Source organism: Furipterus horrens, unplaced genomic scaffold, assembly GCF_987537825.1.
Source record: "Furipterus horrens unplaced genomic scaffold, mFurHor1.1.pri manual_scaffold_2, whole genome shotgun sequence".
Classification (NCBI taxonomy): Eukaryota; Metazoa; Chordata; class Mammalia; order Chiroptera; family Furipteridae; genus Furipterus; species Furipterus horrens.
In genome coordinates, this window is record NW_028327172.1 from 107058986 (window position 1) to 107314344 (window position 255359).

Genomic DNA, 255359 nt, shown 5'->3' on the forward strand with positions numbered 1-255359 from the left:
AGGGATTGCTGTTTGATACTTGGTTTTTTGTAGTTGCTTGACCAGAGAATATTTTTGAAAAGGCTGTATTCACCCTGATCATTGACCTGGGTTGGTTTAAATGCTAGTTTGACATGGCTCAGTATTGTAGCAGCTTTTGAAGTCCTTGCCCTATGGGCATAACAGTCTGCTTTCAGAAGGCTTAACAAAGAGAGTGAATGAAACCACCTCATCCTGTTGTTGTGTGACTTTCAGTACATCTACTGCAAGTTCATTATAACTGCATTTGTGCTCCAGATCTTGCCATCTGATCTATTTGGACTCATGTGGGAATGTGGCTTCCACTGTAATAGGGTGATAAAATTTTCAAATGAATCTAAACAGTTTTAATGAACATTAGTCCTGAGATCAAAAGAGTTAAATTAGATGATCTAAATATCATCTAGTTTTAGTTTATACTTTGGATTTATATTTACTTGGCCAATGCCAGGCTTTCTCTCCCTTGTCCATAGAAGTTCCAGCTTCTCTATGTATTGCTGAAGTGCAAGAACTTAGTATGCCTTTAATTAGTTTGCAAGTAAGAAAAGCAATTGATGTCTTTCAGGTCCTTGCCTATCCCAAAGCAACCATAAAATCATTCAGAATGAACAGGAATAGTAACACAATGGGGGAAAAGATGCAAAAGTAAATTTAAAAAAAACATGTAAAGGAATATCCAGAAAGTAATTGTTATATTATATTAATGAGACATTAATTATCATCAGAATTATTTTAGAACTGAACCTTCTCTGCATTTTACATACAAAAAAAGTTCCAAAAGCTTATATGATCCAGGTATTGTTTATAGCTTTGCATGTTCGGTCAGTAATCATTTTCGTTTCGTTTTCGTTTCGGCAGCCGTCCGTCTCGAGAGACGATGGTGTAGCTTCTTAAGAGTCTATCTGCACCGCCGAGAATGGCTGTGCAGTCCGACTCGGGAGTGACACGGTATCTGTCTCCTCCCGTGTTGAATCGACATCTTGTGATGACGCTGGAGTGTCCTCTCCAGTGAAGCTGAAGCTACAGAGCCTGGGAAGGGTGATATGGAGGGTCTGCTGTTGCCCATGCAGCAGACCCCCCCCTCTCTTCGCAGCTGAAGGGTCCAAGGGAAAGACGGAGTCAATACAGCTTGGCTTCAGGTGCGCCGCAGGAGTTGCCGGTGTTGACTACAACGTCAAACCTCCTTAGGGACTCCGGCTCCGGATTTTCTGTCAGGGTTTACTCCCTTAGCCTTTCCCCTGAAGAGGTATGCCGCAAGGCAGCGGAGGTTTTTTGGAATCAGAGTTTTCCTTCTCTGATGTGCCCTGACTGGAAGATCGAACCAGCGACACTTAGCTCGCAGGCCGACGCTCAATCCACTGAGCCAAACCAGCCAGGGTATCGGTCAGTAATAATTTCAACAAAAATAGCTAAATGTTTAACTATTTTATGTAAAGTTATTATTTATAAAACTCATTAATTTTTCTCTAAACAAATCCAAATACACTGCAAAAACCAGATATTGTAGAACATTTTCCCTTTAACATAATCATTACTTATTTTTAGAATAGAAGAAACAATTGATTTATTTTTGCTTTTTCCCTAGTTACAATCTATCAATATAAAATAAAAAATTTAGGTTGTGGAACTGTTGTTTTTTTCTTTTTTATGTTATTCTGTAGTAGTAAATTTTTAAAAATATCAACTACTATTTTTAGAAAAAAAGTCAAATCAGTTTTGAGAAATTGATAACTTACCATCATTAAAAAGATCCAAAAATGAATATTAGGGAAAAATTCTGTAATTTGCAATAAAATGTTGATTATTTTCAAGATCTATTATTTTATGTTTAAGAAATCATTAAATAGACTATGTTTCTTTACATGGCAGTTTTGACACAAGAATACCTGCATATTTAAAAGCAAAATGATATCTAATAGAGAACTTAAATATTCTTTCAGAACTATACTCATTGATATTTGGATTTTCCAGTTATTTTGTTTAAAAAATTATAAAAACAGTTGAGTGGTTTTCTGTTAATATTGCAGTTATGTTAGATAATAAAGCTAATAAGTATCACACTGCTGCACTGTGACTCATTAATGCTACCTTTCAACCAAACGGGCTAACATAGAAGCTCAGGTCAGTCGGCAGCCGTCCGTCTCGAGAGACGATGGTGTAGCTTCTTAAGAATCTATCTGCACCGCCGAGAATGGGTGTGCAGTCCGACTCGGGAGTGACAGGGTATCTGTCTCCTCCCGTGTTGAATCGACATCTTAACGATGACGCTGGAGTGTTCTCTCCAGTGAAGCTGAAGCTACAGAGCCTGGGCAGGGTGATATGGAGGGTCCGCTGTTGCCCATGCAGCAGACCCCCCCTCTCTTCGCAGCTGAAGGGTCCAAGGGAAAGACGGAGTCAATACAGCTTGGCTTCAGGTGCGCCGCAGGAGTTGCCGGTGTTGACTACAACGTCAAACCGCCTTAGGGACTCCGGCTCCGGATTTTCTGTCAGGAGAAGCTCAGGTAAAGCACACAGATTTGGAAACACTCTGGCAAATGGTGCTCCTGAGGCATAATGGTACAGTGAATAAGCCACAGGATCTGCAAAAAGCTATAAATGTGTAGATTTTCAGCTCTCCCAAACACTAAGTTTATTACCTTGGGTGATTCATTTTTCTTAACTTATGTTTAAAATACACATGACAATTCAGAATTTGAGAATGATGTATCATGTACCAAAACATGACAGTACATAGTAGATGGCTTACAAAAATTAGCTCCCATATTATTACATTTCTAAAACCTTGAGGAGGGGGGACTACAGAGTTAATATGACAGTCATTAAAGTTTGTAGCACTATATATTACTTATAATGATAATAATAACAATAAAAAGAAGTAGGAAAAAGAAGTAGGAAAGGAGGGGAAGAGGTGGAGGAAGAGAAGAACAAGTAAGAGTAGCTAGATTGCTAGTCACTTTTTTGACTAATTTTGTGTTTCTTCAAATGGTTTTTATTTAACACTTTACATTTTATATTATTTATGCATAATTATATTAACATGAGATTTTGGGGTTGTATTAATCTTAGCAGGCTTCCATAAAAAATACCACAGACAAGATGGCTTAAACATTTATTTTCTCACAACTTTGAAAACTGGAAGCCCAAGAACAAGGTGTCTGCAGGTTTGGTTTCCAGTGAGACCTCTCATTTTGGCTTGTAGAAGTAGCATTTTTACTCTTTTCTCACATGTCCTTTCCTCTGTACATGTGTAAGGACCTACCTCATGATCTTTTTTAACCTTAATTACCTTCTTAATGACCAGGTATTCAAATATAGTCACATTGGGGGTTAATGGTTCAATATATAAATTTGTGGGCATGCAATTCAGTTCATAACAGGGGTAGTGAGCAGAAAGTCAGTGTTGAGGGGTGGCTCATAGTGAGAATTTAGTTGCTGCAATATCAAGGGAACTAGTTAGAAACAAAAAGAACATAGATTTTCTAACTCGCAATCTCATTTGCCAACATCCTGATCCCCCCCAATATTATTTTCTCCATATTATTTTGCTTAGTTTGTATTGTTTTGCAAAAAATGGACTCTTAAGCACTTTATTTTTAATTTCACTTGATGAAGATAAATTAGTGTCATCAAATAAGGCTTTCTCATTGGCTTTCCAGAACTCACACAAACATACATATTACTTGAGAAAAACCCTTTTTCTCTCCCCTTTTGCCATTATAATTTACATAAGTGCTTGTGAATATTGCATTTATCTCTAGAAGCTGTAGTGCTGCTGCACGCTGTCAGCCAAAGCTCTCATCACCATGTAGAAAATGATTTATTTTACTGAAAAACACAGACAATCATTATTCTGATTGCTTAACTTGAGCAGTGACAGCACCAGCTTCATACCACTTGAGTTAATGCTTTTCTGGACTGACTTTTAATTTTGAGTTGTCTATGGGGGCTCTTTAGTCTGGGTAGCAAATAACTGATTGTGAATTGAGTGGCTCAGCCAAATGAGTCCCATGAGATACTCGGAGGTGCTGACTGCCCAGCGTCAATCTCTGCAACTCACAGCATTTTCTCCCCTGGGTGGGAAAATCGAGTCTAATTGTTCTGCCCCTCATTTTTTATCCTTTCCAGCAATTAATAAAATTTTTCTTTAGCATTTGATAGAAATGTAATTACATTAGTTTTTAAATATTTCTCTTGTATATTAATATTTACATATTTTAGTCAACTGTAACAATATAGCAAACTGACCTTATCATCTTAATAAGTCAAAAATTATGAATAATTTTCTTCAAATATCAGTCTATGTCTTGAATGATTAAGTAATCAGAATTACCAAAGTTCAACTACAAAAGCAGCTATTTAAAATATTTTATTTATCACATAAATTCGTTACTTTCAACCCTGAAGATCATGAACTAGAAAAAAGTTCTTAAATTTTTTCTTTTAAATTCATACATAAATTTGCTTTCTTAAATAATTTTCAAAATTAAAATTTGCTTTACTAGAAAGCTGAGGTTTAAAACATTTACCTTAAAAGTGACTTTGGGTCTTCAGGCTTTTCTAATCTGAGGTTTATTTGACTGATCGCTCTGAGAACCAACGCTACTTTATCTGCATTATGTAGTATTGGGAAGATGCATTTCCTCCAGATGTGTCCCTAATTCTGATACAAGGGATTGTTACAAAGCTGCGTACTCCTTATATGCATAAGGCTAACCCCAGCTACTACTATCAAATACATAACACAAAAGATGTCAACAACTAATTCCCCCACCCTCTACTTTTAGGTCAAGAGAAACCATATAATCTTCTGTTATAGAGTTTTCGGGAGAAACATGAGAACATAATTGAACAGACTGGTTTTCTTTTTTTTTCTTTTCTTTTATTATTTTGGAGTAAATGCAAAAAGGTGATAGCTGCGACAACTTACCCGGTAAGTTAAAATAGCCATCTGTTTTAAAAAGATAAAAATTTTTTTTCAGAATGTCAGAGAAATATTACAGTCATGAACAGGATTGGTATTTTTAGTCATTGTCATTCTTATTGGAACAATTTCCTTCTGTTATTCTTCAAAGCACAGTATATTTCAGTCTTGGGTTTAACTTCAAATCTGTATAATTTGAAGATTGAGAAGAGTCACAGTGTGGAAAGCTAGGGGTAAGACTAAGGAGTAAAGATGATGCCTTGATAATTCAAAACACTTCACATGAATGGGTAAAAGAAAGAGGACATTCCAATTGCCAATAATTATGTGTCAGGAAATGTGATAGAGTTTGTTCTTTTGGAAACAGGCAGTAGATGAAGGGACTTTCTATGAATTCAGGTTCTGGGGGCTAAAGGTTGGAAAAGTTTGTAGCTGAAAAATTAATTTTAGTGTTCAGCATGAAGTGCTATTGACATTGAAAACAAGCTAAGAGTGGGCACCACTGTCACTGAATCTCTAGGATGCCACTGGCCTCCCCGTCTCCCCATGATGTCCATCATGGGCTTAAGGTCGTGTCAAATTTCCAGCATTACGAAGTAGTAAGGCTGATTCTTTGGACTTTAGAAGAGCAGGACCCTCTTAATAAGGCAGCAGAAAAAGGATGTTTCTGAGCACAGCATGTGGATGCCACCATCCATGTGCATGAAGAAAATGAAGTGTGTGTAGAAGAGAAGAACTAAAAATGTTGTATCTGTGAAATGCTCTAACACAAGGGGACCAGTGCTTAAGTGGCATGCAGTGGCCATAGCTCAATGTAAGTCTGGGGAGGAGAGGCATTTCCACCCTCATCCTAAACACTGAGAAACTACTGCCAGACTGGCAGTGGTAGTATTCACCTTCCTTTACTACTGTGGCTAATTGGTCAACCACTCTTTTCCCACAGCTGCACCACACCTGCCATATCTGAGTCTCATTCTTCTGCTTTTTCTGCCTCTTTTACCTGTTTTTACCTTTTAGTATCCCTTGTAATTTTTACTGATAAATAGCCATGGTATATGGGTCAAAGGAACTTCTTATTTTTTATTTTTCTAAATTTAATTTTCTTGTTTTTCTATTACAGTTGTCCCATTTTCCCTCCATTTCTCCCCCCTACCCAGCCCACCCCTTCTCCCACAGTCATTGCCCACCCCGTTGGCCATGTCCATGGGTCATTCATACTAGTTCCTTTACTAGACCCTTCCCCTATTTACTCCTCCCCCCATAACTGTTTTTCTGTTCCTTGTTCAACTTAGTTCATTTGTTTGTGTTGTTCATTAGTCTCCCATATTAGGTGATATCATATGGTATTTTTCTTTCTTTGCCTGGCTTATTTCACTAAGCATAATTCTCTCTAGTTCCATCCATGTTGTTGCAAACGGTAGGAGTTCCTTCTTTCTTTCTGCTGCATAGTATTCCATTGTGTAATTGTACCACAGTTTTCTGATCCACTCATCTACAGATGGGCACTTAGGTTGTTTCCAGCACTTGGCTATTATAAACAGGGCTGCTATGAACATAGGGGTGCACAGGTTCTTTTGAATTAGGGCTTTAGGATATTTTGGGTATAGTCCAGCACTGGAATCACTGGTTCAAAGGGCAGTTCCATTTTTAGTTTTTTGAGGAAATTCCATACTGTTTCCATAGTGGCTGCACTCATCTGCATTCCCACCAACAGTGCAGTAGGGTTCCCGTTTCTCCACATCCTCCCCAGCACTTGTTGTTTGTTGATATGTTGCTGATGGCCATTCTGACTGGTGTAAAATGGTATCTCATTGTGGTTTTTATTTGCATCTCTCTGATGGCTAGTGATGTTGAGCATTCTTTCATATGCCTGTGGACCCTCTGTGTATCCTCCTTGGAGAAGTGTTTGTTCAGGTCCTTTGCCCATTTTTTAATTGGGCTGTTTGTCTTCTTGGTGTTGAGATACGTAAGTTCTTTATATATATAGGAACTTCTTTAGAAAGGCATTTGCCAGTGTGGTTGTACGGTGTGGGGAAACAGGGAGCATTTTAAGTCAGCAGGCCGCAACCCAAGAGTGTCCCCACAGAGGCCAACCATTGGCACCCTGAGCTCTGACTTCCACCCTCTGGACTAATGCAGATTGGTTTGATGTTTATCAGTTGACAGTTAAGGTTCTAATGGTTTTAGTTTCTGATTCAGTTTCTTATTTTGAACTATATGGGTTTAAAAGGCAAATCCAATGTAGCATACTACAAAATTAGAAAGGCGTATGTGGGAGATGATATTATGGTTTTATAAGGAAAGTTTTTCCATTTTACAGAATTATATAAAAGTGTTGTTAACTGTCTAAGGTTGATAACCCATGATAAGACCTAAGCTGGGGTGACTGTCATTTCACAAACAGCTATGAGGTTACAGTGAGTCAAATGAGTGAATCTATAATTGTGCTTAGAAAATAGATATTTGTTTCATAACACTTGGCTTTGCAATTACTTTTCTCGAATTTTGGATTATTCTTTTTCAATCAGGTTTCTAAAAAAGTGAGTTAGAGAATGGTAAGTCACAAAGCCAAGGATATCTATTTCTGAAAATTAAGTATTCTTTTGCTTTAAGACAGAGTGAATGAGCTATTCTCCAAGTTTATATTGGTTTATTTAACCCTGATTTCAATTTTAAAAGTTGAAACAATAAAGACAAAGATTCAGTGTCTTCTTTGTTAACTTATTTATTTATTTTTGGTAAGTATTGACCAGCAACATAATGGGTAGTAAAAACTGAGAAAACTTGTAGAAAACTTATAGGATAGATAATTTTTACACTAAAAATAGAAAATGTTAGGCAGATAGAGATGTGGGCAGACCTGAAACAACATATAAATTAATGGCTGTATTTGTGGTGGCTAGGTATGTACAGCTTATTTAAAGATTATTTTAAAGTTATATTGTTTTAAATATAATTTACTGTACTGTCTCTATGAATGAAATAACTTCCCTCCTCCTCTGGGAATTTTTTCAAGAAACTAATTTCTCATTTCAATTCAACTTCTGTCAGTTAGATAGTTTTTGATCACAGATAGGCTACAGTTTCCAGAGTTAGAGCAGGGGCATTATACACACATATTTGTATGTATGTATATATGTATGTATGCATGCATGCATTTTATTTTTCTGCGGTTTAATTCATCAGTTTTGATATTGAATACTACAACATGCATTTTCACCTTAGTAGAGAATAGTCAATTGTCTTTTAAACCAAGAGTGGTCAGATGAAGAGTCCTGACCAGTGATACATAAGTGGAAGTCAGTGGGTGGAGCTCTTTCGAAATTTTTAAAAGCATCTTATTTTGCTGGCTTGTTCAAATGGAATTATAATCAGAAATAATTTCAACATCAGAAATTAATTAAAGGATGTCAGAAGGCTTCCCTTAAGAAAAAAAAATCAGCATTTAAAATGAAAATCTAATGATTAATAGGCAAGAAACGGAAAAGAGTCTGGGGAGACATGTCAAGTGGTGGATTTGTGGGCATTTACTAAGGCAGGGGATAATCCATTAGATTTGAGGACATACGTGGCAAAAAGTTTTTCCACACAGAATTCTTTCACATGAAGATTAATTCTGTTTTTCAAATCTTATTTTATTATTTATTTTTGTGTGCTTTATGTACTGGCTCTTCTTGTTGAAGTTTGAATTCTCACAGTCCATGTGTTTTCCAAATGTATCAGGTGGGTATCTCTTACCCTCCCAAAGTTGTAGTCACAGAATAATTATATTCCAGTTATATGCTTACTCAGTATTGCCAAAATAATTGAGTCATAGCTTTACATAGTGTTTGATTTATTCTTTCTCCAGCTTGTCTGGTAAACTGAGTCTAAGAATTTTAGCCTCCTTTTTCACAAAAGAGGTGAGTCAATTAAGAGAAAGTTAGAAATCAAAGCAATACATTAGTGTGATGATGTTTAAATGTAGAGTTTTTCTACTAGTGACTTGATCAGCTTTGGCAGACAGTCTGGCTCTGTTGGAAATTCTGCTCTAAGGGGATGGACTTCCAGTACTTCTACTCCACACCCTGTGGCCAGCCACCTGCATCAAGTATTGTAGTCTAGTGAGGAGATTCTGGGGAAACAAACAAATTAATTCTTTTACTTAATCTATTGAACCAAAAAAAGAACTGCTGCTTTTGCAGTTAAAACCCAAGCTTTAATTAAAGATGAAGTCTGTAGCTTTTTGTTTTTCATTTCCCAGCAAGAAGGTAACTACCTAACAATTGTCTTGTAACAATTCATCCCAGAATATAGTAGTTTAAAACAAGTATTCATTTAGCACACACATCTATGAATTGGCAATGAGGCCTGGGCTCAGCTGAGTGGTTTTCTGGGTTAACCATGTGTGAATGATCTGCTGCTGGCTTGGTTGGTGCTGGTTGGCTCAGGATTGCCTCAGCTGGGGAAGCTCTTCTCTTCATGTGACCTTCACTCATCTCTGTGGATAGCCTGGCCTTGTTCACATGATGATGACAGAGTTTTGAAAGCCCGTGTTACATGCTAGGTCACTTGAGGTCTAGGACTGCAAATGGCACAGTGTCTGTTCTTCCACATTTTCTTCTCCAGGCCTGTCCAGCTACAGGCTTACCTCAGCAATATCTTAGGTTTGGTTCCAGACCACCACAATAAAGTGAGTATTGCAATTAAGATCGTCAGAACCTTTGTTGCTGGCAGAGAGACTTGCCTTCAATTTGTTTAAAAAAATGCAACATCTTTAAGGCACAATAAAGTGAAACTCAATAAAATGAGGTATGCCTATCCAGAGATAAGGAAATAGCCTCCATCTTTGGTGGGAGGAGCTAAAAATCTCATTGAAAAGGGCATGGATACGGAAAATAGTGAGGACTGCGGTCCTTTTGCTAACTACCCCTCCTGTTGGCCAGGAAGACTGCAAATCAATACCGGAAAAGCTGATCTTGGTTGAGGGCAGCAACTTAGCTAATATCACATTCAGGTAAGAGATTATGTGGTGTGGAGTGGATATGAGGCAGAGACGTGCTTACTTGTTGATTTCTGCATTGTCATCAGATGTTACTTTTAAATCACGTGTTGTTTTGTTGTTACTGTTTTATTGAGGGGAAATTTGAAATATTTCTGAAATGTAGAGCATGCAACTCTATATTTCATTCAGCATTTAATAAAATATTTCTTTAAAAGAGAGAAAAAGAGAGAGGCAGATAATCAAGACTGTTCTACTAGGTTAGCTTCATGTTGAAGATCTATCAAAGTTATGATTCATTCAGATGGCACTTGTTTTTGGTATAATAACTAAATTGTTTTATTCTACTGCATTCCCCTCTATTATTATTTTGTTCAGGCAGGATACTGTGCTCAACTGAACTATGAAATAAATTATATCAAACAACATCAACAACAAAAATGTTCTGAAGTGTCATCTTTATTTTCATTTCAATTCTTTTTACAGTTATTACTTTGATGATGTAATGTTTTTTATGAGATGATTCACATTAGCATATTTAATATAATGAAGGGATCAACAGCTTCAGTAAAAGCAGTGGGTACTACATAAATCTCCCAGTTCCATTCTTTTTACAATGCAGTATTTAACTGTTCTCAACATATTGCTATGGTGCCTAAGGGCCATTCTTGAGCCTGAAAACGTGAATTTGTGCATTACCTGAAGTAGCTGTAGGAGTAAGCTAAGCCAATAGCAAGGGAAGAGAATTCCAGCAACTGGAAAGATCAAATTAGGCAGATTATTGGTGTCTTTTGGAACAGCAAGCTGATCATCGTGGCTGGAGAAAATTGAGTTAGGGGATGAAAGGGAGAGATTAGATCATTTTGATGTTTTTAGGCCTGCTATAATAAGTTTGACTTTTACTCTGAGATATGGGAAGATGATTATTGGATTTTAAGCAAAAGACTGAAATGATTTGTTTTATTTATAGAAGGATCACTTTACCTGCTCTGTTGGAATAGAACATATGTGTGTTGGGGAGTGGTAGTGAATAGAAAGCTATATAATGGAAGCTGGGAGACAAATTGTTGCTGTACTCTGTGAACAGAGACGCTGAGATAATCTTGGCAAGCAGAATGGTTTGGCCAAAAACGGACGGAGGACTGTGGCCCGCTCAGGCCGTCAGTGATTGTTCACAGCCCGACCATTCCTTTTATTGGGTTGCAGAAAATTTTTTTTAAATAAAAGTAAATAGAAACTAAAAAGGCTTACATGGTAATAAACATTCTTCCCACTAAAAGGAATAAACATTAACCTATTGAGCTACAGAACTAAAAGTCTTAGTGATCCCACTAAGAGGGATAAACATTAACCTGTAGGGCTACAGAGCAAAGCGTAAATCACAAAGGTCCAAGGGTCTGTTCCACATCTGATGTAGTCGCTAGGGGAGAGGAGACACTAACTTTCAAGCTTCTTTGTTCTCAGAGACTTGTAAACCGGCCCCCAAGAATCGTGTGTGGGTAAGGGTCCAAGGGTCTGCACCACATCCGATGTTATCACTATGGGAAAGGAGGCTTAGGTCTTCAGCCCTCTTTGTTCCCTGAATTCCATGACTCAGCCACCAGGAGCCGAGTGCGGCAGCTGGCGCCGTCAAGACTCGTTTGCAAGTTCTTGCAAGCTGAGGTCACAGGACACCTGGGCGGGTGGGGGTGGGGGCGCTTGCAGGCCCACCAGCAGAGGGCTTGTGACTTTCGCCTACACAAATTAGGAAATGTTCTCTTTTCTCCCAAATTCATTCCTTCTTCTAATCAGATCTATGTATTAGAGGTCTAACCCCTGCAAAGTGTATTTCCCAAGATCCTTTGCTAACATGTTTCAAGTTGAATTTGATAAGGAGAAACACTACTTTGAAGGTAAAGGTGGGAAAAGGGAGAATGAGGGTATTACTTCCTCTCTCGTTTGCTTTGGGTTGTGCCTCTGGTAGCTGCTAAATACATTCCATGGTCAGTTCATGCTGGGCAGATCACTCTGGTTGCCACTTTGGTTGGATGATATTAGCTTTTAGGTTCCAGTAATACTACCTTTAGGGTAGCAGCTCCTTGTAGTAACTAATATCTGGCTTATTGTATCTCTTCTGTTTGTTCTTTCAGATTAACATTTTTTGTAACTAAGTGGCTCCTATTAATTCTCCAGAGTAGGTTCTGTTATTCCACTGGAACTTTAGTAATAGAGTTGGCTAATACAATAGTCTAGACTAAAGATGATAGTGGCTTGGAACAGGTTGGTAACAATGAAAGTGATGAGAAGTCATTAGATTCAAGACATATTTTGTAGGTAGAGTCAACAGATTTCTACAGGTTCTATGAGTGTTGTGAGAGAAATAGAATCAGAAATAACTCTAGTATTTTCCATGTGAAATGAAAAATAGTATAATTTCCATTAACTAAGATGAGGTATAAGTGAAGGACATTTGGTATCGAGTTTTGGATATAATATGTTTGAGGTGTCATTGGAAATATCAAATCTTGTTGCATATACATACATACATGCATCTGGTGTTCAGAAGAGGGATCCATAATGAAGATATACATTCGGAAATTAACAATTTTTAAAGTTACCTATTAAAAGTTATTAGACTAGAGAAGAGCATCCAGAAAATGAGCATATATAAAAGAGAAGACCTCAAAAACTGAATGAGAGTTCTATTTACCACATCTTCAACTATTTAAAATCTTATAAATCAGTGCTGTCCAATACAACTTCCTGAAATGATGTAAATGTATATCTGTACTATCTGATATAGTAGCTATATCGCTTTTATGTTTTTACCATAACAAATTATCTCCAATGTGGTGACTTAAATAATACAAATTTAATATCTTGCAGTTCTGTAGGTCAGAAGTGCAACATAATATCACTATACTGAAATCAAGATGTCAGCAGAGTTATATTTCTTTCTGGAGGTTCTAAAGGAGAAACAACCTGTTCTAGCTTCCAAAAAACATCTGCATTCCTTGGCTTGGCTACCTTTCTGCAACTTCAAAGCCAGTAAGGCTTGTTAAGTTCTTCTCACATCTCATTACTCTGATATCTCATTACCATTTCCACTTACAAATGCCATTGTGATTACATTCAGCCTGCTGAGTAGTCCTGGATACTCTCTATATCTCAATGTCCTTAACCTTGATCACATTTGCAAAGTCTTTTTTGTTTTGAAGGTAACACACTGACAGGTTCTAGGGATTAATTAGGATGTACACATAACTTTGTGGGGTCATTATTCATTTCAGCAGCATGGCCACTATCACCATATGGCAATTGAATACTTGAAATATGGCTAGTGCAGCTAAGAAAGTTTTTTTACATTATTTAGTTTCAGTTAATTTAAATTGAAATTTAAATACCTACACATGGATAGTGGATACCTTCTTGTATTAAATAAACCTAGAGGAATACAAGAGTGAATAGAATAGGGATTTAGCATAATCACAGATCCAGCATTAGGAGCCTGTGCATGTTTCAAAGTCATCAATTTTAAGTAAGGATGACATGGTTGTATTTCTATAGCCTTTGTTTAGCTAGTGATGGCAGTCAACATATACTTGGCTTGAGGATATATGATTAGAAAAAGATAAGTACAAACAAAAGAAGATGAAAATTTTGGATTCAAGAAATAATGATTAACAAATGAGCCAGAAAAATGTTTTCTTAATTCTAAATAATTATTGAGGCTTCCATTCCAAAATTTAATATAATACCTAAAGGAGGATTCATTAAACAGAAGATTCACAATGTAATAACCAATTATAATAGCTTGTCAATATTTAAGTTAAAAATGACATTCAAAAGCATAAACAAAGAAATTGCAACACAAGATAGCAGCAAAGCGTTTAAACATATTGATTTGGTAAATTTCCCTATTTAACATAAGAACATAAGACAAAGAACATAATTAGCTGTTTTTAAGAACCATACCTAAATGACAACAAAAGTAAAAATTGAGCAAAGAAATTAGAAGCCAGATAATACACAGAAAGAGAATTCAATAAAAGTGGCAGCCATTCTTCTCAGTGGAGTTTTGGATTCTCAATAGTTGTGAGGCCCAAATCAAAATCTAATTCAAACTGGTCCCCAAACAGAGCCAAGACAAATACAAATCTATTAAAATTGTTTTCTTTGTGGTGAGGGGTAATGTCTCTGACTGCTACTCTTCATGAGTCTTCTAAATAAAGCCTGCAAATTCACATGTCATTCTCATGCACCCAGAGATTGCATTTTATCCCCTTTGGAGAATAAAACTTAGGCTCTGACTGACCAGTGTGGCTCAGCTGGTTGGGTGTTGTCCCACAAAGCAAAAGGTCACCTGTTTGATTCCTGTTCAGGGCACATGCCTGGGTTATAGGTGGTCCCTGGTCAGGATGAGTACCAGAGGCAGCTGATCAATGTTTCTCTCTCACAAAGATGTTTCTCACTCTGTCTTTCTCCCTTCCTTCTTCTCTCTCTAAAAATAAATAAGTAAAATAAAACATACACACACACACACACACACACACACACACACATACACACTAGAATCCTGTATAAGCAACATTAATCAAATTAACTGTCTGTTTATAATAAAAAAATTGACCACTAAACATTTGCAAAAAAGTCAACAGCACAAAAGAGAAACACAACTAGAGTATAAATTTTAGTCAAAGGTTTTTATCTCCAAGAGCATAGATAATTTTGATGATATGTTGCAGAAAAATATACAATTTTGCTAGTAAAAACAACAAAAAAGATACGTGTCAAGAAAAAACTAAAGTATGCACAAAGAATGGTCCCAATATGGAGCAGAGTAAAATGTGACCTGAGCCCTGGCTGCTGTGGCTCAGTGGATTGAGCATCGGCCTGTGAGCCAAGTGTCGCTGGTTCGATTCCCAGTCAGGGCACATTACTAGGTTGCACGTCAGGTCCCCAGTTGGGGGCGCGAGTGAGAGGCAACCACACAGTGAAAAAAAAAAAAAATGTGACCTGATTTTGAGTTGTCAGGAAAAAATTAAGAATAGAGAATCCATTTCAATGTGATGTTTTCAGAATCACTGGGACTATGGTATTAGACTTAATGAGAAATAAAGGTAAATTAAAGGTAAATTCCAGTACACTCTGGCTCAGGAGTGAACAAAAACATAGTAAAATTACAGTTTATTGTTTTGAACATTTTGATCAAACTTTTAACTAAGTATAGATGAATTAAATGTAATGTTACTGTCCTTTTGACATTATGATAATGAAGGCATCTGCATAGAAGTTTGAGATGAGAAGAAAATGAAATGGTAGGGTCAATCATATCTCTCCCTTGCACAGTGGGTAGATTAGATCTTTGTCTAAAGTAATTGTTATAAAAAAGAGTGGCTTGGAAATTTTGTTTAAAATTACTAAGGGAGCCACAGGGGAGATAAAACTAAAGTATCACATGTAAAAAATGACAAAGGCAAGAAGAGAGAATAATGTGAACAAATCCTCATCTTTAAAAGGGAGGAGACAATAGATAATGTCAAAAACTATTAGTTCAAAAAATGAGGGGCAGCAAGGGAGCGTGCCGTGCCAGCAACCTCGGGTGCACAGCATTGCTGCAAGAAACAAGAACCTCTGAACCGCCACACTAGACCAGCTACGGATGCAGAAAAAGAAGACGACAAACCAAGGCTGAACTGAGTAAAAACATTCCTTTTTTTTTTTTTCCCCTCTTTTTTTTCTCTCTTTCTTCTTTCTTTTCTTTCTTTCTTTCTTCTTTTTTCTTGTTTTTTTCTTTTTTCTTTCTTTCTTTTTGCTTTCTTCTTTCTTCTTTCTTTTCTCTTTCTTCTTTTCTTTCTTCTTCCTTTTCTCCCTTTCTTTCTTTCTTCTTTTTTTTGTTGTTGTTGGTTTTTCATTTTATTTTATTTTATTATTATTATTTTTTCCCCTTTGAAAAAAAAAAGGAGAGAGGAGGAGAGGAGGGGAAGAAAAAAGGAAAAGAAAAACAAACTATATCTCTAATGTGTTGCATATAACATCTCCTTCTCATCCTTTCTCTTTAATCATTGTTTATTTGTTTGTGTGTCTAGTTTAGCCCCACTATCACTCTAAATAATAGAATATAATTACTATGTAAACCCAATACAATACAATCCCACTTTCTTACTATATTATGCATTTTTCCATCCTTTTTTTCTGTTTTTATTAACATACAATGTAAATATTACCTACTGGCTTGCATAGTCTCAACTATTCTTAATCTATCACACCCTCTATCAAAAATTATATTTTTCCTCCCTAAAAACAACTCTTATCTATTCTTCTTATAGTATAAAAGCTCTAATCTCTTTACATTTATATTAATATGGACTTGTTGGCTGACGATAGCGGGATAGAGGGTGGGGGATATTTTTCGAGGGTGTGGGGCTCCTGCCTGGGCTGTGTGTTTATGTTTTCAACAGCATCTCCACAAAAGAACTCAGGACAAAGTAGATAGAGTGACTCTCAATCAACTAGACAGAAGGAAGATCCTACCAAAGAACATCTGAAATATAACGAAACAGCATAAACAAACGACATAAAGGATAACCCCAAGAACATCAGGCTCAGGAGATCAAAGAGACTGCACCACCGAAACTTCCAGATCTCCCATAAAGAATCTCACACCACAAAGGAGGGAAGTCAAAGCAGACCATCCCCCCCCAAAAAAAAACAAATAAATAAATAAAACAAACAAGAAGAATCCAACATGGTAAGATGCAAAAATAACCCCTCAATGAAAAGAAAAGAGGAATCCTCAGAAAGAGAGATAGATGAAATAGACATAGCCCAAATGTCAGACATGGAATTCAAATCAATGGTGGTAAAGAAGCTCAATATACTCGACATCCTTAAAAACAACTATGACAACCTCCAAGGAAGTTACCAACAGCTCCAAGAAAATTACAGGTAACTTGCAGACAACTACACCAGCATAAAAAAAAGACATAGAAACTGTTAACAAGAACCAGGAAGAATTGAAGAATTCAATCTCTGAACTGAGAAACACAGTAGAATCAGTCAAAAAGCAGACTAAACGAAGCAGAGGATCGGATTAGTGAGTTAGAAGATAATGTAGAGAAACACTCCCAGACAATACAGCAAAATGAAAAAAGATTGAAAAAATATGAACAAGATGTAAGGGAATTACAGCATAGCATGAGAAAAAATAATATCAGGATCATCGGAATTAGAGAGGGAGAAGAAAAGGAGCATGGAATTGAAAAACTGATACGAGAAATAGTGACAGAAAACTTTCCGAACCTGATGAGAGAAAAAGTTATGCAAGTTCAGGAAGCACAGAGAGTTCCAATTAAGAGGAACGCCCCCAAACCCACTCCAAGGCACATCATAATTAAAATGGCAACATTTCAAGACAAAGAGAGAATCCTAAAAGCAGCAAGAGAAAAACAACAAATAACATACAAGGGAGCTCCGATAAGGCTATCAACTGATTTCTCAACAGAAACATTACAAACCAGAAGGGAATGGTCAAAAATATTTCAAGCAATGAAAAACAAAGACCTACAACCAAGAATACTCTACCCAGCAAGGCTCTCATTCAAAATAGAAGGTGAAATAAGGAGTTTCTCAGACAAAGGAAAACTGAAAGAATACATCTCCACCAAACCAGCATTGCAAGAGATGCTAAAGGGACTGTTCTAAGAAAAAAGAAGAAAAAAAAAAAAAAAAGAGGGGAGAGGAACAGAGGTACAAAGGGCAATGAACAAATATACGTCATAATAACCTTAAATGTAAATGGATTAAATGCTCCAATTAAAAGACATAGGGTAACGGAATGGAAAAGAAAGCAGGACCCACATATTTGCTGTCTACAAGAAACACACCTCAAAACAAAAGATTTACACAGATTGAAAGTAAAGGGATATAAAAAAATATTCCAAGCAAACAGACCAGAAAAAAAAGCTGGGGTAGCAGTCCTCATATCAGACAAAATGGATTTCAAAGCAAGGGCAATAAAAAGAGACAAAGAAGGACATTTTATAATACTTAAAGGAACAATCCATCAAGAAGATATGACATTGATAAACATATATGCACCCAACATAAGAGCATCCAAATATATAAAGCAAATACTAGAAGACCACAAGAAGGATATCAACAACAACACACCCATAGTAGGGGACTTCAACACTCCATTATCAACAATAGACAGATCATCAAAGCAAAGAAACACCAAAGATATACAGGCATTGAACAACACACTAAACCACATGGACCTAACTGATACGTATAGAACTTTCCACCCCAAAGAAGCAAAATATACATTCTTTTCAAATGCACATGGGACATTTTCAAAGATAGACCACATGATAGGACACAAAACAAGCCTCAACAAATGCAAGAAAATGGAAATCATATCAAGCATCTTTTCAGATAACAATGCCTTGAAACTAGAAATCAACCTCAGAGAAAAAAATCAAAGACACCCAAACCCATGGAGATTGAATAACGTGCTATTAAATAATAAATTGATTAACAATGACATCAAAAAAGAAATCAAGAAATTTCTAGAAACTAATGATAATGAACACACAACAGCCCAAAACCTGTCGGACACAGCAAAAGCAGTCCTGAGAGGGAAGTTCATAGCAATACAGGCCTATCTGAAAAGGATAGAGGAATGTCAAATAAAAAACCTAACCATAAAGCTACAAGAACTAGAACAACAACAAACAAAGCCTAGGGCAAGAAGAAGGAACGAAATCATCAAGATCAGAGGAGAACTAAATGACATTGAGACTAAACAAACAATCCAAAAGATCAACAAAATTAGGAGCTGGTTCTTTGAAAAAATAAACAGAATTGACAAGCCTCTAGCCAGTCTAATCAAGAAAAAAAGAGAGAAGACACAAATAAACAAAATCAGAAATGAAAGAGGATAAATCACGACTGATACCATAGAAATACAAATGATAGTTAGAAATTACTACAGACAACTGTACGGCAAGAAATTTGACAATCTAGAAGAAATGGACAAATTTCTAGAAACATACAACCTTCCAAAACTGAATCAAGAAGTGGAAAGTCTCAACAGACCAATAACAAAGAAGGAAATTGAAACAGTAATCAAAGCTTTCCCTGCACACAAAAGCCCTGGACTGGATGGCTTCACAGGCGAATTCTACAAAACATTCAGGGAAGAACTAACTCCTATCCTCCTCAAACTGTTCCAAAAAATCCAAGAAGAGGGGAAAATCCCAAACTCTTTCTATGAAGCCAGTATTATCCTAATCCCAAAACCAGGTCAAGACACAACAAAGAAAGAAAACTACAGGCCAATATCACTGATGAACATAGATGCTAAACCAATATCACTGATGAACATAGATGCTAAAATCCTCAATAAAATATTGGCAAACAGGATCCAGCAATACATCAAAAAGATCATACATCATGATCAAGTGGGTTTCATTCCAGAGATGCAAAGATGGTTTAATATTCGCAAATCAATAAATATAATACATCACCTAAACAAAATGAAAGACAAAAATCACATGATCATATCAATAGATGCTGAAAAAGTATTTGATAAAGTACAACACCCATTTATGATGAAAGCACTCAGCAAAATGGGAATAAAGGGAGCATACCTTAACATAATTAAGGGTATATATGTGAAGCCTGAGGCCAACATCATACTCAATGGACAAAAACTAAAATCATTCCCCCTGAATTCAGGAACTAGACAAGGTTGTCCACTCTCTCCACTCCTATTCAACATAGTGTTGGAAGTCCTAGCCACAGCAATCAGACAAGAAAAAGAAATAAAAGGCATCCAAATTGGGAAAGAAGAGGTAAAACTATCATTATATGCAGATGACATGATAGTATACCTAGAAAACCCTATAAACTCCACTAAAAGACTACTCGATATAATAAGTGAATTTGGCAAAATAGCAGGGTACAAAATAAATATACGAAAATCTAAGGCATTTCTGTACACCAACAATAAAATATCAGAGACAGAGACAAAAAAGAAAATACCATTTACTATAGCAACAAGAAAAATAAAGTACTTAGGAGTAAACTTAACCAAAGAGATAAAAGGCTTGTACTCTGAAAATTACATAACATTGAAGAAAGAAATTAAGGAAGATACAAATAAATGGAGGCAAATACCATGTTCTTGGATGGGAAGAATCAACATCATCAAAATGGCCATAGTACCCAAAGCAATTTACAGATTCAATGCAATCCCTATTAAAATACCAATGACATATTTCACAGACCTAGAACAAATACTCCATGAAGTCATATGGAACCAAAAAAACCACGAATAGCAAAAGCAATCTTGAGACAGAAGAACACAGCAGGAGGAATCACAACACCAGATATCAAACGATACTACAAAGCCACTGTGATCAAAACAGTCTGGTGCTGGCATAAGAACAGACATAAAGATCAGTGGAACAGAATAGAGAGTCCAGAAATAAACTAATATTTGATAAAAGAGAAAGGAACATAAAATGGAGTGAGAAGAGCCTCTTTAACAAATGGTGCTGGGAGAACTGGATAGGGACCTGCAAAGAAATGAAACTAGACCACCAACTTACACCACACACGAGAATAAACTCAAGATGGATCAATGACTTAAATGTAAGCCGTGACACCATAGATGTCCTAGAGGAAAACATAGGCAAGAAAATATCAGGTATCTCACATAACAATTTCTTCACGGATATATCTCCTAAAGCAAGAGAAATAAGGGAAAAATAAATAAATGGGATTACATCAAACTAAAGAGTTTCTGCTCAGCAAAAGAAAACATCGGCAAGATGAAAAGGAAACCAACCATATGGGAAAACATATTTGCCAATGACATCACAGACAGGGGACTGATTTCCAAAATATATAAAGAGCTGATACGACTCAACATCAAGAAAACAAACAACCCAATTAAAAAATGGGCAAAGGACCTGAACAAACACTTCTCCGAAAAGAACATACAGAAGATCCATAGACACGTGAAAAAATGCTCAACATCATTAGCCATCAGGGAGATGCAAATAAAAACCACAATGAGATACCATTTTACCCCAGTCAGAATGGCCATCATCAACAAATCAACAAAGAACAAGTGCTGGCGAGGATGTGGAAGAAAGGGAACCCTACTGCACTACTGGTGGGAATGCAGACTAGTGCAGCCACTATGGAGAACAGTATGGAATTACCTCAAAAGATTAAAAATGGAACTGCCTTTTGAGCCAGCGACTCCACTACTAGGATCATACCTGAAGAATCTTGAAACACCAATTCAAAAGAACTTATGCACCCCTATGTTCATAGCAGCACTGTTTATAATAGCTAAGTGCTGGAAACAACCTAAGTGCCCATCTGTAGATGAGTGGATCAGAAAACTGTGGTACATTTACACAATGGAATACTATGTAGCAGAAAGAAAGAAGGAACTCCTACCGTTTGCAACAACATGGATGGAACTAGAGAGAATTATGCTCAGTGAAATAAGCCAGGCAAAGAAATAAAAATACCATATGATATCACCTAATACAGGAAACTAAGGAACAACACAAACAAAGAACTAAATAGAACAAAGAGCAGAATAGCAGTCAATAGGGGGAAGGGGAGGGTGGGTTAAGTAGGGGAAGGGTTTAGTCAAGGAACCTGTATGGATGACTCATGGACATGGACAACGGGGAGGGATATGATTTCGGGAGAGGGGGTGGGTTGGGTGGAGGAGAGAAATGGGGGAAAATGGGACAACTGTAATTTAAAAACCAAAAGAAAAAAAAAAAAAGAGAGAGATACTTATTTTATTCAGAGTTAAGGAGATATCTTCCAGAATAGCACAAAATAGAATTGGAAAAGGTAGTTGCCACTGGGAAATGTAATTATTGATGTTATAATATTTTATATTGTCAAAACCTACTTATAAGAAAGAAAAAATTTAAAGAGAGCAATATTTTATTTGTAATTTGTATTCTCAGAGGATTTCAAGAAAGTAATGTATCCAAAAAGGATAATAACTATCATTTGAAAAGATAGCTTTCTTAAAAGTCAAAAATATAGATAGCCTAAATTTTTTTTAGTTCTGATTTCCTCTTTTAACCTAAGAGTTATTTAGAGGGGTGCTTACTGAAAATTATATAGGTTTATTTATTTTATTACTTTTTTCTCTCATTTTCTTATTGTGCTCAGAAAATATTATGAATTGAAATTCTACTTTTGTGAGTTTTTAGAAATTTTCTGTGTAGCTGTAGAGATTTTTGTAACACCCATGAGATTTTAAAAGGAATTAGTTATCCTTTTTTATCAGGTATAAAGATTTATGAACTGTAGTTTTATTATAATGCTACATAATAATGTATTACTGTTATTTTAGGATATGTATAATTTTTATTCTAGACTATGTATAATTATGTACATAGACTGGTATGTTAAAGCCTTGACCATTTGGCTTTGTTTATTTCTTCCTCTACATCATTATATTTCAAAGACATGTTGCTTACAACACAAAAACCATAACTACTTTATATTTAATTAATATAAAATATTCTAGCCATTACTATTTTTTCATATTTAAAGATTATTTTTGAAAAGTTTTAGGTTCACAGCACAATTGAGAAGTATAGAGTTTCCATATACCCCAGACCTTATACATGCATAAATAGCTTCCCTATTATCAACATCCCTCACCAATGTGGTACACATGTACCAACTGAAGTACCTGTGTTGAAACTTTATAATCATCCCAAGTCCATAGTTTATATTCATTTACTCTTGGGGTTGTACTTTCTATAGATTTTGGAAAATGTATAAAAGCATGTATCTATCCATTGTTATATTATCATGTAGAGTATTTTCACTTCCCTAAAAATCCTCTGTTTTCTACCTATTTATCCCTCTCTTTCCCTAACTTATGGCAACCAATGAACTTTTTATTGTCTCCATAGTTATTTCTTTTCTAGAATGTCATATGGTTTAAATCATACAGTATATAGCCCTACCAGTTTGGCTTCTTTTACTTAGTAATATGTCTTTAAGTTTCTTCCATGTCTTTTTGTGGCTTTAGAGCTCATTTCTTTTTAGCACTTAATATTCCATTGTTTGATGTACCACATTTTATTTATCTATTCACCTATTGAAAGGCACCTTAGTTGTTTCTAGGTTTTGGAAATTATGAATAAATCTGCTACAAACATCTGTGTACAGGTTTTTGTGTGGACACAGTTTTCAACTTCTTTGAATAAATACCAAGGAGCTTGAATGCTGGATCTTACAGTGACAATATATTTAGTTTTGTAATAAACTACCAAATTTTTCTCCATAATGGCTGTATCACTTTGCATTCCCACCAACAACAAATGAGTATTTTTGATGCTCTACAACCATGTCAGTATTTTGTGTTCTCAGTATTCAAGCTTTTGGCCATTTTAATAGGTGCGTAGTAATATCTTATTGTTTTAAATTTGCATTTTCCTAATGACATGTTATGAAGTAGTTTTTTCAGATAGTTATTTGCCACCTACATATCTTCTTTGGTTAGGTGTTGGTGAAGGTCTTTGTTCATTTTTTAATCAGATTATCCTCTTATTGTTGTGTTTTAAGAATTTTTATATTTTGGATAGCAGTCATTTACCAGATGTGTGTTTTGCAAATATTTTCTCTCAGTCTGTGGCTTGTCTTATCATTCTTTTGATATCATCTTTCATAGAGCAGAAACTTAATTTAAATTAAGTCTAACTTATTAATAATTTCTTTCATAGATCATGTCTTTGGTGTTTTATCTAAATTCTGTCACCCTGCCAAAGATCATCTAGGTTTTCTCCTATGTCATCTTCTTGGACTTTATAGTTCTGTGTTTTACATTTAGGTTCATGACATACTTTAAGTTAATTTTTATGAAGGTTGTAAGGTCTGTGTCTAGATTCTTTTAGTTTTGCCTGTGGATGTCCATTGTTGACATTTATGTTTTCACCTTGAATTTTATTTTGTTGAATTTAAATACTGTCAATTATCCATTCTTTCATTATTATATTTCCTAATCTTCTATCATTACTTTAAAATGAAAGGTAGAGGAAGAAACAGTTGTAGAATAGTGAGGTGAAACCCCCAAACCATTTCTCCATAAAAGAAGCAGTGAACACTGGCAAATTGTCAAAATCAAGGTTTTTGGAACTCAAAACTAACCAAAGGCTTTAAAATTCAAAATAAATTTTATTTTAGAAAAATCTTTGAATTTGTGCTTAAAAAGTGAGCTTTATGATGTTGTGATTTGCCTTATTTCCATTCCACTCTCACCAGCTCTGTGGTAGCCTTGCAAACCAACAGACTCATAGGTGCCCCCATGGCAGCTATGAAACCATCAGGTTGGAAGTCAATGGAGGGGAAAGAGGAAGCCTGAAACTCCTCCTAAATCCCATCCCACATTATTGTTACCACTTGATCTTTAGGGAAGCTCTTCACTGGGGTTATCAGCTGGAACACTTACATGTGGCCACTCCTCATGGCTTGGGCTTCCGCACAACATGGTGACTGGGTTGTAAGGATGAGAAAGAAGGAGAGGGAGTTAATGTGTGAGTAAATCTATTTGTAGATATGTTCCCTATTCACTTAATTTCTAGAGATCTAAATATAATTGGATATTTGACACTTAGTTAAAAAGTAAATGGAAGTTAATATATGAAAGAATACCTATATGTGATTAATGTTCCTTTTTTTTTTTTTACTGAATACAAAATCTAGAGTTCTTAATTTAGGTTTTGCATCTATGGTACTAAAATGGACTTAAAGCTTTTTACAACTTTGCTAAAAGCATTTAAGGTGGAAGCTGAAATGTGCTCTCTTTTATAGGTTTGAACTATGAGAGTTCATTGTCTTCCTCTTTCTGCCCCTCTGAACAAAAATCATCTTCAAAATGAATTGGCTCCATTCAAGTTAAGCAAAGTCATCTTTCTTATTTGGTTACCTCTATCTTGCGACTTGACTTATTCCTGGGTGAACAAACATAGTATTATGTCTACAATATATTCAGCTGTCCTAACATAGAGATTCTTAAGGGAAGATGGGACTAAGCAAAGTGACAGGAGAGACCAAACAACATAGTAATTGAGGGCACAGTCTCTGAAGTAAGCAACCTCAGTTTTAAATCTAATTCCATTTGTAAGGCTTGTTTATTTAACCTCTTTGTACCTTGATTTCCTTTCTGTGACATAGGTTAATAACAGGACCAAACAAATCAAGTTAAGTATAAAATGAGATAAAGCCTACAAAATACCAGCTCAGTGCTTGGCATAAGCCCTCAGGAAATGTTAGCTCTTATGCCATAATTATTTTTATTAATAAGAAATGGCACCCAGTTTGTCTTTTCAGTGAGGTTAAGCACACAGGGAAACGGAGTGTGTGAGTGCTGCCATGCGGTGTACTCTCAGGTGTCTAGGCTTCCAGTACAATAGGCTTCAGGGAGACCTGGGAGAAGAGCTTAGTATCGTGGGAAGTACAGCATGAGCTCAAATGACCTTGGCCTCTGTGTGTACCTGGACCTCTCATACTTCCCCAAGAATCTGATTTCCCCAAGAATCTGCAATGGCATCTGCACTTTTACCTAGACAGTTGTTTAGCTCTGTGTCTAACCAGTTGAGGTTTATTTGCTTTTGTCACACTGACTCAAGATAGAATCATTTGTGCTTAAAGGGGAACCATGTACCTGGCAGGCTTCTAGAGTTTCATAAGTTCTTTCTGAAAATAGACATATTTGGACAAAAATAACACACAGCTGAGTTCCTATCCATCACAAGGAGATAAAGAATTCCCCTTGTCACTTATTGTCAGGCATTGGCCATTAAAAAATTACCCCACTCTTTCATCGTAGCCGAGCAGCTGTACAATCTTCATCTCCATTAGGCCTAAGGGAAAACTCAGAATTTGGTTTGTAAATGCTGTTTCATTCTTTACTGTAGATGGCACAGTCTTGCTCCACAACCCTTGGGATTTATGCTGTGAAATTCTTACTGGGAATTGACAGAAATCCCACACAACATTTTTTTTCCATCCTAAATGCTGAGTCACATTTTTAAGTGTAAAATTGTGAAGTATCTGAGATGTTACTGTACTTGCATGTAACCAAATTGGCCTTTCATTCTATCATTTTCTTTCTTTCTTCCTTTCTTTTCTCTTTCTTTCTTTCTTTCTCTTTTTTCTTTCTTCGTTTCTCTTCTTTCTTTCTTTCTTTCTTCGTTTCTTTTCTTTTTCTTTCTTTCTTTCTTTCTTTCTTTCTTTCTTTCTTTCTTTCTTTCTTTCTTTCTTTCTTTCTTTCTTGCTTGCTTGCTTTCTTTCTCAATCTAACTATTACCTATGTATCCTCTAACAGAACTGCAGACCTCTGGAAGAGAGAGAACAGTTTAGTCACAATGCATTAGCAGTGTCCTAATGCCCCTTGAGGCAACACAATGAGGGTCAAATATCACTTGTGCATGCAGTGGATACACTATAAAAAGGAACCCTGAAATTATAACAGCTGGAGCTTGTAGGGCGCTGACACATCTGCTCTCTCCTCTCCAGAGAGAGACTTTTTCTCTGGAATATAAATAAACTTTCTCCAGTGAGAAGAAAAAGTCTTTAGCTATTTTTTAACCACTTTGGAACATAAACAAATGGCTCCAGGGGATATCTATCTGGAGTGGGCTATTCAATCATTCTTTACTGAAAAAGCCTGGATCATGCAGATATGTGACAATATTGGTAGTTTCATAAGATTATGGCTCAAAGGTAGAACTGCTTCCATAGCCTAGACCTGCTACAGGGCACTTTCCAGTCCCAGATCCCATTCAAATTTGTCAGTCTTTCATGCCATGCATTAAAAGGCCCACCAGAAGAATTTTCTGCCACAGACCTAAAGATACTTTCTTCTTGGCTTTCTTTATACCCAAGTACTCTTAGGTGTGAAATGCAATAATTTTGTAGGGGACATCTCAGCATAACCCAGACCACTGGGCCCTTCAAAACTTACCAATGTAGTGGGCCCTGGTTTATCTCCCTCTTGAGTTCATGCATTTAACCAAAACCCCTAGTATATTTGTGACTTTTTGCTCATTTGGTTTCATTAACATTATGCTATCCATAGAGTGTATTAATGTAGCCTGTAAATGTTCAGACAGTCCAGATCACTCCAATTATATTACGAAGAATGGCAGGAGAGTTAACATTGTCCTTGGGCAATCATAAAAGTATTCTGCTGTCTGTTCCAAATGACTGTGACTTTGTTTAAATTCTCCTTAATAGGAAAAATAAATGAAAAGATTTGTTAGATCAATGGGAACACACCATGTGTCTCCGCCATGTTACTTATCCTCAAGCAGCACACAGAATTCATCTGGTTGCCTAGTGAATTAATTTGGGATATAATGAGGACCATCACCCTGCATCTTTTAAAGGTAGTACTAATCTCTGCCATTCCCTTCAAGATGCAATATGGTTTTTGATTTACTAACTTGGCCAATGGGGGTGGGTGGGATGGTGACAGTTTTAGAGGCTTTCATGTGGCCTTCCTCCATTGTAATACAATCTACTACTCAAGAGAAGGAACTCAATTAGGAGTTCTCAGAATAACCAAATATATCCACACCAATTGTATATTCAGGGTTAGGTGCCAGAGACATGACAATTGGGTGGTTCTGGGGACCCAGGAAACATACCATATGCCAACCTAAGGCAGTATTACGTTTATATGTACTTATCAGCTCTGAGAATTAAGTTAACTCAGAGCTGGTGTCCAACTGTAGGGTACTGCTTTGTGTGGTTTTGGGAACTGTAGCCCACCCATGAGCCAGGCCCTTAAGAGGCCTGTAAGACTTGACCGGAAAACCAGGAAGCCCAGAGGCAGGCATGACTCAAAGGTCACTCAGAGGGATCACATGGAAATTAGATTTAAAGAATGCATATTATGCTTTGAAGCCTGCTCTGTTTTTCTTATCTCTTAGATGACTATAAACAGTGTGTAGTGAAAAATGTATGAAGCCTTCCACCTGGTGTCAGTATGGTGCCAGGATGTTTAACCAACCCTGACCTAGAACGGTCACTGTGTTCTTTACATTGATATCTGTAATCAGTAATTGTCAACTGTAACCCAAGCATCTGGAGCTAATTGATGATTTATGAATCTTGACCTTGTATCTCCCAAATCCCCTCCTCAATAAAAGAGACTAGGAGGGAACATTCAGTGCTCTTTTCCTCTTGAGAGATTTGCCACTTCTTCTTTACCTAGACAAGAGACAGTGTCTGGGTAATTTTGTTCTCTCTCATCTGTGATCCTGAAACCTCTGTGGGACAGGGAGTTTCCACCAAGCTGGGGCATTGGGGGCAGCTCGCCTCATTTAATATTCTTTGACATATTTTTCTATTTTCCCCTTCTTAGTATATGATAACTTGACTAAACGGCTATAAGTCCCTTTGAGAAGGGACTGTGGGAATTCATTTTTCTAAATACTTGCCCATTTTTGTGGTCTTGCAGGGTCTTTCCTTCTGAAGACTTCAGCCAATGTTTCGTATCTGCAATATGGCTCAGGTCTGGAAATTGGGAAAGCATTTGAAATATGTTATTGGGCCCGGTACCCTCAGCCTCCTTTCTTGATTTCTTTTGATTATATGAAATTAGCAATACTCTTGCTGATTGCCTATCTAGGTTACTGAGATGGGTGCCTTGGTGACCTGTGGTTTAAGTCTTCCATCTGCCATTCTGATTTTAAAACTCATAGGGTTTATTGTAATAGTTTGACATTGAGTTAATGTAACTTCTAACAGTTAAGTGCCACCAGTTGGCCTCTATTATTTGGGGATTCTATCATTCCCAATTCTATTATCGAGCCCAGTTGTAACACAATCTCCTACTGTTTTTCCTCACTTATAGAAGAAAAGTCACCACTGAGGTGCTTTTGTTTGTCTGGTTTTTGTTTTTGTTTTTAAATGATGCTGATGTTCCCCTCATTCTCTGAAGCATAGTTAATCACTTTGGTAGAAGTGTCCTCCAACTCCATCTATGGAACATGGTTAGCTGGTGGGTTTTCAAATTTTACAGAGATACCAATTCTAGCATGCCTACTTCCACTGCTACCAAAGTTATTCCATTTTTATTTTACTTACTGTGGACCAATGTTTTATTCAAATTTATAAATGCCATCCAAATTAGAGTTAGATCCATCTAATTAGTATAGTAAGAATTAGCATATTAGCACCATCTTCTGATGTCCTTGCCAGATTATTAGGTCTTGTATTAGATCATGTCAACCAACTCTTCGTTATCTAACCTACTGTTGCATTTTCCCACCCACCCAACTCCATAGTCTAGCACCCTCAGAATTCAGTCCCATATACTTACAGGGTCCTGCTGGTACATGATGACTAAATCATGGAGCTCTTTTGAGAGACAGTCCATTTCTTCTTTTTCAGGCTGAACACCTCACTGACTATGTGACTTGATGATACTTGGTCTAGTGGCCAGGAATAGATGTGGAGCTAGATCCTATGCTATTATGGGAGTACAATCTAGAGGCTGTTGTATTGTGTTCCAGTAAGAGAAAATTGGGACCTTTTGATTTCTGCTTTAACAGAGAGTGTGAAATCTTCCTGTAGATGCAGAGAGTTCAAGGGAATCTGAGTCTGCAATATTTTCTAACCATATGGCCCCACCCCATGTCTCAGAGGCACTATCCATCCAGAGCTTTGACTTGATGTAGTTGAAATTTTAACTTCTTTAGAGATCTACTACTGGCCCAGATCCTCTGCATTTTTTTTTTTTTTTTGTCCTAAATGTAAAAAATAGGAGTTGCTCTAGGAGGATCTCTGACTTACATTTTGCTTTCGATTTATAAAATTACTCTAAGCCTTTCAGTGTATTTCTCCAATGCATCAATTATGCTAAGCAGGAGCCATCTGATTCCATTGTCTTTATAATTAGTACTTCTAATTACCCTTCCAAAAGCCTAATAATATGTTGTATCAGCCAGTGCAATTCCCTTTTCTGGTGTTTCATTATTTTCAACTGGAGAAAGTTGAATAATACTCACTTGCATCAAAGTGCATTCTATCTTCTAGTTTGTTGCTTTTCTTTTCCTCTATGCAAAATTCAAACTGGGTTGCAAGCCCCTATTTCAGTATCTGGCATGGCATAGTTAGTTTATTAAATACGTGAATATTAGATTTCAGATTTCTGGCCAAGATGGAGGCGTAGACAGACAGGCTGCATCTCCCTCCACAACTAAGAAGAATTACAACTACCTCAAAACTAGAAACAACCAGAAGTTCCAGAAAATCGAGCTGCGTGGAAGTCCAACAAACAAAGATACAAAGAAGAAGTACTCATCCAGACAGGTAGGAGGGATGAAGCCAGGGTGGAGAGGATGCAGTGTGGTGGCAGCAGCAGTGGCAGCAGTGGCAGGCCAGCAAAATATGCACTCACATGCTTGAAAAAGTAGGGAGGGACACCTGGGCAGTGCTTTCAGCACCAGACCAGACTGCACAGCTCACGGTTCCAGTGCCGGGAAAATAAAGCCTCATTGCTTCTGACTGTGCAAACCAGTGGGGCTTGGGGCAGAGGAAGAAACTTGGGTAGAGGAGAGCAAAATGAAAAAATATTGGGATTACTGTAACAACATAATTAATAAAATATACTTAAAAATATTAGATTTCTTTTAGGGCCTATGTGATCATTTTCACTAAATTGAATAATTTATTCTTTTTTAATATAGTACAAATAGAACAAGGCTAATTTTAATTGGTATATATTGGAGTTGGGTTCTGTGTACTGGAATGTGCCTGATTCACAATAAGAAAGATTGTAGCTAAGCCAATCGTTGATCTGAAATTGGCCTCTTCAGGCCAAATAATATGTTGTGGTCTGACCTAGATGGCTCTGGATCATAGCTTCAGCTCAAACTTGCTGGAAGTAGACCCTAGGATTCTTGACAGAGGCCTCTCTGCATGTAATGAAGTAAGCTATAGTCATACATAGTTCTAGGTTAATTTAGAATCCACTGTGTCAATTTTAGTTGCATCAGTCATGTTACTTACATGGAGAAATTATCACCACATACACACATGCTTCGTACTAAAATTGAACTCATATGACTCAATAGATACCAGCAAAATTCTGATAATGTTGCCTTAACACATGGAATATAATGGAATCAGTTTTTATAGCTTCCCTTATCTATACCCGCAGAAACCTCTGTCTTTCATTCTCAGTGCAGTTTCTTTCAAGGCAACATAGTATGCTATCACAGAGAGAATGCCATTCTAGTTAGTTTGAGTCCTTGAGGGTAAAGGTCAAGGGCTCCAAGTTTAATTAAGTTTCTTCTTCCAAAGAAAGAAAGGACAGAAAAGATGGAGCCTTGTAGAAAATCCCTGGTGTACCCATGTACGGCATTTGCAAGTGTATAAAACAACACGGCTTTCACAGTCTCCCAGATATCCATGCTCGGTTCCTGTCTTCCGTGCACTGCTGGTATCTGGCCCCGAATCTAACACAATGTTGAATGTACAAAGAAATACATTGTATTTTTTGCTATTTCTGTTCTTCCTTGAGCCCACTGCTCAGCAGTCAGCTGCCAGACAATGAGAGCCTGTCTCTTCATCTTGCAATTTCCTGCTTTTCATTCTTCACTCCTATGATCCAACAAAATGAATTCATTAAAGGAGTTAAATGCTTGGTTATGATCACAGGGAAAAAAAAAAACAAATTCAGCTATTTTTGATGACAGGGATCTTTCACAATGGCCAGTGAAGTCAGTTCCTCCCTCACAATAATCATAAAGAGCCACATACAATTTTTATGCCACCCCATAGAATAGTCAGAAGAGTACATGATTTGTGTTGTTTAAAAGTCAAGGATAGATTATGTAATTATTGGAAGAATTCAGTGTTTTCTTTTGTTCTTTTCTTATTTATATGCTACTTGTATAGTCAGTGAATTTCTCGGTAAGTTCTGAATGTTAAAGCAAGTAAGGCTGAAACATGATTATTAACTTTCCTGGAAAACACGTTAAAAAAAAAAAAAACCAACCTTTACTAACTTCATGAAGCACAGTTGGTAACAGAGTAAAATTCTTTAATCTACGAGTAGTCAGAAACTCTAATGTCGTAATAATGCACAAAAGGAAACCCTAGCTTATTTTAAAAAAGACATTAGACCCATATATTCCTGATGTATGCATTAGTATATAGAAAAGTTACCTTATTCTTTTATCATACAATTAATATTTCAACTTTCTATAACATTTAACAGTTGAATGATTACATTTCATATCCAAGACTCTGCAAAAGCACCAAGGGGGGAAAAAGCAACTTTCAAGCCTATTAGGATGAGGTTTGTCCCCCCATCTCCAGTGTCTACTTATATAAATAAAATTGAATGTATTTAAGTAATACTTCTCTCTCTGCACACCAGAAAGGAAGACTGAGCACATATTTTAGTTGTGTTGCTGAACTGAGAAATAACCTTCCTGTAACTGGTAAACAAATACTCCTAAAGTTAGAATCATCAACTTTGATAATCATTGAAATTTTATTTGGGAATCTATCACACTTCTTGTTGGCTGTAGGCAATGAAATAGCTATTGGGTTAGGGACAGCCATTTTTCCTCTCCGCAAAGTGCGCCCGATTCAGAGGAGGGGTGGTGGGGGTCTGCATCAGTCATGACTGCGCTGTATGCCTCACTTGGTCTACTGTGCGTGGTGGGTTGCATCAGAGGTGAACACTTCATGTCAGCAGTGGTCATCACATAACCTTAGGAATTTAGGAAGTTGAACTGAGAGATGTAGAGTCTAGGAGCTTCTGGTAGCTGAGCTTTATTCATGGCAGTGCCCATGAAGCCTGTGAACTCCCACAGCTGCAGCCTGCTGTGATATTTGTTTTACCTGAGAGCTGGCTGCTCAGCTCTAGCTATGCTTCTGTGATTGTGCCAGTGTTTTCCTAAAAGTGTGCTTGTTTAATCTAGCACCAGTTGGGGTCCGTTCTTGCAACCCAGTGAAACTCAACTAATGTGTAAAAGTCCATTTCTATCATAAACATTTTTCCATTGTAAACATTTATGTCATTTTACATATCTGCTGCCTACTAACAAATGTATGACAAATATTTTTCTCTGAAAAGTTGTACTCAAATTAGAATGTTTGTATTAACTATAATTAAACAAAATGTCAGAGGTATCCATACTAAAAAATCCACATTAAGTATCGTAGTTTACTGAAATAATATTGTTGACAGAGGATGCCCTTAATCTAACTATAAAGAAGGTTTTCATTCAAACTTTAATTAACTTAATTCAATTCTGTTATTATATTTTTGGAACAACCATATTCTTGGCTCATTTATACTGTCCAATATGCTACATTTATGATAATTTAATGTCCTTATCACAGCTGTATAAAAGATAGTGATTAAAGGAGATAGTATAAAGATCAGCTCAGATTTTAAATACTGTTACATGTCTAACATAGAGTTTTCTAACAACATAGAATTCTTAAGAATACTTACAATTATTTTTTAAATGTACAACCTCTTGCCATTTTACTAATGAGGAGTAATAGATTTCTAAGCAACCTTTAGAAAATATCAAAATAGCATTTTAAAACTGAGGAATCAAGTGACTCCATATCTCATTTACTACACTTGAAAAAGCCACTTATCAAAAAATTCATCTTATTCTTGGTGGATAAAGTAGCAACTATTTTTGTTTTTTGCTCTCTTGAAAGATTGTCAGCTTCTTCCAATCTTGAAACAGATCTTCCCAAATGCATATATTCGGTCTCATGCTATCATGGGTACTCCATCAATATTGTTGAATGAAAACTCTCTCTGGGAGGCTAATGAAGAACAAATGCAGGTAAAAACAAGATGGTGCACCTAGTGGAGAACAAGGAAGCTATAAAACGTTAGTGTGAGAAGAGGGAATAAAAGAGAAATATCAGTTGTCAGCTCAAATGGAGTCCTTGGATAAAACTGAACAGTCGATAAGGAAGGTAGGAAGGAAAAGATGACCTGTAAACTTAGTTTCTCTCTGTAGGTTACAGCTGTGATTTTTGTAGAAATCAAATGTGTTTCTGATTAATTTATAAAGAACATCAATCCTATAGGTCTTTATAACATTAGAAGCAGTTACATAAAATGTTTGAGTCTTAGGAAGTATGACAATGGAGATCCACTATCATTCGTGTTTAATTCATGAAGTGTTTGATTCTTTCTTTTTGGTTTTGTTTGTTTGTTTTGGCATAGATTTAGAATAGATGAAACTTCAAACCCTGGTAGTCCTACTTGCCAATACTTCTCACATTTTACACAATTTCACCAGTGACTGGTTACTGGAGCTTGCAGGTAAAACATTTTCTCTTTTTTTTTTCCCTTCCCTGTCTTATACTGTTCTGATCTCTACTTTTTCTGTATACCTGCTGACTAGCTAGGGAGAAAATACTAAGGGCCTGAGACAACAGAGCCAAACAAAATATATTACGTGTTTTTTTTTTTTTTTCAAAAGTAATTTGCCCAGATGACTAAAGATATGTGGGAAATTACTCATCCAATTGGGACCTTCCAGTCAACTTACCTAGTTGTGAAAAACCATGGTTATTGCTTCTTGGAAAATAACATGATGTCAAAGGCACAGTCACCATTTTACTCACTAAAAATTAATTGATTTCAATTGAATTATAAAATTCTCTTTGGTTATCTATCACTGAATGTCTGGCCAGGAAGTTGAATTTGAAATTATTAATCCTTTAAGTGTTTTCTTTAAAATATTGGAGCTGGACCTGGATAACATTCCTAGATAAAGAAGTTTCCCTGGATAGGTGAGTTTTTGAAATGCTGCCATTTGCTTCACATTCTTGGAGGTGAACAATATTTATTAAAATGTTAATGGCTCTGGAAAATATTGTAGTATATAACTTTAATTTATCCATTAAATACTTTTATATCTATTTAACTCCCTAGGAACTATAATTTTATAGAATAAATTTTTGTGAAATAAGGATTTAATTAATAATTCTGAGATACCCCTTGAAATCATACATTATTCTTTAATTTCCTAACCTCTTATGAATCACATTTGTTTTATTTTATTTTTTATTTTTATTTCTTGTCCTCACCCAAGGATACGTTTATTGAGTTTTTAGAGAAAGAGGAAGGGAGGAAGAGGGAGAGAGAGAAATTATCAATGAGAGAGAGAAACATTGATTAGTTGCCTCCCACCCATATGCATCCTGACCAAAGATTGAACCCACGACTTTTTGGTGTACAGGACGATGCTCCAACCAACTGAGCCACCTGCCCAGGGTGAGTCAAATCCATTTTAAAAGTGGATGAAGACTACAAATGCTTTTTAGCCAGGAAAAATTATATAAATATATAAACATTGAATTTTACATAAATTTCAAAATACTGCATATTATTTAAGAGTGATACTTAAAATCCACCACTGGCACCATGTTAAGGAAACCTGAACCTTTTGGTTCACTAACAAATTAAACTTTCTTTTAGGTGCTCCTACCATGGAAAATATTCATCTCTTGGTAACTTAAATTTTGCAGAATTTTACTACTGTCTCTTACGTGATCTAATATGTGCTTTTGCCTTTGTTGTGATTCTTTTCCTGCAAGTGGAGAGATAATAAATGTTATTAAAGAACCAAAAACAAAAAGGTCAAGATTGATTTCCCCCTTTTTATGTATTTTAAAATACAGAATTTACAATACAAATTTTAAATACATTTCTTTAGTGGATAAAGTTCAAAGACATAGAATTTTCTCACTCTGTTTATATTACTGATATTCAGAAGCATAATATTGAGTCAGTTCAGCAGTGTGTAAACACATTTCTGTGCTGTGCTCTTACCAAAAGCACATGCACACACAAAAATACACACTGTATTTGGTTGAAGTGCAGTCTACTTCACATATATGTCTAAAGATGGTGTATACATAATTTTATTATTATTTTCCTCTCCATGTAAGTTAGGATGGTATAAGTAAATAAATAGCTTTTGTTTTGCAATTTAAATTAAATTACTGTCTTTGTACTTATTACTGAATCAAAAGCATTTGTGGAAATTATCAGATTCTCTCCAACATAATGTACAAGAAGTTATTTCTGAATTTGTAATAAAATTGGAACCTTCATTTGAAACATTTTCCTTTGGTTCCTTTTTTGTCCTTTTTCTCCTTTTATTTTTCTAATATTCACCTTAGTAATATAAGAAGTTACTATATTTTCAGCCCAAACAGATATACTTACTTGAATAATATCTCTAACATTTTAATTTTATGATACCTTAGTCTTAAATATTGGACTTTTTTGGAAATTGTGAAGAATTAATCAAAATTAAGAATAATTTAATTATAGTAGAGCTTATTTAATCTTTACAATAAAGTATATAAATACCATTATTTCCAATTTACATCTAATTTTTAGATAGACTAAGCTATTTCCTAGGGTCACATGACTAGGAGGTTGTAGAGGTAAGACTTGAACCCAGGGATTCTGATTTTACAAGCACACACAAGGTGTTTCTTTTTCTTTTTCTTTCATTTATTTAACAATTTCCAAATAACTGGCATCACAAGTATTTGAAATGAGGTTGTCAAAATAAATAAGAATTTGCCTTCAGAGAAGCATATTCCTGAGGTTAATGGCATAGGAACCTTTAGGTTAGTTTGCACGGTGATGGGATCTGTTTCATCTTCTTACTGTGGTGTCTAACTTACCTCTGTTTTCTCATGCTTATTGTTCCTGTCCTAGGATTTGAATTCATGGTGTGTCATATATAAAAACACTCATGATTTTTAATGCAAAGCACACACACACACACACACACACACTTTTTATATCTTTTCTAAAGTATTTCCATTCTCTAACCTCAGTGTGAAAGGCCACTTATGTGGCTGGCCTAGTTTGGAATCTTGTCTCTTGTATATTGGCTGAGTTCACACTTGCTGCTTCTCCATCTGCTACAATTTTAGATCAGTCAAGCCTGCTTGAAATATGTGGAAAATGTCAACCATATTCCCAAAAAAGTGCTGTCTGCTTTCAAACTGGTGGTGTCCTGAGATGACTGAGGTTTTTGCTTTTACCTAAAGATTAACATTCATCTTTTTTTTTTTCTTTTTCTTAATGACCTAGAGTTTATTTAAAAGATCAAGACAATTTGATCATGGTTTAAAGATCAGAGAAATAACATTTCAAAAGTAAATGTCATTCTACTTGATCATAGGCACTTGAAAAGCTATCTATGCTATATTTATAAGATAGTAATTGTACACCAGAATGATATAACTAGTTTTAGTCATATTTCCATATTTAGCCAGTGTACACATAGGTTTCTTTTCATCTTAATCTTAATATATCCTGTAGAAGATATTTTATGTTTAGAACATATTTAATAACTTGATTTAATCATCCAGTTACTTATTCTGAGTAAGATTTTACTTGGAACTGTGCTATGAGGGCCCAAAATGCATTCATTAAGAAACTTGCTAAAATTATATTTGTGTGGGTATAAAGGTCATTCTTAACTTAAATATTCTTATTTTTATGCTTAGAATTTAGACAGAATTTGTCTATTTTCTGGTACTTATATGTAAATTTATTGTACTTTTCTTAGCTTACTTAAAATTATACATTTTTCTCACAAGCAGTAAGGAAGATGTGGGAGTAAGAGTGAAGACAGTGGCTCAAAGGAGCAGGCATTAGTGAATCCTGAATCTGTTTTGTCAAATTGTCAATGTTTCTAGCAATATGACGACGTCTGTCCAGAAACTATCCAGCCACGCACTACGGAAAATAGAGACATTTATTGAAGAAGATACAAGAAACAGTGTACATATGAAAATGACTTTTCAGTCCCCTTCAAAGTAGGCTCCTTGGACCTCACACAGTTATCCAAATCACCATCAGCTAACCTGTTGTATTTTCCTGAATCTCATCGATGATGTGAAATCTCTTCCTTTTCAAAGGTGATTTCAGTTTTGGGAAAAGCCAGAAGTCTCAGGGTGCCAAATCTGGGCTGTAGGGGGAAGTCATGTGGGTGATTCGATGTTTCACCAAAAAACTCTGCATGAGATGTGAGGCATGAGTGGGTGCGTCGTCATGATGAAGCTGCCAATCACCGGTTGCTCATAGCTGAGGACTTCTGAATTATCTGAATAGTTTCTGCAGAGGAATATTCAAGCTTAACTCAAAATTAGGTGCAGATTTGTTGTTCTACTCACTCAGTCATTTTGAATGCGACGGCCACACAGTACACATGCTCACTCAACCGCATCTACTGCACCCACTGACTAGTACAGTGAAGTTGTCATTGCTCACACATGTGCATTCCAGTCCACTCTCCTTGGCTACCAGGTCACATCGATGTCACACAAACCATCCTCGTTATATTAACAATGCTTGGACTTTTTCTAGACAGTCCTTGTATATGCTTTCAGTGTACGTTGAATTTTAGTGTTAATATTTTTTATCCCTTCTAGAGACATTTATTGGAATATTGCCATGAGGTAGGGTGGAATTCACCTGTAATATTTTTTTGCAGTAATAAAGTATTATTGGTTGAAAGTTTGTTTTGATTTTACCCAAAATGTCAAGACCATGCAATCTTGGGTGTTTGCTTGTTTCTAAACTGAAGTCATTGGACAGTTACAAAGAGGTGATTTTTCTGGTCCTCAGCCATTCCACTGCTTCGTGATCATACTGGGGCAGGTTGCTTTACTGCAGGACATGCTGGTGGGGGAGGAAAGGAGGGTGTCAGTCTTCAGGGAGAGCTATCAGTAGTAATTGTTTGATAGACTATCAGGTATAGAACTGCTGAGATTGGTTTTTCTTTCTACAAATGTTAGATCCTAAATCTTGACCTGGTCTCACTACTAAACTTTTTGTACTGTTTAACAATTTAGACCCTTTTGAACTGTTCTCTCTTTGCTGTCACTTGTAGAATATCACCGTGGCAATCCCATTCACAACTCCTCTCTGAATTTCGGTTGAAGGCATCCACCAAACAGAAAACTAGATAATCGCAGGCAATGTGAATTTAGTAGGATTCTACCTAGGACTTTGAACTTTTACAAATGTGCACTTGAGGATTTCAAAAAGCACAATGTCAATCAGTCTGCTTCCTGGAATTCATATGTAAAAAGTAAAAAGGGCCTTGACGTTTTCCCTGAAAGAAAACAAAGAGTGAACTAAAGCATGCATTGTATCTCAGAGATTTTGAGACCCAAATAACATTTTTTATATTTCTGCTTGGCCTAACACATTCATGATACCATATGGTTCTGGACAAAATTCTTAACACAAGCCTTCTTAAAAACTTTGAATTTCTTGAAGTATCAAGAATATGGTAAGAACTTTGCTTATTATTTTGCCAAATGCCTCTGAGTCAAGGCTGACATGTGGCTACCTAGTTGATATGGTGGTAAGGCATTTTAAATAGAGCTTATTGTTTATCTCTTCAGAACTCTCATCTTTTGGTTGACTTGACTTTGATCTTGCCAATTCACCAAAGGCTCCAGAATCCCACTGGGGTCACCTGGCTTGGGGTGGGGGTATGCTACTGCCAGAGGCGGATTAAGGTCGGTTGAGGCCGTGGGTGCAGAAGAAAATATTGGGCCCCTTAAAAAAAGAGAGAGACGGGGAAAATAAAAATACATATTAACCATATTTTTAAATAAATAAAAAATATTATGTACTATTAATGTTTTATTTCCAATAAAATTTGAATATAATATATGTATATTATAATTAATAATAGCATAATAATCACAGTTTTGATGTTGTTTCATTTTTCTAGATACCAATGAAAAGAAAAATATAAAATTTAATAGTCTGAATGATTAGAATACTAGAGAAGAGATTTTTTGTTATAGTGCAATAAATTAATGATTAATTAAAATTCAAAAATTATTCATAAACTACAAAAATTCAGGCACTGATGTAACAACAGGAATTAATTTTATCTTAATATAATTTCAACAATAGGAATTAATTTTATTTTAATATAATTTCAACTTACCTGAATATTTATTTATACGCACAGAAAACTATTTTTAAAACCATAAATGAAACAAGGACATATCCACAAACTAATTTTCATCCCTGCATATTTGCGTATATCGTTAAGTCTGCACTGCAGGAGAACCTTTGTAAGTACAAAGTAGCAAATATGATTCTATCGCTCCGATGAGCAGTAGCACAGCCATGCAAGGCCTATGCAGCGTAGTATGTGTATAGTGTGCAGTGTAGTAATGAAATAATGAAAATAGGCAAATATAAACCTACTATCAGGTTTTACCGCTGATTGTAAACTTGTATGTAACTAAAATTGCACATATTAAACCAAACTTGGTGTCGTTAGAAAAAAGTGTAGAGTTGGGGTTTTGTGAAGCCCTTCAGAAGTCGGGGCCCAGGGTGCACGCCCGGTGCGCTCGTCATTAAATCCGCCTCTGCCTCCTGCCTGCTGCCAGACTTCCCTGGTGCTGCCTGGATGAATAGTACTTGTTCCTATATTCTTAGCACTGCATTTTTACCCACATGTTTCTGACTACTTCTTGATGGACCTTTCGTGCACTGTCATTTATCAGATGGTTTTCTCTCTATTGTTGATATGCTTAGACTTCTTTACAATGTTTCCTTCTTTTCATAGATAAGTAAATTTCAAAATGTTTTTCCTTTCAGTATATTCTGTACTACAAGTACCTGAGTCTTCTATACCTGAGTGTTATGAGATATCCTCCCAATTTGTACAGAATCTTCCACTGGGCCTTTTCTTTAAAGAAAAGTAATGCTTTTAATCCTCTCACTGGGTAGGGAGCACTTGGGACTTTGGCTACTGCTTCTAGAAAACTAGAAAAGATGACAAACTAAAACATCCATCCTTGTCATTTGGGCTATACTGTAGGCCTGCATTAATGGGGAAGACAGTGTAGTTTGTCTAGTCTTCCATACTTAGGATGGCCTGGAACTTTTACTATTTCTTCCTAAACAAAGATCCTAGCTATGAATATATCTTTGATTATAGGAAATTTTAATTTGTGATGGCATCATACAAATTATAAAGAGCTGTTTGATTAGTTTCTACCTGACACAAAAATAGGAAGAATTAGAATGGCTCCTCTGCTCCTCTGCAAAATAATAATAAAAATAATCACAAACAAGAAACAATAACAAAATATCTTTTTCCTGCAGACACTGAAAACTACGTAATCTTTATATTACCCATTCAACTTTGACTACCAAGAAATGTAGATATAAATGTAAGGTTTAAATGTATTATTCTGCACATATTCTCATTAGACTTATTTTTCTCTTTCTATAAATGACTTCTCACTTTAAAAATTTTAGCTTTATTTTATAGTCCAGTGTGATTTTTTTGGTTTATTTGTTTGGTGATTTGCTTGTTCGTTGTAAACCAGGTCTGACATTTTGGGATGTAAGTTGGGTATACATAAAAAAATGCATTCAGAAGTCATAAACATTATACTGATATCAAGTATTAAAGATTAAAACATCATCTTCATATTTAATGCATTTCATAGTAAAACATTCAACATTACAAGATTGGTCTGTCTTAAGCTTTTGATGAGTGTGTGGGGGAGTAGGAATAGAGAGATTTGTCAGTAAAAAAAACTGCTTGAGGAATTCAAGTCAGTTACAAACTGTCAATATGACTTATCACCTATAAAAAGGCGCCTGTTATGTGGAAATCATTGTTATTCTAGAAAGAATTGCTTTTAGCAAACTCTAGTACATTCAGAAATTGTTGGCATAAAAACTATGATTAAAAGCTATGTCTAATGGCTTGAAACTAGGTCTGATAGTAAAAATTCAACAAAGTGTAGTATTTGAATGTTTATTCTCACCATGAGCAGTGACAGAACAACCAGATCAAAACTCCTTAATATTAATTTGAATAGCTGCTCCTAGACATGATTCCAAGTTGTGCTGGACTCCTTTTCAGAAGGGCACCATGTATTCACCAATATTTCACTTCCAAATATTGCTGTGATCATCAAAATTCAGTATCAGTTATTAGTAACATATAATTTACCATAGCTTTAAAACATGTGTTGTCTTTCAGTTTAGACAAGATTAAGAAAATTGTGAAAAAGCTCTTCTTCATCTTAGCCTCACCCTTTTGTCCATCATTCTTAAGCCAATGACCTAGCTAAAAGCTTGGGACAAGCTGCTTAGTGTACCCATCCATGGCTGATTGCCAGGGACGTTTTCCAAGAAGTTTGGCCAGATTTCTCATCATTCAATGGGGTACTTCATCTTCAACAGCAGTGGTCAGTCTTGCTGAATTACAAATGCTTGGCAGCCTTTCAAGGCTTGTCCTGACCATTTCTATGAAGACTTGAGCAAGGCTTTAAGTGACAAATAATAAAATGTTCATTTGTCTAGATTTTGTTTTCTGTTGTTTTTACCACAAAGTGATCTTTTTTAGGGAAGAATATTGAATAATAATTTTACATTACTCTAGGCTGTTTCTAACAGTCCAGAAGGTAAAAGGACAAGTAGGCAGTGTCCTACTGATTGATTTTCAATGCATACTGTGCAGGATGATCAGACAGATCAGAATCATGGTGAGTGTCTTATCAGCTCACACACTTTCTTTTGGCAATAATTTCAAGGGATTCACCAAAGACATAAAGGGAGAGAAATAGTTCTTTCCCTAGAATAATTATAATTGTGGTACTTCTGTTGTTTTTAGTATACTGCAAAAATTGGCATGGAAAATATTTTATTCTTTTACATTAAAGTGAGATTTGCCAAATGGTAGGAGTATGGGACGGTGGGACATGAATGAGATTTGGGAAATTAATGGAGATTTAAGTGACTGGTTTTTTTTTTCCCTTGTGGTTTATAATAATGTGTTTTAGACCAGTGAGTTTTACTTCTATATATGTATGTCCTTTTTTCCTAGTGACCAGAACAAATTCAGTGAATATGTTGTATTGATGCATATAGCTGAGTCTAGAGATAGATTTGTTCCATAAAAATAGTGTTTATGGACTTGGTACATATTCACCTGTTAGCAAATTATGCTTTGACATGTTTTTGATATTATACTAATATCCATATTGGTTATTAAACCATTAAAAATGCTCACATAGATATTAGTAAATAGCCTTTGCTGAAGTTTCCAGAGTGTCTCCAATACCATCCTGATTTCAGGTGCATAACATAATGATTACATTATAATGGTTTAATATTTGTATATGTTGAAAAATAATCACCACAATAAATCTGATTAACATCCATTAGCACACATAGTTAAAATTTTTTTCTTGTGATGAGAACTTTTACAATTTACTCTTTTAGCAACTTTCAAATATACAGTATTATTAATTATAGTCACCATACTGTACTTTATATCCCCACGACTTATTTTATAACTGGAAGTTTGTACCTTTTAATCCTTTTCAACTATTCTGACCAACCTCCACTTCCCACCTTTGGCAACCATTTATCTAATCTATGTATCTATGTGTTTGAGTTCTATTATTTCTTAGATTTCACATAAGTGTCAATACAGTTCTCTGTCTGATTTATTTCACTTAGCATAATGCCCTCAACGTCTATTCATGTCACAAATGGCAATTTTTCTTCTTTTTATGGCTGAATAATATTCCAGTGTGCCTGTGTGTGTGTGTGCATGCATGTATGTGTGATATTTTCTTATCAAGTTATCCATCCATGGATACTTAGGTTGTTCCCAATGTATTGACTATTATAAATAATTCTGCAATAAACATGGGGGTGCATATATTGAATATCTTTTCAAGTTAGTGTTTTCATTTCCTGTTGATAAATACCAGAACTGGAATTTCTGTATCACATGGTAGTTATTTTTCATTTTTTGAAGGACTGCATATTGTTTTCCATAGTGCTACAACAATTTATATTCCCAGTTTACTTTTCTCCACATCCTTGACAATCTTTGTTATTTCTTGTCTTTTGTAATAATAGTCATTCTAACATTGTAAGGTGATGTCTCATTGTGGTTTTTATTTGTATTTTCCTGATGATTACTATGTTGAGCAGTTTTTCATATGTCCATTGTCCATCTGTATGTCTTCTTGGGAGTTATATGAGCTTTTTATATATTTTGGATATTAACCCCTTATCAGATGAAGACTCTGCAAATATTTTCTCCCATTCAGTAAGTTGCTTTTTTATTTTGTTGATGGTTTTCTCTGCTCTAAAGAATATTTGACTTTACTTTTTACTTTACAAGCCTTGTTTATTTTTTCTTTTGTTGTTGTGTTTGCATTTGGTGACAGAACTAAAAAATTATTACCAAGATTATTTTCAAGGAGTTTAATGCCTATATGTTTTTTGAGGAGTTTTGTAGTTTCACAGTCTTATATTCAAGTCCTTAATCTATTTTGAGTCAAATTTTTGTGTATGGCATAAGATAAGTGGTCCAGTTTCATTCTTTCTTTATGTGGCTGTACAGTTTTCCCATCACCATTTATTGAAGAGACTTTTTTATTTTTTGCATTGTATATTATTGGCTCTGTTATCATAAATTAATTGAGCCTATATATGTGGGTTTATTTCTAGGCTGTCTACTGTTCCATGGATCTGTGTCTATTTTTATGCCAATACTATACTGTTTTGATTATGATAGCTCTGTAATATAGTTTGAAATCAGGGAGTATGATGCCTCTAGTTTTGTTCTGCTTTCCCAAGGTTACTTTGGATATTAGTATTATTTTATACTAATATATAAATGAATATTTCTAAATATTTTAATATTTGATATTTCTTATTTATTTTTACCAATACAGTGTAATCTATGACTACTACCATTATTAGTATTACTACTGCTAATAGCATTTTTGATTCCTTATTATAAGCCATGTATAATCCTAAATATTCTACGTATATTAACTCATTTAATCCATACAAAAGTACAATGAGGTACTATTACTATTATTTCCATTTTTACAGACAATAAAACAGAGGCATTGTAAGATTAATTAACTTGCTCAAAGTAAAAATAGTAAGTGACATAACTGGGAGTCAAACCTCCATAGTGTAGTTTTAGAATTCAGGATCCTCACTACTACTGCTGCCAGCCTAATTAAGCAAGCATCCCTGACTATTTCAGAAAAAGAGTATTGTATTTTCTTCTAAGATAAACATATAGACTTACTACTACATTTGTTTAGATATGAGTTTACTGGAGCCCAGCTTAACTTTGACCTTTGCAAATCTGGGTTAGCTTTCATCTTACTGCAAGTGATAAAGCAACCCGGTATTTAGTTTACCTGCAAAAGGCAGTTAGGAAGCCCTAGAGGAACCTAATTAAAATGCAGCACATTTCCAAGGCACGGTATCTTGCTGTGTTGCCGTAGAAACAGTGTGGATTTCTGGTCATTGACCTTTAAGGGATACTGAGGATACATTTTTATAATGTTCATAAGAGAAGCTATCCCAGTATAATATCTAGAGTTGCAGGATGAACTTTGGAAATCTCCTATGCAATCCAATCTGACTTTAGAAGTATTATAAATCAGCAAAACTTATTAAAGGTTCAAACTCAGGCTTTTGGAAGGAATTTTTAAAAACTGCATTCAATATACCATTTGTGCTATTGGATTTTGAAACATCAAAGATACTATTGTAACAGCTAAAGACATTAAAGGAAAATCTTAGATAATTAAACAGTAGATATTAGAACTAAAATCATATTTTGAAGTAGTTTGTGTTATATCTATTCTATTGTATTTTCATTTGAATATCTTCTTACACAAAGAAGAAAATATAACATTACTATATCCAATAAATATACCTAAAAATCAAAGCTATTATAAAATGTTAAGGTGTTACTATTATTTAAAATATAAATGCTTAATTCATTATGCCTTTTCTGGTTTATTAATTTATAAATTCAGTCATTACATTACTAAGAGAAAACCTCAGCTAAACTTTTACATACACATACATACACACACATATATATCATTTGGCAGAAGCCAAGGACCCATCATTCAACAGAAAAAAATGACAAAATCTGCCTTACTATAGACTGCTGTTATTATATTAACAATTTTATCTTCTGGAAATAAATTAGTTCTATGGTCAGGATATGCACAGTTTAGTTATAAGGAAATATCAATCAGTGAAATCAGGGGCTGGCTAATTTCTGCTAGAATTAAAAATATATCTCCATATGTATGTGAGGATGTCTTATTCTAGACGTAGACATTTGAATAAAAATAGGAATACACTAGTAGTTACATGTAGAAAAGTGAGGCTACTACCCTTTTCCTAGACTTCTTTAATATTCTCTTACATAGTTGTGTGTCCTCAATCTGAGAGACAATGATGTCTGGGCACGAACTCTGTCCCTGTATTTACTGGGACTCCTGGCTCTGCCACTTGCTCGCTGTGTGGCTGTGCGAAAGTCCCATAGCCTGTGGGCACCTTGGTTTGCTCATGTATGAAATGAGGACTGCACAGCATAGGCAATAGAGTCAATTGTATTATCATAACTATGTACAGTGCCAGGTGAGTACTGGAAATATAGGGGAACCACTTTGTTAAGTATCATATATGATTGTCTAAGCACTGTGCTGTAAACCTGAAACTAATACAAAATAATATTGTGAACTATAATTTAAAAATAAAATTTTAAAAAGTCAGTGTTTAAAATACACTGAAATTTATACCTTTATAACTACTTAATCTTAGAAAACTTTTAGTTACCCATCTAATAGCATGTGTGAGGCAGAGAAAGGTAGAGGGCATACATATTTCTAAAGCTGTTTTGGAGGTACACGTGCAAACATTTTTGGCAACAACCACTATTGGATCTGGAAGCTTAAGTGGCAGAGCCAAACCTACTTCTCCCCAAACTACACTGTGTGGCCCAGTAGCACCGGTCACATGTGGCTCCTGAGCACCTGAAATATGGTTCATTAGTCCAAATAAGATGTAAGTCCTATTAAGTGTAAAATAAATACTGGGTTTCAAGCCTTAGTACTAAAAAATGTAAAATGTCTCATCAGCAATTTTTGTATTGATTAGATATAGAAAAAGTATTTTGGATATGAATTAAATAAAATATGTTGTTAAATTTAAAAGTGTAAAATGGGGATAATAGCTCTTCTTAAGGTTATTTTGAGAATACATTAGCTATTATTGATAAATCATATCGATATTTGACAAATTATCACTTTTAAAGAGTATCTCCAATTCCAGGGACAGAGCAAACAGGGAAATGCCATATCCATTACATTCCTGCCCAAGACAGAAAGGACACAGTGCGATGGACTCATCCCAGGAAGAAACAGACTGCCATCAACATGGTGGATGGAGAGGTCTGTCAAGTTGGAAGTTAGAAAAGTGCTTTTTTATTTCTCAGCATAGATGCAGACAATGCTATCTCAGAATTAATGGCTGTCCTTAAGGTGTGTGTGTGTGTGTGTGTGTGTGTGTTTAATCCAATAGTTACCGGCTGGATGAGCCAGCAGGAAATAACTTGTATCTCACACTGGTGTGGCGATTTTGAAAAAGATCCAAGTTGGAATGCCAAGCCATATAACCGGTCTTGTACTGCCAATTGAGTGCCAAAGCCCAACCTGACCTGTTTTGCTAAAGCCCTTCTGGAGTCATATGAGGCTGAATAACTCAGATTTGGAAAAAGGATGCCTGCAAAGTAAACCTAGGACTAGACTGACCCTCAGGCGACTTGTCACATTGATATCTCAGTGGAAGATGCAAGACAATCTTCCTGAAAAGGCTTATATGCCTTACACAATTTCTGGCTTAAATAACTGATACTGGTGTATATCATCCCAGGTATTTTTGCACATATTAGTACTAAAATGCTTTTTGTACAAAGATATTTTAATTTTCCATGTTGTGTTCCTAATTAGAAACACTCATTAATGTATGTAAGTGAAACAAGAGACCAGTTTTCTCCAGTCTGAGATGACACAGGCCACTGGACACTGCCAATAGCCTCTCCCGACTAAGAAGAAAAGGAAGTTTCTATGGTGGTCATCCTTACTTGCGTGTGCAGTCATTATATGCATTCCTCCTTCTTTCCTTCCTTCCTTGCCAAGGTCTCATCTACATCAAATTGCTCACAATTACATATAATCTGTTTAGCTCTTTTAGAATATTCTTTCTTAAAACTATACTTTCTACCAGTGATTTTTAATTCACATCCCCCACCCCATCCCCTTTGGCAAGTATCAGCTTGTTCTTTATATCTATGGCCCTGTCTCTGTATTGTTTTATTAACTTTTTAAAGATTTTATTGTACATATAAGTGAGCTATGTTATTTATATTTTCTATCAGACTTATTTCACTTAGATGGACCTAGGAGGTATTATGCTATGCTGTCACAAATGACAAGATTTCATTTTTTATGGCTGAGTAACATTCCATTCTATATATGTACCATATTTTCTTTATCCATTCTTCTATTGATGGACACTGAGATTGTTTCCATATCTTGGCTGTTACTAGTAATGCTGCAATGAACATAGGGGTGCATATATATTTTTGGTTTAGTGGTCTTATTTTTTTCAGATAAATATCCAAAGTGGGATTACTGGATAGTATGGCAGCTCTATTTTTAACTTTTTTGAGGAATCTCCATACTATTTTCTATAATGGATGCTCTAATTTACATTCCACCAACAGTGCTCTAGGGTTCCCGTTTCTCCACATTCTCATCAGCCTTGTTGTTTGTTGATTTGTTGATGGTAGCAATTCTGACAGGCATGGGGTGATATTTCATTGTGATTTTAGTTTGCATTTCTCTGATGATTAGTGATGTTGGGCATCTTTTCATAAGTCTGTTGGCTATCAGTGCATTATCATGAGAGAGAAGTCTATCTAGGTCCTCTGCCCATTTTGTATTTGGAGTGTTTGATGTTTCTTTTTCTTTTTTCTTTTTCTGGTGTTAAGTTGTATAAGTTTTTTTATATATTTGCATATTAACTTTTATCAAATATATTACTTGAAAATATTTTCTACCACTTAGTAGGTTGTCTTTATTTTGTTGATGGTTTCCTTTGCTATGCAAACTCTTTGAGTTTGATATAGTCCCATTTGTTTATTTTTTTCTTTTGTTTCCCTTGCTCAGAGATATGTAATCAAGAAGATATTGCTATGAGCAATGTTGAAGTTTACTTGTCTATGTTTCCTTCTAGAAGTTTTAAGGTTTTCCCATCTAACATTTCAGTTTTCAATCCATTTTGAGTTTGTTTTTTTATGTAGTATAAGGAAGTGGTCTGGTTTTATATTTTTGCATATAACTGTTTAGTTTTGCCAATACCACTTATTAAAAAGACTGCCTTTACCACATTGTATATCCTTGCTTCCTTTGTCACAAATTAATTGACTATATAAGGAGAATTTTATCTCTGGGCTCTCTAATTCTAGTCCATTGATATAACTATGCTATTTTTCTCCTGAATAATTAAAATAAAAAACCAAATAAGTTTTTAGTTAATTTATATATAATTTTCACTCTCAAGTTTACTATCAGATCCAAGAGGAGTTAATGAATCTTCCAAACATAGAAAAACATTTTCTAAAGCTGGAATTCACAAATTTAGCAGAATTTATAGGGGTCTATGAGATTTTTATACATCTGGAAAATTAACATTTCTTAAGGTAGTTCCCAGAGATTTTTATTAAAGAAGAAAAGAAAAGAAAATTTTGGGTTAAACAGTTATGTTCCTTCCCTCAGTGCCTTTAATGTGTCTTATGAATATCTAAAGGGGATGTAGTAAAAATCCTATTTTACATTCATCCTTCCATGGAACCTACTTTTTCAGTCTAGCTGCTTAAGGCATCAGTGCACATCAGAACATAATTTAGGCAGCATTTCTTCTGGTTATTTCCAGAGTAAATGGATAGTGTTCTGTCTCATTTGTTTAACTCTAAAATTTCTCCTCTTTCAAATAGTTGTCAGCACTTTATATTAAGTTAATTGTGTCAGTTTTTATTTCATGTTAGTTATAAGCATGATTTTATTAAAGTGAGAGATAAAAATCAGATTTTTGTAATGAGATAACATTTTATTTTAATTTTTACCATTTATATACAAACACAAATTAATAAAACACATCACAAAACAGTAAAATGTCATAGTTATAATATATAGGTGCATAGTTTCATGCTCACATGTTTTTAAGTATTGTATATATTAACAAATTTCACAATACATCATTATTCTTAGACAGAATTATTAAAAGACACCTAAAAATCTTATAATAGATGGTAGTAAGTCACAACTTCTCAACAAGAGCAACAAAAAAATAGTGAGGATTTAGGAATAAGTGGTAGTCACTTAGGTGTTTTTAATTTGTTTTTACATTTTATATTTGAAGCCACAATATCCACACAGCACACAAGGACCTGCTACCATATATTTACTTCAGTGAGAGGGAAGCACCGAAATGCTCAATGGGGTCAGGTGCAGATACTTCAATCACTGCTGATGGAAGACTTCAACACACACTGTAAAAACTTTGGGAAAATGACTGGGCATGTTGGGACTGAGCACTTGTACAGGATGGAATATCTGTCAGCAGATCTCGAGAAACTGGGAGCAAAGATCTTTCTTAGGCTTCAGGTTCATAGTCTTGATACCCTTCCTAATATTAGGAAAATCAGAAAGACAGCATACAAAGTTAGTATGAGTAATCCATAATCAAGGAATCAGGGTGATTGAGATAAGGTATGGCTCGCCACTTTGAATAAAGGTCATACTCATAACAGTTCTGGAACTATTCTGCCACATATAATATAATTTTTGATAGTTTTGTCTGTCTAGTATAAAAGTGAATCATGATGGTGGTCAGGGTATCTGGATTCTACTTTAATACAGGCCATTTAATGGTCATATGACCTAGTTTTGCAGGACAAATTAGTTGGCTTATTTGACTATTAGTTTTCTAAACTGTAGAATGTGAGAATCAAATCAAGTGGCCTATAATGTCTCTTTCAAGGCCAAGATGCTCTAAGTCCTAGAAGGAAACATACATTTAAAGGCAAGTTACATTTTCTCTCCTTTTACTCTAGTATTCATGGCTTCAATTATTTCTTCCAAAGAATACTCCCCGACCCAGCCCAGCCATACAGTATATGAATAACACCCACAATAAAAATCTGAATAGCCTTAACTAAAGTGGTCAGATTTACAAATTTAAATGAAAAGGCTGTTCTAGTAAGTACGCTAGAATTTGTCTTTGCCCCATCACTGCAGTGATAATCTGTCACTATTCCCTCTGTTCCTTAGGCTTGACTTATATTTAATTACTCAGTGTTCCTCAGACATATCTCATGCATTCTCGGGCATGCATGCCTTACTTTTGATGCACCCTTGTACTAGAATGTCCTCTTTTCATTTTGACCCATCATATCTCCCACTCCCTCCCACCCAGATCAACACCACCTCCTTTGTAAAACTTCTCTCAATTGATCTAAACAGACCCTTCAGCTGTTATACATTTTTGTCTAACTTGTATATTTTTGCTTCTGTGATACCTGGTGCATAGAAGATAGTCAATAATGTTTGTTAAAAGAATTGAGAAATAAATGGAGAAATGAATTGTATTTGTTTTTAGCAAACATACTAGAGTGTATACTCCTGTGTCCTGGTACTATCAATTACTCTTATTTGTATTTCCTGTAGTGTTTAGCATTGAGCCATGCATAAATAGACCCCCAAATAGTGGTAAAATCTAATTAGCTAAAGAAACAATTGACTCTTGATTTCTATCAGTGGGATTACTATCAATATGCCTTTTAATGATGCCATGAAGAATAATGTATAACTTAATCACAACACACTTTAACTCAATTTTTAGTGAAACAGTAGCACATTTTTTTTTTATGACATATGGTTTTGGTATCAGGGTAATATTATCCTCATAGAATTAGTTGGGGTGTTATTCCTCAATTATTTTTTGGAAGAGAATTTAATTAGTATTAATTGTAATTAATTGGTGTTACTGTAATTATTCTTTGAATGTTTAGGAGAATTCACCAGTGAAACCATCTGGTCCTGAAATTTTCTTTTTGGGTAGCTTCTTAATAATAATTTAGTCTCTCTCTATTCTGTTCCACTGATCACCTAATACAGGAAACTAAAGAACAACATAAACAAACGAACTAAATAGGACAAGGAGCAGAATAGCATTCAATAGGGGGGAGGGGGGAGTGAGAGAAGGGAGATAAGTAAGGGAAGGGTTTAGTCAAGGAACATGTATAAATGACTCATGGACATGGACAACGGGGAGGGATATGATTGCGGGAGAAGGGGTGGGCTGGGTGGGGGTGGGAGCAATGGAGGAAAAATGGGACAATAGTAACTGAAAAACCAAAAAATAAAATTAAAATAATAATAATAATTTGGTCTCTTTACTTTGTTATATATCTTTTCAGACTTTGTTCTCTTTTGAGTCAGTCTCATTCATCTAAAAGTATTTTCTAATTTCCCCTTCTGATATACTTTCTACTAAAGAAGTTTTATTTTCAAATTAAAATAAAATTAATTAAATTATGTTGTTTAAAATGCTGTACTGGATTATATCAGTTATTGCAAATCATTCATCATCTTTGTACTGTATGATATTTTGGTTAACTTTTTTACTATGCAAACATCTCACTGGAAATGTATAACAAATAATAATTACTTTTTTTCTGGCATTTAGTTAACTTCTCTAGCTTTCTATTTTGAAGTTTATTTTAATAAAATAATTATTTAATGTTAGTTGCAAACTTTTTCTGTAAAGGGCCAGTTAGTAGGTATTTTAGGCTGTAGGCCACATATGGCTTCTGTTGCTGCTGCTGCTTTTCTTTTTTTAACAACCCTTCACAAATATAAAAGCCATTTTTAGTTTGCAAGTTGTCCACATAAAACGTATCTTTGAGTTGGCCAACTTGTTCATCTAGAGTGTAAGTCATTCTCACTAAGGAGAAGTGTACAGGAAATCTGAGAGGGACAGGTTTTGGTACTGCTTATGATAGAGACCCAACTTAAACTCCCAAACTTTAATTTAGGAGTTTTATGCATATGAATTTTACCTCAGAAGGCATTTCATAAGTCTCATTGTCAGGATCCCCGGGCATGTCTTCCAGAATTCCTTCCTGTGGAGCTCCTTCTTCACTCTAATATTTAAGTGGAAGCACAAAAACAGTATGAAGAGGTACCATTTATCAGTTTTTAAAGTCACAAACATTTGGAAAACACCTTTACACAATGCTTGCAGGATGTTGTAAAAATTGCACTCTTGAATATTACCTCTGGCATGCTAAACTATACAATGCCTTTGGAAAAACATTGTGGCAATGTGTATATTTACCCTAAACATGAAAAAACTTTTAGCCCAAGCAATCTACTGTCTGGGAAGCAGTTTAAAGCTATAGTCCAAAGATGTTTTGCATAGAATCAGTGACAACAGTAAAAAGTTTTAACCTAAATGCTCAATGGATGAAGAAGAGCTAGGAAAATCATAATTAAATTACTCGATAGATAACTATAAAGACATGTATTAATATGACATGAGAATTCCATAACAAAATGAGAATGTATTTATGATAAAATGTTTGGCAGGATATAAAGTACTGTATATTTCTGGACACAACCTGTGTAGAATTCAGATGAAAAGGTAAAACTATTGAAAGAAAACAAAGCAAAATATTAAAAGTACATTTTATTGGGTAGTTTTTTTACTTTTTAAATCATTTTTTATGTTATAACCACTTATAATGTAAAAGCATACATATTTTGTAATAAACTTTTAAATTATGGCAAAGAATTTTTTTCTGAAATTTCAAGATTTAAACTATATATATTTGGAGAAAGAAAATCAAATACATGGTCAGACAATTTTTCAGGTCTTTCTTCTTAGAAATAGGATATCACAAAAGGCAATCTGACATGCTCATGGTTTTATTAATATTATTCATTACGCACCCTTTGTTGTTTTGCATTTAGTCCAGCAAAGTAGTTATCAAAAGATAAAGTTAATTGCAAATTGAAAGAGCAGAGAAGCGGTTGGAGCCTAAATGGACTTACTTGAAGAGATCAAGTAGCCCCTCAATCAATGTAGGTTATGTTAAAAAATATGCCAGGCATAAATAACATCTCCTCATGTCTTCAGCATTGAAGTGGCAAGAAGGATAAGGAAATAGCTATGTCTGACCTTAAGAAAAGGTCAAACTAAAGCTGATGCCTATATTAGCTGGGCAAAGAAGTTTAGAGATCATCCTCCCCTGCCCAATTTGTTTTTACCAGAAAAGCTCAAGTTATATATAAATAAAATTGAATATAAACCATCCCCCAAATACCTTATATCTAAGTGTGGAGTAAAGATGTTGTTTTCATAGTGTTTTACCTCCTAGTATAAGTCAAGAATAGAGTCTGATGTATTGTAGTGAGACAAAAGGGATGTAGCATCCCAAAACTGAAGTTCAAATCCTAACTTCTGCATATTCCACAATTTAAGTGATGTTAGGCAAGCACCTTCAGTTTTCTCTAAGCACAAACAGCCTTACAATAAATTGGGATAGCAATTTACCTCTTTTATTGGGAGGAGCCAATATTATCATTAACTCTCTTAGGACTTAAATAACTTTTAGAGATAATCAAGCATGAGAAAAATAGGTAAATTTCCTATTTCCATGTATTTTTAAACTAACAAGTAGAGATTTATTTTTCTAACATGCTAGAGAATTTTATATATGCTGGACAAGTAAATATGGCAGAACTGACTTGTTTGTTCAACTATCATAGATGAGGTACTACTATAAAACTAAAACTGGTGAGTGTTACTGAGTGTATTTGGTGTGTCTACATATGTCCTTCAAAGTTTAGCCAAATAACTTTGGATGTTGCTTGTGAATTCATTGGCTAGATTGATCATGTATTGGGAGCAAGTGAAATCCATCCATATTAATTTTAAATATTGATTCAGTTAGGTTATAAGAACATAACAAAAGTATGTGCATTTTTTAGCATGCATTTATCTAATTATTTAAAAATTTCACTTTATCACTTATTTTAAACTATATAAAGGTCATAAAATTGTACTCATATATGTAGTCAGTTTATGTTCTTAAGAAATTATAAATCAAAAGTTTAAAAGAACTGTAAAACTGGCTTAATTGTGGGGCCAGTGTTTGAGAAACCATAGAAGAAATTCTAGTACTATATTAAAAGAGAGATCAAATAAGTGATGAAACAGAAAGTAAGCTACAAAAATAAAGATACATTGGTAAATGGAAGAAAAAGGGAGAAAAAAGAAATAAGATGGATGAACAATCCAAGATAAATTCCAAGATATTTAACAACTATGTTTAACAAGAAGAGGCACATACTTTCAGAAATGTTTACTCATTAAAGGTATAAAATATATGTTGCTTTCACAAGTCTGACTCTGAAAAATGAAATTATTGATTTCATTAAAATAAAAATACATTACTTTTTAAATTAATAAATTATCATGAACAATTGTGAATATCTTAAATAACTACTATGTTACATGAAGTGGAGACAGCTTATAGATCTATGAGGCAAACTACCTTGGGCAAATCTTCTTGGGGGGAAGTTCAGTCTAAGAAGGGTTTAGTGATTTACTCAGAGTGAAATTGGCAGAGGTGACTTCAGATATTGTGCTCTTAACCACTATACTGAGAGTTTTGGCATTCAAGATTTTTTTTTAATTGAATTATCTATGGATTTCAGTAATTGAGAAAAAAGGCTTTCTATTGTGTCCCTGATTATGCTTGGTCTATACCTTTAAGACCCAGTTAAGGGTCTATTCATGGTCAACAAAAATTTCACAATTTGATTGCTGAAACACACCAAAGAAATCTACTCACAAACATTATGATTCTTGAAACATAAGTAACCTCCACTCTAACCTGAGGGGTTCATTTCCCTGCCTCTGATTAACAGCTCTGAACCAGGGAACTTGGCTTCCAGCCTCTGTACAAAGAAAGTGAAACAAGCAGGGACAGTCAGAATAAGACCACCTGTAGAGTCAACAGACACGTACATTTTTCTGGCCTTCATGGCTGTCAGAGACTCACAAGGGAATTACCAGGAGGCATTCGTGATTCAAAATTTGTTTCTTTGACAAATCCCTGCTTCCCTGGCTAGCAGTAAGTACAGTGAAGCTATGATCAGGACTCTCTCCTTAATTCTTGAAAATACTGCAGAATCTGCTTCTAAAGCAGTAGCTGTCCAACAAAAATCCCTAGACTCTCTTGTAAAAGTTGTTCTTGGTAATAAGATGGCCCTTGATCATCTTTTAGCTGAAAGAATGAGCTGTCTTGACTGTGGGGGAATTAAGACTCAGCTCCATTAGGTCACTGAACAAAACCACTGGCTTGGGAAAGTGACTCCTTCACTGGATTCTTTCTCTGACGTCTTTGATTCTGGTTAGTTTGGGTCTTGGGGACCATGGTTCCAAAGTGCACTCCAGACACTGGGAATGATCCTGTTCATAATAACGATAGTAGTCTCCCTGTATTTTCTCAAAGGCTTCAAATGCATGTTTGCAGTTGCTAATTACCAAGCAAATGATCTCACTAAGGATAGCACCGAAGGTGCTAAGAGAATGACCAGCATAAGGGATGTAAACCTGAGGTTGTGACATGTAAATACCACACAGATTTCGTAAAAACTACAAGAACTGGGAGCAGTGTTAATGCCTTAAATCTTTGATCAGGCCTTTCATTTAGGATGAGTCTGATCAAAAGAGGTACCATGTCCAAAATGAATATTCTTATACTAAGTCCCAAGTCGCCAAAACAGACTTAATTAGTTTCAGCCCTCCCCGTAATTAAACCAGTCAATCAGGAATCACCATCAGCACTAGTGAGGTAACCTGTCTGATAGACCCCTGGCATGCCTTAGGGAAAGTAACCTTTTAATATCCAACATGGTTTTTAACCTAAGTATAATTTCCTTGTTTCCACTCCCTTCTGCTTAGAAAGTCTCTCATTTTATACAGCTGCTTGGAAATCCTTTCTGTCTGCAAGATGGGATACTAACCAAATTGATTTTTGCTCAAATAAACTTAAAAATTTTAATATGCCCCAGTTTGTCTTTTAACACATATAGATTAATAATTTGTGTAACAAAATTATTTTGTTCAATCACATGATATATTTTATGTATTTTAATGTAACTTACAATGGAGATAAAAATTGCTTTCCCAAACCACCTTCATATCCAAAACCTACAATCATCTGTTGTCCTTGTTAAAAAACGCATCCTAGGGTCCTGTGAATGTGTGATATGCTGCTTGGAAATCACTAGCCTGTATCACCATATGTTTGTAAACTCTGTGGCATAATTTGGTACAGATTGTAGCAATGTACCTGTTGTCATTATGAAGTCTCTCATTTTGAAGTCTGCAAAGATTGTTGGCAAATGGTAAGATTTTCTACACTCTGAGACACACTAAATGGTGATATTTATAACAATGGGGCTTCAGTCTCTAACAGGCATCCATGCCTCAAACATTCAAAACAGCAGAAGCACTCTTTCCTGCAGTTCTTTCCATTGCAAGATATTTTGTATGGAACCATTATTTTCTGCATTGTGAAACAATGATAATCAACTCCAAACACTCAACAGCACAAACAATAGGGATGGGGAAGAGAGACAGTAATCCTAAAAATAAATGAAGAAACTAAACAAAGAACTCTAACTTAAGAGGGAATAGAAAGCTTAATTTAGCACTCATCTTAAAGAATCCAGCATTTCTGATATGTAATTGAGCACATAACTTCTGTTCAAGTGAAAATAGCATTGACTTTTCAAAAATGTGCAAACCCTTTTTAAGATGGAGAGTATATGATGAGTACAGATAGTGTATTTCCCTAGCAACAGTATCATTTATTTGATTGAAAAACTAAAAAAGTGAGAGAGGCAGGTATAAAAATCTTGTTGAAATGTAAGGTTAAAATATATTCAGTTTGAGGGGAGCAAAGGGCAACTGATTCAAAATCAGATTAATTTCAATTCTTTTTAAAACAGCAAGGTAATTTTACAATGAAATTAAAATTTAAACAGTAGTTAATCTTTAAAATCAAAACAACATAGGTAGTTCAGAAATATCACTATATTTAAGGCTTAATATTATATATAGATATAAATATATGTATATATAATAATGTAATGATTCAATTTACTCTTAACAGAATATAAAGATTGTTTAAATGCATTCTAGTAATTAAATGCTATGCCATGAAAATTGGCGTGTTCTGGTATAACCAACACCCAAAGAATAACAATCATGCCAAAGAGGCATTGAATGAACACCCATTTCTTTCCAACCACGTATGGTTTAATTAAAATTTAATTTCTATTGTTGGGTAAAATACAATAATGGTTTAGATCTAGAGCAGAATTAAAGTAATGAATGGAATTGTTTATTAGATACCCTATACCTTTAGGAATGTATCAGATATGGCAGATCGGGCATTAATGGCTAGGGGCCTTGTCATTGAAGTCCGTTGAACTAATCTGTTCGTTTCCAGGCTATTATGTACATAGGCGGCAAAGAGCTGCAACATTTAGTTATGTAATGAGATAGATATAAAAGAGAATGGGTAAGTAGAAGGCATGGCATCAGCGGGAATTAAAGAGTGATAAGCCTGGTAAAGTCAGAGACAAGTCTATAATTATGTTATTATGAATGCTTTTGCACTGCTATTTCAATGTAGAAACATTTAAGATTCTGTTCAACACGATAAAACATTTCAAGTGTTGATAATGTAGCATCCTGTTGCATTTCAGATGTTCTAGTTCATAATTTTCTACCAACATTTACTACTCACCTGCACAAGACATGCTCTAGGATGAGGGGAAATACACACACTAGACCAATGATTATCTCTGAAGTCACCTCCTGAGACTGTCTTGAATCTTCTATGTAAAATGTTAATTACAGCATACAATTTTCATAACAGATTGCTTATGCTGCAACAGGAAAAACATAGCAAGAAGGCTGAGTGAAGCTATAGCTTCTGGTCAACTGCTAGGATTTCTGATTGGTAAGGTGACCTACCCTCCTCAGCAACTGTGTGATATATGTACTCAGATTGTGTCTCAGCAAGTTTATAAATTACTACATCATCAACCATCTGGATAACTTGAGATTAGTCAAATAGATGGACATTGTTAAGTCATGTAGTAAACACATCATACTATACATTGTTCACACATACAATGAAACTTTCTCAGATTACAATGCAAATATATTTTAATTAAATGGTACTTCTAGAGAAAACAGTCTCACAAAGCTATTCATGCTCTACTTAGGATAATCTATTAGAATATTAGTTACTTTCTTGTTTTTTGCCTTTTTAACTAGTTTTTGGTCTTGAGAGAGAGGAGGGGTTGAGAGGGAGGGAGATTAGAGGGAGAGGAGAAGAGAGAAGGGGAAGGAAAGATGAATTAAAAACCCATTTGTTTGTTTTTAAAAGATCTGAGAGTGGAGGTGAGAGTAAAGCTAATACTACATTAAAGCTATTTTGGGGTTATTTTTGTATGCTATTTATTGGTATTATCAATGAACCCAGTTTTAAATACATTCAGCTATAAATTATAAAATAATTGGTCTATAAATCATTTTTTAGAAGAAACTTTCATTATACAGCAAAGAGGTAGTATTCTATCTTAACGCTTCCTTCTCTTTGGTAAGTCTAACTGAAGAGAACTGACTGAAGTATTTGCGACAACGCCATGCAATTAGGTGAGTCACCTAATAAGAGTTCATGGCACAGAAACACTGACAACTTTTTCACCCTTACTTGGATACAGACCTAGTTGCAAATACTAATAGACAATGGGAAGACTGGAAATAAGCTATTTTCAGTTTCACATCTAAATATTAGTACCTCTCCTCCATTAATAAAAATACTATTATATATGTTAATTATTATATATGCTTATTTTATTATTTTATTCTTTTTTAAAAATATGTTTTATCGATTATACTGTTATAGTTGTCCCAATTTCCCTTCCCTCTGCTCCCCTCCACCCGGTGGCCACCCTCCCTCCAGTTGTCCTCCCCTTTTAGTCCATGTCCATTGGTTGTGCATATAGTTCTTTTCAACCTCTTCCTGTCTACTCCATTCCCTCCTGCTATGCTTCTTAATTCCTGTACTATCTCCCCTCTCCCCCTCCTTCCCTGCTGACCTCCCCCCAGTATGTTCCCCATACCTATAGTACTTTTTCCACTCTCATTGCCTATTTAGTTTGCTTTTGTTTCGATCCCTAGCTTCTGTTGTTGGTTCTTGTGATGCAGTTTTCATTTTAATGCTCATAGTTTTGATCCTCCTTTTTCTAAACCAATTTCTTTAACATCTCATATAACAGTGGTTTGGATCTAATGAACTCCTTCAGTTTTATTTTGTCCTGGAAGTACTTTCTCTGCCCTTCTATTCTGAATGACAGCTTCGCTGGATAGAGTATTCATGGCTGTAGTTTTTTTATTTTCATTATTTTGAATATTTCTTGCCAGTCCCTTCTTGCCTGCAGGGTCTCCCTTGAGAAGTCAGCTGATAGTCTAATTGGGACCCCTTTGTACATGATTCTGTTGTAGTACTTTGTGGTCGAGGACGCGGAAGTAATTTCAGCAGACAGAATGAGAGACGGTCCGAGGGCTGCCACTGGCTCAAGCAGGATCAGAACTGAGCAGTGCAAGCACCTTCCTTTTATTGGATTTTGCAGATTTGCTAATTAACAGGGAGGGTCCAGGAATGAGCTCACAGGCACATCTGGGAATGATCACAATGTACTTGAAACTTACAACAGAGGAAGTTCAAAAGGTCAACTGTAGAGAACGCTTCCTGACAAACTAAGTCTATATAGCATTCATAGACAGAAAAACAGGAAAACAGAAATCCAATCACTTACTCTTTTAAGGCTAAGGAACTGATGCACTGTTCAGAAAGCAATTAAGGTTAAACACCATTTGTACTTAGTTTTGTTTGATTTCCTTATCAACATCAGGGAAGATGGAGTACTCAGCAAGATTCTTTTTAAGTCACAGGATGTCTTTAAGATCCTGAGGCCTGAGGAGTCAGAGACTGTTGGCACCAGTGAGTCCAGCTTGCTGCTTGGATCATTAAACACCTGGACAAAGAGGCATGTAAACATACCTCAAATCAGAAGTCTTGATTTCCAGCATCAGATTCTTTTCTTCTCTCTTGCTGCTTTTAAGATTCTCTCTTTATCTTTAATTTTTGACATTTTGATTATAATGTGTCTTGGAGTGGTTCTCCCTGGGACCAGTTTATTTGGAACTCTGTGCTTCCTGGACCTGTAAGTCTATTTCTTTCCCCAAGTTCAGGAAGTTCTGCTTTATTATATTTTCACTTAATTTTTCAATTTCTAGTTCTCCTTTGCCCTCTGGCAATCTTATAATCCGAATGTTCAATCTATGATAGCTGTCCCAGAGGTTTCTGATCCTCTCCTTACTTTCCTTACTTTTTGTTTCCTCTTTCTGCACTGGATGACTGTTCCTTCTCCATGTTCTGGTTTGTTGATTTGATCTCTGGATTTTATTTCCTCACCACTTATCTCGTATGTGTTTTTGTTTGTTTCAGTATGAGTGGCTTTCAATCCTTCCCGGTCTTGTTCCAAATCTTTTGTTAATTCTGTAAGCCACCTAATAACTATAGCTTTGAATTGAGCCTCTGAAAGGTTTATTATTTGTTCGTCTGTCAAATTCTTCATCTGCTGCCTGGTGAGCTGTGTCACTGGGATTTCTATAGTTGTCTCCTTCATTTTGACAGATTTGTGTTTTGCTTTGCTTTCTGGGTAGGGTGTAGGGGGCAGTGCCCCATGTACTCATCACTACCTGGCAACTGGCAGCGATCCGCAAACTTTTTTGCCACGCTGTGGCGCTTTGAGTGGGGGCGGGGGACCAAGATGGATTCCTGCCGTTATTCTCCACTGGGAGACTGGGATCCATCCTCCTGCTCTCCAGGCCTCACTGTCCGAGGCAATGAGGGGGCTGCCTTTCCCAGCATTGGGGGCGCAAGCTGCCTGGGCGTGACTGCAGCTGGGATTGCTCCCCCTGCCGCTGTCCTCGCTGCTACCACAGACAGCACTGCCTGATTTTGCCCCTCCTACCCATCCCACGAGCACCGCTGGTTTATAACTTCGTATGTTGGGCTTCCATGTAGTTTTATTTTCTAGAATTTCTAGTTGTCTTTTGTTTTGAGGTAGTTGCATTCCTTTCTAGTTGTAGAGGGAGACCGAGCATGTCCGTCTAAGCCTCCATCTTGGCTAGAAGTCCTATATATGCTTATTTTAAATTTGCATAGGTAGGATATGTGAAGATCAGCCCATTGGGTAGTGATTGAATAAAACATCAGAGTGAAAATGGGTCAACCTGAGAAACTCTTGTTTTGAGTTCAGAATCAACCAGTCATTTCATCTTTGCAAATGCATTGATATATGGAGGCAAGTCTTAAAACTAGAATCAATGGGGAATGCAGATTTTGACAGAGAGTGAAGGAACCTACTTCTATATTTGAGAGAATCTAGGGGATGCTAAAAGGCTCATGTGAGGAGAATATTTGCTGTCAAGATCTTAGTGAGTCAGGGTCCAGGTGTTTGCTTTCAAAAATAGTGGGTAATTGGTCTTAATATCTGGCTGGGAGAAAATACTTCAGGCAAAACAAATTACTTTTATACCAAAGGGTGAATAGGACTTATATGACTATAAAGCAGAGAGTGAACACAATACCTTGAAGATCAGTGGCTATGAAACCCAAGAGAGAAAGCTTAAAGGGCAAGATAAAGACATGCCTTCATGTCAGAGAATAAAGACTTGGAAAGGCCATGAGCAAGCTAGAGCTGGAGCACAGTACAGTCAGGTGCATGAGATAATTTGGGGTTCCAGGAATCTTCTTACTATTGGGAAGAGATGCCAGTCACATGTGCAGGGCTTTCAGGAGCTGGGAAGAATAGTCATCAAGTGGATCTCAGCCTTCAGTTGGAATATCTTTGCTTAACATCCATGACAGGAGGTGAGAAATTGACAGGAGTCAATTTCAATAGCTGTTACAATTATTCTACCCTGTAATTTTTTTCATCTTCAAGCTTTGTCACACAAGTTGTGATTGTTACTTTTTTTGGATTACTTAGAAAAAGTTTCTTCTGAAAACCTCTATCCATGTCTCAACAGATCTGAGATAAAAGGGAATCTATAAGATTATCAAGAAAGATAATGAGCTGGGTATATTCATAGAGGGCCATTTAAATGAAGTATTAAAAAGCTTATTTTTTCATCTTACTCTAACATGAAATAACAATAATAGGTTAGGTTTATTTAGTGATTACTCTGTACTGGGTACTGTCCCAAGAGTTTCACATGCATTATTGGTCTTAAAAAGAAAAAGAAACTCTATGAAGAAGTTACTTTTATTATCTTTATTTTATCAATGAATGAACAGAGGCAACCAGTCTGGCTCCAGAGCCAGCACTCTTTGCTATTATGCAATATTATTGGTCAAGCTTCTGGGGAAAAAAACAACAAAACTTCTTACTAAAAACATTAAGTTGAGCTACTTACACAAAGTAAAATTAAGTTTCAAAAAATTGATGATCTCAAAACACAATTTAAAATATTTTATGATTAAATATCTGGCTATCTCTACTAGGTAGCAATTTGTTATTTTTATCAGAAAAAATAAGTGGCTAAAAGATACACACACACACACAGATACAAACACATACATGAGAGACATATTTACAAGGGCAAAAACCAGACAGAGCATATATTTTTTACCACATAGCTATTCAATCTTTAAATACTGAATGCTTAACTTTTTGTTACAGGGAAAAAATCACTTATTATGAATTTACTGCTTGCATTTTTCAAGTTTAGAACTTTTCATTAGAGTGTGTTCAAAAAGATTAGAAATCATGAAATTGTCAGAAATAAATTGTTCAGTTTTTCCCCTAAATATGTGGCACAGAATCTACAGTTTTTAGAATGGCTTGACATATCATCACTTGAGTTTCTTCATTCCTTCTGATGAACCCATAAAATTTACCTGGGTCACAGACCTTATCTTCACATTGGAAATGGGAATCCCAAACCTTTGCATCAAGTTCCTCGGGTAGATGTTATACTTAGTCATGATGTTTTTTTTTATTTAACATTGTCTTATTCCACAGAGAATTTGAAGAGGAATAAAAGATTATATCCTCATCAAAGAAATGAATACCCTTTGCTTTGTCTAATTTTGTCTGTTTATTTAATTAAGCACTAAATGTTTTTGTTCATTTACTTTTAAATCATTCATTATTTCTGGATAACATTATTAAACTCTCAGTAAGTAAATGTAGAGTTCTGTATTTAATGTCTTCAACCATTCTTCCTTCTTTACGTTGATTTATTTGTATATCCCTCTGGTTTTTTTTTTTTTTTTTTGAGTGGGAACTCCTGATTTCTATATCAGAGGGAGAAAAACAAAGAACACACAGAATATCCTGTACTTGAGATGCTGCAACTGTCTCTATGGTTGCAAAAAGAAGGCAGGGTGAGTGGGTGCATGCGTGCCCATGTGTGTGTGTAATGGAAAACCACATATTGAGGATGATTCCTAAATTCTGTCACTGGTTAGGAACTCAGACTGGTTACAGAGTCACTCTAGATACTTTGAATCATAGTTTCCATCCTCCCACATTTGTATACACTACTTGCTGTTTGAAAGGCAAGGAGAAAGTACGTTTTTAAAAGCATGGGATTTGGTAGACAACTGACCTAGCGGCAGAGGGTTTCCATGAGATTTCGAGAAATTTCGATGTTGAAATTGGAAGTCGGTAATAATAAAACCTTTCCTAGTTTGTTGTATTAAATGAGATTCTATACATAAAATAGCATATAATTACAAGTTCACAATTATAATGATACCAAATGTGTACTGAGCATGCAGTAGGTACTAACCTGTATTAGGTTTTTACTTTTGTAATCTAAGTATCCCAATACATGTATATTAAGCATATTATCCATTGTTATATTTTTATTTATTGCTAATTTTATTTTTATAAAGCTTTTCCTGGTAAAGATTGGAATCAAAATTATTTTAGGAATGGAAGCATTTACCTTATTTCATTGATTAGCTACATTTGCCTCTCCAGTGAACCTTCATATTTTGTGTTTCTCAAACTGGCACATAGGTTCTCTTCTTTGTTCCCTTCCTCTTGGCTGTCTGCAACTACAGCTGCAAACTTTTAGTACTAAATGGTAAATGGGCCTTGCTAAATTCTGAGTACAGCCTGGTGCCAGATAAGAAGCAAATGCTACAGAGCTATCAGTGCAAATGTGACAAATACAGTGTCTAATTATTTTAAACCAAAGACTTATAAGCAGAAATGATGTTATATTCAGACCATACCAAGGGTGAGAAATAATTACAGCACCAGAACTGGAGGATGAGCGCACTTTTCTTGATATTTATAATGCTGGTAAAGAAGCATCTCTTATCCTTGAAGTAATTCACTTCTCATAATTGAAGCAAAATAAGATATATATTAAAAGTCTTATTTTTTTTTCCATGGTAGTCTCGGGGTCAACCACAGAAAAGGATCAGTACTGTACTTGTGAAACCCTAGACTATATCAGCCAATTATAATCTTTACATAAGAAACACAACATTGGGGAAAATATAGAGTCCTAAGTTCTTAGAAATAACAAATACCAACAGTGTGACTTTAGTATATATAACAATATGTCACAATAACTGGTAGCACTGTGACTTGCTTTAAAAAATATGCAACATATTTGTGTTTAAGGGGCTGTGAGATTAGGGAGGTGACCATAGAATCAACATTGTTTTGTATAGTACTAAGAATTGATGTAGTAATGATATTTTTCTGATATTTATCAATAAGTACCTCCAAATTATAATTTAAAAAACTGTGAAATAGAAAATGTTATTTCTCTACAATCTCATTCAGATAGGGGTTCCGTATATTCTATATAATGTTGTTATCTAACATGCAATCTTATTGCTGATATCAACCTACCTACTCAACTAATCAAAAGAAACAAATTAGCAGTGTAAATATAATTAACATACTTATTACATATAATGCATTATACCAGAATTGTAGAGTGTACAATGTTGTACAAGGGATGGTCCCTTCACCTCAAGCAACCTGAAATCCAAATAAATAAATGGGATATATAAAAGCTAGAATAACACAAGGTAGTAAATGTGATAGAGGGCATAAGGAAGGTAAAAGTAGTGTTCAGAATGGGGTGGGATGACTTCTGGCTTGAGGAAACATCCTTAGAACTGGGTATGAATGTTTTCATAATGACTGGGAACTTCAGGGAGTGGACACATTATGGACAAAAACATAGTGGCGGGGGAGTGATTTTTATTTGGCTAGAGAAAAGGGTGTGGAAATAGATGAGTGCTCTGGCAGCTATTCAATGTGGAGTTTGAACATTTAAGAATTGTTCTGTGTTGTCATGTGAAAAAGTTATATGAAACACATTTTGTTTGATGAAGAATGTTCTGGCAATGATGTTTGGAACAGTTTGAAAGAAAGTAAGCAGACATGAATGGCTCGTGTAGTCAATCCATCCCAGCCATAATGCAGACAGAGGCAACGAGATGACAAGAGGAATGGGAATGGAAGTGGAGCAGAGGAATTGGTGTTGTAAGATATTGTAGAAGATGAACAGACAGAATATCACAACCATTGTTTAAGAATTGTGATAAGTCTGAGATTTTATACTATTTGCAAACTAAAACTTTATCCTGCCCAGTTTTACAGATGCAGGCCAAAGACATAGGAGTCTTGGATCAGAGAAGAATGACTTCATTACTGTAAGAAGAGCAGTAGGCCGAGTGTCATCATTTTCTTGAGCTGATTCCCAAGCCCCAGTTCCCATGGGAAGCGCAGGTGATGCCTACACAGCCCATGAATCACCTTATAGAAGAGGAATCCAGGGCTCATATAACCTGCATCCTTTGTAATGCTCAGTACACATGCCTTTCCTTTGCTCCAGAGACACTATCTCTAAAGCCCTGTACTTTATAAGAGAAAACTATTTCTGTCCCCCAAGACTGTTCACTATATAAAAATCTTGGAAATACAGTCTCAAACAAAAGTCTGTTAGTGCCTTGCTTGCAAAATGTGCAGAAATACGAGACCCTTGGTCTTCCAACACTGCTGGGTAGATAATACAGGACAAGGGGTAAAAACAATTAGCTTTGAGTTTGACTGATTAGGAAACTGGATGCTTATTATTAGAAATAGAGAAAAATAAGGAAAGTTGATTTTTGGGGCAAAGTCATTTTTTATGTTGAGTCTGAGGTGTCTTCATAAATATGTTGAAAATAGCAGATGAGAGTTGAGACTTCAGAATTACAGATAGATAAGGTGTATATATACTACAGAATACTACTCAGCCATAAGAAAAGATGAAATACATTTGTGAGAACATGGATGGACCTTAAGAATATTATACTAAGTGAAATAAGTAGGACAAGAAAAGCTAAGAATCATACAATTTCAGTCATGCTGAGTATATAACTGAAAGTCATAGATACAGAGAACAGCATGGTCATTACCGGAGTGAAGGGGATGGGGATAGTAAAGGGTAAAGGGTGCCAAATACATGGTGATGGAACATTAATTTTCTTTGCGTGGTGGGCACATGGTGGAATATACAGATGTTGTATCAGAAATGCACACTTGCAATCTTATATGACCCTACTGACCAGTGTTACCCTGATAAATTTAATAAAAAACTAAAATTAAAAAATAAAAGTTAAAAAAAGAATTATAGATATGTTTTGAATATTTACTCTATAGAGGTAATTGGGTAAGTCACAGAGTTCACAATACTAAGAGAAAAAGAGGCAAATGAAGGGAAACAATATGGCATTTCATGAGCAATCTTTTCAGTTAGGGGAAAAGATAGGTAAAAGAGGGCAAAGGCATGGAAGATGAAAAACAGGAAGCAATAATCTTTCAGAAGCTAAGTGAAAAGGCCTTTTATTAACCATTGGTATACTACTGGCCACTTCAAGCACTGAAAAAAGAAAATGAGGAAGAGAGCCACATGTGCACTTTCAGTACCAAGCATTTTATGCACAGGGGATACATATATGTTTAATAAATGTTTAAATTTGTTGAATAGTACAGAAAAAGATGGAGGAAGAATTCAGATATAAGGGCATAAAGGAATAAAAGCAAGATCATTGAAGACTGTGATGGTGACAAAATTTTGAGAAGTTGGGCACAGAGAAAGTTGTTGCAACAATTAAGTTTGAGGGTGACAGTTTTCATTCTTGGGCTTTTTGTTTGTTTTGCTTTTTTTTTTTTTTTTTTTTTTGAAGAAACGAAGAGATTTGTTAGTGATATCAGTACAAGTAGAGTTTTATGGTACAAGGCAGAGAAGGGCTGGCTGATAGAGCAAGATCTCAAATGAGGGGGAAAGGGATGGAATCAAGAACACAGGTGATGTTTAAGGAGAGGCAGGACATGGCAACATGCACATACATCTCTAGATGGAGACAAGGAAACAGAAAGGAGTCTGCAACAGTCTATTTTCTAAGTACAATAGGTAACGGGATTATAAAGATAGAGTTTTCGGGAGTGGGAAAGGCAGGGAAGGAAATATTTATTTATTAATAACCTTGTAGGTAGTGAATCATCACATTATATTGGTGAGAAACATGAATGTCAGAGATTGCATTTTTGCCTAAAGTCACAAAGATGACTAATAGTTAAAATGGGTTCAAAGTAATATCAGTCTTATGCTAAAGATGAGTGTTAATTACTGTGGTGGGGTTGTTCTCATAAGGGAAGTGGAAAAACTTTTATAATGTACTCTGAAAAATAAGATAAATATCAGTTAGAAAGAAATAAAACAAGGGGAATCTGGGTACCATCAATGTTTAATTAAACTAACCAGCCCAATATCCTGATTTTTCTTTAGCAGACAAAGGATTTAGCCTAAATTTTGAATCTTTCACATGGACTGAGTTAATTGTGGACTGTTTTACAGCAACAATGTAATAGTGTTCAACAGAGAAGAAAAAAACACCTCTGCCTCAGAGAGATCTACTGGTAGAATTTTCCCTCTAGGCAACTCTTCAGGCCTCATAGCTCATTTGTAAACAAGTAATTTAGGTGGCTCAGCTGTGTGTTATATTAAAAGCCAACTCTAAAGCGTGTGTGTGTGTGTAATCATATTTGTATAGAAAACCACATTCTCTTAAATCAAATTCCTAAGTTGGAGGAATTAAATGAGGGTAAGAATAACAGTAAAAGTGTGTGTAGAAGGAGGATGAAAAATCAACATGTTCATTCAGGATAATTAAACAGATTTATATCAAAACTTTTATACCAAAGATCAAATTTTAATTTTAATCACATTTTAAAATGCATATGCACAGTCTCCTTTATATATATAAATTTTATATCATGGCTTTTTCCTTGTTGCCAAATACTTGGAATTTTAAGTTTAGGGAACAATTCAATCTTCTCTAGCCCCAACTTTTCCACTGCTGTCATTCTTTTCTTTTTTTCCCTGAGCTGTGGCTTTCCTATCCCATTTTTTCATATTTCAAACCATAATTGTGTGCAGTGTACCCATGCAGCCCATTTCTATGGAAACCAAGATATAGGTAGCACAAAGATGATTTTATTAGAAAGTCCACTAGAGCAGAAGAACTAGTACACATATTTGCTTTCCTAGCAGACTCAGCAAATTTAACTTGGGGAAGATTCTGTTGGGTCTCACTGTTGAATTTTCCTAGGCAAATGGAATATTTGAAAGCCAGTGAAAGGAAGGACCCAAGAAAGCAGAGGAGTAAGTGGAAGCCACACTAACCTCCTCCAAGGACCAAACTGGAATTACAACTATATTATAGAAAAATCATCAGGAATAACCAACTGAACACTAGCTAGAGAGAAGCCTTATAACAAAGGATAGACAGGAGAAACCACCTCACCACAACGAGACTGGTAGAGAGTGTGGAGGAGGCGCTGGTTGGACTCCCATGAGCGGCAGCTGAAGTGCCCTGAGAAGTGTATGGTATAAACCCCAAGCTGGGGTCCCCAGCCTATAGCACCAGAATGGGAAAGGAACCCAAATAACATGACTGTTGAAATGCAGCAGGGTTTCTGTCTGCCAGGGAGAGAGAGTTGGAGAAACAGAGAGCCTCTTAAAGGCCAACACACAAAATTCCATTTGTAGCCACATACCCTGGGCTCCAGCAGAGGAAGGGCACAGGGGACTAGAGATGCTTGAAGAGAGTCTGGGGCTGGTGGCTCTGGGGCGAGAACTGAAGGAACAGCTACCAGGATCCCTGTGCTGAGTTACTCCCCATACTCCAGAGGCCATGTTTCTCAAGCAAAGCACTCTCCTCCAATGGCATCAGCTTGAGAGGAAGCAATAGCTCTGCCTGAGGAATTACTCTACCCCACCCTATAGTGCTGAAGCCCTGCAGCTGAGCAGTACAGCTAGGAGACATTCACTGATTAACCCTATAGAAAGCCTGCAGGCAGAGGCAAATCACTCAGGGCTCTGATGCTGATAAAAGCCACCCTTGGTGTGCAGCCTGATTCTTCCTGTACACACCCAGGTCCAGCAGAGGGAGCCACATGCTGTGTATTGCTGATAGCTCCAAACAGGCTGCCTAAGACCACTCAGAGGGAGGGTTTGACTTAGGACTGCACTAGAGTCTTGCAGATCTGCCTATAACATAGAAACAAACACAAAGAGGCAGCCAAAATGGAAAAACAAAGAAACAATTCCAAATGAGGTAATAAGAGAATTCTACAGAAAAAGAACTAGATGAAATAGAGGCAGGCAATTTATCAGATAGATAGTTTGGAGTAATAAATATAAAGATATTCAACAGCATGAAAAAAGACATAAAACCATATAAAAGCACCAGTCAGAAATAATAATGCAATATCTGAAATAAAAAACACACTGGAAGGAATAAACAGTAGGTTAGATGGAGCAGAGGATTGAATCAGTAATTTGGAAGGCAAGGGAGAAAAAATACCAAGGCAGAGCAGCAAAAAGAAAAAATAATTTAAAATAACGAGAGCTTAAACTGTTGGGACAACATGAAGTGAAACAACATCTGCATCATGGAAATACCAGAAGGTGAAGAGAGTGAGCAAGGGATGAAGAACCTATCTGAAGAAACACTTCCCTAATCTGGTGAAGGAAAAAGATATACAAGTCTAGGAAGCTCAGAGAGTCCCAAACAACTTGAACACAAATGACCTACACTGAAGCACATCATAATTAAAATATTAAGGCTTAAAGATACAGAGAGAATCCTAAAAGCCACAAGAGAAAAACAAATAGTTACATACAAGGGAGGACCAATAGACTGTCATCTGATTTCTCAACAAAAACATTTCATGCTAGAAGGGAATGGTGTGAAATATTCAAGGTGATGAAAAGCAAGGACCTAAAACCAAGGCTACTTTACCCAGCAAGGCTATCATTTAAAATCAAAGGAGAAATAAAGAGCCACTCAGAGAAGAAAAAGCTAAAGGAGTTTGTTAAACCCAAACCAGTACTGCAACAAATGTTAAAGGGCTTGCTTTAAGAAGATAAAGAAGGAAAAGAGAAAGAAAAAGAAAGAAAGACAACAGGAAAAAAGTCTAACAATAAAATGACACTAAATACCTATCTATAATCACCTTAAACACTCCAACCAAAAGACACAGGGTAGCTGAATGGGTAAGAAAACAAGACCCATACATATGCTACCTCTAAGAGACCCATCTCAGATCAAAAGATACACACAGACTAAATGTAAAAGGATGGATATTTCATGCAAATTGAAAGGGAGTAAAAGCTGGGGTAGCAGTACTTATAGCCAACAAAATTGACTTTAAAACCAAAGCTATAGTAAGAGACAAAGAAGGACATTACATAATGATGAACAATCCAAAAGAGGACATAACCTTAGTAAACATTTATACACCTCAATATAGGAGCATCTAAATATGAAAGCCAGTGAGTGTTCCAAACAAAGCAAAACAAAATAAAAGTCAAAGTGGTAGAATTGTGTTGGCGTGCTCATGGGCTTATGCCCAGAAAATAAGAGGTTGGATTTTCTCTATGATTGTTATAACAACATAACAATTACTGCCCAGATTTGACAACCCAATCATTTTAAATCTATGTATCATCATCATAGCATAAGTACTATAAAGTATAAAATAACTTGCTTTATAATAAATTAAAATAAATTTTTATATAAACAGATAAAAGTGGTTCATGCCCATCACCCCCTTTCTCCCTGGGATAGGAGACTCAGGCACATCAAAGGAATTCACAGAGTCCTTGGAGCCAGTGTGAAAACCACAACGATCAACTAAATAAATGTTTTTATCAAAAGGAAAATATAAACATGTTATTTTAAAAAGGCAGCATGCTACAACAGAGTATCACTAGTTATGAAACTCAAAGCCACTTTCAATCTACTAATGTTATTATAATTTGTTAGATTGCCTATATTTCATCTGTGTACCTATAAAATGAGACTTTCAAAATTCAAGTGCCCACTAGTTACACACAAGTGTTGTATTCAGTGAGTACCTAAATGCAGAACCTTAGACCTTCAGTTTTATTTCCTTCATGCCCTTGTACAATATATATTGAATGAGTTAATAAATAAGTGAACAAGATTGACATGAATTAGTTTTAGTCATATCCAGAACAGAAATCATTTCCATAAACTATTTAAAGATGAACCTGCACATCCATTAACCCTAAATCTCTAACTGATGTCCCGATTTCACTGGTACCTATTCAGCTTTGGGTGTTAAGCTCTGCTCTCTTCTTTGGTCCTCTCTTAAATGTCACAGCTATTTCTGGCAGGTAGGACAACTGCCGCGGTTAGTGTGAAGGCACACCACCACGGAGTGCAAGGCAGCTGAGAGCAAAGGCTGCCAAAATAGGGAAATAGCTCAGAAAAAAGGATAGAAAGTTGAAAATATAACATCTATGCATTTGTCTATTTATATCTAATGTATATGTCAGCCATTAAAAAAAAAGATATTTAGAAAATATTGTGTTGCCTCTGGCTGTAATTAACACTGCAGCCACTTCATACAAAGCAGTGTCCTTACTTGCTTTCACAAAGGACAATTTAGAGCCCAATCTCAAAGGATTCAGGATGGCTTATACACTTATCTTGAGGCACAAAAAGGAGATAGAGTTTGTCATTTTCAGAAAACACTGCCAGTATTCAAGGAAGAGAGAAAGCTGATGGAACATATTTTAAAGATTTAGAAAGATTATGAGGGTAAGCTGGCTTTTAACAAAAACAAAAAATTTTAATGCAGTTCCTGACTGACCGAATTTATAAAGTCCAGAAACACACCCAAAGATTTAAGTTTTTTAAAATTGCAGTGGAAGAAAACTGAATTTTATTTGGACTACCAAGTAGAAAATTAAGCAAAAGGATTTTGTTAAGGAGTGGTTTGATTATTCATGAGTATGATGGTTCAACATTTTCTCCAGTGTTTCCCACAACAAAACCACTAATTAATGACCTTTTTTTACAAATGGAACATATTCTTGTCTAATACTATATTTTTCTTGGCCAAGAGTTAATACTTCTTATTTTGAACAAAATGTTTTATTATTCCACTTTACATTTCTATATTTACATCCCCAAATTTCTTTTTTAAAAAATAATATGTTTATTGATTATGCTGTTACAGTTGTCCCAATTTCCCTTCCCTCTGCTCCCCTCCACCCGGTGGCCACCCTCCCTCCAGTTGTCCCCCCCTTTTAGTCCATGTCCATTGGTTGTGCATATAGTTCTTTTCAACCTCTTCCTGTCTATTCCATTCCCTCCTACTATGCTTCTTAATTCCTGTTCTATCTCCCTCCCTCTCTCTTTTCCCCCTCCCTGCTGACCTCCCCCCAGTATGTTCCCCATACCTATAGTTCTTTTTCCACTCTCGTTGCCTATTTAGTTTGCCTTTGTTTTGATGCCCTAGCTTTTGTTGTTGGTTCTTGTGATGCAGTTTTCATTTTAATGTTCGTAGTTTTGATCCTCCTTTGTCTAAACCAGTCCCTTTAACATCTCATATAACAGTGGTTTGGATCTAATGAACTCCTTCAGTTTTATTTTGTCCTGGAAGTACTTTCTCTGCCCTTCTATTCTGAATGACAGTTTTGCTGGATAGAGTATTCATGGCTGTAGTTTTTTTATTTTCATTACTTTGAATATTTCTTGCCAGTCCCTTCTTGCCTGCAGGGTCTCCCTTGAGAAGTCAGCTGACAGTCTAATTGGGACCCCTTTGTACATGATTCTTTTCTTCTCTGTTGCTGCTTTTAAGATTCTCTCTTTATCTTTAATTTTTGACATTTTGATTATAATGTGTCTTGGCATGGTTCTCCCTGGGTCCAGTTTTTCTGGAACTTTCTGTGCTTCCTGGATCTGTAAGTTTATTTCCTTCCCCAAGTTCAGGAAGTTCTGCTTTATTATTTTTTCACATAATTTTTTAATTTCTAGTTCTTCTTCGCCCTCTGGCAATCCTATAATCCGAATGTTTGATCTCTTATAGCTAGCTGTCCCAGAGATTTCTGATCCTCTCCTCATTTTTCTTACTTTTTGTTTCCTCTTTCTGCACTGGATGACTATTTGTTTCTTCTCTATGTTCCGGTTTCTTGATTTGATCTCTGGATTTTATTTCCTCACCACTTGTCTCGTATGTGTTTTTGTTCATTTCAGCATGAGTGGCTTTCAACCCTTCCCTGTCCTGTTCCAAATCTTTTGTTAATTCTGTAAGCCACCTTATGACTATAGCTCTGAACTGAGCCTCTGAAAGGTTTCTTATTTGTTCATCTGTCAGGTTCTTCATCTGCTGCCTGGTGAGCTGCGTCACCAGGATTTTAATTGTTGTCTCCTTCATTTTGACAGATTTGTGTTTTGCTTTGCTTCCTGAGCAGGCTGTGGTGGGCGGAGCCCCATGTACTCGTCACTACCCGGTGACCGGCGGCAATCCGCGACCTTTTTCGCTGCGCTGTGGCGCTTTGTGTGGGGGCAGGGGTCCAAGATGGATTCCTGCCATTATTCTCTGCTGGGAGACCGGGATCCATCCTCCTGCCCTCTGGGCCTCACCATCTGATGCTGTGTGTGTGTGTGGGGGGGGACGGGGGAACTGCCTTTCCCCGCGCTGGGGTTGCGAGCTGCAGGGGCTCGACTGCAGCCAGAATTGCTCCCCCTGATGTTTCTTGCAGTCCTACCGCTATGCCCACTGCTACTGCGGACAGCACCGTGTTTTGTCGCCTCTCCTACCCGTCTAGGTGAGCACTGCTGGTTTATAACTTCATATATTGGGCTTCCATGTAGTTTTATTTTCTGGAATTTCTGGTTATCTTTTGTTTTGAGGTAGTTGTATTCCTTTCTAGTTGTAGAGGGAGACCGAGCGTGTCTGTCTAAGCCTCCATCTTGGCCGGAAGTCTCTACATCCAAAAATTTCTTAATTTTTGAATTCAGTCCTCTTATTCTCACTATGGGATTTTAAAAAGCCTGGTTTAGTATACTGAAATTCTCCAACTGTGACTCAGCAGTTTTCATTTCTAGGGATCCCTCTGACATCAGGCTTACTTTGTGAAGCATAAACTTCAACATGAGAAAAGAAAGTTTTTAAAATAATGTGTCCAAATCAAAATAAGAGGTCAAATTTTGCAGGGCATTTTGTGTCTTTAAAATCTTCTGCTGTAATTATCTGAAGCCCTTAGCTAGATAATTATTAAGGCACTCTAGCAATTGTCTGTTTTCTCCACATAGATCACCACATTAATTAAGAGAGGATCACTGGAGACAGGTTGCTGTTCTGCATCCTTAAGCAGTTTTAGTTCTTCACTGCCAAAGGGAAAAACATGCAGAAGAATAAGGTTGCTTCTCTATCAAATTTTCTTCTATACAGATATTCTCAAATAGGTCTCTGGAGTGTGTCTTAACCTTACTTCTGCACATTTTTAAAAAGAAGGTCATTAATAATTTTGCATATATTTTATAACCTATCATGTACTTATCTGATTTCAATTGCACTAGTAAAGAAATATGAATCAGGTGCTTGCAATAAAGATGCTGAAGTTTTATTTACATTATATCACCACACTCAAAAGTGTGAAAGCTTAGTGAGACAAAACACATAGCCATAACTAATTAGCCAGTGAGCGGTACAAATCTACCTGGAGGTGCCCTCATGGGTTAGTGTGGTGATGGGAGAGCCAGGTTCCTGGCTACAGAAACACCAGCCAAAGTATACTCACTCCTGAATTTTGGGAGATGTCTTGTCACATTGTGCTGTGTTAAAATAAAAAATAAACAAAAGCAAGCAAACTGAGTGTAACTCAGTTTCCTCACCAATTTCCGTAATTACCATTTTCTAAGGCCAGCTCACATGCTCACTAGAAGAGAAGGGATTTTTAGTATGCTAAAAAGTCAAAGTCACAGGATGACCTAGAGTCTTCACCATCAGCCTATTTTGAAATCCTAGAACAATGCACACACCACACTTCGTCAGTGCATTGTAAATACTCTTTGAATAACTTCAAGTTGTTTATGAGTCCTTACATGATATCCTCCATCAGAGCTAGTCTCTCACCTGTGCGCTCCCCCTAAACACTCACCCCATGGATCTAGTTCAGCATAACTGCTGTGTTTTGAGATCACTGGTGTAGATGAATGTCCACTGCTGGGTTGTGAGTTCCTAACATATTTAAAAAACAAAACAAAACAAAAAGAATGAATAAATATATATAAGACACAAGTGGAGAAAACAGAAAATCAAAAGTTACTAAAAGATTAACTCAGTTGAATTGTTTTGTAATAGAAAGCTCTCTGTGATTTATAGCAGAAATTGAGATTCAGAACCAAGTAAAAAGAGGTGCTATTGTCCCACAAAGATATCACAATTTGTTATGTAATAGGTAAAAAAATGTTTTAAGACCAATATTCATGAGCATCACCTGAGGTACTTGTTATAAACGCAGATTCCTAGACTTTGTCCACTAACTAGTTAATCAGGATCTTGGTGGGTAAACCAACAGGAATTTGAATTTTAAAAATTAGTTCATTGGGTGATTTGTAGAGTTTAAAAGTGATTATTACTATTTTTTTATCTGCTGCTGGGAAATACTACATATGCATTGGCTGGTATGCCTCTTTTTTCAAAAGCAACAATTCTCTGGGGAATTAAAAAAAAAAGGTATTCAGTTTTTTGAGAGCACACATTCTAGAAAAGTCCTGGTCCTCATGACTCTATCATTCAAGGCAGTGACAGTGACACCCCCCCCCCTCCTCCAACACACACACACAGCCTTATTTCCTTTAAAAGACGCTCCTAAAATCCCATGATGTTTGGTCCACTTCCTATTCCTGGTGTTATTCATGGGACTGTCATGGCAGCTTAGAAATCTGATAAAGAAGGAATGCACAGAACTTAAAGTACTTAATTAAATAGAGCAATCTTTCAGAATTACAAAAATGTGAATGAGTATAAACAATAATTAAGTTGAAAGTGTCTTGAGTATAAAATGAAACCATAGGCTAGATAATAATTGTAGCTAATATTTTTTGAAGATTTACTGCTCTTTAGATACTCATTGGAGGTTTTACCATAACCTTTGGAGATAGGTATATGGATGAAGTCCACTCTACAGACAAAAGTAATTTACCTCAATTCTCTCAGCTTGTAAGTGGAACCAGGAAAACTGGCTCCAGAAGCTATGCTCTGAACTACCAGGCCACATCTCCTTTTACTGCAGGCCTGGGGCAGGGTGGTGGGTCGTGGTGGGTGGTGGGTAGGGGGTAGCGGGTGGTGGTGGTGGTGGTGGTGGCGACGGCGGTGGTGGCGACGGCGGTGGTGGCGGTGGTGGTGGTGATGGGTGTGTGTGTGTGTGTATGTGTCTGTCTGTCTTTAGGCATATGTACTTGCCAAGGTGCTCTTTGTGATGAAATGTTGGCCTGTGCTCACTTTAACAGTTGGAATTCCAGGCAAATGAGAAAATATTTCTAACTTCTAAACCATTAAAATTTTAGTGGATCTATTAATATTCTGCATCCCTGTGTATTTTAGTAGTATATATAAAGTGTAACAGTTATTTGGGAACTTTTATAAACACAAGTTTAAGAAATATTGAAGAAAGACTTTTTCCTTTTAACATCTGTTCATAAGTTGCTAGTTCCATCTGGCTTTGGCTTTAAATCTTGCCACACTTCCCAGAAACTAGAATCTTCTAACTGACTTCTATTAAAGGGTTTTTTTTTTTTTAATAAAAAAATTAAATACAATGCAGGCAATTGTTATAATACTGCTTTTTCTCCCATTCTCTCTAGAGCATACCACCTTTCTCTAAAATCAGTTGATAACAGTTTTTCAGTACGTTTTGTTTTGTTAATATATATTATGTGTAAATACATGTGTAAATACATACATACATATATATATATATATAATACTATCCCTCACTCATGACAAAAAAATATTAACAGCTTCCCAATGGAGAATATTACTACATGTTCTTTACATGTTAATTTTAACAGACTTAACCAATGATTTTTAAATTTATCTAGGAGAAAATATCTGAGTTAGATATTTTTTTGATGAGATCCCAAAGATCTTGAAGTTGTATGTTGAATTGTAAATTTTTGTCCAGTAGAAAAGGTAATTCCAAAGGTTACTGGTTACTGACTAGTAAAATGTTAACTAGTTTTGCATCTATTAGCTAATTAATTGCAGAATTCCTTTGACTCAATGTTTCTATAAATCTTTATTTCTCAAATTCTCCTTTGAACCAGCCTTACCAGCTTACTCATTTATATATTAATTAATTAGGTGAATAAAATATTTGACATATATTCATTTTATTTTTGTGTAAAAATCATAAGGGTTTATTTTTTTTTGAAAACTATACTTTAATACATTGTAGAAAGACCAATTGCTTGGTTCAATTGAAGCATTGTTGAGTTATTTTTCCTCTTTTAGTGTTAATATTCTATACAATTTTAGATAATTTAAAAACTCAGAAAATGTTTTAGGCTCATGTTTCTAGTCTTCCTAAGTAGTATAATATGCTACCTAAATTAGGGAAGAAAACTTTCTTTAAAACTATCATAGTTAGAGGTAAATACATAGAACAGTAAGGACTATTTTTCCAGCTTTCTAAGCCACACTCAATATAACAACTCCTAAATAGCACATTCAACAAGATTAGGTGGATTTTTTTAAAACACACATCCCATGAGGTGTTCATCTTAATTATTATTTTTAATAAATTATATTCTCTTCATTTCCCTTTTTATTTGGACTGTATTATATACTTTGATGGTTTCAAAGAAAGCATGTAACTGAACACAAGCATCTTTTCTGAAGAGTACCAGATAGCATGCCAAAATATGAATAAAATAATGGCTACCCTCCAATAGGTGGCCTTGGAAGGACAAAAGCCAGAGGATGGAAAACAAAAAAGGCATCTGAACATTGAGGCAGCCCTGAGGAAGTGGCTGTCTCATTTCCTTTTTCCAAAGCTTTTCATGCAGAGCATCTCATGGCTCTCCTATCAAGATGAGGTCAACTCCCTAGACAGCTACTCACTCCCCCCCACCCCCCTCCGCCATCTACATACAAGCCCGATGAGATTAATTAACACTTGTTCCAGGAAGAAACATTGACAGTAGCTTCCAATATTAGATATAAAACTTATGGAGGGAGATACTCTGAGAGAGGGAAACAAGCACTGGACTTTATTGCTTCAAGCCAAGTGAAATAGGTTTATGAGGCAACAGTATGAACAAAACAGTTTTAAAAAGTATAAACAAAATGGTGAAGTTTTGTACTGAATGTCTACTGTATTTGCGGCAATGGTCTGTTCCCTTCATAGGCTTACATAGTATGAAAAGTATTTTACCTAAAACACGTACGCTTATAGCATACTCTGGAGATCTGAGGACCTTCAACAAATGGATGATTGTGATGCTATAGGCAGACATGTAATGGCACAAATGGAATGAGATTTTTTTTTTACAAGTAGCTTGAACCATTTTATATAACAGTTATAAATATAGTTTGTTTTTTAAAACAAAATACAAAAATATTTAAAATTATTTTGGGGTGGTCATTTATTAATTTAAATTCAAAATATCTTGTTTTTTGAAGAAATATATGAAAGTAAATACTTTTGGGAATTTGGCTGAATCTGAGGCCATTTATGTAAGTAAATTCCACATTAAAAAAAAATGTTGTTCTATTACAGTTGTCCCAATTTTCTCCCTTGCACTCCCCTGTCCTGCCCACCCCCAGCTCCCACAATCAATCCCCACCCTGTTGTCCATGTCCATGGGTCATTTATACTAGTTCCTTAACTACACCCTTCCCCTCTTTCCCTCCTTATCACCACCCCCTGCCCTCTGGTCACTGTCAGTCTGTCCTTTGTTTCCATGCTCTGGCTCTATTTTGCTTGTTCCTTGGTTTTGTTCATTAGATTCCTCTCAAAGGTGAGATCATATGGTATTTGTCTTTTGCTGCCTGGCTTATTTCACTTAGCATAATATTCTCCAGTTCCACTCAGGTTGTTGCCAAAGGTAGGAGTTCCTTCTTTCTTTCTGCTGCATAGTATTCCATTGTGTAAATGTACGAGTTTTTTGATCCACTCATCTACAGATGGACACTTAGGCTTTTTCCAGTACTTGGCTATTATAAATAACACTGCTATAAACATAGGGGTGCATAGGTTCTTTTGAATTGGTGTTTCAGGATTCTTCGGATATAATCCTAGCAGTAGAATCACTGGACCAAAAGGCTGTTCCATTTTTAGTTTTTGGAGGAAATTCCACATTGTTTTCCATAGTGGCTGCGCCAGTCTGTATTTCCATCAACACTGCACTAGGGTTACCTTTTCTTCACATCCTCGCCAGCACATGTTGTTTGTTGATGTGTTAATGAAGGCCATTCTGACCAGTGTGAGGTGGTATCTCATTGTGGTATTAATTTGCACCTCTCTGATGGCTAATGATGTAGAGGATTCTTTCATATGTCTATGGGCCATCTGTATGTCCTCCTTGGTGAAGTGTTTGTTCAGGTCCTTTGACCATTTTTTAATTGGATTGTTTGTCTTCCTGCTGCTGAGTCATGTGTGTTCTTTATATATTTTGGAGATCAAACTCTTCCAAGGTATCATTGGCAAAAAAAATTTTCTCATATAGTTGGTTCCCTTTTCATTTTAATGATGTTTAAAAATATGGAACACTTCACAAATTTGTATGTTGTCCTTGTGCAGGGGCCATGCTAATCTTAGTGTATGTGCTGCCCAAGTGAGCATCACATTAACTTTTGAGGGCTGATTTTGGAAGCTGCCAAGACTTACTAATTACAACCTATTTAGAGTTGCTTTCTTCAAAGAAACTCAAAGTGGTTCAATGGACATTTTATAGCAATTTCTTCTCACAACGTTCCAGGAAGATTAGAAATATGTATGCATTATCTCAAAAGGTATTGAGATATTTCCCATTAGTGAGTTGCAGTCATGCAATAAAGACTGCATTTAGCAATGATATTCCCAAATAAATAAACCTTGGTATTCATAAACTCATGCATACATTTATATTAAAATTTAAAATAATAAATGTTTTTACATTGTGAAAATGTATATAGATACATTTTGTGAGCAAAATCATCACCTTGGCTCTATTGTTGCTCTTTTATGAGGGTAGTGGGGGTTGTTTATTATCTTTTTGGGGCCACAAATCATAAATAACATAAATAGGACAATATTAATAATCCATATCATATAAAACTTCAATGCCTCCTTATAAGCTTACACATAAAATTCAAACATCTTACCATAATTCGTGATCTGGAATAGCTTGTCTGTATCCATAGCCTTCACCTCTCCCTTTCTCTCTCACACTCACTACGCTCTAACTGCCCGGGTCTTTCTCATGCCATTGAGCACCGCAGATTCTCCCATCTTCAGGGCCTTCACACGTGTGCTTGTTCTACCTTGGTTATTTCTGCTCTACATTCTATTTACCCCATTCCCCAAATTCTCTCTCTCATCACAAAGCTAGCCCTTTTTCAATTTAAATTTGACTTTCTGTATAAACTTCCATAAATTGGACAGTCTCACTGAATCTATATGGCTAATAGGTTTTTGTTCTCATTATGTACTCTCTATGCATCTATTTTATGATGCATTGCTTGGAAAAAAAATGAGAGGGAGGTAGTACTGGTGTAGAAGTGTGAGAGGAAAAAGTGTCTGTTCTCCATTCTGGCTCTCGGCATCTTAAGAGGGAAGGAGAGGAAGGGAGAAGGAGAGAGAGAACTGCAGCACATGCTGAAGGAGCTGTATTGACTGAGGTAATTGAAGGACTCAAGGCACAAGAAGGTCACTGGCAAGGGTAGCAGTGGCATGATTCCTCCCTTAGTAACTTGAGGCAGATTTCAAAAAGGAAGCAGATGAAAGTGAACAGACTTGTTCTTGAGCACATGTGAGATACCCGTGGAGATTGCAATACATCACTGGGGATGGAGGGGCAGCCAAGGCCCTGCAGATGGGGCTCTGCAGTGGAAGGGAATCATGTTTATCCTCCGGCTGGCAGGTGGGAAGATGCTCAGGGTAAGTAATGAATAACTCCTGGGATGGTAACAGCCAGTGATAATCAGCAGTCACAGATCTGCCTCTATATTAAACCTGATAACAGCATCCAGGAATTATCAAAAGCCACACACCCAGCTAGTGCTTGTCCCTTTCCTTGTAGCTACTTAATGGATACTGGCAAGCTGTCAATAGACAAACAAAGAAATGAGGGTAAATGTTGTTCCCTAAATTTAAGGTGAGTCATCAGTCAGACTTGGTATCATTAGGGAATTAATCCGTTTTCTAACTAGCTTTATTTTAGCACAGCCATAAATCTAGCTCTAATTAGTTTCTAACTCCAATGACAATACACTTAAGCATTTCATTTGACCCTCAACCACGAAAAATTGCAACTGATTTGACAGTACTGATATGCTCTCACTTGCCTGCATATGTATGATGCTGTCAGTACAACATGTGCTTTCAGAATCTGTTTTTTCCTTAGGATATTGATGGACTATCACAAACCATTTTATCTCTCTCCTAGTCCTTTATGGATATCAGGATGCATTTGACAGGCAAGTGAATATGGTAGAGTTTGTAGCCAGTGATTAGATTTCTCCCCAAATAAAACAAATTAGCTACATGAAAACTGAACAAAGCATGGAAACAATGTTTTTTAAAATAAAATACCTACTTGAAATAACACTTCAGTCAATGAAGAAACTGTACATGTTCTTAACCGATAATACAGATTATTTTTAACTGAGATATAGCAGGCAAATTACTATTTTAATCACTAGGGTCATCATTTAAAACAGATTGGTAAACATTTATGAGAGCAGACACAAAAAAGCCAGAATTATCTTCTGGAGGGTGGGCTGCCTGTAGTACAGGCTTCCCTGCTAGGTGAGTGTTGTCGGAACCCACCTGTATCAGAGCACTGGCTGGTGGCGTTGTGAGAGGCTGCAGTCAGCTTCAGTGAATTGTTTTTGAAGATACTTTCAACACGTTTGCCCATTTCATGAGGGGTGATTTATGAGCGCACCTGCTCACACTATGCTGAGTGTTCAGCAGTTTTTGACCAAAAATGGCATGATCCAATGCCCCACCCTCCCCATTCACCCCATCTTTCCCCAAGAGACTATTTTTTTGTTTCCCCAGATGACAAAAGTCCTCAAAGGGAAATGTCTTGTCAATGTGAAAAAGGTGAAACAAGAAAGGCAGCGGCACTTTTAAAAGGCATAAAAATCAATGAGTTCAAAACTGTTTTGAGCAATGGAAAAAAGTCTTGATAGGTGTATTGCATCACATGGAGAGTACATTGAAGATGACTGAAGTTTAAATATGTAAGAATAAATACACAATTTTTTATAAATAAATTCTGGGGTTTTTACCCCCCCCATACTTTTTGATATGGAAACAAGTTAAAGTAAATACTATTTTATATTTAAATCACACTTCATTTTTTAAAAGATAGTAAATACTTTTAAACTTTAAAAGTGTATTGATGTTTGTGGGTATTCCTGAACATGATCAAGATTTTCATTTCTCCAAGGATTTTTATTTACTTATAGAATCAAAATATCAAAATTGTAAGTTTTCATCAAGTGAGAATTTAACATCTATGTTCTTATTAATTAATTTGTAAAGGTGATAATAATGAGATTCAAAGAAAGACAAATCATATGTGGACAGCTCTGTTCCCATATTCCAAGAAAATTATTAAAACATTTATAGCACTGAGAATGACTCAGACCAGTATGAGAATTTGTTTTTGTGGCCATACTGTAGAGCAGTGGGGGATTTAGAGAAGTAAGGTTCACCCATCCATTTCATCCCAATTGGAGCTCAAGCAACTGCAATTTATGGCTATGATGATAAACTTCAAAAATGATGCACTATTTGTAGACCCATATTAAAAATTATTCAGTGGAACTAAAAAGTTGCTGTTTTGAAAATAAAAAGGCACAAATACACAAGTAAAAAATTAATTTGGAAGATTCTAAATGTATGTTTTCAATATAATTATCATGAAATGTAAATTAAAATAATCTCAGCATATACTTGTAAACATTATATTTTCATTTCATCAGAGCTACTAAGTAAGGCAAATATTATATGTGAATTAGCCTCCACAAAGTATATTCTATATTACCACAAGGTAAAATTGTTTATGATTATTAGTATAGGAAGAGTGTGAACACTTAACTTTCATAATTTTAAATTATTAAATATATTTAGTAGAAAGGAAATATTACTTTGTTAATAGTTTGAAATCTTAAATGAAAATATGACCTCAAAGCATACAATGTAAATTTGTCCTGAAAATAACAGCTTTAAAATAGTTGAAGCTTAAATATTCTCCTAAATGCTTTGTGAGACTTAAGATAAAATATAGTCCTTCCAATCACCTGACAAAAGGGTATATAGAAAAGAAGCAGATATTTATAGAGTTCAGAAAAAATTGAAAGATAGCCTTCACCATGTATTTGTTATATTTAAAAAAATAAATGGTAGCTAAATTTTTAGGGGACCTGTGAAATTGCTAAAGTAATTATTTTAACATAAATGTGAAATGCAGTTTGCTACCCTATTTTCAATTTAATATTTTCAAAAACAAATGAAAAGCAACTGTATTTTTTAAAGTACTCAACTCTAAATGAATATTATAGAAAACCTATATGTATAAAAATAATACATATAAGAGCCCAAGATTACATACAATATAAATAAGTATATTTACAAATTATGCATTGTCTGTTATAAGTGTATTATTCTGGAATTTTGAATACCCTTTTCCCTTTTGACTGTTTTATCTTGACATTCAGCAAATGGATAAGCAAAAACTTAAGAGGAATAATTGGAAAGAATCATTAAATCAGTATCTGATAACTTAAACAACAATAATGTGAAATATGAATTTTATGCATTATTTGGATTTATAATGTTCTAATAATTAGTATAATGGTTTACTCAAATAATTGTGGATGTCATCCTTAGAGGCTATTAGCAATTCAAAATAGTGAATTACACCCAAATACAGGGTGCTTTTATATAAACATTTGTACTTTTTGCTAGTTATTTACTTCCCAAATATCTTTTAGGCACCACTCGCAAAGATAACCAAAAATATAAATTCTGTGTACATAATAAAGAGAGCCAGGCAGACATTCAATAAATGCAGATGTATGATACCAGGTAATTACTTTTATCTGGAGGCTAAGGCACGCTGGACGGGAAAAATATGCAGTTGGCCTTTCATATCCATGAGTCTGCATCCATGGAATCAACCAAAGACAGATTAAAATTATTCAAAAATATTTAAAATCTAAACTTTTGTGTTGATAATGTGTCTATTGTCTTTTGTGAAATGTACGTATGTGAAAAATCTCATTCCTCAGTAACAGAAGATAAATCATCCTAATTTCTATTACTTGCATATCAGTTCAAGATGTGATCAAGCCATGATTAAGTGAAACAGTGTCTCAGACATCTTATACATTCTTATGTAAAAAATAATTTTACAATGTATAGTAAGATCTATCCTAAGTCCAGCTGAACTTCTTTATTAAGAAAATAAAAATAAACATGGGGGAAACTGTGGATAATTCATTGCTTCACTTATGTTAAATATGCAAAGAATTTAAAAAAACAAATAAAAACAGGTAGATAGAAAAAAATTGCAGAAAGAAAAAAGTTAATGTTGTTCCTGATGTGTACTGTGTAGTTATGATTTATGATGGTTATGTCTGCATTGAACTTATAGGTTTTTTGTCATTATTCCCTAAATAATAAAGTATAACAACTATTTACTTAGCATTTACATTGTAGTAGGTATATTAAGTAATCTAGAGATGATTTAAATTATATAGGAAGATATGCATGGGTTATATATGCAAATACTATACCATTTTATACGAGGGACTTGAGCATCTGTGGATTTTGGTAACCCCCGGGGTCCTGGAACTGATCCCCCACAGATACCAAAAGACAACTGTTTCTTGTTGGAATGGTTTCAGTCTCTAGTCCTTCAATACTTCACACTCATTTACACTGGGACTTTGGTTTATTATTTCTATTCACCCCTTGTCTCTTAAGCATAGGACATTTTTGATGGAATAAGATTAAAAGATTAAAATATAGATGATTATTTTAGAGACGTGGAAATGGTTTGTAAAATTCTATGACTATAAGGAACACATGCATAAGGCAATATATCAGAAAAGAACAATAGCATCTTTAAGTGAAAATGTGTGTTTTGAAAGGTTGGAATTTACTGTTCTGTGCATTTGGCCTTTTAAGAAATGTCTGTTTAAATAATGAATCCTGACCTGGAATTTGTTGGAGCTGACCATGGAACTTATTATAGTAAAACGTGTTTATGGGAGAAAAGGAGGATTTGAAATTTAGGCATTAGAATAACTATCATAGCAAATTGAATTGGTCAAGCCTATTATCAGATATCATAAAACATGCAGTAAAAATAAATTAGATAATTTAAAAACTACAACTACACTTATTTCACAAAACTGCTAATTTCCTAATATATGCAGCTTTTAATGCCTTTCAAACTGTTACTTCTGCCAGTGTGACTAGCAGATGATGAGCAGGTGGCCTGTGTCATATTGTCAGTTGTACATTCAGAAATCAAAGTTTTTCACTTTCACTTTATAAGCTGTTTGGGAAGAAGGTGTATAGATGTGTGTGTGTGTGTGTGTGTGTGTGTGTGTGTGTGTGTAATGGGGATCAAGAGGAGATTAATTTGTAAGCCATATCTGATTCAAAAACAGACATTCACTAAATCATCTATGAGGAGATGGTTTGATAATATAGTTAAGCATTTTTACAAATCTTCAGGGACACAGATTCTCCCAAGTGTGACAGAACACTCATCTTAACTGCAAGCACTCTCATTTACAAAGATCTCATTTGGAAAATGACTGTGGTGTTCTGAGTTCTGTGCAGTGGCAGGATCATTTTCAATCTGATTAACATTATCTGAGAACTATATAATGACCTTTAACTATAACTGCTTTTAGGTTTTGTCCATGTGAGTCCCATAGTCTTTGACTATGATTTAAGAATAATCTTGGAAACATTCAAAGAGGATGATGAAAGAGATGTCTGGGAAGCCATGTAAAACAACCACTGTTCAATGCCATTCTGTGCACTACTAGTAACTCTATATGAGGATACAAAATTTTATCCCATAAAAAAATATTACCTAGCCACTGGAATCCAAGTGGATTCAGCATGAGTGAGCAATGCATGAAACATATTTGTGGTGAAAAACAGTGGATAGTCTCCAGCGCATAGTCTAAGATTCTCATTCAATTCCTTTCCATCATCTCATCTGTTTGACACCCAGTCTTTTTATAATACAGGATGTGAACATTCCTGTTACAGAATTTTTAGACATATATCACATAGTTTTCTAATTGTGCCTGTGTAATCACACATCAGTGGGCAAAGACCTCACCAGTCAGTCTACAGCAGCATCTTTGCCTACAAGTCAACATTGTGAATTTACATTGGGAATGGATCCCTCATTTAAGGCCACTGGAAATAAAAAATGCTGAATTCACTGGCACTCTATATACTCTCACAGACTAAGAAAATCTAATTAATAATCCTTTTGAGGAATCCTTTAGAAATGTTTATAGAAAAAAAGTAGGTTATTTGCTTTAATGTTTTTTATGAGATAAGAAAGACAAAGGTTATATCCACACAGAGGGAACAACTAAATTACAGTCACAATTATTCATGTTTCCAGATTTGTGACCAAAATCACTTTTTAAAATATGCTTTCATTTATGATATAGCTCCTCTTTTCTATCTTCTAATATCTTCTATATTTCTATACAAGTATCATTTTCTTTACTTATAGTTCCACGTATCTCCCATTAAATTTACCCATATGAACCCCCTTTATTTGCTAATATTTTGGGATTATTTATTTATTGTCCTAAATAAAACATATAAATACAAATCTACTTGCAGTGGGCAGAAGATAATTGATATTTTATATGAAGAAAGACAGTGGTTTTTCAAGAACCACAACCTCTTTAAACTTGGCTTTGATCTGTGACAGCTTCAGGAGAGGATTAAGAGTGGGCTGTTTGAATTGAGGTGAGGGCAAATAAGTGAGACTGTAGGCTGTCTGGTGGGTTATTCTTCCTCATGGCACTTTATCTAGAATTTTTGCCTTTCCTCATAAAGCTATAATAGTTGACACACACCATGAATATGGGTAGGCACAGCCTAAGGTCCTGTTTGTATGAGTTATATGAAGAGAAGACTAAAAGGTATTAATCTGAACAGTATGGTCACAGTGGCTAGGAATCAGAGTGGAAAGTAGGCTAGATATTTGTCCAGATATGGTTTGCAGCAAAAGGCCAAGTTTTAGAAATAGTCTTAAATGATATCCATTATTTAGAAACTGGGTGAAGAAAGTAAATAATTACATATCTACTATATTTACATAGTGCTCATTCATCAGAGAGCTTTTCTAAGAAAGCAGATGACAGTGCATAAAAAATAAATTTCTTTTTTTTTCAACCCCAAAGTACATAAAACTTGGCCTGAAATATTTTCCAGCTGAAAAGTAGTTATATAGTCTAACATCAGCTTTAACTTCTCAGACATCTATTTTTTGCTACAATAAAGTGATGAAGCCATTTGTATTTTTATGAACATTTGTTACATTTTTTCTTTGTTTTTTATTCAGATAGATAAAAGACCTTTATACCCTAGGTAACTATAGGAAATCCCAAAGCTTGGAAAATCACTAATGAGAATGGAGGGAATTAACCATCATGAAATCTGAAGCATGCAGCTATGATGCCACATTGCTCAGAGTTCATGTAACAGTGCCATCAGTGTAGCTAGCAGGTATTCAATAAGTTTTATTGGATGTTGAGCATCACATCCTAAATCTGAAATATTTATTTAAAAAAGCTGAATTCACTAGGGTGACACTGGTTAATAAAATTATATAGGTTTCAGGTATACAGTTCTAAAATATATCATTTGTATATCATATTGTGTGTTCACCACCCCAAGTCAAGTCTCCTTCTATCCCCATTTATCCCCCCCTTTACCCTCTTCTACCTCCCCACACCCCCATTTTCTCTGGTGATCACCATACTGTTGTCTGTGTTCATAAGTCTTTCTTCTTTTTCTTTGCTTAATTCTTCACCCTTCTCACTCAGCCCAAAACCATCCCCCCCCACCCCCCTCAGCGGACAGCTCTCAGTCTGTTTCCTGTATCCATGGTTCTGTCTCCACTTTGTTAGTTTGTTCATTAGATTCCACATGTAAGTGAAATCATATGGTTATTGTACCATGTAACTTTTAATTTATTTTTATTGTATTTTTTTCATTACAATTTATCCCCCTTGTACCCCTGCCCCCCAGCAATCAGTACACCGTTGTCCATGTCCATGAGTCCTTTTCCATTTTTGGTCTATCCCTGCACCCCCTAATCCTCCCCTAAGAGCTGTCAGCCTGCTTTATATCTATGAGTCTATCTCTGTTTTCCATGTTAGTACAGTTTGTTCATTAGATTCCACATATGAGTAAAATCATATGGTAGCTGTCTTTCTCTTACTGGCTTATTTCACTAAGCATAATGTTCTCCAGGTCTATCCATGCTGTCACAAAGGGTACAATTTTCTTCTTTTGTAATGGCCAAGTAGTTATTCCATTGTATAAATATTCCATGGTTGTTTTATTCACTCATTTATTGTTGGACACTTGGGCTGCTTCCATATCTTAGCAATTATAAATAACACTGCATTGAACTTAGGGGTGCTTATGTTTTTTCTTTGTTTTTAAATTTTATTTATTTAACTTTAGAGAGAGGGTAATGGCTGGAGAGAGAAGGCAGAGAAATATAGATGTGCCAGAGCAACATCGATCAGTTGTCTCTTGCATGCCCCCAACTGAGGACCTGTCCTGCAACCCAAACATGTGCCCTGACTGGGAATCAGACCAGCAACCTTACGGTTTGTGATATGACATGCATCCTACTAAGTCATGCCAATCAAGGCAAGAGGTGCTTAAGTTCTTTTGAATTAGTATTTCAGGTTCCTTCAGACAAATTTACAGAAATGGAATCACTGGGTCATCAGGCAGTTCCATTTTTGATTTTTTGAGGTAATTCCATACTGTTTTCCACAGTGGCTTTACCAATCAGCATTCCCACCAACAGTGTAAAAGGGTTTCCCTTTCTCCACATCCTCACCAGCACTTGTTTGTTGATTTGTTAATGATGGCCATTCCGTGAGGTTATATCTCATTATGGTTTTAATTTGCATTTATCTAATGGTTAGAGATGCTGAGAATTTTTTTATATGTCTATTGGCCATCTGTATGTACTATTTGGAGAAGTGTCTCTGCAGGTCCTCTGCCCATTTTTAATTGGATTGTTTGCTTTTTTGGTGTTGAGTTTCATAAGTTCTTTATAAATTTAGGATATTAACCCCTTTTGAGATGTATCAGTGAATATGTTCTCCCATTCTGTGGGTTGTTTTTTATTTTGTTTATGATTTCCTTTGCCATGTAAAAATTTGTTAGTTTACTGTAGTCCCATTTGTTTATTTTTTCTTTTGTTTCCCTTGCCTGGGGAGATATATTAGAAAAATTATTGCTACGAGCAATGTCCAAGATTTTACTACCTCTGTTTTCTTCTAGAATTTTTATGGTTGCCAGTTTAGCATTTAAGTCTTTAATCCATTTTGAATTTATTCTTGTGTGTGACATAAGAAAGTCCATAGACACATGAAAAAATGCACAACATCATTGGCCTTCAGAGAGATGCAAATAAAAACCACAATGAGATACCACTTTACAGCTGTCAGAATGGCCATCATCAACAAATCAACAAACAACAAATGCTGGCGAGGATGTGGAGAAACGGGAACCCTACTGCACTGTTGGTGGGAATGCAGACTAGTGCAGCCTCTATGGAAAACAGTGTGGAATTATCTCAAAAAACTAAAAATGGAACTGCCTTTTGAACCAGCAATTCCACTGCTAGGGTTATAGCCAAAAAATCCTAAAACCCTAATTCAAAAAAACTTATGCACCCCTATGTTCATAGCAGCCCTGTTTACAATAGCTAAGTGCTGGAAACAGCCTGAGTGCCCATCTGTAGATGAGTGGATCAAAAAACTGTGGTACATTTACACAATGGAGTACTATGTAGCAGAAAGAAAGAAGGAACTCCTGCCATTTGTGACAATATGGATGGAACTAGAGAGAATTATGCTTAGTGAAATGAGCCAGGCAAAGAAAGAAAAATTCCATATGATATCACCTAATACAGGAAACTAAAGAACAACACAAACAAATGAACTAAATAGGACAAAGAGTAGAATAGTAGTCAATAGGGGGGAGGGGGGAGGGAGAGAAGGGGGATAAGTAAGGGAAGGGTCTAGTCAAGGAACGTGTATAAATGACTCATGGACATGGACAATGGGGTGTGATATGATTGCAGGAGAAGGGGTGGGCTGGGTGGGGGGGAGCAATGGGGGAAAAATGGGACAACTGTAATTGAAAAACCAAAAAATAAAAGAAAAAGTGCTCTAGTATCATTTCTCTACGTTTGTCCAATTTTCCCAACACCATTTATTGAATGAAGTATCTTAGTTCACTGTATGTGCTTGCTTCCTCTGTCAAATATTAATTGACTATAAAAACGTGGGTTTATTTATGGGCTCTCTGTTCTGTTCATCTCTGTGTCTGTTTTTATGCCAGTACCATGCTGTTTTGATTACTATAGCCTTATAGTAGAGTTTGATATTAGATAGCGTAATTCCTTCAACTTTGTTCTTTCTCAGGATCATTGTTGTTATTTGGAGCCTTTTGTGGTTCCATATTTTGAAATATTTGTTCTATTTCTGTGAAATACATCATTGGTATCTTGATATGGTTGCATTGAATCTAGATTCCCTTGGGTAGTATAGACATTTTAATGATATTAATTCTTCTGTCCATGACACAGTATATGCTTCCATTTAATTGTATCATCTTTAATTTCTTTCTTCAGTGTCTTATAATTTTCTGAATACAGATCTTTTTCATCCTTGGTCAGATTTATTATTTGGTATTTTGTTCTTTTTGAAGCAATTGTGTATGGTATTATTTTCTTAATTTCCCTTTCTAGTAGTTCATTACTGGTGTATAAAAATGGAACTGATTTCTGGATATTAATTTTGTATTCTGCTACTTTACTGAATTAATTGTATCAGTTCTAGTAATTTCTTGGTGAATCTATTGGGATCTCTATGTACAGTATCATGTCATCTGCAAATAATGACAATTTTACTTCTTCCTTTCCAAATTGGATGCCCTTTATTTCTTCTTCTTGTCTGATTGCTGTGGCTAAGACTTCCAATACTATGTTGAATAAAAGAGGTGAAAGTGGACATCCCTGTTTTATTCCTGACATTAAGGGGAATGCTTACAGTTTTTGCCTATTGAATATAATGTTGACTTTAGGTTTCTTGTATATAAACTTTATTATTTTGAGGTATGCTCTCTATGCCCACTTTGCTGAGTGTTTTTCATCATAAATGGGTACAGATTCTATCAAATGCTTTCTCTGCATCTATTGATATTACCATGTAGTTTTTATCCTTCATCTTGTTTATGTGGTGATCACATTTATTGATTTGTGAATGTGTACCAACATTGCATTCCTGGAGCAAATCCCACTTAATCACAGTATATGATTTTTTTTTATGTATTGTTGTATTCAGTTTGTTAATATTTTGTGAGGATTTTAGTATCTATGTTCATCAGGGATAGTTCTATAATATTTGAAGCTCTAAAATTTTGATTAATCTTTTAAGAAACTTCAGAAACAGTCAGTCAGAAAAACCTAAGGACCATATGATTCCACTCATAGTTGAAATATAAACTTGAAACTCATAGATAGACTACAGTATAGTGGTTACCAGAGGGAAGGGGGTCATGGAGTGGTGGGTAGTAAAAGGGCCAGAAATATGGGAATGAAAGATTATTTGACTTTGGGTGGTGGGCACATAATGCAATATACATGTCAGTATCATAGAAATGTATACTTGAAATCTATATGATCCTATTAACCAATGTCACTCAATAAATTTAATTTAAAATAAGAAAACTGGAACAACACAGGGTGGGGCAAAAGTAGATTTGTAGATGTATGTGAAACAGAGTTTATTCTTGTCTTATTATTTATTAATTATTGTATTATTTTTCATGCAAACTGTAAACCTACTTTTGCCTCACCCTGTATTTGCTTTCCATAGGAAAAACCTTTTAATGTACAACATGACAAAATTTAATGCAATTTAAATTATATGTGCTACTCTTGCAAGAAACCTGTGAGAGTGGTTATGAATATTAAAATCAACAGACCCAAACAAATGAATATGTCTTTCAATAAAGCTTATAGATACCAAAAGACATTCAGCCCTAAAAATCTCACTTGTAAAATCAAATGGAAAATGATAAAAGGACCTAAGCTATGGCTAGTAGTATATTACTACCTAACTACAAACTAATTTATTTTAAAAGCTATGCTGGAACCAGTATGTGATCTCTTTTAACCTTAGCTAAAGATTATTTATACACAGCTTACTTATACAGAGCTATTTTAAACATGCTGATAACTTTGAGGAAAAAGGAAATGGAAATATATATGTTCTCACTTATTTTTAATCCCGATAGACATTATTTTATTGATTTTTAATTTCTATATAAATTCTTACAAAATATGAATATTTTTAATAGTTTAGTTTTAGTGAAAGTCAAATTGTACAAATCATATTCAGGATATGTCGTATCCAGAGACATTGTACTGTTAATTGGCATTATTAAGTAACATTTTGAAATGATGAGTTTACATGTGCTAGCTGAAGGTTTAATTGGACATTGTTAAATCATATATTTGACGTCTGAAGAGATGGAATTCATCTTTTAATGAATTCTTTTAATAGACTTTATTCTTATGTTTTCAGTCACAAATTTGAAACCATTTTTTAAAATTCACAAACTATTTTTTCATATTGGAAACTTAAGCTGTAATTTTAATAATTAAAAGATTATTAGAAAGGCAATGACTACCTCTTTTCTTGTGGGTTTCTATAGATTCCTTTTTAGGGATAAGAATTACATGGAAACCAGATGCTACAATTGCCCTGATTTTTAAGCCCCAGATTTCTCATTTTCATTTTAACAAAAGAACCAAAAAATCATGAGGAGCCTTTGGATCTGCCTTTCTCCTATACCAGTTTCTGTAGTCTTCTTTTATTCTTCCATTACCATCATTAATCATGCTGTAGCCAATTCTTCCCAGGTCATTCTATAAACCTCTATTTTTTTTAAAGATTGTATTTATTTATTTTTAGATGGGAAGGTAGGGAGAACTAGAGGGATAGAAACACTGATGTGAGAGAGAAACATTGATCAATGGTCCCATACATCTCTGGGACAAATCCATAACCCAGGCATGTGCCCTGAACAGGAACTGAATCCACGACCTTTCGCTTTGCAGGATGATGCCCAACCAACTGAGCCACAATGGTCAGGGCTATAAGCCTCTATTTTACATATATATATATATATATGTTGACATATCAGAATATATTGAACATGGATGTAAAGTCAGTGGTCTTCCATTTATAATAAATAACCACCACTGAATTTGTAATTGTTACAGTAAACACTTATTTAACCTTTAGAAAGTATACTATGGTAAACACTTTATTTAAATACTATGAAAGAGGAGTGATTTTTATCCTTCTCCCATAGTTGGCAAATGGTCTGTCTGACAGCAAAGGTCAAGCTTTCAACCATTATACTATAAGGCTTCCTGTGTTATCCCTATAAGCCTTTCATTGCAGAGTCTTTAATTTAGGATCTTCAGGTTCAAATTTATTTATCATGTAGTTATGGCTCCAGGTTTCCATTTTCACTGGAAGCTAATTTCTAGAAAATTAGTCTGCAGAAGAAAATAAAGCTAGGCCATAGAATACTAATATGTGTTGATAAGAGGTTTGGACATTATTTTGCATTCAGTGGGAAATCACTGAAGGGTTGTAGCTGGGGATATGGAGGATTGAAGAGCTCCAACTGAAGACTGGGGAGAGAGAGATAAGAAGGCCCTTAACTATTGATACGTTAATATCAGTAAGGTTGTGAGGAGGGGCAGAATGAGAAAATATGTGGAAAGTGAAATCTGTAGGCCATTGTGATTGATTGGAGGGAGGGATGGAATGAGAGGGACCTTTGACTGCTATAGCTCAGACACTCATGACTGTCACTGTAACTGCCCTAGAAAGTGGTAGGACTGTGGCTGTGCTCTCAGGCCCGCTCTCAGCCTCTCTGTGGCTGCTTACCCAAGCAACAGAACTCCCACTTTGCAGTCATTCAACATATCTGGGTCATAGAAATGGGAAAGAAAGTCGTGAAGTTTGAGGCTACCGGGCTGTGACTGAACAGGTGGGCAGCATGTTTATCTGTGTATTGCTGTAATGTTCTTTACAACAAAAATATGATAAAAAGTAATATTTAAATGGTCCTTATATTTCCAGGCAAAACTCCTCTTTGCACTGAAGCAGCATTCAGAGAACCATGGATGCTGACCAGATTAGATGACTAATTATCATGGCCAGGCTTCTATAAATTAAGGGGATTCAAAACTTAGTCAACACACACACTATATATATAGAAATTAAAATCATGTATTATGTAAGGCACCTACTTACAAAAATAAAATAGGTGTCATAAATCTCTACCTCTACTACTCCAGCGGAAGACCTAATTTTAAAATGTATCTTCCTTAAGTTTACTTATGAAATCCTGTGACAAGCCATGTTTCATACCACACAGGTTAGCCCAGGATAGGAGGATGCTGGAGAGTGACCAAATGCTCACCTAAACTAATGTTCAAGTAGGTTGAGAAATATCAAGGGACCAGGTAAGAAGCAAAATGAACTAAATCAGGGTGCAATAAGTTAATATAAGAAAAAACAAAATATGTACATAAATATAACTATGTGCAAATACAAAAACATTTTTGGAGTAGTAGACTCAAAACTTTTAATTTTATTGGGATGAAATATATATTTTGAATGAAAATATAGTTTCTTTAAAAGTGGGTTTTGATGACAAGACAAACAGATTTTCTTTTTTCTTACTTCATATGTTTATGGTTTGAGGATTGTGGGGAACAGAAGAAAACAATATTAAGAAATGGCAGAGCAAGCAGGGACTAGCACAGAGAGCAGCACACAGTAGGTGCTTCACGAATAGCTGGTGAATGAAGAATGAAAGCCAAAGCAGAAGCAGTTGGAGCTTTTATGCAAGTGACACACAATGAACTTGGCAAGGTGCTCATCTAAGATGTGGCTTTGACTCTGGTTCCTGGCTTCGAATATATTATTCCCAGGAAGTGCAGGTGTATGTCATAAAAACCCATTATGTACAGAATTCCCTGGATTTAAAAATATATGTACAAGTTATGAGAATTTTTACTGCATGCTTAAAGGGGACCATTGCTTTCGTTTGGCTAGGCACTTGGACTGGATCAGACTCTGCCTCTTCCCCATCAAAGCTTCTTTATCTCAGGATGGGGGCAAAAAGCCTGACACCCAGAGGTAGGAATTCAGATGCTTTCTCTTTTGAAGTTGAACTGTTTTGTTCTAAAAGCACATGCCAAGGCATCAGAAAAGCTCTCTTAAACAAACCTGTAATTTTTTCATTTCTGTCACTTAAATGGGTTTTTGGGACGTAACTTAGGTAATTCCACTCTCAATTTCCAGAGAGTTAACAAAATCTGATACTCCTTGACTGCTATGTGGCACTTTTCTAAAATCATTATAGCATGTTTATTTGAGGTGAGTATTCCTCTTGTCCCCCATTTGAGCTATTTGGGAGAGAGGAAAAGTGGCTTGCCCCGAAATGGCACAGATGGGTAAACAGGGGAGCAGACTCCAATGCTGGCAATCCAACATGGAAACTGCTGTTTTAATATGTTTACTATATATCTCCTAAGAAATCCCAGCAAATGAAAAGACACCATGTTCTATTAATCTAAAACAGGCAGAATCAATCTCAGGAAAAATCCAGTATTTGACAATCATTATTTTAAGTACTTATAGTACAGGGTTTGTTTAAACAAAGAGGTCTTTTTATGAAGTTTGCATGAGGAATTTTAAGTGTCTTTTGGTTTTTGTTTTCCTGAGTCTATGACTGAATGGACTTTGTTCACTGAAATATTTCATAGGCCTTCTCCATCTGTTGTACGTGTGTTTATTTCTATTCAGACACCACATGCATATGGCTATCTACAAATTAAGTTTAAGTTTTTGTTATGGTCCACCACGGTGAAGAAGCAAAGGAAGTAGATGTATCTATAACCATGCTGCTGTGTACCAATAAATAAGTCACTGTCATATAAGGTGAAAGATGCCATGTTCATTAATCTATGAATGAAGATAAAACCACCATTTGAAGATAAAGCCTAGTAAGTGGATACACTGGTGATATAGTACTACATTTATGACTTTCTTTTAAATGATTGGATTGCAAATAAATTTCGAAGCTAATGTACAAGTTATAATGGTTAAAAGCATGAGATTTGGAGCTCGACATGTCTGTACATTCTAACTACTATGTCTTTGACCAAAGGAAAATTATTTAACTTCTCAAAATATCTACATCCTATCTTATTTTGAAGATTAAATGTGATAATGCATGTAAAGGCCATAACCCAGTACCTGAAACATATTAAACACTCAATATATGTCAGTGATTATAATGATTTGCACCAAGTTATAGTAAACTCAGTAGTTTAAAATATTGTGATTTTTATTCAATGACCCATAATTTTCCATACTTTTTAAATTTCTGATATTGGGGTAAATTTTAAAAATTGGTATGTATGCTCTCCTCTCTATCTCTTCAAGTTCTTCCAAAAATATTTTTAAATGCAGTGTATCTTATTATTAGGCATTATATTCAAGAGCATACGGAAATAGTATTACGCTGTTGCTTGATTCAATGGCAGAAATCTAAGGGCAGCTAACCAAGAGATGAAGAGATGTTATTGGTTGCTCTGAAGATTTACACTCCAAAACTACTCTTTATCTTGTTATATTTCCCTTAACAATGCTAATTCTGTCCCTTGTACATATTTGTATCCAACTCTTCAGGAAACATCTCCCTGTGAGCAGATAGTGAGAAGTGTTGGGGGTTTCTAGAAGAATAAGATGCTATCCCTGACCTACCTAGAATCTCAATATTGAGTAGGGGTAACACACACAGGGAGACATCTTTATATCACAGTTGTCTGTAGCAACAGATAGGGATCCAAGGAATAAAAATTATATGAAGGAGGAAGGAATTTGCTTGAGGAATTCTTGTTGCATGTCTGAGTATAAAGTACCTAACCACTGGCAGATGACAAATTTATGAATTTTTAAGTCACATGACCCCTTTGGTCTTGAAGATATTGATGGCCTTTCTCACTCTAATGCTGTTAGTTCCTTACAGGAAAGGGGTACTGCTTCAAATCACAAATCCCCTGCCTTCTAGAATCTCCATGGGCCACAGAGAAGGATGTAAAGTAAGGACCTACTGATCTGAGAATGTCTCCTGTGTCACAGAGGTAAGTAGCCAAGCAGTGGTTGTACTCAGAAGCCCTATTACCCTTTCTGGTGGTGAGCACAGGTGGAAAAATTTTACTTAGATAGCTTAGATTCTTGCCCATTTGGGTAGGAATCATGCCATTTGAAGTGTTCTTGCTAGATATCTCACAAAAATCTGAGGAAAAAAATGAACGTGGAGCTATTTTTGAAAGATTTTATTTATTTAAGTGAGGGGAAAGGAGGGAGAAAGAAAGGAAAAGAAACATCAATGTGCAAGAGAAACATCAATCAGTTGCTTTTTGCACACTGCCAATAGGGAACCTGGCACATAGCCCGGGTATATGCCCTGACCAGAAATCAAACTGGTGACCTCTTGGTTTGTGGGATGATGCCCAAACTACTGGGCCACACTAGTTAGAGCAGCATGGAGCTATTTTGAAAGTGATAAGAATTTATTATAATTCATTTAATTCGTTGTAGATATCTTCTTTTAAGTTATCATTACTTCTGTGTGAGTTACCATTTGGTATATAAATTATATTCAAGATATTTACAATTAATTAAAAAAGAGTAGATTTGAATGGCTGGTGTTGGATCCTCCTTTACATCTTCCTAAATTCTCCCAAACAAGTAACAGTCAGCATCAGTGAGCCTCCTCCCCTATACCTCTTGCTAAGTTGCCCCAGGCCCAGCACTAGGCAGCCAGATTAAGTTCACAGCTTAACTTCACTGGGAATCTCAAAACCCAGCACAAGTAACAGCCATCAGCAGACTGCTTTGTAGCACATGCAGGGTGACCCTGGGCAGAACACAGGTGTTAGCTGACCTTGGCCCGCACACCCAGGAAACCAAAGATCCTGCACACCCAGTGGACAGCTAAGATCATGTGGGAGCACCATCACCCTTCCCCCTGCACAGCTGATTCTCCATAGAGGGTTGAGGTTGGTGGTCAGTGGTTATAGTCAGTCCTTGCAGATGTCTGGCCTGGGTAAACCCCTTGCATTGATCTGCAACCAAGGATCAACTACAAGAGGAGGGTGTACCCAGCCCACATGGAGGGTACACCTCAAGTACCAGCTTGGGTGATAAAGGAGGCTGTGCCACTGGATCATACAGGACACCTACTACAATAGTCCATGCTACCAAGACAGGGGGTCATAGCAGCTATACCTAATATATAGAAACAAACACAGGGATGCTGCCAAAATGAGGAGACAAAGAAACATGGTACGAGTCAAAGAACAGATCAAAACTCAAGAAAAAGAACCAAACAAAATGGAGATAAGCAATCTATCAGAAGCAGAGGTCAAAAGGTTATAAGGATGCTCTAGGAACTTAGTGAGTACCTCAACAGCATAAAAAATGTTCAGTCAGAAATAAAGGATACACTAATTAAGATAAAGAACAATGTGCAGGGAAACAACAGTAGAGTAGATGAAGCTGAGAATCAAATCCATGACTTGGAACATAAGGAAGCAAAAAACAACCACTCAGAACAACAAAAGAAAAAAGAACCAAAAAAATGTGGGTAGTGTAAGGAGCCTCTGGGACAACTTCAAGTGTTCCAACAGTTACATCATAGGGGTTCCAGAAGGAAAAGAGAAAGCAAGAAATTGGAAATCTATTTGAAAAAATGAAAGAAAGAAATAGACATGCAAGTCCAGGTAGCTCAGAGAGTCCCAAACAAGATAGATGCAAAGAGGCCCACTACACATTATAATTAAAATGCCAAAGGTAAAGATAAAAAGAGAATCTTAAAAGCAGCAAGAGAAAAGAAGTTAGTTATCTGCAGGGGAGTTCCCATAAGACTGTCAGCTCATTTCTCAAAATGAAGTTTGCAGGCTAGAAGGGATTGGCAAGAAATATTCAAAGTCATGAAAAGCATGGATCTATAGCCAAGATTGCTTTACCCAGCAAAGAAAGAATCAAAGGGCAGATAAAGAGCTTCCCAGACAGACAAGAAATACTAGAGGAGTTTATCATCACTAAACCATTATTATACGAAATGTTAAAGGGACTTAGTTAAGAGAAAGATCATCAAAACTACAAACAATAAAATGGCAATAAATACATACTTATCAACAACTGAATCTAAAGAACAAACAAGAAAAACAGAGATAGAATCATGGATATGGAGACTGTTTGATGGTTGCCAGATGGGAGGACAGTTTGCAGGAATTGGTGAAGAGGTGAGGAGATTAAGAAGTACTAATTGGTAATCACAGAATTGCTATGAGGATATAAAGTACAGTATAGAAAATTGAGTAGCCAAAAACCTTATATACATTATCCATGCATTACCCATGGACATAAAAAAAGGTGTGGGGATTGCCTGAGGGAGAGGAGGGTGCTGGGTAAAAGAGGGCAAATGGGGATAAATTGGGTCATCTGAAATAGCATAATCAATAAAATATGATTTTAAAAATATATATGTTTGTGCCCTGGCTGGTGTGGCTCAGTGTATTGAGTGCCATTCTGCAAACCTAAACCTCTCTGGTCTGGTTCCCAGTGAGGGCACATGCCTGGGTTTCAGGCACGGTCCCCAGTTGGGGGCATGCAAGAGGCAACTGATCAACACCTCTCACACTGATGTTTCTCTCCTCTTTCTCCCTCCCTTCCACTCTCTCTTCAAATAAGTAAGTCAAATCTTTTAAATTTTAAAAAAAGATAGAATCAATCAATGAATGCATAAATAAGTGGACAACAATTCTCTCTCTCAATCAAACAATAACATTAAAAAATAAGTAAAGATTTGTTTTATCTGGATGGATTTGCAGAGTTGCCTTGGTAATAGCTGCTATCACCAACTTGAGTATTAACAACAGAAAATTTAAAAACTGCAGACACCAAAGTAAGGCTGTGTGGAGAAATAATGTTTTGAGTTCCTTTTTTCCTATATCTTATTCACAGGATTTGCAGTACTTTCAGAATTTTTCAAATGTTTAAATATATATATCTCTTCTTATTGAAGTAATCATATTAAAAATTATGAAATATAATGGAAAACCAGAATGGTAAATGACTATAAAAACATAGACCCCTTTTTCTGAAAAAGAAGGGTCATATATAACTGCGATGCTGCCTCTCGCTTCCTATTATTTTCCTATTATTTGTGAATAGAATGTGTAGCTAGAACCTGAAGATTTCTGGTGTCTGCTTTGGAATCATTTTGTAGGGTAAGCCTAGTGTGTGATACTAAGCACAGATAATTTGGCATTTGGTTCTAAAAATATGTTTGGAATTAGTTACTTCTCTCAGCAATAGGCTCCCAGCCAAACAATTTTTAACCAAATCTTAGAGCCCAATTTTTCTTCAGCTACTGAGATTCTATTTCAAGCTGATATCAAGATGGGGGAGAGTAAAATACTAACACTTGTGTGATTGAAATACAAACTAAATCTATACAATTTCTTTTTCTGCATTAAAAATAAAAGGACTTATAGGGAAGAAAATGTGGTATTTTCTACCTGCTTAATTGGATTCTTTCACCTTAAAGTGAAGTGAATAAAGCTTTTTTTTTTAAACCTATACTTGATGGAAGAAAGAGCATAAACATTTTAAGCAAAATAGTAAACTCCTAGAATAGTGAATCACTTAAAATAAAAACCTTAGAATTCCCTTATACTGAATATTTATTGCTTACAAAAGTAAAAAGAGACTTTCGGCGAAGGTGGGGGCCTAGACAGACATGCTGTGTCTCCCTCCACAACTAAGAAGGAATACAACTACCTCAAAACTAGAGACAACCATGAGTTACAGAAAACAGAGCTGCATGGAAGTCCAACAAACAAAGATATAAAGAAGAAGTAATCAGACAGGTAGGAGGGGCGGAGCTGGGGCAGAAAGGACACAGTGTGGTGGTGGCAGCAGTGGTGACAGTAGCAGACTGGCGGAAAGCACAGTCACATGTTTTAAAAAGTTGGGAGGGACACCTGGGGAGTGTTCCCAGCTCCTGACCAAACTGCATAGCTCACTTTCCCAGCCCAGAGAAAATCAAGTCTCATTGCTTCTGACTGTGCAAACCAGTGGGGGTTGTGGCGAAGGAAGAAACTGCCAGTCTCTCAGCAGAGTCCCCTTGTTTAAAGGGCCTCCACAGTCCTAGAACATCCACAGACCCACCCACTCTGGGAACAACGGCCAGGGCAACAGCTAGAGAGGTACCAGTCCCATACGAAAGTGAGAGAAGTGCCTGGAAAAGAGGCAAGTGCTGAGCAAGTGGCATTGTTCCCTCTCAGACCCCTCCCTCACATACAGCGCCACAATGTGGTGAATCAGGTCACCCTGTACTGACAAATACCTAAGGCTCCGTCCCTTACAACGTAACAGGAAAAATGCCTCTACCTAAGAACAGAGGCAAACAAACACAGGAGCCTGTCAAGATGAGGATACAGAAAAGTATGGCCCAAAAGGGGGAATGGATCTAGGTTCCAGTGATAGAAGTAAGTGACAAGGAGATAGCTAACGTAACAGATGAGGAGATAGTCAACCTAACAAATGCAGAATTCAAAACACTGATGATAAAGATGCTCACAGACTTGACAGATATCCTTAAGTATGGAAAATACATAAGGGAAGAAGTGAAAGCTATGCTAAATGAAACAAAGGAAAATTCAAACAAAACCAGCGATGAAGAGAAGGAAACTGGGGTTCAAAGCAATGATTTGGAACTTAAGGAAGAAAAAACAATCAGCCAGTACAGAATGAGGAAACAAGAATTGAAAAAAATGAGGAGAGGCTTAGGAACCTTTGGGACAACTTTAAACGTGCAAACATCTGAACCATAGAGGTGCCAGAAGGAGAAGAGGAAGAGCAAGAAATTGAAAACTTATGTGAGAAAATAACGAAGGAAAACTCCCCAAATTTGGCAAAGGAAATAGACAAAGAAGTCCAGGAAGCATGGAGAGTCCCAAACAAGCTAGACCCAAAAAGGACCACACCAAGACACATCATAATTAAAATGCCAAAGATTCAAGATAAAAAAATCTTAAAAGCAGCAAGACAAAAGCAGAGTTACCAACAAAGGGGTGCATATAAGACAATCAGCTGATTTCTCAAAGTGAACTTTACAGACAGGAAGGGACTGGAAAGAAGTCTTCAATGTGATGAAAAGCAAGGACCTACAACCAAGATTACTCTATCCAGCAAAGCTATCATTTAGAATGAAAGGGCAGATAAAGTGCTTCCAAGACAAGGTAAAGCTAAAGGATCTCATCAGCACCAAGCTATTATTATATGAAATGTCAAAGGGACTTACTTAAGAAAAAGATCAAAATTATGAACATTAAAATGACAACAAACTCACAACTATCAACAACTGAATCTAAAAAACAAAAACTAAGCAAACAAGCAGAATAGGAACAGAATCATAGGTATGGGCATCATTTTGAGGGTTATCAGCTAGGAGGGGGAAGGGGGAGAAATGGAGAAATGGTGCAGGGATTAAGAAGCATAACTGGTTGGTACAAAATAGACATAGCAAAGTTATGAATAATATAGGAAAAGGTGAAGCCAAGAACTTATATGCACAACCAATTCATGGACATGACCTAAGAGGGGTGGGTTTGCTGGAGAGAAGTGGGGTACTTGGCAGAGGAGAGCAAAGGGGAAAAATTGCAATATCGTAACAATACAATCAATAAAATATACTTAAAAAATAAAGAGAAGTTTAATTTTATTTCTAAAAGATGGAAGGCAAATGAATAAAAACACTTTGTCTCTTTCATTCACTTAATACTGATATTCAATATTTTAACACTGTGTAAAATTTTTGTTTTATTGCTATGTGGAATATGTGAGATAGTCCTGCCTATGTTTTCCTCTAGGATTTTTATGGTGTCATGGGCTACATTTAAGTCTTTGATCTATTTTGAGTTTATTCTGGTGTGTGGTGTAAGTCAGTGGTCTAGTGTTATTTTTTTGCATGTCATTGTCCAGTTCTCCCAGCACCATTTGTTGTAGAGGCTATTTTCACTCCATTTTATATTCCTTCTCCCTTTGTCAAATATCATTTGACCATAGAGACCTGGGTTTATTTCTGGGCTTTCTAGTCTCATTTTTATTGATCTATGTATCTGTTCTTATGCCACTACCAGATTGTCTTGAATACAGTGGCCTTATAGTACAGTTTGATATCAGGTACAGTATTGTGATTCCTCGTACTGTCTTCTTCTTCCTCAAGATTGCTGTGGCTATTCGGGGTCTTTTTTGGTTCCATATAAATTTTTGAAGTATTTGTTTTAGGTCTGTGAAATAAACCATTGGTATTTTAACAGGGATTGCATTGAATCAATAAATTGCTTTGGATAGTATGGACATTTTAATGATGTTGATTCTTCACATCCATGAACATGGTATATGCTTCCATTTATTTGTATCTTCTTTAATTTCTTTCTTCAGTGTTATGTAGTTTTCCAAGTCCAGGTCTTTTACCTCCTTGATTAAATTCATTTCTAAATACTTTATTTTCTTGTTGCTGTAGTAAACTCCTACCATTTGTGACACATGTATGGAACTGGAGAGTATTATGCTTAGCAAAATAAGCTGGGCAGTGAAAAACAAATACCATATGATATCACCTAACACAGGACACTAATGAACAACACAAACAAATGAGCAAAATAGAACCAGAGGCAAGTAAACAAGGGTCAGACTGACAGTGACCAGAGGGGAGGGGAGTGGGGAGAAGAGGGGAAAGAAGGGGAAGGGTTAGTCAAGGACCTAGTATAAATGACCCATGGACATGGGCAACAGGGTAACAGGGTAGGGATGGGCTGTGGGAGAAGGGGTGGGCAGGGTGGAGGGGGGAGTAATGGGGAAAACAGTGGGACGACTGTAATAGAAAAATAAATAAATAAATTTTTAAAATACTGTAGTTTGACAATAGACAATTTTCTGTTTTTTCCAATGTCAATTAAATTGTGTATTTTTCTTTAATGTATAATTAGTAAAATTTATTTAAGAGTTATGCAGTACCTTCCATCTCATGGTGTATCTATGTAGCTGCACTTCTTAAACCTTTGTTTTTTCCTTATACATGAAAATTCCACATTAGCTATGTTTTCAATTAGGAGTTGGAATCTAGTGCCATCTTTAACTTAGTCTCCACTAAAATTAATAATAAATTTGGCCTAATGTTCAAAAGATGTAGTGTTTACTGCCTAAAACAGTTGTATTGCATTTTCATTGAATAAAATATATATTTCCCTTAAAAGTTTTGTCTTATATTTGCATCTCATAGCCTACCTCTGAATCCAAGAATCCCTATATAAGTAGATAATACAAAGATACATTAGACAGACTTTTGTGTGCTATGTTTTTTTCTGTTTTTTTTTAAAAAAATAGCATTAACTTACATTTTAAATTATTAGAATTCATTCTGTTTTTACAAGTCATCAAATAATAGTCATATTTCCATGAGATAAAAAGGGTATTCGCATAGATGAAAGAACTATGTTTTAAAAGAAACAATAAATTTTAAATTCCTAGTTTGGCAACACAATTCTTATATTTCTAGTTGCTTTTATTATTATGCCCACTTAATTTTCTTTTGTGATTTTTAAGTTAATTATATTAATTAACTATTGCTACTAAAACAATTCCTAAAACTGTGGTGGCTGAAACAATAGATACATACTAACAAGTGATGTGTTGAGGCTGAGAGGAAGAGGGCATTACAGTGCAACCCAGGTTCTCGAACATCTCCCATCTAGAATAATTCGGTTCTGGAACAAGTTCATGGAAAAAATGTCTCAGTCATCAAACAAAACTTTGGTTTATGACTGGACAATTCTTCCATGCTGATACCTGTATGATCAGTCACACATCTCTCAGGCAACAAACAAAGGACAGAATGTGTATGAGTATGATTTGAATTTCAAACAAATTGCTTCTCAAACAGCCGTCTGGAATGCATTAAGTTCAAGGACCGAGGTTCCCCTGTACCCTTATCTGCCTACAGAGAAAACAACCAAGCAATTTGTCCCTTACATAAGGGAAGGTGGCTGTACTCCAATATACTTTGTTTTAAAATTGCAACAGACTCTGTTCAGTTATTTTACTTTCACTAATTACAGAGAAGGCCAACTTTTAGCTTCAGGCAATAGAAGCTGGGAAATTTTTACTGAATAATCTCTGTACTTGAGAGCTGGCTGCTGTGCCCACTGTACAGGCATCCTTCATTTTAGTGGGCTTCACTTTGTTGTGCTTCACATATGCTGATTTTTTCACAAATTAAAGGCAAAACCCTGCACTGGCAAAGGCATTACGACTCACTTGATTGTGATACATGCCTCATTTGCAGTGGTCTGGAACCAAACCTGCAATATCTCTGAGGAATGCCTGTACATTAATTATAACTCATCCTCTGTATAGGAAAGTTTGATTCTGAAACACGTAAGTAACTGCCTTTTCTTTGAGCTAGAAATCCACTATAGGTGAAAAAAATGATAGATTTTTATCAATGTGATGACATTTTTTTCTTTGTGCCATTACACAGTGGCCATTCAGATGGCATGTTTTAAAATGTATTTAAAATTTTCCTGAGAGAATTATTTAGGTTGACAATAATAAACAATAGAGCATACAATAACAGTAGCACTAATTAGAGAAACACTTTCCAACTAGTAAAAATATTAATGTAGATCATGTACAAAAATAGCAAAGCATATTGCCAGCAAAGAACAAGGTTTCTTCCCCCAGCCCTCACTGGGAAGTTTGTCTTATGCTTTAACATTTTTTCCCTAATATTTAAATGTTTACACATTTGTAAATATATGAGTTTGTTTGTTTTATGAAAAGAGACAAGAATTAATGCCCAGAATCCTTTGGGATAAGTGTTTATAGAGTTCATCCACACTAAGAAGAGGGGATGAGTAGAAAAAAAAGGATGACGAACAAACAAATGATCTTTTTTCCCTCTCTTTTCACACTCAGTCTGTTAAATTCTATTGATTAGATATCATAAGTAGCTTTATGCCTTGGTTCAAGAAGACATTTATTTCATTTCTGAATTATTAATCATCAAAATGGTCTCCTTGGCTTTAGTCTTACTCCCAAGTAAGACCTCAATTATTTGTGAAAAGGTGCCATTCTAAAATATAAATCTTAAAGTCCTTCAGATGCTTCTAGCCCCACCTAAATTTTTTATCTTAACTCCTTCCTCTCTCTCACAAGCATGCCCTTTGTGACTCTTAGCATCTGAAAAGGCACAACACATCTAGCCTCCTCCCGAATTTAATTTGTGCTCTTGGCTGCCATGCTTTTGTGCATTGTTAGCCCATTTGTTCAGCACACCTTTGCTCACCTGTGCAAAGAAGGGACTACAGGGCAGATTAAAAGGAACATCAGAAGTGCCACTGCTCACAGTCCCCTGCCAATGCCTCAGATTCCAACCTGCTCTGGACGCATATTTTCTATGGCCTTTCATTCATTTTGTACCAGCATCTTGCTTTAAAAATGGTGTGTCTTTTTTGCTTAGGGGTTTCTCCAGTGCCAAAGATACAATGGGACTCCTGCAGAAATGCAGGGACATAATATTCTCTGGCAGATCTCAATGAATGGGAGACAGGAACTGATGGATAAATTCAGAGAAGCTATCTATATGCTTCTTCTGAGGTTGCCCTCAATAACACCTTTATTTTGGCTTTTTCTCCTTCAGTGTCGCACTATCTTCTGTTCCTTGGAATTACCGTCGAGATAAAGGGCCTGCTTTCTCCACTATGTTTCAGATTCTGCTTTCAGGGGGAATCCATGAAGACTAAGACAAGGCCTAGCCCTTGTTTAACCACACCCTGTTTCTGTGAACCGGGTCCTGGAATCTACTTCTATTGCAGACTTTATCACAGAAATTTCATGACTATGGTAACATTTCTCATGTTCATCTTTGAATCACTAGTGTTAATACAGTCCCTGACAAACTACAGATGTTTAGTAAATGTTTAATAATTAAATAAGTGAACTCATAATTCTCATTTGTGGATGTTTTGTTAAACTGTGAGCTTTAGGAAATGGATCTGTGAAAAGTGCTTGTAAGTGTTATAGTACCTAGTACTGAGTGACAGCTCAAATATATTTGTGGACTAAAAGACAATGAGGAAAGCTAACTTACCAAAAGAATAGACACGGCCAACTCTGAATAAAGTAATGTTCCCAATATAACTTCTGATAGGTTGTGAGAGAGAAAGAGAAACAAGATGTACACTTTTTCTCAGGCTTCAGGCCTAGAAAAATTAGCTGAGGGATGGAGGAAAACGTGTCCTGAAGAAAAAAGGGACTAAAAGAAAGTGTCCCTTCCTTTAACCACTCTCAGACAGTCAGTATGGCAAAGCAGTCCCAAGACAGCCCTTTTTGGACAAGGTGCCAGTTCTCTGACCATCTATCTTTTTAATCCTCAAGAACTGGAGCTATAAAACCTAGTGCTTCCCAAGTTTTCTCTTTTTTCTTTTGAAGTTTTAGGAAAACATTACAGGAGAACACAGATGTTTTAGTGGATCATACACAGTTCCATGGCTCTTTGGTCCTCTGATGGCTCTACTGGCCTCAACTGTTGTTATTCATAGTCCCCCTATACAATATTCATTAATCCACCAATAAAAGGCTTGAAATTTGTAATAACCCAGAGCCCTCTGATATTTCCTTTTTCATTGTTCTATAGGTTTGAAAATAAACTTTAGGCTTCCAGTTAAGATGGAGGCATAGGTATACAAGCTTTGGTTCCTCACACAACCACAAGAATTACAACTAACCTCAAAACAAAAAAGAAAACACCTAGAGCTGCCAGAAAATCAAACTGTATGGAAATCTGACAACCAAGGATTTAAAGAAGACATATTCATCCAGATGTGTAGGAGCGGTGGAGACGTGGATCAGGAAGAAAAGGACACAGTGTGGTGCAAAGAGGCCAATTTCTCAGGAGAGTCTATTTAAAGGGCCCACATGGACTTAGAATGTATGCAAACCCACCCACTCTGGGAATCACCACCAGGGCAACAGCTGGAAGGGCACCAGATGTATATGGGCAGGGGGTGAAGTGACTGAAAAAGGAGTGAGTACTGGGCAAACCTCCGGAAGCCAGGCAGCAACATTGTCACTGCTCCAACCCCTCCTCCAACACAGAGCTACAAAACGGTGAAGTGTGTTACCTTGCCCTGGTGAATACCTAATGCTCCACATCATACAATTCAACAGGTGTGCTAGGACAGGGAGTTAAAGCAGTGCTACCTAATACACAGAAACAACACAGGGAGTCTGCCATATTGAGGAGACAAAAAAAGTATGTCCCAAATGAAAGAACAAAACCGCAGAAAAAACTAAATGAAATGGAGATAACAAACCTATCAGATGCAGAGTTCGAAACACTGGTGATTAGGATGCTCAGAGAACTCACTGAGTATGGCAAAAATGTAAGGGAAGAAATGAAGTTTACACTAATTGAAATTAAAAAAAAAATCTCCAGGCAACCAACAATGAAGGGAAGTAAGGGATTCAAATTAAGGATTGGAACATAAGGAAGAAATAAACATTCAACCAGAACAGAAAGAAGAAACAAGAATTCAAAAAAAAAAAAATAGAGTATAAAAGACACTGAGTCATCTCGAGAAGTGCCAACATCCAAATCACAGAAATAGTAGAAGGAGAAGAGGAAGAGCAAGAAATTGGAAACTTATTTGAAAGAATAATGAAAGAAAACTTCCCTACTTTGGTGAAGGAAATAGACATACAAGTCCAAGAAGCAGAGTCCCAAACAAGATGGACCCAAAAAGGAACACGCCAAGACACATCATAATTAAAATGCCAAAGGTTAAAGAATAAAGAGAGAATCTTAAAAGCAGCAAGAGAAAAGCAGAGAGTTATCTAAAAAGCAGAGTTCCATAAGACTGTTAGCTGATTTCTCAAAGGAAACTTTGCAGGCAAGAAGGAACTGGCAAGAAGTATTCAAAGTGATAAAAAGCAGGGACCTACAACCAAGAGTACTCTATCCAGCAAAGCTATCATTTAGAATAGAAAGGCAGATAAAGTGTTTCCCAGACAAGGTAAAACTAAAGGAATTTATCATCACCAAGCGATTATTACATGAAATGTTAAAGAGACTTATTTAAGAAAAAGAAGATCGAAACTATGAACATTAAAATGACAACAAACTCAGAACTATCAACTGAATCTAAAAAACAAAAACAATCTAAGCAAACAAGCAGAATAGGAACAGAATCATAGACATGGAGATCATTTGAAGGGTTATCAGTGGTCAGGGGGAAGGAGAAGAATAGGGGGAAGGGTTCAGAGATTAAGAAGCATAAATTGGTAGGTACAAAAGAGACAGGGGGATGTTAAGAATAGTAAAGAAAATGAGGAAGCCAAAGAACTTACATGCACAACCATGGACATGAACTAAGGGAGGGTAATTGCTGGAGGGAAGAGCGGGTACTGGGTGGAATGGGGCAAAGGGGGAAAACTGGGACAACTTTAATAGCATAATCAATAAAATATACTTAAAAAAGAAAATAAATTTTATATTTGTGTGATTACACATAAAATATAATAAAACCTTTTACTTGAAGGTAAAATATATACATATTTTTAAACTATATTAACAATAACCTCAAACTAATAGTATTTATTCAGATGTAAATTTAGTTTGCAGTGTGGTGGGTAAGAGTGCACAGAAGTATGCCTTATCAAGATTTGGAGAAAAGATCAATAGCAGTGGTATAAAAATTTGAAAATTATATAAAAAATCATCATTAGAAATTGCTAGCGAAGTTGAAGTATTTTTGTAATTATATCAGTTTTAAAGTGATCTGAAATATTTTACATAATAATTTTTATAATTATTTAATTAGCTAATTATAAAACTATTTATTATAACATTTCTGTTTTTTTAAATAGGAAAAATACTTTTCACCTAGTTGTAAATTTTTCAAATTAGGGAAATAATTTGAAATATTTATGAAGATCAATGGTTAGAGTAAAAATTTATGAAAATATAGGTAGCAGTTTTACCCTCACTTAGACATATTATTAGAGGAAAATGGCAATAAACTTTTCATATAGGATTCTGGGGTTAAGTAGACATCACTTGTTTTGCTGGCCTAGGATTACATGGAGTTTGGAGGCAAAGTGGTTAGCTGGACTCCTTAGTCAAATCAGGTATATGAATGAGGTTGTGAAGTGAAGATTTGTATTTTTCAGTCCACAGCTGATATGAGAATTTGCAAGCTTTTTGCTTTGTTCAAAACATTAGGTCTGATTAGCTGACATACTCAAATTTTTATTCCCTCCTTAAAAACAGTTCCACACTTAGTCATTCTTCACACCTCCCTCTCTCAGCCATTTCACCACCTTTTTTCTCCATTCTCACATTCCCAGTCTGGTTCCTACCTTCAGTGATCTCTCACCTATACTTGTGCTTAAATTTCTTAATTAGAATTTCAATCTCTAACTTCATCTCTTAATTCTAAGTATATCATCAGAATTATACCATCAGAATTTTCGTTATAAAATCCAAATGTGATTTCATCACATCCCACTGAAAAATGGTCAATGTGTCTATATCACTACTGGCTAGAGTTCAAGTTCACGAGGCATAAGGAGTCAGTCACAACGGTGCCCAGCAGTGTTGAGGATGGAAAGGTGAGTACAACACGCATAGCTCTCAGTGACCCAGCTGAGGAGATAGACAAGCAGACTACTGTAAAACAATTGGGCTAGTGTGATGACAGACATGTGTGCAGGGGCCACGGGAGCAAAGAAGGAGGACATAATATAATAAACCAGGCTTGGAGGGGTAAGGGAGACTTCCTGAAGGATGCAATGCCATCAGAAAGGCCTGAAGTGTAGGGAAGAGTTGGCTAAGAGAGAGATGGCAGAGGAGAGATCAGCATGAGGCACCAAGGTAGGAAAAGCCTGGTTAGAAGCTGCTACTATTCAAATGACATTTCTGTAGCACTTCCTCCAGTCCTCTTGTCCACAGTTCAATTCTTCATTCTCAGTGCTGTCATGTCACTTTACATGTATCCATCACTGTACCTATAACACTGTATTATAATTCTTTGCCTGACATGTCACAATTTCTGTTCATCTTTGTATCTCCCGCCCATACTGTAACCACACAAGTGTTCTGTGAATGTATGGGTTGCATATGGTTGGATGGTTAAGTGGGTCTGGAAATTTTATAACTTTCTATTGTGAAATCACAAAGCAGCTGGGAGACAAAAGGTCTCAGATGTTAAGAAGTACATGCTCAAAAACTATCTTTATAAACTATATTAAATCTTTAAAACTGTGTTTAAAAATTAGAGGCCAAATGACTAAAATAAAAAGAATCCCAACAATTTAACATTTGAGGTCTAAAAATAATGTGAGATTGTAATCAGAACAACAAAATACCCAACATCATTTCTCTGAAACTGCTGTAATTGCTGGACCCAGTGACTTCCCATAAGGCTTAGCCATCTCTCCCATTCCAGAACCAGCCTAAATTAAGGCTCTAGATACTTAAGCAGCTTAAAATGCCTATCTAAGATATAACTGTAATGAGTCTTTTTTCTATTTCTCTATCCATAATATGTCCTTAATTTACTTCTCTTTAGTAGTTAAAACCTGAGATACAATAGACACCAAGTTATTTTCCTATTAGGTTCATTGTGGAAGTACCTGGGAAATGATCACTAGGCATTCACCTTTTTATCTAAATTTCTGTTAATATTTACCTATTTATAGGATAATGGTAGCAACCTGGCTCATAAAATTGTCTCCTTGCCATCTGTGTCCCACAACACAAATACAAACCCCTGGATGACAGACCAGGCCCAGTCCTGAGAGGGTGTTTTTAAGCCTATGTAGCTCCCTGCCCCAGGTACCTCAATTTGTACAACCTGGATCCTGCTTCTCAATGCCAAGTACCTGTACTCACTTAGGCTGGGTCCATGCTATATTCCTGTTGAAAGTGAAACCTTCTCCTTAATGGACATGCGAGGTGCTTTTCTTTACTACCTTGTTCCTCCCTTAATGCCTCACAGATAGTTGCCTTTTGGGGGTGGTGTTGGGGTTGGTGGTTGTGTGTGTGTGTGTGTGCGTGCGCGCATAGAGTATGTGGTCATCACTGGATTTCTGAGCAAGACTTTCCATGGGTCTTAATCCATGTGCCTTGCCACATTTTGGCAGCTCCTCAGTGTAGACCTCTGGTGCCACTGGGTTTTCGGACCTGTGCTATATGCCTTGGATACTGGTTCTTTTTGCTGCCTGTTATGAGCTGCACATTTCTAGTCCAAACCTACATACAAAGATAACAAATATTAAGGTTAACAAAAACTCTACAGAGTCTTCTGAGTGCAAAGGATATTTTGTGGCCAATATTTCAGAACCAATTACAAATGTTTCACATATTATTTATAATGGTGGCCTTAAGAAACACTACACCAGCCTATCATTTTGTAAAAGTCCATCAATTAGTAATATGCAAATCGCTTTTCAAAAGTCTTTCTAAATCTGTCGCATAAAATAGGAAAATACTATTTAAAATTATGTGTGGGCCATTGTAGCAGAATTTTTTACTTTTAAGAAAAAGTCTTTTAAGTATTTGACTGCCAGTTAAAATAATCACTCCAAAATATTGAGATTTGAGATGAATGTATTACAGCCTTCAAATTGTCATTCCTACCTCTAATTTCTCCTCTTTTCAAAAAATTCTGTGCACTGCCATCAGATTAATTTATTTGAAAGCTTCTATTTTATCATGTTATTTCTCTCATTAAAAGTTTTCAAGAATCTAATCAACCTTACTATTGTATGACTAGTTCTCAGACAACAAATCCTTTACTATATAATATTTATTCTTCTCCAAAATTATTGTCTATAACACTCACATATTCTATTTATTAATGCATTGACTTAAACTTATTATTATTTATTAGTTAAATATTAGTTATTAAGTGATTTATTTTATTAATTCACTTCCCCTTATCAATTAGATGATACAGCTTTAGGGCAGTTAAATAGAGGCCCAATAAATGACTGCTGAATTGAATTATGTATACTTTTTTATATAGAAAGCTTCCCATATAGGGCCTACAGATGCCTTTTTATAGAATTACAAAATTCACAATAAATCACTTGATAGATCAACTGATTGTAGTTTGTAACAAGGTTTGTGTAAATAGTAACTTACAGGAAAAATGTGAAATATGTCTCACTAACCTGCAAGAACACAACTGAAAATCTTTTGGCTTCCTACTTTGAACTCTGTTGACAAAGTCAAACCTTTATAGACCCATAGCTTCACACCAGGTTTTTTCACACATGGGGAGAGTATCCCTATTCCTGACAGGCTGCATTCCAACACAAGCTGTGGTTACAAACAGACAGCGACTCAGCAGCATCCAACACCATTCATGGAAAAAGCAAATTACATGTCCCAGTAGGTAAAGTGTCCTGACTGTAGCTCACATTTAATTTTAAACAAATGACCTTCTTCTTATAGTCTCAATTAAATTACTCTATATAGTAGGACAACAGTGCAGTATTTTACCCAACAACAATACCCAACTTTACTTTAGAACTACCTACTACCTTTAGATATTTTTTAAATCCTTTATACCTTGTTTCTGAACAAAGACATAAAAGGAAATTCTTCTTCAATTTTTATTTTATAAACATAATTATCAATGCAGATAAAGCCAAGTACTAACTTTATTTTCTTCCAGATACATGTGGAAAAACAATAATGTAAACAGTGTTGATTTTAAAGTGTTTTGACTTTAAATATCTGAAATCACTTTAGTAATATAAGAATGAGTATGATCTAGAAAAAAACCAAATTCTTTATATTCAAGAACAGATGGTTAATAATCATGACAGCAAAAAACTATATCCAAGATTGATGACCGACATACTGAACTTGTTTTAATTTTTGAAAGCTATTACCAACTAAAAGTATCCTGTTTTAGTTGAACCAACACTTATAAATCTTTTAAAAATAATTTCTCTATACCTTTAAAACAGGACTCCTGCCACTGATCTCTCTGGAGGAACACTGGGACCCCTTGTGGTTACTCCTTTAATACAAGTATCCATATGGAGTGGATTGTTTCTGCATACATGGGCAAATATGTGTCATACTAATACCTTAAATACAAATTTTACTAGAATTTCAGTGAAACCTCAGTTATTGAACTTAATCCATTCCAGAAGGTTGTTTGAGAAGTGATTTGTTTGAAAACTGAATCATTTTTTCCCATTAGAAACATGTATCAGCATGAAACAAACAGTTGTCATATCAAGAAACAAACTTTTGTTCAACAACCAAGACATTTGTTTTTCTGTGAACAACTTGGTCAAGAATTGAATTGTTTGAGAACCAAGATGCTCAAGAACCAAGGGCTGACTGTATTTTATTCCTTATGCTAATTCTAACACTGACTTCTATCAGTAGTTAAATTATTATTTATCCTAAACCCATTAGCTACTTTAAGGTCCTATCACTATGATGTTAGAAGAATCCGGTAAGACAAAAATTTATGCTTATTTTCATTAGAAACAGAAAGTTAAGAATGATCTTTGAGAATGAAAATTGTAGTTCTAGTCATTTGATACATTCCAGCAGGGAACAAAAAAGACAGATTGGGTCTGCAATAAAATTTCAAGGTCAAACTTCTATTCTACTGTTTAAAAATATTTTTACAGAGGTGAATTGAGAAAATACACATTTCTTCCTAATATTTACATATATTTTTGATAGTCATATACTCTTACTTGAGCTATGTGATCACATATCATTAACTATAACTATTTTTTTTGTTATTAAGTTAATAGGCCAATGGCAATCAAGCCAAACAAATTTTGCTCTCATATCCAATTTTAGCATTATTCTAAGGGCATGGCTTTTGAATGGTAGGCAAGATATATTCTATTTTTTTGAGTCTAAATTTAAGTATGGTTAAGGTTATATTATGGAAAAAACTTCATCTCTTTTCATTCACATATGGCATAAAAATAAAATTTAAACATTTCATTGCTGGGGTGGGTAAAAGGTTTAGAGTTATGAGTATGTGAGACACAGAAGTTATCCTTGTATTATTATTTATTAATTATTGTATTATTTTGCATATCTTTTTCTATATGAACTGGAAACCTACTTTTGCCCACCCCTGTACCTCTAGTTTCAATATATGCCTTTACCAAAATTATAAAATATTTTTGAAGAATAAAAACAATATTTTCCATTAAATCTTAGAAGTCTAATGTGTAACTGGATGCTTAGAATACCATATTCTTAATTGTGGGTTTATGAACTGTATGGAGAGGCCTGTATTTATAATGTTAGGTCTTTTCCAAAATGAGTATTTTAAGACAGCTCTTTCTTTCTTTCTTTCTTTCTTCTTTCTTTCTTTCTTTCTTTCTTTCTTTCTTTCTTTCTTTCTTTCTTTCTTTCTTTCTTTCTTCCTTTCTTTCTTTCTTTCTTTCTTTCTTTCTTTCTTCCTTCCTTCCTTCCTTCCTTCCTTCCTTCCTTTCTTTCTTCCTTCCTTTCTTTCTTCCTCTTTCTTTCTTTCTTTCTTTCTTTCTTTCTTTCTTTCTTTCTTTCTTTCTTTCTTTCTCTTTCTTTCTTTCTTTCTTTCTTTCTTTCTTTCTTTCTTTCTTTCTTTCTTTCTTTCTTTCTTCCTTCCTTCCTTCCTTCCTTCCTTCCTTCCTTCCTTCCTTCCTTCCTTCCTTCCTTCCTTCCTTCCTTTCTAAATACTGACTTGAAGAATGGGTAGAAAGAAGAGTAATAAAAACTACTTACATTATTTATATGAGACCTATATCTATTATCAGAATCTGCATTTGAAACATTTTAAACTATAGTTCAACTTATGGTATTAGATTTTATGGTCTGTGGCTAATAGTGATCTTTGGGTCATTTTTCTGAGTTAATTCTATAAGAAAAGAAACAAACAAAATGACCAAGAAAATAATGTATGTTGCAGAAATAACTTTAAACAATAAGCTTGAAGCACAATAAAGAAGCCAGAGTCAGAGCTAGAAAAGATGAAAATCAATACACTAACAAAAGAGAAGAAAAAGAAAAGAGTACACTCTGCTTCTCCCCATTCTTCCAGGACAGAACAACAGCATCTAAATACAATGACAACTCAATAGTTGTAGGTAATTACCAGCTGGAGGAATGGATGGATGGGTGGCTAGGGAAAAAAAGCTTGATAGGTACTTGTTGAAGAAAAACTTTGTACACTTGATGATATGTAATAGTTTTATGAATAACAGAGAAATATGCATCATAGAGAAACATTTATATTAGCACTTGTTTTGCAGAGGAGGGAGGATGACTAAAACAATTTTTAAGTGCCTTCTAAGATGGGTTGGGAGGGAGTGATATTTTCATTGCTTAAAAATATGAATCAGATCAAGGAAAGGAAGGACATCAACAGCAGAGTCTTCAACATTTTCAAAATATAAAAGGCTTAGTAATAAGACTATAGCACTAGGGAAAGAATACTTACCCTAGTGCTCAACCTACCACCTTCTAGTTTTGTGACCTTGGGCTAATCAGTTATGACTATGGGTCTAAAGATAAATCCAAAGATATGGGCCCATGATGGTCCTTTCCAATGACAAGTCTGGTGATTCCGCACCCACAGTTATATCTGGAAACTTCCCTAACATTTTTAAACTTTCCCAAGAATATTGGAAATTCAATATGTATTAATAAAATAACTATGGTGGCATTTTCTAAACATATAACACTGACATATGTATGAAGAGATGTCTGTATTAAAATTTTTCTTGTTCCTTCCCAAGGTAGTGGAAGCTGAATAAATTTTTTTTTTTTAATTGTATTTATTGTTTATGCTACTACAGCTGTCTCTTATTTCTCCCCCATTTGCCCACGTCCACCCAGCTTCCCCTTATCCCTCAGGCAATCTCCATACCACTGTTGGTGTCTATGGGTCATGAGTATATGTTTTCTGGCTAATCCCTTCACCTTCCTTCAAACAGTCCTTCCTGCCCCCCTCCCATAAGACAGCTGTCAGTCTGTTCCATGTATCCATGACTCTGATTCTATTTTGTTCATTAGATTCCACATATAAGTGGGATCATATAGTATTTGTCTTTCTCTGACTGGCTTATTTCATTAAGCTGAACAAATCTTGGAAGCTTTTTTAGAATAGTGATCATCCTACTTTACTATTAAACTTAAGAATTCAATTATTTTCTTTTATTAAAAAAATTATTTATTTTTAGAGAGAAGGGAAGGGAGGAGGAAAGAGAGGAAGAGAAACATCTGCATGAGAGAGAAACACTGATCAGTTATCTCTGGTGCATGCCTCAACCAGGGACCCAAACCCACAACCTAGGCACGTGCCCCAAATGGGAATCCAACTGGAGACCTTTCATTTTGCAGGATGATGCTCAACCAACTGAGCCACAACTGTCACAGTGGAATCCATTTATTTTTCTTTTTAAAATAACAATGTATTATATTTGAAATATCTGATGAGTTAGTCATTTTAATCTATATGTATAAATTCAACGTTAATTCTTTTTTAGCTATATGGAATGGGACTATCAACCAGTATTTACCAAGCAATGTTTACTCTTATAAGATAGTTTGGAAAAGGATGTGGAAGTCTAACAACAAAAAGTTTGATCTCACAAATCATATAGGTTTAAAGGACGAGGTGGGAAAATTTGATTGTTGGTAAAGAAACAAGCTGTTATTCAGAAGTAAGAACACTGATTTCTCTGGTTTTCTCCTTCTAGTCCCACTATGTCCTAGTATTGAAGAACCACTGCCAATCAATTGCAACCAGAAGGTTGGATAAAATGCCAAATTATACTTTTGGCAGGATACCAGAGAGTTTCAGATTTTTTTTTCCTTTCCCTTCTTTAAAACTTACCATATGAGGTAGGCTTATTTTAAAATGCCCATGAAAAACAAGTCATATTTTCCTTACAATCAGCCCTTCTTAGAGATGAAATGGTTTTGGAGATGCTTAATGTAAGTCCATTTTATTGTTTTTAATCTTGTTCATAAATCTGTCCCTTATAAGGAACTTCAAAATTTCTCTATGGGTTGACATTACTGTAAAAATATATCTAATATGTTCATAGAAGGACAGTGGTTAATATATTTAGTAATTTAAATGTTTTATTTATTAATCTTAAGAAATGTTAGAGAAACAATTATAACCTGAAATTAAAATTAAAGGTCATTGAATAAAGTTGACTCACTTATCAAAAAATTAACAACAGTAATGAAAATATGTATGTACACCTCAAATCATGATGGGCTGCATTCTAATAAACCCATTATAAGTTGAAAATGCATTTAATAAACCTAACCTACCAAATGTCATAGTCTAGCCTAGCTTATCTGAAATGTGCTCAGAACATTTAACACTAGCATACAGTTGGGAAAAAAATCACTTAACACAAAGCCTATTTTATTAAAAAGTGTTGAATATCTCATGTAATTTATTATGCATATTGGTTCTGCAACATCATAACACTGAAAAATTGTAAATTGTAAATCATAAGTCAGGTAGTATCTGTATAGCTTTTACTACTTGCAGAGCACTTTCACTTCTGTTTCTATTTGATTTTCACACTAACCCTGCTAGATAGAGAATATTATATTCTTATTACACATAAGATTCAGGAAGGATAAATGACATGAATAAAGTCACAGACCTCTTAAATTGTGTGATACTAAGTATAACTCTGAAATTAATTCTATAGGATCAGCTTCCTCCCTTGATTTCAAAACGTATATACAGTTATGAGACTTTGTAAAATCCTGCTCTATTTAGTGACTGCATATGTGTTTGTTCAGGAAACTACTGCAAAAGCAAAACAGATAAATAAATTAAAAAATAAAAATATTTACAAATACAACACATTTATTGTATATTAGGACTTTTCAATATTGTTAGCAGCCTGTATACTTATCTTCAATAATTACTTCTCCAACCCTTACAAAGGAATTGATGAAGATATAAACACAGATTTAAATCTAAGAATGTCCATCAGAATATTATAATACATAAAATTACAAATAAACCTTGGCATTTTACATAAAATGAATAATTGAGTACAGTAGTCCCTCGCTATATCGCAGTTCACTTATCACAGCCTCACTGTATCGCACGATTTAAAAAATATTATATTTATTTATGGTTGATTTTTTGCTATATTGTGAAATTTTGTGGTACTGTATAAGTATGTTGTTAAAGTTACGTAGCTTTAAGAGTGTAGAATAAAAGTAAGGTTCCTACTTCACAGGGGGGTCTGGAACGTAATACCCACGATAATTGAGGGAATACAGTAAACTGAACAAGTAAATTGAGACCTATAGAGCTCACATGGTTTGGTCATAGGCAGAGCAGTAGTTAGGTACAGATTTGGGACTCAAATCCATAATATCTATTTCAAGATATACAACTCTTTCTACCAGGACACTCTTTATATCACACTTAAATGAAGGACTGGTGGTCTGCCCTGTTGTTAGTTGGATGTGGGTATGGATTTATGTATAATAATAAATAAAATAATTGCTTTTTAATTTAAAAAAAGGGAGGATTAATTTTTAAAAAGGGAGGATCAATAGGTTGTAGCAGATCCAAATAGCAGGCTTTTATGCTGCCACATGTACCAAATGCTAGGTAATGAATTTCATATTTAATATATTTTCAAGGTATATAAGAAATGTACCTCAGCATAATAAAGGCCGCATATGACAAACCCACAATTAATATCATACTCAATGGTGAAGAGCTGAGGCTTTTCTGCTAAGATCAGAAAAAAGATAAGTATTCCAACCCTCCCCACTTCTACTCGACAAAGTATTAGAAGGCCTAGCTAAAGCAATTAGGCAAGAAGAAATGGAAAAAAAGGTATCCAAATTGGAAAGAAGATAAATTATATCTGCAAATGATATAATCTTTATTTTTTAATTTTTTACTTATTAATCTTAGAGAGAGGAAGGAAAGGAGAGAGAGAAAGAGAGAAACATATGTTGTTCTATCCATTCATGCATTTATTTGTTAACTCCTGCAGATGCCCTGACTGGGGATCGAACCTGCAACTCTGCCATATTAGGACAATGCTCCCACCAACTGAGCTACCCAGCCAGGGCTGGTATAGTCTTAAAAAATCCTAAAGACTCCACCCCAAAACAGAACTAATAAATGAATTCAGTAAAGTTGAAGAAAAAATCAGTCATGTTTCTATACATTAATAACAAACTAGCTAAAAAATAAATTAACAAAACTATCCCAGTTACGATAGCCAAAAAGAATATAATACTTAGGAATAAATTTAACCCAAGAGGTGATATGTACACTGGAAACTACAAGACCTTGACAGAAATTGAGGAAGACATAAATAAATGAAAGAATAATATTTTCAAAATGTCCATACTACCCAAAGAAATCTACAGAGTCAATGCAATCCCTATTGAAAATCCAATGAATTCAAAGAAATAGAAAAAATAGGCAACTTCTGATCAAGATAGTAGCATAGGCAGATACGGCTCACCTCTTTGCAACACCACATCAAAATTACAACAAAATATAGAATGATCATAACTCCAAACCATGAGAAATCAAGTTGAATGGAAGTCTGACAACTACGGAATCAAAGAAACCACATTCATCCAGACTACTAGGAAGGGTGCAGATGTGGAACAGACTGGTCCCTCACCCACGTGTGGTGGATAAAAATTCGGGAGGGATATCTTTGGAGTGAGGAGTCTCAGTTCCACATCAGACCCCCCAACCCTTGGTTCCAGTGCCAGGAAGATAAGTTCCCACAACTGACTGCAAAAACCAGCAGGGATTAAGTCAGTGGAAGAAACTGCTGGAAGTCCAAGCACTTCCTCTTAAAAACTCACATATGGACTCACCTACACAGACTCACTCCCTCTGAGCTCAGGCACTGGGGTAGTAGCTTGAAAGGCACCAATGGTATACAGGGAGAAATTGAAGTGTTTGGCATCAAGGCAAGCAGAGACCACTGTCTCTTTTCAAAACCACCTCCCACAGAGCCAGCAAGCTGGTGCTATATCTGAGACTCTATCAACCTGGCTAACACTGTTTGACTGACCTTGGAGATCCCGAGAGACCCCACCACACTCAACTTACAGGCTTACCCAAGCTGCTTTTCCAAATGAATGGCTGGTCTTGGCTCCTGCTTCATAACTTCCCAAATCCTCTCAAACAAGCAACAGTTGGCCTCAGCCTAGATTCACAGTTTGGCTTTGCCTGGGAAACTCCAAGCCCAGCACAAGTAGCAGCCATCTCAGATTGCTTTATAGCTCCTCCAGGATGGCCCCAGGAAAAACGCAGGTGGGGGCTGACCTTGGCTTGTAGCACCTGGGAAACTCCAGGGCCAGCACACCAAAAGAACAGCTACAAACCACTTAGGAGTACCACCACCTTGTCCCTGCACAACTGATCCTCCATGGAGGGTGGAGGTTGGTGATAAGTAGTAACAGCCAGTCCTTGCAGCTGGCTGGTCTGGGTAAATTCCTCCCATTGATCTGCCAACAGTAACCAAAACTCAACTACAAGAAGAGGGTATACTCAACACACACAAAGGGTGCAGGTCAAGTACCCAGTTTGGGTGACAGGGGAAGCTATGCCATTGAACCCTACAGGACATCTACTACATTAGACTACACTACCAAGACATGGAGTCACAGCAGCTCTACCTAATACATAGAAACACACACAGGGAGGCTGCCAAAATGAGGAGACAAAGAAACATGCTACAAATCAAAGAACATATCAAAACTCTAGAAGAAGAGCTAAACAAAATGGATATAACCAATATATCAGATTCAGAGTTCAAAACACTGGTTATAAGGATGCTCAAGGAATTTAGTGAGGACAACAGCATTAAAATGTTCAGTCAGAAGTGAAGGATACGTTGATTGAAATAAAGAACTATTTATAGGGAAACAACAGTAGAGTGGATGAAGCTGAGAATCAAATCAATGATTTGGAGCATAAGGAAGTAAAAAACATTCAATCAGAACAAGAAGGAGAAAAAAGAATCCAGAAAAACGAGGATTGTGTAAGGAGCCTTTGGGACAACTTCAAGTGTTCCCACAGTCGCGTCCTAGGGTGCCAGCAGAGAAAAGAATGAGCAAGAAATTGGAAATCTATTTGAAAAAATAATGAAAAGAAAGCTTCCCTAATTTGGTGAAGGATATAGACATGCAAGTCCAGGAAGCACAGAGAGTCCCAAAGAAGATGGATGCAAAAAGGCCCACTCCAAGACACATCATAATTAAAATGTCAAAGGTTAAAGATAAAAAGAGAATATTTTTTTAAATATACATTATTGATTATGTTGTTACAGTTGTCTCAATTTCTTTACCTTTTGTCCCCCTCCACCCAATGACATCCCATTCTTCCAGTGTCCCCTCTCTTAGTTCATACCCATTGGTTGTGCATAAAGTTCTTCTCAACATCTTCCTATCTACTCCACTTCCTCCAACTACGCTTCTTTTTTATAAATTTTATTTATTTGTTTTTGTTTATTGTTTATTTATTTTTAGAGAGAGGGGAAGGGAGAAAGAGAGGGAGAGAAACATCACTGTGTGGTTGCCTTTCACTCACACCCACAACTGAAGACCTGAGCTGCAACCTAGTCATGTGCCCTGACTGGGAATCGAACCAGCGACACTTGGCTCACAGGCTGATGCTAAATCCACTGAGCCACAGCAGCCAGGGCCTACTATGCTTCTTAATTCTTATTCCATCTCTCTCCTTTTTCCCCCTTCCCTCTCCCAGCTGACTTCCCCCAAATATGTTCCCCATACTTAAAATTTTTTGTCCACTCTCATTGCCTACTCAGTTTGCTTTTGTTTTGATTCCCTAGTTTCTGTTGTTGGTTGTTGTGATACAGTTTTGATTTTAATGTTCATAGTTTTGATCTTCTCCTAAATAAGTCCCTTTAACATTTCATATAACAGTGGTTTGGATCTGATGAACTCCTTGAGTTTTACTTTGTCCTGGAAGCACTTTCTCTGCCCTTCTATTCTGAATGACAGCTTCGCTGGATAGAGTAATTGTGGTTGTAGGTTTTTGATTTTCATTACTTTGAATATTTCTTGCCAGTCCCTTCTTGCCTGCAGAGTTTCTTTTGAGAAATCAGCGGATAGTTTTATTGGGACCCCTTTGTATGTAATTCTCTTCTTCTCTCTTGCTGCTTTTAAGATTTTCTCTTAATCCTTAATTTTTGACATTTTGATTATAATGTGTCTTGGTGTGGTTCTCCCTGGGTCCAGTTTTTGGAATTCTCTGTGTTTCCTGGAGGTGTAAGTCTATTTCCTTCCCCAAGTTAGGGAAGTTCTGCTTCATTCTTTTTTCACATAATTTTTCCATTTCTAGTTCTTCTTCACCTTCTGGCAACCCTATGATTTGTATGTTGGCCCACTTATAGCTGTCCCATAGGTTTCTGAGCCTCTCCTCATTTTCCTCACTTTTCATTTCCTCTTTCTGCACTGGTTGACTGTTTGTTCTTTCCCTATGTTCCGATTTGTTGATTTGATCCCTGGTTTTCTTTACCTCACCATGTGTTTCACATGTGTTTTCATTCATTTCAGCAGGACTAGCTTTCATTCCTTCCCCATCTTGTTTAAGATCTGCTGCCAGGCCTGCAAGCATTCTTATAACCAAAGCTCTGAACTGTGCCTCAGAAAGATTTCCTATCTACTGATGCATTAGATCAGATATTTGCTGTCTGGTCAGCTTCGTCACTGGATCTCTATCACGATCTGTGCCATCCTGACAGTTATGTGTTTACCTTTGCTTCCTGGGTTGGGCTGTCACACCTCCTACACTATAGGAAGTGGAGCCCCGTGCACTTGTCACTACCGAGTGACTCTTCTCACCATGCTGTGGCATTTTGTGTGGGGGCAGGGGTCCAAGATAAATTCTTGCCATTTATTCTCTGCTGAGTGACTGGGAGGTTCTTCCTACATTCCTACATCCTCCAGCCTTCACAGCGCAAGGCAATGGGGGTCTGCATTCCTCAGTGTTGGAATCAGGAGCTGATGGGTCTGGTCTGCAGCCGAGGGTACTCCCCAGGTGCTTCTCACCTTTTTTTAAATACAGTTGTCTGTGCTTACCACCGTCCCACCACCATCGCTGCAGCTGCCACCGTGAGCACAGCATGTCCTGTTTGCCCTGGCTCCACCCCTCCTACCTGTCTGATTGAGTATTTCTTCTTTATATCTTTGTTAGACTTCCATGCAGTTTGATTTTCTGGAACTTCTGGTTGTTTCTAGTTTTGAGGCAGTTTTATTCCTTCTTAGTCATGGAGGGAGACACAGCATGTCTGTCTATGCCTCTATCTTGGTCGGAAGTCTAATTATGATGTTTCTTAATCCACTTCTTTATAACATCATATGTTGGACTTCCGTGTAGCTTTACTTTCTGGAACTTCTGGCTATTTCTGGTTTTGTGGTAGATGTATTCCTTCTTAGTTGTGGAGAGAGACAAATGTGTCAGTCTAGGCCTCTGTCTTGGCTGAAGTCCTAAAAGAGAATCTTAAAAGCAGGAAGAGAAAAGCAGAGCGTTACCTACAAAGGGGTGCCTATAAGACTATCAGCTTATTTCTTAAAAGAAACTTTGCAGGCAAGTAGAGACTGGCAAGAATTATTCAATGTGATGAAAAGCAAGGACCTACAACCAAGATTACTCTATCCAGCAAAGCTATCATTTAAAATTGAAGGGAAGATAAAGAGCTCTCCAGACAAGAAAAAAACTAAGGGGGTTCATCATCACCAAACCATTATTATATGCCATGTTAAAGGGATGTAATTAAGAAAAAGAAAATCAAAACTATAAACAATAAAATGGCAAAAAATAAAAATCTATCAAGAATTGAATCTAAAAAACAAACTAAGCAAATAAGAAGAACAGAGGCAGAATCATGTTTACAGAGAGCATTTGATAGTTGCCTGATAGGAGGGGATGTGGGCGAATGGGTAAAAAGGTGAGGGGATTAAGAAGTACAAATATACAATTACAGAACAGCCATGGGGATATAAAGTACAGTATAGGAAATGGAGTAGGCAATGAACTTAATATGCATGACTTATGGACAGTAACATGATGGGGGGGGAGCCTGAGGGAGTAGGGGTGCTGGGTGGAGGTGGGGAAAAGGGGGAAAAATCAGGACAACTGTAGTAGTATAATCAATAAAATACAATTTAGAAATAAATGAAATACTTAGAAAAAAAAGGAAAAATCCTAAAGTTTTTATGGAACCACAAAAGACCTCAAATAGCCAAAGCAATGTTGAGTAAAGAAATAAAGCTGGAGGCATCACATTTTCTGATTTCAAACTATATTAGAAAGCTATAGTATTCAATCAGTATGGTACTGAAATTTAAAAATAAGAATGGAACAGAACAAAGAGCTGAGAAATAAGCCCACACATATATGTCTCTTTGATGGCCAGCCACTTGGATCAGCATGCAAAGCTGAATTCTTCACTCAGATTAAACTATAAACCTTCTCTTGTTCCCTGGGTCATGAAAGCTCATCCTAGGCCTGAGACAGTCTAAAGGCTTCTGACACTCAACACTTTTTTCAGTTGTCCAGTAGCATAACTCAGATTACCAACAAGGCCTTATTTATGCATATTTAATGCTTTTATCTTTCTGTTTCCTTTATCACAAACCAAAGCACTGATAACTTCAAAAATATATGTGTCAACCAACAAGATTTCTTTTTGTCAAAGCAAAGCTTTTCTCTGAAACATAGTTATAGAAGAAAATAGGTTTATAGAAAATATATAGTACACACAGAGAAACATTTTGTCTCACATATTTTGGTAAATGCTTCATTTCTTTGCAGGAGGTATGATTACTGTTAGAACTACATTTTTTTTTTTTATTTGAATAGTCGCAATAGATGTGAAAAATTCTCACAAATAGAAAAAGAGCAGACTAGCAACCTTATTTAAAAATACTTCAGATTTTCCTTTTTTAAATTTAATCTTTATTATATTTTTATACATTACCATCTTGTCCCCTATACGCCCCCCTCCAGCAACCACCATACTGTTGTCCATTTCCCTAAGTCCTTTTCCAACATCTATTCATTATGCTAAATCTTATAAAAATCTTAATTAATATACTTTGATAAATTAGCAGAAAAGTGAAAGCTTTCTTCCATACATGTACTACTACTAAACTGGGCTAAAAAGAATGACTGCATGTGAGGATATGTAAGAAAACAAATTACGACTTACAATTATTACAGGAAGAGAACACTGTTACCAGGAGCACTGTCTCCTTTATTATAAATGTTTCCTCCCAAAAATGTGTTTGTACGTCATTTGCTGAAACAAAGATCTTCTCTCTGCCACACAAATTACATTAAGGGTGATTTTAGTTCCCAAGGCAAGTCCAGAACAGTCTCTCTTATTCATTATGTCATGAAACTATAACAGAGTATTGTCAGTGCTGTGCATCTAAGATACTAAAAGTCAACTCTCAAGACCCAGGTTTCTCTACTAGCTCTGGTTGTACTGGTTATGCTAGTTCTCAGCAGTTTTTCTAGTTCTCAGTAGTAAGATAAGAAGTCCTGAGGTTCTAGGTAGGAGAAAGGGGGTCCTGGGTAAAAGAGAGGGCACAAAGGGACTGAGTGACCTTGGGCAGCACCCACAGTCCAGTTCTTGGTAGGTAGTGAATGCTGCCTAAATTAGTGTCCTAGGTTTCTAGCAACAGTTGGTAGGGAGGGGACCACGTCTTCGGTGACAAGTGATGGTGCAAGAAGAGTGGGATGAGGTACAAGCAATAGCTAGGGTGAAGGACAATTCCAGTGGCAGCCTATGGGAAAAGGGAAATCACCTCTGCTGTGTATACATGTACACACACACACATACACACACACACACACACACACACACACACCAGGTATTAATTTAATATACTAAATTGGAGCATTATAAGCTAGTTCAAAATAATAACTATTCAGTATTTTAACTGCTTAATACTCTCATGCACTATTTTATAGCATGCTCTCAGACATTAGTGAGAATTATGTGTACTTACACATATTTAAGTAATGTTTTGCTATATAACTACTATATAGATTTTGGGCTATGCAATAGTTGTGGTCTCATCTCTCCTATATCAGGGGATACACTGGCATAATTGAGACAACTCAGCATGTCATATGTAAAAACGCTTATAAAATAAAGGTCAAAGATTAAGTAGGAGAGTCCCTGAATTAATTTGTTTCTCTTCAGGGGAGTTACTCCACAGGTCAAAACCAAAGTCACCTATAGATATGTTTCTCAGCCTGTTTTTCAGGTGTGAGGAGAATAAGTTATTGATTTCCTTTGGTGGCTTTTTGCTTGTCTCAGAAGAATACATTAATAAGTTCTGCACAGCTGCGATTTAATAGTGTGACAAAATGAAGAATGTGTTTCTCTGTCCACAGAGAAAACACAATACAAACCTCCCCTTGCCACCCTCCCCCATCATCATCACTTAACCCAATGAAGTGTTTTTAACCCCAACCACTTTCAAAGTTAATGATCTACTGTTGCCTCAAAACCATGCTGATTAAAAATGTCTAGCTTCTTATAAGTATGTATACCTACTCCTGAACTAATTGCTTCTGTTATATGGCAATGGTTCATACAGGTAAAAATGTCATGCAAACAAGTAATTTTGACCTGGCTACCCTCCAACACCAATATTGACCCTTCCAAATGGCTTTCATTTGGAAAAATGAAGTGTTCAAAAATGAAAAGGGCTTTTCAATGTCAGAAAATAAAATCTTTCCAACTTGTGCTAATACCATCATGACATTTTCTTTCCTCTGGATGACTGGTATTGTGGACACTTTTGAAGAAAAATAGACATTAAAATCTAAATATTACCTATGTTTATTTCTAGAATGATTATTTTTATATTTTGCTTTTAAAATGAGTATTCTGGATAACCAATATAGTTAGAATATTTGTAACTTAAAAGTAAATTTGTACTTTGAGGAAAATAGAAATTTATACAAATTTACAGCTGAAAAACACCTGAAATATCCTGAAACACAATCCTTTTATTTACAAATGGAAACAGGGTATCTGAGTCTGAATGACTTGCTTAAGTCTAAGGTGGTGGGAGAACTGGGTTATTAGTCTGATTCTGTTCGACTTCTTCCAGCAAATCCTAGTAATGCAATGGATACCAAATAGCTTTGTAATAGCCCAACATCAGGCATTCTGTATACCTTCTCCCATATTAATACAATCTCTCTGGTTTGCTGCTGGTATACTTCATTATTCCCATAGTTAATTCCTTAGTCACGGCTATGACTAGTATATAAAGTATATTAATCTAGTTTTATAATGTTTTCATCATCTCTTTTTGCATATATACAAGGTATGTCCAGAAGGTATCCAGCCATATAATATAAAAAATAGAGACATTTACTGAAGAAGATACAAGATACAAGAAACATTGTGCATAGGACAATGATGTCTCAGTCCCCTTCAAAGTAGGCACCTTTGGATCTCACAGTTTTCCCAGTCACCATTAGCTGTCCCATCCTACTTTCCTGAATCTCATCAATGGTCTGAAATCTCTCACCTTCCAAAGGTGATTTTAGGAATAACCAGACGTTGCAGGGCATCAAATCTGGGCTGTAAAGGGGCTGAGTCACCTGGGTGACTTGATGTTTTGGCAAAAAACTGTGAATGAGACGTGATGCATGACGGGTGCATTGTCATGATGAAGTTGCCAGTCACCATTTTCCCATAGCAGGGACTTCTGATTCATCCAAATAGTTTCTGTGGAGGAATGTTCAAGCTTTCATGCAAAATCTGATGCAGATTCATTGCCTTACTCGCTCAGTCATTTTGAATGACACAGCCAAACAGTTTACATGCTCACTCAATGGCACCTACCACCCCCACTAACTACTACTGTGAAGTCATCATTGTTTACGCATGTGCATTCCAGTCCACTCTCCTTGGCTGCCAGGTTTCATCTATGTAGCACAAACTGTTCTCATTATATTAACAATGGCTGGATTTTTTTCCAGACAGACTAAATGCTCAAGAGTTTAATCTATCCTTTGGCTTGAATCTTACATTTAAAAGCCTACTGTGTAGCTCTTATTCCCTTTTGAACTAGGTTTAACCCAATAAAACATTGCCTTTTTCCCCCCTTATTTGATAGCACTTATATACCTATATATCCTCTAACATTTTTTTCAGCAAAGAAATCTTATATCTCCTCACATATATGCCACTTATTTTAGTCCTTAAATTTTGATAATGATGGTAACATTGTAGCATGCATTACTTTATGTCAAATATTGTGCTTAGTGCTTTAAATCTATTATCTTCTTAAGCATTTACAATTCCTTAAGTATTATTTGTCATGTTTATGTTTTATTATTTTGTAAGCATTTTGATATGAGGGCAGACCACCAAAAAACAAACAAACAAACAAACAAAAAAAACCACCAGAATTATCTTCTAGAGGGTGGGCCCCTTGTAGTATAGGCTTCCCTGACTAGGTGAGTGTTCTAGGAACCCACCTGTATCACTGCGGCAGCTGGCATTGTTGTGAGAGGCTACATTCACTTTCAGTGAATTTTTATTGAAGACTCTTTTGAAACATTTGCCCATTTTATGATGAGTCATTTACAAGCACACATGCCCACACAAAAAGTGTTCAGCATTTTTTGACCAAAAATGGCATGACCCGCATGCCTCGCCCTCCCTATTCACCCAATCTTGTCCGAAGCAATATTTTTTGTTTGTTTCTCTGGATGAAAAAAAGTTCTCAAAGTGAAACATTTTGTTGGTGTGGAAGAGATGAAAAATAAAAACAGCAGAAACACTAAAATACATAAAAATCAATGAATTCAAGAACTGTTTTGAGTGGTGGAAAAAAACTTCTCAATAAGTGTATTGCATCATATAGAGAGTACTTTGAAGGTGACTGAAGTTTAAACATGTAAGAATAAATACACAATTTTTAATAAATAAGTTTGGGATTTTGGGGTCCCCCTTCATATTATTCTATTGTTACTGTAATGAGTTACCACACATTTAGTGGCTTAAAACCAGACAAATTTATTAGAGTTCTGCAGCTTAGTACACAGTTTTTTATTGAGTTAAAATCAAGGTGTTCATTTCTGGAGGTTCTGGGGAGGATGTGTTTTCTTGTCTTTTCTTAAGGCCATTCATTCATAGCCCTTACCATGAGCCTGAAAACTGTATAATATAATTTTCATGTTATTTTTTTGCCTAACCTCTCAAGAATGTTAATTCATTGATGGCAGGAATTTGTATTTGTTCTGTTCATAGTTATATCCTAGTGTCTCGAAAAATGCCCAGCGTAAAATAGGTGTTCAGTCAACATGTGTTAATAAGTAAATGAGCTAATTTATTTTGCTCTGTCACTTAGTAACTATGTTATCTATGAGAAGATAGACATTTTAAGCCTCAATTTTTACATATGTAAACTAAAGGTATTAATACCAAGAAACTATTTTGAAGATTAATTGAGGTTATATTTGTGAATACCAAGTAGCATAATGTCTGGCACATAGTATGAAAAAATGTTATTATTATTAATAAAAATATTCTATTTTATTTTCTTTATAGTATCTACAGCTATCCAAGTTACCTTGTTTGTTTATTTCTTTACTCATTTATTACTTATTCCACAAAAGCAAAATCTTTGTTTCACCTCTGTATTCTGTATCTCTAGTACCTGCAATAGTGATTGGTACATAATAGGAGCTGAAGGAATATTGGTTAAACTAAGTTGCATGTAGAAGAACAATCTTAGGGGCGTTTCATTACAACACTTTTAACACTTAGCTGTGCCCACTCTTTTGATGGCTCTGTCATGTTTTTTTTTTTTTAATGTGTTTTATTGATTATAATATTACATTTGTGCCAATTTCCCTTCCCTCTGCTCCCCTCCACCCGGTGGCCCCCCTCCCTCCAATTGTCCCCCCCTTTTAGATAATGTCCATTAGTTGTGCATACAGTTCTTCTCAACCTCTCTCTGTCTATTCCATTCCCTCCTACCATGATCCTTAATGCCTATATCATCTCCCTCCCTCTCCCCATTCCCCCTCCCTGTTGACCTTCCCCCCAATATGTTCCCTGTATCTATAGTTCTTTTTCCAGTCTCGTTTCCTGTTTAGTTTGCCTTTGTTTCAATTCCCTAGCTTCTGTTGTTTCTTGTGATGCAGTTTTCATTTTAGATTTCATTGTCTTGATCCTCCTTTTTCTAAACCAGTCCCTTTAACATCTCATATAACAGTGGTTTGGATCTAATGAACTCTTTCAGTTTTATTTTGTCCTGGAAACACTTTCTCTGTCCTTCTATTCTGAATGACAATTTCGCTGGATAGAGTATTCGTGGTTGTAGGTTTTGGATTTTCATTACTTTGAATATTTCTTGCCAGTCCCTTCTTGCCTGTAGGGTCTCCCTTGAGAAGTCAGCTGATAGTCTAATTGGGACCCCTTTGTACATAATTCTTTTCTTCTCTCTTGCTGCTTTTAAGATTCTCTCTTTATCTTTAATTTTTGACATTTTGATTATAATGTGTCTTGGAGTGGTTCTCCCTGGGTCCAGTCTCTTGGGAACTCTCTGTGCTTCCTGGACCTGTAAGTCTATTTCCTTCCCCAAGTCTGGGAAGTTCTCTTTTATTATATTTTCACTCAATTTTTCAAGTTCTAGTTCATCTTCCTCGCTCTCTGGCAAACCAATGATTCTTATGTTGGGCCTTTTATAGCTGTCCCAGAGGTTTCTGATCCTCTCATCGTTGCTTCCCATTTCCTCTCGCTGCATTGGTTGACTGCTTGTTCCTTCTCCATATTCCAGTTTGTTGAAATGAACTCTGGATTTTTTTTCCTCACCATCTGTCTCGTGTGTGGTTTTGTTCCTTTCGTTATGAGTGTTTTTCGCTTCTTTCTCATCTTTTTCCAAATCTTTTGTGAATTCTGTAAGCCACCTGAAAACAATGGCCCAGAACTGAGCATCTGACAGGTTTCTTATCTGTTCATCTGTCAGGTTCTCCATCTGCTGCCTGGTGAGCTGTGCCACCGGGATTTCTATAGTTGTCTGCCTCATTTTGACAGATGCGTTTTGTTTTCTTGGGCCGGCTGTCCGGGGCGGTGCCTGTGTACGCGTCACAAATCAGCGACCGGCGCCTGCCTGTCCGCGACCTATTTCGCAGCCCTGTGGTGCTTTCTTTGGGGGCGGGGGTCCAAGATGGATTCACACAGTTATTCCGCTAGGAGACCGGGATCCGTCCTCCCGCCCCCCTGGGCCTCACTGTTCAAGGCGATGTGGTGGCTGCTTTCCCCAGCGTTGGGGTCGCGAGCTGCCGGGGGTTCGACTGCAGCCGGGGTTGTTCTCCCCGCCGCTGTCCCAGGTGCGACCGCAAACAGCTACGCCCCCTTTCTCTTGTCCTACCTGCCCAAAGAGCGCCGCTGGTTTATAACTTCATATGTTGGGCTTCCGTGTAGTTTTATTTTCTGGAATTTCTAGTTATCCTTTGTTTTGAAGTAGTTGTATTCCTCTCTAGTTGTAGAGGGAGACCTAGCGCGTCCGTCTAAGCCTCCATCTTGGCCGGAAGTCCTCTGTCATGTTTTTAAGGATTCCATTTCAGAATTCAATACGGGATGTAGAATGCTGGTTGAGCTGGTGATGGGGATGGAAGAAGCTTTGAATTTTCACTATTGTAAAAGTTCTTGATATTTTACCTTTTATTTAACCCTATTAGAACCCAATAAAATCCATGACTACTTCCCCCCAAATCAGACATCCCTACCTATTCACAGCATTTTGCATAAATGTCCAAGGGCCCACCGAGGATCTGAAGATTACCCATCGATCTAATAGATGTTCACAAGTCTCAGATTAGGAACCTTAGGGCAGACCCCTTCCTAGCAGTTATAGTGTGCGACTAATACAACAGAGTATGTTGCATAGCAGGAATATGATATAGTGACAGAAAGCAGTTAGCAAGTTATTATAGGTCAGGCGAGGTATTCTGAAGACCGGAATTGACACTGGTGATGGGAGTGAAGGAAAAAAAAAGGAAGTTCCAGCGCACTTGAAAGCTATTTGAGTTCCTATCATATTATAACCTAGAACTCACTCCCCACATGGAAGTGCTTCAATTACCACTGCAATACAGTATTATAATTAGAAATATCATCAACTCATGCTGGGGCACTAGAAAGAACCATGAGCTAATAGATAGCAGCTGTTCACCTCACAGAAGATGACTTACAGGTCAGGGTCAATTTTATTCTTTGGATGGAGGATAGACACCCAAAGTTGGTTCAAATATATATGGAGAGATACACTGAAAAATTGTCTTTTTCTTTAATATTCCAAGAGAAGAAAAAAACCCACTCCTGGAAAAAAAGAAGTCCAATTTGGAAGTCTTGTGTGGTATTTCAATAAAACTAATTTATATTAGAATAGAAAAATCTAGATTGAGATACGTCCCTATTAAAGGTGAAGAGATTCAAATAGCTCTTGGGCCTTGATAACATCACTTCACAGAAGGATACCAAAACTCTTAATATTTATATTATTTCGCACCTTATAAAAATATATAGGAAGATTACAGAAAAAATAATTTAAAGTATATCTCCAGTTTTTCTAAAATTTATATCAAACTAAGCATGATTTATTTTACATAATAAAGCTTTTTATTAAAAACTATATAAAACAGAAGATAAGTATCCACTAAATGACAATTGATTTATTTCATTTAGGTCTTTTTTATGTTCAAGGAGTTTGTAAAATTCTGAGGATTTTTTTTTTTTAATGAGAAAGACAGTGCTTGCTTTCAGGAGGTTTCCTGTCAAATTTTGGAGATAAATCAGTAAACAAAGTTACTATGTATAAAAAGGCATAATATTCATGAAAAATTGTTCATGAAAAGGTATGTTAAGGGAACACCAGCCAAAGAAAGGGCAAAACATGGGCCAGTAGAGGCAAGAGATGAGGTGGGACAGAACCTGAGCTGGCCCAGGGAGGGACTTTTGTGTCCAACATGGAAGGAGATCAGTTCATGGGTGTTAAGCAGGGAGCAACTCTGACAATTATGACCCCCGGATTTGGATCGTGGCAGGGAGAGGAAAAAGGAACCAGTTGGAGAGAACTGCAAGTGTCCACCTAGAAATTTTGAAATCCAGCGATGAACTTCAGATATATGAAATATAGAAAGTGAAAGTTTAGAACTGGATGACTGACTACTAGTGAGGGAGGTGGGTGAGGCAGAGGAAGAACTGCAGATGCCAGAAAAAACACTACAGGAGGAAGCGTAGGGGGAAGAAGATCAATTCATCGTATGAGCAGTGATGGATAATCACCCCTGCATAACCAACACAACGTCCTTCCACATGTCCCGACAATCAAATATGTCAATGAGCAAAGAAATCCTTCATCTTTTATTTCTCCAGACCCCCTTAATATATCTTCAATATTTTATTCACCTGGGCAAATCGTGTAGCCCCTTTATAGATCCAAAATTTTATACTAGAAAAACAACGTACCTCTTTCAAAATGTATGTTACTAGGGGCCCATTTCTGTAAATGATTTGAAGTTTATTAACTTAGGATAAGGCCAATTTTCCCCTCCCTTGCTAAAGGTCACTGGTTTCATCTTCCACAAGGTGCCTTCTGCTTTGCTGATCACAAAAGAGTTTTTAGAGGGGAGGTGGTTTTAAGCCTGTTCTCATAGATCAACAAAAGTCTGTAATTTTAAAAAGTCAACTATGGGGAAGTGTAATTTGCCTACAACGATATGCCTTCATTGTTAATGTATATTTCTAGAGTTTTGAGGCATTAAAAATCCATATATTTACCATTATAATCACAAAATCATATATTTTCATCTTCGCACAATTTCCTCTGTACTTTTTTCCTGTTAAGCCCCTCCCCAACCTTGGCCCTCACCCAAGGGGGTAGCCATGAAAGTATACCTCTTTGACCTCTATTCAAAGCCAATTAGCTGCACAAATTGCAGTCACCTTCTGGCTGCAGCAGCTATAGGATCCACTAGGTCTATGAACTGAGCCAGACTCCAGCCAGTGACTGAGCACAGCAATATATAACTAGGGTCTGGACATTTGTGTTTGGTGCCTTTCTCCTTAACAAGCAATCTTTGTACCAGAACTCCAGGTTGGAAGCCAAGACTTCCTTAGAGCTGCACTGCAGCCTGAGACACTTCCTACCTTATTTTACACTGCATACTAATTCAGGCTAACTACATTTCAAGTGCTTAGTAGTAACATGAATTTCATCCCTACCATATGGGGCAATGCAGGTAGAGATCAACAGAAAACATTTATCAAACACCTATCATACGCGAGAAATTGTATTAGGGAATCCAAGAGGAAAAAAATATTATAATCTGGCACTAAATGAATTACAATGAAGTTATAAAAAATGACTTTGTACTGAAAAAATAATTAATATGAGTGGCCAACTCTGACAAGTTTAACGGGAGTAGTATAGGCAAGAGTGCTATGAGAATTATGATGAAGATTTTTGTGATCTTGAACAAAAGTATGTGTCTCAGATATTAGAGATTTAAGAAAGGGTTTTAGGCATAGAATATATACACAAACACAAAGGTAGGAAAAGCTTGATTTGCTCTAAAAACAACAGATGAGCCAGCATTTGAGACATTTTATGATAGATATTGAATTTCCTGGTGTTCAGAAGTTAACAAATCTTAAATGTACAAATAAACAAATGGCAAAAGATATAATGTACACACTAAGATATATTGTAGACAGTTTAATGACATACATGTTGGGTTCTAAGAAATGAGGAGTCAGTTAAATGTTCAAATAGAAAGTGAGGTATGAAGTGGTACATATGGTAGTTGGAAGTTTACTGGAAGGAAAAGATGAGCCACAGACAGACAAGCTGTGAGCCTGTGGCACTAATGTATGCAGGAGCTGATGAGAGTCCTTTCCAAACATAATGAAAGAGATGGGAGAGAGATTGGGGGACTAAAAGAAATAAGAATCCTAGAATCATTTTACGGCTATGTGTGGGGAAGAGGGGATTGTAATACACTCATCTCATCGGCAGCCGTCCGTCTCGAGAGACGATGGCGTAGCTTCTTGAGAGTCTATCTGCACCGCCGAGAATGGCTGTGCAGTCCGACTCGGGAGTGACAATCCCTGCCGCACTTGGTACAGGTGAAGGCAGATGGCTGTTGTTGCTGCTGTTGACGCTGCTTCCGTCTCGATCTTTTCTGGACCGCCTCCTTGTTGCGCGCAGCCTCTGCACGTGACGTACCTTGCCTGACCGCGAGCCTCCAGGCTAGGCGGTCGTCTGCTTGAACTTCCCATGTGTTGAGATTGATGGAGCATTGTGTCATGTCCTTTTTGCAGATGTCTTTGAACCGCAGTTTTGGGCGCCCTGTCATCCTCTGGCCTTCTGCTAGCTCGCCGTAGAGGAGGTCTTTGGGAATACGGCCTGCATCCATTCTTTTGACATGGCCGAGCCACCTAAGGCGTCTCTCACTAAGAACTGCATGCAAACTGCTCATGTTGGCTCACTTCAGCACCTCGGTGTTGGGAACCTTATCCTGCCAGGCGACATGCAGGACGCGTCGCAGGCACCTCATGTGGAAGCTGTTGAGTTTCCTTTCGTGCCTTGCGTAGGTGGTCCACGTCTCGCTGCCATAGAGGAGAGTGCTGAGTACGCAGGCTTGGTAGATGCGCAGTCTGGTTTTCTCAGTGAGGCTGGAATTGTTCCACACTCGCCGGTTCAGTTTGGCCATAACTGTGGCTGCCCTGGCGATTCTCCGGTTGACCTCCAAGTCAACTGACAGAGAGCTCGAGATGGTGGACCCGAGGTAAGTGAAGTCGTTGACAACCTCCAGGGTGTATCCGTCGATGGTGATGCATGGGGGAGTCCCCATGCCTTGAGCCATAACGTTCGTCTTTGTCAGGCTGATGGCTAGTCCGAACTCCTTGCATGCGTGGGAAAGGCAAGTGACTAGCTGCTGGAGTCCCTCTTTGGAGTGTGATGTCAAGGCTGCGTCGTCAGTGAAGAGCATCTCACGGATGAGCACCTCTTTGACTTTGGTCTTGGCTCGTAGACGGGCCAGGTTGTAGAGCTTGCCATCGGATCTGGTGTGAATGAAGACCCCCTCGCTGCAGTCCTTAAAGGCGTATTGGAGGAGCATGGAGAAGAAGATTCCGAACAGCGTAGGCGCGAGGACGCAGCCCTGCTTTACTCCGCTGCTGACTGGGAAGGCCTCAGAGGTTGCACCGTTGTAGGACACCGTGCTGTGCATGTTGTCGTGAAAGGACATGACCACAGCAAGCAGATGTGGTGGACAGCCAATCTTCCGTAGCAAGCTGAAGAGTCCGCTTCGACTGACCAGATCAAATGCCTTCATGAGGTCGATAAAGGCGAGGTAGAGTGGTTTATGCTGCTCGTGACACTTCTACTGCAGCTGACGTAGGGAGAAGATCATGTCCACTGTTGATCGGCCAGCTCTGAAGCCACACTGGGACTCTGGGTAGACACGGGAAGCAAGGGTCTGCAGGCGGGCAAGAGCGACCCGGGCGAATACTTTGCCGACGACGCTGAGGAGAGAGATGCCCCGGTAGTTGTTGCAGTCGCTGCGGTCTCCTTTGTTCTTGTACATGGTGATAATGTTGGCGTCTCTCATATCCTGGGGGATGTAACCCTCCTTCCAGCAGAGACAGAGTAGATGGTGGAGCGGCTGTAGCAGGACTGGTTTCCCGCTCTTTAGGATTTCTGGAGGGATTCCGTCGCTTCCTGGTGCTTTCCCGCAAGCGAGGCGGTCGATGGCTTTGCCAAGCTCTGCCGCAGTAGGTGGGGTGTCTAGCTCCTCCATGACTGGTAGGTCTGGGATGGCGTTAAGAGCAGTGTCTGTTACGGTGTTCCTCGTCGCGTACAGCTCGAGGTAGTGCTCGGTCCACCGCCGCATTTGCTGTTCCTGGTCAGTGATGACCTCACCTGTCTTGGACTTAAGGAGGGCAATCTTGGAGGGGATTGGGCCTGTTGCCTTCTTGATACCCTCATACATTCCTCGTGCGTTGCCTATATCGGTGGCTTCCTGGATGCTTCTGCACAGGTTTAGCCAATAGGTGTTGGCACAGTGGCGGGCGGTCTTCTGGACTTTGTTCCTGGCAGCCCGTAGAGCTTGAAGTGTACTGGGAGTGGGCATGGCCTTGTAAGCCAGTAGGGCCTTCCTCTTAGCCTCGATCACGGGTTCCATTTCTTCCCAGTGAGCCTCGTACCAGTCAGCGTTCTTCCGCTCTTTCTTCGCGTAAGCAATAATGGCGGAGTTGTATATGGCGTCGCAGAGACGTGGCCAATTGGATTCAATAATGTCATCTGCCGCCATTCCCTTGCCGAGTGCATCTTCCATCCTGTTGATGAATTGCTGGGTCTTAACTGGGTTGCTGGCACAACTGGTGTTGATGCGTGGGCGACCCTTCATCTTGGAGTGGTGCAACTTCTTCGACGTTATGCGCACCTTGCTTACCACGAGGGCATGGTCCGTGTCGCAGTCTGCACTGTGGTAGCTGTGGGTGAGGAGGGTGCTGCCAATATCCGTTCTTCTGGTGATGACGAGGTCAAGCTGGTGCCAGTGGCGGGAGCGGGGGTGCCTCCATGACACCTGGTGGATCTCTTTGCACTTGAAGAATGTGTTTGTCATGCACAGGCCGTGGTGACACAAAAGTTCAAGCAGTCGCTGACCATTCTCATTGATCTTTCCTCTCCCAAAGTTTCCGAGGCAGGTGGGCCAGGCCATGTGGTCGGCTCCTACTCTTGCGTTGAAGTCTCCAAGGAGATAAAGAGTGTTACTTCTGGGGATCTTGGATAACGCTTCGTCCAGTGCATGGTAGAACTGTTCTTTCTCTTCAGTGGTGGCGCAGAGGGTTGGGGCATACGCGCTAAGAATGCTGACTGGGCCGAAAGTTGTTGACAATTGGAGGGTAAGTAATCTCTCTGTGCCTCCTGTGGGTGGCTCTATGGAGTTAACAAGCGTGTTCTTCACAGCGAACCCAACACCGTGCTGTCTTGGTTGGTTGGTCCGGAGACTTCCCTTGCCAGTAGAAGGTGTAGTTGGTTTCTCTGATAGTTCCGTTGTCGGCCAACCGGGTCTCCTGTAGAGCTGCAATGTCGATGTTTAGTCGTGCCAGTTCCCTGTCGATGACGGCGGTTTTCCTGGCACCATTGATCCACGGAAGGTCTGCAGTAAGTCCGGGACACATGGTCCTGATGTTCCAGCTAGCGAGGCGAAGAGCTGGAGGCTTCTTTCTTGTTGTTTGCTTGGAATTGCCTGGTGCGAGTGTTTTGTGGCCCACTTTTCAAGAGACGCCTCTCTGATCCCCACGCACCCAGTGGGGCAGGCGAGCCATGGCGAGACGGCACCTAATTGGCTGGGGCTGCCCAGCTTGAGGCGGGCGGTAGCTGTCCAGTGAGGTGCGATGACCTCTCCCACCGTCAGAGGAGACCCCTGGCGCTCGTTTCCTTCGCCAATCGGATGAGCTTATAACCGGTAACTGTCTCCTCCCGTGTTAAGTCGACATCTTGCGATGACGCTGGAGTGTCCTCTCCAGTGAAGCTACAAAGCCTGGGCAGGGTGATATGGAAGGCCAGCTGTTGCCCATGCAGCAGACCCCCCCTCTCTTCGCAGCTGAAGGATCCAAGGGGAAAGACAGAGTCAATACAGCTTGGCTTCAGGTGCACCGCAGGAGTTGCCGGTGTTGACTACAACATCAAACCGCCTTAGGGACTCCGGCTCCGGATTTTCTGTCGGGGTTTACTCCCTTAGCCTTTCCCCTGAAGAGGTATGCCGCAAGGCAGCGGCGGTTTGGAGTCAGAGTTTCCCTTCTCCTTAGCCTTTCCCCTGAAGAGGTATGCCGCAAGGCAGCGGAGGTTTTTTGGAATCAGAGTTTTCCTTCTCTGATGTGCCCTTACTGGAAGATCGAACCAGCGACACTTAGCTCGCAGGCTGACGCTCAATCCACTGAGCCAAACCAGCCAGGGGGAACCGGCTCTCCTGTTACTGGTTACCTATCTTTTGCCTTCACCCGGGGGGGGCGCGTGTCCAACAGGCCGAGCATGGTGCTCACCTGTTCTTTGTTACGAGTCTGCTGTCTTCACCGGGGGACCGTGTCTACCAGGCCGAGAAAGCTGCTCACCTGTTCTTTGTTACCTGTTTTCTTCCTTTACCTCTGAGGGCGTGTCTACCAGGCCGAGCTATCTGCTCACTTCTATGTTGTTACCTGGCTATGTGTGGGGAAGAGGGGATTGTAATACACTAAAGATCAATATTGTGGGTCACAGGAAAAACTCTGTTGTCAGTGATGACAGTTGCTATGAAGGCCTCCTTATCTGGGAGGAAGATTAAGTTCAACTTTAGACCTGTTGAAATCAAAGAGTGATTTCTCATAAAAATATGCATATGAAGAGAAATATCAGGTTGTATATTAGGAAAGAGATCCCACTAGAAATGTACAAAGGGATAAATAGTCATGAAAATATATGATATTGTTGAGAAAAAAAAGAAAACTCAGAGAATGAGTCAAGAATCTATAGAACAGATTAAAGGCTTAAATTGTAAAAATGTGAGAAACAATTTTTGTAGAGAATGCTGTTGGGAATAAACTATAAATGAATAAAAGAGTTAAATATCATCTAGATAGAAAGGCCATGCATATTGGTGTGTGCAAACATATAAAGCTGCAGAAATGTTAAGTTTGCTGTCTTATGTAGCTATATTATTATGTACACTCTAGCCTTTAACAGCACATAACTGAAAGCAATGAAGGATTGCCTGTGTAGTCAGGAAATCCTTTGTTTTATTATATTCTTGTCCACGATTTGCAGAACATGACTGGCTGTCAACTTAGTGTGTGCCCTTTATTAATAAATCTTTACATAAACCTCACAAGGATTTCTCTAAAAACAAACCTGGCCAGCTAAATATTATGCACACCAAGTTGAATTTTAATAAATTCTGTAAAACACTACCAGACATATTTTTGAGACTTTTGTATTTTCAGAACTATTTTTGTGTCTGGTTATTTTATGGTTTATTTGTAACGTATGCTGTTTCTTCCCTTTTTCCCTTCAGAAACCCTCTCCCCCCTACTCTCTTGCTCTATGACTTGTATGGACATTGGTGACATTTTGAACCAATACTTCTTTGTCATGGGAGAATGTCTTGTGAGTTGCAGATACTTAGCAAAAATCCCTGGCTTCTATCTGCTTGATACCAGGAGCATTCCATCTCCTTCCCCCTCCTGCTCCCCTTCCCTCTCCCAGAGTTATGATAGCCAAAAATGCTCCCTGGGATCAAAATCACCCCTGTTTGAGAACCACTGAGCTACACGGATGTAGTCCTTTGCCTTTCAGTTACCATGTATGTTGGCCAATGGGAGCCCCAGAAAGATAAAATGGGGAGGTAGGAAAATAAGATCAGGCCACTTTTCTCCCAACTTTTTACTTTCTGCCAGGTCAGTGCAGGCAGAATCTTACTCCAAAGATCACAGCTCCTGTCAGGCGGCCACCTTCACACAGTCCTTGCTTTTTCATGTCATCTTGCTTTTCTCATTGTCTTGTTTTTCTCCCCTCTCCCCACAACACTCTGTCCTGAGAATCTATCTGCCCCTGCTCACTTAGGCCTAGTGGTTGCAGTGGTGCCCACTGTCGCTACTGAAGTACTACACTATTTCTTCTGTTTTTACTAACTCTACCCAAACTTTCATATTAGTCACTTTATAGAAGTCTGTGCAAATTACCTGATTTGTGTGCACTGTTTCCTGTAGGAATTATAATTGATACACAGTAAGTACATATTGAAATATTTACAGAAAAGCAAAACACCAGGTAGTTGTTGAGGGAGGTGTTTTCTCCATATCATCCCCAATCACTGCAATGGTTTATAATATAGCCTCTAATTACTGATTGATACCTAGATTGCTGTTTATACTTTGATCTGATCGATGAAAGCTAGCTATGGATAAAAAGATCATTAAAAACACTTACTTGTACTTATTACTCATGTAAAATAGGGATATGAATTTATAACAAAGGGTGGCAATTCAGTAGAACTATAAAACAACATTATCCCAAGGAAGAAGTATTGGGATTAGAAAAAAATGAGACTTTCACTATTTTATAATTGTATCTTATAAATCAGCAGACAAGTATAAATAGATGTTTGTTCATTAATTTTGTCATGCAGTCACTTATTGAGTCAATAATTTCTTGGGACTAGATTCTGTGGAGGTCAAAAAGGTGATTAAAATGTAGTCTTTATTCTAAGAATGTATAAGCTCCTGAGGTGAACAGAAACAAGTAAGACTGTAGGTGAAAATGATATTCCTATGTTAAATCACTATGATGTCAAAGAGAGTGTTCTCAGTTCCTAATGAGGGCTACATCATAGATCTGCAATAAGTATTATTTAAATGTGTGGTTAAAAGACATTTGAAGGAGGAAGCAAAAATAACCGTGATGCCTCATAGTGTGCTGTGTGGGAGCTGTCAGTATAGCATGCTCCTCCCAGTTGCTAATTGCATTCCTGGAACATCTTACATACATCAGTCTTCTGAATTAAGGGAACATTAACTGCTGTATTTTGGCTTACCTTAGAAGACGTACGTTAATTAAGGATTATTTTGAAATTCAAATACTTTTCCCCATAAACCTTAAATTCCTATATTTGCATACTGAGTCTTACTAATGTGAAATACAACTATATATGCAGGACAGGTGATACAATCTGAAATAAGATTCCTACCATACTGATATTGTATCTGAGCTGGGCTTTACAATGTTTTTAAAGGACTTTATTTTTTAGAGAAATCTTAGGTTTACAGAAAAATAGTACAGAAAATACACAGTCCCCGTATATTCCCCCTACAATTTCTGCTGTTATTAACATTTGGTATAAATGCGTGGCAAATTTGTTAAAGCTCATAAACAAATATTGATCTGCTATAGTTTACTTTAGAGTTAGTTCACTTTTTATGTTGTACATTTGATGAGTTCCAGCAAATGTGTAATCTTACACATCCACCATTGCAGTGTCATGAAGAACAGTTTCATGGCCCTCAGCATGCTCTGTCCTCCTCCTGCTCACCCCTCTGTCCTTTTCCCAAACTCCTGGTAACTAACCACTGGACCTACTGTCTCCATAGTTTTGTCTTTTCTAAAATGTCATGCAGTTGAAATTACAAAGTATGTAGCCTTTTCAGACTAACTTATCACTTAGAAATATGCATTTAATATTCCTCCATGTGTTTTGCAGCTTGTAGCTCATTTTTATTGATAAATAATTTTCTATTTTCTGGGTGCATCTTAGTTTACCTACTTACCTATTTAAGGGCATCTTGGTTTCTCCCAAGTTTGGGCAATTACACATATAGCTCCTAGAAACGTTTGTGTGACTGTAAGCTTTCCTTTGGGTAAATATCGAGGAATGAGATTGCTAGATTTTATGGTAAAAGTATGTTTGGTTTCATTAGGGACTGCCAACCTGCCTTCCAAAGTCCTGCACCTTTTGTGTGCCCACCAGCAATGAATGAGTTCTATCGCTTCTCATCCTCACCAGCATTAGGTACTGTTAGTGTCTTGGGTTCTAATAGTGTGTAGTGGGCTTTCCAGTGTGATAGCTATTTTAAGGACAGGTAAGTGGCCAAGGAAAGATCAGAGGACCAGAAGTTCTGCTTTTATGTGGAAGCGATGAGGAAATGTGTTGAAATTACAGAAAGGTTGTATGCTAAGTAGAAAGAATTTTCTAGCAGTTAAGCTGTTTAATTAATAAACAGTTGAAAAAGTTGATTTTCAGCATAAATCTTTCCATGACCATTCTTGTATTGATATCAGTATTTCATTTGGCAAATATCAATATTTAAGGACCAATGCCTATCAGTACCTGTTAATTGTTTGGAATATTGAGTAGCAGGATAGCTTCTTCTGATACGTACAAGTATAAAGATGAGAATCATATAATAGGGCATTTGAAAATTTCCTGGAATATGTATAGTGTCTAGGATATAGTAGGGCAAGCACTGAGCTTAGACTCTGGACTTCATTTCTTCCATCTGAGTCAATCACTGCACATGTGACCTCAGTTCATTTGATTTCTTTGAGCATTGGAAATGTGTTTGTACTATAAAATGGAAATTATATATTTATTTCCCATCTTACTCTGAAGCTGCTATAACAATGAGGGCAACAACAAGCACTTAGTAATTATGCTGTGTATTTGACACTATGACAAGAATTTGAAAAGCATAAAGCACTATGTAAAATATGCGTTATATCAGCAATGGCCTGTTCCCCAATTATCCTACAACCTGGCAGGGAAGGACAGACTAACCACAGTATAATTTTATCAGTATGGTAAGTGTGATATGACAAATGTCCTTTGGAGTACCAAGGAAGAACAGGAGGAAACTATAAATATTAAGCTTTTTGTGCCAGGCTCTGATGCCACATTTATCGCATGTAAACTCCATCAGACCTCTGAGAACTGAATTTTATTATTCTCTATATACAGATGATGTAATTGAATAGTGAAGTGAATTTTTTTCATGGTCACACAGCTAACAAATTTAGTGTAGTTTTGTTTCTCCTGTGAAGTTGAAGAAGGCTACATTATATATTCCTTGCAGGGTCCATTTCTAGAACTCAAATTTTTATAATTCAAACTATACTGTCGTTGGCAGCCGTCCGTCTCGAGAGACGATGGTGTAGCTTCTTAAGAGTCTATCTGCACCGCCGAGAATGGCTGTGCAGTCCGACTCGGGAGTGACACGGTATCTGTCTCCTCCCGTGTTGAATCGACATCTTGCGATGACGCTGGAGTGTCCTCTCCAGTGAAGCTGAAGCTACAGAGCCTGGGCAGGGTGATATGGAGGGTCTGCTGTTGCCCATGCAGCAGACCCCCCCTCTCTTCGCAGCTGAAGGATCCAAGGGAAAGACGGAGTCAATACAGCTTGGCTTCAGGTGCGCCGCAGGAGTTGCCGGTGTTGACTACAACGTCAAACCGCCTTAGGGACTCCGGCTCTGGATTTTCTGTCGGGGTTTACTCCCTTAGCCTTTCCCCTGAAGAGGTATGCCACAAGGCAGCGGAGGTTTTTTGGAGTCAGTTTTCCTTCTCTGATGTGTCCTGACTGGAAGATCGAACCAGCGACACTTAGCTCGCAGGCCGACGCTCAATCCACTGAGCCAAACCAGCCAGGGCTTCAAACTATACTGTATACAATACATTACTCAATAGCTCATTGATTGTGAGAAAATGTAGGATCTCTTCAAATACATGGAGGTCCTTAAGATAAGGAAGATTGCTATTTAGCACTCAAGAATTAGTTTTAGACATTGTTATTTTTAGACATTGGCCCAGTGCTCATGTTGCTGTCTTCCCCCCCCCACCCCCCTTATATCAACTGAAAAGGAAAAACAAACAAATGAACAAACTAGACACACAACCTCTTCTATCCATGACCTTCAGTACCAAGCAAGACTGCATAGAATATTATCACATTTTTGGCAGATTTAGTGTCTGATTTTCATGGTTGCCCAGAATTTAAGAAGCTTGGAATGATTCTGGCCTGCTAAGGAGAAAAAAACATTGCACCAAGTGTCTAGAGTCTAAAACAGATCTGGGAAAACTATTCCATTAGCTTTACAGAGATTTGTTGAAATAACTGTTACACAGAGATGCTATGCTCCTTTTTCCTATGATTAAAGAACATTTCTTATTCATTCTCATAACCTAGAATTTATCACAGCATATGATACTGCACAGAAATTCATTAAATATTAGTTGAGTGTTAGATGTAAAAGGAGGTAGTGATGTAAATAGGACCTCATATAACTTTTTGTGAGCTCACTTATATTCTATATTTGCTTTATAAATGGTGTTGCTGTTAGGAATATTACTGGTTGCAATCTCCTGGATCATCTTCAACCTCCATTCAAAATACAATGTTTAAAAAGAATGACAACTTAAAATGTAAGTACATATCTAATTTAAATCACATAAGGAGTCTGAACTGAGCAGATAAAAGATGACACATTTTAATTTCTATACAATAATAAGTCCTGAAATAATAACTATTGGTTCTATCAGCCTGTGTAAAATGCACCTGAATGAAAAAAACAATGGCATTCTCAGAAACAATGCATCTCAGAAAAGTTAATATTGGTTAAGAACAACATAACAATATCATGCCAACTTCTCTCCCAGGGAGATTACAGAAAAATATATTCTATCAGGAACATTCCAATGCTGTGTTAACTGGTGATTGCATTTAAAATGTTAAAACACAGTCCCTAAAGTAACAAATATAATTCTAAAGAACTAATAAATCTTCTTCAATAATGTGAAAAGAAATATGAAACAAATTAAGAATGGAATATTTAGAATTGAGAGAGTAGTTCATAAGAACTAACATTAAAAGCATGTTGAAGATCAATTTGAAAAATGAAAAATATAGACATATAATTAAAGGAAAGGGAGGAATATGTATATGAAAAGTGTGACTAAAATAGTGTCCTTCAATAGATTATTGGATAAAGAAGATGTTACATGCATACCATGGAATATTACTCAGCCATAAGAAGAGATTAAATACTGCCATTTGTGACAAGATGAATGGAACTTGAGAATATCACACTATGCAAAATGAGTCAGAAAAAGCTAAGAACCATATGATTTCGCTCGTATGTAGGATATAAAACTGAAACTCAGAGCCAGAGACAACAGTATAGTGGTTACTGACAGGATGGGAGTAAGGAGTAGTGAAGGGTAAAGGGGACCAGAATTCATTCTGTGAAGCAGAATGAATGGCTCCACAAAGGCTGCTTGAGGGCTCTTCAGATTTTACTCCATCCATTAGAAGAGGTCTGATCAGGGGAGAGCAATGGGGGGAAAATGGGACAACTGTAACTGTAACAAAACAGTAATAAATTTAAAAAAGAGAGAAAAAAAAGAAGACCTGAGAATAGGAGGTGAAACAGTTGTGGCCCTCAAGCCGTCATCCTCACATAATTTTCACTGCCATCTATATCTCAGAGATGTATTTTGTATTAAGAAAGAGCAAATATATGCACAATTTGCATTGGATATAAAGCTAGTAGCCCTTACAAATAATGCTGTAAGTTATCAATTAACTTCCTCCTACAGAAGAGGAATTGTTAAATGAAAATGATTTCAACCTGATCAACATAATAGTAGGCAGAGACATGCTGTGTCACCCTCCACAACTAAAAATGAATACAACTACCTCAAAAGTAGAAACAACCAAAAGTTCCAGAAAATCAAACTGCATGAAAATCCAACAAACAAAGATATAAAGAAGAAATATTCATCCAGACAGGTAAGAGGGGCGGAGTCAGGGTAAGAGGACATGGTGTGGTGGTGGTGGCAGTGGTGGGTTGGCAGAGGGCACAGTTACATGTTGTGAAGGGTCTGGAGGGACACTTGGGGAGCATTCCCTAATCCTCACCAGACCGCACAGCTCATGGTACCAGACCTGGAGAAAATCAAGCCTCATTGCTTCTGATGTGCAGACCAGTGGGGGTTGGGGTGGAGGCAGAAACTGCCGGTCTCTCAGCAGAGTCTGCCTGTTTAAAGCGCCCCCATGGTCCTGGAACATCCGCGGACCCATCTACCCTGGGGGCAGTGGCCGGGGTGGCAGCTGGAGAGGTGCCAGTCCCGTGTGGATGTGGGAGAGGTGCCTGGAAGAGGGGTGAGTGCTGGGCAGGCAGCATTGCTCCTTATTGGGCCTCTCCCCCACATACAGAGCCACAACATGGTGAAACAGGTCACCCTGTACGAACAAATCCCTAAGGCTCTGCCCCTTACAATGTAACAGGAGCAATGGCTCTACCTAAGACACAGAGGCAAATATACACAGGAGACTTCTGGCCAAGATGGAGGCCTAGACTGACATGCTCCATCCCCCTCCACAACTAAGAAGGAATACAACTACTGCAAAAACAGAAATAACCAGAAGTTCCAGAAAATAAATGGAAGTCCAACATATGAAGTTATAAAGAAGTGGGGCTCATCTGGATGGGTAGGAGGGGTGAAGCCGGGGCAGAGAGGTCAAGCTGTGCTGGTGGCAGCGGCAGTGACAACGGCAGCAGGACAGCAGTAAGCACAGACACCTGTATTTAAGGGGAGGCGAGAAGCACCTGGGGAGCACCCCTGGCTGCAGACCAGACCTGTCAAGTTGTGATTCCAATGCCAGAGAAGGCAGACCCCCATTGCCTTGAACCCTGAGGTCCGGAGAGGGTGGGAACGGAGGAGGAGGCTCCCAGTCTCTCAGCAGAGAGTGAACAGCAGTACTCCATCTTGGACACCCACCCCCAAGAAAACACCACAGCGTGGTGAGAAGGGTAGCCCGGTTGTGATGAGTGCACAGGGCTCTGCCCCCTATAGCATAAGAGGTGTGACAGCCCAATCCAGGAAGCAAAAGTAAACACAAAGTGGTCAGGATGGCACAGATCATGATAGAGGTCCAGTGATACATCTGACGAGAGAGCAAATATCTAATCTAACGAAGCAGAAGATAGGACATCTTTCTGAGGCACAGTTCAGAGCTTTGGTTATAAGAATGCTTACAGACCTAAAAGCAAATCTTAAACAAGATGGGGAAGGAATGAAGGCTAGTCCTTCTGAAATGAATGAAAACACATATGAAGCTAGTGGTGAGGGAAAGAAAACCAGGGATCAAATCAACAAATCGGAACATAGGGAAGGAACAGTCAACCAGTGCAGAAAGAGGAAATGAAAAGTGAGGAAAATGAGGAGAGGCTCAGAAACCTATGGGACAGCTCTAAGTGGGCCAACATACAAATCATAGGGTTGCCAGAAGGTGAAGAAGAACTAGAAATTGAAAAAGTATGTGAAAAAATAATGAAGCAGAACTTTCTTAACTTGGGGAAGGAAATAGACTTACAGGTCCTGGAAGCACAGAGAGCTCCAAAAAACTGGACCCAGGGAGAACCACACCAAGACACATTAGAATCAAAATGTCAAAAATTAAGGATTAAGAGAGAATCTTAAAAGCAGCAAGAGAGAAGAGAAAAATTACGTACAAAGGGGTCCCAATAAGACTATCCGCTGATTTCTCAAAAGAGACTCTGCAGGCAAGAAGGGACTGGCAAGAAATATTCAAAGTAATAAAAATCAAAAACCTACAACCACAATACTCTATCCAGCGAAGCTGTCATTCAGAATAGAAGGGCAGAGAAATTGCTTCCAGGACAAAGTAAAACTCAAGGAGTTCATCAGATCCAAACCACTGTTATATGAAATGTTAAAGGGACTTATTTAGGAGAAAGAGGATCAAAATTATGAACATTAAAATCAAAACTGTATCACAACAAGCAACAACAGAAGCTAGGGAACCAAAACAAAGGCAAACTGAGTAGGCAACGAAAATGGAAAAAGAATTATAGGTATGAGGAACATTTTGGGGGGAGGTCAGCAGGGAGGGGGAAGTGGTGAAAGGGAGGGAGATGGTACAGGAATTAAGAAGCATAGTAGGAGGGAGTGGAGTAGATAGGGAGATGTTGAGAAGAAATATATGCACGACCAATGGTCATGGACTAAGAGGGGGAACAACTGGAGGGAGAGGGGTCACTGGGTGGAGGGGAACAAAGGGAAAAGAAATTAGGACAACTATAACAGCATAATCAATAAAGTGTATAAAAAACATTCTAGTAGGCAGAATTTATCTGTTGTTTTGAATGGATCTTCATTTATTGTTAAGAAGATCTGTCACACCCCCAAAATAGCTCTGGAGATTAGAATTATTTAAATATATTAATAGAGCCTATGAATAAAAGAAGTTACAAAGCCTTCCTCTTGAATTTCAATCAATAACTAGAGATGACTGCTTTGCCTCACAAAGGCTAACTAGTTTTTAATGTTTCTCTCTGCTTCTAATGAAATCTGTATTGCTAAAGTATTCTAGAAATAAATAAAGGAGGCTGGTATCTCAGCCAGTGCCTCTCAGAGGTCTACACAGCTGATAAGTCCTGGCAGTGACAAATGCCACACTATTCTGCAGTTTGCAGCCTTTCTCTCCCTCTCGTCTTCTTGGAACTGAACACTGTACATTCCTTGCTGAGGAAACACATATTTCATAGCTGTCATCCTTGAATGCCCCTGGCTGGTTTGGCTCAGTGGATTAAACGTCGGCCTGCGAGCTAAGTGTCGCTGGTTCGATCTTCCAGTCAGGGCACATCAGAGAAGGAAAACTCTGACTCCAAAAAACCTCCGCTGCCTTGCAGCATACCTCTTCAGGGGAAAGGCTAAGGGAGTAAACCCCGACAGAAAATCCGGAGCCGGAGTCCCTAAGGCGGTTTGACGTTGTAGTCAACACCGGCAACTCCTGCGGCGCACCTGAAGCCAAGCTGTATTGACTCCGTCTTTCCCTTGGACCCTTCAGCTGCGAAGAGAGGGGGGGTCTGCTGCATGGGCAACAGCAGACCCTCCATATCACCCTGCCCAGGCTCTGTAGCTTCAGCTTCACTGGAGAGGACACTCCAGCGTCATCACAAGATGTCGATTTAACACGGGAGGAGACAGATACCGTGTCACTCCCAAGTCGGACTGCACAGCCATTCTCGGCGGTGCAGATAGACTCTTAAGAAGCTACACCATCGTCTCTCGAGACGGACGGCTGCCGACGACATCCTTGAATAAAAGGCAGAGGGATGGGAAATTCCTTTTTAAACCTGCCTACACATTTAATTTTATTATTAATACATAAATTAACAAGAAAGTTTTGAGTATGAGTTTGGATATGAAACATGAAAAGTTTTGGAAGGCATTACTTTCAAAGTATTGGGTTGGCCAAAAAGTTTGTTTAGTTTTTTCCATAAGATGGCTCTAGTAGTGCTTAGTTGTCTTTAACTTCATTCAGAAAAAATTTGTTAGATTGTATTGTGACAGCTGTCTTAGCAGTGTGCATTAAAAAATAATTATCAAAACTGGTGAATTTTTGTGCAGTATTTTAATATTGAAGATGGAAGAAAATATGCAACATTTTTTATGTACTATGCTTTATTATTTCGAAAAGGTTAAGACACAACTGAAACACACACAAAATATTTGTGCAGTGTATGGAAATGATGCTGTGACTGATCAAATGTGTCAAAAGTGGTTTGTGAAGTTTCTTGGTACTATTTACATTTTGACCAAATAATTCTTTGCTGTGGGGCTTTAGAAGGTGTTCAGCAACACCTCTGGCCTCTACCAACTAGAAGCCAATAATGGGAGATAACCAACATACTCAAAATATCAAATCAACAAAGTTATTGGTTAAATGAAAAATATGTCTTTTATATTACAGAAAAAACTAAACAGACTTTTTGGCCAACCCAATAAAACACACAGTGGAGAATCAGGACTAAATGATCATCCTTTTCAAAAGCAATAGGAAGCTTCCTGTCTCAATATTCCTAATCTTCTTTCTGGCATTTTATGCTCTCCAACTGCCTAATATTGGATGCATGTGGTTCTGCCCATCTGTCCAGTCAATGTAGTTTATGTGGTTTACTAAGAAAATGTTTAATAGAGTAAAAATAATATAGTAATAAGCAGTTTTAAGATATACCACATTTATGTCATGAGTGAAATGGTTGCTTTTTTCTTAAGGATGAAGTTAATTTCATGTATCTACATACAATCAACTAAATTGTTATAGAAGTGTAGAAGAACAAGAATTATTATGGTAAATATAAAACATACAAGTAATTCCATTAGAATAGGTTCATATTCTGTAATACACTAAATTACTAATATGCACCAAAAGCATGTAAATCTGGAAATAAATGATACCTTTACCATTCCATAGTCTGTTTCATGCAGTTTGTCTTTCAAAATTAAGATAAAAAATTTTGGGCAGTAAGGTTTTTTGCTTTTTTTGTTTTTTTTTTAAAGAAGACTATATCATTTATCTTTGCTTTCAGAAAAAAAAAAGTCTACAATTAAATGAATAAAATGTATTTTATATGTACTTATTGTGCATCAGAAATGTGCTTGGCAGCTCTGAAGAATATAAGGTCAGCATAGCTGGAGGGCAGTGTATGAGAAAAGGGAAAGGAAATAAGAACTTAATGAGGTTTAGACAAGATAGGGCCTTTAAAACAAAAGAAAGATTTGTATTTCATTCTGTGTGTGATAGGGCATTATTGGGTGGTTGAAAGCAGGCAAGAAATGATTTGGTTTACGTCTTTAAAGAATTACACTGACTGGTTGAGAAGAGACTAACTGAGATGTTTGAGTGGAGGCCCGAGAGAACAGTTAAAGAACCTGGGAAGGAGTCTTGGTGAGAAATGATAGAGACTTGGCCTCAGGTGGTAGCAGTGTAGCCATATTTTGAAGTACAGGTAAAATGATTAGCTAAAGGACTGGATGGAGGATGTGAAAGGAAAAGAATCAGGATGTATCATGACTTTGGCCTGAGCAACCAAATATGTGTGGTATGTCTGCAAATGCTGGGAGAGCTAAGTCAGATGAAACTGCTATGGCTTCCAGCAGTTAGAGAAAGCTTCCTGGGAATCTGGATGCTTGAGCTGAATTTTTAGCCTGAATATAATTCAGAGAGGAGACATAAAATCCTTCTCAAAAGTAAGGCAGAATTAGAAGTTGCACACTGTGTTTAATACCTGGAAGCTATTTTAAAGGCACTGTCAACCCAATCAGGACTGAAGAATTTTGTTGAGTAATTGTAAAACATATAGCTGAAAAGGAAGGGAGGTAGAAAAATGAGGGACTTAAGTTATAGGATTAGGACTTGGAGCTTGATTCTTAGATAGTGTACATTCACTGGTAAATTTTCTAGAAATAATCTGGCTAGTAACATCCAAATTTCTAGCACACTGTATTAAAGGAAGTATTGTCAAAAGCCATTGCATAGAATCCATGATAGTGATCAGTGTAGATGCACTTATAAAATGATCAAACTCTGAGCAGGTCAAGCAGATTTCTAAGAAAATGTAACCATAAATTTCATTACACTGTGTATGTGTGTGTGTGTGTGTGTGTGTGTGTGTGTGTGCATATTATATATGTGCAACTCTAAACCCCCACTCATTATATCAGCCAGTAATTCTCTCCCCCCAAAGGCAGTCCTTTGCAGTTTATTTTATAAAGGTACCAACAGTTTCTTAATAAGAAAGTGGGATGTGTAAAGGAGGGGAGAAATTTTATTATTCTAATGAATAGCAAAAACACAAATATTTGTTAGCTATAAGAAATACCCCCAGGGGAGAGCAATGGAGGGTGGGGGATGGGAAAACTATAATAGAACAACAATAAAAAATAAAATAAAATAAAATAAACAGTCAAAAAATAAATAAAAAAGAAATACCTTTCTTCCCTCAAACAGTTCCAGGTTACTTAGATAAAAATAGGCACTTTGGGGATTTTTTTCCCCTAAAGAGTTCATTTTTTTAATACATAGTTGACTATATTCTTCAAATCTGAAAATCTTTATTTGCAACTACCTTCTGCTTCCAAATACATACATCAATGGCACAATCCTGTTATGTTCCAAAAAAACTTAGGTCTTAGGTCCAAAAATATAACTTATTTTAAAATGTGACCTTAGCCATTTGGAATGATCAGACTTGCTAGTTACTTTTAACAATAACTAGAACCTACTGACAACATGATATTCAGAGGTTATAGCTATGGAAGCTAAAGGATATAAAGGCCACCCCCGTCCTGGTACAAGGTCTTTGTCCACATGTAAAATGAACCAGACACTGTGGCTGGGGCTATCTAATTTCAGTAGAACTAAAATGACTACAGTAAAGTCTACCAGAAAAGTGTATTTTACAACTTATTATATATTATCAATAAGTTAACAAAAACATTGAAAGGTTATTTGTAAGCTCAGGAATTTTGGCAAGCTGTGGATAAAGCATATTACAACAAGTAAGGCCAAGTTTTGAGGATACATGAATATAAGAAGATGATAGATTTTTCAGGGTCCAAAAGTTTATAATAAGATTTTGCAAAGTCAAAATTTGATTTTCTCAATGATTAGATACATTTTCCAAAAATGAGAGAGAAAACAAGTTATTCAATTTATTTGGGCATTACGACCCATTACTCCTAAAAATTTATCTTAAAATATGGATGTAGTACACAGTATTATTAGATAGCAAAACAGAAAATTAATGAAATGGCATTTTAATTTGGTTTGATAATTGGAATCAAGAGGAATAAGTGAAAGAAGTATATTACAACCACAATTTTTGGGAAATAACAAGAGTATGAATGCCATACCTCACTCAGAGATAGCCTTACTTGAAACTTGAAGAGAAGGAGGATGGATAATAAATTTTTAAGTATGGGCATGGTCTATAATACTAATTGACTAACACACTCCTACACATACCAATCATGATTAACAGCCAGATAGCAATGCCTGGAGTTCAAGAAATTGCTCTCATCTATCAGTATATTTCTGATGAGGCATAGCATAGTATTTTACACATGGCATAAGCTTAACTAATGTGGGTCATATGAATGAATTGATAAATAGATAGGTGAATGAATAAATAGCAAATGCTATAACTATACCTGTACTTTTAAGTACGTGTGAAGCTAAGATAATGTTATTTGAATAAGCTGAATAAATGTGAGTGGGAACTGGGTTGCTAAAAATAAAAATTAGCATTTTCAAGTTCTAATTATGGTTAAAGCATCAGAGTGCTTAGTCACATAAATGTCGAACAGTGTGAAATGTTATAAATACTATTTATTAGCTTTTGTTATAAAAGCACACTTATTAAAGATTATTTAAAAATATGTAATAAGCAAAGGGAGGTGACAAAATGTAATACATCACACAGAAATAGTCACTTGGTTGCAGTGTTTTTTTAAGGACAATGTAGGAGGGGTTTTGTGGTTGTTACAGTGCCTGGGGAGCGCTACTGGCCCTTAACAAGTAAGCCCTGGGGCTGCGTCCAACAGTGAATGCAACAGTTCCCTAAAGCAAAGGGTTACCGGTTGGAAATGCAGAGAGCTTCATTGAGAAAAACCTGAGAACATGGTGGACTTCCTTTAGATCTTTCCACATACATATATTGTGTATAGATGTTTTTAAAATGAAAATAGGTTATACTATAAAAACTGTTCATATTGCTTTGTAATCTATTCTTTTCACTTAATGTAGCAAGAGCATCATTCCACTCAATTATTCTTTCTTCTACACCAACATTTTAATGGCTGCTCACCACTGTATGGATCAACCATAGTGTGTTTAACTAAGTCCTTATTGTCAAACTTCTAGCATTTTTTTCAATTTTCTGTTATAATCAATGCCAAAATGAACATTCTTATATTTAAAGTTATGAGCATTTAAACTTAGAAGTGATATTGTTGAGTTGGAGTATATGCATAATTTCAACATAGATATTCACTATGTCTGCAAGAATATAATTTGTATCAACTTATTCTCCAGCCATTATTGGTGATTGAATGAACATCTCTAACATAAAATTGATGAAAATGTGAAATACCAGCTGAGGGCACTGTGACCCTGGGTAATAGCTGGTCCCTTCCCTACCTCACATCTAAGTAGAAGGTACAAGGATTGCTGGGAAATAAGCTCACAGTTGAGACAACAAACTAAATTCTTAAAGTCCAACTGCAGACAGTTCCATTATTTTTTCACCAGTAAAAAAATAAAAAGAAAGAAGGAGGAGAGGTCTTCAGAGAAAGAATTTTAAAGCAAAGTATTAGTGGAGCGCCTCTGTTGGAGGCAAGTGGTAACTCATTAGGTTTGGAAATAAATGCCTGTGAGCAGGGCCCACTCACATCCCATTTCCTGATGGGATTCCTCTTGAGGGGCAGAACCAGCTGATCCTTCCCAGCATCAGCAGAATGTGAGCAAACAACCATACAGGCATATGGGCTGACAGACCACAGAGGAGAATTTAAGCTTACCCTCCCCCCCCCCCCCCCACACACACTGATTACTCAGAATTGAGGTTGGTGTGGTAGGGATTCCTGGGTTTCTCAGGGGCCCAAAGCAGGCCTTGAAGCAGTTTAGGCAGGGAATGGCTGAAAGAGACATGGAGAATAAAGGCAGTGAGTGACAGGCGAGTGTGGTTTCCTAGGCCCCTGAGGTTAGGAGGGGACCAGCCAAGCCCATTAGACCATATAATGTACCATATCAGTGAGTCACCCCAGGACATTAGTGGCTGTGCGTAATGAAAGTCATACCCCATCATGAACATAGACATTTCCTCCTCCTTTGCCCTTTGTAGATATACCATTCCATTTTCAAAAACTTAGGGAGAGGAAACTTTGACTTCCTATTAAGCTCTGGCAACAAATAAGTCTTAAATTTGATTGAATATTTATATAACAAGTGTGTTACACTGGAAATAACTAAAATAAAGTTTAAAACAAGAAAGCCAAGAAGATACCTTAACCCAGTTTCACAATTGAAAACTGCTTAGACCAACCCCTTTCTATGTCACAAGGGAGATTTATCAGGTTTTGACACAAAAGCCTCATAGGAATGAACAGTGTCTTTTTGTTTTTGTTTTTATTTTTTAGCCTTGTTGTAAGGGATCTTACAGAAAATGACTGTAAAAGAATAGGATTTAGATATGGGTTGCTGAGTCCTGACAATCTCTCTAAATATCTCTAATCCAGGACCTAAAACCAGCCATTATTAAGAAAAGGAGGGGGGGTGGGTGGGGACAGTATCAGTTAGCCCAGGGCGTCTCAAGCCTGGCTTTCACTGACCAGCCAGAACCCTTCTCCCTGGGTCTGGCATAAGAAAGGTGTTAGGAAAGACAGCACCTATAACCAGAACATATTAGGGCTCTGAGATTTTCTTTTCAGTTTACAAGAGAAACTTTTAAACTATTTATTCCAGTGTTTCCCCAAATAATTTCTTTCTGATTGCAACATGTATGTAATATTCAGTGGAACGACACTACTTTGGGAAAACCGAAGGACAAACAGTAGTGTGACTTCATTTTATTTAGTTAAATAAAGTGAAGTGTTTCAAGAATAGCTTTTCCCTTTTTGTGTTATACAATTTATTTATTTAATAACATCAAACTGTCAACAAATCTGGAAAATACTTTTTACAATCATTTATCTAACACAACTCTTAGAGAAAAGATAGTCTCTTCTTAGTAAAATGTTTTAATTGTATAATGCATTATAGTTAATTGTTTATCTTTTGTCTGCATCATTTCATTTAATTTACACTCTGATTCTGTGCAGTGACTGGCCAGTTACAGATGAGTGGCTTTGGTTTAGAAAGGTTAAATGAGTTGCCAGAGGTCTGGCAATCAAATTAACCTAAAATCCAAGCCATTAAACAAACTCAAAACATTTTGAACTCATTTAATCCAATAGTTTTATTTCAAAGATGAAAAATTCCGTGCTCAGAGAGGTGAGATGACATCATCCAGCACAGGAGAGAGACAAGACCAACTCCATGTTCCCTGACTTGAAACTCATGCCCCCTACGCAGAGCCATGCTTTCTCTGTATGTGACCTAATCAAATGCAGCAGGTAAACCAGAAACTTCATAGGAAGAGAAAGACCAGCTGACTATCATGGTGAATTGAAACAGATACAAAGCAGCTTTAGTCAGAACACTTATGAACTGGCTTTCTTTCAAATTCAAAAATGTTAATTCCCTTTTGCAGGAAGAATACCATGGAAGAAGGATTGTTATTAGAAGCAGTTATTAGTATTTCATGATTATTTTTAAAGGAGCAACTTCATATTAGATGAGCATTAGAAATTAAAATAAAGGATTTTAAATAACATTCTGTTTTGTATGGAAATTATATTAATTCTAAAACTCAGTGACATAGTAGGAAGTGCGTATCTTCAAATCTCCTAGAAAGAACAAATAATATACAATCCACTGAACAAAAAGTAGAGCCTCGCATAAAGCCATATGGATATGGATTAAACATCTGTGGCACTAGTGTATATTGAGAGAGCAATTTTTATTTTTTTGAGGCGTCCCAATGATCAAATAGCATAGAATGCGTGTGTGTGCATGTGCACACGCACGCATGCACATGTGTGTGTGTGTGTCTGTGTGGGTATGGGTTGAACATTATTTGCTATTATGGATTGTCAGACTTACACCATTCCCTTGTAAGCATAGATAGTTAAAATCTATTTGATTTCCTTAAATTGAAAGTTCACATTATTCTTTACAATCCATAAAGTTGCAACTGAATTTATTTTTATAAATTGAATTCCAAATAGTTCATGATACTGTGTTACTAGGAAGAACACAAAAGAAAGGTAAGACAGTGTACACCTATAATTAGGAAGATAAAATATTTATTTCTTTTGATTTTTTCATGTATTCACTTAATTGTTGGATAATTATTCAACAAACATAATTTATGATTCAGTGTTCTTTGCATTAATATACAATATAGCCTTAATAAGAATCAACTACTACTTTTGAGATGTTTATGAACATCTGTTAGTCACTCCAGAATCACCTGACAGAGAGGTATTTAAATTGTAACTTAAATATTCAAATGTTTGGTAAAGATTTAATAAAGTTCCTTATAAAAGAATGACTTTATGTTTGAGTTGACAGACAATTCATTTTTCCCTCATAGAAGAACAATTAGATTGATGAGATGGATCATACAAGCCTAGTCTCCATAAGTATGTATTTGCATGCAAAATACAACTGGCATCTCATTTACCTTATTTATATTTCTTGAATTCAAGTAAACATATCCTAGCCTAGATTTTTTGTATATTTTGAATATTTCAGTACCATAGGACCTCTTTTTCTATTTTCTCTTGACAAAGCAAACACACCAACAATTGTCTTCCTAATTATTAAAAATAAATAAAAACTAATTTTTGAAACAGAAAAAATCATTCTACCTTTTATTTTAGGCACAAACAAGGTGATTATCATTGAAGTTTGGGATAAGACTATTGTATATGATAATATATAAGCACATCTTATTAAGATCCCTATATTTGTCACCTAAAATATTAATTTTTCTAGGGTTTCCATTGAATTACAAAGAGAAAATGTGGTTCATATGGTAATAGAAGTTAAAAAAATAACCACCTATGTTTGAAATAACTCTCTATATAATATAGCATCTGATTAATAATACACAGATGAAAATGTCTTTATATGTGAAGAAACACTATCAATAGATGTTAGCACATGCATAATGAAGATGGGTTCAGAAAAGTATAATCATTGCTCTTATATTGCATTCAGCAGAATTCTAATCCACGTTAAGCATATATGAAGTAATAAGCCAATAGCACAAATACAACTTAAAGCTGTTGTTAGTGTGCCTTGAAGCATTTCTATCATGCTCTTGCTGTAATACATTTCTTTAACACACAATACTATCACCACAATCAGTTCTTTGAAGACGGAAATTGAATTTGCAATCATGTATATATTGCATGGTTGTAATGCTTACAGATTATTAACCACTGCTTCTGGAGCTCAGTAGGAGTGTTTTTATTTTTTATGTCTAAACAGCTAAAAACTATTATGGCTCTTATCTCTATGTGCATGAGGTAATTTCATAATATAGTGACAAAAACAAAATTTAAAGTATAATCGTCGTCGTCGGCAGCCGTCCGTCTCGAGAGACGATGTTGTAGCTTCTTAAGAGTCTATCTGCACCGCCGAGAATGGCTGTGCAGTCCGACTCGGGAGTGACACGGTATCTGTCTCCTCCCGTGTTGAATCGACATCTTGCGATGACGCTGGAGTGTCCTCTCCAGTGAAGCTGAAGCTACAGAGCCTGGGCAGGGTGATATGGAGGGTCTGCTGTTGCCCATGCAGCAGACCCTCCCTCTCTTCGCAGCTGAAGGGTCCAAGGGAAAGACGGAGTCAATACAGCTTGGCTTCAGGTGCGCCGCAGGAGTTGCCGGTGTTGACTACAACGTCAAACCGCCTTAGGGACTCCGGCTCCGGATTTTCTGTCGGGGTTTACTCCCCTAGCCTTTCCCCTGAAGAGGTATGCCGCAAGGCAGTGGACGTTTTTTGGAGTCAGAGTTTTCCTTCTCTGATGTGCCCTGACTGGAAGATCGAACCAGCGACACTTAGCTCGCAGGCCGACGTTCAATCCACTGAGCCAAACCAGCCAGGGTTTTAAAGTATAATATGCATTGAAAAATAAGTCTCTCATTTCTAAAAAAAAACATATTTTTCTCCTATGATAGACATATACTTGTTACAAATACATACAGGTTCTCAAAGATTAGAGATGTGCCTTTGCCCCAGGAGCAAATATGTCAGTTCTTATCACTGGACTGCACATTTTCGAAGGCAGCGCCCACCCATGTGTTACTCACTTTTGTATTCCCCATAGTACCCAACTGAGGGTTCACTACATATAAAGTGCCCCTTAAATGATGGAATGCTCCTGAATTTTAATAAAAACAGAACCATAAGCTTATGTTCCTTACCTCTTTATATATAATAAAAGTGTACTTCCCTATTTACAATCTTAAAGGATTAAGGGTCGTTAGGCACCATGATTCATCCATCCCCCGCCCAGTGAAATATATATTATTAGATACAAAAAAAGCCATCATAAAGGATGTGTTTCTAAGTGGAGACAGGGTATCTAACATTAGTAGACTCTCACATGAGTATAAAATACTGATTTTTACGTACCATATGTCAAAATATTACTGATTATATATTGAAATAAATTTATTAGTTCAATTAGTTTTTTCTTTAGTTACCATATTATGCTTTAATTAAAGATTACAATGCTATTAATAGTATATGTTATTCCCACAAGGAATGTAAATCAGAGACAATTTGTTGTGCCATAAATCTTTTGGTTTAGGTGTAAACATAACTAACAGTCATGTAGGATCTTTTCTAAGATCAAGCTCAAAGGCAAGAATCCAACTTTTAATTATTTGAGATGATATATCAATCATTATTAAACATTTATTTTTAGATTTTCACTGTATTTTCCCTCACCATGTATCCCCGCATACCCTCTTCCACCTCTACCCACCCCTCACACGTCACAATCGCCACACTGTTGTTTGTGTCCATGCACCATAAAATAAAATATTTTACTAATCTTGACATCTTTAATTGCTGATGAATGATGTTAAGATTACACCTATGATCTGTGTATGCTTCTTCAAAGAAATCCGGAAGGTTGTCTGCGACCTTTGGCTTATTTATGAAGTCAACCTAAAATGACTTAACTGATGGCAACATCCATCATCTGATTAATCATTTAATCAGAAGGTCCATAACACTCAAGTGTTTAAAAATAAATTTGCCTCAAGCTAAACCTGATAGCTCTAGTAAGTCAAAGGAATTAAGCAGAAGGATGCTTAAATGTTATAGATCATAATGTCAAACCTGACATTTTTCTGTCCTGCTTTGTTTTATTCATCAAGCACACACTTGGTTAGTGATCCTCTTGTGAATTATGGCAGGATTACAGAGTGTGCAGATGTCTATCCACTTGAAATCAACAATTTTTCTGTAGAGAGAGTAAAAATTGTTTATAATCTGCTCTAATGTTTCCATATTGGTACTGGCTAGGAACGTCATTCTGAATATGAAGAAAAAATAGAAAAAATATATGAACCTGAATTTCAAAAACCTGAGGCTACAAATTTTTCAAACATTTTTGTTGCACAAAAGTTATTAATCTCTATGTAGATTGGTCAGTGCCTCAATAAAATGTGATAATGAAGCTGACTGCTGTACTATTTGTTAGGTAGTGGCTTTGTAGTTTATTCAAGACTCACTCTCTGTAAACCTAGAAAATTACAAAAATATAACCTTGAGGGTTACTGAGAATTCAGCTCCTGTAAGGCATTCCAGAGGGCATGAAAGAAGCACTCATTTAATCAGCAAGGATCTGAGCAGAACCACATGCAAAGCACTGCTGAGGAGCAGAAATGGAACAAATATTCTAGTGATGGGCTGTATATTTTAAACATAGTCACACTACAGAACACCTCTTACTCAAGTTATCTTCTATATATAATATTGGAACTAGCAGATCATGTGTTTTCAGTAGAAATAGGAAACAAATTTTCTCTATATAACATAACTAATTATTTGAATTTAAAGCTTGAAAACCTCTGCCAATGTATTTAAAATCTGTTTCTACTATGCCAATCAAATGAATCGGCTTCAGAAAATAAATTATATGGCTGATAACCACTTGTGTGCTCACAGATAAAAATATAGATTAGAAGATATATTATTATGATGTATTAAATAGAGAAGCTAATAACATTTGATAAAACAAATTCTTAAAATTCAAGACATCTTATTTGTCCTTTAATCTAATGGCTTATAATTAGAAATTATTTCTAAGGGTGGCTTCATTTATATGATGAAATTCACAAAAATGTTTAGGTATCTGTGATCCTAGCTCTCTGTTAACATCGAAAGAAGACATAACACACCAAATATAGAATGTCACAGAGATTAAAGTAAATAAATAAAAGAGAGAGATATATATGAAAAACAAACAAGCTTACCAGAGCTCTTGGTTTAAATACAAACTAACCAAAAAAGAACAAAATGGAAGAAAGGCAGGAAGGAAGGAAGGAAGAAGGGAGGGAGAGAGGGAGGAGGGAAGGTTTGTGTCCTCAACCAGGGAGTGATAGGCCAAACATCCTTAAAAGGCATGAAGGCTGAACACCAACACAGCCACTCCCCTTGACGCATTCCTGATCTTCAAGAGAGGTTCCGACCACCAAGAGAATAGCACCACCATGAATACACTCCACAAGCTAACATTTAGTAGCCCCACTTGTCACATCCCTCTTATCCCAAACCTCAAAAAATACATCACCAAATCTTTTTGATATTACCTTCTACAGAGTCTTTGAATTAATCCATCTCTTTCCTTTTCCCCCAATCAACACTGTATTTGATTGGTATGTGCAATCGTCTCCTCTTTCCAACACAATCCATTAAATGTTCCCTGCTTACCACTCTGAGCATCCTTGAATCTGTTTCCTTCCATTGAGGCAGAGACATCTTTTCAACATGCAAGCCTGTAACTTGACATCCTTGCTTAAAACGCTTTAATAGGTTCCTTTATTCTTAAAATAATGACCAACATTCTTATTATGGCCAGCATGATATGGCCCCAGCACACTTCCCCAGCCTCTTCCTCCCCATTTCCTCTGACTCCAGACACAACCCTCTTTGATTTGCTATGGTCCCCTCTCACCACATGACATTTCCTCATGTTTCTGCTTTTGCCTGGGATGCTTTTCTTTCAACTCTTGCTTGTTTCTTAATTGCCAGTCATTCTTTTCTTTTAGATCTCAGCTCAAACATATTTCCTCAGAGAAACCTTTGTGATGCTCTTTTACTCCTATCCTACACTGGCTGTAGGATATTTTCAGCATTTGCTACTCCATAGCAGTTACCATAGTTAATAATTATACACTTACTGTTATTGATCTTTATCATTAGAATATATGCTAAAGGAAGAGAAAAACAGGGTAAAGTTTTCTCATTATTTTAACCTCAATATCTAGCAAAGTTTTTGGCACACAGTGAACAAGCATTATTTCTTAAAGCATGAGTTTCTCAATGGAGTCAGTAACAAATGGTAAAAGCAACAATAAATTGCTTATTTCCATTCACTAGAATCACTTTGATCAGAATTTGAATAATAAAATTAAATTATTTCAAATTTTCTAAAGAACAAATTCAACCATTTTATTTAAACTCGCCAGAATTATTTTTGACATCCCAGAGATAAAAGAATTTTATTGGTATCTTCCTTAAGTTATAGAAATTCAGAACTTTATCGCTAAATTGGGCTTTAACCAATTTTCTGGTATAGTTTCCTCATTAGATGAAAAAGAGTCCTAAGAGATCTTCAAAAGGTCATCCAGGCAGTTAGTAACAGAGCAGGGATGAAAATCAGCCATTTTAACTCCCAGTTCAATGTTGTTGTTGTTGTTTTCCCTTACAACCATGTCTTATGACTTCATTTTTATATTAGAAATTTGTAAGAACCCATAAGTACCCAAAAGAGAAATATCTCCAAATGGTTAAATTTGTCACATCATTTAGATTTCTGCTTTAAAATATTAAAATAAATAGCAATATTCTAGAAGGGTAAAACACAAGTCCAGTTTTGTAAGAAATAAAGTACTTTCATGCCTTATTTGCAATTTACATTGTATGCTTTAAATGGGGTGTGTGGATAGATACGTGTTTCCCTGGTTTCTCTTAATATTCTAAAGCAAAGAATTTCTGCAGTTACATATGGTTGTCATAAGTTAGTTTATAAAAACCCAAAGGAAGCTGGTTTGTGAGGAAGTGCTTGGGGCAGTGACATATTGGACGGAAAAGCACCACAGGTATACCGTCTGTCACAGTTGTCTATGTGACTTTTCTCAACTATACCCAAGGGGTTGGTCTAAATCATGGGCTCTGTCTGACAATGGCCTTTCATGATCCCACTGAGCCTTTTGGTGTGTATATGGGAGTGTGCGTCTTTGGGAGAAAGAGGGCCCATAACTACCATTAGATGGGCAAAGGTGTCTGGGACACAAAACAGGCTAATTACCTCTGTACTAATATCTAAAGTCTCCTCTAGCTTTTGAAATGTAATAAAGCCATAAATGTAATTTTGATTTCAGATAGAAAACAAGAATTACTATAATTATTAGCACAAGTAATAAGAGTATTTGAAAAACATATTCTGCACAAAGGAGTACTACCATTATCAACCATACATTTAAGGGTTAGCTGAAGAATGTCACTAGAAGCCAGTCCAAATTTTTCATAATTAGCATCAGTTGCCCCAGACAATGTGACTCCATGCAATTAAATCCAAGTATGTTCAGGTTTTTAGTCCTGTCTTTATATTATCATGTTTCCATGATCCATCAAGGTAGGCCTGCTACATAGGATTACATGGAGAGGAGGCAACTCAGAGCAGTTCGCCCGCAAATGAGACTACTTTCTTACCATTTTCGGGATATCTATTCCAAAACCTCATTGGTTATAACTTTTGGATGGCTAAATAGACACAGTTGCTATACTTTGAATTCGGCAGCCGTCCGTCTCGAGAGACGATGGTGTAGCTTCTTAAGAGTCTATCTGCACCACCGAGAATGGCTGTGCAGTCCGACTCGGGAGTGACACGGTATCTGTCTCCTCCCGTGTTGAATCGACATCTTGCGATGACGCTGGAGTGTCCTCTCCAGTGGAGCTGAAGCTACAGAGCCTGGGCAGGGTGATATGGAGGGTCTGCTGTTGCCCATGCAGCAGACCCCCCCTCTCTTCACAGCTGAAGGGTCCAAGGGAAAGACGGAGTCAATACAGCTTGGCTTCAGGTGCGCCGCAGGAGTTGCCAGTGTTGACTACAACGTCAAACCGCCTTAGGGACTCCGGCTCCGGATTTTCTGTCGGGGTTTACTCCCTTAGCCTTTCCCCTGAAGAGGTATGCTGCAAGGCAGCGGAGGTTTTTTGGAGTCAGAGTTTTCCTTCTCTGATGTGCCCTGACTGGAAGATCGAACCAGCGACACTTAGCTCGCAGGCCGACGCTCAATCCACTGAGCCAAACCAGCCAGGGTAGTTGCTATACTATCTCTATAATTATTAAGAACACAAAAATGAAAGTCGCTTATTTACTTATCTCTTCTCGTACTTTTCTCCTTAATTTAATAAATATGCATTAATTGTCTACTCCATGTCAGGCATGTTTCTAGACATTTGTGAAATATCGGTGAACAAAATATATTCTATGCTCATAGCACTTAAAGAAAAAATACCCAACATACATAAAAAATAACTTATTTACTATTTTATTTAATTTTTAGATCATTTTGTTACTTACCATTTTAAAGGTTATAAAGCTTTAGCAAAAAGAGGGGAAAAATAAAGGGTGGGGAGATTAGAACTACCATAGGTAGGGGAGAATGGTGCCCATTTTAAACAGGTCCAGGCAGCCTCACTGAGAAAGTGTCACTGAACAAGGACATAAGGAGATGAGGCAGTAAGCCAAGGGTGTGATCTTGGGGAAGAACTTTTCAGGCAGACGGAGAAGCTAGGGTATGCTCAGCTTGTTCAAGGAATAGTAAGGAGGCCATTGTGGCAGGGAAGAAGTAAAACTTGTTCTGCTACTGTGGTCTTTGAATTTATAAAATTTTATCTTCCAGTTGATGCCTCATTTTCTATTACTTTCCCAATTAAAATGAAAGTCATAATATATTTTATATAATTGTACTAGAGTCACAGCTGGATCAATAATGCAAAGCCAAAATTCTTTTGAGAATTCTAAAATCACCCCCAAAACCACGATTTCTGATTGTGGTGCATTTTAAGCACCACAGTTTCCACACACATATATTTGGGAATAAACATTACATGATATTTAAGTATGTCATTTAATAAGAGATGATATCATTATAAAGAAATCAAGCAAAAGATCTTCATTTTGAAAATTTAGAAAATGTGCACAAAGTCATTTGTTATATTCTGATAAAGAGAAATTCCAAGATTCATAGCCAACATGAAAGCACCCATTCTTTCTGAAATGTCACTGTTGCTTTGGCATTTATAACATTGTTCATTTCATGTGCTTTCTTCCAGGAAATGAAACAATCATGATTATTGTACAGTCTTCATGGCATTTATCTGGGTTAATACCTCAAAAAAGAATACCCATATAAAAGTAGTACTTTCTACTGGGGAGGGTCTGCCATCCCTCCGCAAGTAAACTCTCATTTCTGTCTAGAGCCTTGCATGAAAACGCACTGTGATCTCACAAGCTCACAAGTATAACATAAGATGTATACGACCATACCTTGCCCAACTGGTCCTTTTTGCCAAAGCCAGTAGCGGCTGCGATGTTCCCTGCTCCCTCCACTGTCTTCTGTGCAACTGCAGTCACCCCTGTCACCACCGCCTCTCCAACATTTGTCACTTGCTCTTTGGTCTTCTCAGCCACTGGGATAAATCAAGAGCAAGTACAGATTAAGAAATGATGGAATGACAGCAACTTATAATCATTCTACTTACACTACTTGTCAAGTTCTAAAGACCTATATTTATAACACCATAGATAGCTGAAGGGTCAGAAGAAATAAAAGCTATAGAGATTTCTATGTGAGTGTGGAGCCAAATATTAAATCTCTGCTAGGATATTTTGTTTTGTCCACTAAAAGGTGCTTTAAGTTTAATGATCACAAATTTAGAACCATGAGCAATTTGAGTTTGGTTCCCTTTTATTAAGGGAAGTTTGCAGAAAGCTATGCTTATGGTACAGTTACACTTGTAGCAGACTCAGCCTGAAATTTATTTCTTTATTTCAATTTCAGTACCAATTCTTTTATCTCACTCAAAAGATTCATTTTCAACACACCTTCTGAGTCACATGACATATCCATGTTCATACACGTTATTATCAGAAATAAACAATACAGTACAAAATGATTATCAGGGACCTTTGATCCTTCAATAAAACTTCAGGAAGTGGAAACAGAAGGGTTCTTAACATGATTGAATTTGAAGAGGTTAGTTAAACACACTTAACATTTCTTTTCATAAAGCAAATTAGAATATGGTTCTTAGTAAATTTAAAAAAATAAATTAAAAATTTAGAAAACAGTATCAGCAGTTTAGGATTGGATTCAGAAGCAGAAGTTTAATCTTTAATCAAAAATTCTTGGATGGAGGCGGAGTAGGTAGCAGTGTCTGCTTGCTCCCATCGCAGAAGGACTTGGAGTGCAAACATGGAGAGGAGTGAGTGAGTGTGGATTTCAGACAGCGCAAACAGGGAAGGGAGTGTAGGAGCTGTGTGAAAGAGGGCGCAAAGTTCAGCTGCACTCTCCAGACTGAGTCGCTGGGCCTCCCAGACTGGGGCCTCTGCCACACCGCACCTGAAAGGGGCAGCTGCTGACCAGCTCATTAGCCAGGATCTGCTTGGAGGCTGGAGGCTTCCCCCTGCCAAGGGTGCACCAACCAGCGAAGTCCCAGAGGAGTCAGCAAGAAGGTTTGGCTGAAACAGCCAGAGGTGTGGGAAGATAGGGAACAGCCCGGACTGTGAGAAACTGTATGAACTGAGTCTAGGTGGGGACTCCCTTGGCTGGCAACCCTGGGCTGACAACTCTGCACTCTGGGCGCTCACACCAGGGCGCCACCAAGCAAATTCCAGGCCAGGTTTCACAGCTGATTTCAGCTAATTAATTTTCTATATATGCTAACTATATGGATATTTTAAATGTATTTCTAATATTTATTATTATTAGCAATATGCCTATCTTGAATTCACAAGGTTGGCTTATAACAATTATTTTTAAGGATTAACATTGGGTAATTATTCAATAATGCTATTTTTCCAATAGTTTAATTACTGTTCAGTCAAATGTGCTGTTTCTCAAAGTTATTTTTAAATAAATTATGTACAAAATTCTTGTAAAAAATAAAATAAAAAAAGCTGTGGCGGAACTGCAGACTTGGTAAGGACCCCAGGCCGGCAGGTGGTGCGCACAGGTGTACAGGCAGGGACTCAGGCCGGTGCTGCAGTTTGGAGGAAAGAAAGAGACTTTTTTGGAGGAGCAGAGACAGGACTTGAGGCTGGGCAGAAACTATTGGCATGCACACGCTGGCTCACCAGCAGAGCAATGTTGCTAGACAAGCCTGAAGAGGGTTGAGGGTGCTGCAGGACCAGGGGGGAGGGGACTCAACTAAGTGTGGCTCACAGCAGAGTGGCAGCAGGCCCACAAGTGAGAGACTAGCAACCCCAGAATCAAGCTGGATCTCCTCACAGCCTGCCAGCCAGGAAAGATTTGAAACCCACGGAATTTTGACCAAAGGCGAATTCAAAAAAAGAAGACTGCACCCAAAGGTTGTACTGGGTAAAAACTCTTTCTTTAACCTGTTTCCTACCTTCTCTCCCCCCTATTCTTCTTCTTAATTTTTGTTTTTTTTGTTTGTCTGTTTTGTTGATCCCCCCTCTCACACTAAACATATAGCATATAAATGCTATATAAACGTAATACCATACACTGCACTTTCTCACTTCTTTCTGCATTCTTCCCTCCCTTTTTCAACATACAATGTAAATATTACTTATTGCCTTGCATAGCCTTGACACTACTTGCTACTATTATTATTCTATCATCTTCCCTCTCAAAAATCACCTTTCTTTCATTTAAACCAACCCTTATTTGTTTCTCCTATAGTATAACAGTCTTAACCTCTCTACATTTATATTAATACTGGCTCATTTCCTTCTGATAGTGGGATTGTGGGTGGAGGATATTTTGGAGGGTGTGGGTTTCTTGCTTGGGTAGTGTGTTTATGTTTTAATAGCATCTCCACAAAAGAACTCAAGACAAGGTGGGCAGAGTGACTCTCAATCAACTAGCCAGAGGGAAGGATCCACCAAAGAGTAACAGAAATACAACCAGACAGCTTAAACAAATGGCATAAAGGGCATCCCAAGAGCGTCAGGCTCAGGAGATCAAAGAGACTGCACCACTCAGTCCCCCAGGTCTCCTATACAGAATCTCATACCACGAAAGCGGGAAATCAAAGCAGACAAATCTAATAAACAAAAACAAACACGAAGAATACAACATGGGAACACACAGAAACAACCTCCCAATGAAAGGAAAAGAGGAATCCCCAGAAAGAGAGGTAGATGGAATATACATAAGCCAATTATCAAACATAAAATTCAAAATAATGGTGATGAAGAAGCTCAATGAACTTGAGAAACTGAAAGAAAACTACAAGGAACTCCAGGGAAATTACAAGGAACTCCAGGGAAACTACAAAGAATTGCAGGAAAGCTACAAGGAACTTAGAACTACACCAGCATAAAAAAGGACATAGAAACTATCAATAAGAACCACGAAAAAATGAAGTTTACAATTTCTGAACTGAAAAACACAGTAGAATCAACCAAAAGCAGGCTAAACAAAGCAGAGGACTGAATCAGTGAGTTAGAGGACAATGTAGAAAAAAATTCCCAGACCATACAACAAAATGTAAAAGAAGTTTTAAAAAATGAAGAGGGTTTAAGAGCAATGCAGGACAACATGAGATTAAATAACATTAGAATCATAGGGATACAAGAACAAGAAGAAGAGGAGCAAGGGATAGAAAACCTGATTGAAAAAGTAATAACAGAAAATTTTCCTAACTCGATGAGAGAAAAAGTCATGCAAGTTCAGGAAGCACAGAGGGTCCCAATGAAGATGAACCCAAAAAGGCCCACTCCGAGGCACATCATAATTAAAATGGCAACATTCAAAGACAAAGGAAGAATCCTAAAAGAGGCAAGAGAAAAACAGCAAATAACATACAAGGGAGCTCCAATAAGGCTATCAACTGATTACTCAATAGAAACACTACAAGCCAGAAGGGAATGGCAAAAAATATTTCAAGCAATGAAAACAAAGGCCTACAACCAAGAATACTCTACCCCACAAGGTTCTTATTCAAAATAGAAGGTGAAATAAGGAGTTTCTCAGACAAAGAAAAACTAAAAGAATACATCTCCACCAAACCAGCATTACAAGAGATGCTAAAGGGAATGCTTTAAGAAAAAGGAAGAAAAAAAGAGAGGGAGAGAAACACAGGTACAAAGAGAAATAAATAAATACCTATCAATAATAACCTTAAATGTAAATGAATTAAATGCTCCAATCAAAAGACATAGGGTAGCAGAATGGATACAAAAACATGACCTGCATATATGCTGTCTACAAGAGACACACCTTAAAACAAAAGATTTACACAGACTCAAAGTGAAGGAATGGAAAAAAGTATTCCAAGCAAACAGACATTAAAAGAAAGCTGGGGTAGCAATAGTTATATCAGACAAAATGGATTTCACAGCAAAGGGCATAAAAAGAGACAAAGAAGGACATTTCATAATACTTAAGGGAACAATCCATCAAGAAGATATAACCCTGGTAAACATATATGCACCCAACATAGGAGCACCCAAATATATAAGAAAAATTACTAGAAGACTACAAGAAGGATATCAACAGCAACACACTCATAGTAGGGTACTTTAACACCCCATTATCAACAATAAGCAGATCTTTGAAGCAAAGAAACACCAAGGATATTGAGGCATTGAACAACACACTAGATCAAATGGACTTAACTGATATATATAGAACTTTTCACCCCAAAGAAGAAAAATATACATTCTTTTCAAATGCACATGGGACATTTTCAAAAATAGACCACACTATAGGACACAAAACAAGCCTCAACAAATTCAAGAAAATTGAAATTATATCAAGTATCTTCTCAGACAACAATCCCTTGAAACTAGAAGTCAACTTCAAGGAAAAAAATCGAAGACACCCAAACTCATGGAGAATTAATAACATGATATTAAATAATGAATGGGTTAACAATAACATCAAGGAAGAAATCAAGAAGTTTCTGGAAACTAATGATAATGAACACACAACAGCCCAAAAGCTATGGGACACAGCAAAAGCAGTCTTGAGAGGGAAGTTCATAGCAATACAGGCCTACCTGAAGGGGATAAAAGAATCTCAGACAAAAAATCTAACCATACAGCTACAAGAACTAGAACAACAACAACAAACAAAGCCCAGGGAGAATAGCAGTGAGGAAATCATCAAGATCAGAGAGAATTAAATGACACAGAGATTAAACAAACAATTCAAAAGATCAACAAAATTAGGAGCTGGTTCGTTGAAAAAATAAACAAAATCGACAAGCCTTTAGCCAGGCTCATCAAGAATAAAAAGAGAGGACCCAAATAAACAAAATCAGAAATAAAAGAGAAGAAATCACGACTAATATCACAGAAATACAAAAGATTGTAAGAAATTACTACAAACAACTGTATGGCAAGAAACTTGACACCTAGATGAAATGGACAAATTTCTAGAAACATATAATCTTCCAAAACTGAATCAAGAAGAAGTAGAAAGCCTAAACAGACCAATAACATAAAGTGAAATTGAAACCATAATCAAAAAACTCCTGGCACACAAAAGCCCTGGACCGGATGACTTCACGGGTGAATTTTACCAAACATTTAGGGAAGAACTAACTCCTACCCTTCTCAAACTATTCCCAAAAATGCAAGAAAAGGGAAAACTCCCAAACTCTTTCTATGAAGCCAGTATTGCCCTAATTCCAAAACTGGGTAAAGACACAACAAAGGAAGAAAACTATAAGCCAATCTTGCTGATGAACATAAGATGCTAAAATCCTCAACAAACTATTGGCAAACAGGATCCAGCAACATATTAAAAAGATCATACACCACAATCAAGTGGGATTCATCCAGGGATGCAAGGATGGTTTAACATTTGCAAATCCATAAATATAATACAGCACCTAAACAAAATGAAAGACAAAAAACACATGATCATATCAATAGATGCAGAAAAAGCATTTGATAAAGTACACCAATTTATGATGAAAGCACTCAGCAAACTTGGAATAGAGGGAGCATACCTCAACATAGTTAAGGTTATATATGAGAAATCTGAGGCCAACATCATACTCAATGGAAAAAAAGTGAAAGCATTCCCCCTGAGGTCAGGAACAAGACAAGGATGTCCTCTCTCTCCACTCCTATTCAACATAGTCTTGGAAGTTATAGCCACAGCAATCAGACAAGAAAAAGAAATAAAAGGCATCCAAATTGGGAAAGAGGAAGTAAAACTGTTATTATTTGCAGATGTCATGGTAGTATACATAGAAAACCTTATAGTCTTCTCTAAAAAATTGCTCGACATAATAAGCGAATTTGGCAAAATAGCAGGGTACAAAGTAAATACACAGCAATCTAAGGCATTTCTGTACACCAGCAATAAAATATCAGAGATAGAAACTAAAAAAAAAAAAAATGCAATTTTCTATATCCACCAGAAAACAAAGTACCTAGGAATAAACTTAACCAAAGAAATAGACCTGTACTCAGAAAATTACATAACATTGAAGAAAGAAATTAAGGAAGATACAAATAAATGGAAGCAAATACCATGTTCATGGATGGGAAGAATCCACGTCATTAAAATGTCCATACAACCCAAAGCAATTTACAGATTCAACGCAATCCCTATTAAAATACCAATGACATATTTCACAGACCTAGAACAAATACTTCAAAATTTTATATGGAACCAAAAAGACCCCGAATAGCCAAAGCAATCTTGAGACAGAAGAACACAGCAGGAGGAACCACAATATCAGACATCAAACTATACTACAAAGCGACTGTGATCAAAACAGTCTGGAACAGAATACAGAGCCCAGAAATAAACCCAGGCCTCTATGGTCAACTAATATTTGACAAAGGGGGAAGAAGCATAAATGGAGTTAGAAGACCCTCTTCAACAAATGGTGCTGGGAGAACTGGACAGCGATGGGCAAAAAATGAAACTAGACCACCAACTTATGCCACACGCTGGAATAAACTCAAGATGAATCAAAGACTTAAATGTAAGCCGTGACACCATAAAGGTCCTAGAGGAAAACATAGGCAGGAAAATTTCAGATATCCCATGTAGCAATATTTTCACCAATACATCTCCCAAGGCAAGGAAATAAAGGAAAGAATAAACAAATGGGACTACATCAAACTAAAGAGTTTCTGCTCAGCAAAAGAAAACATCAGCAAGATGAAAAGGATACCAACCATATGGGAAAACATATTTGCCAATGATACCTCAGACAAGGGATTGATCTCCAAAATATATAAAGAACTTGCACATCTCAACACCTAGAAGACAGACAGCCCAATTAAAAAATGGGCAAAGAACCTGAACAAACACTTCTCCAAGGAGTATACAGAGAGGGTCCATAGACACATGAACGAATGCTCAACATCACTAGCCATCAGAGAGATGCAAATAAAAACCACAATGAGATACCACCTTACACCTGTCAGAATGGCCATCATCAACAAATCAACAAACAACAAGTGCTGGCGAGGATGTGGAGAAACGGGAACCCTAGTGCACTGTTGGTGGGAATGCAGATGAGTGCAGCCACTATGGAAAACAGTATGGAATTACCTCAAAAGATTAAAAATGGAACTGCCTTTTGAACCTGCGATTCTACTGCTAGGATTATATCTGAAGAATCCTGAAACCCCAATTCAAAAGAACTTATGCACCCCTATGTTCATTGCAGCACTGTTTACAATAGCTAAGTGCTGGAAACAGCCTAAGTGCCCACCTGTAGATGAGTGGATTAAAAAACTGTGGTACATTTACACAATGGAATACTATGCAGCAGAGAGAAAGAAGGAACTCCTGCCATTTGCGACAACATGGATGGAACTAGAGAATTATGCTTAGTGAAATAAAAATACCATATTATATTAGCTAATGCAGGAGACTAATGAACAACACAAACAAATGAACAAAACTGAACAAGGAACAGAATAACAGTTATCAGGGGGAGGAGGGAGGGAGAGAAGGGGAGTAAGTAGGAGAAGGGTTTAGTCAAGGAACATGTATAAATGACACATGGATGTGGACAATGGGGGTGGGAAATGACTGTGGGAGAAAGTGTGGGCTGAGGGGGAGCAATGGGGGAAAATGGGACAACTGTAATTGAAAACAAATAATAAAAAAAAATAATAATAAATGTAATTAAAATATAATAAAAAATTCTTCAAGGCACTCTTCCTTCGATATAATTGCTGAGTTAATCTTTTCACGTTCCCTCCATGCAATTTCCAAATAAAGAAAACATGAATGACAAAGGTTGTTTTGACTAAATTAAGAACTCTATGAAAAAGTGGCAAAGAACAAGAGAGTCTGCTCTTTGAAATATTTCATAGTCAATGAAGAAATAAAACCCCTTTTCATCTAAACCTTGTAGTATTTATGCTTATAAAACCTAGGCCTTATATCTCTTGTTGCTACCTATGCAATGCTTGCCTTCTTTTCTTTTTGCCCCACAAACTCATTTCTTTGCCTGTTTCCCCCCCGACCTCCATGTTTCAGGAATTTGGGATAATATTTTTTTGCAGGCTATCTCCTAAGCAAACAGAGACCAATTTATTTGCTATGCTTTGTGCTTGCATATATCCTCTCTGGATAAGTGCCAGTCTGAGGAACTCATGGAGTTATACCATGGACTTATAATAGCTATTGAGCCTTACATGCTAGTCATATAATTATTGTACAGATTTCATGTCACTAGTTGGGAGAGGCCAATGATTAAACAGTGTGGACAAAGCAATTGGGTTTCAAATAAACTATGTAGGTCATTGAAGCTATGGGGTTTGGTAAGGATAAGGAGGTTTACCCCTGGTCCTAGACAATGAGGGGGGGAAATGAAGTGGCCCTAGAGTCTAAAACCAGGAAGAGCACACAGCAGGTATTGCTTCATATTGACCTTTTACCACTTCTGTGATATTGCTGCTGTCTCCTAAGGAATAATGGCTGTTCTCAATGCAAAGTTCAATTAAAATGTCAGTGAAAAGCTATACTAGAAATTTCATGTTTTTAAATGTTTCTAGAATGTTTATCCATTAAAAGTAGTGAATGATGTGCTCCACGCTGTCATTTTCCACAAGAACATGAATAGAAAATTTACCTTTATTATTAACATATTAACATTTTCTTGTTACAAATTAACAAAGAGACAAGTAATTTTTAATTTTTTTACATACTCATAATTTTTGCCAGCCATGAAAATTTATTCTTACAATACTTAATTATCTGTGTGTGTGTGTATAAACCCTTAATCTATTTTAATACATATAAACTGCACAGTAAAATGTACTTTGTATTGTTTTTACTTTCATTAGATTTTTATCATTGTAAAAATAAATAAATTAGTTACATTACAAAGTGACAGGGTATACATGTAACAATAAAAATAAATTTTTAAAAATTTCTGTAGGATTTGATTTATCTAGTGGATTTATCTGTTAACCTTGACCCCCTATGTTCCTCTTAAGCCTTTTCCACTGTTTCTCTGTTCATTGACATCTCAAGCAAAGGGTGAAAAACAAAAAGAAAAGAAACACACTCAACTTAGTACATTTTGCATCTAATAAATGTTTTTTATTGAGGGGGGGGAACCTTATAATCAGGGTCAAAAGGATACTTTCCTCCCAACCAACTGATAATATTATATTTTAAAACACTTATTTTTTTCCCTCCAAATGAGCCCCTCTTTCCCATTTGGTTCATAGAACTCCAGCTGGCCAGAAGACTTCATCCCTCTCAGATAACCCTCTGTTCGCTTTGCAAATTCAAGCTGGTGTTAAAACCCACCTCAAATACCAAATTTCATAAAAACCTCTCCTCTCAACAAGTGTCCCTGTCCCTACTCCTGTGAGGCCATGAAATGTTAAATATTTCTCTACTATTGAACTCTCTACAGTGCACCGTATTATTTCTCTGTATGTCTATCTACCTCCACCAGTGTATTTTGAGTTCATTAAAGTCAGAGATCCTGTTTCATTTTTTTGTATTATTTCACAGTAGATGATTTTGAGTTCACTACAAAGAATTTTCTGTATATCTGTAATTAATATATTAACACCAATAATTAATTTATATTTGACTTTAACTTAATAATAAAATTCCAGGAAGGAAACACAGCACCAACTTTTAGAATAGATATAGTAAATCTAACCTTTCACATTAAACAAAATTCTAAAATTAAGATCTAGTATTGAATTCATATACAAATTAAAAATTTGGAGAAAATAAAGAAATGTATATTATAAAGCAATTTTGTAAGAAACTTTAAATTAGAACATGTTGAAAATTAAGTGTATTCATTATTATGTAGTAAATTTATTTTTATAAGAACCAAAGCCTTCAGAAAATTTCCAATAATAGGAAGTTCTTTACAACATATATTTATGAGAAAAAAATGAGTAAGCTGATGTTATAATTTATTTTTTGACCTTTAAAGCAACTTCAAAGACATCATTCATTAAGTCTGAATTAACTACACTATCATTATTTCCTATAATGTGATCATGAAGTTGACAACTGAAGTAAAAGTGTAGGTAGAAAACTCCTGGCCTAACTAAGTAAGAATATTCAATTTCTATACTACTTTGTAAATTAAGCGCAGCTGGTCATTTCAGAGTTATTCTTGCCAGTTAAATATACTGTTTGATTTATTCATAATAAATTTTAAACAAAGCTGATTTTCCTTAGACTGCTCCTCTACAGGCACAGGGGCTATTTACAATCACATTCTGAATGATCAGTGCTGGGTCTCTGCAGCTCACAGGGCACCGTCCACATCATCCCTGGGTATAAGCCCAAGGAGCTTACCTGTTGTCACACCGTGAACCACTCCTTCCTTGGTTTTGGAGCCTATTAAAAAAAATTTTTCAAAAAATAAGTCTCAACATGGACTTACATTGCTAATAACTTATTTTAAATACAAATAATCAAAACAAAACTTCAATCTGTAGAAGCCCATACACAAAGATATCCTTGGGGCCAAAAAACCTAAACCAAGGAAATGCAGCCATCACTACAAGTAGGAGGAAGTAAAGCTAACAGGAGGAGGTTCTCTCTAATCAAGTATTTAGTCCACATGATGACTTTTTATCCCCTGGTGTCCCACTTCACATATCAACTACAAAGGGAGGGGGGACAAAAGGTGAGATAACACTGGGCCTGGGTGAGAAGATGATTGGGATTCAGAACTGCAGCAACTTTCTTAAAGTACAGTAAAGCAGAGGCTAGTTAACCCATGAACACAAATAGAAGGGGGAGGGTAAAAGGAAATCAACATTCACTGAACACCTATTATGTAAAAGTAATTTTACATCTATCTTATTTGTTATTTGTAATATCCATTTCTTATATGTGTATACTGCTCATTTTATATATGAAAGAATTACAAATAAAATCCAAGTTATTTGTCTGAAGTTGCACAGATAATAACTGGCTACAAGTACATTCTAATTATGGTCTCAGTGACCCTAAACTCATACTCTTTCCACTAAGCCAGGTAAACCTTCAGAAGGAATAGATTATTTTATCATTCAAATATTACTAATACTAGTTTCAAGATGGGGAAAGATAGGAACTTCACCCCTGAATTTTGACCAGCTTTTATACAAATGACTTATTAATATTTATCATTAAAACTAAGTTTGTTAACAATTTTATTTATAAGTTCTCTAATGTTAAAGTTTTCAAGTGTAATTCATGCCAGTTTTTTAATAAAATATTTTTGGAGAAAAATAACAATGAATTGCAGATTCACTTGAGAACTACACTATTAAGTCAAATAATGTAATTGTATCAGACACAGGTGAATATAAAGAAATGAAAATAAAATCTGTGAAATTATTTAAACCTATATTTGGATATTAAGATTGTTACCAATCTTTAGTTTAAAAGTGTACTGTTTTTGCATTTTCTAATCTTAGGGGGAAAGCTTTCAGTTTTTGCCCACTGAGTATGATGCTGGCAGTGAGTTTGTCATATATGGCTTTTATTAGGTTTAGGTATGTTCCCTCTATTTCCATTTTACTGAGTGTTTTTATCATAAATGTGTGCTGGATTTTATTAAATGCTTTTTCGGCATCTATTGATTTGGTCTGCTTTCACCTCTCTTATTCAACATGGTACTGGAAGTCCTAGCCATAACAATCAGATAAGAAGAAGAAATAAAAGGCATTCAAATTGGAAAGGAAGAAGTAAAACTGTCTTTATTTGCAGGTGACATGATACTGTACATAGATAACCCTAAAAATCCCACCAAGAAACTATTAAAATGGATAAATTAATTCATTAAAGTAGCAAGATACAAAATTAATATCCAGAAATCAGTTGCATTTTTATATGCCAATAATGAATATCAGAGGAAAATTAAGAAAACAATCCCATTCACAATTGCTTCAAAAAGAATAAAATACTTAGGAATAAACCTAGCCAATGATGTAAAAGACCCATACTCAGAAAATTATAAGATACTGAAGAAAGAAATGAAGAAGATACAAGTAAGTGAAAGCCCATATTGTGTTCATGGATAGGAAGAATCAACAACATTAAAGGCAATACTACCCAAGGCAATCTACAGATTCAATGCAATTTCTATCAAAATACCAATGATGCATTTCACAGAACTAGTACAAATATTTCAAAAATTCATATGGAACCACCAAAGGCCCTGAATAGCAACAGCGGTCTTGAGAAAGAACAAAGTTGGAGGAATAATGCTAGCTAATATCAAATTATACAATAAGGCCACAGTGATCAAAAGAGCGTGGTACTGGCATAAAAACAGACACATAGATAAATGGAAAACACTAGAGAGTCCAGAAATAAGCCCATGTCTTTATAGTAAATATCTGACAGAGGAAGCAAGCACAAATAATGAGCTAAAGATATTTATTCAATAAATAGTGTGGGGAAAATTGGACAGATACATGCAGAAAAATGAAACTAAATTACCTCATGCCACACACAAGAATAAATTCAAAGTGGGTAAAAGACTTAAATTTTAGACCCAAAACTATAATGTTCTTAGAAGAAAATATAGGCAGCAAAATCTTAGACATTGCAGTTAGCAATATTTTTTCTGATCTATCTCCTCATGCAAGGGAAACAAAAGAAAAAATAAACATATGGTACAACATCAAACTAAAGTTTTTGCAAAGCAAAGGAAACCATCAACAAAATAAAAAGACAACCCACTGAGTAGGGGAACATATTCACTGATACATCTGATAAAATTTATAAAGAACTTGTAAAGCTCAACACCAAAAAACATACAATCCAATTAAAAAAATGGGAAAAGGACCTGAATAGACATTTCTCCAAAGAGGACATACGATGGCCAATAGACATATGTAAAGGTGTTAAACATAAGAGAAATGCAAATTAAAACAACATTGAGAAATCACCTCACACTGATCAGAGTAGCTATTATCAATAAATCAATGAACAAGTGCTGGTGAGGATGTGGAGAAAGGGGAACCTAGTGCACTGTTGGTGGGAATGCAGACTGGTGCCGCCACTATGGAAAGCAGTCTGGAGATACCTCAAAAATTTTAAATGAAACTGCCTTATGACCTAGCAATTCCACTTCTGGGAAGACATCAAAAAAACAAAACAAAATCCGAAACAGTAACTTGTAAGAACATAACCACCCCTATGCTTACTGCAGTATTATTTGCAATCACCAAGATATGAAAACAGCCCAAGTGTCCATCAGTAGATGGGACATTTACACAATGGACTACTACTCAGCCATAAGAAAAAGAAAATTATACCCTTTGTGATAGCATGGATGGACCTGGAGAACATTATGCTAAGTGAAATAAGCCAATCAGAGGAAGACCAATACCATATGATTTCAGTCATATGCAGAATCTAATGAACAAACTGAACAAGCAAAATAAGAGACAGACTCATAGATAGAGAGCAGGATGACAGCTCTGGGGTGGGGTGGGGTGGGGTTAGGGCAGAGGGAGGGAGCCAAAAAGGAGAAAGGACTCATGCACATGCGCACCAATGTGGTGACTGCCAGTGGAAGGAGGTATAAAGGGGACAAATGGTAATGTAAAAATTACAATATAAAGGGAAAATAAAGGGATTGAGTGAAAATAATAAAAACAAGACAAAAAACAGTAAATGAGTTTTAATATGATTGCTCTCATCAACCAAATCACCTGTTCTGGCCTGTGAATTTTTTATTTCTATATATATATATATATATATATATATATATATATATATATATATATAATTAGTGATTAAACTTTAAATGATGAGTAACTTGTAATTAAAAAGATATTTCTACAAAATTGGTGTCAAGTGGCTATGTGACTAGAAAGATATGGAAGCTAAAGAGACACCAAAATTAACAATGTCCCTGAGCTGGCATGGCTTACAAGTATCCTATCTTTTCCCTCATGGCATCACAAAACTGCAGAGTAAAATGGTTGGAAGTAATGCCTGGTAGTTTTAAGAACTCATCTATGCTATTGCTCATGTTATGTTGACTTTCTCAACTTGGTGCAGAAGAAGCATAGTTGAGAAGTTGTATCAATTCATACTCATAGCCACTACTGTTTAGTAAGTAAGCAAAGTGGCTTTAGAAGAATTTTGAAGATTGTTTTCTTCCTTACTGTTAAACTTACCATTATAGAAAGAAGTCCATCTGCTTTTGAATTTGATTCTCAATTTATAATTTCTCAGCCACTTGATTGAGAATATCTTTGTCCATTAAACTGAAGTCTATTGATTGAAAACTTGTGTGTATCACAAAAGGAGAAAAGTCATAAAAATAATGCTGATTCTTATAGTAGGTCTTCAATTAGCCAAAAGATAGTTTTCAAAAGTATAATACTACAAAGAAAAAAGTTTACTTTTCTCATGAAGTTTATGAAAATAGTGTGCCAAACTCATTCAGCCACAATGAAACTGGAAAATTTTCTTTAGTCACTTCCAATTTTTCAAACTAGTTATTGATAATGGGTTTTAAAATGATGGATGAAAAGACAAAAGAAAATGTGTTGATTAAGCAATTATTCTGTTGGAGAATTCATTTGATAATAACCATGGCTCCTATATATATATAAGTGTGTTTTACAAAAAGCCTCAATAAAATATAGTGGATCAAATGCAACAATGTATAAAAATTATTAAACACAATAACCTAATGGGATTAATTCCTGATATGCTAGACTGTTTCAACATTTGAAAATTGAAGTATGTAATCCATCACATCCACAGGCTAAAAAGACAAATCACATGATCAGATCATTCGATGCAGAAAAAAGTACTTGACAAAATTCGTGATAAAAACTCCCAGTAAACTAGAAATAGAGGGTTACTTCCTCAACTTGATAAACTCTATTTACAAAAGAAAAACTCAAAAACCTACAGCTAACATTACATTTCATGGTGAGAGACTAGAAGCTTTCCTATTAAGACCAGGAACAAGGCAAGGATACCCCTCTCTCACCAATCCTTTTCAACATCATACTGTGAGACCAAGCTAATGCAATTAAAAAAAAAATTATATATATATATATATATATATATATATATATATATATATATATATACAGACTTGGAAAAAAGAAACATAAAACTGTCTTTATTTGCAGATTACATAATAGTCTACATAGAAAATCTAAATAAATAAGTAAATAAGAACCTCTTGAAACTAATAAGTATTATAGCAATGTTGCAGGATATAAGATTAATAAACAAAAGTCAATTACTTTCCTATATACTAGAAATGAATAAGAGCAGTTTGAAATTAAAAAGACAATTTCATTTACATTAGCACTAAAAAAAATTAAATTCTTGGGTATTAATTTAACAGAATATATACAAGTTCTATTAAGCTCTGATGAACAAAGTCAAAGATTTAAATAAATACAGAGCTATCTGTGATCATCAATAGGAAGACTCAAGATTTTCAAGATATCATTTCATCCCAATTTGCTCTATAGTTCAATTCAGTCCCAATCAAAATCCCCACAAGTTATTTTGTAGATATTGATAAACAGATTCTAAAGTTTATGTGGAGAGGCAAAAGACCCAGAATGCCCAATACATTACAGAAGTGTAACAAAGTTAGAGGAATGACACTCTCTGACTTCAAGATTTACTATAAAGCTAGAGTGTGGTGCTGGCAAAAGAATAGTCAAATAGATCAATGGAACAGAGAGCCCAAAAATAGACCACATAAATATAGTCAAGTAATTTTTGACAGAAGAGTGAAGGCAATGCAATGGAGCAAACACCATCCTTCCAACAATGGTAATGGAACAACTAGAAGTCTACATGCAAACAGAACAAAAAAGAATTTACACACCAATGTTACACCCTTCGCATACAAAGAAATTCAAAAGCTATCCTAACCCTAAATGTAAGATGCAAAACTATAAAACTCCTAGAATATAACATAGGAAAAAACTTCCATGACCTTGGGTATGGCAATGACTTTTTAGATACAACACCAAAGACATGATCCAGGAAAGAAAGAATCAATTCACTGGACTTCATTAAAATACTACCCTGGGAAAGACATGTCAAGAGAATAAGAAAACAAGCTACAGTCTACAAGAAAATGTTTTTAAAAAAGATACAACTGAAAAAGAATCATTATCCAAAATATGCAAAGAACTCTTAAAACTCAACAATAAATAAATAAATAAATAAATAAATAAATAAATAAATGGCAGAAGAGACTTCACCAAAACGGGTAACAGGTAGTAAATAAGTATGTGGAAATATTCTCCACATTATATTTTATCAGGGAAATAAAAATTAAAAGAACAATGAGTTACCAGTATACGCTTATTGAAATATCAAAAATCAAACACTAAATACTGGTGGAAATGTGAAGCAACAGGAGTTCTCATTCGTTGCTAGTGGAAATGCAAAATGGCACAGCCCCATTGGAATTCAAAGGAATTCAAAGGCTCCATACAAATCTAAGCATAGTCTAACTATTTGATCCAGCAATCATACTCCTTGGTATTTACCCAAAGGAAGTGAAAACTTACATCCACATGAAAGCCTGCATGTGGATGTTTATAGCAGCCTTATTCATAATTGCCAAAACTTGGAAGCAACCAAGATGATTTTCAGTAGGGGAATGAATAAATTGTGGCACATTCAGACAATAGAATATTATTCACTGCTGGAAAGAAATGAGCTGATAAGCCATGCAAAGACATGGAAGAAACTTAAGTGCATATTACTAAGTGAAACAAGCCAATTTGAACAGACTAAAAACTATATGATTTCAAATATATGACATTCTAGGAAGAGCAAAACAATGAAGAGAGTAAAAAGCTTAATGGTTGCGTAGGGCTGGGGGATGGAATAAATAGAGCACAGAATTTTAAGGCATTGAAACCACTCTGTATGATACCATAATGGTGAATACCTGTTATACATTTGTCTAAACCTATATAATGTATGACACCAAGAATGAACCCTAAAGTAAACTATGGACTTTGGGTGATAATGATGTGTCAGCGTAGGTTTATTAATTGTAACAAATGTACCACTCTGCTGAGGGGTGTTGATAATGTGGGAGGCTATGTATGTATGCAGTTAGGGGGTACAAAGGAAACTTCTGTATCTTTCTCTCAATTTTTCTGTGAATCTAAAACTGCTCTAAATAATAAAGTGTTTAATTTTTTTAAAGTATGCTCTGTAACTCATATGTTGTTTTTATCATGAATAACATTCTCACAAAAACTCTGCAAGGTAACTGCATTGGTCTACATTTTATTTTTACAAATGAGTGATGTGTTACTCAGAAATGTTAAGTAACTTCCCCAGTATCCTAGAGGTAATAAGTGATGTAGCCTGGACTGAAATTTAGGTTTGTCTAATGTAAAATTTATGTTTTTTCTACTTTACCTGGAGTCAGCAAACTACAGCCAATAAGCTTTATTAACTCACCACTGGTTTTGGTAAGAATAAAGTTTTATTGGAAAACAGTCACACTAATTATTTTCTATGGTTTCATTCACACTACAATAGCAGAGTTAAGCACTTGAGACAGAGATATTATGGCCTAAATATTTATTATTTAGACCAGTGGTTCTCAACCTGTGGGTTGCTGACCCCTTTGGGGGTCGAACGACCCTTTCACAGGGGTTGCCTAAGACCATCAGAAAACACATATATAATTACATATTGTTTTTGTGATTAATCACTATGCTTTAGTTATGGTTCGGGGTCACCACAAAATAAGGAGCTGTATTAAAGGGTCGTGGCATTAGGAAGGTTGAGAACCACTGATCTAGACCCTTACAGGAAAAGTTTCTCAACAATTGCACTGTACTATTGTGTCTTCTTATGGCCACTTCTCAACAAAAATCCTGCATTTGGGTCCAACTTTTAATTAGACATCAGGATATAACTAATAAATAATTTGTAAAACTTCCTATATATTAAATACCGTAACAGACAATGAAGATATTTTTAATGTGACATATAAAAAATTACAATTTTATTTAATAACCTTAGTGTGAATAACAGAATTCACCTCTGAAAATAAATTTTTATTTGTCCAAACTCATAGTTAACAATGAAAACAAAAAGCTTTGCAGATAAGAAAAACCTGTTTTTTACCTAGAAAACAGGAAATGTACAAATTTAATATTTAATACTCTCTGGACTCACTACAAACTAATCAAATAAATGTCATAAAAAATCTTTAAAGTTACTAAGTTTTAAAGTAACTGAAATCAGAGAATATTTGCAAGCACATACATGCACAATTTGGAAAACTGAGGACAAATATAACGATATTAATTATCTGCATGTCACTGATCAAGTACTCCAAATTCCATCTAAAAAAATACAATTTACACTTCAAAAAAGAACTTGAAATTAACTTACCAATTTTTCTCTTGTAACACTTTAATTCAATAATTTTCTGAAAATGTTTTGAGATCAAGAAAGTAATTAAACTGAAGATTTGTGTTAAGATCAACCAATATAAAGGAGTCAATGAACAGCAAGAAAAAAAAGTGAGAAAGATTCATAAAAATCATTCTAAGAATAACTATCCTCCAGCCCATCTATGCTGGAGAGACGTGTAGCTTTCTTTTAGTACAGACACAGGCGTGGGACCCCATACCACTCAGTACGCTCGTCCTCTGTCTTTCTGCTCATTCTGAGGCTACTGCTGCTACAGGAGCCAGCAGAGAATGTGGGAGAGCTCAAAGGAGTGGAGGAGAAAGAGAAGAAGCAGAGTGGGAATGTACATACATGGGTGTGTATGTCCCTGTGGATGCATGTGTATATATGTGTCTATTCCTTCCCCCAAAGATTTTAAAGTTTGTAAAATAACACCCAACCTAACATAGTTTAAGATAAGAAAAAGAAAGTCAGGGTCTTCATGAATACTCCAAGGTGGGAATTTAAGGAGAGGTAGAAATGATAAGCCATCAACCTCATTATTTATTTTGTGTATCATTTGATAAACGAACTATGTAAACGTCTCTGCAATATTAGTAGCAGCCCTCAAATACTTTCTTGAGCTTTTCATCCCCATCGTGCCCCATGGTCCAGAGGAATCACTCCATCAAGGACTTTTCTGTCCTTTGCTTTTCAGGCATCTTTTTAGGTATTTTTAAAAAGAATACTCTAAAATCATTCATAATTACAAAAGAAACCAACGGCCCATGAATGATGTGGATTCTTTTAAAAACTATTGTTTATTTTTGAAAAGACTGATTAAAAATAAAGTCCTTTGAAGTAGTCTTTTATGTACATAAACATGTTTTTAAAGAAATAAAAAGGTCTTGGTATTATTGCAAAATTCAATAATCTGGAAAAATAAAAGATTACACTCACTTTTTACTATTAGCTCAAATATATTTTACTATTAGCTCAAATATACACAGAACTCTGACTCAGTCCATCCTTTTGATAAGTGATGATGCAAAAATGAATCAAGGGAAAGATACCAACATTTAAAGCATCAATCATCCTAACTCATTTATCACAAATAAATATCAAAATGACATTTGGCGCTTACCTACCTACATAGAGAACACCTTCTTTTGTCTTCCCCGCTGCTTCTGCCACACCCTGTTTGGTTTTTTCAGCAGCAGCCACAACTCCTTCCTTGGCCTTTGAAAGTCCCTTCATGAATACATCCATGGCTAATGAATTCCTTTACACCACACTGGAAAACAAAAAATACTCTTTGAAAGAAGGAGAACTTTTGGGTAAAACAAAGCAGAACTAGAAACACCCTGAAAGATCAGTAGAACTCCCAAGAGTGTGAGGCTCTTAAGTGTACCCTTATTTCAACCACTGGACAAAGAAGCCTTTTTTTAGCTTTTGCATTAAAATTTGAGCTTGCCCCATCCATCTTGTCTAGTACAAATCTAGCTGCCTAACCATGGACCAGGATGAATCATCTCAGTTGTTCTTACTGCATTTCCGAGGTGGAGTTGCATGAAAAGATGGACCCCTCTTTCAACTTCCCAGTGTCCAAACGGTGAAGTATCTTTAGGAGACCAATGACTGGAAAAGAAAGGGAGCTAGCTGGAGGCACGGGGTCAGGGTCACTCTGAAAATGAATCCGAGGAGCGCTAATAGGTTGATCAGGGAGAGAGGTGGAAAGAGAACTACTCACCCAGGGTGTGGCTGAACCTCAAGCTGACGGAGAGCCCGCTTTAATCCACCCCACCATCCACCCCCTCCCTCAGCTATCTATTAGGAGCAGGCGCCTATTCACACCCGCCGGCAGACTCCAAACGCGCCCGCAACCCAACCCGAGGGGGAGTTCTCTGCGCGCTCGTAAACCGCTTCCTCCACCCAGCGCCCGCACCTGTTAACCCCTTACCACCTGTTGGCTTGCCCTCTCTGCACTTCTATTTAATTATTTGCCAAACATAGCTTGATTACTTTATGGAGAGAACCGAGAGGGAGGAATGGGGGATTTAAGGTAAGAGAAAAATAAAGTTGGATGCTCACGCTCCCTCCAGCATCCGAGCGTTTCCCGGAGAAGCCTGACCTCTCAGCTTTTGAGGGGAGGGAAATATCGGAAGCAGGAGGAAAGCCTGGTTAACTTACTTTCTCAAGCTCACCAAAGGCAGAAGTAGCCACCCCCGAGAAATACTTGACACAGCAGGTCCTCGCTGCAGCACTAACCTCCCTGTCAGGCGTCCACAAGGACGCCTCTTCCGTCAGGTGTTCTCCAGGATTTACGAAGCTACCCACTTAGACCCACAGGTGCTTATCTGGGTCCCTCTCCTCCTCAGATGGCCGATTTCCCCTATCCCCTTAAAAACACTTAATCAATTCCCAAATATTTAAATGGAAAGAGGGTGGATCAGGAGCGCACAGGAGGGGCAGAGGCGGCACAGAAGAGGGACGGTCCCCAGGGGAGGCTGCAGTAAGCACAACCCGGCGCTGAGAGGCGGGGGCATGAGAGGCGAACCCACGAACCTGTCGTCGAATTGTCACTCCCTGTCCCCAGCGCAAGAGGATCCCAGAGAAAGAGAGGGGGTCGGAAGGGAAGGCGATGAGAAAGCGAAGGATGCTGACGGCAAGGCTCGGTCCTCGGGTCTGCTTGTAACCGGCACACACCTCACCCCGCGTCGCCGTCCTCGGTCGCTCGCCCCCTTTCTTGGGTTCCCTTCTCGCCGTCGCAATCTTCCTCCTCCTCCTCCTTTTTCCTTCTTCTCCTCCGCTCACCGCCCCCGCGGCTGATTTGTCAGCGCCTCTCCCCGCCCCTCGCCCCGCGCAAGCTGCTTTCCGCGCCGCGTGCACTTCGCTCTTCTTGGATGGGGCCGGGGGTGAGGGGAAGGCTGTGCCCAAACTCCAGGCGCCCCCCTGGTCCCGGGAGGCGGAAAGGTGGGGGTGTTCTGCGCTTCACCGCAAGTTCAGGGTCACTAGGACTCTCGTGGCGATACGGAGCGGTTAGGACTGGGCTGACATCTTTCCCTTGTTCCCATCCTCCCTGTCCCCTGTCTCTGCTTTTCCTCGGGTTTCACGAGGACCCTTTGTCAGAGCCAATTTGGGGACCTGGAGGCCTAGGGGTCAACCACCAAAAATACAGTCAAATTCTTGCGGAGCTGCTAAAGGAGGCAGGCGGCTCGGAAAGGTGCTCACAGAGGCACAGCCAAGAGCACGTTTCCCCCGTGAAATTTGATTCATGGCCTTAGAACACAACCGTAACGGGCTTTTGCTTAAATAGCCTCCAGATTTTCGTTTGCTCTTAACCTTGCCTGAGCTGGAAAGAGTCTCGCGGGTGGAGAGGAGACTAGTAAAGAAGAGTTACAGGTTGAAGAGCCAGGAGGATGCTCGTCAAATCCTCTTTCCACCCCACCGTCACCATTTTCTTTTCCACCAATCAGGGCCTGCCAGACGCAGGTTTCCCCATCCGCAGAATAAGGAATAAATAAATATTCCCCAGCCGTCGAAACCAAGCGGTCATAAGGCTTTTCGTTCTCGAAATGGAATTTACTTTCCACACTCAAGTGCCTGGATGGAGGAGACAAATCCAGTGTGGTTTTATTCTCTTGAACGATCACATCTAATTTATTTCTTCGGCCTCTTCTGAAGCCGAGATTCTACACACCTCTCACCTTTCTGGCTTTTGATTTGGGTTGCGCTCAGAGCTGACATCCAGCCCGTCCCCTAGCAGACACAGAGACTAGCACGCGCAGGTTTCAAGATAATTACTGCATTGCTTAGGGATAACAGCTGTTCCCGGATCCCGTCAGAACGGAGAAACAAGCTCCTCCCTCTAACAGAATGCCTTTGCTTTCTTTGCCTGGGAAGATGATTTTAGCACTGGAAGGAAAAATAAGTCTTTGCAGTGTTTTTATTGTGTTTTGTGTTTGTTTGCGTGGGGGGATGCTTTCTCTGACCCTCGCTTACTTGGGTCTGAAATTTGAATAATATGCAATGTAAATCTACAAAACAACATTTGAAACCAAAACGGACAAGAAACAAGTACATGTATGCTTAAGTAGTCCGTTATATTATTGGCTTGCTTTTTTAAAAAGTGGCCTTTCCAAAGCACTCATGTTTTGTTCCGTTAGGGTCAGAGGAAGAAGGCTAAACATCGAAGCTGATTTGTTGTCTGGCTTTGAGATCTTGAACAAGTTATGTCCTCCTGTTTTCTTTTACAATAAGATAAACCAAGGAGACCCCTCTCTTGTCAACATTTTATTATGGAAAATGTTCAAAAACATACATAAATAGAGAGAACAGAGATGCCTCTGTGTCTCCCAACTTTCAACATTTTTCAATGCATGGCCAGTCATGTTTCATCTTTATGCCTAACCACTCCCTGATTTTTATCACTACTCCTCTAATTTTAAAATAAATTCCAAAAATTACATAAACCTTTCCCATCTGTAAATATCTCAGCATGCATCCATAAAATATTAGAACATATAAGAACTAATAAAAATAACCATAATAATGTTCATATGGTTTTATAACTGAAGTATAATTTATATACAGTGAAGTGCTCAGAACTTCAATGTTTCTTTAAATCACTTTTGAAAAATACTAGTACATGCATTAATGTAACCCACGTCATTGTGAAGACAAAGAACAATATTTATTACCAGATAAAGTTTCCTCATGCCCTTCTTAGTTGTACATATTTTCAAAAGTGGAATCATACAGTATGAACTTTTTTTGTTTTGTATCAGTCTTGTGTCTTTCACTCAGCATAATATTTATGGAGTTCATTCATGTGGATGCATATTATCAGTAGCTTGTTTCTTTTTATTGCTTTTGTTTCTTTTTATTACTGCCAATAATAAATGTTTTCTACTGTGGCCCATCACAACTAGGTATCTTGATATACCTTTATGGCAATTTAGTATATTATTTCATATGACGTATTTATAGTTGAACAGGGACCTCCTTGAGACCTAGGGCTTTAAATCAAGGAGGGGAATAAAATAGATATTTTAGGCCCCACTCGCTTCAGACCAAGGAAAGAATTATTTTGTGATGTTGTTACTTTTTTGCGTTTGCTGTAGCATGATTTCACACCTTTCAAGGGTACTTGATGCTTGACAAAGGGCTAATGTACAGTGTCATTTAATCGTAACAAATTGGTAACTTAAGTTTCATTATGTACCTTTTATAGACAGGGAATTTGAGGTGCAAAGAATTTCAGTAACAGGTCTAGAGATTCTCTCGCTCAAGTGGCAGAACTGAGATAATCAAGCAGGAACTATTCCAGAAAGCATGTTTGTTTCCAGAAATGGCAGTTGCTCTCTGAAACTTTACATATTAGGGATAATATCAAATAAGAGGAAAAAGGTGAGAGATGACCTCACTATGTCAGAAATGGCCTTTGAATTTAGATGTGACAATGGAAATCAAGGAGAATGTATGGTATTATAAAAAGAGCATTTACATTTGAAATTTTGCCTTTTCAATGTTGGTAATTTAAGTAGGGAGAGATGATTTCTCACCACCCACACCAAAAGGGGAAAAAGAAAGAATTGTAAAGCAATTTTTGTCATTTTAAATTATAATTATAATTCTATGTTTTACTCTACTTTTCACCCCTTAAAGTTCCTTACACACAGTAAGCATTCAATAAACTTTTAATTACTGATAACATTAATTCTGACATTGCTTATGTCCTACCTGTAATTTCTTAGCTCTGTATTCTTAAGAAGGCAGAACTACTCAAGAACAAAAAGGAAACTGGAAGCAAATAAAATTTTTTTTCATTATTGATCAAAAGCATGACCTCGAGTAAAATTTTAACTCTCTAAATATAACTTTAAATTTTAATCTCATTGAATAGCCTATACCTCATAAAGCATATGGAAGAATAACCTATTGGGAAGCATTACTAATGTACACATTTTGTTAATGCAGTTATACATGTTTGGTTTTCTCTTTGATAAATATATTCTAAATATTTTGCTACTCTTACATAGCTATATTAACATCCCATGAATTGCATGGTTAAACCCAAACCCTCTTTGTCTTCCCCATAAAACAACTGATTTTTAGATGTGCCATGATGTAAGCTTGTACTGAAGAATGAGATGGCATGAAAAATAAGGAAGCTGCCCATGACCCAGTGATTAAAGAGACTTTAATCTGTTTCTTATCCTCTACTTGTATATTCTTCTCATGTCCTGCTAATGTATGAAAAACAAGCAGTAGTGAGATCTTGGAAGTCTTCTTGTAATTTCACAGTGCAAATGGACATTTATTCCAACACAATGTAATTCAGCATATTTATTAATACTGTAGTATATTCTCAACAGTATACAAATTGTAACCACAAGAATGTGCCATGCAAAATATATAAATTTGAATTGTTTAAAATATTTTATATTTTTAATTTTCAGTTATAGTTGACATTAAATATTATATTATCAATAAAATATACTTTAAAAAAATAAATAAATATTATATTAGTTTCTTGTATATGCCATAGTAGTTAGACATTTATATAACTTATGAAGTGGTCCCCTGATAAATCTAGTTAGTACCCACCTAGCACCACACATAGATATTACAATATTATCAGCTATATTCTCTGTGCTGTACTTTATATCTCTGTGACTGTTTTGTAACTACTATAATGTACTTCTTAATCCCTTTATCTTTTTCACCCAGTCCCTGAATCCCCCTTCCATTTGGCAACCATCAGTTTATTTTCTGTATCTATGAGTCTGTTTCTGTTTTGTTTATTCATTTATTTTTTTTTTAGATTCCACAAATAAGTAAACTCATATGCTCTTCTTCTGTCTGACTTATTTCACTTAGCACAATATCCTTTAGGTACATCCATGTTGTTGCAAATGGTAAGATTTCATTCCTTTTTATGGACTAGTAATATATCATTGTATATATGTACCACATCTTCTTTATCCAATTGTGTATTGATAGACATTTAGGTAGCTTCCACATCTTGGCTGTTGTAAATAATGCTGCAATTAACATAGAGATGACTATATCTTTTCAAATTAGTGTTTTGGATTCCTTTAGATAAATACCCAAAAGTGGAATTGCTGGATCATAAGGTAGTTCTATTTTAAATAGTTTGAGAAACTTCATACTGTTTTCCATAGTGGCTGAACCAATTTGCAATCCCACCACCTGTGCATGAGGTTTCCCTTTTTTCCACACGCTCATCAACACTTGTTTGTTGATTTATTGATGATAGCCATTCTGAGAGATGTAAGGTGGTATCTTTATTGTGCCTTTAATTTGCATCTCTCTGATGATTAGTGACATGGAGCATCTTTTAATATGTTTATTGGCAAAACTATATATCACTTTAAATATCCCTCTGGTACTAAAAACACAAAGGCATGCAAGATTCCAAGATTAAAGACTTTAAAGCCAGATAGAAAAGATATTTAAATATTTTAAGATCTAAAAAGTTCAGATGACTTTAGTGTTAGAAGAAAAAATACATGGTTGACTTCTGAGAGTGGAGGAACCGCGCACACATTAAACTTGGTAGCAGTGACTCAGAGCACATATATAACCCCTCTAATCTCTAATTTTCTCATTAAGAAAATGAAGATGATATTTTATTTGTCATTGTAATTGCTTTAAAGAATAAGTAATATGGTCTTAGCAAAGAACAAGCACAGTAAAATCTCTCAATTCAAGTAATCATTATTATTGTCTAGCCCCCATGTTTCAGGGTACGCTAGAAAATAGATTTCTTATTGCAGTAGTTTTCAACCTTATTCTCAGTCCTCCCCAACCTCTCATCCCACCCCAAACATATCTGAGATACCTGATGCTTCTCCATCAATAATATTGGCTTCCTGTGATAGGGAATAAATTTCCAACCAGGGATGGAAGTTGTGGGGATATAGAGTGAGGGGATTCAGGGAGTATTTATAAGGGTCATTAACTTAAAATATGCCAAAATATTTATTTTTTTCTCCCTAATGTACGGATTTCAATAACAACATCACTCACAGCAGTGTGTGTCAGTAGCCTCAAGAAATATAGGGACAGTGATAGAATTAACATTCTCTGTATTTAACAGTTTTACATTTTTGAACCTGGTTTCTTTAAAGGGACAGTGGCAGAGCTATGTATGAATTCTGTTTATTTTCTAAGGTAGAAAAATAAAATGATATAACCAACAGTGTTCCAAGTTTGCCATACTTGCTGTGACAGTGGCTCTGAAAGGCTTCAGGATGAATATCCAGTTCAAAGATAAGCCTGGCCTCTCATGCTCCAGGTGAGTGAAGAAGGGACAGGCTGATTAGACAGGGACAGATCTTCTTTTTAACTGCACTTGTGTTCAGAAAGGCAGAAATATAAATGGATAAAACACATGTATGTTTTGTGTAGTATTTTAAACTGCAATTATAATGCCTTCAAAAACATAAAAATCATAGCAACTTAATAACATGAGCCAGGCATCTGATATATTTTCCTCTCTACATAATTTGAGAGCATGAAATGGCCTTTCAAAAATTATCTTCAACCCTATTTAAAAATATATCATTAATGTTTTGAAAGCTGGTTATGCCACTTTATTATTAAGAGATTAAGAAAAAGAAATTATTCAAAGAAGAAATTACTCCTTAATGGTTACCTGATATTTTCATAGCAAATCGTATCCATATTTGTGATGTCATTTTATTATAAAACATTACATTTATCCTGTAGACAATTAATTATCTATTTTTAGCTTATTTTTATTTTTGAATTTTATAAAAAATATTTTTAGTTCAATTTATCTTTAATTATCCTCACAAGAATGGGACAAGAGCTTGTCAATATATTCATTCTAATTATTCTTTGTAAGTATTTAAATATTACTGAGTTCCTTTTAAATCAAATTCTCTATGATAAACCATGATCTTTAAGTCTCTCTGATTACTTTTTTCAGTCCACTCCTATTTATATTCCTGTTAAATTTTCTCATTAAAATTTGGACTAAAAGCTGTTTGGTTTGGTTTGGTTTGGTCAGGATAACCACAAGGGAATTTTTTACAGTAGTTATTATTAAACACGAGAATGGTCAAAATGTGAAGTTATAAATTTTTATTTTACATTATCAATATTGAAAGTTTAGAAATAGGTCTGGGTAAATATGTAACTCTCCAATTCCTGTAGGAAATCTAACTTGATATTTCACAGATGTCTTCAAGTACATTTATAACAAAGAAAAAAATGGCATTCAAACATCTTCACATAATCAACTAGCATATACCTATAAGATCATTAAGATATAGACAAAAGAATATAACACACACACATATACATATAATGTAAATGAAAGAATAGTAGTGAAAGAATTGACAAGTCTTTTCAAATGTAAGAGGAACCTGTGTTTAATGGCTTAGCTTTTCTCTGTGTGAGTGCTCATACCAGCAATCAATTACATGAAAATTCAGTCTCCTTAATCATCTTGGATTATGGTCTTAACCTGTAGGGAACATTTTATTTATTTATTTTTATTTATTTATTTTCTTGCTCTTCCTCTTGTCCTTCTGGCACTTCTATGGTTCAGATGTTGGCACATTTAAAGTTGTCCCAGAGGTTCCTAAGCCTCTCCTCATTTTGTTCAATTCTTGTTTCCTCATTCTGTACTGGTTGACTGTTTTTTTTTCTTCCTTATGTTCCAATCATTGATTTGAACCCCAGTTTTCTTCCCTTTACCATTGGCTTTGTGTGGATTTTCCTTTGTTTCATTTAGCATAGCCTTCACTTCTTCCCTTATGCAATTGCCATATGTAAGCACATCTGTCAAGCCTGTGAGCATCAGGCTTTTGAACTCTACATCTGTTAGGTTGACTATCTCCTTGTCATTTAGTTCTCCCACTGGAACCTTGATCCATTCCCTCTTTGGGGCTATACTTCTCTCTGTAGGGAACATTTTAAATTGTTAAAAATAATACTCTCGAGATATGTTAAAAATCAAACAGGATTTCCATGACAGGACTGACTAAAATGACATTCAATAAATATTATTCGCCTTTATTTTTTGTTACAGAAATAGTACATAATTTTTTTAAGTAAGTAAATATATAGAAGAAAAAAACAAATGCAGATGTGCCTTGGACATATTGCAGGTTTAATTTAGAACACTACAATAAAGCAAGTATAGGCATATCTTGGACATATTGCAGGTTTAATTCCAAACCACAGCAATAAAACAAGCACTGTAATTTTAATCTGTTCACTGCTGGAGGGTATTGCCTTCAATTTGTAAAAAAACAAAACAAAACAAAAAAACCCTGTGAAATGCAATAAAGTGGAACACAATAAAACAAGGTATGCCTGTATGCCTGTAATATATATGTTGGTTTGTTCAGTGACATGTGTTAATCTGTCGACTTTCTTATTAAAAATTATTTTTCTAAAAGTTAACTTAAAAATATGTCTCAAAATCATTCACTACATCCATATTTTTTGACTGAGCAATTCCACTCCTAAAAATATATTCTAAGAAATGTTATATACTCAAAGAAACTTATTATATGCAATTTTAAGAATGCCCCTGCATTTTCCATTAAATGTTTTTTATCAACGCAATGCAAAAGTTTCTGATTAAGTACATCTATGGTCACTTACTCTCCGTGACACGTGACACAACTCAGAAATGATAAGGCACATTCTTGCCATCCTCTTTAAATAGCACACAATACAGCTGCAAATATTTGCAGTTAACCTTTTTCCCCACTTGCTCTCTTCTCTTTAAGAGATAGAGGTTAGCTATATCTACCTAATAAATTTGTGAAAATGTACTGAGCTAATGTATGTAAATAACTATTATGATGATATGGGAAAGACTGATTCTACTAATAAAGCATATTTTAGGAAAAAATAGGAAGAAGAATCATTTTACTGCTCTTTTTCTATGACAAACACTGTATATGACAAAATAATGCGTGCAGATATAAAGAATGGATTTAGTTCTGGACACAGAAAAGCTACTATTGGATGAAAAGAAAGTGAGGTTATAAAAACTCTTTCAGTTAGGTAGAAAAACACCAAACCAAAGGTCAAACATCAAAAAGATCCTACCTAAAATAAAAGAATTGGCTTAAGTGTACCTTGTATTTATTACTAATATCTCAAAATAATCTGTTTAAAAACATTCAGTTTTATTGTCTTTAACTCCTGAAGAAGGATATGAGGCTGAAAGAGGTTGAGTTCAACCCTTTAGAGCATATAATATATGCCATCGTGTGTTCAGCTGGAAATCTAAGGAAGTGTGAACACTTGAAACAAATTAGAAGAGCCAAAGTTAAATGACATGAAAAAAGTTGAAAGCATTAAAAGTTCTTCTGTCTAAAATAATTATTTTCCTTTCTCTATCTTTAAAGGCAGCTCTACTAGAATTGCTTCAAAAATATGTATATCAGATTGCATCAGTATTGCTAGGTGCATCCTGGCTGTCAATATTTGAAATAGTTGATGAGCTTTCAACTTCATTTTAATACATACAATATTTTGTTAATTACCATATATATCAGAGAAGGAAAACTCTGACTCCAAAAAACCTCCGCTGCCTTGCGGCATACCTCTTCAGGGGAAAGGCTAAGGGAGTAAACCCCGACAGAAAATCCGGAGCCGGAGTACCTAAGGCGGTTTGACATTGTAGTCAACACCGGCAACTCCTGCGGCGCACCTGAAGCCAAGCTGTATTGACTCCGTCTTTCCCTTGGACCCTTCAGCTGCGAAGAGAGGGGGGGTCTGCTGCATGGGCAACAGCAGACCCTCCATATCACCCTGCCCAGGCTCTGTAGCTTCAGCTTCACTGGAGAGGACACTCCAGCGTCATCGCAAGATGTCGATTCAACACGGGAGGAGACAGATACCGTGTCACTCCCGAGTCGGACTGCACAGCCATTCTCGGCGGTGCAGATAGACTCTTAAGAAGCTACACCATCGTCTCTCGAGACGGACGGCTGCCGACGACCATATATATGTACGAAATTCAAAGAGTTGTTTAGCTAAGTGTATTTAAAATACCGTGTTTTTCTTCATGAACTTTAGAACCTTGACTGAGAAAATTGCAATTGGTTCCCCTATTTTATATACTACAAAGCTGTGGGACTTATCTTGCAATAGTACAGAGAAACTTATCCAAAGAGTAGAGGATATCAGGCATCTTGTACTAAGTATCACAGGCCTAAGAACAACTAGGCAGAGTGGTAGAGAAGAGAAGTAGTGAAACAGGGCACATGCTTCTCTCCATTGTGGCAAGTGTCAACATCTCAGAAATTGATCTCCAAGGAAAAATATCTATATGGAGTCATTGGTTCCTGTCAAAGAAAGGAGTACGCTCTTTAATTCATACACAAACAAGAAAAGATTGCAGAACATGTATTCTATTGATTCCTGCTTATAATAATTATCTAGAAATACCCATGGGATTATTTTATACATTTTTTTCTCTGTTAAAGTACTGGTTATGTTCTAGATGACTTATACCCTCATGATTACATAGTTCTACTTCTCAAGATTTCTTCCAAATGTTCTTTTTCCACAAAGGGTGAAAATGAATTTAACACTTTCCAAATAGAGCTTAATTGCATAGAAAAAAATGTTTATACCTTCCAGAGAGCTAATTAGAACCAGTAACAATATGACAACTCTTGCTAATATCCTCTCAAATTATTCTGTCAGTGTTGAAATTGTGTTGAGCTTTTGCACATTTGCCAAATATGCAAATTAATTTGTTTCTATGGCTTTAGAGAGGGCATTATGAGGCAGTTCCCCATGTGAACTGCATATTCTGATTGGCATATTGACACCCTTAATGAAGGTGAAGAGCCACACAGAAATCTCTCTGAATACACAGATGATAGGAATTAAAAGCTTCATCTAACTAAAGTGTCTCTCATTTAGCCTGGATTTTTCCTTCCTTCTTTCATCTTACTCATTTTCTCTTTCAGTATTTTCCTTTTATTTCTCATGACTTTGTTCTTTCTAAAATATTGGTCTTTATTTAAGTAGTAGAAATCTATTTACCAAAAAACTAATAGCCAGTGCAATTACCATCCCAAAGGCTATGGGCTAAATTGTGTCCCTCTCAAATTCATATGCTGAATTCTTAACCCCCAGGACCTCAAAATGTGACTATATTTGGAGGTTGCATATTTAAATAGGTGATTAAGTTTAAATGAGGTTATGGGGGTGGGCTTAATCAAATATGACTGATGTCCATATAAGAAGAAAAGATCAGGATACAGACATACACAGGGAAGACAATATGTAGACACTAGATGAAGAAAACCATTTACCAGCCTAGGAAATGAGACAAGAGAAAGAACCAATCATGCTGATACCTTAATCTTGTATGTCTAGTCCCAGCATAAATGAGAAATATATTTATTTTGCTTAATATGGTAGCCCTAGCAAACTAATACATCATGGCAATTGATAGTTATATTTCAAATAAAAATGTTGGCTACATGATGAGCCTTGTCTAGGGAATCTGAAGTTTGTAGAAACCATGAGACGGGTCCTAGGTTAGTCAACCACTCTCACATCCATGGATGATGTGAAGGCCATGTTTTTATCATATACACTAATCTTTTTGTCCACTCTCTCATAATCAAATATACCAGAAAATAAAGTACATGGTATTAGCACCATCCCATCCTCTCCTTTTAAAAGTGCTTGTTTTGTATGGTGCAGGCACCAAGTGATGGAAAACAAAACCTGGGGGTACAGAACAAAAGCTGGCATTATGACTATTTTAAGATAAATATGCACAACTAGAAATAAAGTTCTAAAGCTTAAATTTGAGGCTTAAAACCAGACTCACTGATATCATATGACTTATCATTTTAGCTCTCATTCTTTGAAAAAAGTAAGGGTGGGGAAGTTAAGCAAAATATCATTGGTATAATAAAGCTTAAGACTGAGAATTTAAAGAACTGAATTAAAATAAGGTTATAAAGAATGTGTTATCTGATTTTACCACCCTTATTATAACCTGCCGGAAGATCAAAAGCATCCATTATCAATTTCTGAACTTCCTACCCTATAGGCCTTTCCATTGTAAACTGCCCAGACAATTTAGTAGAAAGTATGCATGTTGACTGCTAAATAGGGTATAGACAATAAAGAACATTGCTTATATTCTAATGTATTTTTCAGGGTCTTGAAATCAATTGTTATTTACTGAACAGTCAAGGACCACACATTTCTTTATATCCCCAGTGCCTAGAAATGTGCACCAAGGGGGACCCCAAACCCATTCCTCACCCACTGATCTCCAGGTTGCAGGACTCAACCTATTCTTTGGTTTCACTGTGTCCTGTTGTAGGAAACATTTTATTTACCCAAGGGACCTCTTGAGTCCTAGGGTCCTCTTTTGGTCTGGACAGTATTTATTTTTAGAACCTGTCAATTGCTCTAAAAGCTTCCTAAATACATATTTCTGCATTTGTGAAAATATTCAAATGCTATTTTGTTTTTAACTCAAAATGTTATTTTAACTATTATTATATCATTCAGGTTTCACTCTTTGGTATTTTCATTAGAATAGGTTTGTTCAGGCACTTTAAATCTTTCCCTTTTCTTACACAGAGGTTTTACCTGTACTAATTTTATTATCCTTATTCTCCTATTAATGAAACCAATTTATCCAGACAGTAGAATTATTGATTTTTGAAGGGTGAAGAAACTTAACAGAATAAGAAATAACTATGAAGAACTCACTCATCTTTCTCTGTTTTTATTACTTGTATATTGGATTGCTTATTTCCCAGACTCAGTTCTGAAACTGCCAGTCATAGAAGAAACACTTTTCAGAGACAGAACTATTGGGGATGCTGTAAAGAAAATGAAAACTTGAGAGCTTCCATCCAGTAAGGTGTAGGTTCATGGGTCCTTTGGGAAAAACTAGACTTCTCTGGCTACCATTTTAGTTTTATACTCTATTCCTCAACTTTCCTTTCATTCCAACTGCAACAGAATGTGTTTTGTGTTCTGTTGTGTCTAATCAGTGACAAAATGGTGATTCAGGTGAAACTTTAAAATAAATGGAACCTCATAGGTGCTGAGAAGGAGCACCAGAAACAGAGATGATTATAGGAGCAAGAAAAATTTTGGCAATATGAATGGCTAGTTTCCTTGTACACTAAAAACAATATTTATAATCAAGTCACTGTCACATTTTCTACCATTGGATGCAGTAAATAGAGAAGCTTTATTTCAACATTGAGCAGATTCAAAATATAGGATATTGCTGCATAAATAAATACCACAGTGAGTATATCTGCAGTAGATAATAATAATAATTTATTAATAATTATAATAATAGTAAAACATTTATTTTATAGAGTCCTAAATAGAAGATAATTTATTAATGAATATTTAAAGTTTTGATAAAAGATAAAAATGTATCAGAATTGGTGCCAGTTTTACTACTAATTCTCATATTTGGGTAATCAATAGAACTGATGATAATAATTTAACAGTTCTTTGATCTAATTAAATCAATTGATCCCTGACTGGTATGGCTCAGTGGATTGAGCACCAGCCTGGGAACCAAAGGGTTGCCAGTTTGATTCCCAGTTAGGGCACATGCCTGGGTTGCAGGCCAGGTCCCCAGGTTGGGATGTATGAAAGGCAACCAACCATACACTGACGTTTCTCTCCCTCTCTTTCTCCCTCCCTTTCCCTCTTAAAGTAAAATAAATAAAAAATATTTTTAAAAATTGTTTTAATTGAATTCAAAATTATACTGATATTAATTTGCTGTTCATGAACACCAGTCACTCAATTCTCTGTTGGTGGATTATCACAAAATAAGTACACATTAATATCTGAACAAGTGAATTTGCTGAACAAAAATTTCAGAAAGACTTTTCTGAACTTACTCAATGTCACTGTGCCAGTTACAAAGCTAGTGCCCCTAACTCCAAGTCCATTTTTTTTTCCTTTCTCTCTGGCACTGGGACTAGGATCCACAATCCATGTTCCTTTCCCAGGTGATTTTCTGTTAGATTCTGCCAGTTGAGTGCCTTCCAGGCACGGCAGAGAGCAGGGCAAAAGAAAGTTGATCCTTCTTATTTGATGGTTGTTATTGTCATTGTTACCTGACTAGCCATCTTCCTCCGTGCCAGCGGCAGCAATTGGATTCAGCCTCTATCTGCTTCTGAGTTTCCGGAAACACTCTAGTTGCAGCCGTCAGCGTTTCCAAGACCAGGAGGGCAGCACCCTCTTCAGGTGTCTGAGGCCCAGCGATGTGGGATTCTTCCCCTGGGCGTCTGTGTCATCAGCACTGACCACCTGGGGGGGCGCACCTTCCTCAGGCTCTGATTTCCTCGTGGGTCTGACCGCAGCCCTGAGCTCCGAGAAGCCAGTGTGAGCCTGTTGCACCTTCTCCTTTGAGGTGTCCTAAAGGAATCCTGCTCTAAAGTATTAATGGTTCTGAAAACCACAACCTTTGGCCTCTGTTGCTCTCTTTTAGCGGGTGGGGGTGATACCTGCTTCTTGAACATATTAATCTTTTTTTTTCCATTATGTCCTTTTCAGTCCTTCAATATAACTTAACCAATTTTCTATGTTGAAAAACCTGCTATTTTTCCTGTTTTCTTGACTAAAACTTTATTGACATGCTCAGTGATTTGGATAAAATATAGTCAAAACTGTTTTGAACTAATGAAAATAAAGTTATAGTTTACAAAATGTTTGTCTTAAGAACATAAAAGATAGATTGAATAAACAAAGCTTTCGGGGTATTATTTTTATTTAATAACTAAAATAATGAATAATAAATATGTTAATTAATCAAATGTACAATAACATTTCTAGTATTTTTTTTCAGTTCTTTCCATAAGGCAAGAAAAAGTAAACTTTAGTCTCTACCTCAGTAACTGATATAGAAATTTTAATGAGAAGAATATGAACAAATAAAATTAAATTGCTTCAGAATTCCATAGTGGAAGTTCTGCTTAACTTTACAGATATATAGAATTCTATTTTACTGTTTATTGCTGCATAAAAATATGCAAACTAATACTCTTACTACATAGTATAGCAAAGTCCATAGACAAAGATAATTTGATTGAAAACATGTTTTCTTCAAATTACAGATTAAAAAAAAAAAAAGACAATCTCTTGACTTTTCCTACCTGTAAGTAAAACAAGAAAACGTACAAAGATTATAAATCTACCACCTCCCATAAGAAAAAGAAAAGAGCTGATAAATATTTCATGAGCACTAACTTGAAACATGCAATATGGTCATCGTTTCCTACAACAATTTAATCTTCATATCAACTTCTGAGGCATGAATCATTAGTCACTTTCTCCTTTTTACTTGGAACATCAGGAAACTGAGTCCTTAGAGAGCTTTAAGTGTTAGTTCCAGATTCGAATCAATGCCTCTGCTTTTCCTGTTAACGTATTCCTAGCCTAGTCGGTATTTAATGTGGTCATTACATGAAAGAACAAGTCAACTCTTGAGTTGTCAACATGTGTCATGTGTCATTTTCTCTGTTACATAACTTATAGAATGCATCAATTTAATGCACACTGTTTATCCCAGGGGTTCTCATTCCCACCCCACCCCCAAATCCTCCCCTTCTCCATCTCCCGTTCCTTCTCCACTTCCAGCTTGTCCTATTCACTCAGTCCTCAAATGTTTGCATTTAAAAACCTGTGAAAAGTTCAAGAGTTGTTTTTTTAAATTCATGTAGCACATAGCATTTATTAAATATATGTGTATAAGTATTCATATGTACATATATAAAGATACGTATGTACATGCATTCATGTCCAACTCAGTGATCAGTAGGAATTCATAACAACAGCCATTTTCATCACCTGTATTCATTTTTAAAATGGCCAGTCTCACAGTACTGTAAATCCATTTCACTTTTTAATTGGCAAACGGTCCAGATTAAAGTACACAATTTTAATTAAAAATACTGGAACAAATTCTCATTTGTATCTGAATCAAGATTTTTAGTATAAATTGTTGAGAAAAGTTTTAATTCATATCCTTTTCATAAAGTATATTAATATATAGTTCTTACGTTTCTTTGAACTGATTTTAGTAAATTAATAGAGCCATAGCTTGAATGCTGTAGTTGTCTCACACATTCTTTTTTTTTAAATAATTTATTTATTTGTTTTTTAATTTATTTTTAGAGAGAGGGGAAAGGAGAAAGAGAGGGAGAGAAACATCACTGTGTGGTTGCACGTCGCGCCCCCAACTGGGGACCTGACGTGCAACCTAGTTTTGTGCCCTGACTGGGAATCGAACCAGCGACACTTAGCTCACAGGTCGATGCTCAATCCACTGAGCCACAGCGCCCAGCGCCGTCTCACACATTCTTTATTTTATTTTATTTTTAATAACAAATTACTCTTTAGTATTTATTGACAAAACACTTGATTTTTAAAAATTTATAAACTATGTTTTAATTTTTTGACATTGGAAAAAAATTTTAATGGCAGTTTTTCACCTGATTTAACGTTTTAATTTTCAGAGCTAGCGGGTGTTGAAAATCTTGACTTGACAAAAGGAGATTTGACATGCATTAAAACTCAGTGTTTACTTAAATTATGAGGAATTCCCACAGGACAAGTCTTCATAAATAAAATGAAGCATAATTTCAAAACAAAAAACAGAATTTTAGGGCATAACTTTGTGCATTTTCCACACACCTACTGCCATATCACCCTGGCTGGTTTGGCTCAGTGGATTGAGCGTCGGCCTGCGAGCTAAGTGTCGCTGGTTCGATCTTCCAGTCAGGGCACATCAGAGAAGGAAAACTCTGACTCCAAAAAACCTCCACTGCCTTGCGGCATACCTCTTCAGGGGAAAGGCTAGGGGAGTAAACCCCGACAGAAAATCCGGAGCCGGAGTCCCTAAGGCGGTTTGACGTTGAAGTCAACACCAGCAACTCCTGCGGCGCACCTGAAGCCAAGCTGTATTGACTCCGTCTTTCCCTTGGACCCTTCAGCTGCGAAGAGAGGGGGGGTCTGCTGCATGGGCAACAGCAGACCCTCCATGTTACCCTGCCCAGGCTCTGTAGCTTCAGCTTCACTGGAGAGGACACTCCAGCGTCATCGCAAGATGTCGATTCAACACGGGAGGAGACAGATACCGTGTCACTCCCGAGTCGGACTGCACAGCCATTCTCGGCGGTGCAGATAGACTCTTAAGAAGCTACACCATCGTCTCTCGAGACGGACGGCTGCCGACGACGACTGCCATATCATTATCCTTGCAATTTGTGCTCCAACAATTTTTTAAAAAGTCAATAATTTGAAATTTCCAGAACAGCATACAATGAATTTCCCTAAACCTGCACTTAAGCCCATTTCTTACTTGGTCTGAAGTTTCTTTTCTCCTTTTCTGAAAGTGGCCTCACCATTTCCTTTCCATTGACACTCCATAGCAAAGACTTTTCTTTGTCCACAGCTGACCCCATGAACATCTTTGTGCCCTTTCCAGTTAGAGCCTAGCCTTGTGTATTTGGATTAGGAGAGGATTCACGACATACGTTCAGCTGCTCGGCATCTCTCTTCAGGGAATTGTAAAGACAGAACAACATCTGGCTAGTCTCCTGGACTAAATTTAGTAACTGAAGTTTGTCAGAAAATTATCATTGTTACCCAGATTCTGTTAAGAGATGGGAAAGAGAAATTGCATACAGTATGATCAAAGACAGTAAACATTTTAAAGCTTCCCATTTAAGTTCATTCAAGATGGGACTGCTCAGTAAAATAGTGACCTTGGCCCTCTGGAGCCATAAGTCCTCGAGTAGAGCTTGGTCCTATTCATGTCAGCATTTAGTTTCTAGCCCAGAACCGGAAACACAGAACTCCAATAAATACGGGGTGTAAACAAGTAAACTTTTACATGGTTTGCCATGGCTTTGTCAAAAGCACTATTTAACTCAGAAACCTCTATCTGAATATACTTCTTATTGTTTTAGCCCCTGTGATTATTGATAATATTCTATAGTTTGAAATCCTCCAATACTAAATTTTTAAAACATAATTCTTCCCTACCCCTCTATTTCTTAATAATCTTCTTTGTAAACTCTTCTTTTTCTATCTTTACTCCTCTAAAACTTGATTCTCATCACGATGTTCTTATTTTGGTGAATGGCAGCAACAACACTAGATTCCCCAAAATGAACACCTGTCATTTATCCTACAGTCAGCTCTTTCTTCACTGTTCATATCCAGTTAGTCAGTAAGTTCTTCAAATCTACTCCTTAAAGTTTGCCCATCATTGACTACCTCTCATTTTCCATAGCAGAGTCTAAATTTGCACCCTGTTTCAGCTTTCTGGATCTCTGAAATAATTGTGGCACACGGGCAAATACTTCCTTCCTTCAATATATCCATCACATTGAGACCAGGCTGATCTTTCTGAATTTCTAAACCACTCATGCCCTTTGCTCATTGGACATGCATCAGAGAATCCCCATGGTTTATAGGGACAGGCCAATAATCCTCTCTGGGCTTTAAGCTCCATGTACTTGTCTAGTTTCATACATGGCTCCTCTTATGTCCTACTCTAGTTCTATTGAAGTTATATCTTCCTAATGTGCATAGCTATCTTATACCTTCATGCCCAGGCCTAGCACAACCTCCCCCAAGCTGTCTGTCAAAGAAACAACTGCTCATATTCCAGGACTCAGGGCATGTCATTTCTTTCTTAAAGCCATTCTTTTCTCTTCATCCCCTTGTACTTGACCACTTTCCCTTTTGTGCCCTCACAGTAGCTTAAAATCTAATTCTAGCACCTTTTTGTAATACTTGTGCCTTTTTCAGTTCCTCTGGCTTCAACCATTGTTAGTGCATTGCTCAACTTGTACGTATTAGGTAGTCAATAGTAATTTGTGGATAGAGTAAATTAACATGTTAAAAAGAATGTCAAAAACCATATAGCTATATCTAGTAACCTAAGGATGATACACATAAAATATCATTAAAACAAAAACTTTAATTTTAAATGCAACTATTCAAAATTCAATAATCAAGTGCCTATTCAATGCCAGACATGGTGTTGAATATTAGAATTACAAATATGTTTAAACCACAATCCATGACTTTGATGAACCCCAATTTTACAGCAGAGAAATCAGGATGTGAACTCAAACTTGCCTCTCTTAGTAGCGGGGCTCATATTACACATGAAGGCTTTGTATGTAAAATTATAGAATTCAAATTAAATAATGAAGGCAATGGGAAGGGTAATTATATAACTTAGTATTCAAACTTGGCACTTGTACAAAGGGGGTACTACAAATAATCACACCAGGGAAGCAGATGTAAAACTGGACTGTCTCTATTTGGACAAATTAGAATGTATGTTTATTCTAGTGGCAGGAGAATGATAACAGGTTCTAAGAAGACAGAAATGTGATCTTATTCATTGTGCTTATGGAACACATTCTGACTTATCCTGTAGATGTTTAGGGGACAGCAGATGAAAACTACATCCAGGGAAAGCAATTAGGAAGTTGTTACAATTGTCTAGAAAGAAAAGAGAAGGCAATAGAAAGGTAAAGGGAGAGAACAGATTTGAGAAACACAGGAGAGGCAATGGATATGATTTAAGGATAGCTTAGATGTGAGAACTCAAAGAAAAATCAAAATAGCTTTCTGATTTTTATGTTGGAAGTATGTGAGCACATTAAGGAACTCCAACAGAATGATGGCTGGTTGACATATTTGGTAGTACTTTTAACTTTATAAACTTTTTATTTAAAAGAAAGAATAAATGAGAGAAGTCTATTTTGCTATTGAAAATATGAAAATGTGGTCTGAACTAATATGAGTAAAGCTAGCTAATTATAATACTTATACAACATATGAATGTTTATTGCCTTTTCAAAACATATTTAGTAATTTTAAAATAGATTCAGATTTTATCATCCCCAATTAAAAACTTCTACTGATTTGTGAATTTGGTCTTAGAATTCACAAACCCCTGTGTGTACCATCCTGTTACTATTCCTATGACTCTCTATTGCACTCTCTTTCAATGCAGGAAACATATCCTATTATTTTTTCTACCCAGTGCTTTGTCAAATGCCTAGATGGCAGTGAGCACTGTGTGTGTGTGTGTGTGTGCGTGTGCGCGCGTGTGTGTGTGTGTGTGTGTGTGTGTCTGTGTGTTTAGAATGAAGGTGTTCACTGTGTGTCTGTTACCTGCCATGCACTGGTTTGGAGCGAAGACCTGTTTTCAATCTAGTGTCAGAGGCAGTAAAAAAATAAACAAACTCTATGATGTAAGAAAGAGGTAATGAATTTGAAAATAAATTAAGCAGAGAAATGGATTGGAGCATTCCTGGAGGGAGAAGAGTGGCTATTTTGGTTGAGGAGGTCAGAGAAGGACTCATAAAAAAGTGACATCTAAACAAAGACTCTGCTGAAGAGATAGAGTGAAGATGTAGAGATATGCAGTACATTGTTCTAGGCAGAAGGAACGGCATGAACACAGAGCCACCACTGCTATGATACAGAATTATCCATTCCTTACAGACACTTGTCTTTGGTATGATGGTACTTGGAGTTTTCTGGGACCCCTAGAAGAGGTGGAGGTTCTAGCTCTTTGGATTGGGAAAGAGAAGAGGAATGTTTAATGAACATATTTGGATCGAAGATAAAGCAGAGCAGTCCAAGGACTCCTGGAAGAAGAGTTCTCTGAGTACAGGGAAAGAGACTAGGGTTCCAGGAGGAAAGGGGGTGTGGAGAAAGACATATGAGTAGAAAACGGGATGAATCTGGGTGTACACTAGGATCCAGGAATGAGCATTTTCCTAAACATAGAACACAATATAAGAAATGCATTGTGACAAAGTTCACAACTTTATAACAATATAGGTAGATCTGATTTCTTTTTGAAGAAACATTTATAGGTGAACAAAGTATTTATTGATTTCTTTTTTTCCCAAATGATGTTAAATGTTTTGGTTAATTTTCCTCTAAACAGCATATCAGTGGTTCTTAGTGGGCCTGGGTTGGGGCCCGAGAACGTGCATTTTTAACTAATTCCCCAGGCTGTGCTGCTCCTGCTGAACCAGGAGAATCACTGCACTGAACTGACTGAAATGTCCAGGTGGTCGATGTCCAATAAACTCAAGTTAAATGACAATTTAACTACTTTAATTTTAACATCTTTTAGCACCTTAAACTATTTTATGAAAATTAGTTTTTTCTTATATTAATCCTATAAATATATAACCTATAAATACTATTATTACGTCACCCAAATTTTTAAAAAGTATTTATTGATATCCTATTATGGCTCAGGCTATGATCTAAGTGCTTTAAATTAACTTACCTTATTCAATCCTCTGGATTGTGTCGGGTATTAATAATGGCATTCACTTTGCATAAGGAAACAGAATCACAAAGTGTATAGTGTGAGGGGAAGGACCTAGGCTGGGCTGACCCAGGGTCCTGTTTTCTTCCACCAGCTCTTTTGTTCTGCTTTAGGCAACAAAACAGATGACACATGCCCAAAAAGGGCATGGACATAACCTAGAGCTACAGCCCCTCTTTTTCCAGCACTAATTTTCCCTGATTTGAAATATTGGGTCTTTTTGTCAATATCACACTGTAACAGCATGTTGTTAATACAATGAAAAGCACATTGAGCTGATTATACACACACACACACACACACACACACACACACAAATATAAATATATATATATCTCACACTGGGTATTTTACGGTCCAGTTTGTTCCCTAGATACAAAAAGAGCCTGTGTAAGCCCCCGTTTATGGCTCTGTGGCACGGATCCTAAACGGGGATGATAGGGGAGTTATATCTCAGCAATATATGACAATACTTCAAACTTCAGTTTGAAGGCTACTTTCCTCTCACAAGTCAAGGAATTTTTGTGGCTGAAACCTGTCATAGAACAGATCTCAAAGTAGGGAAAAAGTAGGATTTAGCCTTTTCCAAGTGACACCTTTTCACACACATCACACTCTCCTTTGACATAGAAGGTGAACATGAACACCTGAGGTATTTGTACCTTCAAATGGGTAGCAAGCGAGCTAAAAATTACAATTTAAGTAAGCCAGTTTTTTAGTAGTATTTATAAGATGATCAAAAGACAACAAAAATTGCAAAGGGGGGAAATGAAAACACATTCTTCATGATAAATGTATCGCTTTCAAATTTACTTGGGATTGTAGGGAGCAAGGTGGTAGCAGGTGACAGTGGAAGTGTGTGAACTTTCTAAATTTCATTTTGGTGGTGAAGAAAAATGTTGCTATCTGTACTGTTAGGAACAAATAGTTTTCCCACATTTCTTGGATTTTCATAAAGAGAGATTTTCACTAAATTGTCTTGAATGGTCTTTCCCTAACCCTCACTCAACCCCAGGGAAGGTGGGGCACTTTAAACAATGCGAAAAACTGAGAATACATTACCGCTTGGCTCAACTTCCGGTTATCCCTGGGGGTTGGGGGTGTGGAGTGGAAAGCTTTTTCCTTTTAATGTCGTCATGACAGAATCTGTAGCCATGAGCCTTCCTCATAAATGACTAAATCCTTGCCCTCCAGGCCTAGCACCTGCTAAGTCAGCAGAGCTTTCCCGAGCAAGATTCCCATAATCCAGTCTCTTCTTACTACTCTCAGACCCTTTATTCCCATTCTATGTGGAGCTGCTCTAGGTGGAACCCATCAGATGCTTCTAAGAACCCCTGTGATCACATCCATAGATTTGTTCCAGAACCCAACAGTAGGAAAGGCGCAGGAGGGCAGCCTGGCTAGCCATCACTTCCTGCTGGCCGGTGAATATTGCTTTGGAGAGGCTATGCAAAACTGAGCAGTCAGAATCTTGTTGACACACCTATTCAGTGCTCCTGTTGGACACAGGGCCAGCTCAAGGCTCTGGGCCAGCTACCAACTCTTGAGGGTCCTAGGACTTCGACCTGTACATTTGTACTTTTGCACACACTCTTGTCTGCCTGTGTTTCTTCAGGGTGCCACCTCTGGTCAACAGCAGTACAAGAGGCAGAAGTCCTGTGGGCACCACAGCCATCATGCCACTCTGCAGGCTCCCCACCACCAACCAGACAAAGCTCCAGGGGTAGCTGCATCTCCCCTCTGAGGGCTTTCAAGACAGTTGCTCCACATCACCTGTGGGGCCTTCTGATCAATGTCCTCTCTTGTTTCTCTGCAATGTGGTTAAGTCACTTTTCCACGAGTTGTTCTTAAACTGCTCTTGAGGTGAGAATGAACATTTTTGCACAAATGTCTCTCAACATGTTGCCTAAATAATCTGTCATTAGGGTTAATAGGTAGATCATGATGCATTTGATAAACAGGACTCTCCGTATGGGCATATGAGATTACAAGGGGAGTATTAAAACAGAATATTCTTGTTTCCCCAAGAAGCTTACAGAGTGGTGGAGAATAACAAGCACAATATAAATATCAAGTATTATGTGCTAAACGTGTATCAGGAAGGCTTTCTCTGCATCTAAACAGTTTCAAAGCTTACTGTTATTAAATTTGACATGCAGTCTTTGATTTCTAGAAGTTTTAACTGTTATATAAGCAAATTTCTTTTTTTTTTTTTTAATGTCTCTTGGGTCCTGGCACTTCATAGGCATGTGTTAACTGTATTAATAAATTTCCTTTCAAAGGAAATGCGGAGATCATTTATTGCTGTATGGTTTAGGGAAAAATTGACAATAGAAGACTTCAAATAAATCTTTAAAGATAAAATGAAAATAGTGGGAGAAGAGTAGGCATTTTTAAATGAAGGAAAAAGAGGTGTGTAGAGCCGATCTAGAGAATTCAGTCTGTTTTTGCTAAAATAGACAAAATTTGGACAATAGGGAAGAATATACTGTTAGATGGTTAATTCCCTGTTTTCACAAGTGCAGAAATTTGGTCTTATTTGTGAATAAAAGTGTTGAGTTTATAGCTTGGAGTAAAATATGCTTTTGATTTGTTGAACTGAGTACAAATTAATAATGGAGTTCTGTATTGAGCCTTATAATCTCTGGATATGCACGTGTGCTTGTGCGCGCGTGTGTGTATTTGGGGGACGGTACATCAGAGAAAATCCAAAATTGTTGATTTGCAATAGAAAAAGCTGATGATACTTTATGGGATGAATTGTGTAACAATAAAGGTAGAGACTATGTGGGAGCAGATGCCAAATAAGCCAGACTGAGAGCAAGCTGAACAAAAAGATATGATGGAAAAGAGGGGTTGAATGTAAACAACGAGCCTGTATCTCAGCACAAAAATACATTTCTGAGTTAATTATTTTCTCTGGGGCATCTGAGGAAATGATGGCAGCTTTAATTGTGAAAAAGAAGGTAGAAAATACATTAGGTTATAAAGAAGGCTGAATTAGTTTTTTTCTCTGTTTCTCTCTCTCTTTCTCTCTCTCTCTCTCTCTCTCTCTCTCTCTTTCTTTCTTTCTTTCTTTCTTTCTTTCTTTCTTTCTTTCTTTCTTTCTTTCTTTCTTTCTTTCTTTCTTTCTTTCTTTCTTTCTTTCTTTCTTAACATTTTAATGAATTGCTGAGATAAATACTTCCTTCCACAGTTGCCTTTCAAAGCCAGAGATCACCGTTCATGAATATAGGATTTACTTTCTCTAAAACAGCCTGGCACAGGAGCTAAGCAGCTGTGAAACTTTATAATTTCCTGACACCTGGTGAATTCTTGATATCTAATGCTCCTGCTATTTACTTCAAAACTGAGTGTAACCGTGTGTCTAAGTTGGGAGGCTATATGAACCAAGTTGAGGTAAAGTTGATAAAACTGAACATGAATGACTTAAAACAACAGTCATAGTCAAACTATTTTCACTTTCTACCTATATGTAATATTACTATATTAACAATTATACCTATAACACTTTGAATAAATATTTGTAATATTTTAATTCTGCATATTTCTAAACCATTTTAAAAATAATATGATATTTACAAAAGAATAAACAACAGAGAGTTCCTGTATATCTTTTACTCAGTTTTATCAAAATACTAAATATTTAAAATTTTGCTTTTGAAATATAAAATTTTCAACTGTGGCCAAAAGTTTAAAACTTGATTTACTTTTCACAACTTTATATCCATTTAACTATATGCACATGTCATAATCAAATTTTTTTTTTTTTACCAAATATTGGTTTGGCAAAAAAATGAGTTTGTTTTCCCCTTAAGGTGGCTCTAGCAGTGCTTAGTTGTCTTTAACTTCATTTGAAACAATTTTGTTAGATTGTATTGTGACAGCTGTCATATCAGCATGCATTTAAAAAAAAAACTTCTCAAAATTGGTGAATTTTTTTGTGTAGCCATTTTAATATTGAAAATGAAAGAAAATATCCACATTTTCAGCACATTATGCTTTATTATTTCAAGAACAGTAAAACCACAACGAAAACGCAAAAAAAAAAAAAAAAAGCCTTTGTGCAGTGTATGGAGAAGGTGCTGTGATTGATTGATCATGTCAAAACTGGGGAAGTTTCGGGCTGGAGATTTCTTTCTCCCTGGATGATGCTCCATGGTCAGATATACCAATTGAAGTTGATAGCAACCAAATCGAGACATTTATTGAGAATAATCAACATTATACAATGCAGGACATATCCAACATAATCAAAATACCCAAATCAATAACATCATTGGTGAAAATGAAAAATGTGTCTTTTATTTTATGAAATAAGTTAAACAGACATCTTGGCCAATTCAATATATAAACCTCAACATTTTGAGGACTATAAGAACATAACCTTAATTAGTAAATTATGTTACTTTAGATCCCTAGTGACATTGTAATTGACCAGATTCTCTTCAAGATGTCCCATATCCAGTGCAATAACTTATTTATTCTGTTAGTAAATTATAAGTGAAAATTAAAAGTAGTTATTCAATAAAATTTAAATTTCTCCTGTTCAGACCTTTAAATATTATTGCCAATTACCCACTGTGAAAACAAGATGAAAATTTAATTAAATAAAAGAAATTACAAAGCTGCTAAAAATGTGTCAAATTAGTCAAAACTATGTATTTTTGCCAACAGAGATACAAATATTTCTTTATACTCGGGCCATTAGGCAAACCCCACAGCAATTTTTAAAAGCACAAGGTTAGAAATGTATCATTTATGCTGTAAAAATAATAAACACATTTCAACCATTACAGTTACCATAACAACTGTTTGGTGTTTTCCTTTATTTTAGCTTCAATTGAATTCATTTGGATTTGATTAGTGATGCCAAAAATGAGTGAGAGAGGCATTTAATACAGAATTTGTACTTCCACTCAAAGGTAAGGAATTAGGTTGGTATTCACTTTGACTTCTTGATAGTGGGCCCATAGGTCTCTGTATTAACAAACATGCCAGGATAATATTGAAGTAGAGAAGGGAAGGCTGCATTTTCTATAATCTCTTGCAGTTTGGTGTAACATGAAATTAAGTTTTGGCCAATTCAATGTTAGCATAAGTGTCATATGACAGTTTCTGGAACTTTCCTTCAAAAACAGCTGGTGTACACCTTTTTGCCTCCTTTTTGTCTTCATGTATTTCTTCATTCTACCTCCTGAAACACAGGTATGATGGGGAGAGCTCTTACTGACATTTTGGACTCTGAGGACGTGGACTAGAGATGGCAGAGTGGTAGGTTAGATATAACTTTGGCCTCTGAGAATTTTCTGGAACAGAGAAGCCATTCCAGCAGTTGACTGTTTCTGAATTTCTCCACAAGAAATAAATTATTTCTATCTTTTAAGCCATTTTTTGTTATTTACAGTTGAATCTAATCCTAATGTGCCACATCTCCATGAAAAGTGAAAATAGGTAAGAGAACACTAGGTACCTATATGCTTGAAGAAAAGTTGATCTTCATTCATGTACATACTTATCTGTTATGTGTGAACACTTGAGTTTGCTACCTATGCTTATGCTCTTATTCTCTTGGTGAACTCTACATTGTTAGCAGGGTGCCAGCTGCTGTGATCTCACTGACACAGCTTACCTGAGCCCCCTCACAGCTCTCAGTCCACCTGAGACACCACTGATTTTTGTTAGTGTGTTTGTATATTATTTGAAAACATGGTCGCACCCCAAAATATAATGCCCTGGAGTTTTGTACAAACAGGAATAAGGAGTGATTTAATTAAAGCTCTTAGTTTTCAAATTTCAGAAATATAGATAGAGACAGTTAAATCTTACTCTTGATATTGTTAAATCAGCAGAGCTGTTTATAGTCTAGTCAAAGTAATTGAACAAACCATTTACATACATTTAGTAGAGAAGTCAAGAGAATGAATGTATAAACTGCAGTGGGGGTCTCTTCTAAGAACCACATGCAGAGATATCCTGAAATAGAAAAAATATTTTAAATGAGATTAAAACAGTTTAGATATATTAAAATCTATTTTTCAAAACATAAGAAGAATTTGAAAGGAATGAGGTAGGAAGCATGGAGATAAATTATTAATACTTTGCTAAGTAATAAGAACAAAGGTCTATGATAATTAACTTTTGACTGATAAAGAAAATATAAAGGAAAACTATTTTTTTCACAGAAAAAGCATATAAAGAGAAATGGGATAACAATAGATCAAGAAAATATTTTATGCTAAATTTCCAAAATATTGTTCTAAGACACTTGGCTCAACAGAGCAGTTTATCACTGAGATTGCTGGAAGTGGGATATAATAGAACACATGAACAGAAAAGCATCTGAAGCTGACAACTCTTCCTCTGGCCCCACCTGGAAGCTCTAAGACAAACCAGAATAGGGAAGTCATCTGGGTAAAGTTGTGAATCAACTCTTCTGCCAAAGAACTCATGCTCATGGCCAAATTCTATAATAAATCTATCTGTTCTTCCTATACCACCCTGGACTATCTCTCTTCTGTGAGAACAATACTTTCATTTTTATTTTTTCATCTTTCTTCCTTCTCAGTTTTTCCAATATGGTCTAACCTAGACTATAGTTCCTGAGGGAAATAAATGGGTAATTTGGCAAATCCCATTTTATTTTACCTTCTGTTTATCTTTTAATTTTTTTAAGTACATGTATTAAAGATGGGGACAGTGAAACACGTAGGGGCTTAGGATAGAAGAAACAAGGGGAGAGAGACCAGGTGGGGCTGCTTTGGCTTGCTGGGATGTCAGAGAAAGGGGGGCCTTGGAGACAGGTGGTTAGCCTGAAGATGATGAGCTGTTGCTGCTCATTATGCCTCTGGTTGTGACTCATGGGTAACTTAGAGTTTAGGAAATGCAACCCTGAGAGGAAAGGCAGTCTGGTGTGCTTCCAGGAGGAAGAAAGAGTACACCCTGGGCCCTAAGTTTTGAAAATTTTAAAGTCTAGGAGTTTAGAGGAGGTCTTGGGGGAGTACTTCAATATTATAATATTCATCAGCTTTATGCTGATGCACCAAAATGAGCTTTATTCCATTAACTTCATCCGTCCTTATATATGGTGGACACAAATGGCACGAATTGGATTTCTGCTCTCTATCCCCCTGAGTAGGGTGATTTAAGCTATTTACCCTCTGGCTGGGGAGAAGTATAAGCCATTTATTCTTTTTTTTCTTTTTCATTGAGTTTATTGGGGTGACACTAGTTAATAAAATTATACAGATTTCATCCCAATCAAGTCTTCATCCATCATCATTTATTTCTTCATACTCTCTTCCACTTTACCCACCCCTCCCCTCCTGCAACTCCCACATTGTTGTCCCTATTCATGAGTTTTTCCTCTCTTTTTCTCTTTCTTTTTCTCAGTCACTCTGGTAGAGGAACTTAAGAGTTGAAGATTTTAGCTGTACTTATGGTTGATAGGCTTATATGATTAATGCATGTGGAAGGGTATTGTTCCAGGAACCAGAATGCATGACCACATGACTCAAGGAGATGGACAAGCAATTCAACCTTTGTGTCCCAGGGGATCTGCAGGTGATGGGGATGATATCTGAGCCATTGTGTTTCAAGGAGGAAACATCTGTGACACAGACAAAGAATGATTGATCAACAGATAAAGAAATACTAGGAAAATTTCTGCTGGACTGCAACTCATTTCTTATTAACCTTTTTTTCAAACTCCTTATACACTCTTCCTTCTCCTTTTAAAAAGGTTGGTTTGAGATGAGATATTAAGGTCGTTTATAGAGTACATAACCTGCAGTTTTCTCAGATTGCCAGCATCTGAATAAATTGCCCATAAAGATTCAATCCTTGTCTCTACTTATTGGTTCTAGTAGTGACAGGCAACACAAATGTTGACTTTTGTGGTTTCAACTCCACCTTTCTCCCCAGCCCCCACAACTACTCCCCACAGCTGTCAGCTTGCTCTCTGTCTATGGGTCTGTCTCTTTGTTGCTTGATAGTTCATTTTGTTTACTAGATTCCACATATGAGTGAAATCATATGGTATTTGTCTTTTTCTGCCTGGCTTATTTCACTTAGCATAATGCTCTCCAGGGCCATCCATGCTGTTGAAAATGGTAAGATTTCTTTCTTTATTATGGCTGAGTAGTGTTCCATTGTGTAAGTGTACCACAGCTTTTTCATCCACTCATTTACTGAGAGGTACTTACACTGCTTCCAAGAGGACCTAGAGGGGTAAGCTCATTTGGTTAGAGCTTTGTCCTGATATGCCAAGATTCTGGTGTGCATCTCCGAGCAGGGCATATACAAGAATCAACCAATCAATGCATAAATAAATGGAACAACAAATCAATGTCTATCTCTCCCCTTCTCGTTGTAAAATAAATAAACTTAAAAAAATTTACTCAAGTGTCTTAGTTAGGGAAAGGATCTTTGCTATCTATGTACCTGTCAGGCATTGGGCTTCCCCATGGCTACTTATCATCCTAATCTCTACTGATGCTCAGAGGAGATTATCCTGGTTTTATAGAGGAAGTTGCAGTGCTCTTAGTGTAATCAATTAGATTATGAGATTGATTTTATTTGTTTTGATGTTAATGCCTCTAAATGTGATTCAGCAAGCTTTTGAACTCCTGTCAGATATTAATTCTAGAAAAACAGTATTTTGAATAGGACACTGAACACATTTTTCTTCAAGACTGAATATCAGTAAAGCTATGTTTCCTGAATTAAAGCTAATTGTGTTTCTGAGGGTAAGACAGTTGTTATGAGTTTTTAAAAAGTTAAGAAAGGAATAAAAACAGAAAAAATTATAGTGAATCTAGAATTTGATACTGCCATCTGTTGTTTAGAAACAAAATTGCATGTGCTATAAAGCTACAATTTCTTTCTATGCTAATTTTCAAGAAAAAATAATATAGTGTCATTTCTTTTATATTGCATAATATGTATATCTTTGAATTTGTTATAAATGTAAATATAACATACGTAGTTACTTAAAAGTTAGCAATTATTAAACAATACTTAGTTCAAATAATGTTTACAAATTAAAAGTAAAATAGAAGATATAAGAGATAATATGGATACTTTCAGTTTCCAAAGATAATAGACCTTAATTTGTATGCAAATATTAAAGACAAGAGTGGCTATTCCTTCTGAACAATGAAGATAATCAACTATGAACTAACATGTAACTATGGATGTGTGTATATATATGTATATATATATAGTATATAAGTACACACAACCTTAGACTTCGAATAAAATAAATATTTAAAAATATTTAGCTAATTTAATAATGTAAATTATATTATTTCCTCTTTGTTTAAATCAAATATCTTAGAAATTTTCAAATACTTTATGTAATTAATTTTATAAATACAGACTATACTAGAAGTATACCTTTATTGATTTACTAAAAATATTTGGAGCTTTTTATGTAAAGTATTTTTAATTATATATATATATAAAGGAGGAAAGAGGAAGGACATCTCTAAAATCAGAGAAGGAAAACTCTGACTCCAAAAAACCTCCGCTGCCTTGCGGCATACCTCTTCAGGGGAAAGGCTAGGGGAGTAAACCCCGACAGAAAATCCGGAGCCGGAGTCCCTAAGGCGGTTTGACGTTGTAGTCAACACCGGCAACTCCTGCGGCGCACCTGAAGCCAAGCTGTATTGACTCCGTCTTTCCCTTGGACCCTTCAGCTGCGAAGAGAGGGGGGGTCTGCTGCATGGGCAACAGCAGACCCTCCATATCACCCTGCCCAGGCTCTGTAGCTTCAGTTTCACTGGAGAGGACACTCCAGTGTCATCGCAAGATGTCGACTCAACATGGGAGGAGACAGATACCGGTTATAAGCTCATCCGATTGGCGAAGGAAACGAGCGCCAGGGGTCTCCTCTGACGGTGGGAGAGGTCATCGCACCTCACTGGACAGCTACCGCCCGCCTCAAGCTGGGCAGCCCCAGCCAATTAGGTGCCGTCTCATCATGGCTCGCCCGCCCCACTGGGTGCGTGGGGATCAGAGAGGTGCCTCTCGAAAAGTGGGCCACAAAACATCCACACCAGTTAATTCCAAGCAAACAACAAGAAAGAAGCCTCCGGCTCTTCGCCTCGCTAGCTGGAACATCAGGACCATGTGCCCCGGACTTACTGCAGACCTTCCGTGGATCAAGGGTGCCAGGAAAACCGCTGTCATCGATAGGGAACTGGCACGACTAAACATTGACATTGCGGCTCTACAGGAGACCCGGTTGGCCGACAACGGAACTATCAGAGAAACCAACTACACCTTCTACTGGCAAGGGAAGTCTCTGGACCAACCAAGACAGCACGGTGTTGGGTTTGCTGTGAAGAACACGCTTGTTAACTCCATAGAGCCACCCACAGGAGGCACAGAGAGATTACTTACCCTCCGATTGTCAACAACTTTCGGCCCAGTCAGCATTCTTAGCGCGTACGCCCCAACCCTCTGCGCCACCATCGAAGAGAAAGAACAGTTCTACCATGCACTGGACGAAGCGTTATCCAAGATCCCCAGAAGTAACGCTCTCTATCTCCTTGGAGACTTCAACGCAAGAGTAGGAGCCGACCACATGGTCTGGCCCACCTGCCTTGGAAACTTTGGGAGAGGAAAGATCAATGAGAATGGTCAGCGACTGCTTGAGCTTTCGTGTCACCACGGCCTGTGCGTGACAAACACATTCTTCAAGTGCAAAGAGATCCACCAGGTGTCATGGAGGCACCCCCGCTCCCGCCATTGGCACCAGCTTGACCTCGTCATCACCAGAAGAACGGATATTGGCAGCACCCTCCTCACCCGCAGCTACCACAGTGCAGACTGCGACACGGACCATGCCCTTGTGGTAAGCAAGGTGCGCATAATGCCGAAGAGGTTGCACCACTCCAAGATGAAGGGTCGCCCACGCATCAACACCAGTTGTGCCAGCAACCCAGTTAAGACCCAGCAATTCATCAACAAGATGGAAGATGCACTCGGCGAGGGAGTGGCGGCAGATGACATTATTGAATCCAATTGGCCACGTCTCCGCGACGCCATATACAACTCCGCCATTATTGCTTACGCGAAGAAAGAGCGGAAGAACGCTGACTGGTACGAGGCTCACTGGGAAGAAATGGAACCCGTGATCGAGGCTAAGAGGAAGGCCCTACTGGCTTACAAGGTCACGCCCACTCCCAGTACACTTCAAGCTCTACGGGCTGCCAGGAACAAAGTCCAGAAGACCGCCCGCCACTGTGCCAACACCTATTGGCTAAACCTGTGCAGAAGCATCCAGGAAGCCGCCGATATAGGCAACGCACGAGGAATGTATGAGGGTATCAAGAAGGCAACAGGCCCAATCCCCTCCAAAATCGCCCCCCTTAAGTCCAAGACAGGTGAGGTCATCACTGACCAGGAACAGCAAATGCGGCGGTGGACCGAGCACTACCTCGAGCTGTACGCAACGAGGAACACCGTAACAGACACTGCTCTTAACGCCATCCCAGACCTACCAGTCATGGAGGAGCTAGACACCCCACCTACTGCGGCAGAGCTCAGCAAAGCCATCGACCGCCTCGCTTGCGGGAAAGCACCAGGAAGCGACGGAATCCCTCCAGAAATCCTAAAGAGCGGGAAACCAGTCCTGCTACAGCCGCTCCACCATCTACTCTGTCGCTGCTGGAAGGAGGGTTACATCCCCCAGGATATGAGAGACGCCAACATTATCACCATGTACAAGAACAAAGGAGACCGCAGCGACTGCAACAACTACCAGGGCATCTCTCTCCTCAGCGTCGTCGGCAAAGTATTCGCCCGGGTCGCCCTTGCCCGCCTGCAGACCCTTGCTTCCCGCTTCTACCCAGAGTCCCAGTGTGGCTTCAGAGCTGGCCGATCAACAGTGGACATGATCTTCTCCCTACGCCAGCTGCAGGAGAAGTGTCACGAGCAGCATAAACCACTCTACCTCGCCTTTATCGACCTTACGAAGGCGTTTGATCTGGTCAGTCGAAGCGGTCTCTTCAGCTTGCTACGGAAGATTGGCTGTCCACCACATCTGCTTGCTGTGGTCATGTCCTTTCACGACAACATGCACAGCACGGTGTCCTACAATGGCGCAACCTCTGAGGCCTTCCCAGTCAGCAGCGGAGTAAAGCAGGGCTGCGTCCTCGCGCCTACGCTGTTCGGAATCTTCTTCTCCATGCTCCTCCAATACGCCTTTAAGGACTGCAGCGAGGGTGTCTTCATTCACACCAGATCCGATGGCAAGCTCTACAACCTGGCCCGTCTACGAGCCAAGAACAAAGTCAAAGAGGTGCTCATCCGTGAGATGCTCTTCGCCGATGACGCAGCTTTGACATCACACTCCGAAGAGGGACTCCAGCAGCTAGTCACTTGCCTTTCCCACGCATGCAAGGAGTTCGGACTAGCCATCAGCCTGACGAAGACGAACGTTATGGCTCAAGGCACGGGGACTCCCCCATGCATCACCATCGACGGATACACCCTGGAGGTTGTCAACGACTTCACTTACCTCGGGTCCACCATCTCGAGCTCTCTGTCAGTCGACTTGGAGGTCAACCGGAGAATCGCCAGGGCAGCCACAGTTATGGCCAGACTGAACCGGCGAGCGTGGAACAATTCCAGCCTCACTGAGAAAACCAGACTGCGCATCTACCAAGCCTGCGTACTCAGCACTCTCCTCTATGGCAGTGAGACGTGGACCACCTACGCAAGGCACGAAAGGAAACTCAACAGCTTCCACATGAGGTGCCTGCGACGCGTCCTGCATGTCGCCTGGCAGGATAAGGTCCCCAACACCGAGGTGCTGAAGCGAGCCAATATGAGCAGTTTGCATGCAGTTCTTAGCGAGAGACGCCTCAGGTGGCTCGGCCATGTCAAAAGAATGGATGCAGGCCGTATCCCCAAAGACCTCCTCTACGGCGAGCTAGCAGAAGGCAAGAGGATGACCGGGCGCCCAAAACTGCGGTTCAAAGACATCTGCAAAAAGGACATGACACAATGCTCCATCAATCTCAACACATGGGAAGTTCAAGCAGACGACCGCCTAGCCTGGAGGCTCGCGGTCAGGCAAGGTACGTCACGTGCAGAGGCTGCGCGCAACGAGGAGGCGGTCCAGAAAAGATCGAGGCGGAAGCAGCGTCAACAGCAGCAACAACGGCCATCTGCCTTCACCTGTACCAAGTGCGGCAGGGATTGTCACTCCCGAGTCGGACTGCACAGCCATTCTCGGCGGTGCAGATAGACTCTCAAGAAGCTACGCCATCGTCTCTCGAGACAGACGGCTGCCGACGACGATATATATTTAGTTTTTGGAAGTTTCTTTTTAATTTGCCAAAAGATTGAACTATTGATAATAGCAAAATTAACTTTTATTTAGTAAAATGTTGCTATTCAAGAGGCAAAATAATCAAATAATACATGATTGTTGTCTGCAACAATTTCAATATGTTAAAAAAATAAGATGATTCTAGGATAGGCTTGATATCTTTGTTAAATAAAAGCAAAAATTCAAAGTAATATTTTAAACTCCCTATTTCATAAGAAGGTAATATTATATATATATTATTTATTATATATATTTATAATATATATATTACCTTCTTCTCTTCCATTTGTTCAAAAGATTTGTTGGTATAATGAATTTGTTAGCATACTAACAGATAAAACGAAATCCAGGAAAGTTCTGCACAAGTTAGCTTTATGACGTTACAAAAGCTTAATTAGTCTGGGCTATATTTCAAGTCACTTTATATTGTTCACTGAGATAGTTTAACACTCCACAGTAGGTCATTTCAACATAGCATGAGTCACAGGCTTTTTCATGTTATTAAAATTGCAAGTGGAATTATACAACTATTTTTTAGAATTAGATTATTTTCTATAGTTATTCTAAGAGTACTCTTAGATGGTAAAAAATAGAAGGTTTCCCTATTTTTTTCATAATGAAGAAACAGATTCATGTCCTTGACACTATTGGTATTTTACGTAAGGAAAGATTTCATGAAGATTATATTCCTCTGTTATGTTTAACTCCATATGAGATTCCTTACTAATAACATACAATAATTAATTGATTCCTCAGTATTTTAAACATGACTTGAAAAATCAGTATATAAATACAAACATTTAAACAAGTCTTCAGTCTTTTATCTCTCAAGCAGATATAAACCCCAAAGGAAATTGAATTAGCAGACTTCTGCTTCCATACAAGATGGAGTTACAAGGGTTGGTTTTAACCTCTTGCTTGATACACACATACACAAAAACACACACACACACACACACACACACTAAAACACACACGAAGAAGAAGAAGAAGAAGAAGAAGAAGAAGAAGAAGAAGAAGAAGAAGAAGAAGAAGAAGAAGAAGAAGAAGAAGAAGAATAGGAAGAGGAAGAAGAAGAAGAATAGGAAGAGAATAAATGAAGCAATGGCTTTCTGGATGTTGTGTATCAGGCAACAGTGATCAGTGATACATAAGAAATGAGGTGAGCTCTATAGTTGTTCCAGATTACTGACTAGAGAATGTATCCAGGCCATCGCACAAAAACTGAGGGTTCTCTCTGAGTTAAATAAATGGAAAACTGAAGCTATAATGGTGACTAGAACTGTCAGGGCAGAGACTAGAGCACAGAGAGAAAACTCCAGAGTTCTGCAAAGGGCCATTCTCAAGTATTTGGTTAAGTACTGCTGAGTATATATTGTAAATATGAGGAACAATCTGAAATCAGGGAAAGAACCATGCAGAATATTTAGAGGCAACAAACTCCTAAGATCACATCTGGCCAGGAGTAGTGCCTGCTCTTAATACCTAGAATGGAAAACAACATATTTCAGAAGGCATCGGAGTACGAGGAATTGTCTTGCTCCAGTAGACAAGAAAAATAAGTTCTTAACTAAATGCTTCTCTGGTTCCACCTTACAAAGATTAGAAGCAAGAACTGAAATAACTACACATTTTCTAAGTAACTTAAATGTATCCTAGGACAATACTTAAGAATATTTAAAGGAATACAAAAATATCCAGCACTCAACAAAGAAAAGTTCACAATATCTGGTGTATTATTGTAATTTACCAAGCATGAAAACCTAAAAGTACAAATCATAATGAAGAGAAAAAGAAATCAGCTAAAAGTGACCCTAAAATAACATAGAAGGTAGATTTAGTAGACAAAAATATTGAACAGTTTTAACTATTCCATATGGTCAATAAGCCAGAGGTAAGATTAAATGAGATAAATATCATATAAAAGATATTTAAAAAGACCCAAAATGAACAATATTTAAGATGGTAAATACACTGGATGGGATTAATGTCACATAAAACAGTGCCTTCCCCGCCCCCAAAATAAAAAATAAAAAAAAAGATCAGTCAGCATGAAGACATAGCAATAGAAATTATCCATAATGAAAGACAGGGTGAAAAACAATTTAAAAAATTTAACAAAGCATCAACAAACTGTGGGATAATTTCAAGTGGCCAAACATAGGCACAATTAAAATCCTCAAAAGTGGAGGAAGATAAACATATAAGTATTTGAAAAAATACTGTTTATTTTATTCCCCAAAGTTAATGAAAACTTTAAACCCACAAATCTAAGAACAAGCCCAGGAAACAAGAAAAACATACCAGAGCACATCATCATCAAATTGCTTGCTTGAAAAAAGATACATTGTCTGAAGAGGAACAAAGATAAGGACGTAAATGGATTTTTTGTTGTTGTTGTTGTTGTTGTCTGTTTTGTTTTATTTTGTTTTTGGTCAGAAATAATGTAAGCTAGATGACTTTGGAGTAACTATTTTTTAGTAGTAAAAAGAAAATTGTTATTCTAAAATTCTTCCCCCACCCACAATATCTTTCAGATGAAATCCTATGGTATAAAATGCTTTGAGACATTTTTGAACAAGGAGAATGTTTCTATCCTTCCTGGCCTATCTTGGATGAGCCACTTTGCACCACTGCCCTTCTTCCTTTATTTGCCTCTTCCACTCTCCAAATCCTTGCTTAATGACCACAGGTGAAAATATAACAATGCTGAATTCCTATCCTTCAATCTTTCTGCCCTATTAATTTATTCAGCAATACTGGAAATATTGTGGTGACTAGAGCATTGACAAAAGTCTACCTTCATAGAGTTTACATTCTTTTGGGGAGGGGAAAATAACATACAAAATATAAGTATTCTGTATAGTATATGAAATGATAATAATGAGAGATCTGATTAAGATCACTGGAGGGCAGTGGGGGGTTGCCGAGGCAATGGAAAGCAGTCTAGGATGGAATTGACTGAGAAACTGAATGCCCCCAGAGCCAATGGAAATAAAAAGAGGGCTGGCTCTTTGGCTGATGAGCTTTTTTGGCTCCTGAGCTGGCTCTATGTCAGGCTCTGCCTCTCTCTGCCTCTCAGGCTCTTCTTCCTTGAGGATGCCTCAATGGTTATGCTGCAGCTGCCTGCATTTCTCAACAGACAGTATTTTGTATGGGAAGGAATCATGGCACAGCCTAGGATTGGGTTGGCCTGGCAGAAGGTGGCAGCTTTATTCTTTGGGTGTTCTAGAGGGATCAGGCTCTGAGGCAGAAGCCTGCCATTCTTCCAAAGCTGTGTAGCTTTTGTATATTATGTTGTTGTAGTTTGTAAACTAAGTCTGTGGAAACTAACAGGGAAAAAGGAGAACCCAGGCGTTAGACTTTAGCCTTAATTGATAGGCTTAAGTAATTAAAGCTGTAACTTGATAGGCTTAAATGACTGCTTTGCCTTTGGAATTTTTCCTAGAGGTTGGTGGGGGCAGGCAGTGGGACCCCAACTTGCTGTTTGGTAACAATGAGTTCTATAAATATAATAAAGCAGGGAAATATATAGAATATTGGAAGTGCGGGAAGTGGATGTTGTTATTTTAAATAAAAAATCATATTTAATGTATAACTTGGTGACTACAGTTGATAACACTGTATTGAACAATTAAAATTTGCTAAGAGAATAGAGGTTAAATAGTCTCTCTCTCTGTCTCTGTCTCACACACACACACACACACACACACAGCAAGTATGTGAGGTGATGGATGTGTTAATGTTAACTGAGTGGAGTTAATCCTTTCATGATATATACATATATCAAAATATCACAGTATACATTTTTAAATACCTTACAATTTTAGTTGCAATTCAACTTAAAAACAATAACACAAATAAGTAAATAAAATGAAATTGTGTGGGAATGTCTCAGTGATGTGACAATTAAGGCAAGACCTGAAGGAGCAAGCTATGTGGATACCAGGGGGAGAGTGCTCCTGGCAGAATAAACAGACTGTTCAAAGGCCTTGAGATAATAGCATCCAAAGTAAGTGCAACAGCCACCTCAAGCAAGAGGGAGACATGGTCAGATGTTGTTAGGGCATATTTCTTTTTAATGCATTTCTAAGCAATGCATTTTTCATTGGTTTTGCACTCAGTCCTCCTTTAAAAAATGTACTAGAGAAGGGAAAATAATAAAATTAATTCCCATATGACCTATACCCAAATGGAAATATAAAATTTTGACAAAATTATGTTTTTATTCTTTTTTCCTTTGCTGAAATATCTTAAAGCAAAATTCTAGATCTATTCATTATGCCCCTCTGCTTTAGTCTGTATCAATAAAAATAAAGCCATATTCTTATGTAACTACAAAACCATTATCACATATAACCATATCAGATTATTCTTGTTTATCTAATACCCAGACCATAACTAAATTACCCTAATTTTTCAAAATGTGTTTTTTTTTTTATTTTGGTTTTTCAATTACAGTTGTCCCCTTTTCCCCTAATTTCTCTCCCCCACCCAACCCATCAAAATGTGTTTTGAAATTGGTTTGTTTGAATAAATAAACTCAATGGTACTTCTTAAAGAGTAATGACAGTTTTACTGTTCATACAGTCTTGCATTAAATGCTTCTTAATTTAAAATATTTTAATCTTCTTGAGAAGATTATAGAGAAAATTAGAGAGAAAACCAAGCAGTTAATTATAATTATAAGCATCCTAAATGATATATGTGATTTTAAATGAAGATGCTCAAAAATAACACACTGGTATTATTTTTATTATTAATATAACTAATTTCTTATACTATCACCTAAATCATAGGCCTGTTTTGTTATTATTATTGTTATTTAAATCAGAGAGGGCTTAGCTTATATACATATAGTTTATATATGTTTACATTTTATATGAAATAACTAGAGAAAAAGAGAGATCAGCCCAGGTGATAACAATAAAGAAAATGAACATGGTCTCAATAGGAATAAATGGAGGCCTAACATTCTTTCAAATGAGCATTTATCCCACATATTACAATTATGAATGTTAGATTTTAATTCCAACATTATTATAACACATTTACAAAGCAGCTATATGATTTAGGTCATATGAAGACTTACCAAAAAAATTTGTCAGGATTTGTACAAAGCCTTCAATTTTTCCTTCATATATTCCCCTAATGGTAAAACCTGCATTTTTATAAACATTAAAACTTTCTTTCTCTCCTTTTTTTAACCTTAGAATCAATGACAGCATCTTCATCTTCACGTATATGTTGAGTTTGGACTTCCTTTATTTAACTCTCTTGAGCAGCTAACTACTTGATGCAGAGAATGACAAAAAAAAAAAAAAGATTTGATGTTGTTGATCCCATTTATTGAATATCAGGAAAATATGATTTTGTGTCATTTTTTCAGTGCATGTTACTGAGCCTGAACTCAACAAAGGAGACTCAACCTTAATTAATCACCCTCTCTTCCTTTTCCAACAATCATAGGCTGAATAATGATAAATTTATCTATGTCCTTCAAGTTTGAGGGAGAGGGGATTTAAAAATTCTAAGATTTTGAAGTCACCATGTAAAGTTTTCATCATGTAGATTGATTGATCTCTTACTGAATTGGATATTAAAACATCAACTTCCCACAGCTAGAATTGTTTTTCCACCTTCATAGATGTGCTTTAAATGTGAAATAATGTATGGCTTTTCATTTTCACAGAAATTTTAATTGCATGTATGTTTTGTATTTTAATTGCTTTTTGATAGTTTCATAGCTTATTTGTTTGTTTTCTGTCCGAAGGTTGAGCTGTGGCCCCTGAATTTTTTTTTGTAAAGCTGTTCTTTTTTGTAAATCTGTAGAGATTACTTCATAGAAAAAAAAAAACTGGCTTTCAACTAATTTATGCCTTAAATACAAAAGTGAGTTATTATGTTCTCTTGAGAATTTATCTCTCAAAAATATAGTTTAATTCTTCTTCTTAGACTGAGACTTTGCTTAGTTGTACACAAAGAGATAAAATAGATGTAATTATTGATAATAACTTTAGCTTTTATTGAACATTTTCTAGATGGAAAGCCTTTTGTTAATCCTAGGTTATTTTATTTACAGTTTACAATGAAAAAGTTAATCCTAGGTTATTTCATTTTTACTTTACAACAGTTCCATGTAGCAGGTACTATTGTGATCTCCATTTTACAGATGAAGCAATTGAAAACTGGAAAATTAGATTAACTAGAATGCCAGGTACTTGGCTCATATTGCTCTTGAAGATATAGACACCTCTATTTTTCAAGATACTTGGGTGTCCTAAAGGAAAGACAGTCTTCATGATGTTCAACTCCAAGTTGAAATATATTAGTATGTTCATCTATGTGCCAGCAGAATCACAGAATATCATAATGTTATATTTGGACTTGAATGTACAGTGCTAAAAACAGAGAAAATTTTTGCTTTCAGGGAGCTGATATTTATTTAATGGGGAGCCAACCCAATAATAAATAAGTGTATCCTACAATAATAGAAAGTCATAATGCAATACAAATAAAAGCAATGTATAACAAACATGTCTATTAAGGCTGACTAGTATTTTTGGCCACTCACATTATGTTCTGATAATTTTTGCATTATGACTTTTGACTTTTCCAAAAATGGAAAATAGAAAATGTACTTTCCCAGTTACCTTTCACCTAGGATGTAGGCAATACCTTGGTTTCTTCCCAACACATCTACTAGCATACAATTTCAATATGAAATTGAATATCATGAAGACAATTGTTTCATTTGGGACATTGAATTTCTTGACCGATGTGGTAGTAGAAGAGTCCAGATTTTCAAGAACAGTGTTGGCCAATTCCATATTTAGTCCCCCAAAATACTGATGTGAATGGGGCATCAGAGTCATTGCTACAAGTTTTGGTGTTGATATAATGCCTGTTACTTTATATTTTTAATACATTTTTTTTCTTAAACTACCCACTGTGAGTTCTATTGTTTTCAACTAATAACAAATGCTTTTAGTATCATTATTAACTATAGATAAAAAGGAAAAACACCTAAATGTCTATTAACTGATGAATGGATAAACAAAATGTGATATACACATCCAATGAAATATTATTCAGCCATAAAAAAAGAATAAAATACTGGTACATGCTACAATAATAATAAAGCTGAATGACAGAAAACTTCCCTGACTTAAGGAGAGAAAAAGTCACACAAGTCCAAGAAGTACAGAGGGTCCCAATGAAGATATACCCAAGGCCTACTCCAAGACACATCATAATTAAAATGGCAACATTCAAAGACAAAGAGAAAATCCTAAAGGCAGCAAGAGAGAAACAGCAAATAACATACTAGGGAGCTCCAATAAGACTACCAGCAGATTTCGCCAGAAAAGAATGGCAAAAAATATTTCAAGCAATGAAAAACAAAGGCCTACAACTAAGACTACACTTCCCAGCAAGGCTCTCATTCAAAATGAAAGGTGAAATAAAGAGTTTCCCAAACAAAAGAAAGCTAAAAGGATACATTTTCACCAAACCAGCTTTGCAAGAGGGGCTAAAAGGGCTGCTTTAAGAAGATGAAGAGAGAGAGAGAGAGAGAGAGAGAGAGAGAGAGAGAGAGAGAGAGAGAGAGAGAGAGAGAGAAGAAGAACATAGGTACAAAGGGAAAACATTCACAATGAATATGTACCTATCAATAATAACCTTAAATGTAAATGGATTAAATGCTCCAATAAAAAGGCATAGCGTAGCTGAATGGATAAGAAACATGACCCACATATATGCTGTCTACAAGAGACACACCTCAGAACAAAAAATCTGTACAGACTGAAAGTGAAGGGGTATAAAAAGTATTTCAAGCAAACAGACATGAAAAAAAAAAAAAGCGGGGGTAGCAATATTTAAATCAGACAAAGTAGATTTTACAACAAATGCCATAAAAAGAGAATAAAAAGAGACAGAGAAGGACATTTCATAATACTTAAGGGAAAAATCCATCAAGAAGATATAACCTTGGTAAACATATATGCATCCAATATAGGAGCACCCAAATATATAAGGGAAATCTTGGAAGACTACAAGAAGGATATCAACAGCAGCCCATTCATAGTAGGGGATTTTAACACCCTATTATCAACAATGAACAGATCTTCGAAGCAAATAAACACCAAGAATATTGAGGCATTGAACAACACTCTAGACCAAATGTACTTAATTGATATATATAAAACCTTTCACCCCAGAGAAGCAAAATATACCTTCTTTTCAAGTGTACATGGAACACTTTCAAAGATAGACCACAAGGTAGGACACAAAACAACCCTCAACAAATTCAAGAGCCCTGGTTGCTGTGGCTCAGTGGATTGAGTGTTGTCCTGTGAACCAAGTGTTGCTGGTCCGATTCCCAGTCAGGGTACATGGCTAGGTTGCACGCCAGGTCCCCAGTTTAGGGGCACATGAGAGGCAACCACACATTGATTTCCTTCTTCCTCTCTTTCTCCTTTCCTCTCCCTCTAAAAACAAATAAATAAAAACAAGGTAAATAATAAGAATATTTTTAAAAAATTGAGAGAATTGGAATTATATCAAGCACCTTCTCAGATCACAATGGCTTGAAACTGGAAATCAACCTCAAGGAAAAAACTCAAAAACATTCAAATTCATGGAGAATGAGTAACATGCTATTAAACAATGAATGGTTTAACAATTAAATCAAGGAAGACATCAAAAAGTTTCTAGAAACAAAAGATGATGAACACAGGACAGCCCAAAACCTATGGGACACAGTGAAGGCAGTCCTGAGAGGGAAGTTCACAGCAATACAGGCCTACCTAAAAAGGATAGAAGAATCTCAAATAAAAAAATCTAACCCTACAACTACAAGAACTAGAAGACAACAACAAACAAAGCCCAGAGTGAGTCAAAGGAAGAAAGTCATCAGATCAGAGCAGAATTAAATGACATAGAGACTAAACAAACATTTTAAAAGATCAATAAAACCAGGAGCTGGTTCTTTGAAATGATAAACAAAATTGACAAGCCTTTAACCAGACTCATCAAGAAAAAAAAAGATAAGACCCAAATAAACAAAATCAGAAATGAAAGGGGAAAAGTCACAACCAATACCACAGAAATACAAAGGATTGTAAGAAATTACTATAAACAACTATATGACAAGAAATTTGACAACCTGGATGAAATGGACAAATTTCTGGAAACATATAATCTTTCAAAACTGAATCAAGAAGAAGCAGAAAGCCTGAAAAGACTGATAACAGCAAGTCAAATTGAAGCAGTAATCAAAAACTACCAGCACACAAAAGCCGTGGACTGGATGGTTTCACAGGCAATTTTTATAAAACATTTAGGGAAGAACTGACTCCTATCCTTCTCAAACTATTCCAAAAATCCAAGGAGAGGGATGACTCCTAAACTCTTTCTATGAGGCCAGTATTACCCTAATTCCAAACCGGGTCAAGACATAACAAAAAAAGAAGACTACAGGCCAATATCACTGATGAACACAGATGCTAAAACCTCAACAAAATATTGGCAAACTGGATCCAGCAACACATTAAAAAGATCATACACCACAATCAACTGGAATTCATCCCAGGGATACAAGGATGATTTAATATTCACAAATCAATAAACATAATACATCACATTGAAAAAATAAAAGACAAAAATCACATGGTCTTATCAATAGAAACTAAAAAAGCAGTTGATAAAGTACAACACTCATTTATGATGAAAACACTTAGCAAAATGGGAATAGAGGGAGCATACCTCAGTATAATAAAGGCCATATACAAGAAACCTAAAGCCAACATCATATTCAATGGTCAAAAACTGAAAGCATTCCCTCTGAGATCAAGGACAAGACAAGGATGTACACCCTCTCCACTCCTATTCAACATAGTGTTGGAAGTCCTAGCCACAGCAATCAGAGAAGAAAGAGAAATAAAGGGCATCCAAATTTGAAAAGAGGAAGTAAAACTGTCACTATTTGCAGATGACATGATAGTGTACATAGAAAACCCTATAGACTCCACCAAAAAGCTACTCAACTTAACGAGTGTATTTGGCAAAAAGCAATGTACAAAGTCAATATTCAGAATTTGAAGGCATTTCTGTACACCAATGATAAAATCTCGAGATAGAAACTAGAAAAAAATCTCATTTACTATAGCAACAAGAAAGATAAAGTACTTATTAACAAACTTAACCAAAGAGGTAAAGGACCTGTACTCAGCAAACTACAGAACACTGAAGAAAGAAATTAAGGAAGATACAAATAAATGAAAGCATATATCATGTTCATGGATAGGAAGAATGAACATCATAAAAATATCCATATTACCAAAAGAAATTTATAGGTTTAATGCAACCCCTATTAAAATACCACCTGCATATTTCACAGACCTAGAACAGATACTTCAAAAATTTATATGGAACTGAAAAATGTGTATATGACTTCCAGCCAAGATGGATGCCTAGGCAGGCATGCTGTGTCTCCCTGCACACCTAAGAAAGAATACAACTACATCAAAACTGGGGACAACCAGAAGTTCCAGAAAATTGAGATGCATGGAAATCCAAAAAACAAAAATATAAAGAGAAATACTCATCCAGACAGGTAGGAGGGGCAGAGCTGTGGCAGAGAGGATGCGGTGTGGTGGCAGCAGCAGCAGTAAACTGGTGGAAAGTGCAGTCACACATTTTAAAAAGTCAGCAGTGACACCTGGGGAGCACTCCCAGCATCTGAACAGACTGCACAGCTCACGGTCCTAGCTCTGGGGAAAATCAAGCCTCATTGCTTCTGAATATGAAAACCAGTGGGGGTTCGGGTAGAGGAAGAAACTGCCAGTCTCTCAGCAGAGTCTGCTTATTTAAAGGGCCCCCATGGTCCTAGAACATCCACAGACCCATCCATTCTGGGAACAACAGCCAAGGCAAGAGCTGGGGAGGTGCCAGTCCTATCTCATGCAAAAGTGGGAGAGGTGCCTGGAAAAGGGGCAAGTGCTGAGGAAGCAGCATTATTCTCTCTCAGAACCTTCCCCCACATACAGTGCCACAGCGTGGTGAAATTGTTTGCTCATACTGACAAACACCTAAGCCTCCATCCCTTACAACATAACAGGAGCACCAACTTACATAAGACATAGAGGCAAACAAACACAGGAGCCTGTCAAGTTGAGGAGACAGAGAAGTATGACCCAAAAGAAGGAATGGATCAAGGTTCCAGTGGCAGAAGTAAGCAATGAGTAGATAGCTAACCTAACAAATGAGGAGAAAGCCAGGATAACAGATATAGAAAGAGTTCAAAACACTGGTGACAAAGATGCTCACAGACTTGACAGATATGCTTAACGATGGCAAATGAGTAAGGGAAGAAGTGAAGGCTATGCTAAATGAAACAAAGGAAAATCCACACAAACCAATGGTGAAGGGAAGGAAACCAGGGCTCAAATCAATGATTTGCAACATAAGAAAGAAAAATGCAGTCAACCAGTAGAGAATGAGGAAACAAGAATTGAGAAAAATGAGGAGAGGCTTAGGAACCTCTGAAACAACTTTAAACGTGCCAATATCTAAACCATAGGGCAGCCAGAAGGAGAAGAGGAAGAGCAAGAAATTGTTAGAAAATAATGAAGGAAAACTCTCTAAATTTAGCAAAGGAAATAGAAATACAAGTCCAGGAAGCACAGAGAGTCCGAAACAAGCTAGACCCAAAAAGGACCACACCAAGGCACATGATGGTTAAAATGCCAAAGGTGAAAGATGAAGAGATAATCCTGAAAGCAGCAAGAAAAAAGCAGAGAGTTACCTACAAAGGGGTGCCTATATCTACCAGCTGATTTCTCAAAAGAAACTTTGCCAGCAAGAAGGGGCTAGCAAGAAATATTCAAGGTGATGAAAAACAAGGACTTACAACCAAGATTACTTTATCCAGCAAAGCTATCATTTAGAATGGAAGGGCAGATAAAGTGCTTCCCAGACAAGGTAAAGCTAAAGGAGTTCATCGTCTTCAAGCCATTATTATATGAAATGTCAAAGGGACTTATTTAAGAAAAAGAAGATCAAAACTATGGACACTAAAATGACAACAAACTCACAACTATCAACAACTGAATCTAAAAAATAAAAACAAATCCCAGCTAAGCAAATCAGAATAGGAACAGAATCATAAGTATGGGTATCATTTGCAGGGTTGTCAGCTGGAAGGGGGCAAGGGGGAGAAATGGGGAAATAGTGCAGGGACTAAGAAGCATAATCGGTTGGTACAAAATAGACAGTAGAATGTTAAGAATAATATAGGAAAGGGTGAAGCTAAAGAACTTATATGTATGACCCATGGACATGAACTAAGTGGTATGAGATTGTTGAAGGGAAGGGTGGTCCTGGGCAGAGGAGAGCAAAGAGGACAAAAAATTGGGACTACTGTAACAACATAATCAATAAAATATACTTAAAAATAAAAAAAAATTATATGGAACAAAAAAGACCTCGAATAGCCACAGCAATTTTTAGGATAAGAACACAGTAGGAAGAATCACAATACAAGATCAAACTATACTACAAGGCCACTGTAATCAAAACAGTCTGGTACTGGCAATGGAGCAGAATAAAGAGCCCAGAAATAAACCCAGATCTCTATGGTCAACTAATATTTGACAAAGGGGGAAGGAACATAAAATGGAATTAAAAGAGCCTCTTCAACAAATGGTATTGGGAGAACTGGACAGGAAGATACAAAAACATGAAACTAGACTTGCAACTTACACCATACACCAGAATAAACTCAAGATCGATCAAAGACTTAAATGTAAGCATGACACCATAGAAGTCCTAGAGGGAAACATAGGCAAAAAAATATCAGATATGCCATGTAGCAATATTTTCACCATTATATCTCCTAGGGAAAAGGAACTACAGGAAAGAATAAATCAATGGGACTACATCAAACTAAAGAGTTTCTGCTCAGCAAAAGAAAACATTAGCGAGATGAAAAGTCAACTCACCATATAGGAAAACATATTTGCCAATGATACCTCAGACAAGGGTTTGATCTCCAAAATATATAAAGAACTCATATGACTCAACACCAAGAAGACAGACAGCCCAATTAAAAAATGGGCAAAGGACCTGAATAAATACTTCTCCAGGGAAGACATACAGAGGGCTTATAGGCATATGAAAAAATGCTCAACATCACTAGCCATCAGAGAGATGCAAATTAAAGCCACAATTAAAGCCTCACACCAGTCAGAATTGCCATCATCAACAAATCAACAAACAAGAAGTGCTGGTGAGGATATTTAAGAAAGGGAACACTAGTGCACTGTTGGTGGGAGTGCAAACTGGTGCAGCCACTGTGGAAAACAGTATGGAATTTCCTCAAAAAACTAAAAATGGAACTGCCTTCTTGAACCAGCAATTCCATTGCTAGGATTATACCCAAAGAATCATGAAACATCAGTTCAAAAGAATCTATGCACCCCTATGTTCATAGCAGAGCTATTCACAATAGCCAAGTGCTGGAAACAGCCTAAGTGCCCATCTGTAGATGAGTGGATCAAAAAACTGTGGTACATTTACACAGTGGAATACTGTGCAGCAGAAAGAAAGAAGGAACTTCTACCATTTGCGACAACATGGATGGAACTGTAGAGTATTATGCTTAGTGAAATAAGCCAGGTAGTGAAAGACAAATACCATGTAATATCACCTAAAACAGAACACTCATGAACAACACAAATAACTAAGCAAAATAGAACCAGAGGCAAGCAAACGAGGAGCAGACTGACTGTGACCAGTGGGGTGGAGGGAGGGGAGAAGGGAGGAAAGAAGGGGAAGAGTTTAGTCAAGGACCTAGTATAAATGACCCATGGACATGGACAACAGGGTAACAGGGTGTGGATGGACTGTGGGAAAAGGGGTGAGTGGGGTGTGGGAGGAGCAATGGGGGAAAAAGTAGGGCAACTGTAATAGAAAAAAAAAAAACAAATACATTTTTTTTAAAAAAGAATGAGTCTGAAAAACATTATGCTAGGTGAAAAATGCCGGACACCAAAGACAACATATTGAATGATTCGATTTATAGAAAATGTACAGAAATCACAAATACATAGAGACAGAAAGTAGATTAGTGTTGCTACAGGTTCAAGGCAGGGAAGAATGGGAACTTACTGCTAATGGGTATGGAGTTTATGTGATGATGAAAATATTGTGGAATTAGTGGTTATAGTTACACAAAATTGTGAATATATTAAAAAGCACAAACTATCAACTTCAAAAGGTAACTTTTATAGCATGTGAATTCTATTTCATTTTTTAAGAAAGATATTTCAAATTAATAAACAACAACAACAAAAGAAGATGGAGACATTCTCCATGTCTCCGCGTGTTTTGAGGTCATATAGGAGCAGAAGTAGATGTGAAAGACAGGGCATATGGGGTAGGTTAATTAGGCTTACAGGAGAGGAGAGTTTGGGCTCCTAAGGACATAAAGTTGCAAAGATGGGTTATGCCAATTGTATTATTTAAAAAATAACTAGCATGATGTCAAGAATTAGGAAAAACTGAAAGATCCAAGTCAGTTTACTATAGGCTGTGATACATAAAGAAAGCATTACTGTGGGACAACTGTAATAGAAAAATAATAAATAAATAATAATAAAAAAGGAAGCATTACTATGTACATTACCATTTAAGAGATGAAGAAATGGAGATAAAGGTACCTGAAGAATCTTGCCTAATACAATACAGCAAATAAATGATAGAATCAGGATTTGAATCCAGATTTGACTGACTCCAGAGTCAACAACCAGGATTATTATTTCTTCCCTTGAATAATGACATATTTTATCATGATGAAATTGCTAATAAAGCCCTGGCTGGGTGGCTCAGTTGGTTGGAGCATTGTCCTGTACACCAAAAGGTTACAGGTTTTATGTGTTTGATCCTCAGTCAGGGCACATACTTAGGTTGTGGGTATGATCCCCGGCCACAGCACTTACAGGAGACAGCTGCTCAATGTTTCTTTCTCATATTTCTTTCTCTCTGTCTCTGTCTCTGTTTCTCTCTCTCTCTTATTAAAGTCAATAAACATATTCTCAGGTGAGGATTAACATTATTTTCTAATATAAATAAAAATCACTTTTATAGTACCAAGTTTTATTACTTTCCTTCCATTGTAAGACGAAAAGTTAAATTTGAGTTATTTTTTATTAGCATAGCAGAACCGATTTTCACTGAGTGCAGAGAGGAATGTCAACTTTTTAAAGCATGATTTATTCTTTTTGAAGTTGAATCATTTTAATAGGATTTGCTCTTAGAAGATTATATAGAACACCCTATTTTCTTAGACCTTATGAAATATATCTAAGGAAGTATAAAATTTTATTTATGGTAGAGGTAAAAACAAAGAGGAAAATTGGAACACTAGAAGGAGGATACATATTTTATAAGTTCTGTTCAAGGTCATTTGAATCAAAGCATAACATTTTATATTATTGGGTTTTTTTGCCTTTAAATATAAATTGTTAACATGTCATTCAAGAAAAAGTTCATTCTATTAAATTATACTCATAGTAAAAACTTGCCTAAAAATTGTAACTTTTTTATAATTGTTTATTCATTTGTAGATCCAACCTTCAAAATTATTTTCAAAGACAGTTTACAATGTGTGAAGTTCTATGTCTGTTACTGTGTTAGTAAGCATTTGAGATGAATGTCAATCATTGAAAAACCCATTAACTGTATCCTAAACTGGAAAGATGTTTACTTCTTTCTCTTATTTAGAAGCTTGGTTATGGTCAATAAAGCCAGCGTGGGGACAATCTATCACAATGTCCAGGACCCAGGCTAATTCATTCTAATGCTTTGTCCTGCACACATTTTTATTCCAAGATATTATAATGATTCAAGATGATTATCAGAGCTCCAGATATTCCATTTAGGAGGAAGAGCAATTAAAGATGGAAGTACATTTCTTTCCGTTAAGGGCACTTTTTAGAAGTTGGATGCATAATTTCTGCTTACAACCCACTGCATTTAGCCATAATAGACCTGAGGGAAAACTAGAATGTACAGCCTTAATTCTGGGTGATAGAACTAAAAACAAGGGATTTTATTACCGTGGGAAAGGGGGAATAAATATTTGCAGATGTTGCATGTTTATGTTCCCTAGGAAACATATTCTGAGATACTGATTACTTCTAAGGACCTTCATTAGAGTTTTTGGGTCCAACACTTAAAGAGATTGGTGGAAAGAGTAATTGTGGGTAGAGAGAGAAGTTGAGCTGCTTCGCAGTCCCAACAAAGACCTAAGCCAATACCATTCAGAACTGTCACTAGTCTGAGTGAGGAAGCTGAATCTTCATATTTCAACTTTGGTCACTTGCAGCAGGCTGCTCCTGGACAGGAGGCATGACATTGGCCAAGACAGTTCTCTTCAGCTGAGATAATTCCCAAAGAAGACAGACAGTTGAGGGCTGTCTTCACACAGACTGGGTAATAATTCTTCATTCCTGTACAAGGACCTGGGTAGTACACCGCAGCATCTACCACAGCAGACCGCTGTCAGTGTCTGTGCTATGAGTATAAAAATGGAGACAAAAGCACATCTTGCCCTGAACACATAAGGACCTTCTATTCCAGTTACATTCCAAATACTGTAGCTCTAACACAGGCAGAAAGGGTTACATGTTTAAAGAGAAATACAGATGAAGAGCTCTGGGTGTTCAGAAGTTATTTTTTATGTACTCATTTGCAATTCTTATTAAGCACCTACTGTATGTTAGATGCCATGCTAGGCAATATAATAAAATGAATATATGATAGACATACCATGTACCATCATGGAATTTAGTTTTTCTTTTGGGAGAATGATTAAGAACAAGTAAATAAGCAAAATAGCATGTAATTGCAATATGTGATAGGAAGGAAATAAACAGTAAATGAATGTCTAATTGTAATATATGTATTTAAAGAAGATATGTATAGGAAGGCAGGAACTATAAAAGCTGAGAATTAATGATGAGAAGGTAGCAGCCTTAGGGAAAATGGAAAAACAGATTTCTATGCAAAGGACCCAAAATGTTCAAGAAAAAGTGACAAGTGTGAGAACTGAAAGAATGCCTTCATGACTAGGACATAGTAAGTGATGAAGTGTGGTATGAGATGAGTTAGGAGTGATGAGAGGATCACTCGGTACCTAGGAATCCAGGTTGTGTTTTGCACACAGTGGAAAAGAAAAAAACTTAACACACAGGAAAAAGTGAATAATCTGATTAACACTTTACATAAATTACCTCTGGGAGCACTAAAGCGAGTGATATTTGAACATTGAAAAGGCTTCATAAAACTTGACATTACTTTTGAGACTTGCTTTCAAGAATTACTTCATAAACTCATAAATTTGCCACATTCTAACGTGATAACATAAAAAGACAAAATTTCTTGACTTCTGGCCAAGATGGAGGCATAGACAGACATGTTATGTCTCCCTCCACAACTAAGAAGGAATACAACTACCTCAAAACTAAAAACAACCAGAAGTTCCAGAAAATCAAACTGTATGGAAGTCTAGCAAACAAAGATATAAAGAAGAAATACTCATCCAGATAGGTAGGAGGGGCAGAGCTGGGGCAGAGAGGACGCAGTGTGGTGGTGGCAGTAGCAGCAGCAGCAGCAGCAGTAGGCCAGCAGAAAGTGCAGTCACACATCTGAAAAATTCAGGAGGGACACCTGGGGAGCATTCCCAGCTCCTCACCAGACCTCGCAGCCCATGGTCTCAGCACCAGGGAAAATCAAGTCTCATTGCTTCTGACTGTGCAGAACAGTGGGGGTTGGGTTGGAGGAAGAAATTGCCAGTCTCAGCAGAGTCCGCTTGTTTAAAGGAACCCCATGGTCCTAGAACGTCTACAGACCCACCCACTCTGGGAACGACGGCCAGGACAGCAGCTAGAGGGGCACCAGTCCAGTGTGGAAGTGGGAGAGGTGCCTGGAAAAGGGGGAAGTGCTGGCAAGGCAGCAATGTATGTGGATTTTGGACTCCTCACCCACATACAGCACCACAACGTGGTGAAATAGGTCGCCCTGCACTGATGAATCCCTAAGGCTCCACCCCTTAGAATGTAACAGGAGCAACAGCTCTACCTGGGACACAGAGGCAAACAAACATATGAGCCTGTCAGAATGAGGAGACAGACAAGTATGACCCAAAAGGGGGAATGGATCAAGATTCCAGTGGGAGAACTAAGCGACGAGGAGATAGCCAACCTCACAGATGAGGAGATAGACAACCTAAGAGATGCAGAATTCAAAACACTGGTGATAAAGATGCTCACAGGCTTGACAGATATGCTTGAGAATGGCAAACGCATAAGAGAAGAAGTGAAGGCTTTGCTAAGTGAAATGAAGGAAAATCTACACAAAACCAATGGTGAAGGGAAGGAAACTGGGGTTCAAATCAATGATTTGGAACAGAAGGAAGAAAAAAACAAAACAAAACAGTTAACCAGTGCAGAATGAGGAAGCAAGAATTGAAAAAAATGAGAAAAACTTCCCAAATTTTGCGAAGAAGATGGACATACAGGTCTGGGAAGCATGGAAGGTCCCAGGTGAGCTGGACCCAGAGGGGATCACACCAGGACACATCATAACTGAGATGCCAAAGGTGAAAGATAAAGACAGAGTCCTGGGGGCAACAAGAGAGAGGTGGAGAGTTGCCTACAGGGGGGTGCCTATAGGATTATCAACTGATTTCTCAGAGGACACTTGGCAGGCAGGAAGGGACTAGCAACTAGTATTCAATGTGATAAAAGGTAACCTGCAACCAGGATTACTCTATCCAGCAAATCTATCATTTGGAATGGAAGGGCAGATGAAGCGCTTCCCAGACAAGGTGAAGCTAAAGAAGCTCATCATCACTATGCCATTATTATATGAAATGTCAAAGGGACTTACTTAAGAAAAAGAAGATCAAAACTATGAACACTAAAATGACTACAAACTCACAACTATCAAAAACTTAATCTAAAAAATAAAAACAAAATCCAGCTAAGCAAACCAGATTAGGAACAGAATCATAGGTATGGAGATCATTTGGAGGGCTATCAGCTGGGAAGGGGAAAGGGGAGAAATGGGGAAATGGTGCAGGGACTAAGAAGCATAATCGGTTGGTACAAAATAGACAGGGGATAGTTAAGAATAATATAGGAAAGGGTGAAGCCAAAGAACTTATATGCATGACCCATGGACATGAACTAAGGTAGGTGGCATTTCTGGAGGGAAGTGGGGTACTGGGCAGAGGGGAGCAAAGGGGAAAAAATCGTAACTACTGTAACAACATAATCAATAAAATTTACTTTTAAAAAAGGACAAAATTTCTTATCTCACAAAGCTCAGTTTTCCATAAACAGATTATCTATCTTTAGCTCTATCTTTAACTCTCTCTATACACTTGCATGCACACACACATATGTTTATATTAAGGAATGAATAAAAAATAACATCTGAATAAACTCCATACATCTTCACTTATTTGTGCTCTTTAAAATATTTGTTTGTCTTGCCTTTATTTACTTTGTTCGTGTATACCCCAGATAAGTCTATCATTATGTAAATATTTACATATACACACTAAAGTATGCATATACTCTCTATGCTATATGCACATATTATGTATATATGTACATATTATGCATGTATACGTATATGTACTATATATAGTTCAGAGAAGGAAAACTCTGATTCCAAAAAACCTCCACTGCCTTGCGGCATACCTCTTCAGGGGAAAGGCTAAGGGAGTAAACCCCGACAGAAAATCCGGAGCCGGAGTCCCTAAGGCGGTTTGACGTTGTAGTCAACACCGGCAACTCCTGCGGCGCACCTGAACCCAAGCTGTATCGACTCCGTCTTTCCCTTGGACCCTTCAGCTGCGAAGAGAGGGGGGGTCTGCTGCATGGGCAACAGCAGACTCTCCATATCACCCTGCCCAGGCTCTGTAGCTTCAGCTTCACTGGAGAGGACACTCCAGCGTCATCGCAAGATGTCGATTCAACACGGGAGGAGACAGATACCGTGTCACTCCCGAGTCGGACTGCACAGCCATTCTCGGCGGTGCAGATAGACTCTTAAGAAGCTACACCATCGTCTCTCGAGACGGACGGCTGCCGACGACGACGACTATATATAGTATATATTTTGCATAAATCATATATAATATGGTTTTTGCTGACTTGTGCATTAATATTAAGAGCTTTTATGCTTTTTAAATATTTGAGTAAAGATACTAACTTTATTAGAATAAGTTGTACAGTATAATCTCAATTTTGTCATGTCTAATACAGTGCATTATGCCTACACAATATTCTCTGTTGAATTCATATACCTGTGTTTACACATTTCTATGAAGATAATTTTATATTTTTATTTTAATGAACAATTATTGTTTTAAATATCTTTGTCTTTTAAATTTTTTATGTAAATATATATTCATTCAAGCAGCATTTCTTATTTTAAAATATATTTATGTCAAACAGTGTCAAAGCAAAAATATTTTATTTACCTATGATTATTACTTAATGCATCATTACTTAATGCATCATTAATGCATGATGGGATAATATATTTATAAAGCAATGCAGAAGTTTTCTATCCTGACTAAATAAGAGATGTTAGTGGACCGCAGAAAAGAACTGGTTGTAATCTCTTTATGACTTTTAAGGTTGTATTTTCCTAGAACTCTGTGATAGAATTTTGGATTATCGCATGTAAGAGATTTATGATACTATGCTATGGTTCTACCCACTTCCTAAAGGTAGGGTAGATAATGAAATGCTTCATTAAAAGTAAAGATCACTGTGTTCTAATTGTTGTGTTTTCCCTAAATAATTTTTTTCTGACTCTCAAAAACAGAACATTGAAAACTCACTGAAACTTAGATACAAAAACACTTTCACCCATATACCTCACAGCTTTCAAATTGATACAGAGATCTGATCAGATCACTGGGGAAAAGGAGGGAGGGGCCGTAGGAGGAGTTTGCTGAGGTAAACTCTCTAGGACAGGATTGGCTGAGAAGCTGAATGCCTCCAGAGCACATGGAATCTGGGGCAGGAAGATATGAAATAAAAGAAGTGCTCTCGGAAGGCGGGTACTGGCTCTCTCTAGCTCTTGCACTTCTTCTTTGAGGATGCTTGGGTGATCGTGCTGCAGCTGCCTGCATTTCCCAACAGATGGTATTTTGGATGAGAAGGAACTCCTGGTGCAGCCTAGGATCTGGCTGACCTCTCAGAGGGAGCCAGGTTTATTCTTTGGGTGTTCTAGAGGGGACAAGCTCTGAGGCAGAAGCCTGCCATTCTTCCAGTTGTGTAGCTTTTGCATCTTATGTTGCTTTAGTTCGCAAGCTAACCCTCTAGAATAAAAACTAATGGGGAAAGAACTCAGATGTGAAAGCCTTAATTGATAGGCCTAAGTTACTAATTCTTGTGGTAAGCTGTTATTCCAAAATTGTGAAGCTTTTGAATAAAGACTCCTTTCCTTTATCACCAAACCTTCACCTCTGGAATTTTGCCTAGAGAGTGGCAATGGGCAGCAGGACCCCAGTTGCTGCTCGGTAACAAAAAAGGTTTCAGACAGAGATCTCGGGAGACTGTTTATCAAAAATAAGCAAATGTGCTTAATCGATGAGTCTTAGCTGATCAGAGAGAGAAAAAGTTCCCAGGGAGCAAAATATATGTGGGGAAGAACTTATATTTATGTAAAAGTTTCCACTACAGAGGCAAACATCACATATTTATTGATCACCGATCATGCTCAAGATTAGGCCTGAGGTATTAAAAAGACAATGAAGCACAGGGCCCTCCCACCAGCTGGCAGAGGAAGATCTATTTACTCAACAGAAGAAATGTGACAAGTGCTGAAATAGAGGCAGAAATTAAGTGTAAAGAGGGTGAGCTCACTAAAATCTCTATGTTCCAGAAAAATCCTGCATGAAATGCAGACTCTGAACAACTCGTTTTTCATCCTCTTACAGGAGCTGTATAAGAAACTGTAGAATGCTTTAGCAAAGAATTAGAGATTTGATCAGTGAGGTGTGGCTGACTATGAAATGCTCTCAATAATGCAACCCAAGGCGCCAGGAATGGTGTTAATCAAGACGTCAAAGCACATTACCCTAGCTTGCTTTTTATTCTGGTTTCAAAATTGTGTAGAATTAAGGCAAAATCTTAAAATATAAGATGTATGTCATGCCTCCTTTCAATACTCGCTTAAGTATTATTAATTAACAAAATGTAATGCCATAAGATTTTTGAGAAACATCTCTTAGCCTTACATTTAGAATACTTTAATCATAGTGGTGACTAAACCTTCAGGTTGGTTACAACTTTTTAGTGAGAGCTCTGGGGATCATATTCTACACTAAAAGGATACAAGGCTCTGAGGGTCAGTGCCCTCAGGCATCTTAGTTTCTTGCTCTCCGGGCTTCTGTTGCTAGGCATTCACGGAGAGAACAATGGCAGGGCCATTGAAAAGGTGCTTTGCCCCCTGCCCCTCTTTAGCTCCTGTTTCTCTAGTTCTGAAAATAAGGGACTACTTGGAGACAGCTTAAAGAGAGGCCAACAGAGGTTTTCAAATGTTATCATCTAATTTATATCTGTGGGCAAAGGATATTAAGGTAAGAGTATCAATAATTTTTTTAACTAACGATCTGCTTACAGTGCTTTTTTTGTAATAAAGAAGTTTGTTATTGTTGCTTCTACTAAGATTACAGCTCTATTTTGAGTGCTAGCAGTGTTAGTATAATACTTGGTGGAACGAGCAATGAAGTTTTTAATGCATTAATTTTCCTTTAAAATGTGTGGAATTTGGCATAACCCATAAGGACAGTGTGTACAGAAAATTTTCTGGAAGAATTTAATAATATATATGAAAATAGCCTGAAGAAAAGCATTTATGTTGAAAACTGTTACAATGTTATTACTGCTTATGGAATAGTCATTTATTTAGCTATTCCTTTAGTAGATAGACTAAATTAACTACTAAATTAGCAGACTTTATACTGTGAAACTATTAACTTTTTGGCTGTATTATGTTGCTGCTTTAACTTTACAGAAATTCTGATTGCTCTGGATATAGAAACTAAAGAGGGGGTTGGGGAGAGCAACTGGTATCTTTGCACATAGGACTGCTTTCTTTTCTTTTGAAACCAAGCTCTGTCAGTTTTATAACAGCAATATAAATATAACAGTAATTATTTTTTATATGTCAACAAAAACTCAACATCTAAATTAATACACAAGATGAGGTCCACCTAGGGAGAGGGTTTATTTTAAGCCCCAGAGCTAAAGGACTTGGGTTCAAATGCCAGTTCTCTCATTTTCCGTTGCCATACCTAGTCAGTTGCTTTGACTTCTCCCCCTCCCTGACATTTCCTACATTTAGGAACCACTTATTTTAAGGTATTAAAGGACTCCAAGGGAGTATGGCTGTTTTTTAGACATGATATATGAGATCTTCCAATTTTCAGAATGCTGGATATACTTATGTATGTTGTTAAAATTAATTATTCTAACTAAAAAAGCAAGTGTTCTCATTTTGTGCGAATGCTAATGTGTGTATAAATAAATTATATGCCTTTTTTTTAAATGAAGGACTGACCAAGGCAGGAATATTAATTAAAAATGTCTTGTGTTTATCAGTTACCCATGATGAATGTAAGATGTCTCACTCTAATCAGCACTGTTGCTACAACTCTAGTAACAGCTTATCTAGCATTGATCCATATTTTCACCCAGCAAAGGACTGTATACATTCTTCAATCCAGTGATATGTTGTTTCAAGTTGTATGCTGACCCATTTCTATAGAGCTGCCTTTCAGCGTATAATTTAGCTTTTGAGAACTGAACAGTAATAATAAAACTAATGAAGGACTTTGGTATAAATTACACACCACAGTTACTGAGAATACTTCAAATGAATATAAAGTACTTTGTGAGCTATTTCTGTTCTAATTATAAAACTTGTTTACAACATCTGGTCATTTCCTAAATTTATTACTAACTACAATTTGTTAGCAGCAAGGATATCTTCAAATTTAAGCTATTTATTTAAATTAGGGTAATTATAGTAACCAATTTTCTTCTGCTTAAGAAAAGTAAACCTCTCAGAAAGATTACTTTCATATTTTGGTGAATGACCATACATCTTTAATTTAGTTCCTGTAAGATGAGATGATATTATTGACTCCTCATTTTTCTACCTTACGTGGCTTTGGTTAAGGTAGGAAAAAACAAGAATTTTTGGATTGCTAGTCTATGATTTAATATTAAGTTTCATCATTTCTGTCTTTTTGTAAATTTATATTTCTGATATTGAATCATCCTATAAATACTATTTTGACTTAACACTAAATATGTAAGTGTATGTTGTTAGAAACAATATTTAGCATTTGTCTTCTTTAATCAAATTAGACTAAATCTTTTAAGCTCTTAATTTAACTGAGTTTAGACGTTTTAAGAGAATGGGTATGAAGACAGAATTAGCTTTAGAAAGACTAGCTTTTAGTCCTGATACTAACAGTTAAGTTTTCTTAGTGTCCTACTATATTTTTCCCTTCAATTCCTGTTCTAGGCATATTACATTTTTGGTCAATATTAACTCAATTTTAGTTGATGTTCTCTTCTGTAGATCATCTCTGCTCTAGAGATGAATATAAATATTAGATATGTTGTATTTGGTAAAGAAAATTTGTACACTCAATTTAAGAAAAATAGCACACTGCTGGGAAGAGGCAGACATTATTGATTTCAAGCTTATTAAACTTTTTCTTTCACTTAAAAAACTAATGTGTCAGTTGCATACAAAAATGCACAACTCTTAAGTGCTTAAATTATTTTGACAATTGTATATCCTCAGTACCCACAACCCAAAGGAAAATGCAAAATATTTCCATCATCCCAGGATGATCTTTTGTGTCTTTGCCAATAAATCCTCCTACCACCAGAGGAAATTACCTTCTGATTTCTACCACCATAAATTAGTATTTCCTGTTCTTGGACTTGTATAAATGAAACTGTAACATAGGTATTCTTTTCTATCTAAAAAACTCTCACTCAACATATTTATTTTGAGATTTATTCATATTATTACACATATTACTATTTTATTTCTTTTTATTGCAAAAACAGTGCATCATTTATATTTTGGTGAACATCTGAGTTGTTTTGTTGCTTAGGGATCCTATTAGGATAAGGCTGTTATGAATGTTCTTGTATAATTCTTTTTTATGAACATGCTTTTATTTTTTTTAGGTAAATACATCAGTGTAAAATTTTTTTTTCAGGGGTGGGATGCATGTTCAGCTTTACATTACTGCACAGTTCTCCAAAGTGATGGTATGATTTTACACCTCTACTGGAAATACATCAGTTCTCATTGACATTTGGTGTAGTGAGTCTTAATTTTAGTTCTTCTAATGGTTGTGAAATAGTATCTAATTACAGATGCTTTTTGATTTATGTCCTGATAAACCCATCATAAGTTGAGAATGCACTTAATATACCTAACCTGCCAAACATCATAGCTTAGACTGGCCTACCTTAAATGTACTCAGCACACCTGTGTTATTATCCTGCAGTTGAACAAAATCTTCTAACACAATGAATGCATGATAGAATATCAGTTGTTCGCTCATATCATCACGTGGCTGACTGGGGGCTGAGCTTGCTGCCACTGCCCAAAAACACAAGTAAATATCTATGACATGTTGCTAGCCCAGGAAAAGATCAAAATTCAAAGTACACTTTCTACTGAATGCAAATTGCTCTTACACCATTGTAGGGTAAAAATCCATAAGTCAAACCATCAAAAAATAAAAATCCAACCATCTTTAGTTAGGATGCTCTACATAATTTTAATTGCTTTACTTCTCTATGCTAAGAACCTTGTCATGTGTATATTGGGTCTTTGTATATCAGCTGTTGTTACGTGTCTGTTGAAGGATTTTGCCAAGTTATTTCATTGGCTTGTTTGTCTCTTATTGATTTATAGGAATTTATTTTATATTCTGGATGAGTAATTTGTTCAAATATCTAAATTTTTACTAATTTCCTTGCTGTTTGTTTTCTTAATTGTGTCCTTTGATGAGCTGAAGTTTTTCATTTGGAAGAGATTCAATGTATTAATTATTTTTATGGTGCATGTTTTCTGTGTCTTATTAAAGAAATCTGTTCTACACCAAGATCATTAAGATATTATTTTCTGTTTGCTTCTTGAAGGTCATCATTTAGTTTTTATATTTAGTTTATGATCTATCTTAAATTAATTTTGGGCTTAGAATGCATTAGAGGTGAAGATTATTTTTTAATTTAGATATTCATCTGCTTTAGTATCTTTTGTTTAAAATGTTCTTTTAAATTATTGAGTTAACTTGGTGCTTTTGTGCAAAATTAGTGTGCATTGATATCTGGGCTTACTATTTTCCTTTAGAGTTCTATTTTTAGAGAACACGCTCTTAGCTGTATATTATTAGGAACACCCAATATTGCACTGTTCTGATTACTCTAGATTAAGTCTTGAAATCAGGTAGTGTGAACCACTCAATTTAGTTCTTTTTGGAAATTGATAGACTACTTTAGATCCATTGTAATATTGGAAATTACATAGAATGATTTCTGAATGTAGAACAAACTTGAATTCTTGGAGTAACCCTATGTGGTCATGATGTTGTAACCTTTTACATAATACTAATATTTAGTCAAGAGTATTTTTGTTTTCATGTCCATGAAGGATATTATCCTGTGGTTTTCTTTTTTTGGAAGCATTTGGTTTTGTAATATTTGGTATTAGTATTTTTCTGGCCTCAAAAATTGTGTCAGGATGTATTATCTCCTCTATTTTTGAAAAGAGTTCATGAAGACTTGTGATATTTCTTCATTAAATGTTTGATATAATTTACTAGTAAAGTCATTTGGGCCTGGAGTTTTCTTTGTTAGTAAGTTTTATTATGAATGGGGTATTTAGATGTCTTTATGTCTTTTTCTACCAATTTTAGCTAATTTTTAAAAAAGAATATATCCATTTCATTTAAATTGTCAACTATATTGGCATGTGGGTCTTCTGGACACAAATTCAGATTTTGTCTATTAAGATGTCTTTATTTCCCCTTTACTTTGAAGGATAATTTTACTAGATATAGAATTCTAAATTAACAGTTTTTTTTTTCCTTTGGGTACTGCAAAGATGTCATTTCACTATCTTTTTTAAATCATTGTATTTAGTGGAAAGTCAGTCATAATTTTTATACCTTTTATGTAATGTGGCTTTTTTTTTAATTGAGTGATTTCAATATTTTTTTCTTATTCTTTGTGTTTTAGGATTTCACCAATACAATATACCCAAGCACAATTTTCTTCTTGGGGTTTATTGGACTTCTTGAGTGTTTGGATTGATGTGTTTTATCTATTTGGAAAACTTTTATCTATTACCTTAAATTTTTTTTCTTTTATCCTAATCTGCCTCTTTTTTTTTTTTCTTTATTTTTCTCTGTTTACTGCAATTATATGTATGTTAGTTAAACCATTTGAAAGTGTCCCACAGATCCCGGACACTTTTCCTTTTGTCTACATATTTATCTTTTCTGTTTCAATTTGGATAATTTCTTTTTTACCTGAATTCATATTAACTGATAATGTTTTGAAAACATTGCCTATGTGCTATTTAAGCTTATCAAATATATTTTTATATCTGATATTTTTTATTCATAGCATTTCCATCTGATATTATAATTTTGTCTCTGCTGAAATTCCCTTTGTATTCAAGACATGTTGCCAACATTCTTTATCCCTTTCTATCATACTTATTTTATTTATTTACTTTTTAAATTATATTTTATTGATTATGCTATTACAGTTGTCCCAATTTTTTCCCTTTTGCCCCTTTCCACTCAATACCTCCCACTCCCTCAGGCAATCCCCACACCATTGTTCATGTTCATGGGTCATTCATATAAGTTCTTGGGCTACTCCATTTTCTGTACGGTACTTTACATCCCCAGGGCTATTCTACAACTACCTATTTATACTTCTTAATCCCTTTACCTCTTGATACTTCTAATATCTGGACCTTTTCTAGATATTTTTCTATTGATGTTTACTTGACCATGAGTTACATTTTAAGAAATTTCTTCATTTGCCTCATTGTTTTTTTATTATATGAGAAGCATTATGAGTAAAAGATTTTTAGTAAACAATATTTACCTCAGAGAAGGGTCTACCTCTTCTCCCATCAGACTGAGTCACACCAATTTGTAATAGAGCTACTTCTAATCTACACTAAAGTTATTGTGGCCTTAATTAGTTTTAACTCAGCACAGTCTTTAAATACTTTGAGAGTATGATCACGTTTTTTCCTTCAACTAGGCTTGACATTTGAGCAAAGCAATGCTCCAGAGAGGTTTTTATTCTTTACAATACAGGACAATTTTTTTTGACCTTTGAGGGGTATAAGGACTAAAATTAAGATGCCTTCATGAGAAATTGGAGGGCCCCAGATAGCCTTAACCACAAGTTCCCCTCCCCACTCTGCTCCAGGAAATAAGATGCCCTAGACAAAGATTCTTTCTTATCAAGGGGACCAGGCACAGTTTCTGCTTATTCATGAGTAGTGGGTTTCAGTTCCTTTCCAGTCTGTAAAATTATTTGAACAAGCCAATCATACTCTCTGGTGGGAGTCCGTGGTCAGCCCACACTCCGGATATTACAAAGCCTACCGCCTACAGCCCCTGTTTGTTCACTCTGCTCCTGAATACAACTGCTGTGTGGTGTGTGGTATTCTAGGACCTCACAACCCCTGCCCCAACGCTGTAAGTATATGTATAAACTGCTGTCAATCTCATCCATCCAGTGTTGGGTTTCATGTGTTCAGTCATCCCTATGACCATGGGGTGGGAATTCCTCCTTAACGGTGGAGTGAAGAGGTGATGATAATACTGTGGGGGATCTGTGGCCAGTGCTTTATTTATCTATTTATTTAACTTATTTATTTTTTTGCCTCAGACCCATCCTCGTATTTCTACACCATGGACAGTCATACCTCTCCAACCTCTTGGCTTCTTTCCAGCCTTTGGGGGACCATTGAAATTTACTTACTGAAGGTCTGGCATGCCTCAAAGCTATTTTGTTCTTTTAGTTCTCTTGCCCTTTACCCGGCCTTTGGAGGGCTATGGCAGTGACTCGGTGGAGTCTTCTTGAGGATGAAGTTTCTGGCATCTTTGTTGGCCTCCTCTGACACTACCCCAGGGAAGGGATGAAAGCCCAGATACCTTGCACCAACCCTGTAAGGCGGGAAAGTCTAAGCTCTTTATTCAACATTTGTTGGTATGGGTGAGGGTAACAACACTTTTTTTAAGTGTTGTTAAGTGGGACTAGAGTAGTTATTGCCTGAAAAGTTTTCTTTCTTTGTAAAATGATAATTTTCTGGTCCTTGGCTGTTCTTTGGGACTCTTACTGTTTATACTGTTGATGATTCTAGTTTGCCAAATTTTCCAGTACCTAGTCTGGGAGATCAAATGCAAAAAGAAAATCCAGAGGACTTGGTGTTGTTCGTTGGGTCCTCTAGCCAGCCTGCTTTCTTTTATCCACCTTCCAGGTCTTCTTATATTTGTTTTACATATAGTGTCCAGAATTTTTAGACATACTTAGCAAGAGAATAAAAAAAGTGTGTCTATTCCCGAGTTCTAGAAGCAGAAGTCACAAATGGTAATAACTCATGGCCAGACATAAATTTTTATTATGGAAATTAAAATACTATTATTTCTAAAATTTTCAAAAGAAATTAGTCTTAAAAACTTTTAAAATTAATTTTCATTTCAAGTGTATTGTTCTAATTAAAGGAAAACTATAAAATAAGCAATAGAGTAGTCTTGCAACCTACCAATATAGATATTCTCTTGTGAGGGATATTTGGTCATCTTTTCTCAATGTGTTCTTCATTTTCTTAATTATAAAGTAAATAATTTACTGTGAGGACAAAATAGGTTTTTCTGACAAAGTAGCATGCTTCTCTCAGCTAATATTAAGAATTATATTCAATATACTTTCATATTCTTTTTACTACCAGCCCACTCAGGCCTAACTTTTGTTCTTAATTTTAATATATTTGCATATATTAGATTGTTCTGGAATTACTACTGCTTAATTACCATTCATTATATGGTTCTGATTCTTTGCTTTATGATGCTCATCTGTGATGGTTTCAAAATAAACTACCTCATTTATTTTGAAAGCAGATGAAGTAGAACAATGGGCTTTCTAAATTTTGTTTAGAAAGGACTTAACAAGAGGCAAACTGATTGAAATGGGACTGTAGGAGACTTTTTAGGCTGTGTTCATAAGGTGAGTACATGGTTATTTAGATTTCTTTTTTTTTTTCTTGTGTGTGGCTACAATTTGGAGAAGTAGCACTTCTTCCCGAACTCCCTGACAAACGCTTTTACTGTAATCTCAGAAATATTATTTTTCTTAATTGTTATTTGATGAGTATTAATGCATTTCAGAAAGGAGAATGTAAGATTAGGCCTCAGACAGCACCTGGAATACTGAGTTTATGTCTTCAATTAAGGGATAATCCATTTACCTGAACCCATCAAATGAACTGGGGATTCTCTGGAGAGTTACAGCAGGATGGCTGAGTGGATTGATAATGAGATACAGTACCTTTAACCTTTTGATCGCAAGGTCCTTGTAAGCTAGGATAAGGGTAACCAAAAGTCATTATTGGTCAATATCTTACAAGAGGGAAAATGAATTACTTAGCTCGGTTCAGTTTTTATTACCGGTTAGAGCTATTTGCTCTCAGTTGTAGATCCAGAGTGACCCTTTACCACTAAAATTAACTTGTCCTCAACAGGACCAAGATATTTTTCTTCAAAACCTCTGTGTGCCATTATTATGGCTGCTTTGTAAACTTCCTGGATAGTC

General features: G+C 36.7%; 1 protein-coding gene and 1 pseudogene across 6 annotated transcripts; both read right to left on the reverse strand.

Moving 5' to 3' along the window:
- Positions 1-50029: 50029 nt before the first annotated feature.
- SNCA (synuclein alpha) lies at positions 50030-190458 on the reverse strand. 6 transcript variants are annotated; one of them, XM_090267940.1, is made up of 6 exons: positions 190340-190455; positions 188782-188927; positions 179567-179608; positions 169102-169244; positions 53018-53101; positions 50033-50583 (listed from the first exon to the last, which is right to left on the reverse strand). In XM_090267940.1, the coding sequence occupies exons 2-6, from the start codon at positions 188900-188902 to the stop codon at positions 50551-50553; spliced, it is 423 nt and encodes a 140-aa protein (XP_090124066.1). In that variant the 5' UTR covers positions 188903-188927; positions 190340-190455; the 3' UTR covers positions 50033-50550. The 6 variants fall into 6 exon arrangements, with proteins under 6 accessions (XP_090124069.1, XP_090124066.1, XP_090124068.1 ...); XM_090267942.1 differs by lacking the exon at positions 190340-190455 and adding an exon at positions 189824-189874; XM_090267941.1 differs by lacking the exon at positions 190340-190455 and adding an exon at positions 189384-189457.
- On the reverse strand, positions 81229-81315 carry LOC150019268 (U6 spliceosomal RNA; annotated as a pseudogene).
- Positions 190459-255359: the final 64901 nt, after the last annotated feature.

Bases quoted from the DNA above. Each gene is read 5' to 3' on its own strand.
- SNCA (XM_090267940.1), bottom strand. From the start codon at position 188,902: ATGGATGTATTCATGAAGGGACTTTCAAAGGCCAAGGAAGGAGTTGTG. The intron at 169,245-179,566 runs GTAAGCTCCTTG...GATTTATCCCAG, and splicing joins GGTTCACGGTGTGACAACAG to TGGCTGAGAAGACCAAAGAG. The intron at 53,102-169,101 runs GTATGGTCGTAT...CTTAAATATTAG, and splicing joins AAAAGGACCAGTTGGGCAAG to AGTGAAGAAGGAGCTCCACA.